This window comes from Rhea pennata, chromosome 2, assembly GCF_028389875.1.
Source record: "Rhea pennata isolate bPtePen1 chromosome 2, bPtePen1.pri, whole genome shotgun sequence".
Classification (NCBI taxonomy): Eukaryota; Metazoa; Chordata; class Aves; order Rheiformes; family Rheidae; genus Rhea; species Rhea pennata.
This window is the reverse complement of record NC_084664.1, coordinates 87,687,466-87,975,823: the sequence shown is the minus strand read 5'-3', so window position 1 is coordinate 87,975,823 and position 288,358 is coordinate 87,687,466. Positions and strand designations below refer to the sequence as shown.

Sequence of the window (288,358 nt, the reverse complement as noted above, 5' to 3'; positions counted from 1 at the left end):
GGTTAACATTAACCCCTTTCCACAGAGGCTGGAGAGAGAGAGATGTCCAAAAACACACAGAAAATAGTGCAAATGTTAAGAGAAGCCAGGGCTTTTGATTCACAGGCCATGCTAAAAAGTATGATTTTAATGAAATCCATAAAACATAGAAAAAGGGTATGTCTGCAAAAATGTTTTCATAGGATCACTGTTTGAGCGGTGACTCCCAACTGATGTGCTCCAGTGTTTTAAGCCTATGAGCAGACAGTGGATTCATGGATGCAGGAGCTCCTGCAGAAACTGCACCATGAAGAGACTTTCAGATGGAAGGAAATGGGGCTTGGATGCCAACAGCCTGATTTAAAAGGAGCTTCCTTCATTTCTTATTTCAGGGTGACTTAAGCCTTTAGAGGTTCATAACAATTAGCTCATACCTTGTTTTCCTGTTCTAGCAAGTCACCGCATCTCCAGTTGGCGTAAGAGACGTAAAAAACAAGTCAACAATATGCTTTATCATTTGTTTAAAAAAGTACTTTGCTCCATTAAAAAAAAAGTGCATGGATCTCTCTTAAAATAATATTTTATCAGGATAAGAGGTAGACTCTTACCCTTGCTCAAAGCCCCGTAATGAACAGCATATGTACACACACAAACAAACCTGTAAAATGATGCAGTCACTAAACCAACCCAAAACGTCATTAGCAACGGCTCCGAGTCATCCAGGGAAACGCATGTCGGAATCACTCCTAGGACAAGGATCTGTAGCTCTACTGCTCTCTCTCTCTCCCCCCCGCCCCGAGAAGAGTTTGAAGGCACTAAATTGAACTACATTTTGTCGTTTGTTGTACAATTCCCCTGTGGGATTATTTTATGTAGCTATCTTTGTTAGTTTATATGCAGAGATATATCGGTCAATTTAACTGCATCCTGGCAGCATCAAAACTGCTGTAGGACTGAAGGAATAATTTCATTAGCTCAGCCAGTAGAGGGAACTGCTAATCAGCACTAATTGTTCACACATCTGATGTGTATTCTGCCCAGTCCAATAAATACCCAATAATCAGTAAGTTATTGTATTTCATATATTCTACTGTGTCACACTGCAAATCATTCTAGTACCATGAACTCTCTCCACAATACCCATTAAAGGCCTCCATCTCCTCTCACCTTGACTTTATGACTTTCTCCTCAATGAAAGGCAAGTTTGGCAGCCAGCTTTGCACAATGACATTTTTGTGTCTTTCTGCTCAACTGAGTATTCAGCTTATTTCAAATCCCACCTCCAAAAAAAAAATCTAATCTTTTCCCTCATTTCTCCTTTTATTCCCCTTTGCTTCTGCTCACTTCCATAACATATTTAGTGAAACAGCAGTTATACAAAGAGAGGATTAAATCATGCAGCTCATGTTTAGCAAAACTCAGTAAAACCAGAGCTGCTTTTGGCCTGTGCTTGTTAGGTGTGGTATGGGACTGGAAACTTATACCAAAGCATCACAGCCACAAATTCATGCTCAGTGTCTCAGCTGGTACAGTTCTTCCCGAGTCACTCCCATAAATCCTCCCGGCTTCCCAGGGGACAAACACACTAGGTGCAAAATAGCCCTTGCTGTTAATGTTGCTTCTTGACAGTCCCTTCAGAAGGGCCGTGGTTGCTAACAGCTAATCAAGGCACAGTTTGCACACATCCTCTTCCCCATCACACCCCAGGCACAACCGATGCAGTTTGCATCTTCCAGCTGCATAAAAACTTCCTCATGGTTTTGCTCTGCTTCCAAGGGGTTCCTTACGCCATTTGAGCTACTGGCCCAACTGGCTTTATTCAGTGCTCTGCCTGATGGTTTATTTCCTTCTTATAGGTTAAATAAAAGCTGCTTGCAATGCCTTCTGCGTACCAGCAACAGCAGCTCCCATCCAGGCAGGGAAGAGCTCCAGAGACATTGCCTCACTGGCTACAGAGGAAATGAAAAAGCTGCTGTCAGAGCTCAGGTAGTCCAAAGACAAGCCACCAAAACAGGAGTGAGGAAGGAGTGCAGCAGAAACGTGGCTATGCAGCTGCTCTTTGAGCCTGCTGAGCAACAACACAAGCTAAAGGCAGCTCGCTCCTGCGTCGGCTGACCTGCGGGCCACTGACGTTGCTTTAGTAGCAAAAGAGCAGCCAGCCAGGGGGATGTGTCAGCTGCTCCTCGGTTATAGAGGTCCAAGAGAAACGCCTGTGGCAGCCCCGTGGCTCCTCGCTTCCAGGCTCAGGCGGCTGGAGGACCTGGCCTCCTGCGTTCAGGTGAAGCCGGCAGGGGAGCTGAGTTTGGAAGAGTATAATGAATTAAACTGGAGCAGGTCCAGGATTCAAGTTACACTCATTGTGGGTTTAAAATTAATTTAACACTAAGCACCTGCTTCCTTCAGTCCTGAGAAAGGTTCCTTAGAAGGGTGTTATGTCTGATTTGTGCTTTTACAGCTGAGAGAGGAAGGGACTTTCACCAGGTGAAATTAATTGCTTGGGAGCTCTCCTTGGGCCCTCACGTGGAGATCAGAGCCTTTGAAAAAGGCTGAGGGAGTTAAAAGACAACAGCCGTAAAATGAAACTGGTGGTGGAATAAAGGCAGCACCTTGCAGAATTAATTTTACTTTTCCTCATAATACATGTATGGTTAGCTGAGTAGTTTTCTGTCTGTTTAACCCTTCCTGTTCCCTTACAGCTTGTTTAACAACAACAAAATGTAGCTCAGCTATTCCTTTTCTAGCCTGAATTACCTTTCTTTTTCACGTTTAAACCAAAATTCTTTAGGCACTTTTAGGAAAAGTGCTTAGGGGTGGCCACATGCTCCAGGAAGCCTCGGAGGCCGGCAACGCGGCTCCCGCCCGTCAAGTGGCAAGAGACAGGTGCCTGCTCCCTGATGGTGCGTGCAGGTGCCTCTCCATCCCACTGCGCGCCAGGGAGCACAGAAACAGCCGTGCCTGCGCCCAGACCTGCAAAGGCTGAGTGAACCGCACAAAGGCGTTAACAGCTATGAAATTAATTCCATCTGAGGACTGGCTTACAGCTAGTAAATATTACCTAGTAGCTCATCCGGACTAATTACCCTAGAATCATTATTTTGGTATATGTGCAGTTGCTCTCTATCTTTTTTTTTTTTTTTTTTTTTTTTTTTTTTTTTTGTGGAAGCTTTTATTTCATGCATTTTAGCTTGCTTCCACTGTGCTCCAACACATCCACAGGAAGACTCATCTAAGTATTCCAGCTTTATGGGCAACTTGGAGCAGCTGCCATTTAATAAAAAAAATAGCAACACACAAGAAACATTTTCCTTTTCTCTCTGCCAACTCAGCAAGATCCTTAATCAGGTGGGAGCAGGGATTAGCTGCCTTGTATTTCGAATTTGACAAATTTAGCTCTGAAAACAGCACCACTGTTAAAGTCTTAGAGGACCTTAGAGGTCACTCCTTAGATCATGGGGACTTTACTGCAAGCATCTTCTTACTCGACTAAAACAGATAATCAGCTAAATCCTCCTCACTCTAAAAGTGGGTTTTCCCAAACTGAATAAAAATGTCAGTGTTTTTGGCTTGTACTAACTGTAAACATCCTTTGCTCCCCACTGCTACCTCCTCAGTATGCTGTGGCCCCAGAAGCACATCCTTGACTAAAGCTGTTCAGCGATCCCACAGTTACTTCGGAAAATTATAGGAATGCAGTCAGAGTATGTAGAGGTGCTGCAAGGAAGGCTAAGGCCCAGTTGGAATTGAGTCTGGCAAGGGATGTCAAAGACAACAGGAAGGGCTTCTTCAAATACATCAGCAGCAAGAGGAGGACTAGGGAAAATGTGGGCCCGCTACTGAATGGGGCGGGGGCCCTGGTGACAAGGGATACAGAGAAGGCAGCATTACTGAATGCCTTCTTTGCTTCAGTCTTCTCTGCTAAGAGCAGTCCCCAGGAATCCCAGAGCCCGGATGTGAGGGAGAAAGTCTGGAGAAGGGAAGACTTTCCTTTGGTTGAGGAGGATAGGATTAGAGACCCTCTGGGCAGGCTAGACATCCACAAATCCATTGGCCCGGATGGGATGCACCCACGGGTACTGAGGGAGCTGGCAGATGTTGTTGCCAGGCTGCTCTCCATCATCTTTGAAAGGCCCTGGAGAACTGGAGAGGTTCCTGAGGGCTGGAAGAAAGCCAGTGTCACTCCAGTCTTCAAAAAGGGCAAGAAGGAGGACCCAGGCAACTACAGGCTGTCAGCCTCACCTCCATCCCTGGAGAGGTGATGGAACAGCTCATTCTGCATGTCATCTCCAGACATATGGAGGAAAAGAAGGTGATCAAGAATAGGCAGCATAGATTCACCAAGGGGAAATCCTGCTTAACCAGTCTGAGAGCCTTCTCTGATGGAATGACTAGCTGGGTAGATGAGGGGAGAGCAGTGAATGTTGTGTACCTTGACTTCAGCAAGGCTTTTGACACTGTCTCCCATAACATCCTCCTAGAGAAGCTCAGGAAGTGTGGGTGAGATGAGTGGACAGTGAGATGGATTGAGAACTGGCTGAAAGGCAGAGCTCAGAGGGTCGTCATCAGTGGCATGGAGTCTAGTTGGAGGCCTGTGGCTAGTGGCGTCCTCCAGGGCTCAGTCCTGGGTCCCATCCTGTTCAACTTTTTCATCAGTGACCTGGATGAGGGGACAGAGTGCCTCCTCAGCAAGTTTGCAGATGATACCAAGCTAGGAGGAGTGGCTGAGACAGCTGAGGGCTGTGCTGCCATTCAGAGAGACCTGGAGAGGCTGGAGAGCTGAGCAGAGAGGAACCTCCTGAGGTTCAACACAGGCAAGTGCAGAGTCCTGCACCTAGGGAAAAATAACCCCATGCACCAGTACAAGCTGGGGGCTGACCTGCTGGAGAGCCGCTCTGCAGAGAAAGACCTGGGAGTGCTGGTGGATGATAGGTTGACCATGAGCCAGCAATGTGCCCTTGTGGCCAGGAAGGCCAGTGGTATCCAGGGGTGCATTGGGAAGACTGTTGCCAGCAGGTTGAGGGAGGTGATCCTGCCCTTCTACTCAGCCCTGGTGAGGCCTCATCTCGAGTACTGCATCCAGTTCTGGGCTCCCCAGGAAAAGAGAGACATGGAGCTAGTGGAGAGAGTCCAGCATAGGGCTATGAAGATGATCAGAGGGCTGAAACACCTGCCCTATGGGGAACAGCTGCGAGAGCTGGGCCTGTTTAGCCTGGGGAAGAGAAGACTGAGGGGGGATCTGATCAATGTGTACAAGTACCTGAAGGGAGGGTGTCAAGGGGACAGAGACAAACTCTTTTCAGTTGTCCCATGTGACAGGACAAGAGGCAATGGGCAGAAATTGAAGCACAGGAAGTTCCACCTGAACGTGAGGGGGAATTTCTTCCCTGTGAGAGTGATGGAGCACTGGACCAGGTTGCCCAGAGAGGTTGTGGAGTCTCCTTCTCTGGAGATCTTCAAGGCCCGCCTGGATGCAACCCTGTCTACAATGCTGTAGGTGACCCTGTGTAAGCAGGGGGTTTGGACTAGATGATCTCCAGAGGTCCCTTCCAGCCTTACTGATTCTGTGATTCTATTGCTATAGGGAAGCAGAGAATTGATCCTTTTCTCCTTGGATGCCAGGTAAACCCAGATGGCTGGTGATGAGGCTGGGAACAGGTCAGCAGGTTTCAGCAGGAGGTGGCAGATTGTTGAGCTGAGAGGGAAACAGCCCTGAATTGCTTAACTCTGGCAAACTAGTTAAAACACTTGTTATTTTTGCACTTGTTGATGCTATTTTGGTGCCTCCGTCTGTAACATCTGGTTGCCTTAGATACATGAAGTAACTACGGCAACTAGATATTACAGGGAGAGGGATAAGAAATAGATCAACATTACTGAATCTGGCAGGCTTTAAAATAGCTTTTCTGTAAAGTAGAGGCAAGTGCAGAACGCGCAACTGCCCTGTGTGGCAGTGAATGGTAAAGGTAGCTGTGGTGGAGGATACTCCAGAAACAGCCTATGTAAACCTCTGAATGCATCAACCCTTCACATCTGTTTGCAGCAGCATTACTGGCCACAGCCCAGTTTTACCTGGGAGGCTCAAAGAGAGATACCGAACATTTGTATCAAAGCCATTTTCACACTTGACAATGCCAAAGGAAAAAAAAAAAAAAAAAAAAAAAGAGGAAGAAAAAAGAAAAAAAGGATGCAAAGGAAAGAATTTCCAGGTTTTCTGCCTATCTTTCTAACTAAAAAGATAGGAAAAGAGTTAATAATTTGTGGTGAACATAATCATAGTGAACCTGAACACAGCCACATTCTACATACCCTTGCTTTCATAACACAGATGGCTCCATATCTTAATGGAAATGTAATGCCACAAAATGGTTATAGCAACGTGATGCACTGTTGTTGTTTAGGGATTATTTTGATGCCCTTCAGAATAATTATTTAATGTATTAGAAGGTGAGCAGCTTTTAGGCTCTGTAGACTCTGTGATGGTCACATCCATAGAAATAGTAGTTAAAGTGCACTGAAAAATCTCACGGTCCTCTTGGTTCTAGACAGCAGTAGGAGTGGCTGTTCACAGATTCGGGGGCAAATCACCCAAGGCTGACAGTGAGCTCACTCTTTACCTCTAACTAGGAAAATGCTCGGATCCTCCTGCTACCTTTCAGTAACGTCTAGTTTTAAATTGTGAAAAGATGACAGAAAAATGGAAACTTCAAATTTTCGCTGAAAACTTCTTCCATCACTTGAATACCTTACCTTTCCCTCCAAAATCTTCATCCACATGTCTTCTTCCCCATGTTTCCCTCCCTGCTCATCTGTACTTTCTGCATGCAATTTCTTTTTGCATTGTCCCTGTTTGCCCTTACAGTCTTTGTTCCTGTGACCTCTTCACCAGAGTCTCTCAAGAGCTGGTGTTGCTGCTGAAGGCTCCTCCTCTGATTTTCCCTCTTCTGCCAAAGCCCCAATTCTACCACTAAAGTTTGTTCCTCCCACACCCAACTTACAGATCTTCTCATCTGACCAAGGCCATCACACCAACCTGTTTCCTTCAGAGCTCCTGACACAGTCCTTGCCCTGTCACAGCCATCCGCCTGCTGATGTGCCACATGGGTGCAGAGATCCCTGTCCCCATCCCCGTCCCTGATAACCAGGAAGCCAGAGCTGCTGGGGGGGAAAGTAGAAGGACAGGGATGGAAGCATTCATCCTTCTTGGCAGCCAGGCAGGAAGGAAGAAGAAAGGGGTGGATCTACATTTGAATCTTCAGACAGGCCAAGAAGAATATCTCTCTGCTTCTCCAGTGTCCCTTGACTCTCACATTTTCTCATCGCTTTCTCCAAATCATGGAGTTGCTCTCCTCTCTTGCTCCAGCCTCTCCTTGAGTCCTGTCAACCCTTTATTCCTTCAGCCTCAGCCCTAAACTGAACAGCTCTTTACTTCCTGTGCTTTTCTTGTTATCTCAGGTTACAATTTCTGTCATTTAAGTCTCTCTTCCAAAGACAGTTCATACATAAGTCACTGTCTCAGTAGATGTGTCTTTCTCTCTTTGAGTGTGGTGCCGCTTTTGGCTTTAAACTGGTCTGAAAGTACACTTGTGTCAAAAAGGCTGGTCCCACCATCTTCTCTGAATCACAACTCTCCTGATTCAGCTGAATGGCCCTGCAAAAGGGCATTATTTGCTGGATCAGTGACTGCTGGAGGGGAGGAAAGAGTCTGTGATGAAGTAAGACCACCTTCTTTGGTAGCAACATGGTCTCAAACTGGCTTCAACTGCTTGTGAAACTGCACTGTCGAGAGTTCCCTCCCTTGTGTCAGGACTGCAGGCATCCTGTATCAACAAAGTTGAGGCCCTTTGATCTGACAGCTGGCTCTGGAACAACTTCTGCTTGACCATCACTTAAACTGAAGTGGTCTTGTCTGGAGAAGAAAGGGAGCCAGTTGGCTGGAGTTGCATTGTGGCTGGAAGAGACACTGGCTATGGTGGCAGCGCCTCCTCAAGTGCCTTCTGTTCTCACTCCTCCTGCTCCACTGATGTTTTGTTCCTCTATCCATCCCACCGCATGCTCTGCCAACCCAGCTGCTTGGGTGGTCATGCTGAGAACCAGAGCAACGAACCAACCTGCACCAACACCAAACACAAAAACAAAGAGGTGGACAGTGGAAGTAAATTTTAAGGCTGAAGCATTTCCCTGACCAAGATTGTAGTGCAGCACTGTAAACAGCTGAGGAAGATAACGCTGTGCAGTATGGGTGGGAACGAGCAGCCATTCCTTATGTTCGTATTGTCTGCTGTTCCCATCAAGACATGACCTCATTGGGAAGAACCCAGATGTTATTTTTTTTCTTACCCAGAGATATTTACTCCCCACATTTTTTTGTACTTGCAGGAAAACCTATAATAATAAATCTACATCAAAAATCAGATCCACATACTGTCTGCATAGCCATTGCTGTCAGAAAGACCTAGGAATTATTGTTACACAAAAAAAAATCTCCACATAGTTAGGAAAAATTCTCTATTTCTTGCTCGACACAAAACTACAGACATGGGGAAATACGTAAAAGACAGCCCCAGCACTCCATCTGATGCATTTCATTACAAATATCTGCAAGATAATTTATCTGTAAGCTAGTGTTAAACTATGTAACAGTCACCAATTGTGCAAATGAAAGTCATAATTCATTATTCTTGGAGATATTGTCTCCACAAGCACAAGGACACTGCCTTAGTATATGGCTTACATAGTAAATCTGACTCTCTAAAATAGAAGGTCCCCATCTTTTAACCTCAGCATGCTCCTTGTGTGAAGTCTGCATACAGTTTTGTTTTCCTTAGGATGTTTTCCTCCTTAGGCAGGCTAGCTAGTAACATAAGGCCACATTTTTCCCAGTATTGTGCCCTCTTGGAATTCTTTATTAATGGCTTCAGAGACATGAACCAGTTAGATGAACAGAAAATACAACAGCAAATGAAATTCAGCATCAGTAAATGTAAAGGAATACACACTGGAGGAGTAATGAGAGTATTTCAAGCACATTAAGGGCTCTGAATTAACTGTCTCCATTTCAGAAAGTGACCCAGGTGGCAATGCATAGTTAAATGAAAACTGTTGCTCAATTTGCAATTGAAAATGCTAAGACGATATTTAAATGCTTAAAGAATGGGCTACAAGATGCAAAAAGAGAAGATTTTAATACCATTCCAACTGATCAAGCACTGGGCAGTCACAGATGTAATACCTTGTATTCGTCAGTCACCAGGTTTCAGGAAAGGTACCACAGAGGCTTTGAAAACGTGTGACTGTATTCTTCATTATAAAGCAGAAGACTATGAGAGACCTAGGACAAGTATGGGAAATGAGAAATGATGTGGAGAAGAGAGCAGGAGATTCTCTTTTTCCTTCTTTGTAAAACCACTACGGAATATTCAGCAAATAAAAAGACGGGGAGTCCACAACAGATAAAAGGAAATACTTTTTTCACAGACAGTGCAATGTAAATCCCTGGAGGTTGCTGTTGAGGCAGTCTAGGAAGTCACTGCCCAGCCACCCATTCCTCGTCCTGCACCTGCAACCTGTTTCTTCCCTTGAAGAAACATGTGCTGGCTCCTGAGTCAGCTCATGCCTGGCTGGCTGACACTTGAGCTTAAAACCCCCATGCAGGGGCCATGCAGCAATATGTGTGAAGTTTTGCAACTAAAAACTGGGGTATGTGCTCTGCTCTATTCTGTTGCAGGGTTGAAAGCCACCAACAAAGGGGTAATAACAAACACATCCTGGTAAAGAGCTGCAGCTGCTGGCTCAGTGAATATAGGTCAGAGCTGCAAAACTTTAATCTACAGAGGAAGTATGAATGCCAAAAACATAATTAGATTCAAGTATGATTGCAAGTAGTGTGGGTAACCAAAATCATCTAAACTAATTGAGAGAAAGTATATTGTCCTCATGGAGATGTAGGTAGTGCAATAAGATGGACTAAGCAACAAGACCTTCTGAAAACACAATGATCTTAGATACTTTGGAAAGATTACAAACCTTTTTCCCCGACAGACAATGTATGACCAGGGCCTTTCAACAGTGGTGTGGCAAACACATCTTCACGTTGTTCTCTTTAGACCTACTGGAGGGGCAGTGTTTGAAATGACAGAGTGAGTAGAAGAATGAGGCACACCACAGAGGAGCAAAGTAATTTTTTGGGAGAAACAATCTACCAGAATAGTGATGCTTAACAGGATACGAAACAGAAAATAGAGGAGCAGTATTAAGCCAAGCAGAAATGTCTCAGAAGTCATTTAGCAAATTTACCTATGAAGAAGATCCCTTTTGACCACTCAAACCATCCTTAGACCTTTCTTCCCCGAAAAACTGTTGGAAGTGATTCCGTTGTGATCACCAAATAGTCGTGTTAGCTATAGCTGATGTTATAGCTGCTGCAAAGGGCAGGAGAAGACATGATTTTCACTGCCGACTGATAGTGTAACAGAGCTATAAGCAAAGGGGTGTTAGAACCCATCCTTGATGGAGGAGTGGCAATTTCAACCTAGGTCTCATTATGATTTTTTGCTTAGAAAGGAAAATACAAACATGGATTCTATAAGATCTTTACAATAGCATTTTACTGGACATTTATGCCAGAATTCACACATGATCCAGTCATATAACCAGTGCTGTTAGGCGTAAACCATCTAATCATTTAAACAGGAATGCCATATTTGGGCTGCTTGCAGAAACAACATATGCAGCAAAAGGCATACCACCAGCATCCAGGAGCCCTGAGCGACACATAACGACTTTGGTACTGCTTCAACCTAAATACGGGCTAAGCGACTTCGAGCAGACATATGTTTAGGGAGGGAAAAGAAAGCCTTTGAGACTCTGCTCTTTGCATGCCTTTCTCACTGTTAATCCAAAAAGTGACATTGTTTTTTTCCTTTATATTGAAGCAGGTGGTTAGTTGTGTGTATATAGAGACTACATAATGCATTTTAAAGTTTTATTCACTGTTTAGGGATTTAAAAGGCAATCTTAACAAAGGCCTACTTCCTCTTATTTTAGTGGATTCTGTACAAAACTAACTTTAATGATTGTTTCTTAACTATTCTGGCACTTTTTCTTCATTGACAAGTTGTAAGCAGAAGCCTGTTAAAATTAGATCCAACCATCCTGAGGCACGAGGGATGTGTAGCATCTCCATAAAAGGAAAGATTTTTTTTTTAATTGTGACCTTTGATTGGTCAAGAAGATTCTGGAAGAAGTAAGAAAGTACATAAAAAAACTTTGTTTTTATTTCATAAGCAAAGACCCTATTGGTGGGGCTTACTGCCCCCATTGCTGCCATGTGCCCTCTCCTCTAGCTAGTTAGAGCAAATAAATAACCCAAAGTAGAATCAATTGCTTTGAGAGCCGCAATTATTTCATTTGTATCTGTTGAGGTCTACAGCAAAAATTGAAATTCCTTTTGTGGAAAGCCATAAATCTTCTCAGGTGACATGAAAACTAGCATGGGGACAGACAGAAGGCGACCTAAGTCTATTTAAAACTCCTCAAACAATTGACAAGATCACGTCCTCCTGGGACAAAGGTTTAGGTCCTTTGTGTGAACTCTCTCTCAAGAAGCAGGTGGAAGTAAGGCTGAACACTGGAGATGCCTTTTCCCCCCCCATCTTTGTGGGACCATACACAGTGGTTTGGATACTGTAGCCACCTTTGGACACTCCCTGATGCTCAGGACTTTAAACACTGCTTTGTGCTACGGGGGGCAAAAGATCAGCCTAGACTTTGTGTGATGGGACTTGGTTTTTGTAGACCTGGATTACTGAGACTAGTTTGAACAAAGTATTCAACAGATTTTTTTTAAGCTATTAGGCACTAAAAAACAGAACTGAAAATGACTGTTAATCATCCCTTTTTATACCAGGAAGTGTGGTGGTCTGTGGTGGTAGCTCTGTGGGCTCTGAACAAACCACCTTGTAGATGAGAGGAGGAGAGCAGCTGTAGCTCAGACAGTGCCCAGACAGATGTGCTTCATCCTCTCCTGCCAGAGAGAGGAGCCTGAAACTCTGCAAAGGTGCCATTGGTTCAATTTAGCTGACATTGGTCAGTTTAAATGTGGCTTGCCATCTACAAATGAAAAAGAAGGAATAATCTACTCTGGAAACAAATCGGGTATCCCTGAGTTGTGCCTCTGCAAGTGCTGCCCAGCATATTCCTGCCTTGTGGCCGACACTCCTGGAGACCCACCTCCAGGCACAACTGAGCTGCTGCAGTGGAGGTGCACTTCCAGCCACCTCTCACTGTTGTTTCATGGGGTTTGGCAGGCAGACTTCCTAAACGCTGGTCTACAGCCACCTACATCCTGAAGGCCATATCAAGTCGAGGCCTGAACCACTGCTGAATGATGCAACAGTTTCACAGGGAGCAAGGAAGCCCTGGTTGTCATCCCACCCTGCTCCCCACTTTCCTGAGCCAGATTGTCTCTCTTTCTGACTCTGAGGCATGCTTCGGCACAGGGGTTGACTGACTAATCCACTGAGCCCCTCAGGCCCTCTCTGCCTGTTTGGCCATTTGTTATACAGAATGTGACCCTTGCTTTAGAGAAATATGTACAGGATAGATTCGATAAGCAAATACTACCTCAGTATCGTAGTTCTCAACACAGTAAATTTCAGGGATTCTTCTTCCCTTTCAAGAAAAGCTTTTCCAGAATTTCTACGCTTTAAGGCAGTACAGAAATGAGAGGGAATTTCAAATGGAGGCAACTCTTGCCCCAATATGACAAGAGTCAGATAAGAACGCTTTAATACCAGCACAAAACAGTCTTTGACTTCAAAGGCTTAATTTCCAGCTGGCACAAGCATGATATAACCAATCATTTCCTTTTCAGATTTTGTTTTCTACTAATTGAATGTCTGTTCTTGTAAAGCGTGTTTGTGAATGGCGCACAGTGCTGACTGCAGCCCAGCTTGCCAAGGTCCTGAGTTTATCCATTTGATAAAATACGTAATTACGCACATTGTATGCGCGCAATCCAAGGCCCTGCTGACTTTGGCAGCTGATAAAATCTCATTTTAAGACAAACGGCATCTGCTCATAAGTTATTATTCCTCACACTCCAATTTCAGTTACGTTATTTATTGCAGCTGTTTATCCTCGTTGGCTAAGGAGTTCAAAGTAGCCTCAGGGACTTAGAAACATTTTCCATTATATGTCTATATTCCTTCAATTTCCTTGAAGAATCTCAGTTGCCCTATTTATACATCTTTGCTGAGCTCTGTGACAGCAACTACTTCGGTCTTTTAAAATGGCACCAAATGTACACATTCCATCTAAGAGTTGGTGAATGTGTGAAGCAGATGATTAAAACATGTATTTGAAGAGGACAGGAATGAGCTGTGTACCTAGTGGCCTAAAGACAAGAAAAGGACTTGAACTTTATCTGTGGTAATTTAATTTAGACATTAGCAATAATTATTTAGCAACAGAGGTCGTGACACATAGGACTATGTTGCCTTGGGGTGTTGTGGTGTTTCTGTCTTCAGATGGTTTTTAAGAGCAGCTTAGATGAATTATTATACAGTATTTTATATCTAGCCAGGCCTAGGCACAGCTGCTTCTGCTTTCAGGCTGGCTCTTCAGGACCCATGTGACTCTGTGGCTGTGCAGTTGCGTAGAGCTTGCAGAGAAACGACGTGGAGGTGAGCATTGCTACAGGCTAGACGGGGGATTATCCAGTTGAAGACCAGAAAGGGCTGTTATGGTCAGCTGGCTGGATGCTGCTTTGCTCTGTACGGAAACAAAGGTCACTGTGTTCACCTGCTTACTGAGAGTATGTTTAAAATGTCATTCAGAAGCAAGAAAAAGTTATATGCTTAGTGCAAATGGAAATCTTTAGAGAAAGAGATTTGTAACTAAAAATAGTTTCTCCCCCTCCCCATCCTTTTATACTCATTCTGAAATAATATTTTTACAGAAGTTTCCTTATGGCTCCATCTAGTGGGTATGTGTCTCCGCTAAATCAAAATGCCTAGAGAAAAGCATGGGAGATATCAGATGGGCAGTGTGATAACATGCATTTGCTTAATAAATCATAAAGGATGAGGTGTAGTGCAAAATGAAGAAATATTTGTTGATGTATACATACCTAACACACAAGAACTGTGCTGAATTTCACAGATGCAGTATATATACATATATATATGCATATATTCTCGTATATACACATGTAGCCTGATGGTGGGCTGGACTGGAGTTCTGGTGGCTGCAGCAACTCCAGATTTAGGTCATTTTTAATCAGCTGAGTCATTTCATGTTGAACTGAGGGAGGAGGTTGCAAAGACTAGAATTCAATGAGCTGCCTGCAAGGTGTTACCTTTTCTGCCCCTGAGCCCCCAGGTCAGCGCAGGCACCTTAAAACACTACAAGGATGGCCAACGCAGCAGGTATCACCACAGCTGTTCAGGACAGATTACTTGGTTCATCCCAGACTTGAGTTCTCTAAATACAGGTCTCAGGCTCATCTCCCGTGTATACGTGTGTACACAGATGTTACAAACATTACATGTATCTACCCAGTGGCAAAAAAATAATCTGCTTATTTTTATACAGCACTGTCAGGTTAAAAGCATTTTCTCTGATCTACTGCTCAGTCAGAATAGCATAATCAATCATATGTGATACGGGCATGGCTCAGAATATCTAACAGCTATGAAGCCATTTTTCGTGCATGCTGGCTGCAGGGAATACATGCCACACTGGGACTTCTAAGTTTCCATTTTGATCACATTGCTCAAACATGAGAATGAGTCATCCACCATACTGAAAACCATGGCCTTTGTATTTACACCAAAAAAGGAATGATAAGCTTAAGAGAGGAAAATAAAACTAGGAAAAAAAAAAGAATGTCTTTGCTGCTTGAAATGTAGTCAGCTGCTGTTATTCAGATGCAAGTTAGAGAGGTTGTTGCCGTGATTGGCAGCATTTACTGCATCGGCATGAACTCTGAGGGGCTCATACCAGCAGGACTCGAGTCCCTGCAGCAGGCATATTCTGGCAATAATAAAGCAGGACAAAGCTTTGTACGTCCACCCAGTAAAGGAATTGCATAAGAGTTTTATTTAGAAATACAATCCATCTTTAATTTAGGGCAATCCTGCCCTTCAGTCATCTCAAGCAAAAAAGAGTGTACTGTCGTGCTGTCAAGACTTTCAAAAATGGTTAACAGGATGGAATTTTTGAGTATTTTTCTCATATTGAGTCTGCCCTTAAAGAGTAACAAGAATATTTAACTAATCTTTAGTATGTTTCATCAACAAAAGTCCAGCTGCAAAAATTTAGTATATAATGATAAAAATGGAAAGTTAGGTAGACCTGACTGGAACCTAATAAAGAATATGACTCTTGAAAGAATAGACTTACAGGGCATCAACATTTAAATATAGCACACTGACCTGATTAAATAAAACCTAAGTATTGAAGTGGATTTATTTTTCTATGTGCCTCTCCATATCTTGTCTGGAGCATCTTTTCAGACAAAGAGAGCATTTGTGTGAATGATGATGAAGCGGCTTCTAACCTATGATGTGTTGCCCATCCAACAGACGGGTCAGATCCACAGAATAAGGATGAATAGACTAGGGCTCGCAGGAAGCATTTATGAGCTACCTGCTGAGAAGATCTGTAGAGACAGTTGCATGCATCCCAGTCTCTGTTACAGTCAAAGGGTGTTCTCAGGAGGAAATTTAGACATGCACCAGTGGGCAGCTGCATTTTTAAGTGGACGCCCCTGTTAAAGGACAATTTTCCATGTTACAGCATGCGCTCTACCATCTGCTGTATAGCTCATTTATCATCAGCTAAACTTGCAAAAAACCTGATGAGGAACTGAAATGATGCAAAAAAATCAAATGCCCCTGGGGAAATCATGTTTTGGATTTCCCACAGGGAGCAAGAACTTTTGTGTTGTAGAAGCATCTGCAACACTGAGAGAAATAATTGTTAGAACTGATCAAAACCATAGAGAGGAAGAAAAGCACTTCAAAAAGGCTAAGTAATTGAGATCTGTAATATCAAGGCTGCATGCTGAAAAACACCTTCAAAGTCCTCATTTAAGATGCTTCAGATAATTGAGATTTATTTTTAATGGCCTGACATTCAAATCTAGTGAAGATCAACTGAAACTGCCTGTTAAGGCAGTGGTTTCTGCATTTGAAATGGCTGGTCTTCATGTGCTGCCATATGATTTATCTCTTCAGTGGTGGCCTATGGTTGGTTTCACTTCAGTTTTTACGCACAGATTTTTTTGGAGAAAAATGCACACAGGGCTGATGGCCTTTGATGGAAACCCTGCATCACTTGCTGGCTGTTTAACCAGCAGCAGATTGAAGACTCTGTACTTCAGAAGAGCAGATTTCAATTTGCTCAGGTAGCTGTTGTGTGAATCCCACAACAGTCTGCTTTGGAGTGCAAAGAATTTGGGAGTGTAGGGAGATTTTCAGAAACAGCCTTCTAGAAGCACAAGAGCAGTCCATCCTCCTAAGCAGGAAAAGGAGCAGGCCTAGCAAGAAACTAGCTGAGGTAAACAGTGAGCTACTAAGAGAGCTGAAATGCAAAAAAGGAGCATATGGGAGATGGTAAAGGGTACAGGCTCCTAAAGAGGAATATAGAAATACTACTCAGGTATGCAGAGATGTGGATGGGAAAGCAAAAGCTCAGCTGAAGGTCAAACTGGCAAAAGATACAAGAATAACTAGTAAGTACTAACATACTGTAGGTATGTTACTAGCTAGCAGAAGTACAAGGAAGACTTAGGTCTACATCTGAATGGGCCTAGCAAGTTACTTAAAATGGTACAGAAAAACTGGAAATAGTCAATACCTTCTTCACTTTGGTCTTCCTGGGTAAGGCGAGCTTGTGAAGTCCCTAAGGAATCAGTGATGAAGCAAATGATGAACCGTTATAGTGGAAGAGGGTTGGGTTAACTCCGAATTATGTGCCGGTTTTTCCTAGTCACCTTCTTGTCCTTCTGTGCCTGGAAACAACTTGCATAAGGACCTGTTCCAAACTTTTGCAGGGACTGAAGTGAGGCTGACTGGTCTATAGTTTCCCAAATATTCCTTTTTTACCCTTAGATGGGTGTATTTTTTGCCCTTTTCCAGTCATCTGGGACTTCCCCTGAATGTTATGACCTTTCAAAAATGTTAAAGACTGCCTTCGCAGTGATGTCAGCCAGCTCTCTTAGCACCCTCAGATATATCCTGTCAAATCCTGTTGACTTCCTTATGTCCAGTTTGTAAAGATGGTCTGTAGTCTCCCAGTGCTGGTGAGCTCCTTTGCCCTCCAAAGCTGACTTCCATAGGAACCTTCCTAACAAGTCCCTGACATGTTGAGATCACCTCTTATGAAGGCTAGGATCTTTATTCTGCTGCTTATTAGTAAACCAACCTGTAGTAGTTTTAACATATGAATGCAATATCTGTATATATAATGTATAAAATATATATGGTGCAATTTATGCACAGAACGTACAGAAATCTGACACTCTCAGTGGAAACATACGATGCAACAGGCCTGTCAAGTCTGACACTAGATCCAAGATCAAGTCAAATGCAAAAGCTAGTGCAACAAACGTCCAGAGATCAAGCAAATGGTCAAGCAGGCTAACGAATGAGCCAGAAAGATTGTGGTAATTCTCAGCCACAATAAAGAAACCATCAGGCAATTAGCCAAAAGAAGAAGAAGAAGAAGAAAACCCACAGTGTTTAAAACACATGTGATCAAATGCTTCTCTGGGATACTCATCTACTGCAATGTGATTCCTTAAAGTTATGCTGGAGCCTGTCATTCCTTTTTCCATAAGCCACATAGTACGTAATGCATTTTTCACTGTGTTTGTGCTCGTGCATGAAGGTATTTTACAAAAACAGACAGCAAATGTTTGACAATACAACAAGAAGCACTGAAGGAGCAAGCCTCACCTTACAGAGCACCCATGTAGGACAACACCAGAGGGCTAGGAAACCTTGCTGCAGAGCAGACAGTTTGGTAGCAACAACCAGCTTTGACTCCTTGAGGAGGGCAGAACTGGGCAATCACTGTTATTAAAGTGAGGGTGATGGGAAACACTGGTGTCCACCCTGGTCTGTCAAGGACAGAGTTGTTGCACGGACCCCCTATGATACAAGCACTGGACAACAGGGGTCCCAGCACTGCATGACAGTAGCGGCCGTCGAAGGTATGCACAAACTCTGCATATAGCCCATTGCGATTCACCAAAGGATTGCAGCCTGGATTGCCAGGTAGATTAGGTTTGAAGGCATAACACAAAGATTTCAAAAACCATATATCTAGTTCAAGTAAAACATTCCATATGTGGTGAAAATGCAAAAGAAAGAATATATGAAAGCCCCTACAAGAACAGGAAAGAAAGGGAGAACAGAGAGGAACTTCTCCTGCATGCTCTCCACCAGGTGAAGACACTGTGCCTAATCAACACAATCATTTAAATGCCAGCTGTTCCTCTCCCTCTTGTTGGGGAAGGAATGCTGCTTTCTGATTTGGCTTTTGTAACATTTTGCAAATGTGGACTCAGCAATCGTATGTAAAGTAGTGTAATTGGGTTAAATAAACCGGAATTTTAAGGAGCTGCACATATGTGTGTTTTCTGCTTCAAGCTTCCCACTCAACAGGGTGATTGACACTGCAGCACAAAGACAGAGTAAACTCGAGTGGAAGAACTCTGAGAGAAATAATTTATTTTATAGAAACATTCACCCTTCATTTGAGATTTTAGGACAGCACGAAACAGAAAGAAGAAACACACTTCAAGACGATCTTTCAGTCTGAAATGGAATTCTTTACCACTAATGCTTGGGATCTCATGCCCGTTTCTCCAGCATCCTCTTCACTTGTGACTAAGATTGTCACAAGATTAATGGTTTGATTTTTCCAGAAACGCCACTGCAGTTCAGCCAGGCAGTTTGCATCGCTGGCATTTAGTGTCTTTGCTTGGGGGTGGGCAAAAAAGGCTCCTAACAGGCTAAACCCGGCCAGCTGGAGCTCTTTGGTGGTCTCTTTTCCAAGGGAGAGTGGTACAAAGACACTGTCCTGGCAAGCTGTGAGGAGGCCGCTCCATGATGTTCCTCTCAGGCCAACGTAAAAGCATCACTGATGGACTGAAAAGGGCAACGACCTCCGCCCACTGCCTGGTTGGCTGAAGTGTGAGTTTCTAGTGTGGAGTTCTTAGAAGTGGGGAAGGAGGTCTAGAAAACTATCATCTTATACGTTTGGGCAAGGTTCTGCCTTCCTCATTAAAAAAAAATCAGAGAGCCTGATCAAATGCATTTCAAATTTTCAGTGGCATTTTGTAAAATGTCTGCTAGTAATATACATTGCATATTCCAGAAATAACTTTTCCACACACAGAAACTGCAGTGGTTTTACCAAGTCCAGCATCATGTGCTGAAATACCTGAATTGATTTAGGTATATTTTACAGGATTGAGGGGAGAGGAAGTTATACTGAATTTGAATATTCTGCATCTGATATAACTACAGCTCTATTAAACAGCTGATTAGCATAAAGGCATCTTTCAGCGTGGTTCTCTCTTGTGATAGGCACAGCACTGTAGTTGCTGGGGTACCATGGAGATGATACGGGATGAGGAACCTGAATGGACAAATAGCAGTTAACCACATTTTAGTGATGCTACTCCCAGGTATGCTGTAAACCTTACAGAGCAATTTCCAGTTTCTGACTGTGTAGCATCACATACGGATTAACAGCACTTGTTGTGTATATCGACCCTCTAACCCCATCTTGGTTTTCATGCAGGTAAGAAGAGCAGCTCCAATGCCCTTGGGCAAAAGACCTCTCCCAATTTTCCTGTGATTATGTGCAGAATTACTGCTGCCCTTCAGTTCTGAAGAGCACCTAGTATATCTGTCATGGATAATGCATGCAGCGACCCCTCGGATTGAAAGACTTGTAAGAACGTATGCTGTGTAGGCTGAGACTTCAAGAATAAATGGGAACCTAATGTCAGGTTCTCAACAGTAAAAGATTACCATGCTAAAATCCATGAAAGCTCCTGTTAGATTGCATGCACATGTGTGCATACACTTGTGCATTATTGTGGTACATACTCAGAAAGGGAGGCACCTGCCTTTTGTAAAACAAATTGACATACAAAAAAGGTTACAAAAGCCACAGCATTCATGTTTTCATACTGAATTTTTTTTTGTCAAAATGAGCATGGGCATAATGCATTGTTTTCTCTGTACATAATAATGTATTCAATTTTCTCCGCTTAGTCGAACAAAATCTTCACTTTATTTCAAGAAGATGTTTAAGACTTTTATTATCATTAATTATGTGTATTACAATAACAACCAAATTAGTGCCCAGTGCATAAGGCCCTGTTGTACAACCAGATGTTAAAAAACAGCCCCTGTTCCAACCAATGGCAAATGAAATCACAAAGATACAGAAATCCCTTTGGGGTCATGTCTAAGCAGCCAAGTAGAGAGCCAGGGAACAGGCAGCACAGTGGTATGGTTTCTTCATTTTTGCGTAAAAACTGGAAGAAGAAAAAGGGGTCGGTGCGTCATGCTTCCCCGTTAAGCGGTGGCCACAATGATGAGATCATAAGAACCATTTTCATGCTTGCTGATCATCCTAATTTCAAATCTTGCTCAGTAGGATCTTCTGATCCTTTACTGCGAGTAAAAATGTGTTCTCACTGAGCTCAATAGTGAATTTCCCATTGTCTTCTCTGAAATGAAAATTTTGAGCCTGTGCTCTATCTACTTTCTTTTCTAGTGGCTGTGCCACAAAAAGAAGCTACAGAGAGAGAAGAAGAAGAAGGGAGACCTGCAAATAGCTAGTTTACCCAGAGTTGGGCAGGAAAAATCAATCCATCCTGCTGGGCTGTGATTAAGGCTGCCCTCCTCGCAAAGTCCCCAACCCAAAGAACCACCTAAACTGTCCTTTGCCGCTTCCCGTGCAAAGGCACAAGTGGGGCTGATTGAGTGGTGTCCTGGATAAGTAATTTTCAGGAAAATAAGACTGAAAAAAAGAAACAAAGTGGGAAAAGTCCATATCACCTTGCATGAATCTGATGTATGTCCCTGCTTCCTTCTCCATGTTATACCCGTGCAAGGTGATATAGAGTTAGGCCTAATGAAGTTACAGATCCCCATTAAAGGATCCAGCAGGAAAGGCAAAACACTACCACAGATAAGACAGCCTCAGTTACACACCTTCAAAGGAGTAGAGGTTACAATAGCTTGGGCCATCACTCAGTGGGACAACCTACCCACCTGAGTCTAGTCTAGGCTCTCTTAGTTTTTTCAAGTCCATGCAAAGATGTTCACAGACCCTAAAGTAGAGTAGTGACTGTGAATGACCTGGGAGATGCTGACAGGCCTGAGAAACACAAAAATACACTATTCTGATATTTTCTTTGCTGTATGACTAAACAGGCCTTGATGGATTACTCTATCAGATGCCAGCATTTCTCAGAGACTTCTGAAGCAAGTTCAGGCAGTCCACAGGAATGGTGATCTGATATTTAGCAAAATGTCATCCACGATTGTAAAAGGCATGATGCCTGCCAGAATGGACCTAGTGAGACTCCTTCTCCCAGTCCCCAAGAGACAGCCTTGCATGCTTGGGCTGAACTTTAAATCCCAGATATATAAATAGTTTGGAATTACTCTCCTGAGAGGTGAAGGTGGCTTTTCAGTTAGGGATGAGAAGTTCTTTACGATGTGGTGGTCACTTTGTTAGCTTTATAGGTGGTCTTCACCCTCAGAGCACTACTATTGGAAAGAAAGCAGCTATTCAGTGAATCTCTTGGCTCTAAAACCTACCTGAAAAGGAATCCTCTCTAGCTAGAGATCTTCAGCTAAAAGAGTCTTTTCAGTCAAGATGAGATCACACTAGGTAAAAGATCCCTTAGCTATCTAGTAGGAAACGTATGACAGATCTTTCTGAAGGCTTGGACTGAAGATAGCCTACTGTGAGCTGCACTCACATGTGCAGGAGAATGTCAAAAACTATTCCTTGTCAGGAAAACATTAGAAATGTCATCTTTTCATGTTGGGAGTTCCCCAAGTCTTTGTTCCCTTTACCCTTCTCCTCACAGTGGCTGGTGGAGGAGACTAAAGGATACAGGACCTGAACCAAATCCAGTTGAGTAGCTGAGACTCTCTACTAACTGCAATTATTATTATTCTTTAAATCAGATCCTTCGTTGTTGTAGCTCATCAGCTCTTAGTGTGAGAGTGGTTAGACTCTGATTTCAGCCCAAATAGGCCAAACTCTGGGTCTGTTTCCACACTGCCTAACTAAATCTGTGCTTACTCATGAAAATATCAGAAAGAATGACAAAATTGTCTGGGCAGATGAGGGAATGCATGTCTGACTCTGACCAAATTCTCCCTGTTCAGGCACTCACTCCCTCTCTCATAACTCAGGAAATGTCTACAACTAATTATCTTAGATCCCTCCTCTACCTGTTAGCAGCTTGTACCTTAAACTTCAGTGACATTATTTATCCAACAAAGTGTCAGGCAAAGTTTACTCTTATCTTCAACTTCAGGGGGTTGAATTCCTTTGGAGAGATGCAATATGGAAGAAGTGGATTAGGGTCCAAAACTATAAATATTCTTCGCTGAGAATTTGTTTGATATGCTTTTAAGGCATATCAGCTCTATTGTACCTGTTATTGTGTGCTCCGGGAAGCACTGTACCTATACATACCTACAAGTTAATAACAGACTGACAAGGATCTTGACTTTTGTACTGGTTTAAGACCAGAGCGTCTGTTCTCTCGAAGAGCAATGGGAAGGGCTGAAGCCATCTGATTCTCTGGAGGAGGCAAAGGTCAGCAGCGGCTCTAATCTCGAAAGCAAAGGTGACCATCACTTCCTTCCACCACCCAAGGTATCAAGGAAGCCCGAGACCCAGCCAAAGGGTTCACCTTAACCAGTTCCAAAATTTCCATCTAGGAAAAAATCTGAGGCAGTGCTGAGGGGCTGCTTTCAGTACGCTGCTCCACAGTGTTATTCATACTCCAGGAATACCCTGTACGCCCAGCGATTAAGGCTGCCCTCCTCGCAAAGTCCCCAACTCAAAGAACCGCCTAAACTGTCCTTTGCTGCTTCCCCTGCAAAGGCACAAGGGAATGGGGGGGTCTGTGGGGTGCCCACCGCACCGCCAAGGAGAGAGGCACAGGGTCCTCCTGACCCATGCAGCTCCTTCTGCAATGGCAGCAGCACACCTGGCTTCATGCATGCTTGTGTCTATTCCCACCAGCAACCTCCACAGCAATAGCATCACAGGCACGGGCACCAGCATGGTCCTTTCCATCTGGAAAATTTCCCGGGAGACACCAGGGGGTAGCAACAGTCACCGAACAAATGAATCTGCTGCAACAACACGGGTTTTGGCAGCTGGCCCAGCCGTGCATCCCACCACAGCCCCTCGCGGGCTGCCCTTCAGCGCCTCGGCCCTCGGCCGTGTCCTCGCTGTCACACTCGGAAGGACACCGGTTGACGTCAGTTCAACACCTTCTCCGAGAAATGTCCCAGCTTCCCCTCTTCTTGCACGGGCTGCGAGGCCCCGCCGTAGCGGCGCTTGCCACCGCTGCCGCCGCCGGCTGGGCTCTGCTCCTGCGCCACGGGGCCGCTGGCGCGCCGCTCGTAGGTGCCGGCGCTCTGCAGCCCTCCGCCGCCCGCGCCGTGCACCTCGGCGCACTTCTCCTTGTACTGCTGGGTGTTGCCGGCAAAAGTCTCGCAGCGGCTCAGGTTCTCCTCTTGCACGGGGCTCCCCACGTTCTCGTCGGTTATTCCGGTGGCCGCTGTCCCCTCCTGGGAGTTTTGACTAACATAGACAACAATGATGTCTCCCTTGAAGTTCATTACTTGTCCGCTTGAAATGAATGTGGAGTTACTGTTTCCAGTCACATTTCCTGGGGAAGCGGGGGAAAAAAGAAGGGACATGTGATTAATTTTTTCTCTCACGAGATGAACGTTGAGCACAGTGAATTTAATCCAGTGTGATCGCTTTAATTTTGTTCCCTTATTTTTGACCCGTGACATAGAGATGCTCTTATAATCAATGCCTTCCACTGGGCCCTTTCATTATTTCCATTTTTGCCTCCTCAGAACCAAGCCTGTCACCTACGGGGAATCTTCCTGGAACATTAAGAAAAGTTTTCTCCCTAAATTGAGCTCCTGGAAGCAAGAGATATCACAATACCTCTTTCTCCCATTACCTCAGGGTAGCCAAGCTGGTTCCATACTGCCTCCACACACAGTTAGTTAGGAAATCGTTATTATTTCCAATTATAATAATAAGTTCCAATACACACACACACACACACACACACACACACACACACACACACTCCTAGATACCATATTCTTTTTTCCCCTTAGTAAAGAATCAATCCTATCATGTGGAATAGATAGCTAGTTTATTGAATAAATATTGAAAGATTTAAAATAGTAATGTCAGGCCATACTGTCACAGTGTCCAAACAACATGGAGCTTAGTGTATTATCTTACATTCTTCTGATCTTCTATGTAGATAAACTCCAGTACACGTCACGCTCTCACAGGTTTATCTGGATATATGTTGACTACAGTGAAGAAGCAGAGTCCATACTGTAGTGACCTAACAGAGTTACAACATACCCCTCTTTCAGAAAGCCTGCTGGCCTTTAGAGAACTCGCAGTATAAATTCAATCCTTCTGTCATTTAAGAACCGAGTCACTGACTGAAGTGCTTGAGCAGGGGGGTTGGACTAGATGATCTCCAGAGGTCCCTTCCAACCTTACTGATTCTACGGTTCTACAATCAGGCTCTAGGGGTTTATAAACCTCCGTTAAAGTGGAAAGAATATAACTGAGAAGAACAAACTTTCCCCAAGTTAAAAGACACTAACTAAAACAAACTGCAACCAAATCAAAGATTTAGCTCCATCTTCCTAGCTTATGCACACTCTTCCTCCAAAGTGTTTTTCCTACTGTGCTCCACATAACTATTACTTGTGGATTGATCTTAAACATTTTCGCAATTCTGTGCATTTTCTCAATACTTTCCTCACTACTTAAGACACTGGCATTTTCACTGCAGCTGAGCATGGCCCTGCCCCAAAAAACATTTCTGGCAGTCAAAGGTGATGTTTATATACCACAACTGGATTTCAGTAGTGGTAAGATCTGTACACGTTCATAGCTTAGGCTTGGTAGCACTTAAGCAGCTCTCTAATAGGCCCCTTCAAGCAACTGTATTTATTTTAGTTAAACCACTACATTGCTAGATTTTTGTTTACTGCTGATTACCATGAGGTGTGAATAAGTGTTCTCTGCAGGATTTTTTTTTCTGCCAGCTCTTTCTCCTGTATTCAGTTCATTTTTTTTGCTATCAATGTGACTCTCTGTTACACATAATCAGGGTTCAAAATAACTGTTTGCCTTTATACAGAGTGCTTGCTGCTCACAAAATATATTGCAAAAGTTTACCAGTGTTCAGTAGGAAATCAGGAATTTAGAAATTTATGTAAGAATGGGGAAAAAAAAGAAAAGGGAGTTTTAACACATTTATAATGTTTAGTTGAATGTGGTCTGTAATTCTTCACTGCTAGATGAAGACACCATGCTCAGAGATGAATATTGGAAGCACAGAAAATGGTCATGAGAGCTTCCTGGAACGTGCTAAGAAATGTGCTTCCAACATGGAAATATAAGGGACACCTTCAGAGGATAAGTGAAGGCATCATGCTCTGCAATATTTCAGCCTTTTGATCTCTCCAGACTACCTGCTGATATTAATTACAATGATAGACTAATTTCTGTGGTAATTATTCACTAAGGACAGGAGCAATGCAAGTGATTAATTTTGTCAGAGCCATCTAATAGCATTTAAATGGTCAGAACTGCTGAACCAAGCTGCTTTGGGATTTAGAAACAAAAGGCTCTGTAAAACGGTGCTAATAATGCCAAGATCGCGGGTTCGATCCCCGTATGGACCACTCACTTGAAGCTTGGACTAGATGATCTCCAGAGGTCCCTGCAACCTTACCGATTCTATTATTCTATGAAAACCATCCCTACTCACGAGTTGCCTAAGTCTTCCTAAGGCTCATGCTTAGTGTTGGAGTCGTACTCAGGACTCGAGGTGCTTATGAACCAGATCTTCATGTTCAGAATGTTTCCAGGCTTGGAGGGATTCAAAAGACTGTTTGGAGGCTTAGATCCATCTTTGATGATAACCTCTGTAAGCGGTGCCTGTACAGAAGGTTACCTTGATATTGCAGGATTGTCATAAGTGGCAGAGTTCTGCAATTTCTCCTGTCATTTTGAATGTTAAGGAATTAAAAAAAGTTTCATGGAATTACCTAGTGCTTCTCCTCCCATTTTTCCATTCAACTTCTTTTGTGCAATTGTCTCTTAGTACAACTGCATGCAGTGGCTTCAGTTGCTTTGAGAAGCTGTACAAAAAGTTATTTTGTGTGCACCTTATCCCTTTGGGACACTGCACAAGATACAGCAAAACGACAGATGCTGCTACAGCTCTGCGTGTGGCCCCAGTGAGGACTGGGGCATGGTTTGGTGAGGAATCGCTTGCTGAGCCCCATCCCAGTTCACATGCAAACAGATGTCGCCAGTGGAGCACAGCAATTCTGCCAGCAGAATAAAAACACCCTGCCAACACGCTGTATTTACTACAGATTAACTAAATGGACACTCTCGTATCATTTACCGCTCTAACAGTACCCCCTGGCAGTCATACTTAGCTTATGGGAAACTAGAAACACTGTATATCTGCCCAGATTTCACCAGATGGCACTATAGCATGTACGTACCTAAAGGTACAGATGCAATTAAAATCATATATGAAGAATTATGTAGCATATCTAAGAAAGTCCTTTCCAGCATGTCACTTAAATCCAAGCCTTCCTGTTTTCCCTACCGTTCCTACATATTTTCTCTTCCTCTTCTTGTTGGATTTGAAAAGAAAAGCAGTACTTCTCCAGTGCCAGATACAACTTGACTTTCAGTTGTACCTCAGAGTCATCTTCCACGAAAAAAATCTTATGTTTTTTTTACTAGTGTTGAGTTTTTATTTATCAGGCAGTAAATCTGTTTCAAGATTTCAGGAAACTGAAGCAATAGAAAGAGAATCAGCTCTTAGAAGGATTAATACTGCAGCACTTTCAGATTCCTGCTTGACACGTATGTTTAGAAGGGAAAGGCCATGTCACTTCGGGGCTTTGGCAGATTGACAAGAATATCTGTGAGAAACTTCAAGGCACTATACAGTTTTAAAGAACTGCTTATGGCTGCTATATGTATCACAGCAATACTTAGATGTCCCAGGCAAAACTCAGGTCCCATTATGCTTGTCAATACACAGACATAAATAAAAATAGAGTGTCTCTCTTTAAGAGATTATAATCCAAAATGACTAATAACACATGACACGCAGATTGCAGACTTTTATACTGAAGAAGAGTCTGTGGGAGGAAGGTTTCATTCAGAAAGTGTTCATTACTTCCCTTCTGCTAGTTTTGCTTTAGTGTTTTTTTTTTTTGTTGCTTTTTTTGTTTTTTTTTTTTTCTGATTTCTTTTGACCATTAAAGATCATTTGTCCAGTAACTGTGCTTCAGGGCTATTAAGGGGACAGAGCACTTTTGTGTGGAGAAGCAACACCTGCATGAAATTATTCTCAGGGGAATGCTTACATATGAGCAAATTTAAGAGAAAGTACTAAAAGCAGATAGTTGGGCATAATCTTTTGGACCAACCACGGCCACTCGGTTACAGCTTGAGTTGGGGCGTCACTGACCACCATATGATTCTAACTGGACTTAAGCCTAATGACGAGAACTAAAAAGCATGTGCAGACTGTCCAATGGAAGAATGTCCATCTGAAAGCTGAGCATCCCTTCTCAGCTCAGCCTTTGGGCCACTGTCCTCTCCTCCTCCTAACTTCTCTCTAATACACACAAACTGCTATCACGAAAACGTTTCTGTAACAATTGCCTGGCCTCTGCAGTGGCAGCCAGAAGATGGATTTTGCGTTGCTGGTTAGATCAGCACAGGATGATGATCCCTCATGGTGCTCATGCTGTTTGCAAAATTCACTGCAAATCCAATGGCCTTGCTATTTCATTTTCATCTCTCAAATAAATTCCAGGTCTCATTTTGTTCTTCCCTCCTTCTCCTAAATCAAACCCTTAGAGTAATAATGAGCTATCACTGAGAATAATCCCACATGACTGCGTATAAGTCAAGCCTACTGGGCTTACCAGATGCTGGTGGAAGGTCTGAAGTACTGTTGTTTGTCCCTGAAGTGCTTCTTGTATGCTGCTGCTTTGTGTCGGGACCATCAGAAGATGCATCTTCCATACCACGATCACTTGCTAGCGTGCTCTGACCAGCAGAGAGAAAATGCAAGCCACAAGTGCACTGTGCATAAGATCCAATTTCTGGGGAGGTGGAGGCACTGTCAACTGTTGCACAGTAGGGTTTGCTCCACTTTCTGGGAGATTCCCTGTATGAAATGCCACACCTCACACAGATCTTCTCCGAGTCATGGTTCGCTGGAAAACGATCTGTGTCTTTGTTGTCTATTATTTCCTTTGGGCAGCTGTGGGCATGCTGGCAAGATTTCTGAAGATATCTGTCTATAGCAGCATGTGTACCATCCATTTCGGAGGAAGGGTCAGAGCCCTGAGCAACAGATATGTCCTCTGTGCTCCCAGTCCCTGAAAAGCACTGATTTAAGCTATCATTCTCCCCTATCTCCACTGGTTCTGAAAATGATGACACAGTTTTACTGTCAGGCCGACTCAGTAAAGATAAATAATCAGCAGTATTGAGATCTTTATCCATATATTCATCTTCCATGGGAACTGGTGGGAAATGGTCATCATCTGTCTCAGACACCACAGAAAACTCTTGGAGGTTCCCTGCCCGCTCGTATGGAGCTGTCTGTGGGCTGCCGTTCATGCACAAATGGTGACTGCTGGTGCAAGATGTGTTTGCGGGGGTAGAATAACCAGTGGGACCCAGCAGACACGTTCCTTCAGAAATCTGGGGAGCAGCAGCGTTTGTTATACTGGTGGTAACAAACACATCTCTGGGAGGCTCCTAAATGAAGTCCGAAAGAAAAACATCTTTAATAAATAAATCAGCAGAAGGTTATTTTCTAAACAAAGAAGAAATAGGCAGATTGTAATTCTTCCTTGACGTGTAGCTGCTGAGTGTGAGCAGCACCAGCTGTATTTGAGTCTTGAAGTATAATTCTATTCTGTTGCAAAACTATGACCAGTGGTGTTGTACTCAGTGGGTATTTGGATAAAAATCTGGTGGCCTGGGAGACAGCAATATTTAATTATGAGAGAGAGTTATTAGTTTTTCAAATGGCCCTTGAGAGTCAACAAATCTATAAGATTCATTGCATTCTGCTGTTCCTTACGAACCATCAATAGAATGATACTAAGGTCTAATTTGTTATAGGTTTTTGAATACCCTGAATTATCTGTGTTTGAAGGGCTGTAGACCTGTGAAGGTCCTATTGAGAGCAGAAACTTTATATTGGTTTATATTGGCTATATGTAGGAAAAAAATGGATTATTTCAGATGACCCAGGACAAGCTAGAAAAAAACCCCTCACATATAGACAAGGTTGCTTTAACCTGGAGTAAGTTAGGACAATAAATACAAAAGCCTATGACGTCACTTTGTCAGTACTTTTCAAAGTAAAGCTACATTTCTGGTTGCAGCTCCACAAAAAGTGTTGGAAAATACTGGAGGCGGCAGTGAAGAATTCCCTTCCCTGCAAGTCAGGCTGTAATGATGGGTAGCTGCAAATTACTACCCACATTTTGTTTTTAGCATTTGTTCAGTTCTTCCAGGATGGAGAAGAGCATTTAAATGCTGCCGGCCACTAAGTGCTGCCGTTTCTCCCTCCATCCCACTGCCATTGCAGGAGGCTGCATGGACAAGTGACATGAGACAAAAGAGGAACTGCCTTCTCAAGAAGTTTCCTTTGTAGTAATAGGATTTGAGTGTTGCAACCACTCAACTAGATAAGAGCTCCTGGACTGGCCTGGTGGGGAGAGCATGCACTGGGGACCTGAGACACTGCAGTCTGTGTCCTTGGTGGAAATCAGGCACAAGTGCACAACAGCTTGAACCTGAATCTCCCAGTGTTTCAGCCATAGGATCTGGGGCTGTTCTGCAGCAAAACATTTTGGAAGGTCTTTCTTTCTTTCATATCCGAGTGGACAACAAGGATTTCTGCAGGCGCTGGAATTAATGGGTCTCAAGGATGTTCCCTTTAATTGACGGATCTGTGCCTGATGTCTCCCATGTGTAGTACTCTTGGCTTTGCCCCAAATCCAGGTTTCTCTGATATGTAAAAAGATGCAAAGTCCAGCTGAAGTTTTTCCAGCTCTTAGGATTTATAATGGCTCTCTCTTAGGTAGAATCTCAGATATTCAGTAACTGGGGGGCTTATGTTGAACTTTCTCCTCTTATAAATATTTAATCATCACAGAGACTATTAAAACTGGCTGAAAGCAGAGAGGTGGTTCAGAAGCAAGGGAAGTTACTGGACATTTCATAAGCCTCAAATTTGCAGGAACCAGACTGAAAAAGCCAAAGTTACGAGGTTTTTTGAGAAACAGTAAACTTGTTTTCCAGCCAAATGTTAATGTGAAGGCTACTGCCAGGGGAGTGGCAGGAATATAATAAAGAAAAAACATAAGCAGAAAATTGTAATGCCCTAGACTTTACCTTTGTTCCTTTTATTTGGCTGCATACTTCGTTAGCCCAGTTCTGTAGATCTGCTGTAGGGAAAACAAAACAGCAGCTGTAATGTATAGCAGGCACTAAAGCTGGCCACAGACCTAAACACATACAGCTATTCACAATCCATAATATTACATTAAACATAAACCATCAAGGCTGTGTTTACTGACTGTTCAAACGTCCCAGCGGCTGTCTAGCCGAGGATTCATTGTAACTGGAATAGGGATATATTCTTGTGGAACAAATGTTTCCAAGCTCCCAAAATAGATCACAGTTAAACTGTGTTCCACATCAAATGGAGTTTCTTTCCTGGTCATATGTCACCGAGCTGTGAGTGGCCCGATCCTGACCCAGTTGCAGCCGTACAGTCTATTTCAAGAGAAGTCACATGAATGGCCCAAAGACCATTCTCAGACAGCAGCAAGGAGCCTGGAGAGAAGAGGGTAAGCCACTGAAACCACGGGATGGCAGGCTCAAATACGGCATATTCCACTTAATCAGGATGTGCTTAATTGGGAAATTCACTTAATCGGAGTATCTTCAAAGGAAAAGCTTCAAATCCAACAATACTTTATAGCAGAGACCACTACTTAACCGAAACGTTCTTCTTGCTTTATATCTTCGTTTTCAGGAGATTTTTGAAGGACTCAGGTTCTGTGTACATTTTAACCTTGTGCTAGTTTCATATGTCTGCAGACAGATCAGCTACTTAGCCACTGCCAGTTCCCAGTAATGAGTCTGTTCCCCTGATGTTAAGTCTGCACATTTACCATCAGCTCCCAAGCAGGCATGACTTCTTTCTGAGCCTGCAGGTCCCTGGGGCTCTAGTTAGCAGGATTCACCACTCAAAGGCAATGAAAGACTGTCACTGCAGAGCAGCAGGGCAATAGGAGTGTCAAATAAAGAGCATTCCCCTGAAACCTGCTCTGCATCTCAAGTATTTGGTTTGCAAGGAGAGTCACCATTTCCTCCAGCCCATCCCAGGAATTCCAGATTTAGCACAACCCATGTTTAGTGTGGCAGAGGCAGCCTATTTCTAAAACACAGGGTAAAACATACTTTACAAGAGAGGGTTGCTCTCTTCCCTTCCACAGCTCCTAGAACATTTCATAAATTCCTAAGGCTTGGGAAAGACAATAAGGCAAAAAAAAAAAAAAACATTAGGAAAAGCTTTTCAAGTTTAGAGGGAGAAAACAAAAAATAAAGAGAATAGTAAGAGTACGTCCTTGACTATGAAGACTCAAGGCTTAAAACAAAGTCGAGTAACTTCTGTGAGTATTTCCCTCAAATTCATAATATATTCAATGCCCCAGCAATATCTAGTACATTTTTCCTAGTATTTTTCTGTTTTTACTATTTATTCTGCTCCTTCTGGTACTTCTGTAGTACCTCATCAGAGCTTTGGCCTTCAGATGAGAAAATTGCCTCCATCATGTCTGCAAATACACATCAAGCTTTTGTCTTGAGATCTGTATTTTAACTAATCCAGATGCAGATTTCAGGGGAGGAGCGGAAGCGGGACAAAGGAGCTAGGAGGTGGCGACAGACCCCCAAGTCTTTGCCCTCTCCGCTCCGTCCGGGGTCTGCCGTGCCCCCAGCACTGGCCCTCCCTCATCCACACTGCAGCTGTGGGTGCCCCGCGGGCAGCCACCTCGCTGTGCAGGCTGCAGGAGGATGCCAGAACGATATGCATTGTGCCTAAGTGCAATATGCTCCCTGCCCTAGAGGAAAGGAATGGGAAGCCTGGCTTTGCATTGGTTAAAACACATCCATATGGACAGACATGGGGATAGCACAGAACTTCCAAAACGGCACCTGAGTTTCTTAATCCAGTGGCTACCTGTGAAATCAGAGCGCTCACAGAACCATGCAGCTGTCACATTCACAAATACCATTAGCCATAATGTACCTGTGAGCTTTTTTCCCTTATTCTTGTAGTATACGATGAAGATGACAATGCCAATTAGTGCCACGAAAAACAAGATGACAATCAACACGTACAAGATCCTGCTTGTTCCTGTAGGGCATAAAAAAGATAGTACTGTCAGCAAACAGCTTATACTCAGCAGTGTTACAATCTTTGCTTATTTTATCTGCTTTTCCATATTTTTTTCCACAGAGTCTTTTTTCTTCCTATTTGATTTTAGATTTCTCTAATAAGGACAATAGCTTAAGCGCTGGTAAAATTCTGTGATAAGTAGCCTTACTAAGGGCACCTTGTGCAGAGCCATCTCAGTGAAAAATAGAGTCCTAGACGGTGTCTTAGAGAGGTGTAAGCCAGTGAGGCTCCTCTGAAAGTCCCCTTGCAGCCTGCCAGCCCACAGGCTGTGCTTGCTCTGCCTCCGGAAAAGGGGGATATGTAGCTCATGGGGATTATAAATTTCAGCCAGCAAAATTCAGCTTTCATCTCAGACTGTGAAGGAATGCCATGGGCTAGGCAAGCAGTCTCCCTGGTAGCATATCCACATTGGAGAGAGAAAAGGGCAATGGGCAACAAGGGACTTAAATTCAGCTGTGTCCATTAGTATAAAAGAAGCATAGAGATAAGCCGGTGCCTTTATATAGATAATGTGTGTATGGAAATTAGCAGGTTGAAAAAATGAAAGAGCTGTAAATGTGATGGAGATCATGGGTATTACAGTAACACTGCTCACCATGCAGTGTCACTGAGAGGTATAAAGCACTATTCAGTATACTGGTCATCTTTAAGTATAAAGTCATCTTTAAAGGCTGAATTTTCAGAAGAGATCTGTCTTGGTCTACAGCTGCTTCTCCTAGAGTCATCCACATGGGGAACGAAGTTAAACTACACAAAACATAGTAAACACATAGGAACTTTCTAATGAAAAACCTGTAGGAGGACATATACCATCTTCTGGTTGTTCAGGCATCTTCCGTTCTGCACAAACTGCATCTGACTTGTCAGTCCCAGGGACAATTTCTGCCATTCCCAGAGCTGTACAGCTAAAAAAAGAAAGACACAGAAGCTAGATACTCAAGCAAGGAGGTCTGTCATGGCTTTTACACTTATGCAGGGTAATACTTTCCATTACTCCTGTGCTTCTCCATCTTTAAAGAGTTCAGATACCATTATTATTTTCAACTCAATAGATCAGCAGTTCTGTTGTTATTGCTCCTTCTTCCTTCACCACCCCACAGCAAGATTCAAGCTCCACTCTAAAAATGCCTTTATTGCCGTGCCACAAACCGAGATGCCCTGTGCACTCTGCAGACAGACTGAAACACCCCCCAGAAAAATGCTTTTGATCAAGCTTCTCATTGCCTTGTGGCTGTCATGGTACTTCTACAAGATACACGGACTTACTTGGTCCAGGATTTACACTCATCAGTGGATGAAGCAACCTTTGAGAAGTAGCCCGTGGGACACGGTGTACATACTGTATCCTTGTCTTGTTGCACTGTGTGTTGTAAAGGAAGAAAAAAGTTAAGCTTTTGTGAGTTCATTTCAAACTGGAGGTGATTATGCTCCCCCAATCCCCACTCCTCCTCCCCTTCCAGTAGCTTCCCCGGAGAGAGAAGGATCTTAAACTATATTAGAGTAGCAATGACAGTTACAGGTAAACAGGAAAAACAGTTCAGGTCAGACTAGCATATTTCTCTGTATGATCAAAATGGGAAATGACCAGAAGCCATTTTCAGTTATTGTTAACTAATATACAGCTATTATATCCTTCCACTTTCATTAACTGCCTTGTGTTGATGCAATTCCACCGACCATGACATTAACTGGTACTGTCAATTGCACGAAGCAAGCAAAGTGCTGTGTCAGGATTTGCCGGCTTGGTGGAAAAAGCTCTGTGCTTCAGGCCCATTTCATTCCCCATCACTCCATTATGTGCTGCTTTTTTGGTGTTCCCTGCACTTGGAACAGCTCACTTCATCTTCCCAGTGTTCGTTACAACTCTGAATTTGACCACTTCTATTTTCCGCGCACAAAACACCTCCATTTTGCTTGCAGTCAAACCCAGAACTCATTTAAATGTCAAGCCTTGCATTGTAAGTCATATAAAATAAAGAACACTTGCACTATGTGAAAGGTGTTCACCATTTTTAATTCACTTATAGTGTTATAGTATGCTGTAAAGAATAGTCATTCCGCAGAACCTGCTTTCAAAGAGCTCAGCAATGACCCCCAGTGGACCATTTTCCTGAGCACTGGAGAAATGCAGGTTCAAGTGACTCAGCAAACATCAGGAATGTGCTGCAGTCCTTTTGGCTATGTTTATGTCCATGTGAAAACTAGCAAACGTCACCTCATCCAAGATACTATGTAAACTATAGATACTCAAGCCTCTTGCTCCCAAAGTAGCCTTCAAAATGCAAATAGTCCAGAGGAATTCTGTGCAGTAGCAATGATAATCAGCCACATAGCTTCTGTCCACAGTGGATGGAGAGTGGAAGGCATCCTCTCTTCAGCATCAGAACCTGCATGATGCTGACTTCATCCTCCAAGCCTGACCTGGACATTTTACTTTGCACCGGCCCCTCTCCGTATCTTACCAGGATGCTTGACTCCAAATCCTGGCGCACATATGGTGTTTCGCTGACAGCAGTCACAGTCGTCGTTCCAGTGGTAACCCATTGTACAAGCACACTGCCGCTGGAATGTGCTGTTTCCTGGATTCACTTCTTTCAGAGCTTTTCCTAGAAGAGAAAGCAGCTGGGAGTAAAAACTTGTCTGATAATAAGACTCAAATTCATGAAACTCCTGCTCCACCTATTTGCCTTGCTTGAATGCCACATGCAGAATCTTTCTTGTTAGAGGAAATGCTGTCTTTCAAGAAGTGTGGAAACCCTTAATTAGCATGGGACACCTCACTGATTGAACTCCCAAGCTATACTTTTCTTGGCAGCTCCCGCAGAAAATAAAAAGAGCTTTCACAAGTGTGAGGCAACCACGTTAGGGGATGTGAGTGCACAATATGCTGGGCAAAAGAACAAACCTTTAAGACCCAACTCACAGCGACCAGCGGCCCAAGTGAAGATATTCAGTTGAGCAGCATGGAGACTATAGTTGCAGTGTTCAACAGAGCACAGAAGAACTGAACCTCCCTGGTGTCCAGGGATCTCACTGTCTTTTAGGTTCTTTTGTAAGCCCAACCTCCATCATCATGTACCTAAACAAAGCATCATGTCCAGAGCCACTGGCTCGTCTTCACACTTCACTAATTCAGACTAAAAGGTTCCTCAGTATAAACAGCTCACCTTGATCACATATTTTATGTAGTAAGCATTTGTCTTCTTCATTCCAGACATCCATATACTCATTTGGGCCACATGGCTGGCACACACTATCAGAAGTACCAGTGCATTTAGCAGACATATACTTTCCTGTGAAGATGAGAAGGAAAAGTAGGTCGTTTGCAAGTTGCACATCAGCCGTTGGAGGAGCTTAGGCAAAATGCAGCCCAGGTTAATACTGCTGTACTACTGGAGGATGATCATTTCTTTGCACCACCCTTTCAGTTCCTTGGTCTGGCCCTAACCTAGGGTGGTATCGAAATATACATGAAACTTATGGCATAAGAACCGTCTTCTTTACGTGCATGAGAATTAAGCTACTCTCTGTCTCCAGTGATTAAGTGCTATCCCAACAAAATCGTTGTTACGGCTTTTGTGGAGGTCAGTAGAACCACTCCTGCACTAAAAGGTACTCGAAGGCCTGAAATTCTGAACCTGTTATGGTGCGTGCAAACAGGGCTATGGAATCACAAGGGCAAGCTGCCTTGCTGGCCCTTAGCACTGCTTCTAAGGAGCTTTTCAATTTCCAAGCACGTGAAGGCCCGCGCTCACGTACCTGGCTCACACTTTGTGCAGCACCGTCCGGAGTATTCATAGTGGTGCTCACTTTCACATGGCAGAGTGATCTGTAGTGACAACTGGGGAGGAGAAGAAGAAAAAGGACAGGAGAACTTATACACCTTGAGCTTCAGACCTACCTACCCACAATTGTGATAGAGAGGAGGAAAACTTTTCTTCATTATAGCATTTTGGAAAGCTAAGCAGTAAAACATTACTCAATGTTTACGACTTCAGAGGCTTCTTGTAGGCAAATTAATAATATGTACTTGATGCTCTACACACAGGGACTTGTAATATAGCCAAGAGATAAATAACTAACAGTCTTGTAATTTATCATGAACTTCTGGCCTGCCATATAGTCCTTGCTCACAATACTCTATTATTTGAAACCTGTGACTTCAAAACAATTGTAAAAAAAAAAAAAAAAAAAAAAAAAAAAAAAAAAAAACGAGACCTGCGCCACTGACAGTTTTAAAGAATAACATTTAGCAAACTAGTAAAGTTAGAAGCGAATGATTTATATCTTCAAAAAAGAAGAAGTTCCCAGCTTCCCCTTGGGATACACAACACTCCCATTTAGCCCCAGAAAACACTGGACTTCAGTTTTATGGCTTTTTATGGCTCCTATTGTGTCCTGCAGCATTCTTCTCATTGAACTGAGGCACAGCCACAGAGGTGATACAAATTAAGCCAACACCTTTCTATTTCTTAAAAAAACAGAACAAAACAAAAAAGAACCCCTCCCTCAACAAAGCAGCCCAAACTTACACAAGGGGACACTGGCAAAGGGCATTACAGTGTTATATCTAGCTCCTACCAGCCTTTGCAACCCCCCCCACCCCTGACCTCCGCTGCCTGCAGCTACCCTGCCAGGGTACAGGGAGCTCGCCCAGGCTTGGGGGCACGGGTGGCAGTGGGACGTCCCAGCCAGCTGAACATCGCTCCTAGCCCCCCACTGCCTCTGCTCTGGCTGCCCAGGAGTCTCTTGGCAGTGGTCCTCCAGGCAGACTCAACACCTTATGTCCACTTGTTGACCATTCCTTTTAGAATACGTAGGATGACTCAAAATTTGGGCCTTTGCAAGAACACTTCATTGTAATGAGATACAGTTGTTAAAATATCATTTGCAGGACACTGGCTTTTGATTTGGAAAAAAGATCCATTAAAACTTCTGCTGCTAATTAGAAGGAGCTTTCGCTATCTAATAGTGCTGTGCGAGTAAAGGTAGAATTGATATTGGTTTCCGATTCCCTTTACCTCTCCTCTTTTCTCCCTTTCTGGTTTCACCAATAGCAATCTCATTATATTCTCTTCCCCTAAGCATCTTGTCCTTTCTACTGGTAGAAAGGGTCTTATAACTTAAAAATGACCAAAGAGCTTGGACAGTTTCTTTAAAACATCTCCTTTTGGCTTTGAGTTTGAATCATTATCTGGTGCACAAATGCAGTGTGTCAAAGCTGCACTAGTTGTGTCTGAAATAAAGTAAGTGCCTAAGCTCAGAGGTCTTTTTTTTTGGGGGGGGGGTGAAGTTTGTGGGTTATAAGCACCACCTTATAGCCATTTTTTATCACGACAGCAATCTCATGGCAAATTAAGAGGCTAGTCTTGTAAAAATACTTCTTTTGTCTCCATGTTCCCTAGTCCCTTTTGTTGTATTTATTAGCAGTATCTTTCTTGTGATTAGATCATAAGTTTTTTGGAACAAAAATTGCTGTTTGTGTTTGCACAGCACCTCACACAAAAGGGCACCTGGAATGGGGCTAGGATTCCTACCGCAGTGCAAACAAACCCGTACCTACGTATGGAAGTTTTCCCTCAGGGTTATTCCTAACAGATGCCTTGCTCGTCGCCCTGCGCGCTGCTGTTCACGATGAGGACGAGGGCCAGCAAGGCGGGAGGCGATCGGGAAGCGGAGGAAAGGCAGCCCGATCAGCGGGTGCCTGGGCAGTGACACCGCTCGCTGCCCCGCCAGAAGCTCCTAAACCACTTCTGCAAACCCGCGGAGCTCCTCTTCTGACCCTGCGTTTCAGGTGCCGCAAGCTAAGCCGCCGCCCTGCCGGAGGCTGCGGACTGGGACCGAGACCGCGCTGGAGGAGAGAAGGTCTCGAGCCACCGATTCCTCATTCACAGCCACCCGAAATCGCAACAGAACTGACGAGACAAATGACGGGTCAGGTCACTTGCTTTTATAACAGAATGTTCTTTTCTTCCTTGTTTGCCCCAGTTTGAAAGTTCCCCTTTAGAAAAAAAGACTTAAAAATTACTGAAGTGTCACACAAGGGCAAAATCATCCTTTTTAAGGAAGGATATGCAAATCTGCTAAAAAGCGTTCAGCTAAAGAGTCTGGAATGATTTCTGAGAATTAAAATTCGGCTCGAACAGAACAAGCAATCCCCTTCTGCTGGGGCAGGCTAAGCGCTCGGGCACCTTTCATGAATCATCTCCGACCTCCTCGCTTTGTAGCATTAAGAGGGTTATTGTTACAGCACGTTCACAGCTACAGCTGCGCAGATCTGCTCTCCGTGTCAGTATTCTCTTCTGCCACCACGTCCTTCCCCTTTCGAGACGAGCTGATACGTTTACAAAGGTGCTCTATTCCCCTCTTTTGATTTACATTCGACTAAATAAAGACAAGATTATTGGTGTCCAGTCGCTACCCCCACATAAGCCCAGCCTCCTCGCAAAGGCGAGAAATCCTGGCCTAATGCGGACCAGCTAGATCCGCCGAGCGCGAGAGGAAAATAGAAGAAACTTCATGTTTTCTAATGGTGGGATCCGACCCAGTGAGCCCAGGCCCTTCTGCTAGCCCAGTGCCTTGGAAGCCCTCGTTTAGCCACCGGCCAGAGGACTGTATCACCAGTCCATGCAGAAGGGTTTTTCTCAGAGGGTAGGACCCCTCTAGCCAGCACTTGTGCTCACAGCAGCACGCAGGCTTGATGCTCCACCATCACTACTGTATTCCTCTCCACACTGTCCTTCTGAGATAGGGAAGTGCGAGTCATTTTACAGATGAGGAACTCGCGCTCGGAGACTGACTAACTTTACTAAGGTAACAGGAAATCAGTGGCAAAGCAGGAAACAGAACCACGTCTCCAAAGCCTCAAGTTAGCGTTTTAACCTCTGGAACATCCTTCCTCTCATCGAAGGCTGGCACGTGGCTCAGAGCGACTCTGGCATCACTGAGCCACTCTGGTGGGAGAAGGGGTCGCATGTCACACTTCAGGTGCCCAGTGAAAGCAAAGGTATCAACCCCATCTGAAGTAATAAAATGCAAAAAAATCCCAGCTTGGTTATTGCTTTAAAGGTCTCACTACTGGTGAAGCTTTTCATCAAATCCCCACAGATGGAGAGATGCTTTAAAAAGGTCCAGGTTAAGTTGCCACTTAACTTGTGCAAAATATAAAAAATTACATACTTTAAAAAAAAAAAAAAAAAAAAAAAAAAAAAAAAAAAAACTTTCCTGCTTCATTATGTATTATCTCCAAGCGTGTACATCCAACAGCGGAAGGTTCAGGGACCAAAGATGAACCTGCTCTGGGCTTCGTGGGTTGCCAGAGGCTTGGTTTGGTAAAGCAGACCAGCACCTGCTGGCCTGCAAGCACATGAGTAGTCCCATTGACTTCTTTGGAAAATGAAAGCATGCTCATTGCAAGGTTAGCAGGAGGGCAGTATTTTGGTGTCAGACTGCAGATAGCCTTTTCAGCTTCTTCTTCTTCTTTTTTTTTCATTCTTTTTTCTTTTTTAATTTGGTGAAAGAGATGCTAAGCAAGAGGGTGCTTGCAGAATCGCAGACCTTCAATGACTCACACCTACAAAGCTCAGCTGTGTTACTCAGACCTTTATAAAACACACACAGGTGTTTCTGAAGACGGAACCAGCAAAATTCAGATTCCTGTCCTCAGGCTTAAGGAAATATTTATTCTTAGAGACATTGAGCAATCTGATGGCAGCAGAAGCTGTGTGTCATGGATGCTAAAATTACTTTCTCACTCAAATGAATATTCAGACAGACATTTCGGAGAAGATAAAGTTGCACAGGCCCCTTTCCTTAAAAAGAAAAAATCTGGAAGAACAAGCCTGGGGGTTTCCACATTTTTTTTTCCCATGTCATTTCTGAACAAGAACCTGAGGCCTCAATGGGGACTGCTCATTAGCAATAATACTAGTTTTGCAAAAATTGAGATGTAATGGGACATGCAACAGGGTTAACTATTTTAAGATGACACCTTCGTGCTCAGTGTATTTGCTTCTGGAGAATGTTCAAGTCATCTTTCATCATTTCACTAAGCATATCACATTTTTTCCATTTAGTACTGCAGACCTAGAATACCTATGGGAGAGTGAAATCTCCTGTGCACGCCTTGCACACCATTTGTTTTTTAAACTCTGGAGCCTGAGTTTATCCAAAGAGCTTGTTTTAGAGGGCCTTAGCCTTCTCTACTGTAGAATTACAATATTTCCACTGCTCTTTGGGCTTTGTTTGCCTTCATCTGACTGAGCTTTGACCAACAATTTCTAATGTGATCTGAAGTAGCTCCTTCAAATGCGACACCCTGGTGTTCAGCCAGGACTGCCTCTGCAATCATCTGCTCCTTTTCCTCATTCAGATACGAGCTACTGCCTCTCCTCTCACATGTACGGATTTTGTGCCTACAGCCTTTCACCCACGTAATTTGGTTCAGCAGTATTGTTGAGCAAAACCAGATTTTCTCAGTTTGTTGCCAGTTTCAGAGACTTGCCTAAAAATTATTCAAGAAGAACAAAAACAGAATCCGGGTCTAGCTGAGCATTGCTCCATGGCTGGCACTCCTACATGCTGCATTAAGGCACACGATAGTAACACACGTAATGGACGACTCTGACAATTTATACAGCTCAGTTACTGTGAGTTTTATGTGAAAAAGATACATGCATAATCACATGGACATTAAATGCAACAGTTCCTTCAGAGAGAGTCCTTACAGTTGATAAAAATTGAATCAAAGCAACACACAAGCCACAACTGTGCAATTCCAGTTATTCACTTGCAGGTCTGCAACTTACCACGAAAATCTTAGATTGTGAATGAAATGCTTTTTGGTGATGTCAACTTTCCAGTGACCAGTAAACCACATCACAGAACCACCATCACGTGGTACAATATAGCCGGGAAATGGCAAAGGCTAAAAACTAAATATTATTTCACTGTTAAAAATAGGTCCTTGAAACTCTACACTAGCCTGACTACCTAAAGTGTCCAGAAAGAACATAAAGGATAAAACAGTTAATAAAGAAATTAAGAGAAACCTATAACTTGTAACCAGTGGACAAATGGTGGTAAAAGCCCCATCTTGACTATTCCAATTGTCCCTCTGCATTAGCACGCAACAAAAAGCAAACACTCCTACGAGACATCACCCAAACAACTGGTGCTCCTCCACCAATGGGAAGGATCATTAATCAATCTCGAAGCCACCTGAGCTATTTCTAGCAGGCAGACTACGTGAAGGAGAAGTGCCGTGCTGACCACTCACAGCCAACGGGTGGGAAGGGTAAGGCAGACAGGAACCTTAGGTGTATCAGATGGGAAATGACAGAGGTGATAGATCTCAGGGCTGAAATGGCTACTGACTGAACCGGTGAATCAGCCAGCATCGCATGCATGACATTTGTCACTTGGTGGGAAAGTCATCCTCATGCAACAACCAGAGGGATTCATCTAAAGTTTTCATTGACTGAGCTGCCTGTAGTGTCTAAACGTTATTCACAGCTTGTACTAGGGAAGACAGTAACAATTTATGGGGCACAACCTGAAAGTTCTGCACTCTGTCTGAACAAGCCAAACAAAATACCAAAGGCACAAAGAGGGACGGGAGTAAGCAGAGCAACATGGATGTTGCACCGCAGTCGCAGACAGCATATGAGTTCTTTGCCTGGCCCCCTCCGCCATGCCCCGATGTCATTCCACTTGCACGGGAGTGTGAATTGCCTGCTTGGTCTGAATTTTAGTGCAAAACCTAATCTTTAACCTGCATGTCCTCATTGCCACAGTAATTCGAAGACTAATAGTTACTAGGCAGAATATTTTCAAGATGAATCAGAGACTATAAAACCTGAAAAAACAACCCAAACCAAAATATTTAACAAAAAAAAGGTTGATGGCAAGACAACAGTATATAACAAGCAGTAATAAAAACTGCACTGTAGTGGCACTGCCGAAGCTAATACTTGTGCTGCAGCGAAAAGGCCTGCAAAGGCAAATCAGTTCTAGATTAAACAAGTGCAACAGTGCCGCTCAGGAGGGAAGCTCAGCATACGCACTGCTCGATGCCTTCAGTAATGCACAGAGCAGACTAAGTAACATCACCCTCAACTCACTCAGGTTTAATTAATAATAAAAGAGGCACTAAAGGAACAATCACTTACGGGGAGCACTCCCCTTTGGCATCTTACTTAACGGATTATTTTTCCACATCACGAACTGAAGTTGAGTCTTAACGCAAAAATAATCATGAGAGATTTCTTGGACTGTGCTATTTCTGGATGTCAGATGAAAGGGGCACAATCAGGACATCATATGCTTCAAAACCCTGTACGTTTGTGCATCCTTTCATACCAGCACGCTGCCAGAGTACAGCATAACGTATTAATCTCTTATGGTCTGATGCGAGGCTGCGGTCCTATTTGAGCTGATGGGGAGAATGAGAAAGTTTGTGCAGAAAAGAGGAAGCCTGCTTTCACAGCCTGCTGCTGTTTTGCCTTTCTTCCCCCAAATAAGCTTTTAGGATCCCACGTGGAACAAATACTCAATATTCTGCTGGCAGAAGTAGTTATAGGGCTGCAGCCTCTTCTTTGGAAGATGACTGTATGCAGTGGATGGTGCAATACCAGCAGATCATTCTGCCTTGACATGTGTTGTAGTACAACTGGATCTGCAGCTTCCTGACCATGACCAAATTGCTGCCTTCACTAAAGGACTCAGGACTGGGCTGAAAAATGGTTAATTTATCCTGTGGGCATCACCGCAAAGAACAAGCTCTGCTGGGCATCCTGGGCCAGGGAACCCAGTGGAAAGATTCCCCCCCGGCTCTGACCGCCTTTGGCTCGTTTCCTTAATAAGCCTGTTTCACTATATGTGGTATTACACGGGAGATTTTTGTTGTTGTTTCCTCAGAGCAGATCCAAGGAATCATCTGATTGCTCAAGTTACTGCCCAGCGAAAAGTTACTGAAGAACATGATGCTCGTGAGGCAAAACTATTTGCTGTGGCAAAAGAATACACTCAAAATAAATTCTCCTGTGTGCTACATAAGCACTTTTTAAGGCTTCATACGAACCCAGCAGCACATTTTTCCCTATCTATATTCCAGATTAACGGGTTGCCTGACAAGACTCTAGAGCATTTTTTTTTCCAGGCAACATTTTTTTTCTTCTTTTCCCTCCATTTTGACCACTGGCTAAATATATTCTGCACCAATCTGCACTCACAAATGTTGTTCTTTGTCATTCTTGAATAGATCCTATATATATTTTTTTCTTTTTGGAGTAGCCACAAAGTGGTGAGGGCAAATGACCTCATTTCTCCCCCCCCCCCCCTTAGTTAATTGGTTCTTGCAGGGTGGATTAAACTGGCCAGCTTGACTCTTTTGCCAAAGACAGTCTTTCCTAGTCTCTTTTAGGTCATCTAGATTTTCATAGGGTAATGGCCACCTGGCTCTGCAGGAGGGCAGTGGGACACGCTGCTGACCCAAGGAGAGGGGCTGGAGCCAGGCAGCTCCCTCTGGCCGGGCAAAGGGAGCGAGAGCCCAGCGGGGTCACGGCAGAGCCGTGGGCTCGGCACTCGGAGGACTTGACTGTCCGTCCTGCTGCCGAGGAGGGCTGTCGGAGGGCTTCAGCCTCCTGCCTGCCCATTGCCCTCCTCCGCTGCAGCTATGGCTCCAACTGCTCCATCAGCTGCCCCTGAGGAGTGGAGACTGGGATGCCCTGGCACGGCGAGCCGGGGAGCCCGCACCGTTTCGCTCCTGCTCCGTCGCGGGAGTTTGCCATTCTGCGCAGTGCCGCTCTTTGCCCAGCCCTGCCTCTGATTTCATTTCTCAGGTGAAGTCAGAGACCTGTGGCTGCTTTCATGCAGCGAGCAAAAGTTTTTTCAGGCCTCCTCTGTGCCAAACTGCAGGAGCTCCTCAGCTGGAAGAAGGCAAGCGGGAGAAACGCGGAGATCACGGGAAAGAGGCGAGGAGCCATCACTGCTGCCTTTGGCCTCGCCCTGGTAGGAACGTGCCTTTGGCATGGGGACGATGAGTGGGTTGTGGACTCAAGGGGACCTGAAGAACGAAAGTGAGGAGGGATGGAAACTCTAGCTTGAGTAATGGCAGTCGGCCAGGGTGGAAGGTATCTGCTCCCTTCCCGGGCCCAAACTGGCAGACCTCCCTGTGACTTCGGTGGGAAATGGATGGGGCTCTGTCCTGTGGTGATTAATGACTCTTCAGCTTTGTTTGCAGCCACGACATCCTAAGCACTGTACAAACACCAGAGAAAGCCAAGCCCTCGGCCTAGAGAACTCACACCCTGAAAAGACAAACAAAAAGGTAACCAAGGAAAGGACTGCCAAAAGCAACCAAGGTGGCTGCACTGCTATGGGACAAAAACCAGTTTGTCACGGAGCACATGGCATAAGTCAGCTCTGCTTTCCTGATGGGATGCTAAGCCCTCCACACAGCTCCTGTTGCCAACAGAGACACCACGTGCCAACCCAGATTCCACAGCATGGGGAACACACAAACAAGAAGAAATTGGGAAACTTGCAGTGAAACATCACACCAACTCCTGCCATGCGGCAGGCGCAACAAGGAGGCTGCAGCCCTGTGTGCCACCGCAGCCTGCAGAGCAGGAGTCTTCCCCCTCTACGGCCTACTCTGCAGTTTTCAGCCATCTCCACTCCATCCCATAGGAATCCAACAGTCTTTCTTCTACTGCTTGGACTTTGGACCATTTTTAAAGAGTAAGTCATAAAAACAGTCACGCTCCTGTAGGCAGATTATTGTGTTATACAGACTGAGGCCCACCTGAGTCCATAGTGCAACCTGGTTAAACAGCACTTAATTTTTATATTGCATTTATTACAAACAAATATTTGCCTTTGCGCTTTCCACTGGTAATAACCAACCTTTCTTGGAGCAGCTGTTTCTCTGTGAAACCAACACCAACCAAATTGCACTTAAAACAGATGGTGAGCAGTCATCCACAGAACCCAGCACTGTCAGGCAAGTTGAGTTTGAATCGAAAGGAAGAAGGCAGCGGGTGCAAGAAGCACAGTTGCAGCTGAGGACATGATGAACCAACCATCCTTCTGTTTCCCTCTTCTCCCCACTGCCTCCAGCAAGCTAAGCAAGTATCTCAAAAAGAAAAAAAAAATCCCCAAACCAAAAACCCACCATTCTCTCCAAATGGCCAGCAGCGTACGCACTCCAAAACTGCAACGCGCCCCTCTGCAGAGAGGGCCGTGGAGCGCAAAGGGCTTCAGCAGTCGCTGTACTGCAAGTGCATGGCGGCAGGAACTATCCTGGTTTTGCTCACCGCAAACACCACCTGGAGACCTGGTCACACACAGATGAAGGTGGTAGGGAGGAAGAAGAGGACAGCCTTATAAGAGGGGCTACCTTTCTGCTCTGTGACCGTACATGTATCTAGTAAAGTATGGCCTTCCACATTTGAACTCCTAAGGGATAGATAGGTATAAAAATGTAACTCAAATATGAGTCCTCCAAATAGAGTTAAAGTATAAATGCAAGACGGTATCACTTTGATGTTTCTGTGATTTTCTACCCTTTAGTTATGTGTGTTTTCTTTTTAATATCTTCACAGATCTTCACTAGTTCTTGCAGGGCAGCCAGATTATTCCACTTTTCTGAGCTTGAGGTGATCAGGAGGACAGTAACAGACAACAACAACATGCTGTAGGTGACCCCGCTTGAGCAGTAGGGTTGGACTAGATCTCCAGAAGTCCCTTCCAACTGCAATTGTTCTGTGATTCTGTGAAACAGATCCTTATGGCCACACTTAATGCCTGTGCTTGACCTGTATTTTATTTTCTTTTGACAAGAAAGCAAGCCCTGTGCCTTAAACCTAAAAGTTAGCACACTCTAGGCAGCATGCTGGCAAGCTTTGAACTTTACTGACTTGTGAAATCTGGTGAAGGTTTGTTTTGGTCTCATTTTGCGGGAAGAAGAAATTATATCAGGAAAATGAGGCTTACCTTGAGAAGAGAAACAACAGGGACTTCTTAAATTGCGAATGGGTTTAGTTTTATATGTAATGCATTATTTCTTTTTATTTGAGGTGCTGTAAAATCTTATTGCCGATTTTTCACATGATCCAGGAGGAAACTGCAAAGCAATGAAAAACTTACCCGTTTCCCTCTCTGGAACCTTTCCTGCAAGGGCATTTTGACAAGCAAACTAATTGAATTAGAATAGCTTCTAAACCTATGGTGTTAATGCCAAAATAAATCCAGGGCTTTAGATTAGATATTGTAAGAGTTTTGCTCTACTGAGTGGTTTCTTTCAGCCCTGGTCACAGCCAGAACAGTGGGCCAGGAGAAGCTATGATCTAACATGTTACAGACAATCTTTTACTCCCTTTTTCCTCTTACCATAAACACTGTGCATTTGAGGAAGTTAAAATATAATTTACATTTGATCAAGGGCATTTTAAAGCTGCTCTAAATTATGAAGAATCCTGGATGCTTGCAGCGGGCAAACTTTTCCTGTAAAGTAAGTATGACAAAGTGCTAGAAGAGTCCAAGCCCGTTGCTACACAAGAGAAGAGGCCCTGAGGTTAAACCAGGTAATTTGTTATATTACATTTGTAGAAATGCATATTCTCACAGGCTATTAACTCCCATCTGATATGAGCAATTATGCTCTTTGCAAGTGCTAAGCAAATAAAGGGATGTGGCTAGCTATTCTGCATAAAGAAGCCAAGCTGGTTATGTCAGAAAGCAAAATACTCTGTGCTCTGACAGCTGGCTGAGACAAATCACTTGGGAAGATCATCTTGGGGCCGAAGCACAAGACAAGAGGACAGGAGGGTTGAGTTCTGCTCCCAGCACTTCTGCGGTGCATTCGGTGTGTGACCTAGAGCAAGTCACGAATTCTCTGTTCCTCTTTCCTCTTTGGTGAAAATGATGGTGACAAAGATGTTTATTTTCAGCACCACTGTGAGAATTCATTAAACTTACATTTGCAAGTTTTTTCATTTCTCCCTGGAAATGCATTATAAACATTACGGTCCTATCACTACCCCATGGTATTATCAGCTCTAAACTAATACAAGTGCATCAGACAAACTTCAGCTCTATCACACTTATTCTTCTCACTATTTGTTCTGTCAGAAAACACCACTCCAAAGGAACTACAGAAAGTCACTGTCCAAATCATTCACGCACAGAACATTAGGGAAACCTGAAAGGTTGGCTGGATGCAGTATCTCTCTTGGCTTGCCTTGCTTCTACATTCTTGACTTCCAGGTCCTGCTCACTGTGGCAGACAGACTATTAGCTGGCTCTTTGACACAGTATGGCTTTTCATATGCAAACTTACACTACAGCTTTCCAGGGGTTCCTTATTATTTTGTATTGTTTCTTGTCCAAAACATTGGCCATGGAAAATTGCATCCCATGTAACCACTAACAGACTCCAAATTAAGCACGTGTTGAATGCAGTGGAAAGACTTTACACATCAACCTCAAATAAATACAAGTTCCCTGTTCTGCATCCTCTGAGAAGCTGTTCACTGGGAGACAAGAAAAAATGAGGAGAACCTACTGGCTACTAAATCAGGGCATCTGTGACATATTGGGAGCTATAGCACAGAAATCTGAATTTGCAAGGTTTGATCAAGAGTTGAATAGATTCCAGGCAATGAGGAGATTCCAAAGGGAACAACTACTTCAAAGCAGATGGCTCCAGAAGAAAGGAAACGTCATGGTTAGTAATCTGGAGCAGAAGTGTGAAGAACGTTGAAGTCTGCTCACCATACTGCGTCCATCACAGTTCTGAACACCAAGGCAGGAAAAGAATACATGCAGAGGATACCATGGGACGAGACAAACCATCAGAAGGCTGATGTAAGAGTCAGTTTTGAAAAACCCAAGCTCGTTCATATACATATGGAAGACACCTGGAAACTAGCAATTTTAGAAACTTAAAGGGTGAGGGTAGACAGAAACACATGTTTTGGAAGGAAAAAAAGGGCCATGTGGTTTTAGACAGCCCATTTAGGAACAGATATCCAGAGGAACAGTTCTCAGAATTATGTGGTCAGACATTAAATTGTAAGTTGTATACAACAAAGATTTTTTTTTCTTTTTAAAAAAATCTTTTCCCCTCAAAGCTGCACCTTGCTCTCAGGGAACCCAGGCAGCTCTACTACAGCACCACCTTGAAGCAAGCACTTAACACTCACAACCAGTCAAGAATAATGAGACACAGAGAAACTAGAATTTCAAATGAAACACAAATGGTAGTGAAGCTACCAAACATTGATTAACGGAGCAAATAACATAGCTGCAGCATGGGATTTGAGAACCACCTGCCAGTCTAGAACGTGGTGGGAGAGGAATTATTTAAATGGTATAATTAGAAAAAGTGAAGGGAGATTATTTAAGCCATTGCAGGATATCTCCTGATGTACAGCATTTGCAGGGCGCAGCTCTAGCAGGCTGGGAAGACCATCTTCATGAAAGCATGGGAAGCCCAGCAACACTCACAACCATAAAACACACTGAGCATTAGCCAGCTGGTAGTTGACAAAGCTGTGAAAACAGCATGCTCTGTTTGCAAACAACTGCAGAACCAAATCCCACTTTGAGCTTCCCCTTTGAGAAAAGGCTGCCAGCGACTTGGCAGCTTACCTGGGATTTGGGGTCAGTTCCCGGCTCTGCCACAAACAGCACACGAACCTTTGAGCAAGTCACGTAATCTGGCTGGGCCTCAAATCTATGAAGCTGGGAAAACAACCCTGGCAGACCTCTAGGAGCTGCTGAGAGGCTGGCTGTGTTCAGGATTATGGGGTGGTCAGAGCAAGAGGGGCTGCATACCTCCGGGAGACATGGGAAAGGTCACGTTGGGCTGCAAAGACCATATGTGCTCCTCCCGTGCCTGTGTGGTGCAGCTCTGTACAGCTGTAATCAAAGACGAGTGTGCTCGTGCTCTCTTGAATAAATCTGTTTGGTAGGGTGGAGTCTGCCTTATTCTTACACTACATGCAAATTATATCCCTCAGCAACCTCACTGCAAATATTTTCTGGTTTCTTACACCCTGCCCTGGGCAGGAGCAGGCTGTTTTCACTGCAGATCTTCTGGCTTTGTTTAGAGCTTTGGGTTTGGGGTATTTTGATTTTAAAGAAGCAAGAGAAGCTTGTGAGACAGGGTGAGTCGCAAAAAAAAAAAAAAAAAAAAAAAAAAAAGAAAAAAGGAAGAAAAAAAAAAAGAGAGTCAAGCTGAGAAAAAAAGCAGGAGAAGCTACGCTGCTAAACCCTGTGCCACCAGTCGCCGCGGCACGAGATGCCACAGCCTCCTACCTCACCGCCTCCTCCGAGAGAAGAAACAAACCTCCACACTTGAGATTTGATATCTTCATCCCCCCTACTCCAGCTCAGACCTGGCAACCCAGTCTTACCTGTTTGCCAGTGGCAGCAAGGCAAAGAAGAACAAGCCAGCAGCCTGCCGAGACGGGCATGTCTGGGTGTCCGTCTCTGCCTCCTCTTGTTGCTCCTTTTCCTGACACTGAACAGAAACTAGATCCTTCCAACCAAGTCCCCAAGCCCCAGCAACAGAGCAAGGCACATTTGAGCTAGTTACTTCTCTTTCTTCCTTTCCTTCCTCTCAGCTACACAAGGGGAGAAGAGAGAAGAAAATAATAATAATAATAAAAAAAAAGAGCCTGGCTGTAGTTCCCACAGCATTTCCTCAGACTTGACATGCAGGGTTTTTTTTCCCCCTCTTCTCGTCCCTCCCTTTCCTCTCTCCACCCCCTTTTACAAGAAGTTTAGTCACTATGCCCACGTCCCTCCTCCTACCGATGGGCATTGCTTTCCCTGCCCTTCTCCTGCCCTCCAGAGCCATCCACCTGCTTCCCACCCGACGCATCCTCCCTTGTCCAGCCCTGCCCTCCTCTAATCCTCGCGCTGCCTGCAAGACGTGCCTTCACCTTTCTGGCCTCTAACTCCCTTCTCCCCCTTTCCCACCTCTCCTTCCAGAGGACAGAGAGGCGGAAGAAGTGCTCTGGCAGCACCCCTAAAATACCCCACGCCGTGCACGGGGTCAGTCCCCGAGACCTGACTTGAGCTAGTGCAGAGTGGCCCCTTGCTCCCCAAAGCGCACACGCTGAAGACCCGATAAGCTCAGCAGCAACTGCCTAGCTCTGCACGGCAGCTGCTCCAGCTGGCAGCGCGCCGTGCAAACTCGCACGCAGCCTGCGACGCGCCTGGTCTGCTGGAAACAGCGGGTCCCGTTCCCAGAGAGGCAGAGGAGCGCAGCGCCGTATGGGAGCTTCAGCGGAAAGGCGCTGATTTACCCTGGCTGAGGACCTGGCAGAGCTGGCTGCGCCGTTGTGACACCTTCTCCGTCCCCCTGTGCTTACGTGCCGCATTGAAATAAGTCAGGACCATGCATCTGACTTGAATGAATAAGGAAGTTGTTCTTTTACTTGCGTTATTTAGATTTAACCCTTGACAGAAAAAAGTTATGTGTAAGTTATCTTACACTTGTGAATAAGTAAATAAAAATGAACACAAAAATCAAAGGGGACTCTTTACCTGCGCCACTGTGCTCTGCTTTCTGCTCAGAAGAGAGATCCTTGAGCCAGCGAGGATTCGGGACAGAAACGGCCACTGTATTTCTTTCTCTTCAAGTTAACAAGAGCTTGTCTACACAACAAAATAAAGCTCTGATCTTCTCTACGTAATATTTGGAGTTCACAAAATCACACCTTCTTAATCTTCCTAAAATTCCTTTTCAGCCCTTAACGCTCTCGATGTCTTTTGTAAGCTACGGGCCCTGCCCAGTTTAAGCTCGGCAGGTCTCAGTGCCCGCGTTCCCATGCCTGGCTGCAGGCCAGGTGACTGGTTCTGCTGCACATTCACTTCAAGAACAATTTGGCAATGGACATGCTGAGGGGTTTTTTTAGTGAGCCAAAAAGCCTCCTCTAATCACAGAGCCCTGTTGACCTGCTATAAGAGTCTCTCACGGAATAGTGGCTGGACGGGCTAGAAGAGCTCAGATGTAGGGCAGAAACCGAGTCGGGGCCTGCGGGGAGGCCAAGGCTCTGAGCTTGCACAGGAGGCAGAACACACAAAGCTTATTGCCCTAGGAGCTTTGTAAAGCAGGGCCTTAAATGCCGGTAACGCGCGCGCCTGCCTGCCGAGCGCAGGGCATCGATGGTCGCCGCGGCCGGGAGCTCAGCAGAACGGCGCGGGAGCGCGGGCCGGCAGCTCTTCCGGCAGCGCGGCGTCCTCCCCGCGCTGAGAACTTGCGGCCGTGCGCTAGCCGGGGCGTTTTAAAACGTTCGTACTTACAATACAAGGAAACGTTTCTTTTTAAACAGAACAGTCTGCTAAGTCTCTTCCTCTTTTTGCATCTAGCACAATACCAAGACCGTAAGGGCTGTTTGTTTATCAGCTGCTGATCCTAACCACAGATTTACAGGAGCAAACACAGTCTCATAAGCATTTAGCCAGGTTATTGTCTCCATCTTTGAAGGTGTTGAGTAAAGCCAATTGCTATATTCAGTTCAGAGGAGCTCCAGACAGTTCAGTATTGCAAATTAACTGCATATCAATAATTGCAAACCAATTATTTCTGCATTCTGACTCCTAATTGCATTGGCGGCACTCATTCTTCAGGTTGAAATTTCTCTTGTCTTCTTCTGCAATGTGAAAATAGCCTGTTTTTGAAAGCTCAGTCATTTTCTTCTGAGTTAAGTTTTAAGTTTTTGAGTCAGAACCCACAGAAGCCACTGCTGGGTGCTTTATAGTCTTAATTATGTACTGCAGCAGATTGTCAGAAACTGAAACACAAGTGCTTGAAAGTATGAACAAAGGGAATGTATAGGAAAGAGGAAAAATCTTACGTTTTTCACATATTATTCTATGCAGTGCTAAGTAAAAATTAAAAGTTCACCCCGAAATTGCTCTTACAGCTTTTTTCTGTTATAGATTTTTTTTCTATTATAGAATACCAGTCTTTCTGTTAACTTTTCAAAAACGCTATTTTGAATAAAAATGGAATACTCGAATGTTTCAAAGTCATGATAGTGTTTGGGTGCCTCCTGTTTCTGTTCTTCACTGTGGCATGCATGCCTAAAGTGGACTATCCTCTTTGGTGCTCTTTCTAGTGAACAGAGACAGAAAACCACATGCAGCTTTACAGATGCAACAGAATCAAAACACTTCATTTAATACGAGGACACTCCGTGAAATCTGCCATGGAAGATAAACTGTGAGAAGATTTGGTAAATGAGCAGTTCTATGGTCAACACGCATCTCTTTTTACCTCCTTCCTAGAGAGAAAAGCAGGATTATAGATTAAAACAGTATTTTAGAAGAAGTAGAGCAAGCAGTATAACACTACAAGGTTTATAACTGTCTGAAACCATGTTAGCATAAAAGTACTTCAGTACAAAAATACCCCCTTTCCAGGGGGTATTTCCACCCCTCTCTCAGCTGGGATGAGTGAATGAGAAAGCCAGAGGTCAGGCAACGTTAAAGCTCTAGGAAAGAGCCCTGTAGATGTGGGGCCACCTTGGAGGGGACTCGCAGTGCATATTCTGCAGTACAGTTTGTCACAGGGCCAGCGAGAGAGGCTGCGCCATGCCCCACAGCAGGGGGAAGTCCCCACTACCTCATCCAACACATGGAGCCTTGTACACTGCGTTAAAGGGTGGGGGGGAGTCAGAAAAATGTCTGCATGCATTTAGCACAGGAGGCTTTAATTTCAACTGAGGTCTTCAGTTATTAAAATAAATGCATAAAAATCTATTATTTATCTAAACAAATTCGTACACAAAAACATGTCATCAACTTGAAACAGGCTTTTCTTCCTGTGAAATGCACATTTCCATAGCAGGCTATTGCCCAAATCTCCTTGAGATTTTCAAGCATGCACACTATTTTTTCAGGTCAGAGCAACTATAACCAAGCTTGAAAGTAACACTTGGTGCAGTTTACATAAAACACACTTTTGACAAGCCCACAAAAATGTATCAGTGTTAAATATCTGTCAAAACCCTGAAGTTTGCAGCATTCCAAAGAAAAAAAGCTCACTACCAACCGCCACTAACATGCAGAACATTTGAAGAGCATACAAGCACGCACGGAGCTGATACGTTATCACCAGCTGCTGTGGCAATAACAATACCTACATACTTCTGGAAGAAAATACAAACTTGTGGTGAATTTTTAACTTCAAAGATTTGTTCGTGCTTCTCAGAGATACCAGCCTGGTGACCTCAGGACGAGAGCGGCGCTGACGTGAGCCAGGGAGCTTTCCTCACACTGCCCAGGAAACACCTCAGCCTCTCGCCTGATTGGAGACGTGTCCTCAAGGCTGGGAAAGGGCTGGCGACCTCCTCCCACAAAGACAGCCGAGCCCCTGACTTCTTCAGACGCAGCGCCACACCAGCTCCCCAGAGTCATCCGGTTATTTTATCTAACAGCGTACTAAAACTATGGTGAACTTTGAAAACTCACTTCAATATTAAGATATCTCAGATTTGGATCAACAGTGTGTATTCATTCTCCAGTAAAGGCTCAAGTTCAAATGAAACCTTATTGCCTATTAAAAACTGCTTCTTCCCTGTTCCCATTTCCTGATCCCCTCACCAACGTATTTAAAGCGAAAAAGCAACAGGCTCCGCCCTGAGCGTCCAGCACTCTGCAAGGAGCGTGCGTTTTTACAGCTGCCGTGACTTCGGCAGGAACACCTTGCACTGCCCCCAGCTCTGTCGCCACATAGACTGAAAGTTTTCCAGCCTTTGGGAATAGGGAAAATTCTCCATTAAAATGATGGATGAAGAGCGGCAGCACAAGCCGAGCAACAAAAACATTTTTGGAACGCTAACATTCAAATACATTGCAAACGGCCTCATTTGGGTGCACAAAGTATTTGAATGGCAGAGTAATAAGGTATCTGCCTATAGCAGGTGGCAATTGCTCAGAGCGTTGTTCTAGGGACTCTGCTGCTCGCCCCTCGCAGCCGAGGACGCAGACCATTGGAAACGAGGTGTGCGACCAGGGACCCAGCAGGCAGGACATGCAATACAGCTGCTAGGAAAGGAACTAGGCAGATGACTTGGTGTTGGTCCCTTACCACAATGTGTAAGTCATCTTTTCAAGTCATTGATTTCTACAACAGAACTTCTCGTTCTGGAAATTTCTGGAAACTAGACATCTTCGTTCTCAGGAAACATTTCGCTGTGTTTTAAGTACGATACTCAAAAGTGCGCGCCTAGCACGTAATACAGATGTCTCCAAGGAAGCGAGCTGCTTACCACCGATTCGAGTGAACGAACTTGCGCTACAAGCAACATCAGCTTTTCTTACAGCTTGCCTGGTATACAGAAGAGCACTGAACCAGAAGGCAGAATGCCGTGGTTTCCAACTTCTTTGGATAACGATTATTCATTCACAGTTGCTTGGTGAGATTAGTTAGCGCATGATACATTAACATACAGTATTAAAATCCGGAGCGTGATTAGCCAATGACAGCATGTCTCCTGGCCTTTCTTCAACAACCGTACAGTCAAAAACAAATTGGTTATTCATATCCTTTTCCCAATCTGAACGCATTTGGTGGAAATTTATCTTCATGAACTCAGCACCCAGTTTCCTTTAAGTTGCTGTTGCCTGGCACTACACCTCAATTCTGTAATTTGCCAGCATTTGCATCTATGCAAGATTAGTCCATGATCCTACCCAGAATCACTGCCATGCCAATCAGCTAATTACACTGGCATATTAGTAATTTTCCACCGAATGAAGCACTGTTGGTAGTTTATTTGCTTAAATGTCATCAGAGAATTTTACATGGACAGTTACTCAAAATATTTTGACTGCAAGATACCCACTCTCACAACTGGTACTGAGATATAAATAGAGTTGCTAATCACACCAGCTACTCCCAGAATAGAAAATCCCATTATCACTGTCACGATATAGGGAACAGAAATATTGAACACTTCTGCTTTTTCTGCACCGTTTTAAATCACCTTATCATCTGTATGTAGCAACTAATGTAGCGATTTTAGTTTTCTTCCATGTGTTACAGAAAAGCCTCCTTGTTCTTCAGTACAGATTTTTCATATTTTTTTATCTCTCTGTTTTAAAATAGTTTTAATTTAATCATTTAATGTCAGCTTCCTCATTTTCTCTAGCCATGAATCCATTCAAATACTGCTTTCAGTTCCCCTAACCAGAATAGTTTACCTACAGCAGTAATAATTTTTTTTTCTTCTTGATGGTAAGGGGTGTGGGAAGAGATGGGGAAAGAAGAATGTGCAGGTTTTTTTCTATGTTCACATAGAACATATGAAAACAAATTGTCTTAGTTACACTTTCAGAAAACGATCTCTTTCAGAACAAAATTTATGCATAGTCAGACTGTTATTTAAGCTACACAAAACATATGTAGATCATGATCCCATCCATCTAGGCAGCCATGTACCTTCAGCCCACTGGTCATCTTCACATAAACACAGCACAAGAGCCAATACTTCATATAAAGATACCTATACTCTTGAGAAATTTCACTAGGGACAGCATGAGACCTTCAACGTGTCCCCTATTTAGAAACCAGCAAGCTGTGCAAGTTCAGACAGAGCTGATAAGTCAATGTTGTATTTTTACACAATCTGTATTTTAGCAAAATCATAAGCAATAGTACACAGCCTTTTGGGGATGAATTGGCTTCCATGATGGATATCACATTGTCTTGTTTCAAGGCAGCATGTTCTCTCCAAAGGTTCACTTATTTGTTTTGGATAATAATATGCATGAAAAAAGTTAATTTAAAAAATCCAGTATTTCTTTTCTTTAAAAGGTTCTAATTCTTTTCTATCCCACTTCTGAATGCTTTTAGTACAACAGCTTAGAAAAAAAAACCAAAAGCAACTTCTTGCCATCTTCTTAGAAATCTGCTCACATTTGGTAAAATAATAAAACCTTTAAAAATCACCTGCAACTGAGGCAGGAATTTCACCTCTTAAAATTCAGAAGTCCACCTGATTAAGGCTTGTTGCCTCTGCAGAATTTTCTCACACTCAGTAGTTATGATGAACACTGAAGCTGGTCTTCCTTGGGTCCTTAGTCAAGTCTCTGCTTGGATCAACTAGTATAAAGTTAGATGTTGGCTATCAAAGGCTAAACTTCGAAATGGGCTGAAGAATCTGGGATGAGCTGGGCAAAGACATTAATACTTCAGTTTATACTAATAAACTGAAGACGGTCTCATTCCACAATTGTCTACAGTTAAACTACTGTCACAGTTTTTAGCTTGCGCTAATTAGCATTTTCTAAGACCAAGGTTATGAGCTAGCACATGACAGGAGCCATTCTCACAGGCATGCTGAAGGTAGCTGCCCTGCTTCGGAAAGCAGGAGTTCAGCCAAAGCAGGAGCTCAGCCATAAGGAAGTAATTTTGCACCGTTTAGTGTTAGGGCTACAGAGCTGCATCTGCCATTACTATCCACTGGCACAGATATAGCTGAAATGATGTGTGGCTCTGAAGGAGAGGAGATCCTAGATGAAAACACGAGCAAAGCAGGATGACTAGAAGCTGGAGTGAAACATGCAAATGGAGATGGGAAATCTAGCAAGCTAAACCTACTGTGTGCTGTCTAAGAAAGTTAAAACTAACAAATTTGTGTGGTAAGCTTCGCCCCCAAAATACCTGTTTTGATGCATTTTTTTTTCTTTTTTTGGAGAAGTCTAGAAGTAATAAGACAAGGCAGGTGTATAAAACTTTTTATTGACAACAGAACAATAGAGAGGAAAGTCACCACTTCCCATTCCTCAGGAATGTTTCCATTTCACAGTCAGTCTGCTAAAAGTATAGTCACTTAATGTTAACAAGCAACAAGAAGGCATGGAACTGTCTGCCATCTCAAGAAACATGTTTCAGTGCACTGTAAAGGGGCTGATAGTGTGCGAGTGTGCAGAAGGCCTTTTCACAACATGAACGTGACAGGCAACTGTATATGCACAGCCAACAGGCAAAGACACAAAGCAATTAGCAGCTTCAAATTATATCCATTATTTCTGCTTAAGGGAAACATCTGAAGTGCTACTACCCACCTTCTGTTGCAGAAGTTTATCCTTTCCTCCCTCACTCATTTTACTTTCCCTATCCTTAAAGATGTTAATACTTCCAACTGAATGGTACTGTGTCAGAGAATGCCTGACCTTTTATATTTCACCACTCATTATTAGTTTATGCCTGCACTTGAATTTACTTTCAGAAGTTTATACTGACAAAAAGAAAAAAAAAAAGTGTTCCCTAAGAATAATAGGATTGGCTTGTTAATGCTTCTTGCCAACAAAAATACAGAGTATTTGTTGAAGATACTCTTTGTAAAGTTGTTTTTATAAAGTAGGCAGGCAGTCTACTTAACATTTTAAAGAAACTGCATGTCAAACTCCATTAACATAACTTCAAATATTCTAAAATGAAATTTGAATTGGGAATCAATTTAAACAATAAAACCTCTTAAATTTAGCTTTCACAGCACACAGAACTGCACAATGTGTGCAGAGTGAAACCACTTTCTCCTGCATAAAGTACTGGGATCCCTCTGCCATATAAGCTTATACATTTGTTAATGCTTATCCATTAATTATCTGTTTTTCTTTTAAATAATGGATGTGACTCAGAATACATAGACTAGTTGTTAAAGTGCTTTAAAATAAATCAAAAATCCAACAAAAAAATCCCTCAAAAATCACAGATGTTAAAATTTTATCTGAAGGATTTTGTACAGCATTTACAATGTAAGCATAAAGCATCTGAAAAATAAGTATTCCCTACAGACTGATGCAGTACAAGCAGTCTCATATATCAGATGCTGCAGTTCCTCTGGATTCAAGATGCACAATACTTACAATCCTAGAAGCACAGACAAATGCTGGTGGCTCTTCCTCCTCTTCTTAGAAACATAATAAAAAAAATCTGCATTACTCTCTCATAATTTAAATACATAAGTAATCTCCACTTTTATTACTTCATGACACTGACTTCAAATTTACATTATTTTAAGTACCGTCATAATAGCTCCATGTATAATACAGATATTTGCTGATATCTTGTCAGAAAAAGGAAAAAAAAATCTTCCACTATATAAAAAAAAATATGCAGGAAAGACAAGAACACAGAACAGGGACTTGGTACAGACTATGATTTCAGTTTTGTATCAACCACAGTTAACCCAAAATTAACAGATACACAGCGATATTCAAAAAGCAGTGCAAATATCTTTGGAGGTTAGAATAAAATTATACTACAAGAACATAAGACTGAAGAAATTAAAAGGCAAGTACTTCAAGTACAGGAACCAGTCTCTGTGAGGTCCTTCTTAGTGTTAGCTGGGAGTTCCTTTTCCCATCTCACTTCTTCCTCTGAAACACATTAGCCAACATGGCACCCGATGTAGTCAACTGGCCCATTTTGTTCAAAAACTTGGTCTTTGTATCTTCACTCACAAGGCTTGCTGCAATTGACATTGAGCTAGGAAATTCAAGAATTTAGTTACATAAGACTACAGTGAAAGAGATACTCGGCTGTTTTTTTTTTTTTTTTTTTTTTAAGTAATCAACTGAATTGTCTTTGCATGTTATGAGTTTCAAGATCAAGAAAGGCCACTCTATCAAGGAGGACTGAAAAACTACCACTACCAAGCCCAAACACATACTGTTACATGAATTATCATGCCCTCAAACACAGTCCTAGTGGAAAGTTGCAAAATATTTTTGTACACACTATTTTTTACTACCTTTGAAAGTCACAGCATTGGTGTTAAACATGTCAGCAATTGCTCTAATGACAGACACCTTCATGAAAGATCAACTTTACCTTCTCACTAGAAACATCAATCCTTACCCTTTCAATACTACGTATATTTAATACAAGAACAAAAGTACTGGTTCAGACCACGGACCAATGTAGCCTAATCATCCTGCTTCCAACAGTGGCTATAAGCAGACATATAGGGAAGAGTAAAGGCATGGTAAGCACAGAATGATGATATCTCTCCTCAATGTTATCTCATTTCCCCACTGTTTCTACCTCAGCAGTTTCCAAGTTTGACATGGTCCATCAAATTAGTAACTTCCAATGGATCTTTCTTCTATGTACTTGTCCAGTCTTCCCTGGATCTCCTGTAAATTTCTTGCAACTACTGCCCTTAGGCTATGGGCTCTGTAGGGCCTCCACTGCTGCATGACAGCTTTTTCCTTTTGGTTGTTTTGAACATGACTCCTATTACCTTTGTCTGAGTGTTCCTACTTCATGTATACTAGAGAAGACAATGTACAGTCCACAATTTTTCACAAACTGGACCAGAAAGAGCAACCTGGTTAATGATGAACTGACAAGATACTGCAGCTTGGAACAAGAGAAGTTATCCCCATGCTGCAAAATTCAAGGAATATTTTGGAATTCACAACATATTAGAGAGCTCAACTTCAGACATACATAACTGTTTGCATAGAAGGAGTAAGTGCTCATGATAGAGCCCAATAAGGCAAATGTATGATAGCAGGAATATTAATAAATAATTCATCACCTCCTGTATTTGCAGTTAAAGTAGCAAGCGTTTTTTCCAGCAATAAACAGTACCAACATTAAAAAACACTAACAATGAAATTCTCACTTGTAAACTCAGTGTGGACTCTGCATTTCAAAATTATATAAAAGATTACAAGATCCTGGAAGCTCGTTTACATTAGTAAGACTGAAATGAATTTTTGGTCTGCAAGGTTACAACAAGTTCTGTTAGACAGTCTGCATCAAAATAGGTCAAGTGGAAGTTAACTCCAAATTGCTTTACCAGAATTCAAAAAAAAAAATTTTAAAGGTAGTAAAGAGGCATTAAAGTTTTCTGAAAAGAAAGCCTAGAAACTGTTGGCAAACCTGAAGTTGCAAATAAATCATTCTATCCTCTGATAATGCTTTTAGGGAAAAATAGGAGATGCTTTAAATAGACATTGAAAATATGAAAATAAAAGTTTTGAGGAATATCAGTCATTGTTCTGAGGTTGCTAAAAATAAGAAATTAAGTACTGGAGTGTCTAGGAGGTAATGTTTCCTAACGTGATTTTACTGTTAAAAGAATATTTATACAATTCACAACACTGAAGATACTTGAAAGTTTAATTATATCAAAAAAGGACTTAAATTATTATAAAAATTGAATATATAACACACAGTAAAATCAGTAAGAAATCAAGCAAATTGAATCTCACCTTCAAAAAATAATCAGAAAACCTAACAAGGCAATAATATACCTTATTTAAAGAAAGTAGTCCTATAGAGAAGTCCTGGCATTTACTCATGATTTAAAAACAAAAAAAAGCCAAACCAAACCAAACACAAAAGTAAAAACAGAAAAATAATGTTAAACATCACATTTCTGACCAGTGTCTACACGAATGAATTTGCCACATGGATTTCTCCGAATTCTGTGAGGAAGCTTTGGGCAAAACCAAACATTTGTATTGAGCATTTTATAAAAATCAGTTTGAAACAAATTATTTCCCACAATTAAACTACCTTGATAATTACTAAAGAAAATGCTTAACAAAAGTTACCATTAAAAGGATCCAAGATTCTTTCAACAAAACTATCTTTTTGTGCTCCCTTTTTTTTGAACATGCTTTTTTATAATAAGGGCAAAGATAAGATAGTCAACAGCATCGTATGATTAATTTTGCATCAAGTATTATTTTCATGCATGTGCTTTCATCTTGTTAATAAAAATTAATAATATATTTCAGTTACATTTAAATATTTGCTCATATATACTTGCATATATATCATGCATATGTGTGCATATACACACATGCATGATAATGTATATATGTGCACATAACTACATGCATTACCATGCATATATGTACATGTATGTATATATACATATAGAATACATACACGATTCCATCTCTACCATATGAGGCAATTTGGTGCCTATACTCCATGTGTCTGATGCCTTACTGGATAGCAGACTTACTCTGCGTTTGTAGAATGGGTGCATCACTAATGTGCAACATATACGATGTTTCCCCAGAACAATCGTATTTAGCAAACAGAGCATTCACACAGGTGAGTCGCTGTACACACCAGAGAAAATGCTTTCCTGGGCACTAGTCATACATACGGAAAAATGGAGGCCTGGAGTAAGTTTTAACCACTGCTATAACAATGGTTTCAGCCTGCAGGCCACCGCCATGAAAGAAGGCTGCAAGGTGCATGGCACATCAATTTTCCTAAGCTGATCATCGCTTGTATTCTCAGATTCAGGGCAGAAATTCAATTATTGCTTTAAAGGGACCAAAAATTAAGAATAAGCTAATATGGGAAAACAATTTCATCGCTATGATATGAATAAAAGTATGTTGCCCTGTGTTTTACCACAAATTGAATTAAAGTTCCTAAAATCTGCTTCCAAATACAGTCAATGCAAGATTTCTAGCCACAAGTCTTTGATATCATTATGGAATATACTCCACACAATTTTAGGCTGGATGCACAGAAAAAGAGAAGTAGAAGTCTTACCCCTGCGGTTCTTGGACGGTCTTGTTTTCCACTTTCTGTTCACACTCCTTTATCATGGAGCTTAAAATAACCTAAAAAACATAAAAAGGAGATACATAGGACCTTTTTCTTTTCCTTTTACACTAGCACTTTATACTAAATCTACCCCTCAGCTTTGCCCAATATTAGCAGAAGTGTTTAAAGAGTTTCTCCTGTGTTTTTCAAGTGCATTTAAGTTGCAATTATCTCTTAATGCTTTGTGACTACAAAAAACCAAAGTCACTCAAAATATTTTAAGGAAGAAAAGGTTTTCGAAATAGTTACAAGAGCAGAAGACTCTCTCCTCTTTCTCCCCCCTCTTATTTTAATATAGAGTTAAAGCAGACTCATTTATAATATAATTTCAGTATCTTCCTTTTTCAAACAATGCTTTTATTTATTTGCAATTAACTTTGCTGTACATTCTATCTTCCCTCTATTTTTTCTTATAGAGTTTTCAAGTACCCCTTAAAATTATCATTTTTTATCAGCACTGCACATGAAAGAAAAAATAGGAATGGGAAAGGATGATACGTTATCCTGAGACAGCTTATGAATGAATAGGAAGTGCTATAGCAAACTTGGTATATCATATGACTATTGTCTATCACAACTTCTATAAATTGAGGATTTATTTCTTTTTTTAGCAGTTCCAGTGCTAATGGTTTCTGCATACTACTTAAGACTAAATACTCCCACAAAAATCCTGACATCTTACATTTCTCCACCACACCAAAAATAAAGCAATGCTTCCCAATAGTAGGTTTTGGAAGAAATCATACATTTTGTTGGACAGACATATAACTCTCTCCACCACAGTAATACTGTTTTAACAAATTAGAAAAACAGCAGTTGAAACTGTTAAGCAAAACAATTAGGATGCACAGTGTGAAACCATAAACATGCCTGCATACCCACTGCCTAAATGGAAACTTTCTCTGGCTCACAGCTTAAGAGAAAACTAAGCACTTTGAGATACTGAATTTCAATCTCACTGCTATAAGCAACTGGAATTAGTAACGTTTTTCCAAAAACAATAAAGAAAAATGCCCTCTAATTTCAACCCCTAAAATGCAGATCAGCCACTGATTACTAACCAAGTAACAACTATTTAAAATAAATATATATCAAAAAGCTGGTTTTTGCCAAACCCATATTAGGATTAGCTGCAGCACAAAATACCATTCTAAACTGTTTGTTATACTGCTAAGAAGTGGCACTGATTTGCAGACCAGACCACACTTCACCATATTTCTCCAAAACTATTATTTCAACAGTTGAAACAGTTTGGGTAGCACGTGTTGTATATCCAGAAATGTTTCAGAAAGCAACAACATTCAAACCAACATACCAGTCTAACAGGACTACAGCTTGTACTGTCAAATATGCTATTATTTAGTAGAATATTAAGAAAACATCTAAACACATAAGCATAGATGTACAAGAGGAATGCACTTGGAGTTGCAGCGAGAGCACAAGCTATTGTTCTTTCTGGATAAGAAGCAAGTTCACATTTCTAAGCATAGAGACCATAGTTAGCTTTTATAGCTCTGGAGTGGAGCATTTCTAAATTTTTTTAAAGTCTGTCTGAACCTAGACATTCTAAATATCAACAACATGAAGGCTTGTTCCTGAGGAGAATCTAATTCAAGAAGGACCCAGAATCATTGAAACACCTGTAGACCCCCTCCATTGCAAAGCCCTAATTTGGAAGGTTACTTAACTCTCCGAAGTGGAGTAATTCTTCCTTCTCTCTCAAATTAATTTGTCTCAAAGTTCAGTGTGTAACAGAGGAAAGGTATAAATACAGGATCACATAGCAATTTTATAGTACCATAGTTAGACATACTGCAGATACTTATTCTGATGAGTTCTCTGCATTTGGTCATAGGACTGACTACAAAATCATTTTGACAATCTTTAACAGAGATATTCAATCTAACCTGTGCTTGAATATTAGAAAAAATATTGCAGATGGACTAAATATTTTTATTCAGCACTGAATTTATCTACCACTCAACTCACAAAATCCTGTTAGTCCACGGGAAATTTTCAAGGAGGAAGAGAGTAAGGGGAGATGGGGAAAGAAGGGTCTTGTCATGGAACTGGAGAGACTGACAAAATACTTGCACAAGCTGAAATGTACTTATTTATTTTAAAGATGGGAGTGTCTAGGTTAAATAACTGATTTTTGCTGTAGTTTATATGAGTGAAAGGAATTACCAGCCAATTTCACAAATGCTGCATCTCCAGGATGACAAACAAATTCAAGAACTAAGGCTTCATGAATGAGAAAATACATTTTTGTAGCTGATACACATTTGAATCATGGATAACAGCATAACAAACAAAATAATGACAAAAAGATAACTCTGTATATCCAAATGTCCAATGCTACTTGAAATAGTAAATCATGTCTACTACAGAAAATATATTTTTAAGACAGAAAGCTTGAAAGACATACTCCTGAACTAACTGGGTCTCAGAGGTTTCTGCCATGGTGCCTACAACCATATTGTTGCAGCAAGTAGCTATGTTAAGGATGAGATTTCCATTACTCGAATAAAAGTGCTTGCAAGTTTTCTAAGCAACTGGAGTTCAGATAAATATTTTTGTATTTGTTTCCCTTGAGGCAAAGAAAAAAAAATAGAGTACTTGGCATCATGCCTAAAGACAATCAATCACAATGAGGCAGAATGTGTCAAAGACAGCTCTCAATCCTCTATTATTTACTTATTTATTTTTAAGGAGATGTGAACCTTTAACTCCTTTTGCTACAAGACTCAAATTTAACCACATAAGCTGCTTTGTCTTAATTTAGGGCATCATTTGAACTCATTATGCCCTCAAAAACTTTCACAAGTTGCACAAACTACTATAGAAAAATGAAGTATTAAGGTAAATCAACCTGTCAATTAAGCCATTTATGAATATGAGAGGATAGAAAATTAAATTAAATTCAAATTTTGCCTTCTGGGTCTTTCAAGCATACTCTTAGACTTCCCAACACAGTACATTTCCCAGCTCACACTGAACACACAGTATGATCAATGTCAGATGTTCTCCAATGCTGCCTGGAGTAAGGAAGTGCAATTCTGTTGCTCTGACTGATGTTTAAATCACTACTGTCACTTCTGACTCAGGCTTCTGAAGTCAGATTATATCCTTTTAAGGCCTCTCAAATTAAAGTCATCTGCAGTTCCATCTCTTAAATAAAATGTACTACTGATCAGGAATAATATTTTTCTTTTTTAAGAAAGAGAGATTACAGGTTATCAGACTTAAAATATGACTGGAAGAAGGAATGCTGTTACCAAGTGTAAGAACTTAGCACTTTCAGAAAATATAGTCTAGTCTCAATTAAGTCACTTCTGCACTTAAAAAAGGAAAGTAATTATTCTTCTCAAGTAGAGTAATCCCTGAAGTGCATTATTAATCTTCAGAAAAGGCATTTATGCAGAACAGCTTTAATTTTGTACATTTTGATTACATCTTCCCCTCTACCACATCAAGTGTTCAAACTGTAAAGACTTTTTCCCAACATGTAACTAAATTACTCTTCTCATTCTCTACTACTGACTGAATCTCTATGTATTTCAATTTTGTAGTATTTAAATTTCTGAAATATTTACAAAAAAAGTGTATGGCCAAAATTTTCAATTTTCTCCTCAACTCTACTACTACTTTTTTGCTACTTTTAAGATTTCCTTCCATCAGGTGAGATTTTGGTAACACCCATATTGATCTTGTCTGCTTGTTGTGATCTGCTTTCTATGATTCATGCCATATCTTTCAGTACTCTATTTTCCTCATCCTCTCTTTTTTCCTGAGCTTGCCTACTGTTTCTGTCTTGCACTCCACCACTATTCATCTGTGTTACCTTGGACATATCGTGGCCATTGATTTTGGTATATAGTTGTTTTGATGAAAAAACAGATGGCAAGAGAGTTTTCTTCATTGTCCAAGGAACTGTGTTTCTACCAGCATTTCTGACAGTTTCTCTGCAGAGGTATTCCACTTATTTCTAAGTCTTTAAAGTATATTCAGTTTTTAAGCATTTGAATGTAACTTATTCCTTACAAAAAAAGCAAACACAAAAACCAAACCACACCATTTTGAGGCTAGTAATGAAAAACTCTTCTTAACTTGGTTTTAAATACTGTTACATTTCAATTCGTGCTGCCATCTGTACCTCATACACAGTTGCTAACATTAACTACGTACCTCATGCTCTGGTGAGAGATGTTCCATATCTGTTCGTAAACACTTAAGTCCAGGCAAAAAGTGATTGACCATTAAATCCTCTGAAATAACTAAAGACCAGGCTGTCAAGGCATTACAAATACTGTTTTCCGATATACACTTTTATCCTACTGAACTCAAGGACAAGCTACAGTCACAAATCCAAGAAAACAGACAGGATTTGGCACTTCATGAAATAAAAATAATAATAAAAAAAGAAGGGTAATAAATATATTTAGTTTCATACATTTCATATATTCATACCAATCCCCTTGCATTTAAAATTGTTTTAAGATACTAGTTAAGATCAAGGACTTGATTTTGACTTTTTTTTTGAAAGTAGCCATCATTTCCATCTTCTGTGAAGATCTCTAAGCTGAGCATATCATATTTTACCTAGCATATTCAAAGACAAACTTAGTTATTTCTCAAATATTAATCCTTTTCCCCCTAAGAGAATTAAGAGCTAAACCTCCCCTAAGAAAAGGATACAACAACAGGAAAGAGCACTGTAGGCTTCAAACAGGTGGGTTGCAATATCCAGTCTCTTGGAATCCACAGACTGTTGGTTGTTGACCAAGGCTAACTTGTGTAAGTGTGGAATAACAACTGTAAAAGTAAGCATTAGAATTATCTTAAGTTTTTCCATGCTTGCTTAGCATAAAACAATTAAGTGACAATGACAGGCATCTGAAGCATCACAGATACCAATGTGGGAGCTGCAGATAATGGCTTTTGATTAGCCTGTCCTGGCAGATTTATTTATTTCATCAATTAAAATCTGAAATAAAACTATTTTCACCTCCATCAGAGTACTTTCAGAATAGTAACAGTTTATAGAAAATATTCTGCACCACCTACTCCAGTGCTGCTGAAGCTTTCTAAAGTATGTTTCCCTTCTATAAATACAATTAATAAGTCAGAGAGATACACATATCATGAGAAAATTTCATAGAATCATAGAACCGGTAAGGTTGGAAGGGACCTCCAGAGATCATCTCGTCCAAACTCCCTGCTCAGCAGGGTCACCTACAGCATGGTAGACAGGGTTGCATCCCAGGCGGGCCTTGAAGATCTCCAGAAAAGGAGACTCCACCACCTCTCTGGGCAACCTGCTCCAGTGCTCCGTCACTCTCACAGGGAAGAAATTCCCCCTCACGGTCAGGCGAAACTTCCTGTGCTTCAATTTCTGCCCATTGCCTCTTGGTCCTGTCACATGGGACAACTGAAAAGAGTTTGTCCCCATCCCCTTGACACCCTCCCTTCAGGTACTTGTACACATTGATCAGATCCCCCCTCAGTCTTCTCTTCCCCAGGCTGAAGAGGCCCAGCTCTCGCAGCTGTTCCCCATAGTGCAGGTGCTCCAGCCCTCTGATCATCTTCACAGCCGTACGCTGGACTCTCTGACCACACAGGAAACCTGTCTGAAGAACTTTACTTGCTAAACTAGATGCTCATAGTTGGAGGTATGATATTCCCTTATGTTTCAGTTACAAATAACTTTGGGCTAGTATAATAACTGACTTTGCTACTCCATATGCTTTAAGTTGTGTGGGATACTTGACACTGCACAGGGGTGGGAGGAAGGAGAGGAGAGGCAGGCATTTTAAATGTCAAGTAATTCAAAGAAAGCAATTATAGATTTGCTCCACAGCAAACTGATCAGTCTCTTTTGGCTCTCAAATCATTAATAGCCATGTGTCAGGGCTCTGTGTATATTGTAGTGTTAGGTAAAATGAGAATTGAATTAACAGAGTCTTAAATATAGGAACATATCAAGCACTGAAAGCAAGAGTTTTCATGGAACATTTTATGAAAACAAAATAAATCACATAGTACTTTCTTTAGGACAGAAAGAGGAAGAATGCATCCTCCTGCTGACGCAACTTACACTCATCTCTAAATCTGGGCTCAGCATTAGGTCCAACTCTTCCAAATGTTTTTATGATTTCTGTATGTAGAGAATGTTGATCTTGATATTGAGGGTCTTCCAGGAAAGAAGCCAGCTGCATTTTCACTCTTTCCAGAAGCTTAAATATTCCCAGAGAAATAAAAAGTAAACAAAAGAATGAGGATATTAAAAAAGTATTCTGTTCACTTCCGAATATGTCTATAAATCTTCCATATTTCAGATCATAAATCTTATATTTTCTATTAATTAACAAAATTTTCTGACAACATATTCCAATTTCTTTGATGTAGCTCTGCATTTTAAAGATTTTTAACAGTGTCTTAATGTGATCTATCTACAGCTACAGACACATGCTTCCATCTTGCCAGTCTGTCCTTCTGGGTTTTCCTTGGTTTTGGTACTCTCAATGCTTAACTGCTATTAAAATTGCCCATTTACTATATTACTATCTTTGGAGTTTTGCTGTTTAATTAGAAATGTGAAATTAAATTCACGTTAGATTTTTAAAAATATATCTCAATTAGTAAGATATCTGAGAATTCTGCTGAGAAATTTTCTGCAGAAGACAAATGCAAGATAAACACCATAAAAATAAACACAATTAAAAAGACTACTTCTACTAAAGACCAGCAAACTGAAATACAAATATGCCTAGAATTACAAAGTTTCCTACATTTAAATAAATATTTAATTTTCATTTGAAGTGTAAAAACATCATTTTCTGATACATTTTGGAAGGAGGTATCACCTCTGTACTCCAAGATTTATTGTAATTAGTGCAATGGATACAGTAATTTTTATGTGGCAGTATTCTTTCAAAACTGATTATAGACATGCATTCCAAACTACAAAATTGTAACTTATCCATCTTCCAAGTACTTATGAGTCATCTTCAACTTCTTGCTCACATTTCCTCAAACACATTCTTTTAGAACATGTTGAAATTACAGGAAGAATGCAAGCTCTGCAAAAAGTTGTGAGAACTTTAAAAAGTTTTTTTTCATACAGTTATTATATAAAACGAAATATATTTCTATTGCTTAGAGCAGAATCCTGGATATCTTGTTAAGAAATCTGATTTATTACTACAGTTTCATCATTCAAAAAACACAAGGAGAAAATCCATAGAGATTGCAAGGATAATTTCAATTACTTCACTATCATGTCTTTAATATCACCTTAGATATCATAGGCTTTCTGAGACAGCTGCAAAGATAAGCAGATATAACAAGCACTATAGGAGACTCGGGCCCTTCTAAAGTTGTAGCTGGAGCCAGCCAGGACATTCTAAGGCAATGTCCCATCTTCTAGCATAAAATTCCCTCCTCTAAATATATTTTTTAAAAGTACAGTTTAATACTTTGAAGCAAACATTTTTCTTAGTTAAGGGGTTTGTTTGTTTCCCTAAATAACTTGTAAAATAGGAAAGCATTCTGGAAGAAAATATAACCAAGGGAGAAAAAAGTTTTAAGCACTTCCCTCCCCCCCCCAAGTCCATTAATGAGTTACTGTATTTATCAAAAATCACTCACTTCTTATGCAACAAAGACAACAGTCTGACAAGTAGGACTCTTACCTCTCTCTGAGTAACTGTTTCCATGATGGTCCCAAAGGCAGGAATTGTTGCAATCCTCACGGAACTACAAGAGAAAAACAAGATTTTAAAATATATTAAACATTACGAATAAAATGAATTAAAAATAAAGCAAACCCAGATTTAGTATTTTAAGATACATTAGTTTCTAGCAATGACAAAACAAACAAACGAAAAAAAAAGCAGACCAGGAAAAAGACAGACAGGATTAACTCAAGGTCTCAATCTGAAACTCACAATTCAGGATCACTGGACAAGGTAACAAGGGCCGGAGCAACCCGCTTGTCAACTAAGGCTTCACTCATGCCTCGAAGAGTCAGCTGTAAACCAGTCAACATGCAATAAAAAATGGTTTGGTAAACTGGAAGGAGAACTGGGTTAGCTGTGACTGAGGATGGGCAGGCAGACTCTTGGGTTTTTCTTGGTTTTATCACCCACACAAGACATTAAAATAAGTAAGACTCTATTCATGCTCTAGCATTTGTTTTGGTAATAACCTGTTAGTGAGATTAGCAAAGCATCCCTCCTTAGCTTGAAAGAAATATCACATCAGAATGCTGCATCAAACACATTCAGGAATGGAAGTACCATGGGCTGTTTATCAGAAATTAGATACAGTCATGGCTATTTCATTCTTTTTATTGCAGATACTATTTAATTTTGCAATAGTAAATTTGATAGCATTATAAAATACATTCATATGCAGCTTGCTGCTAAAAATGATAATTTAAGCATATTTTAAATTTGAGAATGTTAATATAAATCTTTTATTTAAAATCAAGCATTTATTATACTGATTAAATTTTCTATCTAAAATTTTATTCATTAATTTTACCTAGTTTAATTCTAGGTGTTGCAATAAACCTTTTTATTTACAAATAAGTGATTTTAAAGTTACATTTGTTTTAAAGTAACTCAATTTTTGTTCAGCTAGAATAAGGAACAGGACTGATGGTTATTTCTTCCTAAGTGTTAAGAGGGATGCTAGATGTATAAGACAGTCAGGAAACTTACATTTCAGGGTCACTGGAGAGAGTAATGAGAGCAGGAACAACTCTCTGAGCTACCAGAGTTTCATGTACCCCCTTCACCAACAGCTGAATGGTCGGAGCAGGGGGAATATCACAGGTGATGCACGGAAAGAGTGAGCACAGTATCATGGGAAGAAGAACGGCACAACCGAGAGAGAGAGAGAAAAAACACAAAAAGCAAACCAAAATTAGAAGCTAAGCAAATACTGCTACAGTAAAGCTTCATATATGCAAAGGCATGAAGAAAGCTGAAGTAGTCTGGCAACCAGCACAAGCCTAACAAGTTCAATGATACGATATAATTTTCTCCATTTCAGCTAATTTAAAACTCAAATGAACTCTAGATAAAGTCTGACAGCTAGTTTGTGTATTATAATCCAAGTTTTAGGTTTGACAGTTCAATCTAAATGTTGACCTAACTCAGCAAAACGGTATTTCATCACAGTGTGCAACCGCCAGATGCAGTATGGATTTCTTTTCTTAGATGAAACATGTGGAGATTTCCAGCACTGAGCAGTTCCTTTCAGACTGCTACTGCAAACTTTGGAAATGTGACAAAGAGCACCTTCCCAGATACCACTAAGCTTTCCTCAAAGACTTCTAGAACTACTTTAGAGTTAGCAGTCATACATGCAGTGTATGTGAAATATCCCAAATTACCCTTGCTGGTCTAGGCAGGTTTTAAAAAAAAATAAAAAAGTAAAACATGAATTATTCATGTGATACATTTTACCAAGTCTTTCCATGTACTAAATGCATCTATTTTTTTGCAATGCATCCCAAATATTAAAAACAGATCACTGTGAAATTTATCTTTACCTATAAATACCTAGAAATTCTTTAAATTTAAAGGTGCCTTTTTTCTTTTTAAGCATTACTTATGGATGTAGCAGCTGCCCTTTTACATTAGTTATGTATGTATGCTACAAATAAAAAACTATTGATTTTAAAAAATGATAAATCCCAAGCTTTCTCTAATATTCAATAAAATCAACATTTTAATATGCCATGGGAAAGCCATGATTCTTTCATCTTGTACTTCATGTAAGGAAGTCTGCATATATTTGCCATTTTTAGGGATTAAGCAGAGCTTAGCAGCAGTTTCTAGATGGAAATTTGAAATATATTCCAACTCTTTAGCAATATTTGAATTCAAATTCCATCATGATAAAACATTCAATTCCTTGCTTTTTGCTAACTGACTTCATTTTTTAAATTCAGATTTTTTTTTTTTTTTTTTTTTTTTTTTTTAATTCAGAGTGAAAGACTGGAAGGAATCCAACTTTCCACAAATCTTCTCATACAAAGAAATAATTTTTACTAAGCAATATATGAGTGAGCGAGAGTGTATATGTGTGTGCACATGCACAGTGAACATATTACAGCCCTACAGATAGTAACTGAAAGAGGAAATACTGAGGGGGAGAACTGTTAAGCTGTGCAAGAATGTGTGCATTACTGTTGTAGAATCCTGGTAAGGAAAAGCTGCAACCTTTGCATATTATTCACATGGTATTAGAAGTAGCAGTTAAAGTGCTACATTTTAATATTAATAAATTTCACAATTATTTACAGTGGCATCAATTTAAAAGTGCTGATGCATTCAGCTTAAGGGCTATTCTTCAAACTGCTGTTAAGGAAATAGCTCACTGTTGAACTAAGATGATTTTACTTTCATATACAGATTTGTTAGTTTTCTCATTGATTAATACAGAGAACACTTACTATTTTCAGTTTTGAACAAAGAGGGACTTGAGTTTTCTTTACCAATTTTAATTCAGAAAAAAAGACTTGCAGGTAATGCAGTGCTGTGAACAAGAATGCTTGGGATTTGTATAAGCAGCAGACAACTTAGCATCATCTCAGCTCCATAACTAAGTGGGCTGCCACATTCCTACTTAGGATAAAGCATGGTAAACAGCATCATTCTCTGTCTTACAGAAAATACAACATGCTTTATAATCGTATTGTCACTCTGAAGATAAGTGTCCCTAACCTTAAACCCGAACAGACCAACAAAGCTTGTAACTCAACCGTGCACTTCATGTTCAAACCAGCAGCAGTCAAATCTGTTTGCATCAACATTCAAATGGGAAACTACTGACAGAAAACATTAGCACACAGAAGGGAAAGAAAGAGCTGGATGGGCAAAGCCATACAGCAAGCAGCTTGTGCTCTTACAGCAAGGCAGACAATGCAAGTTTTTATCCTGTGCTTTGATTCTTTGATTCTGACAGTTCACCTCATGGTCCTCATTACACATACTAAGCCTCAAGAAACAGGTAGCACAAAGCTTTCTGTCTTTGTGGATGGAAGGGATGGGATGCTCCCAAACACTTCAGTGTCCTCCTCCTCCTGAATAGACCACAAATGTTTGGTAAGCCTAAATCCAGTAAGCCTAAATCACAGCCATGTCTGTGCTGCTCTGCAGACCACTGTACTGCTCAGAACCTCTGTAACACAGCACGTAGCTGTCCTGCTGCTGATGTGCTCTTCTATTTTATCTATCATACACTCCCTGGGCTTTGCCAGGGAACAACCTCGGAGGTGTCAGAGGTTCCTTGAATAAAGGAATCTTCCAAAAGTAAAAATCATCCATTAGCATATTAGCAGTGACTCTTGCCAAACATACATCTTGCCATGCATAAATAGGTATGCTATGGTTATTAAGGAAATGGCAATATAATAGAAGTATTTTCAAGTGAGAAAAGTGTCTATAGGGAAGTTTCCTATGCTTTAGTGAAAATTAAAATATACTATGAAACAAGAACTCAAGTAACATATAGGACTGCCTAAAAATGATCCATAAGAAGTTGCAGTAGAAAGGAAACTGCAACCAGGACAACAGCCTGCGGTAACTGAGATCTTCCACAGATTTGTCTAATGCTTATACCAAATAAAAGGGGGCTCTAGTATTACTAATAGAAAATACGGCAATGTTTCTGTTACATTTTAAATCAACCCAGAAATATTTTAAGGGCAACCAAAAATTGCCACCTCTTTTTTACAGGGGAAAACAAAAGAAATGGTCAAGTGATTTAACTGAAGTCACACAATAGCGTTTAGTGCTTTATCCATAGTGTTTCTCAGCACTGCAGTAGAGAACACTAATGGCTATGATTGTGCTATTGCTCTTATTTTCAGGGCAGACTTGAGATTTGTTTTTGCAAATGCATACAAGGAGGCAGATTCAGCTAGAGGCCCGTTGTAAAGCTATCCAGTGAGTAAAATGTAGCAGAATTGCAAAGAAAATGGAATGGAGTGTGATATAAAAAATTGCTTGTGTGAGAAATCGATTGTGTGTGTCTTTTGAGTACACAAACACACGCACAAAAAAAGATAACCTCTTTGTTCAGCAAGTGGAATACTTCCCACTGTTTCTGTATATGCCTTTTTTTTTTAATTAATGCTTGATGAAACAAAGGAATGACGTAGAAATCAAAGTAAACTTAATAGTTAAAGGTAACAGTCTTTGTGTTCTGAGCAAATTTACAGATTTTAAGAGAAAGCTCACAAAAAATAAAGTTGTCACTCTGTGGTAAATAGAGTAACTGTAAATGATTTGATTTTATTATTATTATGCATTTTTGTTAAAAAAATAATAATTGATTAAACATGTTTTTACTACTAGATTTGGCACCAATGGAAACTAGTTTGAATCAGAGTGCAGACCGACTAGGACTATATAAAAAACAGTATTGAAAATTGGTAACTTGTGAATTAGGCTATCAACAATATGTTAAGAAGCAAAAATAAATGTTAAAATTCAGACAGATGCTTGCTTATATGTACCTACAGACCTAGGCAAACATATTTGAAAAGATATTGAAGTCTGGTTTGAACATATTCCAGCAATGAAATGCTTTTTATAATCAGAAAATGGTTTTTGGCATGCAGTAATCAGAATGCAGCAGTCAAGCCAGCAGCAGATCAAAGAACACATACACAGTTACTACAGAAAGTCTTGCAGCGGCTAACGATAAATTACTTAATGAAATACACGCTGTAAAATAGAGACTGGATACAGACACAACCGTACAACACTACCTTCCTGCTCCATCACACAGTACACAACCTATTTAAGTCATTTGTAATTTTAATCACGTAGCAACATTACCTCAATTACTCTTAAAACAAACAAACAAACAACCCCCCCACACATACACTGCAGTTTTAAGAAGTGTGGGTATCACTTACCTCAAACATTCTAGCAGCTGTGCATCGAACAAGAGCTGAAGTATGGACAACTCCATACCATAAAACAGTTAACAGCAACTCATGATATGCTGGGTTTGCACTAAAAGAAAACAATTTGGCAATCAAAAGAAACCCTACTCTCAGTAGAGATCCTATACCTACAAAATGAAAAAATGCAGTCTCAAAAACCTCTTGCTTATAAGTCTAAAACTTAGAAGTTTATCCTTTCTGAAGGAGTACATAAAATACAAGTTAGTTGCTGCCTACAAAAGTCGGTTGTATTTTGAAGTTCATTCTTAAAAATAAAAAACAAACAAATAAATCCCTTTAAGAACAGTATTTTCAACAAATTATGTCATTGAATTGAATGCAAAATAGACATCTAGAACATCAGGTAACAGTGTCGTAAACAGTAAATGAATTCCTATTTAATATTTAATGACTGATGTTTTAGTTTTTACACTTTTTTTTCTTTAATCACCTCACTTTTTTTACCACCTTACCACTCTTTAAAACTAAAGATTGAAAGTTTATACTTCATGAAACTACAAGGACAAAAAGTAAGAATATGCTTTATTTGTCTGAAGCATCATAGTTATTAAAACTACAGTTAAAAATAGATTATGAGCTTTTAGTAAAAGCTTTTAATGCACTTAGATATAGTTAATTCCAAGATGTATTCTTTACCCTAGTTCCACAAAAGAAGCTTTCAAGCTATCAAGAGGAGCATGGGATAGTGAAAGCATGGTCATTACATCTTCTAAGAATCCAACTAACAGTTTGCGGTCTTCTTCCTAAAATAAAAGTATACATCATTAAATATAGCAGAAGTATTGGTACAGTCCTGATGACCTAAAGCTATGAAAGAGACAAAGAAGGAGAATAGATTTAGCCTTTCTGTTTGATCTCAATGCACGTATATGAGAAGATAAAAGATTTATTTTTTTCCTATGAGCCAGTATGTATATGCCAAGCAATAACTGCTGGTTATTGGAGGATTACTGTTTATTTTAGTATTGTGCATTATTTTAGTATTTGAGGACCCAAGATGTGCCCAAATGGCAATTTACTTCCTTATTTGTTTCAGAGAATGGTACAAAATTATGGTTTGCAAGGGCCACAGTTAAATGACCCAGAATCCATTCACTGAACAGCATTAATATCTTTGATAAAGGCATGTAATAGCTGTCAATGTCTGAGACTTAACAGTGGTCAAGATGCCTGACATTATTTTATGATCTACTGATTCCAGTTTTAACAGTGGAAACTATCATCTAAATATATTTCACAACTTGACTAAAAACCATTGCCTTGAATGCATTAAAAGCTACCTATTCATCCAATTATCTTCAAAGTCCAAGGAGACTAAAAATTTCAAATAAAACATTTTTTTGAGAAGTAGAAGAATTTTATTAGTATGAACTTAAACAAACAACCAAACCTACCTGAATGTAACATGTAAGGACTCCTGTTGCATAGATGGGAACTGTGGCTTTTGTCAACACTCCGTTACCTGCTATAGAATCTAATGAAACATTGAACATTTATTCATATACATATTTTGTATATATTTATTTATGTATTTTTTATATATGCGCATGTGTGTGTATGAAGAATTTATTTATATATACAAACACAAATATATATTCATATTAAAATGATGTTAAAGGCAATTCTGATTTGAGATTTTTTCTATTTATACACAGGCAGTGTCCAATTTCAGAGAGTTCCATTAGGATTAAGATTAGATTTTCAACATTTTAGAAAATGACAAACTTGAGAACTCTAGTCCAGCAAGATGTTATTTGGACAAGAGGTTAACAGTTTTAAAATTTTTTTTCTGCAGCTGAGGTTAAGATCAATTTTTCTTAATTTGAGCAAAAAGCTACTTACCTATGTTTTCTTCAGACAATCTTAAGATTTCCTGGAACTGTGGTTTGACCTACATGAAGGATGATGAATCTCATTTAAGACCATCTGTTACCAATGCCAGTTAACTTATAAAAATAATATGTAAAAAAAATAGAAAAATATTCTGAAGATAGGGTGGGGCGAAGGGGAGAAAGGAATCTTTAAAAAGCTGAGACAGGTTGTGACAGAATTGGAAGTATGAGATAAGGGAATGAAAACTTCTATTGAGCATCTACAACAAGTTAGCATTTACCACTCCCGATAACAAGAGTTGAAATCTCTTAGCAATTTGCTTAGTTGGGCTTTAAGGTTTACAGTTCCACAAAGCTTTATGTAAAAAAGCTTTTTGGTTTTACATCTTTGCTGATGTCCACGAAGCTCTCTTCCAAAAGGCAGGTGTGATAATATTAAAACACTTCTATGAAAGCAAGGGTTGTAATGATACAGAAATGGGTGTCAAAGATTGGAGCCTGATACTAACCTCCTTTGTAAATGCAGCATACAATACTAGCCGTGTTTTGTAATATGATCTTTTTTAGGTAATCCTCTAGTGGTTCAGCATTTCCTCTTATAGTATTTTTCAATGAATATTTAGAATTTTTTTACTGAGAAAAATTGATACCTTTCTTTCATAAAACTTTTCACATATCATTTATAGAAAATACTTTGAGCAGGGAGAGTATTCACTTTCAATTATCAGACAAGTACAGGCTGAAGTATTAAGCATATGACAAACCCTGGAAAGTACGTTGTTCCGAAGGAAGAGAATTGTGAAATTACTAAAATTAGGAAAATCTCTCCCACTCTCGTCTGTCATTCACAAGGCAAATATGCAAATCACAGTTAAAACAAAATCTTTGCCTAAATGCCTGTTGGATAAGATGAAAAGGCCATCCCTAAACTGTCATTGGATGAACACAGAATACAAAAGGATGTGAAGAGAAGTTTAAAAGCAGCAAGTTTAAAAGTACAAAAGGGAAGGAGTCAATATGACAAGCAAATATAAAGGGTCACATAAAACATCTGTATTCAGACATACCATAAAAATAGTATCCACCATAAATGTGGGTAATTTATATTACCACAACATTCTTTTGGTAGAATATTTGAGGCACTGTCTCACCTTAGTGTTTGTAAAAATTTTCCCAAATGTCCTACAAAGCCGCCAGAAAAATCTAGAGAATTCATGGACACAAGCAGTTGAGGCTACATTGATCTTGCCAACTATTTCGATAAGCCGCGGTAACCTAAAAATTAGGAAACAGAATATTAAGCACTACTTTGATCTTTTGTTTCTCTCCCAAGTTTATTTGTACGTATATAGTTTGTGCTAGTAAATATACATTTTTTAGCCTCACTGGTTCCAACAAAATTATCAACGCATTCTCTGTAATTCCTGACATTTGAAGAAAGCAGGGGTTTGAATGCCAGAAAAGCCTGACCTATATTTTCAGACATCTGTTACTGTAGAACTGTTTCATGAAACACTTAGAATGCAAGAATCTTTATTCAACAGAGAATTGGCTACATTGTTGCAAAGATGAAAGTAAATTTTTCCAGAACAATTAATTACCTACATGATCCGCTATATAGTTGTAATTTCCTGAATAAAATCAAGATAAGTCATTTCTGCACACAAAATTTAAGAAGCATCTTTTCTTCTTTTAAATTTAGTAGCAGTTAAGCACACCTATACTTTAATTTTTAATAACTGTTAAACATAATCATGCTCAAGAACTACTGACTTTTAGAAACTTTCACATCTTTTAATATTAGGAGCCAGGAGATACAAACTAACTCACAGTTGGTTGACAACCCATAGCAAAGTCTCCCATCCTGTGGTACCCTCATGTTCCAGCTGATAGTCATAAAGTTGCAACAGCACTGCTAATTGCTCACGGCTTCCAATAATGGTTGCCACATCCTGAAGAGGTGACACGGGTCGGGGAAATCTAGTCACTGAAACAGCACAGAACAAGCAATTGTGAACAAAAGACATGAAATACCTTGAAACTGATGTCAATAAAGATAGGAGAAAAAGTCTGAAACCTTTCAGAACCCTATAACTAAGTTTATCAAATTGCTTTTTAAAAATCAGTGAGTTAAATCCAACTCTGAAGAGACTGTATTACTCTCACTTTTAAAAAGAGAAAATGCAGATAACAGGGGGATTATGAAAGATCCCAAAGAGCACACTGCAAGTTTATAGCAGAAAGACTAGGAGGCAAAACTTCTAATGCTGCACTTTAATCAGACAGTTCCAACACTTTATGAATACATAAAGTATTTTTGAAACCCTCACTCTCCCAAGCTTCTTAATTATTTAAATGATCAGAAGATAAGAATTTACAGATAAGAAGTAAAATCTCAGAAGATTCTAGACCGTTTAAGTATTTGGGGATTGAAAGTACACCAAGAACGTTTCTGTAATTACATTGCTTCTATTATTCTCAGTTTATCTCAAACCTACATATAATTATTCAGCAATGAAGTTGAAGGACAAAAATCTTTCCTACTGTTTCCCATAGTTCCAGTAATGTTACCAGATTAGTGGAAAGTGCATGAGACTTTTTTCCTCCATCTCTGTGAAAGAAGAAACTGTTAGACTGGGCTGAAGCCTAAAATTTTTGAATTCCTTATTTAAGCAGTAACTACTCAGGGAAAAAGTGCTCATCTTCAGATGACTCAGGTCATCTGGAACAGTTTAACAGTATCATATTTAACATTTTTACAAATATGCATAACATACTACAACTTTCCAAGCTCATTTAAATGTAAAGTTGTAATCCATACTTTGTATCTTCACATACAGCATTATCACTTGTATGTAGCAGGTATTACCAGTAAAACCTTAACAATGTAATAGAAGAAAACATAGTATAGCCTGGGACAGATGATCAAATAACTTCATGAATAGGTTATCCATTCTGTCAGGGCACTATGTAGATACAGAATAGATAATAAAACTCTTACACGAGGCTATAATTTTACCACTTGATAAAGTTCTTGATTTGTTAAGACATCACTGAAACTGAAGCCAGGCTTCTTGAGCTAGCATTGGCTAATAATGGAAAATTATTCTTCAGAACCTTTGCAAAGTCCAACTAAGAATTGCTTTACTTCCTCAAAGGTTTTTTAAAAAGTAGGGAAAAATAAAAACAGAGATGAAGAAAAACATTTGTCCTACTTAAGCACAGAAAAGGGCAGGGAAAAGGAAGCATTACTTAGGAATTTGCTACAGTAGATTAATCTGAAAAAGCATTTAATAGACACATGAGACGGAAAAGCGTAATTTTTTCAGTATTCATGTTGTGTATTAGGACAAAAAGTATTTTATTACAAGTCACTGAATTACAAATACAAAAAAAAAAAAAAAAAAAAAAAACACCCAGGTCACTAGACACAGAGAAGGCATTCTGCTTGCAACGTAAAGCACAGAACACCACAAACATAAATATTATAGAAATTTTAGCCAAAAAGCATTTAGTCCTCCTTTATTCTACAGGCAATCATTTTGTGGACGGTCATGTTTCACAAATTTCCTCTGTATCAATAACCTGATATGCGTAATTAGTTAAATACCAGATAAGGATTAAGACTGACTTATTCCACAGGGACGGAGTGGGAGTTGCAGGAAGGGAAAGGAAGCAGAAAACATTTTTCCCAAAAGGGAAAAAAATAGAACGAAGTAAAAGGACATGACAAATCTTCCCATGCTGGAATCTGGCTAAGGGGGAGGGAGGAGAAGGAAAGGGAAGAAAGGAAGAAAAAAAAAGCATAAATTCTGCCATACTAAAGATAGAAAATTCACAATGTGAAAAATTCAACAAATCTGATCTTTTGTTCTTGCTTTCTCTGAAAATACAATATAAAAAAATGGTGTATTAGAAAAAAAGCGTTTGGAAAGAGAAATTTAAATCATTACTGTGTAGATTGTGTTATAAAAATTTATAGAGGAATCCAGCAACTGTTTACGTAGTAACACATTAATTCCAGTTAAAGGCACCCTATGATCTATTTCTGGAATTCCTCCCTTGAATTTAACAGTAATGGTAACACCATATAGTGTTCTGAGATATGCCACCAAATTATACTTTGTTTCTAGAACACCCACTTTTGAGAAATGAATCACTTACCTTCTATCTGTGGCACTTCACCCTGAAGTTTAGCTTTACTTGTGAAAGGCGCATTCTGCAACACCAGCGCAAACAGCGAAGGAATCAGTGATTGCAAAGCAGACAGATACATGTGGAGTTTATGTTCATCCAAGCCATGTTCTCCTTCCTGAAACAAACAGGAATTTAGTTAAAGCTTTCAGTTTTAATGGTCTGTTGCTTATGCACGCATTTATTACTTGCCAGGGAAGGCAACCATGATGAACTTTTACGCAGAAATATTCATAGAATCAGTAAGGCTGGAAGGGACCTCTGGAGATCATCTAGTCCAAACCCCCTGCTCAGCAGGGTCACCTACAGCATGGTAGACAGGGTTGCATCCAGGCGGGCCTTGAAGATCTCCAGAGAAGGAGACTCCACCACCTCTCTGGGCAACCTGCTCCAGTGCTCCGTCACTCTCACAGGGAAGAAATTCCCCCTCACGGTCAGGTGGAACTTCCTGTGCTTCAATTTCTGCCCACTGCCTCTTGTCCTGTCACACGGGACAACTGAAAGGAGTTTGTCCCCATCCCCTTGACACCCTCCCTTCAGGTACTTGTCCACATTGATCAGATCCCCGCTCAGTCTTCTCTTCTCCCGGCTAAACAGGCCCAGCTCTCACAGCTGTTCCCCATAGGGCAGGTGCTCCAGCCCTCTGATCATCTTCATAGCCCTATGCTGGACTCTCTCCAGTAGCTCCATGTCTCTCTTGTCCTGGGGAGCCTAGAACTGGATCCAGTACTCGAGATGAGGCCTCACGAGGGCTGAGTAGAGGGGCAGGATCACCTCCCTCGACCTGCTGGCAACAGTCTTCCCAATGCACCCCAGGAGACCATTGGCCTTCTTGGCCACAAGGGCACGTTGCTGGCTCATGGTCAACTTGCCATCCACGAGCACTCCCAGGTCCTTCTCTGCAGAGCTGCTCTCCAGAAGGTCAGCCCCCAGCTTGTCCTGGTGCCGAGGGTTATTTTTCTGTAGGTGCAGGACTCTGCACTTGCCCTTGTTGAACCTCAGGAGGTTCTTCTCCATCCAACTCTCCAGCCTATCCAGGTCTCTCTGTATGGCAGCACAGCCCTCAGCTGTACCAGCCACTCGTATCATTCATGATACCCTGATTTATCTTGACCACAAGCATACTTTAATGTCATCATCTCCTTGTCCCCCTTTAGTCAGTTACTCTCAAAAGAGCAAAACAATACAGCCTTCTGCATCTAGTGGTTCATGTCCAGGAACATACTGATATTCTGAAGGAAAAGTTTTCAGTACATTTTGGAAGCCTGATTTGGTCTTAGAGACCAAACTAAAAACTGAAGAAATCTGTCACCTGTACTCTGAAAATAAGCATCTTGGCTAAGTATGTTACTATTATAATACAGTCTCAACACTTTCCAGATATCCACCAAACCGAATTTGCAGACAAAGTAACCCAGAACTGCAAAAGACTTAATAAACCACTTAATTCTTCTATTTTTAAAAAAATCAATAAATATTGCACTTAACTAAACACTCAACTGTGTGACATTTGAAAAAATTTAAATACAGGTCAAATGTATTTGAAATAACACACATTTTTGTTTTCTGATCAAAATCAGAAGAGTTTGCCAAAATGCATTTTACTATGAGGCTCTGAAACAAAATAATGTTAAAGAAGCATTTGTTTTTATACAGAGTACAAGTAGAAGTTAGAAGCTGTAACAGTCTAGAAAAAGTCTCCCCCATAGAATAGAAGTACGTTTTCACACACACACATATACACATACACCATGTATATATACATATGTACATACATACAGAGAGAGAGAGAGAGAGAAAGAGAGAGAGAGAGAGAGACGAGATAGTCTACACAGGCAATAAAGACACAGAAAACTCTCCAATGCAGGAACATACCCTGAGCAATTTTTCAATCTTATTAAGCAGCGTAGGTATAAGATGGAACTGTAAATTTCCCAGTTCTGTAGTCCAGGCAGCATAAGCAGGTAAAAATACCTGATGTGTTGCACTAACTACACGTTCTGAAGGGTCTCCTAAAGCTGAAAGCAGCAGTTCAAAACCCTGACAAAAGACAGTAAAGAATATAATTATTCTTCCTACAATTTGCAAAAAAGAAAGATAAACAGTATGTGGTCCAAATCAAACAAGTTTTTACCTATCTGCCTTCAAAAACTGAAAGATAGGAGGAGAAAAATCTTCATTTTTAAGCATCTGAAGTGTTATTATATAGTATTAAGATGAACTGCAATTAGGCTTTACTGTAGCTGACTAATCTTTGCTAGCAAAAGATATCAGATTGGTTAATAGCTTCTGGTGGGGAATAGTGAAGTGTTGTTGAATGCGAATTACCGAATTATTAGAGAAGCTTCTATATGAGGCTTACCCCTGAAGTAATAATGATACTTCTGATGCTTATAAGTATTTGTTTTCTTTTTGGTCTTGGTGATACAAAAAAAAGCAATATTCCTATGAATAATCCAAATTTCTAAAAGTATCTGAAACTATTTAATGGAAATATCTGAACTTATACATTCTTCTATTCATGAAATAACTATAGAATACACTTCATATGTATAGAATCCATCCCAAATGATACCTGTTGATATTTGTCTGGATCATCAATATATCCCATGATGATGCCAAGGCTTTTGATCACAGCTTCTCGTACCAAATCTGCCTTATCTTCCATTAGCATTTGCTGAAGCATGGAAAGTACTAATGAACTACGAATTTCTTTCTGTTTGTAAACAAGAAATATACATGTTAAATGTGATGAAATAAAATATAATTGCTTATACCGTATTTCATAAATGCTTGCTCTTCTATTAGTGCTCTCAAGCAACAAACTGCTCCTCTAGCTGCAGATCTCTTTATGAGTATTATCCACCCAGTCCTCACCACAGAAAGGATGAATCAAGATTCAGTGTCAGTAGCCTCAGCAGAGATCCTTTTGTCCTACTAAACATAGAATTCAGGTTCTTTAACTATTACTGAAGCACATACTGAAAACAAATAACAGCCAAAACCTACTATAGGCCTAGACTTGGAAGAGCACTTAAAAGAGAATTTTTAATCAGTCTGTTGCTAAATCAGAGAAATGGGTTTTTCATTTGGATTGCTTTCATCTTTTTCAGAAGATCCAAATTCCAGCTGGCCACTGACTACATTTTGCTACTTTGTTTGCTACGCAGCTCTCTTGATGTAAAACATTCCATAGTGTCAGAAAAACTCAGTTATTGGGTGCTAATTATTTTTGTCACTAGTGATTTTCTTAATCGAGCCTATCTTTCCTTCATCTTTACTGAAACAAAGATAGTTTGGTCAGACCATACTGGTTATCAAGACTTTTTTATAGCTAGATAGATCTGTCTTCCTTTACAAAAAGCCGTCTCCTCCTTAACTTCATTTATTGAATCTCATAAACTTGATATACAATGCAAGTGCCTATGTGAAATGTACACCCTTCAGAATATTTAAGAAGGATGGCTATGTCACACAATAGGTTGCCACCTTGCTTTCACTCAGAAAGTGTTAGGAGTGAATGTTAATACTTACAGGAAGGTAAGGGGCTAGAGCTCCACAGGATTCTGCTACCAGTAGCCGCCTCTCTGGGTATTTGTGGTTGATCTGGTGAAGAGAAATAGAATGGTTATCTGTTTTGCAGTAACCAGCATTCAAAATGTGATTAGAATGAACTGCAATACAAGGATAAGCATGCACCTCTTTATATAAACATTAGCTGTGTCTGTAGAAGCACAAATAGGTACTAAGCAGTCTAATTCCTGCACTTGGTCATAAAGGAAAGGCAGCTATACTCTTCTTTGGTTGTCCTATACACTGGAACCTATACTAAGAGAAGAATCTGAGAACAGTGTGTGTACACCTGTATTTACATGAAAAACGAGTGCAGCATAGCTTATACGTTGCTGGAATGAGATAAAACATATGCTTTCAAGAAGGTGAGTAACTTATGTGCTGCCATTTCCCAGAATATTTTGTCTTGTGTAGCCCTTCAGGAGCACAATTCCTCCAAGAACTACACAAGTGCCCTCTAGTGATCTGAGTCCACCAGTGTAGCACAGCTGCCTAGATCTTGCTGAGCAATCAGAGTCCAACGACAACACATGTACTAGGCCAATAATATTTGCTTGCTATTGCACTCAAGTCCAGCAGAAACAACACACATCTGAGATGCAACTGGAAAAAGCTTCTCTTCCTGAGAACCTCTTGATCCTGCCCTGCATATCTTTCTTTCTACTCAAAGGTCATTCAAAAATTATGCCTTACAAATTAGATATCTGACACACTTCTAAAACAAATTTGCATCATAGTGTGGTCAGCTTTAATAGTAAGTAAGAAAAGAACACTAATAGCTGCACAATGAAACACGTGATACGTTTCAATACACTTTGTGAATAAAAGACAGGAAAAAGTGAGTAAGATGATCCTGTCACATAAGATACGCAAGTAATATGACTATTTCTCTTTCTCTTGTCATGCAGTATGTAGCTTTGATAAGACAACTGTCTTAGCACAGGTCAATGTACTGATTACCTTCTTCACCTTGGTCTTTACTGGTAAGATTTGCTTTCAGAAATCCCACATCCTTGAGAGAAGGGGAAAATTTGGAGCAAAGAAAACCTACCCTCAGGAGAGGACGATCAGATTACGGAGCATCTAAACAACCTGGACATACAAAAGTCCTTTACTCCTGATGGGATGTATTCACAAGTGCTAAGGGAGCTGACCAATGTCACTGCAAGACCATCCTTGATAATTTTGAAAGGTCATTTCAATTGGAAGAGGTTCCCAAGGACTGGAAAAAAGCAAATCCTTCTTCAAGAGGATTCAGGGAATCACAGGATGGTCAGCCTCACCTCACCCTAGAAAGGTGACAGCATAAATAAACCTGAAAACCACTTCCAAACATATGATCAAAAAGAAGGTGACTGGGAACAGTCAGCATGGATTTATGAAGGGGAAATGACGCTTGACCAACCTGATAGCTTTCTACGATAACACAAGTGTACTGCTCTCCTCTTGTCTGCCAAGCCTTCAGTAAGATTTTCAATAGTGTCTCTTGTAATATTCTCATAGACAAACTGATGAAATACAGGCTTGCCAAGTAGACAATGAAGTGGACTGAAATCCAGTTGAACTGTCGGGCTCAAAGAGTTGTGATCAAAAGCACAAAGTTCAGATGGAGGCAAGTCTGTGATGGCTTACCTTAGTGGTTGATACTGGGGCCAACACTGTTTAAGTTTTTCATCAATGACTTAGGTGATTGGACTGAGAATATACTTGGCAAGTTTGCAGACATTCCAAAATTGAGATTGATACACCAGAAGCTGTGCTGCCAGAGGAACCTCAACAGGCTGGAAACCTCACAAAGTTCAGCTAAGGAAAATGCAGTGTCCTGCACCTGTGGATGAATAACATGCACCAGTACAAGCTGGAGGCCAACCTGTGGAAAGGCAGCTTTGCAGAAAAGGATGCGTGGGTCCTGGTGGACAAGTTAAATGTGAGCCAGCAATATGCCCTGGTAGTAAAGTAGCCAACAACATCCTGTAGGCAGAACACTGCCAGCAGGTGGAGGGAGCTGATTCTTCCTCTCTATTCAACACTGGTGTGACCTCATCTGGAGAGCTGTGTCCAGTTCCGGGCTCTCCAGTACAGGACAAACACAGACTTACTGGATTGAGTCCAGCAGACAGTCATGAAGAAGATTCAGAAACAGAGCTGACATATAAGGGGAGGCTGGGATTGTTTAGCCTGGAGAAGAAATCAGTGGGAATCTTGTCAACTTTCACAAATATATGTTGAGGGGAGAGTAAAGAAGATGGAGGTAGACTCTTCTTAGTGGTATCCAGTGAAAGGACAAGAGGCACAGACTTAAATACAGGAAATTCCATCTAAACACAACAAAACACCTTTTTACTTTGAGGGCAGTTAAACACCGTAACAGGTTGCCCAGAGAGACTGTGGAGTCTCCATCCTTAGAGATATGCAAAACTCGACTGGACATGGCCAAGTTTTGAGTAGGGGGATTGGACTAGATGACCTCCACAGTTCCCTTCCAACCTTATCCATTGTGTGATTCCTGTCAATTATACTTGCTTAAGAGAAACTACAGATGAAGCTGTACTAAGAATCAACTTTGGACAAGCTGTTACTACCACCCCAGCATGCTGCACATGGGAATTTGACCATTAATGAACTATTAATATTTGCAACTTTCTCATTTTTCTGATATGAAAGCCCCAGGAAGCATCTCAAGAATGAAGTTTTGCCAGGATCATTTGAAAGACACTCATATGAACAAACAATAAGCCTCAGGACTAAGCCAAGGACTCAGGCACAGGAGAATCTGTATGCATCAAATGTTTTGTATTCATCCTTCAACAAGGTACATTTAATATTTTGGAAGCATGGAGAGTTCATAGAAGAAAAACATCATGGGCATGCAATTGCTGTAAGTCCTATAGTATCTTTGGCTCACTTGGCATTTTCTTTGCCCACTATTGGATGGAAAATGCTAATTAACATAAATTCCCTACTGGCCTTAGACATTCGCTCAGCCTTCCGAAGCTCTGACTACCTGAGGGAAACAGAAAAATATACTACTTCCATCTGGTTGAGGCAGACTGGCAAGGCAATATAAATGTCACCCCTGATATTTCAAAGACATACTGACAAAAAACTTAACAGAAATATAAAATATTTATTGTCATTTCTTTGCCTTTTGTCCTTAATAACTAAAATTACATTCTGTGGAAGTAAGCTGGTCACTATCTTTGAGCAAGCTTTCAGTATCTACAGAGGTTGAACTAAACTCAGATAAGCAGGCTACAAAATCATACATGCAGAGCTGTGAAGAACAGATAGAAAGATCATGAAGACTAGCCTGATGGCTCTGAGGTCCAGAACATTTAAGTGAAAATGCTGGATCTTCCGAAGGCTCAGTCAATTTACATGTGTAAACAGATTTTTGTTAAGATCCCAACTGCACTGATGCTTTCACAATTAAGGCGTCTACTGAGAGAAGGCAGAAAATTATACTCTATTTTGAGTTCCCTCACCTCAGTTTTGCAACAATGATAACCAGCTTGTATTTTGCTGGAAAAAAAGGCTGATCTTATTTCAATACTGCAAACAAAGTCTGGCAAAATGCATTAAATACATGTAACGATGGCATATGGCTTTGGCAGCCTGATATGCTGCACTAGTAAAGTTGGACTGATTTCTCTGGTGCATCAGCAACTATATCAGCAAGAATCTGCTGTGAAGAACATGTGCTCTTACTGAGCTGGGACACTGCCTAAAATACATTTGGAAGACTGAGAAAACAGAAGATGGTTTATTTTGTATTCCAGTACTACTTCGAAGGGTCTTCCATTTGATTAACAGATGCATCAGTCACACAAATAAGCACAAATGCTGCTTTTAGTATGTATTTCTACTGTCAGAAAGCATTAATACTCTTAATGCTTGGACTTTTCTGTGAAACATAGATACTTCCTGAATAGATGGCCAAGTTATGCAAGTGGAGAACCAGTAAACAATTATCAAACCAGAAAGACGGCACCAAGGCAAGCATTACCCCTTTGTTATGGCTTATTTACTCACTGTCTTTGGGCAATGATGAACTTTCTTTTCTTCTTTATGGTAGGAAAATATCATGCATTTTCACCTGAACTCATGTTGTCCTGTTTCTATGCCTCAGATGAAACAGTAAGAACATTTCAGTTTTGTTGTTCAGTTATTTTTATTAACTCACAGTATTTGTGGAAAGGGGCATTGTGATTCTAGAAGTCACATGTATGCTTCAGGTTGAACTTACAGGTGTGAAAGCCATGCCCATCTACAGAAGATTTTTATTTCCTTTAACTACTTTGATCTTTAAGTTTCTGTTAAAGAACTTAAACTAGCTAAAGGGTGGACATTGCTCTTGAGTATTTATTACTTACAAGAACAGTGATTGACAACTTAGAGTGAAAACAGATTTCCAACAGTCTGATATTTACTGTATGGAATTTATAAATGCACCTACCTGACATGGGGAGTATTAGACAATATTGCTGATTAACGTGTGTACATTCTACATATCAATATAACATATGCAGGAATATGCAGGTAATCTCCAGATTGTCTTTGGCAGATTTTCTGGTTTTGAGTTAATTTTAACATTACATAAATGTACATATACTGAGGCTAAAGAACATCCAAATATCTTTCTGAAAAGATTTTTGAACAGCCATTCCTTAAAAACAAAACAAAACAATCCTCCCTTGAAAAAAACAAACCCAAAACTTATGAAGCTGCAACAGATTTACCAGTGTAAAACGCAAAACATTCAGTTACCTGTTCCCAACACTGTGGTAAAAGCTCAGCTTCTACACGTGTTGGTCCAACATGTCGGGCAAATGCCACACACCCAGTCAGTATCATCTGTCTGAAAACATAAATTTAAAGCTTTAACCTGTTTATAAAGTCAAGAAAAGTTCAATAATTCATGATGCACTTATTATGTAAAATAGAAAAAGCAGTTGCCAGCTCAAAGAATTGTTTAAGGGATGGACTCCCGAGCTTGTTAGACTAATGGATAATTTTTGATACTCAAAATTTCACACGATACACCCAGAATTAAAAGTAATACCTTAAATTGAAGGCCACTGACTGTCTTCTCCTTAATATGTCTTTTCCAGAAACTTGCAGATGTAAAAAACTATGACCCAGAGACTGGAAATCTCTGATTTGGGAACCTTTGATTTCCCAGTCTGTGAAATTGGGAATCTCTGACTAAGTATCTGACTTAAATCTTATCATTGAATACTACATTTCACTATTGACTGAAATGTTCTAAGTTCTATCTCAGTATCAATATTTAGTCAAGTACATAAAATAAGATTCTTTATATAGAGTATGCAATGTTTTAAACTTAAAAGTGGAGGTACAGGGAGAGACTCAGGGAAGACAGATCTGTGATAATACACACAGTAAGGAAGCCTGGCGGGTTTTTTAACATGTTTTTAAGTCCATTGACACTCACTGGGATCTACCTACAGCCATCTCTAAACCTGTAGTTAGTTATAATCAGTGATATTTTAACTTTCATTAAATGAGTATTTATCTTGCTAAGGTTTTTGACTTTTACCTTTGTCTCCTGTTGACAGGACTGAAATGATTCTAACTTTGCATGCAGTTTACCAGTTCTATTTGATTTGTGTACCTATGCCAGCACTCAAACAAATGGCTTCAAATTATAAGGCATGGATATGAGATTTTATCTCAGCAGTAAGACTGCAACATCACTGTGAATGTGCTCAATACTGTTTTGAGGAAAGTAAACCAGAATTATTATTTATCATTTTAGCATCATATACACACTCATAAATACTTACTGCAGCTAATAGTATGCTCTTAAGGTTGAAAGGCAGAAAATCTGCTGGATATTTCTTACCATAGCTTAGATAATATTACTATAAAATACACTCCAATAAGAGACATCACATGCAGAATCTTTTCAAGGAGAAACAGTCTACTAAAAAGATGTTTTCCGAGCATTCTTTAGGTCAACTATAAGAGCAAGCTCTTTTTCTTTAGACGCCACCAGGTACAGAGAACCAGACCTTTGATCAAGGTAAGCAGGTTGGGGAAAAACAGAAAGGGAATGATTAGATAAGACTCAAGAAATCCAAACAGGATCTGTGATAGTAATATGGAGACAAAAGACCATGGTAATTCTGAGTCCTACAATGAATAAAGTAGTTATTCAAGTTCCTGTCTTGGTTCTTGACCTACCTAATCACAGAACTGGGTGACAGAGTATATGCTTACGAAATATTCACAGGAAATAGCAAAAACCAGTAATTACTTGAAATATACCTCACTAAAAATAGGCTAAAACAAGCGAGATATTTTCTAAACTGTTTTTTTTCAAAAAAAGAAAAGAAATCTATTTTTGTGAAAATTAAACCATATGTTCTTTTGCCTTGCTTGTAAACTTGAGAAGTTTAATATATTGCAAAAAAACGTTCAAAAAGAATGTTTTAAGTATATAAACTGTTGGCACATTGTGTTAAAAGCATACGAAAGTAGACAACAATTCAGAAGAATGAAAGATGGAAAGGTCTCAACGACAGGTCGTCCAAACAAAGAAAAAAAAAAAAAACATTAACTCTAAGCCGTTGCAAAAGCTGCAGTCTAGACCAGGTATGGGGGGAGCCCTTGTAGAAAAGCGTGTTGTAATAACCTCTTTTGTTAACAAGATGCTGGGAATGTTTGTCATCAAATAGCTCTTTTCAGAGCATTCACTTATGATGCCCTAAACAGAAACGTAAGGCTAGTCAATACTATTCAGCACAGTACTTCTACGCTTATGTATAAAGAAAGCGAAGTGAAATCAGGAATTAGATTAAAGAAACAAAGGAGAAGTTAAAACAGAAGAATTTTGCATAATTTAACATTTCCTAAGTCTTCCTAGAGATTATAAAGTGTCTGCATGGACTGGCAAGCAATTCAGTCTTATGTTATGCAGTTCAAAGTTCTCTTGTCAATCCTTCAGGTTGTATTAAAAAGTTGCTTACCTGAGTTTTCCTTAATATGCTAAAAGTTATGTGCATTCTGTGCAAGGTGGTATTGTATAACCCACAAAAAGTCATATTAGATACACTAAATGTAACATATCTCATCTCTAGCAAGAGTGGTGCTTCTGAGTACATTACTTGGAAATATTCTCAAGAGTGTCCATTTCAAACTATGTTTTAACCAAGTCTTAAAGCACCCCAACATTGACCAATTTTTTTTATGGCTCTCTTGCATCCAAAACAATTTAATTGTCCAGAAAGAAGTTTAGAGTAAAGCTAATGTGTATTTGTTCCTTTAAAGAGGAGAACTCTACACATATTTGTAAAGAACAAAGAGTATATTAATAGGAAAAGTCTTGAAGATAAAAGTGAGCTTGTTATATATAATGAATGCACAAGATCATGGTGATATGGCATCTGTACACACACCAAAATGCCTTTCACAGAGACAACAAGTACAACATAAGCTTTCCAAATGACTGTTAACATACTTTATACGGTCAAATACTTATGAGTGAGCAAAAGATGTATTTTAATGGGTTCATTACTGTAACTGCAATGGCACGTTTCACAGCCTCGTGCATTTCAAAAACTAATAAAAGTCAGCTTCCATGATCTGTCACTTTAATGTACACTGTAGGTCTCCATGGTATGGTGGAAACTGACTGAATAACGTACGAGCAAATGACACTCTTCTGGCGATTTAACCTGAATGTCTTTGCTTACGTCATACTGCATAAGACCACTAAAATATTATTTGAATATATTTAGGCACAAAACAAGCACGCAAACATATACTTTGGTACAAATATATAACATGAGCATAAAATATTGACTGGAATAAACTGTGAATATTTTCTTAGTAGTATTCAGACTCTCTGTGGTTTTCAACAAAAAATTTGGAAGTGATATTCTGCTATACTCTCCAGGAGAAAATATGTGTTTTTGTAACATATACATATAAAAATCTTTAAAATAGTTAAAGGCACTATAGTACCGACTGAAAAATATGCACTACATATTCTTCTATTAAATAAGAGATAAGTCATCCATTTTAGAGATACATCTCTACTTCACAACAAAGAATGAGCAACTTAAAGGAAAAAGCAGCCTGGAATCTCTTCTTTCTTAGCTGTTGGGAAATACAAACCTAACCACAGCTAACTAGGCACAAAGAAAATCCATTCGACAAACTACACTTGATGTTTTTAGCCAAAAGGCTGAGAAGCGATACCACCAGTCCTGTGAAAAATCAACTACAAGGGACTACAAAGGACATGCAACTTCCTGCTTGCCCCCATCACAACTTAATTGTATCTTCACAAACTGCATAGAGTATTGAAAATATTTTAGATAACAGCAGGCTTTTAGAAGCAGATTTCTGGAGAATCTGAGGTAGAACAAAGACCAGACCTTCGTGTAATTTTCAGTCTGCATGGTGCTACTGTGCCATAAATGGCTTTTATTTATTATAGTCTCCAAGTCATCTCTTTCAGTTGCACCTCATCTCTGAATTTTACCATGGGAACAATTTAGAAAGACACTAGAAAACTTCAGGTGCAGAGAATCTTCAAAAAATGCTTTCTACATATTTCATTAAAGACTAATTCAATTGAAGACAGTATAGGGCAATGATAGATACAGATGCTTTACAAAACATTTCTAAGGAAAACAATGGAAGAACTACAGATCACCAAATATGAGAAATATTCTCATTATTAGAGAAGAAAATACACCAGCTAGGGTACTGTCTTTCAACCTTAAGGTTAATCTTACCAAGATTGGTATAAATAAAGTTATATTCCCTGACTACTATGGAAGAACTAAATTAAAAAACAAACAAACAAAGTAAGATTATATTTTATTTCTAATCTTAACTAAACAAAGGTCTGAACACTTGTCAAAATCAAAACTCTCCTTCAATCTTCTGAATTTTTATTGCAACCGCCATGCTATTTTCCCACACTAAACATAAAAGGTTAACTTATAAACACATGGATTATTATGATATGTTAAGGCAGTAGTTAAAAGTTATTGATTTCTGTATCTAAGATTATTAAGATTTATGATCTTAAAGCTTATTTTCAGAAAACATTTCAGTTCATGTTTACAAAAAAAGGAACTGAAATGTTACACTACAGCTTTCCAAGCATATCCCTGTATTTCAATAACCACAAATTGCATATGAAAGTTCTGTTCATCGAAATGGAAAGTCCCAAAGTTTATGTAAATTTCTTGACTTTATAGCAGTAAAATGTCAGCTTAGTGAAACTTGATTAAAATATCCAGTAATACTCAGTTTCCATTAGTTCTGCTTCTTTGACAAAGAAAAAAGTTCCTTCTTGTCCCGTATCACACAAACGCAAACACACCTTTGCTCATCATCTGGTCGTTTGATCAAATTGAACAGTATGTGTAGAAGCTGATCTCTCTCTTTGGGTTCAGGATGAAGGCAGGCTGTACACAGTATGAGTGGGATCAATTCCTAAAAAGTTGTGGGTGGGGGAAAACCAAACAAAGTAAAAATGCTTTGGGCATATATTCATTAATGGTAAAAGAAATTAAGATGATAAATTTAGCCACACAACATCAAAACAGTTAGAGAAGACATTTTAAAGTCTTGATCTCTTACAAAGTGATCTGAAAAACATGAAGGTCTAAGAGTTAGAATGAATTCTCCCCTAAGAAGGATTAGGGGAGAACCGAGACATAACATGAAAAGTTCTGCAAAGTTTACAATTAACATATGCAGGTCACCTGTAACTGGAATTAGAGGACAACAGTAGCTTAAATTTTCTTCATTACCTACTGAACTGAAGAAAGTTCCATAGAAGTCTTACAGTTTAAACATAGCTACTATGGAAAAGCTATTTGAGATGCCATAGAATAAATTTCCAATTAAGCATACATGCAGTTTTGTGTACAAGTTTGAATAAGCATCAAGAAACATATACATTAATAAAGGTGACTGCAGACAAATACCATATATTTTATGATGACTGAGCATTATACACTTTTTAAAGGGATTTTTCCAGAGGTAATATCTGAAGCTGAATCTTCCTTTTTGAAAAACTTTAGAACAATTCAATTCCCATAAAGAACAAATGATCAAGAAAATACTGTATAAAACATTAACTGAAAGGAAAGACAGGCTGTTGACAGCAGCAAAAACCTTTCTAAATATGCCTTCAAAATCTAATGGTATTCATTCCCAGAAGAAACAAACAAGCGTTTTGAAAAACATGGCCTGGAAGTCCCTTTCCTTGACCTCATTCATGTGAGCCTTTAATCCCACCCAATTTGGAAGCCACACAACTTCTACACGATTATAAAATCTTGTTTCGGACAGAAACGTCACAGTAGGAAGGAGGGCAAGGGAGAGGGCGAAGAACAAGACACATGAGGTGTTGCTAAGAAAGCATGGGCAAATAATCAGAAGGCTTCCTCTCTCCCCCTCCCATCCCCACTTTCCACAAATTCTTTGGGGGAATAAATAAGCAGCAACAAACAAGCAGATGACACTGAGAAACACTTCTTGAATTACTAGATTAGATTATATAAAACCTAGAAAAGGCTATAATTATTTGTAATAACTTTGCAAGGAGATGCAAGTTTCTGCCTAAGGAGCAGGCTTTCAAGCGATCTATTTTTGATGCACTTGAGAGGTAAAACTATCAAATAAAGTGGTCATGGGGAAACAACATGAAAAAGATGCTACCTAATATTTTATTTTTCTGAATACTCTCTCCTGTGTTTAAAATAGAGCATTACTTAATCAACTCCTCACAATCTCTTATTTTCATTTTACAAAAGTTATACTTAATGTGCTTTTTTCCACTGAAGATGACCAAGATGGACATCCTAAAATGGACTTTAACATTTTGGGAGATATTTTGTCAAGATTTAACATAATTATGATACAGATCAGAGAATTTAGGATGAAACAGAGGAATGAATGTAGAAATATTCTATCTACCGCTTCAAAAATCTGAAAGTATGGAAAGAGAAATGAGAAACAAATTTGAAGAACTTAGACATTTCTTTTTCTCAGAATTTTAAAGTGAATTTTAAGTAAGTAGGACACAACATAAAATAAGGTGAATTGAAGACCTGTATATTAAATAAAACTTTACAAATGAAAAAGCCCAAAGAACTAAACTTCCTTCTGTTGAAAGCTCTCTTCTACTAGGTAACACTGTTTACTACTAGGCAACACTGTATACTGAGACAAATTTCTGAAATTGAACTGTAAGTTCGTATCACCTTACTGCTCTGGTTCTTAAGTGTTTTTAACAGCAGATAGATAATTAAAATATATATATAAAATATATATATATATATATATTCTGTGAAAAGAAACGTTTAAGTTTTAGGATTTGGGTTTTTATTTTATCTGTTGAAACTGGCACAAAGACTCCAATTTCCAGTTGAATCTGTATGAAAGGAAAACGTGTACGAATATTCACCTAGATACTAATTTATGCATGAAAGCCTGATGAGTAACCTAGAACCATTAATATGGGGCAGATACAAGGCTGTTTCTTTACCTTGCAGAAAGTTGGTTATTATAGCAGATGGCATTAGCTGTATTTTCTTGTCCATTGGTCACATTCTTTCATGCATAATATGGGAGAAGAGAGCGTTCTCTGCATCGCTGCATCAGTGCTTCTACAGTTCCTTCTAGTAATGGGAGCGGAGAAACAGTTGAGAAGTCTTGAACAGTGTTTTACATGTTCCCTATAGACTTCATGGAAGGGAGAGTGAAACTGAAGGTGAAAGGGGCTTCCTGTGGGACACGAGGACCTCAACTGCTCTTATAGGCAGACAGAATAGGTCAAGTGAAGTCTCCCAAAGGCTTAAAAAGAGACAGATTATTCTCTAGATATTCAGAATGACTAAGTACACTGCTGTACAAAAGCATCCTACAGGCATGATCAAGTTTATTCCTTTCTGTTGCTAAGTGTCATGCTTTAGATTGAGACTTGTTTAATAAATCATGCATTTTTCATCTGCAAAACCAGCACAGAAGTGCTGTAAAAAATACTACATTTTCAGTAACAGCATAATGTAAACATTTGGCTGGTTAATTCAGGAGAATTGTTAACAAGACTTTTATTGCTATGGAGACTGTATATGGTGATCAGTAATCAAGGAGAGGACTTCCAGTGCTATTTCATGTTTATGAATTATTTCATATTTATGTTATGCCTTCCTTGGGAAGGAATACCACTTGTGCTGAGAGTTGAGTGAGAAGTGAGAAATTAAAATAAAAAAAATCTTTATTTCTCTCTTTAATTTGCAATCTATAATTCCCTGTTCATCCTAAAGCTCCTTGTTTCCCTATTGCCCCTTACTTTAGAAAACTGTAACTAATTCTCACTGACACCAGTCAACAATACCAGAAGAAGCAGTTTTCAGAAATGAGATATGTTTTCTCATTAGAGTCATAGTAGATTGCCACTATAACATGCCTAGCACTTTTGACCTGGTAAGTGAACCCGGAAATAAAATATCACATGCCAGAGGTCTCACTCCCACTACCATAAAAGTAAGTTTCTATTTGGGGGAGTTTATATCTGTGAACTATCCAGATAGGAGATCATAGGATGGTAAAGTTGGAGGGACCTCTGGAGATCATCTAGTGCAACTCTCTGCATAGCCCATACGGGGATTGAGCCCACAACCTTGGCATTATCAGCACCACGCTCTAACCAACTGAGCTAAACCTGCCCCCAGTGTAGAATGGAGGGAAAATAAGATGCTTTGTTTTTACCATAAAGTAAACTTCACACAGGTGATCCACTAACAAGATTACGAAGGTGACCTAATACATTGTGCTGGGGAATTTAAATGACCTATCTTCCCTCACATCTACTTTTGGATATCCACATAGGTCTCCCAAAGGTAACAGCTCATCATCTTCATAGCAAAAAGCATACCGAAATACCTTTGGGCAACATGTATCCTGCATCTTATAACAATGGAGAGGGAAAAAAAAAAAAAAAAAAAAAAAAAAAAAGAGCTAGGGAAAAGTAACATATTTTATTACCTCTGAACAAAGTTCATTATTGGAGTTGATGCATGTTCTCAAAGGCAACCTTTGTTTGCCATACAGAGCTACTATTCATTACAGTCAAAGGAAGGGTCACTTTTTAACAAATACTAATTACCTTAACTAGATGCACAACAGTTCTGCCTATATAAAGTATTAGAGATCTTCACTTTTATAAAAATACGCTTCCTATAGCAAGCTTTTGTCTACTTTGCTGACAATTTTCTTATACAATAGCATATTTTCTATCAGAGTTGTTACTCACATTATAATTTTTCCTTCAACATTCTAACAAGTCTTACATATCAAAGCTTCTCTGACCAATCAATGTCTTTACGCTGCAGCATTCACAAGCAAAATAGTTATCTCAAAGAATAAATTTAATTAAGGTAAATTTCAAGATTAGTGACTTTAATAGCTTGGAAGGGTCATAACATTTTGTATTATTTCAAATACTAAATTTAGTAATATAGTAAACAAGTAACAAAATAATATATGAACTAGGACCACATTTTGTAAATGTGCTTTTAAATTTTCTCTAGTGGTCAAAGCTTACATTATAAATCAGTATTACATGAAAATTTCCCTGTAATGTAGCCCTTGAAAAGCAGTAAAAGAAATAATCATGACTGTTATAACTGAAATAGCTGCAGGTACAAATAAACTACTGATGTGTAGTCTCATATGCAAGGATGTATTTTAAGTTTAGAATTCATCCTTTTCATGCAGTGAAAAAAATAAATAATTGTAGCATTAGCACATAACTCAAAATGAGCAGCATAAGCTTCTAAGATTAAAATTACTGGTATCCCAGGATCCACACCCTGTCTCTCATACATCCCAAAGAGATCTTTTTATGTAAAAATCCATTTACAGCTGTAAAAAGTAACAAAACAAGAAAACCCGTACTTCTTTATTTATATCTATTGTTCATTCATTAATCTGCATATAAAACTACTGTGATAAAACTAGTACCAATGGGCAATTCCACTCTAAGCATTAAATTCAACTACCTGCATCTATGAACTATATTATGTTCAAGGACATGTTGTTGAAAGACTAAGTAGAAGACTTCAGATTAAAGGGATACTTTACAGCCTAGAACTATTGCATTCTAAAAAAACTAACTTAGCCATTCATATCCAGGTAAGATAATGAGAAGATTTAAACTAAAAATTAGTTCCATCTTGCTCATACATGGAGAGAGGGGTAGGTAAAAACAAACCAGAAAAGAAGGCTGAGGTCACCAGTATGCTTATTTCCAGAAGCAAACTACAGAGGAGCCTACTTCATCTTAAGTTTCAAAGAGTTAATAGAAAATATGTTAACTGTTAATTTAAATTTTCCTATTCTTCCCTTATGCAGTGAAACAACCACCTTCTTTTTGATAGTTTAAAAAGAGTTTTCATGCTCGGGCATTCAAACTTCTATTCCTCTATCCATATCCAACCAGAATAAGCAGCTATGGCTTCTGTTTGGCACAGTGTCTGAAAACAGCCACTTAAATAGACTTTCGAGCTCTGACATGGCATTCTTAAAATTTTTGAACAAAGCCAATATTTTATCCAAATTTCAGAGCATAAGCCTGATGAAAATCTGTAGTAACATAATCACCCTCATCTTGTTTTAAGCGACAACTACCTATAAAAATGTCAGGGTACTAAAGTGCTTCAATCATGTTAATGTGTAGTTTCTATGTGATAATGCTAACTATCTACAGCTCTATTTTCTTCTCCTACAGTCAAGAATGGCACCAGTTCTAAGTCTGCAGATTTAGCATTGTATTACCTTTCTTTGAACTTACGAAAGAATAAACAATGCTCTGTTCTAACATTATCAATGCCATAAATGAAGTAAAGCAAAAAGTTAGTAGAGGACATTCCAACTATCATTACTACCATGATTTTACTATGCTTTGCATAATATAACTTGAAAGTTTAAGAGGTGTAGAAACTACCCTGGAATACCAAATGAGTTGAAAGATATAAAAACCCAAGGGAAGTGTAATAAGATCCTGATATTAAGCCAAAACGTTCCCTCCTGCTCAGACTAGGTATTGCAGAGAGTAGAAATTGTACATATAAGCAAGGTACTCCTGCAATCTGACAGGAAAATACCAATTTTTATATCTCATGAAGGTGGAAAAATCAGTTTTGAACTACTTTGTACTAGCAGAATTTTTTAAAGATTGTTTCTCTCTATTTACAACTCAAAGGAATTTCTTTTTCTTTTTTTCCCCCCATTTCTCCTTCCCCTTGCCTTAAAAAAAAATTAAGTGTACTTTAGTTTAAACATGTTTCAGAAAGTAGATTGCAATGCAAATGAAATTTCATTAACCCAAGCTGATCACCTGTAAGAAACATTATCACAGGTCATGTACCCAAAGTTATTTTTCCAAAGAGTAGGTTCTCAGCATTTTTTTTTTTTTTTTACTTTTCATTCCAATTAATATTTAGCTTGAAATCTCATTTGTATGTGAGTGCATTTGTATGTGACTGTGTATATGTATGGGAATGCATTTGTATGTGCGCTCACATACAAATTTCCAAGCAGTTGCACTAAATCAGACAGTTGTGGTAGAAATAAAATTAAATATCTATGTCTATATACAGAATTTTCATGTCTATCAACTGTGTGTATGAGTATTAACACATACTACATGTTGTCTTTTTTACCCTGTTGAGCTGTTTTTTTTTCTTTTTTTAGAAAAAATTAAAATTTTCTCTTCAGCCACCAGATTCAACACTCCAAATTCTCCTTCTTTCTTATCTTTCATCAGAACCTAAATTACAGGCATCAAAGAACAATCAAAGCTGCACCAACTCACAAAGTAACAAGTAATTTCAGAAACGTATCAGCCACCAACCAGTTGTTCATCTGTCAGCTGTATTATCTACTGAAGCAGTTACTACCAGGGTTAGACAGGCTGCCACTGACTTTAGGAAGGTAAAAGGTATTGGTGGAAAGGCCTCCAAATCTCTGCTAAATGTCAACATCTATTTAGAGACTGTTAGCCTCCATAAAGGCAGTTTCTCCAAAACAAACAGTATAACAATTTAAGATTTGGCAACTGTTATCAACATGATGAATGCTTTAAGAACAACAGATAGGTACTTTAGAGATTTATCACAGAAATTATGTTTAATTCTCTTATTTAGCACAAGACAGTGTAAGATTTTAAAAAAGACAATGCTACCGTTGTGTACTTTCAGAGAAGACTGAGCATCTCTTTTATTACAACCCAAACTTGTCAAGAATCTTTCTCAAGTTAGGATCTTCTGTTAATACTTCTACATCACTTATCTGTAAAATTGGGTTAAAGCTCTCTAATGTTAAGGTTTTATGGACAGGACAATTTTATGCTGCGCCTTTGTGAAGATAGCTTATTTCTTAACTACGCTTTTTGTAACACCGATAATAATAAAAATTAACGGAAGGTCTACCCAAATTTTGCTTCAAATTCCATTACTACACCTGAATGAATTTACAATAGTGATAGCACTGTGTGGTTACTGAGAAAAGCTTTTTATTAAAGTAAATTTCAATTCTGAGAACATTAACCATCCCATACAAATCCAGTTACACATTTCTCACTTGAGGAATCTTCAGTTAATGGTCCATGTAAGGCAAAGATGCATGTAACCATATATAACTTAGATTGTAAAACAAAGCAAGTAGGAGATAGCCTAGAAAGTCATGAAAATATTAAGTGCATTACACAGATTATGCTACAAGCTGTGAAAAGAAGCCAAAATACCACATCCTGCCAAGCAGAGGGAAGGAAAGGAATAAATAAGAAATCAGAAATTAAGCACTGATCCTGGAACATTCACAGTATTATTTTGGAAGAGTACCAACAAAACAATTTCCAGATCATCTAGTTAGAAAATAAAAACAAACAAACAAACAAACAAAACCAAAATCATCTTTTATGAAGTTTGAGATTTTTAAGATGTGGTACATCTCAGAAGTTATGTCAACTGCTCATAACTACTTGTATGCTATAAAATTTTGGATTATAGGATCAGTACAAATTTCTTAAGGTTTTTTCAAAGCCTTAGAATGAGTTTATGCAAAATGCACTAAGTCTACCATACTGTAGGTCCCCTAGACAAAGGCTAAAACTTACTCAACAAGCTGTGCATCTTCAAACCTCTTCTTTCAGTATTAAATATAGGCCTATTGCATTTTTGCTTAATTATTTCAATACATGCTTTTGATCATGTGCAATATTCACAACAAAGCAAAATCAAACCAGTAATTTTTTGTCTTCAATCACAATCTTCCTTTCTTACATTAGAGAGTGTGCAATGTAAACACCAACTTCATTTACATTAAAAATAAACATCACATTTCATAATTTTATGTAGATTCATTACAAATTTAAAGAAAAATTTTATGGAAATTTACTTTTTTTGTTTTTTTTTTGTTTTTTTTTTTTTTGTTTGTTTTAAGGAATAGGTGATTTTGATGAACAACATTGTCTTGGCTGACACCTGGAGCTTCTAGAGAAAGATAATAAATAGCTTTTTCTTGAAGTACGAAGTGCTGCAAAAGAATCTGAACATTAATCCTTATTAAAACCAATAGACAAACTAAACCAAATTTAATATTTGAAATAATATTATTTATAAAAACCTGGGGATATGTTAACCATGGTCTTCTCTGATGTAATAGCATTTGTGCTACAACAAATAGATGGACCTACAGTAACAGTTAGTCTTGCTTAATGCTAATGGGTGCCTTAAGCAAAGGAAGAAATATTAGGATATCATGCAGATTTACTGAACTCACCTGACAGAGGTGTAAAACCATTCTCTAGGAGCAGAGATGCATGCACAAAAGTAAGAATATGATTGCAAGTAATAGACTTTCATGAAATAAAGACAGTATCTTCAAAATGAAAAAGAAAACATCCTGGCAAAGATTAAAAAAAAAAAGAAAAGAAAGAAAGAAAAAAAAACTAACAATAAAAACCACAAGTTCCTCACCTCTCGCTTTGCAAGTAGTACATTAGGAACAATGTGAGGCAGGCAGCGTCCCAACATTAACATGACACTTTTTTCACTGTCTGCAATCCGAGACACCTAGAAAGCCAAGTATTTTTTTTTTTTTTTTTTTTTTTTAGAAAAATGAAGCACAGAAACATAAAATCATAGAATGGTAAGGTTGGAGGGGACCTCTGGAGATCATCTAGCGCAACCCTCAGCATAGCCCATACGGGGATTAAACCCATGACCTTGGCATTAGCAGCACCATGCTCTAACCAGCTGAGCTAAACCTGCCCTCAAATATCTTTTCTGATCAAAATAAAATAAATGTAACAGACTGATTAATTTCAAGAAAATATTTAATTTACATGTATACAATAAGCTGCAAGTTTTGGATCTAGAAGCACACAAACCAATTCCAAAAGCATGAAATTGTTTGTAGGGATTCAAAGCTCCTGGTAATTACATAGGTAATTACATACCAGGCATCACTTTTAAGCGAAATCTGAAAGCACATCCTTGTATCTTAAATTTCAGGCACATAAATTTATCTCTCTACGTATTCTAATAAGTCTCCTTACAAAATACTTATTCTAGTTACACAGAATAGAGGATCTTCTAGTTTATGTCAACTAGAAAACATACCTCTGATCCCAAACGGCTGTCTGCTGACATCCGACAGAAAGATAGTAGTGCTTGATGGAAAGCTGCTGACAATTTCCTAAAATATTTTCAAAAGGGAAAAGGAGAAAGAAATAGATCAGAAAGGTGACACTAAGTCCTTTCATGCTGGTTTAATCAGCTATTTAGGATGATGTTCAAACACTATGTTTTTAGTGATGCATACAGCAGAATTTTTGTTTAAAATTCTCTCTTGCTCCTAGGGTTTTTAGTTTGTAGCAAGAAAAAAAATGGGTGTCCCAATTAATAAGTTACTTTCAGTTCCTAAAAATGTAACAAATTAACTGTAACACAAACAAAAATAGGACTAAAGCACACAGAAGAAGAAGCTTTAGTAGTACAAGAGGAAGCATACATTTTTGCAAATGGAGGAAGTATCACAAGCAAACAGTATTTCTGCTTAATGCTCTGATTCAGTACATTGAATAAAAGCATTTGAGTAGTCAGTTACTTACAAGCTTCAGAATTAAAAATAGATGGCCAAACTGCTACTTAGGAATTGAACTGTTGAGTTCGGATGTATAGTGCCTCAAAACGAACCTTCAACTGCTGCCTAATTCTGAAGCGTATCTATAGAAGCACCACCTCACAGTCATGCACAGTACTAGCAAACATAGCCAAGCGTTTACACGGCCTTAAGTGTACACATTAAACCCTAATAAGGGCCTCAAAACTATCTTGTTCAAGGATAATAATTTGGGAGAAATGTTCTCAGAAAAAGTTATTGGGCCGATCATTACATAAAATAGGCAAGGGTTTGCAGCATCATCCTTATTCCTGGCAATTTCAACTCCCTCTGCCTAACCCGAGCCCTGAATTTAGATCCTAATCTAACATTTGTCCATTCACCATGCTTAAAAAGAAAAGAAATACTCTTCCAATCCCTACTCCAAAACGTGCACTGGAGACACCTGACTCTATATAATCATTTTCTCTGTCATTCACTTTCTTTATGAATTCTCTAACTATATGAGTTTAAGGGAGGAGGCAATTCCTATTTCCTATATTTAAAATCTTGCATACACACAATTGTGTGAGCCTGTGTATATATATTTTGTTTGCTAGACTGAAACTTCATAGTTTATAGTAAGTATGTCCTGGTCTCCTAACTAAGCAAATACTAAGAATCTAACTTCCGACTTCCAATTTAAGCTAACTCAGAAAGATACGGATAAATACACCAGAGTCTGTTCTTCTGAGTCATAAAAAATGATGACTCCTAGAAGTATTGTAAATTCAGTTATTAAAACCAAATTTCCTTCTTGACAGTATGGTTTTTGAAAATGTGGTTTAAATTTTAAAGAAGTCACTTTGTTTTAATTCACATCACTTTAGTTTTGTGAAAGGATTCACTAAAAAAAGCCCCAACACACTAAACTAAAAGACACAGATGGCAGAGAGTTGTGAAGAACCCTGGCTTAAAGTAAATTAGTCCTTAATCTGTTAAAAGTATTTTTGAATTATAGGTGATGAATTTACAGGTTCCACTCAAGACTAAGATGTATTTACACTGAGAGGATGAGAAAAAGTGTTGCAAAGTAGTATAGCAGTATTACAGAATAAGCCTTTTAAATCTTGTGTTTTATATCTCTGCTGTTAAATTCTTATCCACTTGAAATCTTAATTAAAAAAACTAAATAAGGAGAAAATTCTATCCCCATCTTGCAAAGACTAAAAACTAAGTATGACCATATGTCATTCAATTTCCCTGTGTGTTAATTAATGGCAAGCTCTGGGCAACATGGATTCTGTTATGATTAGTGGCTATATTTAGATTCTCAAAATCTTCTCCTCGATGAAATACACTAAAAGTCTCGAAGGTGATTCCTGATTGAAATGGTGAAAAAACTCCAGGCCTTTTGCACACAAATCAGTATAAAGTCTTTTCAAGGACCAACAGATTCCAGGAATTAAGGTGTTCAAATATAATAAGGTATGATGAATATAAAAACAAAGCATCACTTATTTGATATATAACTGAGAAAAAAAGAAGTCAATTCTTTGAAAAATGTAAGAGTAACTGCTACATACAGAAAAATACCTTGGATCTGGTTCAACCAAACACCTGAAATAAATTGAATCAATGTATGTTATGCATTCAATTTAAACTGCTGCTAGTGCTCTCTGCTGCAGCCTGTTACACAAGGCATTTTTCCAACACCTCCTATGTCCTCATTTTTGTGCATGCACATACATATGTGCTGAGAGCAGTCACAGAAAGCAGGCTCACTTATTCTTCCCATCTGGGCAAGGTTTATGCCAAGAATTCAATTTCTAGTTACAGTAATAACCATCTCACCTTTTAGGATTCAGTCTTAGTTTTTAATACATCTTTGAATAAATTCACTTCGTATTAACTATGATGTCTTCTACAAATAAGCACCTCCAGATTGAACAAAATAATATCCAGCTTTCATATAGTGCTTTTTCACCTATGAATTTCAAAATACTTGAGCAAAAGTTCTTAACAAATCCTCTAGATATTTCAGTCGTAAATCCCAGAGATACTCAGGTCCTTCCTCTGTCAATGGTCTCATCCAATTTTAGTATCTATCCTCCCCTATCTCCAACCTTCAACCTAAAATTCACAGTTATTCATTCCACTTCTCTCACTCACTTTGAGCAAAATGAAGCTTGCAACAAGCCACAGGTGAAAGATGGTGTACAAGTTCATAGTGATCAATGTACGAAAGGTATAAATTTTTATAATTACATAGCCTAGATGTTCAGTTACAATATGGAAGAAATATAAAAAAGCCAGACAAACTCAGAAAGTTTAAATAGAAGCATTGCAAATTTTTCCCAAGAAGAAATTAACCTGAATTTTACTTTTTTGTTGAACTCCTGTAAGTTCAACTACAAGGAAATGAAATTTGAGTTTAATTGCTGGAACACACAGCATTCAGAAAGTAGACATTTTTCTCCTGTTCTAATTTTTCAATAGTTAAGGTACCACTGAAAAACTACCCATTGCTCCCCAAGAACAAGGTATAAGAAGTGCGTGAAATCTAAAGAAAATAGCATACTTCAGGTCTGAAAGAAAAGTTAATTATTTGCAGGGCTAGCAGATCTCATTGTTTTAATTTCTAGTCTGTACTCATTTTCTGTCTAGACAGAGCACCACATATATAGCTTTCTGCTTTGTATTATTTTCAGGTGGAAGAGAATTCCAGAACAGCATTCCTGTCTGTATTGACAGCAGTAAAAGATCTAGCAAAGGAACACTGCGGAAATGCATAAAAACACAAAGCAGAATGGCTGCTAGTTTCCCTGTGAATAACAACAGTAAGAACATAAGGTGAGCTACTTCGGCATTTTGTCCACGCTGGCAATCTTAGGAGCTGTGGATATCCTTACTAAGTTTTTTACCCACGTTGCTCCTGTTGGCTACAAAGTGGCTTATTTCTTACCTACTGAATATGTTAATTCCCCTCTCCACTATAATGCTTAAAGGACTGTAGTTGGGAGTAACTGGGTCAAGACCACTCAGAGCTAAGATTCGACACACTGAAAAAATAACGGAAATAAGGGGCCATTTTAGTAGAAGTGGCCTAAGAGGCAATGTTGCATAGAGCTGGCCAAACATATATGTTTGTGATTAGACGTAACTGATGGAAGAGATTTAAAAAAGATGAGTAGTGTCAAAGAAGGCCTTCTCAGGAGAAAGGGACACTGTACTTCATATATCTCTAGGGAGAATTAACATTTTTAATGAGTGTAATATCACCTTTCAGTTAGCACAGAGAAGGCTGTATTTAATCTCATCAAAAAGGTTTGGGTAAAACATACTAAGGTCAAAATTTATCCATCATCAGCTGACAGAATTTGTATATGCATCTATACAAAAACTCACATTTAGTCTCCAAATAATAATGGAACTTGAATATTGTATTTTAATTAAAAAAGAAACACAGTTCTCTACTGAAAACCTGCCCCAAATGCAAAACTCAAAATAGAAGAATGTCATCAAATACCTTTTTTAGTTATTAAAAGGGGAGGGGGGAATACAGCTCTTCATTAGAGAGATACTCTAAAAGAAAAGACATACTCATATGCATCTAGGCAAGAAAAGCAAAAGTTTCTTCAACTTAAACAAAAACAAAAAAAAAAGTGGAACAAATTTCATTAGGAGGTTAAAACTTAAGAGAATGGAAATATCCTGTCCTCTCATTCACTACTTTGATTTTAACATGTTTTTACTCACAAGGAACAAAGCTGAATTTAGAAACAAGTAGGAGGTAAAAAGAGACCCTTAAAGCTAATACTGAAAAAACATTCATTTGTTAAAGACCACTCTCTCTCAAAACATTAGCAACAACACATGAAAACAATGCGCCTTTAGGGTATAGCACTGAAATTTTCCATTTGTATTCACAACAAATTATCTGTGATCGCTGCAGCATTTACCCTTAGGAAAGCATCTATTCTCTTTACAAAAATTTTAAATTACTGCATTTCAGTTTAAAACTTATCACTAACCTATTAGGTTTATCAAAGTGGACTGCAGTCTTAGTTGATGGAACGCAAGAGGACATTTTCTCTCTTTCTTTACAGGGCATAGAATTTAGTGCATTATCTTTAGAAGTCCTCGAATCCACTTCAACTGGTACAGAAAGGCTTATTTCCTCAGTGTTTCCATGTTTATTGTCATTCTCAGAGCTCTTGATATCCAAGTACCGTCCATTGTCCTCTGAGGCCGAGAGAGGCACTTGTTCTAAAGAAGAGTGGGGAGCTACATCATAAGCTGTTGAAACAGCAAAGTTTTCATTCTTGAGGAAATCTATTTCACTAAAAAGGAAAAGCAAGGAATGAAATATTTTTGCAGCTGTCATGCCAAAGTTGTTAGAATCACAAGACTGATGTATGCAAATAAGGACAACACACTGAACAGCTCTCTCTCTGACTCCAATATATTCAGAAATTCCTTTAATAGAAATAACATATATCACAACAGGCTGTTCAAATGAGCACTAGTTTAACAGAGTGCTTTAGTCAACCATTAGCAGTAGGGAAAAGGTTGCACTCAAAATGAGTGAATACATGAAATAATGAGAGTTTTTAATCTACTTCTGGCTGAACTCCAAGGTCTGAGACACAAATTGTTCCAAGATACAAATCTACTCAGGGTGTAAAACTTAATACATACTATCTGGCCTTGAAACAGTAACAATGCAAGTCAGTAAAACCTCTGAAAAATTATATATTAGCCCATATTCTGTATTGGTGCATCTCTTAGAGAAATAATAGTTTTCAGAATCTCATATTTTCAACCAACTTTTAAAGGATTTTCTAAGACACTATCATTTCTAACAGCCTTGCTTTGTAGACAGAAAAACTGTATTGAAATAGGTTATTAAAACAAACACTTTTCTAACAAGATTTGCAGGCTGTACTCCTAAAGTATTCAGGTAATAAAGTCAATCGAAGAGAGAAGCTAAACGAAACACATCAGAACTGACTTCCATTTTCAAAAGAGTAAAGGAGAGTTGCAAGGAGAGTTGCACTGAAAGAACTGATTACAAAATTAAACAATGTAGGCAATAAAAGGGAAATAAGCAATCTGAAGTCTCTTCCTTTCTCTAAATCAAATAGTGTATTAAAAATAAAATACTGCTCTATCTTGAAGAACCCATAGTAATTTTATAGATATGAATTCTGTATGTTTTAACACACACGCTAGAAAACCACTGAGAACTTATTCCAGCATACAACAGCACTTGAGTAAATTGATAAGCACATACCTCTCAAGCCTTTGGATTTTTTCCATCAAAGACCATTTCTCACTGTTCAACACATTAATTTGATCTTCTAATTTCTGCACTATTAAACATTGCTAAATATAGAATAGAAACAAAATAGTTTAGTACAATGTAAGTAGTAACACAAAAACCTGAAATGTTTCTTCTGTACCTCCCTTACTTCTATTGACTGTGGTGTTGTTTCAAATACAGGAACGTTCCCAACTGTGGGAGTGGTAGTCTCCAATTCATCTTCCTCTACACCAACTGATACATCCACTACATCTTTTGCAGTAACATGATGATTTCCGAAGTCACGATAGAGTTGTAACAGGTCAGGAGGTTTTGGAATGTTCAATCCTACATCATCCCATAGTTCAAAATCCTTGAAAAGAATAAGAGAATAAAAAGTATACAATATATTTCCTTTTATTTTCATTTTCTTCCTCATATGATTGTAGATGTCAAAGAACAGCAAAATAACCATGTCAAGGTTGCAGTGAAGTAGCAAGGAGATAAAAGCTTAGAACAGATGGCAAGAAACTAAAGTAAACACATCTACTTCATGGCCAAAAGCAGTTTCACCTTTAAGGCAGCTTTCCCTACTGTATTAAAGGGAGGGACTTAAAAAACACACAGGTTGCAAAATTTATTTTCTAGGATGCAAATGCTTCCTAGAATCAAGACACACTATTGGTCAAATTACAGCAGAAGCCGTAGCAGTTAGCTGAAGGCTTCCTGCTGAAGGGGATATTTTTTCTCTTCCCATCCCATTCACAAGTACAGGTAAAAGTTTCAAGAAGCAGACAGTCAAATAACTGTAGATGGGTGATGGATGGGTGCATATTCAGAACAAAATCTGGGCATAAAATCGTATTAATTGTACACAGCTGAAAACAGTAATGGAGCCTCCAGTTTTAAATGAGCATAGCATGTCCTTCATTTTCTCACTACACGTTACTATCCTATACTGAAAAGATTATTTCTCATAATGGGAAAATAAGAAAGGAGTGTTTTTTGTACATAAATAAGCATGCATACTCTGTCATGTAGGAGTTGTGATGCTTTCTTTAAAGGCATTAAATCTCAAGAACAAATTTTTTTTTTTTACTCCTCCCTCCCAATACTCAAACTTTTTATTATGTTTTTCCATGTCTGGTTACATATGCATATTTAAATATACGAAGATTATTTTTGTAAGGTTCATGTTAATAATTCACAAAAAAAATCTGCATGCTATACATTAATTGTAGTATGTTTACACTGTTTAGAGTTAAGGATTTTTTAAAAACTTTTTTGGTTAATAGCTTCACATCATAAAACATTTATATTTGAGGATGCAAAAAAAGTAGGAATAAATTACTAGCTTCTTTTCTCTTTTTGGGGGTGTACCCTCACAGGTATTTGTACAAAACTAAGCATAGTTTATCTTCAGTTATCGATGGGTATTCCAGGAATTACATTTAACCACTCATTTTCTTTACAGATTAAGATATAAATTGTAAGAAAAATACTTCAGGAGTACTAGTTATAGAAAGAAATGGTTCAAATTCAAGCAGAAAAACATTTAATTCTTGTGATAGTATTCCAGTTTTGTGCTGAATATATGGCGGGTACTGAGAATGTTATTTTGTTCACTCAGTAACAGTTGTAATGTAAATAGAACCTTCTACACATTTGAAGATGTTTTCCCCATGAAATACAAGCCAGAGACATAAAACTGACCATCTTAACAAAAATTCATTATAGTATAGCTATGCTCTGAAATAACTAAGACAACACCTCATCAGCGAGAGCTTCTCCAAGAACATATTCAATGTCACAGGATGATTAAATTTACTCATATATACGCAGGGGATGACAAGCAATGAGCATATGTAATCATTCCACACAAATCAGCTGAGTATGATTTAAGGGAAAGATGACATTCAAAATATTACTATATTTGGATCTGTGAGTTTAACTTTAAGGGTTATAACTGGAAAGGGGTACATTAGAACCTGGAAAAGCATACACTTACATATAACTTGCAGTATAATTAAATACTTGCAACAGAAGAATTAAAATGCAGTTACAAAAACTAGCAACAAGTAATACTCTGGGAAACTACCAGAAGCGACCTTTTGATAAATTATTTGAGAACAAATTTTTAAGTGTTTGAATATTATTAAAGTATGATTACATTTTAATATTAAATATTTATTTGGAAACAGTATTTTTTTTTTAACATATGTGAGCTGAATAGTGAAATTAGAATTGAGATTATTTTCATCCTCTAAGCTCTTTGTTTTGCTTCTTTAAAAGAGCATGCATTCTGTTTCCTTAACTACAAGTTTTGGGGAAAAAAACTCAAACTCCTGTGCTTTCAAGTCATGCTTTATATATAAAAACGTTAACTAACACATTTAACACTTAAAACACTTGTATGTGTAAAGTGAATTGCATGAACGTAAAGCATCCTTTAAGTTCACTTAAGCTTACAAGATTGGAACATGGAAGACAGGCATGTAAAATGATACAAGGAAACCTTACCTGATCATGATTTTCATCTGAAAATGTTATTGACGTAAGCTTATAACTATTCTTCAATAAAAACTCATTAACTAGGAAGTTTAGAGCTCTTTTCTCAAGAGGTCTGATCGGCTCCTGAAAAAAAAAAAAAAAAAAGAAAAAAAAAAAAGAAAACAGCATCCTGTATCTTAGGTTCATCTTCCTTCAGCATACTATGACTAGCAGAGCATATCTGTATTGAAGGTCACATAGAACTTTGTTCATCAGCAGCTACTTACCTGAATTTCAGGACTTGATTTATAATTTCTTCGTTCCTGCAAAGGAACCTCATTTTCTGGGGAGGAAAAAAAAAAAAAAAAAAAAAAAAAAAAGTAACTAAATCTACTCTTTCAAATAGGATGAGCTCAATTACTTTGTTCAAATTACATTGTTCAAAGTAGAAACTTAAGTAAAGGTTTGTGTACACCACCTGCAGCCTGAGTCAGGTTGGCTCGGAGGGCCTGAATGGTCTCCTTGGCTTTCCGTAGTTCAAACTCCAGGACTGGACAGGGATTTGGATTAAACACACACAGGCATCCAACCAAGGCAAGGGAAACAAAAATAAAATATAAAAAGCAAGGATGGGTGTGAAAAGAAATATACAATTTGTATTAAACAGAAAGCATGCAATCTTTATGGAACTCATGAACGCATGCAGCAGAGTTGATCTGAAAGCAAACTGGTGAATATTTTCCATAGTTTTATTGCTCTTAAGTTAGCTAAATCAAAATTTCAAGCTGTCTGACAAGGACTTGCTGTGTGGTTGTTTCTTCCTTTTCTTTTCTTTAAATTTTGCCTATTACTGAAAAAATTTTGTGATTTCCAACACAAAGTTGGAAAAGTTGACTCTTACACTCAACAGATACTGTAAATGTTTTAATTTCTTTGGGTGGGTGGGTGAGAGTACACAGAGAATCCAAGCATACAACTTTTAATGAGGCAAATACATGCTGGTGGCACTGGACGCTGTCTCCATGTAACAAAGCTGAAAAAGTGAAAGCACTGCCCTACCGAGACTACCAAATTTCTTTCAAAAAGAAAATTATGCACTGCAATTTTACTACTGAGTATTAGGGCATGACTTGAAACATAACGTATTTCATTACTAAGAATTACTAAACCTCCTTTAAAAAATTTCTTGTTTTATTTCTTGTTACAAATTTTCAGGAATGCTCTAGAGTCAGAGATTTTGAATTCAGTTGAATACATTTAGGGATGCACAATATGCACTTTCATAGTATTTAGAAGCAGCTTGCAACAACAATGTTTTGTTCTATTATCCTCAGAAGTTTCCAGTGAGTCTTGATCTATACAACACTTTCCATCATCTAGAATTAGCTTTAGAGATTCAGAAATAGGAAATTTTAGCTATCCTCCAAATCATCTTTATGAGCTTCTCATGTTCTAGTGTTTCTACTATAAAGGCCCAGAACTATTTTCTCCTCACTAGAATCTCACATGGTTTGATTTTGAGATCACATATGCACTGCAGCTTCAAATTTAAAAACCCTGTACCTTTACAAAGCACTTATGAGATGCTTTTTATAGCCATTTACATGTTTGAGGGAGCCTATTTAAGGAATTTCCATGAATATCATTAATTCTCAGATTACTCTAATCAAATTCTAAAATTCAATTACCAAAGGAATGATTCTTGCAATCAGTTAGAAAAGACACATACTGCCACATACTGCAGTTAGTTAAGCTATTCTAAATAATTATCTAACATTTACTTAACTTTGATTCCCAGACAAAGCTAAAATTGTTGTAACTGCTTTTAATAAGCATATATTCACCAGATTTTTAATCATTGATGTTTAATCATTTAACAGGTTATTTTGAAAGACTTACAGAGGATAGTGCACATTCAGAAATATTGTGAGATATGCTATTAAAAACTACAAATAGATCTGTTTTCTTTCTGAACTGTAAGAATCTTTGGGTCATTAACATGCATGGAAAAAAAATCATTCACTCAGTTTGCATCTATCCATAAAAACTGAAGGAGTAGCTACAGTACATCACATTTTCTACATGAAAGTACCTTGTTTGATGCACAGAATTTTACTGCAGTGATATGAAAGCACAACTGAGGATACGATGAATAAAATATGTAAAATCTCTCTCCAGTATTCAGCAATGCTGATCTGCAAATACTTCTGTGCAACAAAGTTAGAAAATGTTCTTGCAGTAAAGCATCTAATCATTTCAATACTTCCTTATATTTGAATTACTAATTCACAGTTAAGACTCTAAATTGTAAACTACTGATTTGTGACTTTTTAAGAATTGTAAAGAATTCAAATTAAGTAATTCTTTCGATGAAAATGACTATGTTAGCATCTGATTCTCTAATGATATTATCAAAGACCAGAACTGTTGCAGATCAGGAGTGCCCTGCATCAGAATGATATAAATGTAGAACAAAATGAAACAAAAACTAGAAAAAACAGAAATGAGAAGAACTCAGGAATCTCATTAAGAAAAATAGGAATAAGACATGACTGAAGCGTAGAAAGCCAAAAAACACGTCAGACAAACCCATGTCAGACGGCAAAAATTAATTTTCAGTGAGGATGCTGAAAATTGTCAGAAGCCATTATGACTTTACCCATTCATCCTTAAAAGTAGATTACTCTGCTGCATGTTTCTTTGTATATAGTAGAAGACTCTGAACACAGTATATTTGAGAAGTTACTTTACAGCTTATCACAACAGCCAAATCACCACAAAACAGTACCATTAGAATTGTGCCTTATTTTCTATTGTGATTACTTCAACCACTTTATTTGCCGTTATACAAACCTCAATCTTTAAAGTCACAAATTTAGTTTTCATTTGAGTAAGTTTGTTTTCAGTTTCTTTACTTAAGTATATACAGCTGTAGACCGTTACTTATTATTTAAAATTTCTACTGGGAATATGATCTAAAAGTTCTTTATTTTAGAAGCTATAACGAAGTGCAATCTTCTGTCAAAATATGCAATCATTTTTTAACTCCTTTTATACTTATGACATCAATATTAGCAATCTTCATTTGTTGATGATCTGATGCCCTCTTTTTTTTTTTAAAAAAATAACCCCTTTCTTTGTAACCATTATCAAGCACTGCCTTTTAAAACGAACGACAGGGTCTCTTTCTCTCATTGTCATAAAGCTTACATACATTCAGAAAGTTAACCGTTCAAATGCATTGAAAAAGCCCACTCAATTTTAACTTCATGTTTGACTGAACTGATAACCTGTGTAACTCTATAGTACTTGGTGAGAGGAGCTAATGCTCCTTAAGAACAATGCATAGAAGAGTTTTGCTGCAGACTGCCTAGGAGAGAAAAAAATGCGTTTATCCTCCCCTCCATCAGGAAAATAGAGAGCAGAAATTTAGAGCAGAGAGGTTCAATAATATTCCTATAAGAAAAGGATGTTACTATACAAACTAGCTTGTCTTAGGGAAGAAAAAAAAGTGTTCCTTCTGAATTTAAACGGGTCATTTGCTTTTTCTTCTTATAAAAACCTGAAATCATTACAGCTACGAATTTGAAAAAAGCACTGAGCCTTTACCAGGTCAATGATTAAAAAGAGTTGAATCTTTCAAGCAATCAACTAAGGATTAGACCAAGATTTTCAGATTAGCTATTTTTAAATACTTCAGTTTTTACACAGGTAATATGATAAAACTTTGAAAGAGAAGTGCATATGAAGAGCAAGTGGCTTACATGCTCAGCTTAGAAATTCAAAAATCAAGCTTTTTCAAATATTAGCCTATTAACCTGCATTTATTAATGACCTGAGTTGTTAAACTGTGGGTAAGTTCATTACAAAGAAAAATTTGGAATTTGGGATATTGAACAATTTGAAATTAATATATGAGCAACAATATATTGTTGGGGCAAGCAAAGAAGTTGGAAGAATAAATTGTACTTTTTCTGATTTTCAGTATTTACTTTTGTATAAGCAGTATTTTTTCCAATTTTACTGGAATTTTACATTCTACATAGGAATTACCATGTCAGCCTTTTACATATTTCAGGCAGTAGAATAAAGGTAACTCTGCATTATGAAGCTACTAATGGCATCCTGTCATTTTCTTACAAAAGCACAGTTCTCTAAAGGACAGCTAAGTACAAGGGCCTCTTGTGTTTATATAACTTTCCCTGAATTAAAACATACCCTGTAACAATTTGTTTGCTTGACTGTTTTTTTAACTGCCATTTTCAAGTTCTTCCTTGTATATTAAGTGTAAAACTCTAAAGGTCTTAAATTATGCACCCCAAAACTTGTACAATATTTCTTTATGTTTGAGGGATTTGCATATATGTGATGAGTTAATTAGGAGAAATCTGAATTCTTGACTAGAGATAGCAAAATATATAACAATATACCTCAGTACCTGATGTTTCCTAATTCTCTCTTTCTTGATGCAAGCCCCCTCAAAAGAAAAGAAGTGACTACATTTACAGGCCGCATGAAACATTTCAGGACAAAAACCAACCAACCAAAAAACCCGACCCTAAAAAAGGAACCAGAATGTTGTAATACAACACTGAAGATGACCGTCAAGCTACAGAGAAGTTCTGATCTGCATGTGGCTTCATGAACAATTCTTTAGAGAATCGGTTATCACTCTAAAAGTAGGAAGCGAAAACTTGGCTCATTAGCCTTATTAATGCTTGTAAGCTAGTAAGATAGGATTAGCCATAGAGAGACCTGAACTACAACAAACCGGCCTCTGGGTTCAACCTGTGGAGACTACCAACCTGGAAGGAATTCAAGGAGGTATACAACTGCTTAGCAGGGCTTAATTCAGTACATGGCAACTGAAAACCAGACCTGCTTCCAAGATGAACAAATGGAACACAGCGTTGGCAAGTGATTTATCATATGGCAGATGCATTGTTTTTTTGTTGTTAGAGATCCCTCTCTGAATTGTGATTGCATACAAATAATAGTATTTGTTAAAATATAAATAAAAAGGCTGCAGAGAAAGCAGAAAGCGTGAATCTAAATTCAAAACTAATGAAATCCTCAAAAATAATCAAGTGATCTTTGAGCCTGTCTCTTACCTTCAAATCCTGAGAAAGGTAATGTTTTATTGGTCTTATTGGAGATAAACAGTCTAACGAGAAATCAATGCTAATGTAGGAGGATCCAAAAAAACAGATGATTGAAAAGGAGTTTGACCATGAAGATCAAATTTATTACCATTCAAAACACAACACTGCATTTTTAAAAATACACTCTTGAAATAGTAGACTTCAAAGGCAGGTTAGCACTACTGAATATTTTGAATTATGGGAAGTAGAAGGTTTTAGATCAAACATACTTGTGCAAAGAATTCAATTTAAGATGTGACAAAATAAGATGTGACAAAAGATTCAGCTCTTTGAATGCCAGGTGTCCTATTAATACAGAACTTTGTGGGTATTTCAGTTCAAATTAGGTGTACTCTTGTCTGGTAGGAACAGAAGAAGTTCCTACTGAATGGAAATTCATTACTTATTTTATGAAAATGTATAGTTGGAGGACATTTAATAAACCTAATAAATTCTTCAGCACTGACTAATACCAACTATTTCAGCACTTAATGTACATTTAAGACTAACAAGTCTTCGAGAACAAGTTGTTTTAGGCTAGGATATTGCAAGCTCTAAGCATGCATTTTGAAACCCTGTGGTTTATAATTTTTATGCAATTTATTACACAGCTCAACTTTTGTATTAAAATCAGATAGATAAGAAAAAAATTACTATAATCTAAATTGCAACTAGTTTTGTCACATTCATTCACATCCTGACTTGATTTTGTGACTTGCATCTGTTCAGTCCAGTTGATTATAACACTATAGAAGAGACTCACTTAGCTTCCTCTGATCAGATTTCCCAAGTTACATACTTCAGTCAACTCTTCCCAAATTTTTTTTTTCCTTCTAGGCATTTTAACACCACCTGGAATGAACTAGACTAGTAGATTTCAAATACTGAAATTCATTTGAAACAAGTATCTTTTTAGTCATTTTCTGGATTTTTTAGATCAACAAATTAAGAAATCCGACAACTAAGTGTAACATCATCCATAATGACCAAAACAGAAATATAACGCCTTCAGATATTAGATATGCGTGTTTTTGATTTGGTGCTTTCCAACATTACCTGGTGCTTTCCAACACTACTAAAAAAAAGTGCTAGTAACTGGATATGCTATAATTTTGGTTTTAAAGACCTTCCAGCTCAGAAGCAGTTTCTTTTAGTGACTGACGTGTATTGATTTACTATCCTTCATTTCACTAGGAAATCAATTTAGAAATGGGTTCTGTCTAAAGAAATCTATAAAAGACAAAAGATAACATGAAAGAAAAGATATTTACAAAAACAAACAAAAAAGAACAAAAAATCCACTCTGAGAAATATCAAAAGAAAACATGACTATTAGATGATGGCCTCAAGCTTTTTCAACAGATTATAATTTTAGCTCCTAAGCAAAGCTCCACTTTGCTGGAAAAAAAGCATAAGAGAAGAAATAAACAAGATGAACTTCTAGTTAAGTTTCAAAGTATATTTGCAGTTAAGGACTACTTCAGAAGCAGAAGTCATAAGCCAGATTTTGTTCAAAGAAGGAATTGAAAACGCAAAGTTTTTGAAGCTTTTGTTGAAATAATGTCTTATGTGTACATTGAAGATTTTTCTGCAGTAACTTTTGTGAAAGTCAGCTTATTGCTTAGGTAGATGATTTTATTCAGAATTCAGGTAAGAGATTTTGAAGCAGCTATAATTGAATTGAGTAGATTACTTTGGAAAACTTCAAGTCTTTACAAACATCTAGAAATAATATCCAAGCTTATTTGGTTCAAGTCACTTTTTGAACAGCTCATAGAAAAACCTCTTTAAATGAGCAGATATCCTGCCATATAATTTGCTTCTTTATTACATACAACAGAGTGGACAAACACCACATTGTGGACCTCAAAATTCTCTCTTATCACATATTTATGTGTTATTCATGTATTTAATTTCAGCATATAATTTTTTCATTTTGGCAGCAGTCAATATTTTGTCAGGTTCCCTCAGAAGATGGATGTCAATTCTCTTATTGATATTAAAACAGCTCTTTTCCAACACAGAAAGCTGCCAGCAAAGATCAAATTAGCTCTATCAAGAATATGTTTGCCAAGAAGGATTGACCATAAAGAGGAAAAAAAAAAAAAAAAAAAAAAAATCTATCAAGACAAGGAGAAAATTTTTAAAAATCTGAAATCTCCTTGCTTCTGCCTTGTAGACCAAGACATGATTTAGGAACACTTCAGTTCTTTAAATACACTTTACATAGAACATCAGTTGTTTATTTAGAATTACTTCCCTCCTTGAAACTGGAACTTTGACTACATATATTGCAAAAGATATTAATTAAATAATATTAAGAATTTATAAGTTTCTGTATAAATGAAAGCACAAATACCTACTGTTCTATGCCAAGGCATCAAAAAACCTTAATATATTTTATGTTCCTAAATTCACTCAGTCATTTGCCTGAGCAACAATGGCCAGGAAATAAAAATGAGATTTCTCCAACACTCAGCTTAACTTCTGAATTTAGGAAAGAGCCTGAATTAGAGTATCATGGTTCACATGCAAACTAAGTTATAATCAAATGTAAAAGAAAGACAGTCTCCGCCTTTGGCGAGATGATCATAAATCTGAAGTGAAAACTCCCCATTGATAGGGTTTAAGAACAACTGTAAGAGAAAAAAATCCCTGTTGCTTCCCTGAAACAACATTATACAACCCAGAAATCAAAAGGAGAGAAGAAAAGTATAGTTTAGATTTGTAAAAGAAAAGATCTGTGGAGCTGAGAAAACCCCAGATTTACTCTAGATTTGAATAATTCTTGTTTGATCCACACATAGGCTACGCTTAACAGATGATTCACTAGAGCTCTGTATACTGTAAAGCTACTACCTGGGTCACAGACTACTGTAGAGCATGTGTTGAACATGTCTCAGCCAAATAGTAGTGGCCAGTAAGCAGTATCAAAACATCATTCTATTGTCAAAACAAGTGGGCACTATTTTAAGTATACTGGTTGCTACTGGGCTGATGAAATGCAAAACCATATACAAGTACAATGTACCTGAATATTTGCTATTTAGAAAGATATTGTGCTTTTATATGTGTTTTTTTTTTTTTTTGGGGGGGGGGGGGCGGCACTCGACAGTAATGCTCTAGTAGTAGATGGATCTGGAATATGATATGTCACAAAGTGACTAATTAAACCACCAAAGCAAAGTCTTCTCATCTTCAGGAATGATCATTTAAATATACTACTGCTAAAAACAACAAATCAAATGGTAAAGTTAAGTGTTCTATGACTCCTAAGCCATATAAAAACTTACCTGCTACTCTTTCTTCTGCTTCCCTATTGCCATCATCAGAGTATCTTGCAAAATCTAAGGAATCAAGAGTACTGATGCTTCCAGTGCGATCTTAAGGGAAGGGAGAAAAAAGACATCTGAAAAGCAGAAAATATCTTAGAGAGCTGACATCATTTCAGTAATTGTAAATCAAAGGCTAAGCAAATGCTTTGTGCAATTGAAACTTCATTGCGTTTTCTAAAAGTCTGCCTCTAACTTTTTAAGTAGACAGATGACCATAATGAAAGCATGACTAAAGTTAAAAACAAAACACCACACACACACACACACACACACACAGCATTCCAGCAAGATCAGTGAACAGATATGGCAAAAAATTCCTACCCTTGACTCCCCAAAAGGTAGTATTTTTACCTTCCCTGCATGTCAGGAAGAAAGTCCTATAGCTCTTTCCCTTTCCCACCAATTGCCTGAGAGCTTTGTTTGACAATCAGCTGTGCACACAAAAACAAACAAATATAACTGCTTTGCAACAACTTCAAAGAAGAGCAGTTCTGTCCCCATTTTATGCAAGTCTAACCACCCCAAATCCTATGCTTCCTTTTCCCTTTTTTGCTATTTTAGGGCATGTTAGTATGGATAAATGTTTCTCTACATTATCTTCTGATTCCAGCCACTAACATCAGTACATTACCCACTTAACAGAGAATTTACTAAGTTACATACTAGCTAGCAAAGTGAAAGCAAAACAAGTGCAGTTCATGGTACTGCGGTTATAATACACTATAGAATTTAATTCCTAATTACAAAACATTCAACAAATTCAGTAAGTAGCATAAGGTTCTAATCTGACCTCAACATTTTTCATTTCAGAAAAATATGAAAACAGAATGCACACAATCTTGGTAATTTCATGTCTGTTGGAGTATTGGAGTACATATCCACCTTCTTATTAGAAAAAAAAATGAGTAAATAAATGCTCAAATAGTGACAGAACTCAAAACAAAGAGAACATGTTCCTAAAGAATTTGAATATTAAACTATTATACCAAGTATCTTAGCATCTTTCCCTTCCTTTTGAAATAAATTTCTACGTAGCTCTGCAGAAGAATAACTTTAATTACATTAGAACTACTGCCACACTAACAAAGAACAAATTCCACATGGCTGTCAAAAAAAAAATAAATCTGTCAGTGGGAATAAAAGCAATCTCAGCACCTGACAGTCAAATTCTGCTGTGACTAACATCACAGAAAGTAAACCATTTAAACCTAAGAAAAGTATAAATTGTGCATTGTGTCAGAAAATTAGAGGAATCTATTAACAAATTCCTTTTTTTAATAGTTAAGTTTAGGTCTTATGGGTCCCTTAAGGTCTTGCAACATCTTCTCTACATAATAGGCCAGCACTACAAGGAAACACGAACATTTGGATTCAGATTAATTAAAGCATCTATACCTACTTGAAAAGCTTTAGAGAATACAAAACTTGCCAACTCAAGCTAAGTTCTACAGTACCAGAACTAAAGTGTCCAGCAACCCTAGTTCGTCTGGTTGATACAGATATCTATGTATCTCAATACTATGATAGTCTTTAGCCACCTAAACTTTTCCTCTGAGTATGCTTTGTCAAACAGACAAAGAAACAGGTTATTATTCCTGAATGAGTCTCCGTTTAGTACTTAGGTTAAAATCTCGCTGTTTATTTGCAGGTTCTGGTCTTATTTATTGCACTACTTTGAAGACGCATACAGTAATTCCCTATAGGCTGTTCTACAGCGCTTAGCAGCACAGTAAGAACTCTTCTTTTTACAGAACCTCTACAAAATGGATAGTTGCGATCCAGGTTTCCTGGTTTCACACATCGGGAACCACAGTTAGAGTGATTAAGTTCAAAAGTAAACATAAACTTTGAATACACAGCGTTAAAGTCTTCAGATCTGACTTTTCAGAACACCTTGCACTTTGTTCAGCATAATGCTAAGCCCTGCTCCAAATTATTTCACTCGTAGGTGGAAGTTTCCTCAAATAATTTTTTGAAATCAGATTCCAGTCTAAAGTTAAACATAAACTGAGAACATACAAATAGAAATACCAATGAACCAACACTTTTTTTTTTTTTTTTTTTTTAAGTGACTCAGTCTTATATAGCTTCATTGTGGCAAAAGTAGGAACACAATTCTTTCTCCTCTTGCACTCTTGCGTGTTCAAAGTGCAACTTCTAATTTCTCTTGCAAGGCAGGTAACATCAGAACAACTAATTTTTCAGGTCAAGTCAACCTCACCATCATTACTGAAGTACCCAAAGTTGTATGCAACAAATGTGCTTCCACGTAACTAGCAGTATGTCTTAAAGGCAAAGCCCTCCCCCAACTGATAAAATAAATACTCCAGTCATAATACACACAAGCATATTTGCCAAAGCAGCCAGAAACTTGTTGAAAAACCATCTGATGTGCCAAGAAGCATTAGTTCATGTCACGGCTGGTTCCTTCTACCATTAATTCCTTTTCCTGATCCCCCTTCCTGTCTCAAAAATACCTGCCGCAGGTCTTCTCACTATCCTCCTCACAACATGCTTGGTCCGACATACCTAATCAACTGGTCTCCCTCACACGTAGCTCACCTTTCTTCTTGGAAAGATAAATTAGCCCATGTTAAGCTTAGTGCTGTCATGACTAAACCAAGTCAGTTTGGGTGCTGAAATCATCATCTTCACCCTATTCAAACTGGAGATAAAGACTGTTTTCATTTTAAACCTTAGGTATCATACTGCACCTGGAAGAAGTAGAATCTACATCTTCACTGAGAACTGGGTAGACTAGCCAGATGAATGCTTAAGGAAAAGAATCAATAGCAGACTATACATGTTGCAGAACTTCGAGTTGGCTATTTACAGCTAAATAAATGTATAGCTTGAATAACATAACAAAACACATTACACCACTACTTTGCTATACTATGTTGCATTTAAAGTACAAGGTGCAGACAAAGCAGTGATTTTGTATTGTTAAAGTAAGAGGACAACAGTGCTGAATCACTTTGGCTGAGATGCATCCTAGGCAAACTGGCTTCACAGGCATCAGTGAACCATCAGTGTTGAAGCTTCACCTTGCCAAGTCCCAGCTATGCGGAAAGCCCAGTCCCTGCTGATGTGGCACTGCCACAGCTCCCTGCTGAAACAGAGCTTTCAAGTAGCAGAAAAGGAAGAGATGCAAGAGCTGCTCCCTTTCCTCTCCCTTCATTATGGGTACAGCTGTTTACTTCTGCTGCCAGCCTAGAAAGGCTTGAGCACAGCCAAGCTGGGTGAGGTCCAAGCATAGCTCCCCCTCTTGCACTTGCACTGTAAAGCTGGCAGTGCCACAGGAACCTTGCGCAAGTCTCTGCCCCGAGGCACAGCTGCTCCTGCGCCAAGGCTTAAGGAATACTGGGCAGCAACTGGATCTGTACTTTCCATTAAATGCCACAGCAGCACTACTGACCTAGATATACTAGCTCACTGCTCACACTAGGTCAGATGAATTTTGGAGGAGTTATTTTACAATGTATTGGAGTTTCTGAGGTAATAGAACTGACTTCTACAGAAAATATAAACAGCACATAATAGCAAGTAAAGATGGATTTCTGATAGAGGTCTCTAACCTATCAGTCCATGAGATTATCTGGGATAACAAGGGGAGAAAAAAAAGGCATGTGAGATAGTTAACTGAAAATACTGTCCAGGCGGGCGAGTGGAAACCCCAGGGCTGGCAAGCATGCAGGATGTGATACCATCAGCAGAGTCATGGCACCCACCTGCCACCTGGCAGAGCCGCGCTGAAGAACGCCCAAAGCTGAACAAGGGTATGACTGCCCCAACTCCTCACACGTGTAACACAAGAGGCGGCTAACCACGCACATCCCGTCCTTCCCTACGCTTTATCTGGAGGCAGTCAGTAGTGGAGGCTTACCTCCTAAGAATAAGTCCGTCTTCCAAAAAATAATGGAATAACACTTTACAACCTCAAATATTGTGCTTCTCTAAGGGATGTATTTGCACAACAAAGGGGTGAAAAGGGTATGTCCCTGCAGGCAACACACTGGCTTCATTCAGCGGAAAACTAGCAGGGAGAGCAAGCAGCAAGGGAAGTGCTGAGCTCAGCCTGTGCAGCTCACCTGGGGAATGTGGAACACCATCAAACAGCTCTACTCCAGTATACTGAGCTGAAGTATTTTAACTAAAGCATTCAGAAAGAGAATTACTTTTCCAGCCGAAAAAAAAAGTCAAATTTGTTAGGAAAACAAATTATGTCTCTAGTTTCTTTAATAGAAGATAAAAATCTAGGTTTAAGTTATTTGGCAAAGATTAATCAAAACCAAATCCTGCAGGGGAAAACTGCTGAAAAGGAGAAGTATGCTTTAGCTGAATTGTTCCTGTTCTAGAAAAAGATTGAGCTGACATTGTAATAGGAAGACATTTTGCTGTCATGATATACATTGTTATGAACAGTCTCCTGCATATGGATTTTTTTTTTAACACTTCCTATTTTGGTATGCTGAAATAAAACACCTTTCTTTTTAGTCAGTAATTCCTTTTTGCTAAAAGCATTCCCAGTGAATAGGCATAATGGAAAATAATTATTGATGGTTTAACATTTCAGAAATATCAGAACAGCATAACAAGAGAAGCTTTGACAAGCAGGAAGAAAAAACTCCAGTAAGGTTCTCACCTACCATGATAAGGCAAAGACCAGTGCCACAGGTGCACAGAAAAGACAAATAGAACAGGCTTAGGCTCTTCATATCTCCTCATGCTAATAAAATGCTGGGAGACAGACAAGATAGTAAAGGTGAGCCTGCATGCAGTTCCCGTCTCTCATCTCAGCCAGTGGAAAACAAAAACCAAAAAGCCTAGAATTATATTCGATACTCAAAGCTAAGAAAACTTTTAATCCATTAATCAAATACAATTTTAAAATATAAAAATGTAGCTAATGCTGTATATTAATGATTATAATTTTCAATCATATAATAATACAATAATAAAATACAAATGCAATTGCTTTAATTACATCTGCAAAGGTACAAATCAGGTTTGTCATCAGGTTTGCCCATGAACACATACAATCTTTTAACATATTGCTTCATTTTAGAGGAAGAGAATTTTAATCTCCTTCTTATTCCCAGAATGGTCAACCGCATTACATGAAGATTTCTGCTCACAGTTTATGTTCTCTTATCATAATTATCTTGCTCTTTCACTGAAAGTTAAGTATAACCATATAAGGAACAAAATGCAACATACCCTCAAAACAAAGTGCTACAGTCCTTTCCACCAGCATACAGGCTAAAAAGTAAGCTTCATTTGGCATTATGATAAAAATAGTTACTTTTTATCAGCTTACCTCAATGGACACTTACAAGGTTCACATTAATCAGCATTTCACAATACATGAATTAAACAGAAAAATTACAATCCTTTACATGAATATATTAAGTGATCTTTACATGAGTATTATAGCAAATTAGTTTTTAGCTGATAGAATATTTTAGCATAGAAAAACCAAGCAACTCTACTTCCTGATGGAAATGCTCAAGAAACATCAATAAGACAAATCTCCCGGAATCTATTATTTAAAAATGAAAAAAAAAAAAAACACTTGTTGGTAAAATAGCCGATAAACTGCCGTATTTTCTATAAGATGATAGAAATCATACTAGCAAATACTAACAATTAACCAAATAGAGCACATGAAGACCAGGAAGTCCATTTTCGTTCCTTGAAATTCAAGAAGTAGTAATAATGGTATTATATTTTTAAAAGGCAAATATACTTTGCATCTACAAGCATAAATGTTCACTTACATAGAAGAGTATTTGTAACCTGCAACAAGACTGTTACCACAATTTAAACTGATCAGAGTAATAACTAGCTACTAGAAGATTATTTTTGATTAGCATACACACAGAACAATAGGCAGTGCAGAGGAAATTCCTCCCAATAAAGATCAAAGGTAGCTTTTCCCTGGGATATTTAATATACTAGGACAAAGTCCTTTCCATTTTAAGTCGGACTATGTATATTGTGTGGGTTTTATCCAGGGAAAAATAACTGTAAGTAGACATGCTAGTATGAAACCATCATCCAAACTCTTCAGAGATCAATCCCAATATCTCATTATTTGGATAAGAAAGGAAAACTACTATTTTTAAATAAAATAAAAAGTAGAAAAGAAAAAATAGTCTTTGAAGAAATAATACATGATTGTTTAATACAGTTCTACTTGTCAGTTATTGTAGCTTTACCAAATACAAACACACAATGTATCACAGACTTGTAAAAAACGCCATGAAACATTCTTCATGCTACTGACTATAACAAAATATTTAAATAGAGAATTTTGAATACTTATGCAAGCAGAGCTCTAGAAACTCTGCTTCCAGAGGCATGAATCAGACACAAGTTTTTACTTCAGAGAAGGTTAAAATGCTTTAACATTAGTGATATAATTATTACATAAGCAACTTGATCTAGTAGAAGTAATTTTATTTGATAATAGCACTACCTCTTCACTAAGGTAAATTTTCACTAAGTAAGATTTCACTAAGGAGAAATCTTACCAAGATTTCTCATTTCAGTCTCAGGCACAATTATGTTTACAAATCAGTTTGAGTTAGTGTCTTCTAGCATGTCTTGAATTAAAAAAAAATCAGATATTGAAAGCTGTGTAAATGAACAAGTCATCAAAAATTATCCATTATCATCTTAATTTGTTCTTCATTCTTGACCTAATCATAGAAAATTTACTTTGTAGAACATGATGAGTAATCACAATGGGCAATTGTTGAGGTTTAGCTGTTAAAAAGCACGTTAATTCTAATAGGTATACCTTCGTGGATGGCAACAAATTAGAGTCCAATTTCATGAGATACCACACAGTGAAAATAGTTAGAATTGTAAGTGTCAAAAAAATCTAATTCAAGTTAGTTTTGAAGTGTACAATCACAACTGTATAGTTCTGAGATATTCTTTCAGATTCATGAGAAGTGAAAATCTAAAAATATCCTCTACCATAATGGTTTTCAATCTAAGATCCAATTACTAAGGCAAACTTTAAGATAACAGTGAAGTTCCATTTAGTTTTAGAAAATACGCAGAAGCTTCTGCTGCAAAATTTGGCTACTCCAACTGTCTATAGGACTACACTGTAAATTACTCTAAGTTAAATACTCCCTACTCCTAATAAATACATACAGCCTTTTTTAGTTGAAGAAACCTCTTAAGTCAAATTTTCCATCAAAAGAAAGACTAAGTCATGATTTCTTAAGGGATCTGCAAATCAAAAAGTTGAAAAAACTCCGTATACTGAACATCTGAAAAGGCAAACTGTACAACACATTTTACAGATTACCTTTAGCTTTTGGACATCCCATCTAATTTTTAATTTTTGGAAAGAGATAAAGGCAAACCAGTAAATACTCTGATAAGAAATTTTAGTTGACAAGTTTCCTTAGAAACTAATCAGATTTGATACTTCCCCCCCACCTTTTCTCCTCTGTGCTATAGGTACAATAACTTGAACTAGCTATCACAACTCTTTTAAGGCCTAAGGAAATGCAAGTATACAAAAATATATTTTAGATCTGTTTCTGTTAGAGAAGTCAGCCAACTAGGTATTTTACCATTCTTTAACACTCAAGACTTACAATAACCTAACCCTTACAACCATGGAACAGATGGCCTGTTCTCTTTTAGAAATACTGGTCTATATTCTTGAATAACCATCATCTTCCACTATCCTCCATAGGCAGAAATGGCAGGATCTGAGGAAACTGAGGACAGGGACTTTCTGTTATATTACTTGCACATGCTCAAAATCCTCACTGGTGCTGAACTGCACAAGTGTGTATGTGAATAAACCAACAGACAAGCTAGATAATATTCACAAATGTGGAACAAGATTAAAAACCTAAAGAGATTTAATGGACTCCCTTTTACATTGATTAAGGGGGAAAACACCGTTAATGCCTCAAAAATGATTTTATCAATTCAGAGCTTGAATCTACGGCTGCATTATGTAGCAACTGGAATAAATATATCATGCAGTACATATGAATAAATGAATTAAACTATTTAAAAAGAAATTCACCTCATATGATACTGCAAGTTCCCCTCCTATAAGTTTGACCAAATTTCACAAGAAAACTGTTGAGCAACATTATTTAAGTCTCAATATGGCCATTGCCTTTAAAATTTCTGCTATCCTTCCACTTGTTCCAAGCTTACCCCTGCTGGATCAGCTAGCAACGCAAACTTGATCCACAACAGCAGATATCTGATCTAGCATAAGCCCTACAGAAAAGAAACACTTATTCATCAAAATTTTAAACCACTTTGAACCTGCAAAGGGAACTTAAACCACATCAACATATAACACACTGCTGTGGTTACACTGCTACAAAACTAGGACACTTATTCTAATTTATACTATTCTGCACTATGTTATAAGCACCTGGCTTATTAACCTTGTTTCGTAACTGCAGGCAGCTATCCTGCCCTGTTCCAGAAGTTCTCACCTACTATGAGACTAGCTGAATTTTCAAAGTTGGTGTGTGCCGAAATGAAGTTCTCAAACTATCATAAAATGAGAAGGAAATCAAGATAAGTAAAGCTATTAGAATAGATTTAAATTTTTGAGCTGCTAGAGCTTACAAGTTATCGAGAATTCTTCAACAGGTTTTTAAAGTGATCAGATAACACTAGTCCATGAGAGGAAATCCGAACTAGACTGAGAACAGATGATCAATATATTTTTCTTCTTCACATTATTAACTAGCAATGAAAATTCATGGAACTTATATGAAATTTAAAACTGCTTGGTGAAAACAAACCTATGTTTGCTGGCCGAGAACAAAAAATTAAGCCAATCGCTATAAGAAAAAAAAATTGTAGATACAGTGCAATAAAGAGATTTAATACTAATCCCCATGAGGGAGTATTTATGGAGGGGAATGTCCTCCTGAAACATGGCAGAAGCTCATAAGAAGGAAGAAATAAATAGAAACTAGATAGATCTTGCACCCTAGCACGGAAATAAGCCACTCACAAGTAACTGAATTGGGTTAAGATATAGATACAGCTATACCTGATCTGACTTCATAAAGGGCCATACCAACAACAAATATACTGCTTTGTGTGTGGGTGGGGGGGGGGTACTGTATAGATAGTCTCAGGCAGCAGCCAAATTAATACAGTGAAAGAATGAAGCTGGCCCTGCAGAAAGCTCTTTGAATGTTGCTGCAGGGAACACTGCTGTCCAGGGGGTATATTAGCTTGGGCATAGCATCAAACCCAGGCTGGCTTCCTGTGTGTGTGCTGCAGAGCGCTTGAGACAACAGAGCCTCCCAAAACAAAAGGGCTAAGTGAGGAGCAGGGCGCAGAGTCACTCCCTCTGCTCCAGACCCCAGCAGGCTCTGGCAGAGATCAGAAAGCAGCAATGGAATCAAGTTAACTTCATATGCTCAGTGCTGCTGCCCTGCCTTTCTCAAAGTGTATCATATGACTTGCATACAAGGAGTTTTCCATTCCCCACAACGAGGTAGCTCTCTATGTTCTCTGTCATTAAGCAGAATTATCTTATATCAATCCAGTCCCTAACAGGTTGTCTTTGATGAGAAACTATTTAAAGAGTAAGATGGTGCCCATCTTAGTCCTCAAGCATTGCTTTCTCCCATTTTGCTCAATATTTCAAGTACTAGTACGTTCCCCTTTCCTTGGTTTCTTCATTTATCTTAGGACAAGAGTAAATTCTTCAATTTTTAACAACACGTCCAAGCGTATTCTATAAAGAATTAGATCAGAAACAGACTAGAATATTTTGCCATCATTTTTCTTTCTTTGACTGTCCTGTCAAGTGACAACATCCAAACAGATACCTTTCTAAAGAGTCTGACAGTTCATAAGTCTCTTTCCCCCAATATCAGAGAGTACTTGTTATAAATAAGAAATTCTTATTCTGTGAGTTTCTATGTACAAGTATTTCCTCCAATTCAAAAGCAAAGCTATCAGATGCATCACCATCATGCAGTGTTACACTGCAGGAAGGGAGGAAGTAAATTGCCTCTCCCATGTGCTGCACAGAGGGAAAGAGTTCAGTATTTCTCAAAGGCTTTTTAATCTCGGTCTCTTAAAAAAAAAAAAAAGTGGTTTTAAGAAAAAAGTTTTAACTATTTGTCCAACAAACTCAAATACTTACTTTGTGCCATGTCTCAGGCATGTGCATCCTAACAAAAATACAAGGCTTGTGAAACACTTCACTGAAGTCACTCAAAGTTTGACCCCATGCCAGAGGAGGATCCAATTCAGTTTCTCAAACCTGTTTTATCTCTGCATTTTTAAAATATATTAGAAAACCAAATACAAATAACACATTTAAGGTAAACAGTTACGACTTTGAACATACAACAGCATAATACAAGAAAGTTTATGACTTATCTCCCTATACTGGATAAGAAAGACTTCTGATGTGGCATTTTAAATAGTGAAATTCTTTACAATACCTATATACGCATATACACAAATATGTCAGACCTTATTCCAAAACTTCTTTAAACCAATCAAGATCATGGGCTTTGCACACAGAACAGCTGTCAACAGTTGATATAACTGCCTAAATTATCAGGGCTTGTCTGTAAACATTAGACAAACCTTTTAATATCAGGCAATGAATCTTGTATAAAATTTCCATCAAGTGCTCTCCCAGCAGAACAAGATCTACAGGTCATGTCTTCAACCAAGAGAAAGATAATTCTCAGAGGAAGAAAAGCTAACTCAATATACTTTAGCCATGACTGAATTTACACACAGTGGAGCTTAAAAAGCTTCCAATGCTTGGTTCTGATATGCCAAGTTCCAGCTAACCTTATTGCTCTCTCCCTTCTTCTCTTCACAAAGAAGATCCACCTTTCCCCTGACACAAAAGCTGGCAGAAGGGAACATGTGCTGCCTCAGTACAAAATATGCTTGTTTTGCTGGAACTTTCAACCAAACTTTTCCATGGTGGGGAAGGCAGAATTGAACGTCCATAGGTGCCTTAGCTGGTTTGGTCATGTGCAAGTATGCCCTTTGCTGAAGGCTATGAACTCAAACATAACTAGACTAGGTGCCCATGAATGGATGTTCAATTCTGTCTTGCCAACCATGGAAATTTAACAGTAACCCCTGGTGCAGGAACACAGCAGAAAGCCAAAACTGTTGCAGCTGGATTCCTCACTGCATATCACATCCTAAGACAGATCAGTGACTTTGAGGTAAACTAGGATGCACATGGATCACTACGCTACTCAGTGATAGCTTCCTTTGTGCCTACCTATTCTGAGCGGATACTAGTTTACTGTTACTTGCTCATAATTGCACGCTTATTTCACACTGCCTTACCCCGTTATTTCTTCGTGTAGCTACACCCCTATGCACACTAGTCTCTCTTCAAAGCCATCAGTCATAACATTCCAAATCATCCCAACACAGACGTTATCCAAAGTTTAAATTATTCACTCATTGACCATAGCCATCAGAAAGAAGGCTTGCCTTATCTAATTAGAAGATTCTTGTGGACCTAGCTCTACTCATTTGGCAACTAGAACAGAATTGTCAAAGTTCTCAGCTAACAAGGTCTTGAATGATAGAGTGCATCTCCCACTGAAAATATTTCATAAATATCAATGTTGATGAAAAGGAGGAGGAGAGTGAGAAGAACTGACATCTGGAGGAAGTTTAGCTGGCCTCTCTATTAGTAAAGCCAACTTCAGAGCATGACAGAGCTCACTGTCACTTCCTCTCAGGTTTCATTCAGGCAGTTCTGAAGGGCACGTAGCTCCTCTTTCCTTCAGCGTTACACACAAGCATCTTCAAACCTTTACTTCTTTTAAGGAAATTCAGTTTCTGCCATCTTTCAGTGACAGCAGCTTTGTTTTCCTATGAAGGACAGAATAGATAGATGTGAACAAAGAGAAGCACCTTTCTTTAAGCCATTTTCACTTACATGTCCTCCTACTGCCTCAGTGTTTAGAGAAGTAGCTAACAAGACCACATACATCTTTGTTTATTTTCATAAGGAAACCAAAAAGAGCTTTGAGCTAACAACCAAAGACTAGCTGACAACCAAAAAACCTAGTCATCAGGACAACTGGTATTGTCTTCTTCCCAACTTCCAATCTTATTTAGAGTGCCATTTAAGCCGAGATACAGCAAACTGTTCTGAGACAGTGCTGTCTTGCTATGTGTTCACACAAATCAAAAATGTGGTGAACACTGGTCACAACAAGAGCCTGTATAGAGTCACTTTCTCTGCAATTCAGGATTCAGAATCATTATCAAAACACCCCGTTCTCACAATAGCAGATTCAATCTGCTCTTGCCATGCAGCTTCTTCCGCTAGGACTCAATTGACTTTCACAGGCAAAACACTTCACTACAGCTGAAACAGCAAAATCCCAAGCAAAACTAGACATACAGAAGCAGAATCAATTTTACATTTTTGTGCTCAGAAATTAGATTAATATAGTCAGAATCAACTCAGTGGAAAACTACACACACTTGTTTTGGAAATAACTAGGAAAAAAGCATCTCCTTAAAACCATAAAAGTAACAAGATCCAACCCCTTCTTATGACTTGCATTATACCTATTTTAAATTTTGAGAATGTTGAGCTTTTATAGCCATGAACAAGAAAACAAATGGCAGATTTTAAGACTAAAAAGCCTTTCTAGCTGTGTAAATTGCACCCTTTCAGCAAAGGGCATTTGTCAAGCACAGCATCTGAAGGGCACAATATCAACCACATGAGAAAAAAAAAATCTTCATCTATTATCCTCAGATTTGAATTATGGCTTTCAACACAGAGGATTCAGCAGGACAACATTTAAGGTTGGGTAACAGGGATGAGACATTTCAGTTAGCATTATTTTTAAATTTAAATGCCTCATTTGTACTGTACCTGCTTATACAAAAGGTGATGGGGAAGTGGAAATGAATTTAAATCTAGTAAGTGTAGGGGCAAGTACCACTACATAGATCAAGGTCCTGTAAAACATGAGAAATACAGCATAGAGCAGGAACTGCCAAGGTAAATACTCATACCACTACTTTTAGAAAAATGGTGTATCAAAATGCTCTAGCAGATCTCGAGCTACTGCTACATAAACCAATGGCGGAAGCTGACATAAAAGAAGTCAGATGAGTGGACAGAGAGGTGGATTGAGAACTGGCTGAAAGGCAGAGCTCAACGGGTCCTCATCAGTGGTGTGCAGTCTAGTTGGAGGCCTGTGGCTAGTGGTGTCTGCCAGGGCTCAGTCCTGGGTCCCATCCTGTTCAACTTCTTCATCAATGACCTGGATGAGAGGACAGAGTGCCTCCTCAGCAAGTTTGCTGATGATACCAAGCTGGGAGGAGTGGCTGACACACCAGAGGGCTGTGCTGCCATACAGAGAGACCTGGACAGGCTGGAGAGTTGGATGGAGAGGAACCTCATGAGGTTCAACAAGGGCAAGTGCAGAGTCCTGCACCTAGGGAAAAATAACCCTCGGCACCAGGACAAGCTGGGGGCTGACCTTCTGGAGAGCAGCTCTGCAGAGAAGGACCTGGGAGTGCTCGTGGATGACAGGTTGACCATGAGCCAGCAATGTGCCCTTGTGGCCAAGAAGGCCAATGGTCTCCTGGGGTGCATTGGGAAGACTGTTGCCAGCAGGTCGAGGGAGGTGATCCTGCCCCTCTACTCAGCCCTGGGGAAGCCTCATCTCGAGTACTGGGTCCAGTTCTAGGCTCCCCAGGACAAGAGAGACATGGAGCTAGTGGAGAGAGTCCAGCATAGGGCTACAAAGATGATCAGAGGGCTGGAGCACCTGCCCTATGGGGAGCGGCTGCGAGAGATGGGCCTGTTTAGCCTGGGGGAGAGAAGCCTGAGAGGGGATCTGATCAATGTGTACAAGTACCTGAAGGGAGGGTGTCAAGGGGATGGGGACAAACTCTTTTCAGTTGTCCCATGTGACAGGACCAAGAGGCAATGGGCAGAAATTGAAGCACAGGAAGTTTCGCCTGACCGTGAGGGGGAATTTCTTCCCTGTGAGAGTGACGGAGCACTGGAGCAGGTTGCCCAGAGAGGTGGTGGAGTCTCCTTCTCTGGAGATCTTCAAGGCCTGCCTGGTTGCAACCCTGTCACCCATGCTCTAGGTGACCCTGCTGAGCAGGGAGTTTGGACTAGATGATCTCTGGAGGTCCCTTCCAACCTTACTGATTCTATGATTCTAAGTTGGAGAGGATGTAGCAGAGCTTTGTGTGAAGGAGGATGATGGCTACACATGGATGCTGCACATCTAAAAGGGTAGTGTGGACATTTTGGAATATAACACAATTCCCAATTTCCTCACAATACAGTTTAATCTGCAGTTGTGATACTCTACTGCTGATAAGCAATAATGAGGGGGGTGTTTTTGCAAAAATGCAAGAAACCTCAGTCATGTGACTACCACATGCTTATGTAATCAAGTACTCTGAAGCATGGCTGAAAGAAAAAGTGCTTCTAAGTCACTTGCTGACCACATGATACTAGTTGCCTTTTTCTAGCTCCTACAATATTTCACTAAAACCTCTTCACAGCAGCCGGGGGGGGGGGGGGGGAGGGAGGTAAGAAATCACAAGAGATTCCTGCATGCGCTTCTTCTTTAGCTTGTTTAAAAGGATTCTGAGAACTTTGCATTGCTCCACAGAAATCATCAGGCAGCATTCCATACATACTTCACATTCAATGAGAGTTGCCTGTCATACTTCTGTATCCGTTCACATTACTAAAACCTCAGTGTACAATAGAAATTTATGTAACTTGGAAAAAAATGCAGCTGCAAGCAAGTGCAGCAAACAAGTTAACTTAAAATATCAACAGAAATGACTTTTTTAAATTTTCGTTTGGGCACATTAAGATTTTTCTCACTCAAATATCAGATTCAGGCGACCTTCAAATGATAACTCTGCTAAACTCCACTACTTTTCTATATTAATAGTTTCTATGAAGAAACCTAACATTTGATTCTTGAATCTCTTTTGCTGTGTACTTACAGTAACAGCAAAAGAGTGATGGTAATTGGACACTGTTCACTACTCCCACTTAAATTCACTGCAACCCTCCCTGAGAAGATCCATCCAACAGCTTAAGAGAATGCAGGAACAACAGACCAGACTTCTTAACAGAACTAAATTCTTCAACTAGGTTAGTATACTGCCTATGTTTTTCTTTTCTTGAACAAAACCTAATACCAGATACTTCAGAGGAAAGTGAAAAACACTCTTGGAAAAAGATCGCATAATTTTCAGCCCAATTTTCAGCCCAGAGTCTTTTGCAATCTGTTTTTTAACATTTGAAAGTTGGCTTAAATTCTGAGGCTGGAGATGTTATTATCGCTTGTTAACATTAACCACAACCGGGACAAAGAACAGTGACACAACTACTAGCTCCATGCTACATTCTAGATCTCAAGAATGTCTGATTGACATAAGTCTACTTGTTTCATTGTTTTGGATCTGCTAGCTTTCAATGTCGCTCAATGCTAATTTTTGGGGAATCATTTTTGAAACAACAACAAAAAAAGCTTTGAAAAAACTCTCTAGCCTGCTACCTATACTTAAGCTTTAACCTGAGGTTTATCACGACCTTTATTTTTATCATGCCTCGTTATCATTATACTGCTCCAAAAATAAGCTTTAGTTCTCCTCCTTCTCTCTCCCTCCCCCATTTTTTTTTTTTTTTTTTTTTGTGAGGTTCTATTGCAGTATATTATACAGCAGGTCAGCACAGTAATCATTAAGATGTTCTCAAGTAATTTAACATTGATCTAGAATTCCAAGAAGTGACTTTCTGCATACATAACACAACAATTACATAGGCTGTGGGTTCTTCTAACTCTACTGGAGTACATTCACTATCAGTAAAACTCATGGATGCAACATGGCATGTTAATAAAGAATGGAAAATGTGAAGTCAACTGGATTAATTGATTGGAATCTCAAATGAAGCTGCTTTTAATTAAACATAAATAGGTACTTTGTAGCCTTGAAGCAAAAATTTTTTCCAACACTGGCTGATCTTATCATGACGGTGACTTCATTGAAGCTGTCAGTCCTTCAAAGTCAACTATGAAATCCTACATATTCACGGACAAGATAACTAGAGTTTAAACACCATAGTAAAAATTTAGAAATGATATGGATTCTTATAAGATATTGAAAAACAATAAGATGAAAGTCTAGATATCTCCTAATACTTACAGCCATTTAGAAACATTAGCCATTTCCAAATTTTAACTGCACATCCTTGCAAAATCAGAAACATTTTTTTAAATAAGCAAAAGAATGAGATTAGTTAAAAAATTCTATAGATGTCAGAACACACATAGATGCATCTCTCAACTGTCTGTTGACCGCAAACTCTAGCATTCCAAGTTCATTAAGTCCTCAGAAGTCAGATAGCTGTGCAGCTTCTCCCTCTCAAAGTCACTTACATAAGCTACCTTAAAAATATAATACAGACTTCGCTTTTAAAACTCTAGTTATCTTGACAGCAATATTGATAAAACACAGAAACAATTTTATTCTAAGCTATTTACTCTACCATTAAACCTCAAAAGCTCTTCAGCCCAGCTATGTTATGATTTTCCAAATATCTGCACTGCCTTTTCTCCCCAAAGTTATATTAATTGAGTATATTTTGTTCCCCAACCCCTAATCTTGGTGAACCAGAGACTGCTGGCACTCAGTAAGACTACCAGTATCAATCATATAAAACACTGTATTAGCTATCCATGACCAAGTTATGCAAGCAAAATTCAGAGAACTATCCTTCAAAGACTTAGCCGTTCCAACACATCAGCAGAAAGAGCATGCTGGCCTCTGACAGCCCATTTTTGACGATTTTTAGGCTTGAAACATATCAGTAGTCATGACTATCGCTTAATCCTGGGACTATGAATCCTGAACATATGACCTATGTCTAGATAGCAGGCGCTAAGGAAAGCGCAACAAGCCCTGAGACAGCTAATCATTAAGGCTGAAATTCCTCACGTTCCTCTCACACTTGCAGCACGCATGACCCCGCAGGAAGACCAAGGCTCGACAAGGTGTGCGAGCAGGACCGGCCCCGGCACCGCACGCTCCTGCCCCGCTCCCGCGGCACCCCGCAGGCCCTCCGCCGCCCGGCCCGGTCACTTACTGAGCTGGCCGGCTCCGGGCTCCCTGCCGCCGGCTCCGCCGAGCACGCCGCCGCCCAGGGCCCCGCCGGCGGGCGGCGTGCCGCTCTGCCGCTCAAAGTTGCCCGGGTTGGAGAAGTAGTCGCGGAGGCGAGGCAGCTCCCGGCCGCTCTCCAGCAGCTCCGTGTGCAGCTCCAGCGCCGTCAGCAGGAACTGGTCCCGCAGCAGCTGCGCCGCCAGCGCGTCCATGGACACCCGCGGCGGCTCCCCCGCGCCGGGGCCCGCGCCGCCAGCATCGCCCGGCGCCGCCAGGCGCAAACCGGGCAGCGCCTCGGGGCTCTCCGCGGCGGCGGCCGCCGCCTCCTGCGGGGACAGCGGCCCGCCCGGGTCATGGCTACTGCCACTGCCACCGCCGGGCCTGGACTCCTCGGGCTCGTCCTCCTCGGAGTCGCTGAGGAAGGGGTTCACGCTGCTGCCCCCGCCCGCCGCCGCCATCTTACAGCCCGACGCGGCGCTACCCAGGCTTTACCGCGGCCGAGTCTGCGCGGCGCCGCCGCTGCCCCTTCGCGCACGGCCGGCACCGCCGCCGCCAGCCCCCTCCGCTGCTACAGGCGCGACCGCCAGCAGCAACAACCGCTCCCTCGCCACCGCCGCCACCTTCCTCCGCCTCCGCCTCAGCCACCTCCCACCGCTCCCACTACCGGTTTCCGGAACTCAGCTCTCGCGAGACTTCTCCGGCCAACCGCAAGCGGCGCACCCGTGCCAGCGCCCGCCCCTGCCGGCCGAGAGCCCGCCTCCCCCCGCGCGGGGGGTCGGGGCGGGGCCTCCCCGAGGCGGGGTTGGGGGGTGGCGGGAGGCGGGGTGAGCGCGTGACGCCAGGGCAGTGGGCGGGGGTGCTGGGCTAGTGCCTCGCGTGAGCTCTCGCGAGGCTGCCGGGAGGGTGCTCTGGAGAGGAGGCGGGGCGCGCGGCGGAAGCGGAAGGAGTCTGCGCGAGCGAGCGAGCGGGCGGGGAGACGAGTGAGCGGGGGCGCGTGCGCAGTGAGCGCGGCGGGAGCCGCTGGGCGCCGCCCTCGCGCGGGGCAGCGCCGGGGGGTGGGGGGCGCCTGGCGCTGCGGGTCGGCTCCGGGCGGGGGTGGGGGGAGGCCGCGTGTCGCCGTGCCCCGCCGGCGGAGCTCGCCCGCGTTTCGGGCCGCCCTCCTGGGTGCCTCGGCTGGGCTCGCTGGGAGCGGCGAGGCCCGGCGGGGCTGGGCCCTCTGCGGGCGGCAGCCGCCTGCGCGCCGGGGAGGAGCCGCGTCCCGCCGCCTCTGCCTCTGCGCCGCGTCCGGGCGGGTTGTTCCTCGAGGAGTATTCCTCCGTGTGAGCGCTGCTTAGTAAGCTTTAAAGCAGGGAGGATGGACGTAGGAGGTTAAACGTAGCAGTAGTAAATCGTGTAAGTGTGATATTACCCTTCTTAAAGCGCTATGAGGAACTTCAAGCCACAGGTGCAAGGCAGGGGACTCAAATTGAAGCCCGAGTGTAACGAAAAGTAATTTTTACTGAAGGAAGTAAAGCTCACTGGAGATGATACCCAACAGAGACAGCTTTGCTTGCTATCCAGTTTCTCAGGAAACTGGAATAGGATATTGCTTGTAGCTATAAAGCTGATTCAGTAGAAATTTTGTTGTTTGCTTCACTAGGAACAAAACTAAAGTCTTGGTGATAAAGTAGTGGCAGTGTTTGGTTGTGATACTGAGGCTTTACGCAAGTGAATGACAAATGTGAGTGTTTGTATGGGATGATTCTGCAAATTAGTTAAAAACCTGAATGAAGGCTTAAAAGATACAATTTTAAAAACTTACTGGGAATTACTAGATTTAGTATTAGATACTGAAGCTGTGCTTAGTACTGTGCAAACCATTCAGTGTCTATCATCTCAGTATGCTGTATACTAACGCTACTTTGTTTTTAACTTACATATGTTTTCCTAAAAAATGCAATCAAACTTTCTTTGTGTGCTATAATAAATTTAATAGTTTTTTTCTTAATAACTTACTGTTTAATATCTTCTGTATTATAGAAAAAGAAAGTAGTGGAATGTGAAGAGAAATAAGTACTTTTAATTCTCATTTTTATTTGTAGTCTTAGATTTCAAAACACTTTTCAGCATTTTACTTTTATGCTGCAACCAATTTCCCTTTTGGTGCCTCCAGTAGAATTAGGAGCTATTAAAGAGATCTTGTGGCTTTTTCTTTCTTTTCTGAAGAGTTAAAGCATGCTCAGTCTGAATGCCTTAAAATCTTACTTGAAGGTGCTCTACCTGTACATTTGAAGTGCAAGAAAAGCTTAACGATGTCTTGTAGCAGCCTCTAGTGGCCAACTGTCGTGTTTACATGTGATTTAAAGCTGGTTGACAATTAAAACGATCACTTCTGCCCTTTTAAGAGACAGACTTATAACTGCAGGCTTGCATGTGGTATTACAGTAAGGACTTTGTTTTCCTCCCTCACTTGAAAGAATCAAAAAATATTCCCTGCTTCATTACTTCTGAAAAGCTTCATTAGGGTTTATGAAACAAACTCTGAAATATTTACACTTATGGAGCTCCAAAATAATTTAAGGACAACTGGGATAACATTAACACAGCTGAAGTGAATATCTCAGAGTTGTAAGCTGTAGGAAGAAAAATGTTTTTCAAATATCTTTAATGGTATAGTTTAAGAAACCATTTTAAAACATATCCAGGGATATTTTTGTGTAGAGAGACTTGAGAAAACAATATAAAAAGGATGAGCACCTTAGAAGATAAGTGAGATGGAAAGGTTGCATGAATTTTGGATACAAAATGTTGTATGGGCATGCTTGAGGCAGACGTCTACAAATTATTTTTTTTAATTGTTCAGTAGTCATTCTGAAAAATGCAGATTGTTCATCAAGTTGCATTGTCTCTTACTGGAATGAATATTTTCTTCTACCTTTTCAGATATTTGCTTGCTGCAGAAATTGTATGCAAAGAGCAGTGTACTTAAATTCATCCCAAAAAGCCTGTATTTCTAAAAATGGATCTCTCAAAATAGATATCTAGAATACATGATTTGTATAGAGAGAGGGGGAAAAATAGGTTCAGATTTGTTTTGTATAAGTATCTTATTTTTGAATCCATGCATGCTTTTGATGAACTTTTTTAAACTTATTTAATGAGCAGGAAAATGAGTAGGAAAAATTTCTTATTGTTTTTATAGAGTTGTTGGATTTTGAGCAAATGTTTCAAAGTTTATTTAAATAAACACATGATCAGTTTAAGGTTCCCTCTACAGACTTTGTTTTTATATGTAATTTGTTCTTGTTTTCTATGCTACTCTGGTTTAGCATAAACTGTTCTCATAGTGTGTACGTTGCAAGTCAAACTCTGAAGGATTTCTGTTTCAACTTCTGCAGAAAAAGTTAATTTCGTAACATATTTGTAATTGTTGGGTTCACCTTGGATGTTTCTATGCTAATTAGTTGAAATAAATTAATTTCTTGTAGTGAGTATTGCAATGAAGTAGGGTTGCTTTCTCTGGCTGACTTACTGCAGTCCCAATCAAGCTATAGGAAAGAAAAAAAAAAGTGAATTGAATCAGATTTCTACCTTAAAATAATGAAAATCTGTGAGTTCTGACAACTTTTGCTTAAATTCTCTTTTAAAAACTGCTCTACCTGAAAGTACATTTGTCTATGTATGTTTATTTAAATCCAACATTATCCCTCTTTTCCTTAAAAAACAAACAAACAAACAAAAACAGAAAATACTTTATGGTAGTTCTAATTTTTATATTATTTTTACTGACACTTAAAAACTTGGATTTTGGTGTTTTTTAAACTCTAAGCTCAAAACTATTCTGCTCTTCTACAAGAAATTAATAGTGCAACTGTTGATACTTGCTATCAATTGCTTGTATGTACAAAATTTGTCGCTTCTTCCAAGCTGTGCATTTCTGTTCTAGTTTTAAGGGCATGTTTTTTAAAAAATATTGACATAACACACAAAATCTATTAATAACATTTTAAGTACATACAGCTTTAGGCATAGAAACAAGCTTTATAGAGTGCTTGTGAAGTTAGAATCTGAAATAAAAGTAACACAGAACTGAGAAGAGTCTCTTGAAAATATTATTAACCACACCAAAAATGTATTCCCCATTCCCCGACTTTCCCCAGTCAGATAAGGCCCTGAACTCTGTGTGTGTGTGTGGGGGGGGGGGGTGAGACCCAAACCAAAAAACACGTCTTTGCTTTGATGGGAGTAGGGGGAAGGTTTGATCAGTTTTCTACCTATAAAATAGTTGTTTTGAAGCATTAAGATGAATGATGGATGTTTGGAAGATGTTAGAAATACTGTAAAGAAACAAATTGAGAGCCTAAGGAGTTTTTTAGAAAAACGAAAATGAAGCTTTGTTGATGTTTCATGATATGCAATTTGTATTTTTGTGAGGATGAGCACAGAAAAAGATGCAGTTGTTGAGTCAGGAGGCTTAATTTGGGGAATAAATGCAATGACTGAAAAACTCTTGAGTATTTAATTGTTGGGCTTCACTCACTCATCTGGAAGACTTTGGAAGATGAGTATATTGTCTGGAGATGTGCGCTTTCCAGGAGGCGGCTGTAGAGGTTAGCAGAATGCAGGAGCTAAGATGATACACTTTATGTACTTCAAACTGAAGGACAGGGAAAGAGAAATAGACTGAAGTATGGAAATAGTAATTGTAAAGTCAGTTTTGAGTTCTAAGGTCAAAAGGTAATAAACTCATATGGAAAGTTATTTTATATGGTTTCTTTGATGTGTATTTTACTGAAACTTTTTGGAGGGGAAGATGAGTAAGACTTAACATTGAAAAGACTTAACATTGAAATATTTATTCCTGTCACTGCAGAACCATGCCCTGACTTGCAGTCAAAGACATTACTCCACAGTGCTGCTCTGTGCTTCTGAGGGCTGCCTGCTGTGCCTTGCTCTTTTTTTTCAAATTGGTATTTGCCAATTTGAAATTTACATTTCCTCAAAACTTCAGATTTCCTTATGCAGTCTGCTAGTCTTCAGACATTCAAATATATGTGGAAATGTGATAAGGGAATATTTGAGCCAATCTGTGGAGGAGGTCATGCAATAAAGACTAGGGTGTTAATAGCTGGAACGCGAATAGCATGAGATGCAGTCTTGTTCAGAGAACTACGCAGGAATCTGAGGATGTGCTTTGACGACATTGAGTTAGCATGGTTGTTCGGAGGAGGTGCCGTCCTTGTACCAACGCAAGGGCTTATGTTGCGAGTTAAATTGAGCAGCTGAACTACAATGAAGTTTTCCTTCTCCTCCTCCCTTCTTCTTGAGGTTATTTCCAAATGAAGACATTTTCCAGTCTTTTTCACTCTGCAGTTGTACAGACAACTGTACTGGTCCGAGAGTTTGGCATGGGAGGAAATGGCTAGGAGTAGAAGAGGACTTTCTGCAGCAGTACTGGTTTAATGTCTCCTGCAGTATTTTGTGATTGTGGGGACCTCTTGTTCTTCCAACTGCTGCTTCCGCGTTGGCTATTTTTGAGGCATAGCCTGATAAAACTTGTTTGCTTTTCTGGTCCTAAGGATTTTGACAAATGGATGCTTTGAATTACAAGCAAATTTCTGAAGATGCTGCAGCACAGCTGAATAGCTGTTACGCAAAAGTGAATTCCTGTCAGCTTAAAGCTAGGTGGCTGTGTGTTCTCTGAAAGCAGATATTAAGATAGGTAGGTAAGCCTTCCCTTCATGTTCTTAACATGAAACTATATTTGATGTCTCTCTCTAGAAACAGTAACTATTTGCTGTTTGTAATCTGCTGCATCACGGTGTTGTAGGACTCCCCCATTATGGTAGCAGAGATTATGAAAGTGCAAATAATTGTTCATTTCCCCAGGGAAGTGGTGTAATAAAAACTAGAGAGATATTATCCATCTGTGTTTTCCAAACTTCTGGGTTTCTGTCCAACTGCTTTTGCCACCTTCTCTGAGATATCTTCTGCAGTGCAACTGTTGTCCTAATTTGCCAAAGGGAATTTTTGAGTGGTGGGGAGCTTTCCTTTTAAATCAACAGTGACCCTGTTGTTTCCAGGAATCCTTTTATTTCCTGGCTGTATTAGAGTCAGTCAGCAGCTGAAAACCAAACCTCTGTCATGTACAAATTAAGTGTTTCAGTCTTTCAAAAATCAAATGTTAGCACATGATATTTCAATAGAAGCTGTTCACAGTTTCATATACCATAAGTGATAATTACTAAATTAGCAGAGACTGCTGTTGGGGCAAAAAGGAGAACTTTGTTCTAAAGTAAATGTATCTCAGGCTGCAGTAACTAGTATTTCAGTTTCACATATTCTTGGGAAAATGCTTTCCATATTAGCACTCTATAACTATGCCTAGTAGAGGAAGAGTTAGAGGAGGTAATTTCTTTCCAAGGAAGCTTTTTATTAAAAGTTCAAAGTATCCTTGATCAAATGCCATATATACTTAACACTACTAGTTTAGAATTTGAATGCTCTATTGAAATTGATATACTCTAGCCTTTTGCTGTTTTTTTCTTGTGTTTTTCAAATTAGTTATTGGAGTTTCTTGGATAGTTTGCTCACTTGATGAGTGAAGAAATTGGAGAGATTTTTCCCTTGTACTAGTTTGTTTATGATGAAGCTATACTTACTAAAAGCATCTGTTCTTAAGATGGAGTGTCCTAGTGACTTGGTTTGTAACGGAGCCCAAGTACTGTTGGAGCAGAGGCAAGATCCTTCTGAATATTTGCATAGGACTTTAGAAGGACATGTAAGATGATGGATGGGGAATTTCCCTCTTCAGAGAGTAAGTGCTGAATGTGATGAAGTCACACCAGGAAGCATGATTGTTTTATCAGGACATGAATGCTGCATTTCAAATGGAAATGTTTTAGGACCTTGGAGAGCAACCATCTACTGAGAACGGAAAAAGCTAGTGCCTTCAATTACACGTTATAAATATTTTAACTGGATCGTTACTTCTCCTTTTCATTAACAGATTACTCTTTTTGACATGTTTATTTAGTAGTGAAATGTGTAGTATAATCTCCTATTAAAAAAATCACATCTCAAGGTAATTAGGATATCTTATCAACCATTTAAAACGTATTCCTCTGTTTTTTTCATTCTTGGTGAGAAAGTTCAGTTTACAGCAACGTTGATATAGAAGTAGGTTAGCTAAATTATGTAGCTAAAATTTTTCAAGTAGTTAGCATAATTGATTGAAGGAATGCTTTTGAGCCCATAAGTCCTTAAAAAAAAAAAACTATTTTTTTTAAGGATGGGAACCCTTAAATTGATTATCTGATTTCTGTATTTCTTTGCTGTTATTTAAAATATTACTGTATGTTTAAAAGATCTTCCTGGAGTTCTTTTCTCTTTCCTTGAGCCTGAAAATATTGCAAAATCAGCATTCAGAGGCTCCTTTACAAGTTTAAGTAGATACGTGGCTTTGTACTATTAGACTTAGTTTTTAGTTACAATTGATATCAATAAGAAAATATGACTTAAATAACAGAATGAATTTGCAGAAGTTAATAGAGCTGAATATCATTCTTTCTCCATCCTTTTTTTTTTTTTGTGTGCTTTACTTTTGTATGTACTGTATGACTTTGAAGAGTTTCTCTCTGCTCCCTGTTATTGCTAAAGGGAGGAACTGTGCTGCTTATATTGCTGCATGTGCTTTATTGCATAGTACATGTCTTAGAAAGTGTCTTGGGGGCTTTGAGCCTTGAATTGTCAAGTAGAGCTCCAGTGAGACAGCAAGACTGCTGTGGCAAGCTGTCTTTCGTGTACTTGTATTCTCATAAGTGCTCATTAATCCTTGACCCTAACAGCTTTGGAAGCAAGTGTGTTAGGCTCCAGTAGACACTCCCAGGCTGACATTCTTCTTCCCCCAAATATACCATATTACTTGTAAAATGAAAAAAAAATCTGTATGTGTATCAAATAGGACAAAAGAAATCAATGACAGAAAAAAAAAAAAGAAAAAACCCAACCAATTGTTCTCTAGAGGAATAGAGAAGCTACAAAAAGTAACACAAGAATTTTTTGGCAGGAGAAAGAGTTAAACATATATTCCATATTGAGATGAAAATATGATCAGCTCTAGAACAGTGATGCTTGAGGAAGACTAGTTGTTACGGAATAGCTGTGTGACAGGCAAGAAGTAGCCAACAGGAATTATGAATGCTTCTAGAGAACAGACTTAGGTCCCACAAAGTGCCCCAGCCCAGTGAGTTAGCTGATTTGCAGCAAAAACACATAGGATTCATTGCTACTGGGTTGTGTTTTTCGAAGATTTGAACTTTTAACTGCCTGCATACTAAGCCAGTATGATGCTGAATATTTACTCTTAGTTTTGTCCACTTGGCTAACATGTACTACCAAAGGATTACAAGGATTGCTAAAGGGTTTGTATGTGTGTGCACATGCGTGTGTGCCTTAAAGCAGTTCTCAGAAATACCCTTTCTTTTTTCTCTATTGTTAGCATTGTTCTTGAGTATGTTCCTGTGCCTTGGAGATCTGTGGATGCTATTTCCCACATTTACAGGCTAATTTGGAAAAAAACTGCTTACGCTGACATTTGCCTAACTGACTTGCTGATAAATCCAAGTATTGTGACATTTGATACTTTATCTGTCATTCTGCCTTTTAGATCATAATCAGAATTTTCCTTTGAAAGTTTTGGCAAAGGAAGCATTTCCTATGTGGAATAATCTTGATTATCAAGTGGTGTTAAAAGAATATTTAATTTTCTCAGAGCTCTTTGCCTCAGGTTTGAACGTCCTCTACTGAACCACATTTAGAATTTAAAATAGATGTCATTTGTTATTGTATCTATGTAATGCTTAGTGAGGGTGTTGAACATAAAATAATTTCAAAACAGTCTGAATCACAAAAGCCACTTCAATACAACAGCAAGTGGAAATACTGTAGCTGCAGTTTCGCTGTCTGGCAGAATGTATTGCACCTCAGTTGGTAAAGAAAATGAAGTTTTGGAAAGGAAGAAAAGGGGATTAATCATTATCCCACTTCTGCTCATTATATGATTATATCTTCTGAGGCCAAGATGAAGAGTTTGTTTGCTATGCTTAAGTGTTGCGTAAGGGTGTATGTGAGGGTTACTCTGAGGCTGGCTGCTAAGTCTGTTGTGTAAATACACTTACAAGTCAGTAGGTGTATGTTTTTTGACGGCAAGAATCACTTGATTACATTTCTTGACAAGTATAATTTTTTCAAAGTTCTGAATTAATAAAAGAATAGGACGAAGGCTGCCAGTACCAGTTTAGATGGTATATAACTGTCATACCATGAAAAATACTGTTGCGTCCACCAGAAAACTTCAATTTTGCTTCCTTACCCTAAGTAAAAAGATCATTTTTATGTATGGACAAATTGTACAGTCACAGTTTTGACATCTTAAATTAAATAATACGCAGCACTGTTTAGCTGACAAGTACATTTGTCAACCAGAATAATAGCAGAATTACTGTTTTTTTCTGTAAAAGATACTTATGAAGGCCATTGATGTTTATTGAATATGCATTGTCAAAGGATTTTCTTCACCTTAACAGACTTGATATTTGGTGGAGCATGGTCCTTTTTATTTTTTTTTCTTTTCTTTTCTTTTTTTTTTTTTTTTTTTTTAAAAAAGACTGATGTATGTTGAGCTCCTTGTCTTGACACTTTATCCATAAAAGTATTTCTCCCAACAGGACATATTTTGTGTAGTATTTTGTGTATGTTTTATTGCATATTTGAAAATAGAAAAAGGGAATGTTGTATTTCTCTCAAAGAATTATATTGTACTCTTGTGCAAGTGCTAGGAGTGATTTTTTTTTTTTGCTTTATTTGTAATACTGGGAGATTATAACTTCAGAGAAACACAGTTTGGATGTTGATTGCTTTGGGGGAAATGAGGGCTTCGTTACATTAATTATGTCAGTATTCCTGGTAAGATTTAAAGGCTCTGATATAGCTTGGTGCTGTAGATATATGTTCTGTGGCAGGCAGGGCTTGCTGCAGAGGAAGTTCTGGTCTGTACCATATAAGTGTTTTTTTTTTTAAAGAAAATGAGAGAGAGAAATCTCATCAGCAAGCTAAAGATCAACTTGAAAAGAAGAAAGAGCTAGTACAAAATGAACTGTTTGCTTCAAGCCTTTGATTGTAAGGTGCTCATTGCAGCTTTCCTGCTCCCATACTATGTCACTGTCATGGTCCAGGTATTCTGTATTTAGATTCTGCACTTACATGATTGCTGGTGAGGAACTTACAGCTACTGGATTTTTTCTGTGATTTTGATAGTGGAAGAGTAGAGCAGAAAGAGTGGATCTTTTTGGTTCCTAGTAGGTGGCAGATGAGCTGAACTTTATCTCTGAAGATTCTTTAAAAAACAAAAAAACAAAAACTTATTTAATCTGCTGAGATCACTTTATTCTTGAAAAATAGTTAATTATGGTCAAAAGGTCCTTGCTTTTTTCCACCCTCCCCCCCCCTTTAATCTCCTTGACTTTAAGATACCTGCTAATTCTGTCTAGTTGTTTTTTAGACAGACTCTCTCTGTGCATGTATATACTCTTTGTTAGTGTACAGTAGAAAACAAAGTTCAATGAAATAAGAAATTATAAACGTACTGTTAGCTGAAGCCAGTAGGGTAGCCATGGCTGTTAATTTTCAATTTGCTCCATTTGTGTGGACAACTTGTTAACAAGTAGTCATCTTTAAAGATCCAGTCATCTTTAAGTCATCTTCTTAAAGATCGAACAGTGGATCTTTAATACTTTTAAGAACTCTGAAAAAGATCTTTATTTAAGAATCAACACCAGGTTTGTACAATTGGCTCCAAATTATTAAAACAGAAGATAACTTACCAGGACAGACTAAATTCAGATGTACTGGAGGTTGGATGATATCCTTACTGGCTCTGTATTTAGTTTAGGAGATGATGGGAGAAACAGAAAAATTATGGAAAGAAAAGAATACATCTTAATTTGATGTATTGTTTACTACTAGGGATGAATCTCTAAAGGAAGTGAGCTGATTGAGCTGTATTATAACAGGTCAAGTGTTCTGATAGTCAGTAAGACATAGCATGTCGTAGTGAAAGTCAGGAATGTGGTGCAACCTATTATCTTTAAGAATAGTAGTCACATACTGTGCTTTTAGTATGTGATCGACAATAACTAACGTTATATTGAGTAATGCAGTCTGGATTTGGGCAAAGTTCATGTCTTGTTCTGAGAAAATAAAAATGGTGGGAGGTCGCTCACTAAGTAATTTGCTGCAAGAGTACCTGAGAAAGCATCAGAGGATGTAAAACTGCTGAAGTGTTGTTGGCTTAAGTTTACTTGATAGAAAGAGATGGAACTGTTCCCTTATCTCCCTGTGGCACTTTGTGCATCTACTCTTTAGATGACAAGATGCTTGAGGTTGGAGACATTTCTGCCCTAGTAATAAATCCTTAGATCTAACTTATGGTCCTCTAGATCTAACTTACGGTCCTCTGAAGTGAAAAGGTGTGTTTAATGTATTTTTTTTATACTGATTTGCTTACACCCGTAGGGTACCTTATAAAAGCACAGAGGCTGAATTTCATTTCTATATCTCATGTGAGCCTTGTTATGAGGACTAGTACATAAATAAATGTGTTTTCTGCTAGGGCAGATGCATACTCCTGGGAAATGTTTCCTGTAGCTAGTCCACACTACAGGTTTGAGGGATGTCTGAGTATTCAAGTTGTTCTGGATCAGGTGCTCTCTGCTCTTCCTTGCCAGAAGAGCATGCCAGAGGCTATTGGGCACGTAGGAGTTTGACACCTATGTTTCCATCTACAGCTCTTCCTGATGCTGACGAGCTTGTTTTGGGGCACCTGTGAGATCCTTTGGTTCCTACACTGGGCCTTTGGATTGAGGCTTGCTTCTGAGGCATGCTGTCAAATGGTTATGCAAAAATATGAAGTGAGGAAAAAGAAAAGAGGATAAAAGCGATCTCCATATTGCAGAGCGCTCAGCTCAGGGCTCTGAAGAGCCACATTTTCAAATTCACTGGTGCTGTCAACCAGTTCCTGCTTTAATACTGGCTGTTCCTGCACTGGTCATGTGAAGGCCGTGTTGACCGTTTAGTTGGATGCCTCCTCAAACTTTAAGTCCAAGATCTTGCGCTGCATCTTTGAGTATACAGATCAAGTGATAGTTCTGCTCCTCCTGGAGATGAATGGAAAAAAGTCTCATGTTAGAGGCCATTGTAAGCAATAAAACTCAGATGTGCCAGGAGATCGGCATAAAAGATTCCACTTTCCAAATCTCCCTTTTCTGTCTCTTGAAGGTCATATCCATACCTTATGAGGGGAAGGATGTTTTCAGGATATCTTTGTAAAGCTTTTAGCTTTACAATGGCTTCTTGCACTATAGAGTGCACTAGAGGAGATCACCACAGGGAACCAATCCGTATTATAAATCAGAGTCATCTTTCTGATAGCGCCACAGGTACTTGTAATTGTAATTACACAGCACAGACATTGCTTACATTAAGCCTCCTGTTCTGGGAAGGCGCATTCATAAATCCTGGAGGTCTCTCCATCTGTTGTGTCCACTTCTTCGCTGATGGCCTGCCCTTCATGGTTCAGTGATCCATGATAAATGAATCTTTAATAGCAGGGTTCTAGAGGATGGATGGCTGCTCTAAGAGGTGTAGTTTCCCCCCCCCCCCCCCCCCACACACACACCTTTTTCTTTTCCTGTTGCCTTTGGCTGGTCCCCATTCATATCAAATAAGTGAGATTTCATGGACGTAATTATCGTGTTCCATAACAGAATGAGAGGTGCTAACCCACTGTAGACTTAAGAAGCTTAAATACCTGCATATGTGAGTTCAGGTAACTTTGGTTGAAATAATTCTGTTAATTCAGGAAGAGGATTGTTGTCCAATTTTCAAGACAGCTATTTTCACATTTGAAATCCCCAAAGTTTACAATTAAATGTGATATTCGTAATAAAGTGCTAGTGGTTTGTCTTCGTCACACTTTGATAATTGTTAACCTATACTGTAGCTTGGGTGATTGCTCTTAGGAGGGGTGAATATTCATTTTCTTAACTGGATAGATACATAGTGAAGGAGTATTCTGAATGACAGCTCTGACACTATTTTTGGACTGCTGAGACTCCTTCTGACTTGCTGGCTTTTGTTAAAAGGACTGTTTGAAGTCTTAGCTGGTAGTGATTCAGCCAAGAACTGAACTAGTATCACCCAATACCTATTTTGCACAACAGCAAATCAATAAGAAACTTTTTTTTTTTTTTCAAAATGGAAACTGATTTGTGCATGCAAACTGGTTTATGCCCATTATTCAACTTTCTCCACCTGTGTCTGTCTGAAAACATAGTATATAAGTTTAGAGGCCTATGAAAGCATTCCTTTAGTAGGGAATATTTCATTCCATTAATGTACAAATCTGATATTTGTTTCCAAGTACAGGTGTTCTTTAAGCCCTGCATTCTTAAGTAATGTAATGGGCATTTCACTAACTCGTGAAATTCGTTATCTTGGTTGCTATTTCCTCTGCAAAGCAGGTCTGCCCAGAACTGGCAGGTGTGGTGTCTTTTGCAGATGATGTTCCCATGGGACTCCTCTCTCTGTCTTACAGTCTCTAGGAATTTTTCCTTTCAGACAATTAACTTGCCCATTTTCTTGTTGGCATAACTTTTAGGCAAAACTGTTTTTACTTCATGGGTAACAAGGATTACTTATTTCCCTTTGCGTTTAGAGACCAAGTCTTTCACATGCCCCTGAGCATCTTCTCTATTTCTGAGAGGATTAATGTGCACAGTCATTTTCTTCTGATACCATTTCATTGCTCCACTTCATCTGATCACTCCTGCCACCTTGTTTAATTGTAAGAGAAAAGATTTGGTCAGGTAAGTTCTATAGCCATGCTTAAAAACGTCTGTGGCATTGCCTGCTTAAAGTGGATACCTGAATTATGCTTATTGCTGAATTGTTCCCAGAACTATTGCCCTAGTGAAGCACTGCTGAAATGGTTTGTTTGCTTAAAGAACTTCACTGGTGACTACGATTAAGAGGTTTCAAACAGAAGCCTTTGCAGTCGTAGGATGGGCATGTAGGTAAATATTTGAAGGTGAAAAAAGCATTAGTATCCAACTGGCAGTAGCCAAATCCCTATGAGAGATGTCATCCATGTACCCATTTGTTTTTCTTTTACCCTTCTCTGTAATTAAATGTCTTGATGTTACAGGCTGAGAAGAAACAAGGGTGTGCTTTGAGCAATGGAGTGTATGTTGAGAGGAGCTGACAGTGGTATCTGAATGGACCTGTGGAAAGTTTGATCAAAAAAAGCCTGATCTTGAGTGTCTGTCATCCAAGGGTAGGACAGGTGCTTTGACTGGAGGTCTCAAAGAAATCCAGGAAGTGATATAACTTCCCTTTTCATTGAAAATCACAATTTACTGGAAATGTTGGTTGTTCTTCCATAGCATGTTGGATGTCAGAAGAGGGTATGTTCTTTTATAGATTGGCTATTGTAACAGGAGTTTAGGTATTTTAGGCTAACAGTTACCAAATTCAGTTGTAACTTCATTGGTAGGAAAAGACGCAGGAGATCATTGTTGACTGCTCTTAAACATCATTCACGGAGCTGGAGCTTTCTCTGAACACAGAACTGCTGATTTACGGAACCTAACGCAACGGCTTATTTGTTTGAAAACAAAACTGTGGTTTGGAAAGGGATCAAGGTAGAACTTACCCAATTGCATCTCAGCAGAATGTATTTGCTTAATAAATTTCCAAAAATAGTTCATACTATTGAGAAAGAATTTGAGTGTGATGACAGGATGCTGTTGACAATGTTATGTCACTGCACACAGTACTGTGTGCTGAAGTAGCAAAGTTAAGCTAGAAGCAGAATGAGCTGCTATGAAGGACATGGCAGAAGCAGGTGAATTGAGAACTGCCTGTATTGAAATATTCTGATAGTGATGAGCAGCTGAATACATTCTCCCTGGTGGAACAGTTCAGTATAATGTAATTAAACTGTAGTTGCAAAAGAATTTTTTCTTGAATTAGTTTTGTAGCTCACTATCATCAGATGAGACAGTATTAAACTTGAATTGTATTACCACACTCCCTACACTTTTTTCAGCTAGGGCTGGGGAGTTAAAGCCAAGAGAGCTATCTAGTGCTAAAAACAGATTAGGTTACTAATACTTTAATTAGAAGAATATAGACTATGTTAAGCTTATAGCATTGTAGCACTGGGAATATACAACAGGAAGTATCTGATTAAAGTAACTGCTTTGTTTAATAGGATATTTAGATACATCAGTTTAAAGCATGAGTACTTTCGGTTCTTGTATCAAAAAACACAACCACAGCAAGAGGAAAAACCTGATTAAAAACAAAACTGACTGAGTAGATAAGGTCGTCTGTTCAACTGATGATATTTCTATGACTGTCTATGGCTTCATATATATTAACTTCATGCACTAAATCAGAGTGCTTAAAAAGACAGGTCCTGAGTGCTTAAAAAGGAAGAAAATGATATTTAGGAATATTCAAAGTCTCACTTTTTGGACATATAAGCATATAAGTTCCTGCGTAATAAAACATTTTTATTTAATTACCTAACTATGACCACTAGATGTCTCTCTTTAAAATGCCTTATGTAGTTATCTCAGTTTTGATTACTACCTATTTTTCCCCCCTCGGTCTCTAAAATGAGAAATCTTTACTATATTCATGGTTGTGATTGAAGCAGAGATGATTGCATCTGTATTTCAATAGGTAAAATGAATGAAATTGCAGGTTATGATTAAGTTACATGTAGATCTGAATTTTCTTTTGATTAATGAGTAACAATGTGTGTAGCTACCTTTTTTCTTTCTTTTCTTTTCTCTCTCTCTCTTTTTTTTTTTTTTTTTTTTTTTAGTAATTTCTGAGTTTTGGTCAGGGTTAAGGTTGTGTGATAATGAAGCTTTTTCTGTGATTCATTTAAAAAAATCTTACCATGTAATGGCTTGCTGTTGTGTGCTGTTGCTTGTCTGTCAGTGTTCATATTTCTAAATACTGAAGTTCTGTAGGTAGTAATAAATTTATATATTGTCATTTAGAAGCACTAACTAGTTTCTGCAATGGGCAGTTTCTTTTAGAGGGAGGTGTATACACATAGAGGCAAATGAGTAGCTGAATATTTTAGGCTCTTAGGAACATCTCTGTTTCTAAATTGGTGAAAGGAGGTGCTGTTTAGGTAAGGCTGATATTTAAATAAGGAAGTCAGTGGCTTGGTCAAAACCAACAATGCCTTTCTCTAAGCCAGCCTCGTTCAGGCTAAGATCCAAAACTTATCTGAATCAATATATGTGTTTGCATTGGCTTCAGTAGGCTTCAGACACACACCTCTGCCACACACATACTCAAGGTTTTATTTCTAGTGTACCTAATGTACCTATTACTTATAAGTATATTCCCAGGCTTACTTTGAAGGATAAAAGAGTGGAAAGCATATACCATTATCCAGCTAAAACAGTCTTCAGCTGTTGTACTTCTGCCATGTCTTCTAGAGCAATAATGTTCTGTGCTTAAATAGGGCATCTCGTTCTGCTAAAATTTTCCTTGTTTTTAGATGGCATGTAATAAGCACAGAACTGACAGTGAATTTGAAAAAAACAAAAAACAAAAAAAAACTGCTTTGGATTCACTGTAGATGTCCTTTCGCTTTCCTTAGCTATCTTTGATTTGTATCTGCCTAAGTCATGCAATCAGCCAGGTCAAGGTAGTCTGTGGTAGTCTAGTTATGGTACTCCTGTTCTATAACAAATAAATATAGGTCACATCTGATTAATTTCTTTTTCTCACTTCCTCTCAGTGTTGTTTTGCCTTACAAGGCCCTTGTCATCATGGGTATGCCAATGTTCATACTTGCTGCTCTCCTTGTACATTGTGTCTTCCTGGTCTCCATTTTTGACATCTACTTCACCTCCCCTCTGGTTCATGGTATGACTCCTCAGCAGACTCCACTGCCACCACCAGCAAAACGTCTCGTACTCTTTGTCGCTGATGGTCTGCGGGCAGATTCCCTGTATGAGTTGAACAGCAACGGTACTCCTCGAGCACCTTTCCTGCGGTAAGTCCATCTGAAAATGCTTCTGATCCAGGAGGTGCAGCTAAATGTGCAAGCTGAAACAGTTCTGTGTAATGTTGAAAGGGTTCTCGGGAGGAATATGAGAGACAAAGGTAATGCTGGTGCCTTGGTACTGCCTTCCCTCTCACTTGTGTGGCAAACTTTCACAGAGTTGCACTCTGCAGAAATTAATTGATTCAACTTGGTGCCCTCCACCCTGTTATGAGTAAATTTGTTAAACCATGACCAGAGAGTAAATTAAGTACTGTCCTCTGAAAACAGCAAATAGCCAGTAATCAAGAATCGCGTGAACTTTCTCCATTTGCACCAGCATGGCACCAGTTCTGAAGCCTATTACAGTCATTAGTTTAAACGGCTTCCTGGATGTTTAGTTTAACAGGAGTTGTTCATTAACACGCTTATCTTCTAAGCTACTGGTGAGGCGTTTTAAAGGAGAGATTAAAAAAAGATGGGCCAAATGGATCTAACAACATGCTGCCACTTGCCATTTGTTCCACCTTTTCTGGGAGCATGACCCACTGCCTCCTTTATGCTATCACTAGCGTGTGTCTCATTGCTTAATGACGTGATTTGGTTTAAGATTGTGGAAAAACTAATGCAGCCATAAAGGAGTGGTAGGAGCCTTTTCCCCAGGGTGTTTAAAGTTCATATTCCTCAGCCTTCCTTGTTTCCTTATATCAAGGTAAGTATTTGACTATACATCAAGTAATTTTCTAGACTAAAAAAAAAGTGGACAATATTAAATACACCTACACTCTTGTGTAATAGTGTTGGTTTAGCTTGACTATCAGAACAAATTCAAATAGTCATTTGTCTGGAGCTGTTGCAGCATTTTCAGTCTGCTATAGAAATCTGAGGAAAATCTTGCATTGCAACACTTATCAGCATACATGAGATTAATTGTAGCTGCTGTTTCTGTTGAGTTGCTGTGTTTTTATAAGGTGCTGGAGGCCACTTGCAGCGTCTGCCACATCAACATGAGTTTTCCATGCCTTCTCTTGATAGCGGACTTCATGGCTTCTGCAGAGCATTTCTTTTTCGTAGTGGTAAAAGTACTAGTCTTCTGCACAGTCTACAAGATGGGACTGCCCTAATGCCCCATCACTAGGAGCAGTGTTCTAACAGCTGGGGAAGAGTTACACGAGATATTTTGCTGTTAAAAGTGAAGTGTCTTGAATTTTTTCAGGTTTAGCCCTTTGGTGTTACCATACCTATCTAGAAATAGTAGATCTTCCACTAATGCTGGTGCAATGTTTCAGTCAGTCTCCAGTGTGTGGGGGGAAGAGGGTGGGAGAGAGAGTTAGAAACCCCTTTAACTGATACTGAAATCCTTTTTCAAAGCAGTACTTGTTTTAAATATAACTTGTCTTAACCTAGCAGGGCATGAGCTATGAGTAAAACGACAGAGCATTATATCACCTTTTTCATTTTTCACTCTAATACTTGGCCTAAATGTTTAATGTAGGCCTGAGAATGTGAGATCTAAGATGAGTTTTAAAACAACAAAAAAAACCCTGTCAATCTAATTCTATAATTTATATTTTGAACAACGAAGTTCAGAAGCTTCTACTACTTTATTTTTTTTTCTTTTACATCTTAAATAATATATTTTGAACAACAAAGTTCAGAAGCCTGTACTGCTTTGGTGTGGGTTTTCTCTTTTCTTTTATACCTTAAACATTAGTGTAAGATATGTCGTGTTTATTTTGCCTTGCCCAGACAGTGGGCAGTGAATTTTTCTTCCAGAAGATGGAGACAGGAAAACAGTGCTCACTGCTCCTGGTAATGTTCACTGCTTGCTCTCTGACAAACTCCAGCTGTTCATGTCTCTAGCAGACAAGAATAGCTTATAAGACTGTCTCTTATGCTTCTATTTTCTCATTTTTTATCAAGTACTTAATACTTAGGCAACTAACACTTCCATGCATATGATGAGAACGAATCCTCTTTTACTTTGATATAATAGCATAAGATATGAGGTTTGCCTGAATTTGTCCATGTTTCTCAAATGATCTGCACCTTAGGTTTACATTTGTTTTTAAATCCTCTTGATGCTGACTTCCAAAATTGAGCACAGATAAAGAAGATGGACATGCTCACAAGAACTAATTATAATTGAGCGTATTTAATGAATAAAGGGAGATTAAGCTAAATGTTTTCAAGCTGGAGGGAAAGAACAAAGAAAACACAATACCAGACAGTAACAGTCTGATGAGGGAAAAAGTAAACTACATTAGAAAAGAGCCAAAAATAACATATTAATTCTAATTCTAGCTAAACTCATCTCACTGAAGTGATGATAGTCCCCAGTAGTAATAGTCTCTGAGGGATTTTACCATTTTGAACTGCTTGCAGGTTGACATTCCGTTTGTATTGCTGCAGAGTGAAAATTTGTTTAAACTGAGGATTTTTGCATTTCCTGCCTAGCATCTGCCCGTCACTCTTATGTACAAACTGCGGTACTCCCAAGGAGTCTTAACCATTAACTACTTCTTATGTTGTTTTCAGGAGTATTCTAGAGAATAACGGCAGCTGGGGAATCTCTCACACCCGTGTCCCAACAGAGTCTAGGCCAGGCCATGTTGCACTTATAGCTGGATTTTATGAAGATGTCAGTGCAGTTGCTAAAGGTATACTTATCCTAAAGCTTTGAATGTTGTCCTCCAAAATAATATATTTCAGTGATGCACTAGGGTTCTATATGATAGCTAAATACTGGCATAGTTATTTATACACTAAGATTATGTGGAAAACAAGCTTCTTCTGGAGAGGTATTGTTAATGGTGAATATCGATAACTGAAAAATAGATTCACACGCTTTTAGAATAAATTAATATTTTGCAACACAATGAAATTTAAATATAGTGCTACTAAATTGTAAAGCAAAGGTGACTTATGACTGACTTCTTCATGCAACAGTTTTTAATTGTGATTTGGGACATACTGGGAGATGGTTATATAGATGTCAAAAACAAGAAATGAACTGCAGCATTTTAGCTCAACCGCATTGTTAAACTGAGCTAGAGGATCAGTAGCAAAACATTGCCAAAACCCCAACTGTATGTTTTACTCAGAAATAGTTATTGCTGTGCAGTTGGTGGTTAATAATATGGAGCAAGCCCTCACATTACTGATCTGCTGTTTTGTATGCTGCTCTGCCTTATCCCAGGCCCAAACACTTGTAATGTTGTATGTTGTTTTTGGAAAGGGGAGATGAGAGGAATTATCTGATGTTGTTCAAGTTTCTAATCAAAAGGGTCTTCATTCTCAGATATAAATGTAGATTTGACAAGAATTGCTGTTAAGAGCATCTCTTTATGTATTTGTCAACTGCCTTATCATGGAAACAGAAAATCTTGAAGGTTTTATTGTGAAGGAGTGGAACATAGCTGCTGATAATATATGAATGTGTAATTTATTGCCTGAAATGTTGAAAACTGAGAACAAAGGTCAGACAACAGGGAATATAGCATTGAGAAGAATTTTAGCCTTGTAAAAGTAAACCAGCTGTGTTTTTTGTCTGTTTGAAACCTTGCCTAAGAGGATTGGCTTAAGTTTTCAGCCCATTTCATACTGAATGAGGCACTAATTGGAAATGGGTTGAAACTGAAGTAAAACAGACCTGCTTTATGTTGTTCATTGTGAAATGATGGAGACTTTTAAATGCATTTCGTCTTAAATGCATTTCGTCAGTCGTAACAGTTGATGAAATGTTTTGGTAACTCCACTGAAGTGTGTGTGTGTATGTATGTATGCATGCTGGGTGTTACTGTTTTTCTTTACCAGGTTGGAAGGAGAATCCAGTGGAATTTGACTCAGTTTTCAATGAGAGTAAATATACTTGGAGCTGGGGAAGCCCAGATATTTTGCCAATGTTTGCCAAAGGTAAGACTTAAATTTTGTGATATCCGTATCTATCACTCATCCATTCCAATAGGCCTCACCTAATTCTATTGACATACTAAAACAAAAACACAGCTATGAAGAAAAGGAACTAATGTTTTTGCTTTGGTTGAACATTAGTTTCTGTTTGCTACTGTGCAGCTAGGACTTTCCTTTCTTTTGCGTGCAGCCCACAGTGAATCAGTTGGTGGAGCTGGATCCATTTTGTGTGCCTGAGCTGGAAGACTGGTTTATTGTGGGTTGCCCCAATTCTATTTCAGAACAGTAATGTACAGAGGGAAGAACTATATTCAAGTAGGAACTGCACAGTACCATTTCTGTGGCAGAGATCTTTTTCCCCTTGTGGGCAGTGTGTTGCCGTTTTCTGTCAGCCTAGTGCACTTGATTCTTGATGAGCATGATGTGATTCTTGATCAATGTTTCAGGCATTTAGAGGGCTTCTGAGTTTAATCCCATTTTGTTCATGGAAAAATGGGGACATATGCACCATTTCCATTAATCTGAGTAAAATGGGGAGAACTGAGAGGGATATGGGTAAATACTGCTGTTATATTTAAATATTAATATTCACAAACCAGAAAAAATGATAGGGAGGATAGCACTAGATCACTAATTTTATAAAAAGTGTATATTTTTCCTCATGAGGATTCTTGAGCTTTGTCTCAGCTCTAGTCTTTTCTCTCCCCCCTCAATATTTCCCACACATGCTTTTTTTCTTTTTTTAACATTCTTGGATTGATCTTCAAAAAGTTCATAAGCTATTAAAGTATCTCCTAATAACTTATTTTTTCCCAGGACCTCTGATTGCAGCTTGTATTTGGGAATATTGTGATGGAGGCTAGATGAGGGGAGAGGTAGTACACTGCCCTTCTGCAGATTATTTACATTTTTTGGAGCCATGTGTTCTTGGGAAAATATTTGGTGAATTTAAGAATTTCCCGGAGTTCTGTCCTCTAACTAGTTTTATTTGAGTAAGAAGATAAGCAGAGGACTGGAAGTCCTCTTCTTTGGTGTTATCTGGAGAGATGTGCAAGGGTAATACCTACAGCTTTCATGTGTTTCAAAGTATGGCTTGTTCTGAGTGGGCACCAGTACTGGAACTTTAATCTCTTTTGCCTTCTGCAAAAGTCTACTTTACATGGCCCGTGACTACAATGCTTGAGAAACACTTAGTGCAGCACTGTATTTGAGAAGCAGATGCTGTCTTGGAAAAAGGATTGTAGTTTGTCATGAGAGAAAGGTGGATTAACTTTGGAGAAGATATTTCCCCTTTTCCCCTTTTCCTCTCCAGTGTAAGATTTATCTGCAAGCGGTCTATTTTTGACCATGTATAGACTAAATGAATCCACTGTTTTTATGGTAGTCTTCCAAAGAGGGATGAACAGAAGCACAGAATAGAATCAAGTATTTACAGTATCTTCCTTCCCTCTTTCTCCATTGCAAATCAGGGAGTAGTTTGCAAGACTACTTTTGGTTTTGGTTCTTTTATCATGCCAAAATGTTCAGAATTTTAATAACTATTTCACTGTTTTCATGAGATGATGAGTAAAGGGTATATAATACTTGCTGGTTTTTGGTAGGGAAAGAAGAATCCTTTATTTCTTATCATTGTCTGGGTTCTTAAGGTCCTTGTCTCACCATAAAATAAATAGATATAATATTCACTGCACATTTCAGTCAAATGGGTGTGGACTGTGTAGAGAAAATAACTGGAAATGGTTACAATTCTTTTTGCATATTAAAATACTTATATTTAAGAAACCTGGATCTGTCAAGTTTTTGGGGGGCTATGTGGTTTATTAGTGTTTTAGTCTGAGGAGAAAGTCTAAAGTATCTTCAGAACTACTATGTGTCATTTTCTAATGGTTCAATTTACTTCACCACCACGAAACTAGTGTGCTAATTCTAACTTTGTTTTTTATGACATTTTTGGACTAGAATGTATCAACTCCTAGAGAAGCTTTGTGACCTTAAAATTATCTGAAAATTATGTACTTTTATTTCTAGAATACTTTTTCATATTTTGAAGTTTTCTTCTAGACTTGCCAAAAGTTGAGATATGATCTGTCCAGTCTTGTACTGTTTTGTCATGAATTTGGACTGGGGCATAATCCAGAGTATTAAAAGCCACAGTGAAAAGAGATCTGACGCTCTTGCTTCTGCTGAGGGAGGTAAATATTAATCCTTTGCACCGCGATTGTCACTTACTCCGTGAGTTCCCATTCTCTCTGTACAAAATTAGCAGTAAGGCTAGTTTTCAGCTTTGGTCAAGGTTATTCTGGAAACACTGTGCACCTCAGTGTTTGCATTTTGATCCAAACAGACCTTTCTTCTAGTTCATTGTTCCTGCAGTATACCAGTATAGCAGAATAGCTCAGATTCCTCACTCTGCTCTGTTGTTTGGCAGTTTTCTGATATCTGAGCTCTGTTGATTCAGCATCTGACTGTCTTTATGCCTTCATTTTTTTTCCCCATCTTTTGCACATGTAAACTTTGCTAATAAAAGTCTCCCTCTGGTCTGGGCTCTGGTGATCCACAAAAAGCTTATCAGACACAGGAGGCATTGTCTACTACCTTTCAAAAGACAGAAATATGAAATATTTTAAGTGGTAGGCTTAGGCTGTGTATTCTGCTTTGTTTTTTTAATCTATTAACTATGCCAAGCACTTCAAAACTGTCCTAGGGTCACCCTATTTTGCCATCACTTTTATCTGTATCAGTGTGGAGTTTGATGTTTTTGCTCTGGAATTCAAAAGCGATAGATAGGTCCCTTTAGTGTATACTTTTCATTTGATTCTCATTTGCTGCCTTTGGTATGGAACCTCTCAAAAGATGCATCTTTTCAGGTTTCCCGTAAAATTATGGAAAAACAGTACAGCACTATGCCCTCTTAGATTATCAGTCCTTCTTGCAGTGATCATCATGGCTTATTTTTCTTCCTTTGAACTCTTTATCTGCTGAGTTGAACTCCCTAACGAATGTTTTAATGCCTTGGAGTCTTTTGTTCCTTTTCTTTCAGACTCAGAAACTGCAGTGAGTATTCAAGGTTACAAGTAGTAGTAGCATCTGGGCGATGGGGGAAGCTAGCTTTCATCTTCCTGGCCAGAAATACCTGTGTCACTTATGTGTGTTGGGACATAATCTTGGAAAAAGAGCCCTCTTAAACTGGGATACTAGTTTGCTTGCAACCCTGGAAGTCTACAAAACTGCATTATATAATTGTGATGTTGAGCAAATCAGCTACATTTTTTGGCTATCCGGTGACAGAAGAGCACTTCCCCTTTGGGAGGGTACACAGACATAATGCGAATAACATCCGCAAGCTTTAACAACTCAGCAATTGACTGAGAAATTTCATTAAGCCTACCTAATTTCAGATCTTTCTGGAATTTCAGAAGTTCACTTTCTTCTAGGTCTTCGTTTTTACTTTGCCTTTCTCTACTTTGCTGTCTTTACAGTGAGTACAGAGTGAAATTGTCTCATCTAGATGCTGTTTTTTTACATCAGTGGATCTGCTGTTGTACTTTATGCCTGAACATAGGTCTGATAGTTCTCCCTTTCATTTTTCAAGCCTGTGTTTTAAACATACAGACCTTGAATATTGTCTTTATGTAGTTTTCCATTTAATTTTCAGTACTGAGTTGCCTTCCGGGGTTGATGTGCAATGGCTAAGTTGCATCCATCCTGTTGCTTCCCTTACCTGTAGTGTATGATGACAAGGCATTGTCTTATATGATTCAGTTTAATAACTAAAGCTTAAGAGTCTAGGGTTTTAATACCATAATCTGTCTTCTATCATGTAATTACTAAATCAGTATAATAGCATGTCCTAAAATGATCCCTGTGTGATCAAATGAGACCCTGGATGCTTAGCTTCCTCTGTTAAGTTTCCCGGTGAAACTCCTTTCTTCAAAATTAAGTTCTGTGTCTGCTTTATTTGCTTTAATTGGTTTTGTTCTAAGCCTGTCTGCTTTTCCATACTTTATTTCCTCACCTGAACATAAAGGATGACATTGACTCTCATCCCTCTCAGAGATGCTGATAAGCTAATGACTTAAAACAGTATCAAGGCTTCAAAGAAGACAAATGATGGAGTAATTTAAATTAAGTGAAAATTTTTTTTTCTTTTTTCTCCTAACTTTCTCTAGATTGACATTCCTTTTTTTTTTTTTTTGCTCCTGTTCATTAATATTCATGTTATTCAATTCAGTTAAGAGAAAAGGAAGAAAACTTTTTGCTATTGTCTTGTATTCTATCTATGTTGTTTTTGCAGGTGCTAGTGGAGATCACGTTTATATGTTTTGCTACACAGCAGAAAGTGAAGATTTTGGAGCACAAGATGCGGCAAAGCTTGACACTTGGGTTTTTGATCATGTTAAGGTGAGTAAAGACTCTTATGCTGCCTGTGTATAAAAAGCACGATTGGAAGATGATGTTAATTCTGTCTTTCTCTATAGATTTGGGAAGTACAGAATTTATGAAATATCTGTCATTTGGTTTAGTTATTAAAAAAAAAATGCTTGAATTCATTATCATCCTAGTGTGCTGGAAATAAAGGAAATATTTGTCATTCAACACTGATTTTAAAACATGCACTTTTAACGTACTCTTTCTCTGAAGTTTGCATAGAATCTGAAACCCATCCTTTTAGAATATTACAGACCCTTCAAAATCTTGGATAGGATTAGCTGAAGATTTTATACTAAGTATTATGGTATAGGAGGGCAAATAAGTCTTGATAATGAAAGAGAAATGGAGAATATTCTTGACTAGCTTCTGTCAGTATTCCAGCTACTATAACTATGAAATAATTCTTATTGTGATATATGTAGTTGACTTATCTGCTATGACTTTATGCTATGCTGTGGCTAACAGGGAGGCCTGAGCTAGTTCTGTGATAAAGGCAGCTTAGGCCCTAAAGCAGCATAACTCACTCACATGATGCTGTGCTCAGCTGACTCGAGTCAGTGCTGGTCCACTGACCGTTTTTTTTTTGTTTTGTTTTTTGTTTTTTTTGTGATACCCTCACTGTATGTACTAGTATCCCAGTGCAGGTAGGTTGATTTTTTTATTATTATTATTTTCTATTATTTGTCATTGTGTTCATGTTACGCTGTGCTATCCCACTTGAACTAGATAATGAAATGTTTGTAAGTGGATATTGGCTTAACTGTTTATATCCATGGAGTGATTAGATGAGTTTTGACTTTCTGATCTCATAATAATGTTAAATACGATTTAAGTTTTAATAAAACTTCCCACAAGATCTTTGTACTGTATTAATGTAAACCAAGGGTGGGTTGCATTTTTACCAGGTTACATGTTCTAATGTGTGTGAATAATACAAATCAAATTAGGCTTTTAATTTTACTTGAATAACTGTTGTCTTAGTTATACCCTGCTGTAATTTGGAGTTGCACGGGTATTTGAGAGTGATACTATCTTTTTTTACTTCAAAAAAAACCTCACAACATTTCTCCTTTCAGATTATAATTATATGCTTACTGGTGACCTCCTCCTTGGAATCATGGTTATTATTTTAGGTACATACTTTGCCTATCTAAATTTCATACTGTTGAATGGGTGGGACTTGATTAACCTAGTCTAAAACACTGATTCCACTAATCATCACTTCTGTTGCACATCAATGATTGCTTCAGAAGCATGAAAGCTTGAGGCTGACTGAAACTGAGATCACTCTGCTATTACAGTTCCAGCAACTACACCGGTAACAATGAGAATCTGAATCTGAAGTCTGCTTTGCCTAAAATATTTTTCTCTCCCATGTAGCTTTTTTTTCTCAGATACTAAATGACATGTCATTTGACTCTAGCTCGGGCAAGGTGGTTCCTAGGTTTCTGCTTCTGCTCCAGGAAGTAAAAGACACTAAGGTCTCTCTGCTGTGTAGTCAGTAGATCCCAAGGGTAAGGAGGGCTGCTTGTGGCTTCCTCTACACAACAAGAGGACAGGAATAAAATGAGGCCTAAAGTTTGAGGCCATGAACACTGACACCCTCAAGTTGCTGTTTCACTCTCTAAGTGCTAACCAACAATAAATCAGTTGGTAAGGAGACCTGTGAACTGTTTATATTATATGGATCAAAAGCAGATTGCTTGTAAATCATGAGTGGAGAAAAGAAAATTTATGATGCTTTGTAGTTCCCCTTATGCCTGTTCATGGGACAAAGTGACCCTAGCCCTTACTTTGATCTAGACTCATTTTTTTCACCCAACTGTCCATCTTTTTTTTTGCATTTATAGGTGGGTTAAAACTCTTTACAGAATTTTATTCTGTGTTAATAGTTCGGGGATGGCTCAGAGAACCAGACGGGTGTGGAGCTGACTGAGCATTTTGGTTGGAAGTCTTCCAAAAATAATTAGGGATCTGAGCAGAATTTCCTTGATGTGGCTTAACAGTTCACAGTTAAACACCCTTTTCCTGGAGCATGCTTTGAATTTCTGCTAAAGAAAAAAATTAAATAGCAAAATACTATAAGACTAGGTTAACTATCAACAAAAACATAATTGTTTTCTTTATATGCATTTCTGATACATTAAACGAATTGTTTTTCTCAAAATATTTGACATTGAACTTTAAATTGAGGTTAAAATGATTAAAATATCCCAGGCACTTGTGAGTGTGTCAGTGTACATGCTTTAATTTCTTAAGATCATAAAATGTGGCCTTTTCCTGACTTAAATGGACATGGTGATGCAGATGGCAAACATTTCTATCTTTTTTAGAACATAGTGTTTTGTTTTCCCTTTGGTGGCCCCTTTTTGTTGGAAGGGGGCCATGCCAAGACTTCAGTCTCTCCCTTCCAGGCAGGGTAGGGATTAGAATTGAGAACTGAATGATGTTAAATGTTGAATCTCTGCAGACAGAGTGCCATGACTTGATGCTTATCTCTGCAGTTGAATTTCAAGACAAGTAGCTCTAACTAGCAGTACAGTGGTTGAATGATTTATTAAAGTACGTGTAGCAGCTTTGTGCATGAGCGTGCTCAATTGATATAAACCTGGTGTATGTATATCTGTTTATCTTGTCTTTGTACATTTAGTTTGCATCTAAAAATTGGCATAACTGTTTAAACCCTTACATGAGCACAAATCAGCATGCACTGCTTTAATCAACCAATTTAATTAAATTGTTCTGGATTTATATGTGGAGGGGCTTTATGACAGGAGCAAATTTATGTGTAATTGCTCTTTCTCCTTATGCATCTATGCAGTCAACAACAATTTATCAGCTCTATAAAAGGAAGAGGAGGCCTTTCTCTGTGGTAACAAATGGTCCCCCCAAATTTCTGTTAGACATCTGTGAAGCCTATATGTTTTTCATATTGGTAAATAATGTATGTGCTAGACCTTAGTAATCCCATTTTTTATTTTTCTTTTTGCTTTTTCCCGGTCAAGAAAGGGTATGGTAGGAAGACTTCATATGGTACTGAGGTTAGACAGTTGTAACCAAACTTTCTGTGTAATATTTTATTACTACTTGTATTATAATCAATCAACTTGTGTGTTATGACTAATCTTATTAGACTGTGTATCAATTCATATTATTTGCAAGAAAAGTGAAAAGCTGGTTGGAATTCAGGAAATGCATCACCTACTCCTCATAAAGATTTTCACTACTATGTCTTATAGTTGCAGAAAAATGTAGGTTGGAAGGAGCTTCAGAGGTCGTGCAGTCTAACCCTCTGCTTGAAGGAGGTCCAGTTAGAGCAGGTAGCTCAGGCTTTGCCCAGTCGAGTTTTGAGCATCTTCAAGGAAACTCAACAGCCTCGCTGACCATCTGTTCCAATATCTCACTACACTCATGGTTTTCCTTATCTAACTGGAATTTTATGTGTTTTGATTTGTGTCTGTTGCCTCTTGTCCTGTCATCAGGCATCTCTGAGCATTCTGGCTCCATCTTTTCCACATCTTTCCAGTAGGTTTTAGTAAGTTGTAGTTAGCAATTAGAGCTTTCTGTAGCCTTCTCTTCTCAAGACTGGAAAAAATGAATTCTCTCAGCCTGCTAATGTAAATCATGTATTCCAACCCCCAAATTGTTTTGGTGGCACTCTGCTTAAATATACAAGGGAGATAATATCACTGAACAGAGCAACTGAACGGATTAAAGGGGAAATAAAAAAAAAAAAGACAAAAAGATGTAGCCAACATACAGTGATGGCTTGTAAATTAGTGTCAAAGGGTTATAGGTTTTAAATTTTGCAGGTATCAAAAAGAAATAGTACTTAGCATGCTACAAGGACATATAAGGTTACTATTGGTAACCACTAGAGCAAGATTAAGTGCCCTTCCTGTTTGCTGCTGTCCCATTTGCCACCTCATCACCTTTATCAGCCTAAGATAACTCCTTGCAGTGAACTTCCTATTTGCTTTTTCCAGTAGACCTTTTTCAAGATGTTCTGTGGGATAAAGTTTGCTCTTTGCTCTGGGAAAAGATGCTGCATCTTAGATTACACTGTCTTTCCTTTTGTTGTCATGCTCTTAGTTATCCTGAGATTAGGCAAGCTGTTCAGACTGCTGCTGGTCTGGATTAAGATTTTTTTGGGGGTTAGGAAAATAAGGTCTCTTTGGAATGTCATGGAAACCCATCTAGTTGAAAATTTCAGGCCTTGTTTTGCTCCTGGAAAATTCTATTCATTAATTTGTCCTCAGCAGAAAAATACCTTTCTTTAAAACTTAAACTAGATCAATATTTAATTGCAGAAATTTACTATTTGTCTGTTTTGAAGTGTTGTTAGTGTACTCTGGAAGGCTTTTTCGGTCTTAAATCAAATACGTTCAGGTGGACCCCTGTGGGAAACTGAAACCTCTAAAAAAAAATAATTATATTGCTATTAAAACAATGCTAGCAGGTTTTATCTTTGTATCCTGATTTTGTATATCTCTGGACTTTAGTCATAATCTTGTTTAGAGAAGAGCTGAAGTTGAGAAGAACATAATAGCACTTGCTTATGAATGTCAGTCTGCAACTTGCGTATGTTCAGAAAAAGTCTTTGCTTTCTTGAATTTACTTTTATTAAGGTGGAATCAAGTATTACCATGATTTTCTGACAAAACTGACAACGGTGCTCTTGCTATCAACTTGATTTTCCTCTTGGTACAGTGACTTTGGTTTATATAATATATGAGCTTCAGTTCTTGAAACCACCACTGTTATCGCAAAGGTGTCTACTTGTTAGATTCCGTTCTCCTATTGTGCCAAAAATAGATCACTGTGTCTACTAACGTTTTTCATAGACTGCTGCATGAAATCCAAAGACACTTTTGTATCTCTTACTGCTAGTGAAAGCTTTTCTGGAATTCCCCCCCCCCCCCCAATCCTACCCAACTTTGTTTCCTTGGGCAGTACTGTTATTAGGGAGATTATGCTGAAGTAGCTGCCTGCCTGCATCTTGTGTTGCTGTAATGTGGTTAGTCTACAACAGAAGCTGTGGCCATGTCAAGACTTATTCAATCTGAGGGGGAAATGCCCCCTGGCATTAGCCTCAGGGATGCTTAAGTAGGACATGTGCAAAGCAGATATATGTGTGTTCTGTAGTCCATGTATTTGCAAAGCATGTTTTTGTTGTTGTTCTGTTTGTTTGGTTTCTATGAATGACTTGTAGCTTGGTGCCTCAATCCTGCAGAACTTGTTTCCAAAGCAAGAGTACTTGAGAGCTTTGCTTCTAGTTTTAAATCAAGAAATTAATGGAAATGGAAAGCCATAAATGGAGCTCAGGAATGGTGCATAGCCATGATTGTGTAGGAGGCAAAGAAGAGATGATGCAGCTATCTGCTATCACTGCCTAAAGAAATTAAAAAAAAAAAAAAAAAAAAAAAACCCACAACCAAAAAAGCCCTTGAGAACTTGTGTTGGATGTCTTCAATAAGCTGAAATCTTGAGTAATCTTGAGTTGACTGTATTGTTGGTACTTATCCTCCCATAAGTAAATTGGGTAGCAATTAATTTTTCTTTCGTAAGTAATAACTGCTGGTATTGTCACATAAACAGTTGCATTTTAGTTTTAATAGGCTACCTGACATCTTATTTCATTATACTCAGTTAATATCTTGATGACTTATTCCATACAGAGCTTCTTTAATTCTTCCAGAAGTAACCAAACGTTGTACTCAGCGCTAAATGAAGAAAAAGTGGTTCTGTTCCTGCATTTGCTAGGCATAGACACAAATGGCCATGCTCATCGACCAAACTCAAGGTAATTTGAGAGACTAAATATAGGTTTCCTATTAACGTTGAATGCATAATGCTAACTTTTTTTCTAACCTGTTTTTCTTAATAGTACTACTTATCATGACAAAAACATGATGTTTGTCTTGATGAGTTTCTACAGTAGGTCATATAAGTCACTGTGACTACTCATGCTCTGAATTTTCTGAGGTTTGATGTTTTAAGGTGGTCTCTGTATAAGCGGCAAATTTTACTCTTTTTATTTGCACTTTGTAATACTTCCTCAGTCAAATCTGATTTGCAGCAGGTTGTCTTAAAGGTATGTGGGGCACTGCAGTTTTAAATGTAAAAATGGAAACGGTTCTTGAATTCTGCGTAGCAAAAACAGTAAGGTTGAATTTATGGAAAACTGTAAGCTCAGAAATAATGCTGGAATTTGCAGCACTGTTTTCGCTTTCCTAGAACACTAGCAAAAAGCAAAGTTTAGATCATTAACAGTGCGCATCATCTGTTCAACTTGACGTGTGCCATTTGAGAGTTTTTGTTTCACTTCTTCATATGCGTTAATGTAGAATTCTGTATTTTTCTCTTGCATACTTCAAAATCCCTGCCTGAATTTTTCACCACTACAAAGTGTGTGCTTGCTGCATTTCTCATGCTTTTTTTTTTTAATTACTATTTTAAAGATGCAGTTTTAAAACTGACAACACATAGCGAGCTTGGTTGAACGTTAAGCACTACCACTTTTTAAAAAAAACATACAAATTTTGATACAATTTTGAGTCTCTGTTCCCCAAAACTTTGGGGTCTGTGCTGGTTTGCAAAATATCTCAAAACAATCCCTGCACTGAAAATTCTTTATTTGCTACTCAATTACTAGCTTCAAGTAACTTTCAAAACTTACAATTTAGAGTTTCTATTTCCCAGAATTCCTTAAGCTTTGACGTTCACCTTTGTTTGCCTAATAGCTATGGGTGATTAAATTATAGTCTTCAATCAAAGACAGATCAGATTTGAAACATAAATAAGCTGTCTGAGACTATGGTTTCAGGAGCCTTAAAACTGCACTGTGACAAAGTAGTATCTTATCTGAGAATTAAAGAAGAAAGGTTTCAAATCTAGGGTACCTTTCGTTAGCTTATGGTTCTTTAAAGGATAATTCTGTCCGTAATCAAGGGACTGGGTGTGGATAACTTGTTCTACATTAAGGGCAAGAGCCACCTTGAATCTAATACTGTTTTTGTTTTGTGTTGTTTTTTAACAGAGAATACAAGGAGAATATTAGAAAAGTTGATGAAGGTATAAAAGAAATTGCTTCAATGCTTGAAAATTTTTATGGAGATGATGGAAAAACTGCATTTATTTTAACTTCCGACCATGGAATGACAGATTGGGGTGAGACATTTTAAATGCTGGTAGTTAGCTAAGCTTGTGGATGAGTATCTGATATCTGGAATAACATTAGAGCTCTGTTCCTGTAGAAGGTTTGGAGCCTCTGCTTTGATTAGGTATCCTGAGTTTTGCCCTTATGTGAGGCCTGTGTGAGTTAGGAGAGAGGTAATAGGCTGCAGGGGTCTTCACCAGCCCTGTGAAAAATGGGATGGGTATCTGGGCAGCAAAAGAGTTTACAGGGTAAACTGTAAACCCTGTAAACAGGGTTACAGGGTAAAGCTGAACTCTTTCAGCTGCTGCTAGTAGGGGAGTTGAGAGCCAGGAGAGGAGGAAAAGACCTGAATACCACTTCTATCAGAGCCTCCCTGAAGAAAGCTAGCCCGGGCAAGAGATGATTGTGTTATTTGGCTGTTAACAGCAAATTTGGGCTTGTTCAAGACTACATGAGGCAGAAATGCTTATCACTTTGTTACTCTGAAGTGCCTGGTGGAGGTGAAGGGAGTTGGAGACAAACTTTGTCTTTTTGCTTATTTTGGCCCTTAGGCCACAAGAGAGGATGGGACTGCTCTGTGATCTTTTCAGAAAAGGCTGGAGCTGAGGAGGAGGTGAAGCAGCTGAAAGCACAGGAGGGAGTGAGGCAGGTGGCTGGCCAGGCTGGTACCCACAGGGGGCACATGTGAAGGCTGTGACCGTAGTGGCCGAATGACTTGAGGCAATTTTGGCAGAACTAGATTAGGGCAGATGGGGAGCGTTTGTTGTGTTGAACTTATTTAGACAAATTCCCTCCTCCCACGAAGGAATTTTCTTAAAATTCTTGTCCTTGCATGCAGCCAATTCAAGTGGAAAACGTGTCTCCTTTAACCCCATAAAACACGAGAATACCAGTTATAAACTTAATTTTTAATTAAGTTTTAGCAAGGTTAAATTACAGCTTTATACTGCTTTCGTACAGGGAGGGAGAAGGGGGGAAAAAGAGCTTAGTGTGGTGGTGTTTGATCAGCTCAGATTTTCCCCTTATAATATTCTTGCTAGCCTTTTAACACATTGCTAGTGGCTGTGCTAAGGGGCAAGTTCATTTTTAAAACCTTGACTACCTATTTTTTAAAACATTGATTAAAACCAATAATTCTATTATTGCAAACAATAAAAAGGAAGAGCTATTTTAAAGAGCTATTTTAACAGTCCAATATGGCAGCAGTAGTGCTGTCGTAGAAGATACCCTGTGTCTGTAGCCTTTCTTGCTGGTAAGCAGAGATTAGAGAGTGTTATGGTGGGCTGTTGTTTTTCAAAGGAACATGTGTGGAGCTTGCCTAAACGTTTTAGTGGAAAAGCCCCCCCCCCCCCCAAAAAAAAAAAGACTCTATACCTCAGCTTTTGAAAGAGAAATACAGATTAAAAAGACTATAAGTAAAAGTATACTTGGGTGCTTTCTTTCAGACAGTTATCAGTAGTATTAGCCTACAAAAAAACCTTCTGGTTTCAATGATACTTGATTTTTTCTTTGTTTTTTAAACAGCATTTAAGAGGTGCTGAGTACAAATCCTGTTGCTTGTTTCAAGCAATCACTGTGATTCTGCGAAAGAAAGCTTATGCATCAGTTGCAAATCTCACCTCCACCTTTCCTCCCCTCCTAGGAAAAAAAAAAAAAAGAAACAGTTTACAAGTTGTACATGCTTCTAGCTTTGGAGATGAAATACTATGGGCAGTTTCTGAATGTACAAGAACTTGGAAGTGAAGCAAAATAAAGGAATAAATTGCCATATATAGCATTTGGTAATTCTGAATTACAAAGAAAGCTAAACTCCAGGGAGCAGTAAACCATAACAGCTTTGGTGCCTAGTGCTTGTAGAAACTTGCTGTGCTGGGTCTATCTGTAGCTATTAATTGTGATACTTTAGAACCAGGGATACTTCAGGTGTGGTCATGACAAAACTCAGGGTTATACAGTATGTGTGCTCTCCTAAACTTTTCAAAAGGATGAGATGCAGATCTTTTCTAAGAGATGAGAAAAGTATTCATTTACTTACTTATTCAAAATTGTCCTAATTACTATCTACTTACTTGTAAAACAGTCCATTTGAATATTGTTTATGTAGAGCTATCTGTGACTTACAATAAAAGATTTCAATTCCAACATACATTTTTTTTCTTCTGTATTTCAAGTATTCTTCCTTGATTTGTTTGCTTAATTTATATGATCAGAGGGAACTCAGGAGGTCCAACCTTCTGTTCTCAAAGCAGGATGACCTGAGGCCAGAGTGGGTTGTCTAGTCAGGCCTTGAAAACCTCCAAGGATGGAGCATGCACAGCCTATCTAAGCAACCTGCTCCTCTGCTCGGCTCCCCTCGTTAGGGAACAGGTTTTATGTACATCCAGTATGAATCTCCCTTGTTTCATATTATACCTGTTGTCTTTCATCCTTTCACCATGCACCACAGTGAGAGCTTGGCTCCAGCTTTTCACTAACTGCCTTCACAGGCATGGGCAGGCTGTTCTTGGGTCTCCCCTAAACTATCTCATCTCCAGGGTGCAGAAGCCCCAGTCCCTCAGGCCCTGCTTATAGGGTAAGGGCTGCGGCCTCCAACTCAAGGGTCCTCTGCCCATTTGGTTGATGTCTTTTCTTTATTGAGCGGCCCAAAACTGGATGCAAGTATCTAGAGGCCATGTCACAAGTGCTGCATAAAGGGGGAATATCCTTTTGCTTGATCTCTTGTCTGTGCTCCTGTTAATATAGCCCATGATATTGACCGTCTCTGCTGCTAGGGTGTGCTGCTGGCTCATGCTCAGCTCATCTGCCAAGGTCCTCAGGTCCTGTTCATAAGTTGGTTTGTGTGTATACATATATTTGTGTATGTACATATATGTATGGGTGTGTATGTATACACATCTGTATAGATAGATAATAATCAGATACCTGCCTTTCATCTCAATCTGCTTTTGAGTTAGTATGTAGGTTTGTGTCAATAGGTGAACAATGTTCAGCTTTGCTGTCGGTGCATCTGGAAGAGCAGCTAGGGAAAAGGTAGTGAAAACTATCCTGAGATATTCTTCTTGCAAGCTGCAGCTTTTGAAGAGGAAAGAAAAGGTAATAAGGCTATTCTCTGAGACACTGAGAACTTCCAGTCTGCCGTAATTTTCTCTGTCGCTTCCTTTTTGTTTAAAGAAGACAAAGCCTGATTTTATGCGAAGAGTGTTAATGATGTCAAAATTGACTTCAATGAGTGCAAGAGCAAGCTCAAAGGAGATGCACAGGACCCCAGCCAGCAGGCTAAAGGCTAGTTTAGTAGTCTTTTTAGTAGAGCTGTAGTTTCAGCAGCTACTGCTGTTTTTCAGTGACCGTTTCCAGAATGGGATGGACACCAGATTTCCTTCTCTGAGGGAAGAGAACGTGCTTTAAACTTGGCACAACCCAAGAACTTGTGGTTGTTGGCAAAGACCCATAAACTCATTTGCTTTCCCAGTCTGCAGTTTTGCTTCAAGCTAATCTCAGTGGTGGTTGTTTGCCAGCATTGGTGGTCCCATGCTCACCCTCATCTCAGCTCTTTGCCCCTGCTGCTGACCCACACCCCGCTGCATGGGGCACAGAGCTGGGGGCAGCAGCTCAGCTTGCAGCACCTTCTCCCTCCCTTTCCCCTGCAAAACCATGGGGTTTTGGAGATGGGATGAAGCAGGGAACACATCCAGCTGAAAATTGTTGTTTTGCCCTGCTATAATTCAGGTCTGGCTGAAAACTGGTCCTTATGCAGGGGCTGTGTCTCTCGGCTGTGTCTCCATTTGAGCATGAATGAAATGCAGCCTCAGTAAAAATGCTTAGATAGCTAGTGGCTCATCTAAAATGAGAACTTACGAAAACCAACACTTTCCTACTGTAATGGAAAGAAGTAACTGATGCCAGGAGGATGGCATCCTCCCTAGCCTCTCCCTAGAAGTGGAAAATTCTCCATCTGCTCTTTTCCCAAGCTCCACAAAGAAGAAAAGTTGTTGCTCTCTGCTTTTGAGGCCAGAGAATGCCTTGCAAGGAGTTTCTTTACTCCTGGATTCTCTTATCATGCTCAGATCTATATGTTCTTAAACTTAGGGCTGTTTAAAAGGAAGCAAAATTGACTTTTGTTTTCTGCCATAGTAATTGTTACACATTCGGTCTCAGTGCTGTTCCCAGTTTTGTCTTATTCTGTAAAATACTTTGGAACAACGTGCTGTTCTCTCACGACATTTATAATTTTCGTAAATGCACGTTTGTGTATACATATGTATATATGTACGCACATACAGAGGAAGAGCGTATATCTGTGCACACCTAAAATACATAATTATATGAAGTGTGCAGTGACCAGCATAGAGTTTGTATGACAATCTCATTCATTCCATGGCTGGCTTATGTCACTGCTGTGGTACCTCACCCACTGAGCTTGAATGGTCAATGTTTCTTTTGAGCTTGTGTGGCTTCTGCTTCAGTGCAGCTGCTGCTGAGGCATCATATTGCTAAAGCTTTCCCCTTTTGGCAGCTGATACGTTAATTTGAAGGAAATTAATTCCTTCAGGGAAGGAAGTCATGTTTTATCAATTCTTAAGGAGTGTACTTCCAGGCTTTAAAATGGTAAAAATGAACTTGCATCAATAGGAAAGCGTGGCAGTCATTGTGCACTGTTGTTTTGAGATAGAAATCTAATCCTTATTTAGGTACTGAAGAGATAATTTTGTATGATTTTAGGTACACACCTGACTTCATACAAAAGGTCATCCATGATTTCCATGGAACACTCAGATAGGTGTGTACATGGTTTTTGAGCAGTTGACACCTCTACATCTTTCCATGCTTTGGCTTTGATTTTTGTTTCTGTATTTTAAAAATCAAGAACAAAGCCTGTTAATCCACAACTTATATTTTTATAGACTTGATTTTTAAATGGCAGCAAATTTCCATCCTGTAACTTGAACTGAGCTGCAGTGGTAGAAAATAAGGTGTGAAGGTAGAAGCTAGAGCAGGTTGTCTGTAACAGATGTATGTATCATGCATCTTGAGGTTTGTTTACACTGGTTTTGTTTTGGTGCACTTTAGGATCTCATGGAGCTGGTCATCCCTCAGAGACTTTAACGCCACTGATTGCATGGGGTGCTGGAGTGAATTATCCACAGAGGGTTACATCCCAATTCTTTCAAGACAATTTTTTGAAAGGTATGTAAAATGCAAAACTTTGTCCTTCAACCAAAATTTTGCGCCTAATGATTGACCATTACACCTGTTCGGCCTCACTCTGTGGCTTCTTTCCATTCAGGGTAATGTGTCTTGCTTTGTGCAATGTGGGAAGAAAAGATGATGGGGCGTGTATGTGGAGGATGTTGTAAGATCATGTAGGTAATATCAGAGTAATTTTTTGTTTCTATTTGTTGAATTGAGGACTTTCTCTCTTTGGGTACAGAAGACTATACTGTTGTAACTTGGTTCCAAGGGAGGCTTAATTCTTAGTAAGCCTCCTAGAGGTTAAAAGTTACTTGTATGAAATGAAACTTGGCATGCCCTAAGACCCTTTTCTGTCTTAATAGTAGAACCCTGGGAACTTGCCAGGGGCTGTCTTATCTCATTTTAATCCTTGTGGCTCTCATGGAAATCTAAGCAGTCTTTCTCAGTAAAAAGTGTCATGACTCTTCTCTGTTATTTTTCCTTTTGATAATTTACTTAAGGGGAGTAGACATTACTGTATTTTTTTTAACCTATTTAATATTTCAAGTATATAACATAATAAATAGTGGCTTATTGATCTTTTTTTTTCCTGGGGTTCTAACAATTCATGTGATAAACTGCAAGCTCTTTCTTTTATATATGCTCTGTTTTTGCAGCCTGTTGTGTTTCTTAATCTTGAATCTCTTAGGTTATTACTCAGAATCAAGGAGGTAATGTTTTCCTATTTTATTGAACTGTTTGTCAAGCTACATTAGAGAAGAGAAAATGGAGAAATGTCTTTAGCCCTGAGGTTTTAACTTCACCCTGCTCTTGAAGATTCATAGTAGCTAAGGTTTTATAAACATGACTTCTCAGATATAGATCATGCTAGCATTTTGCTTTCTGTGGTCGCTAGCTGGTATAAAATTACATCACTTCTAATAAATTTGAAAGTGGGTTGTAGAACAATGGAAAACAGAGTAAAAATTACTGATTTTGATGCATATTTGTGATAGCTGGTCTGCTAGATTTTTAAGGACACTGAGTATCTTTAAGTGTCGATCTGTAATAGCTGATTTTTACAGCTGTCACAGTTCTTTCTATTCTAAGCCATTTTAGTACAAACCTGATTTGAAGTAATGATGAAAATGGTGAGAGAGCATTTGGAAAGGGTGAGATAAGTATTGAGCTGAATTCCAGGTATGCAATAGAAGATTTTTAGTTGCTACCTGTTAGAAAACGTTTATCCCCTTAAAGGAGGGAATGTCTGTGCCTTGCTGTGTCCCTTGGATAGTCTTGCACTGCTTTTTTTGTTTGTTTTGGGATTTTGTTGTTGTTTTGTTTTGTTTTTTTTTTTTTAAACACCCCCCCCTTCATTTCTTCTGAACTTGCTGTGTAGTTTTCTGTCTGAAAAGCATGGTGCAAGTCTGCTTAGACACTATATTTATGGCTTCTTAATTATTGGGAATAATCTTTCAGTAGTGAGAATATCGTCTAAAAGCTGAGTACTCTCTCTGCAATAGTACACTCGCAGTAGCAGCTCCCAGTAGGCTGTGTGTCTTAAAAATAAAGTGGTTGTTGAAATGGAACTTGGCACCTTTTCAGGTCAATACCGAGAACAGCTCCTGAGCTAAGTTAAAACCTCACAGATATTTTCATAAAGCTGAGCTATGAAAGAAAAGATGCTTGAAAGAAGTCTCCCGAAAAGTTCTCTGGATTTGCCTTTTCTGCTCCTTACAAAATAAAATGAAACTATATAGGAAAGGAGAGCATCCTGAGATTGCTGTATCACTGACATATGTAGGTGTCCAATTTACATTTGACCCGGTGTGTATCAGCATTCCAAGTTCTTGCATGTACTGGCAATGCTTCCTAATTTCCCCAAGTTAAAAGTTCATGGAAACAGCACAGTATTTTTAAAGCTGACAAACTTATGCTGTGTTCAGTGCAGACCAGCTCTAGGCAGCTCAGTGAATTGTCTCTTTTCTCATCATCCCCATCAAGGGTAGCTATTCCCGGAGGCAGTTCCTGCAGTCAAGACTTGGTCTGTCCCATTTGTCACGGAATGAGTGTGCTCCTCGGGTGGCCGGAAGGGCACGCCATTTGCTCTGAGATGAGAGCCCTGTCCTTATCGGTCTCTTCACCTGTGCTTCATCTTCCCTCAGGGCCAGCCACATAACCATCTTAGGCAGGTTCCTGATGGCAAAGCCATATCCTGTGGGCAATGCATAGTGTTGGCTTGACCTTTCTTCAGAAAGGCAAATATTAAGCTGCTCTCTGGCTTCTCAGTGCAGGGCCTGCCAGGTGCTTTGGGGTGCGAACCTGGAGAAGCCAGTAAGCTAAATGCACTGTTTTCTGCAGCAGGAGGGCAGGTGATGAAACTATACAGGAAAGGAGAAGGCCTTCATCTACAGGCCTTCACATTTCAGAGGATGCTTGCCCTGGCTTGCAGCAGCTGAGGGAAATCTGTATATTGCTTCACTAATTTTGCTTGTGTGAGGTTTTTTTTTGTGAGATTTTTATCTTTATGTCATGTAGCTTTGTACTTGGTCTTGTTGTTTTTTAACTGGTACGTTTCTGCTACTTTCCCTGAGCTCTTAGCATGTAACTGCCCAGCAGACTGCAGTAAGAGCTGGACAGGATAAAGAAAAGATCCTATCAAGCAGGTGGAAGACTGTGCTGACTATTTTATGGGAAACCGAGATAGTGAACTGGAATGCTGGAACTGTAAAAGGGGATGGTCAGCGTGCCTTTCATTAGAAAATGTTAGTTAAAGGAGAACAAACTGTGCTATTAGATAACGGAAATATAAGTGAGAATTGATATCTCTAGAAATATAAACCTGTTTGTTTTTCCAAGAAGCAAAAATAAACAAAAACTTGTTCATGCTGTTATAAATTTAACACAGAACTCATGATTAATGCTGATAACACTTCCTGTGTATTGCCGTGGGAATGCCTTGTAACTGTATTTCTCACTGTCATTAAGATACATAGCTGCTGTTTAGAGTGCTCTTTGCACATAAATTACAATGAAGCTGTAATCAGACCCCTGAAAGTAGCTGTGATATAAACTAATTGCTTAAAATTAGTTTTGCACATACTGTGCTCAAAATAGCAATATTTCCCATTTTGAGCAGTTTTCAGCCTAGACTGATGGGGTCTGGCAAGGAGAGGGTCCGCTGAAAGATGAAGATGGGGACAGTCTAGGATTTGAGTCTTTTTGTTGTTTGGAAAATAAATAAGGTAGAACCAGAATTCTGAGCTATGGTTTACCAGTATTCTTTGTGTAGTGTGGATCTAGTGCATTTAAACCTTGGCTTTTTTTTTTTATGAACACTCAGGATGCTTTTAGACAATGTGGCTATATAGAGAACAGACTAAATGAGCTGGCTGCAATTCTGTATTCCTTAATGTCAATTAGAAGATGCATTAACAGAAGACTGTGACCGGCCTGTTTAGCTTTCTGGGTGTACTAAGGGGGCTCTGTCCCTCTTGCTAGTATTAATTGTGGCTCCTCAGTGGGTGGAGGACAACTGCCACTGATTACTGCTGTCTGTACTTGAGACCTGCTTCAGGTAGGTAGCTGACTGCTGAAAACATTTTAAGTACTGTGTCAGTACTGTATCCTATCACTTTTTCCTAACTGCGTATCTTTTTCCCCCCACCCCCCTGTCGTTGCTGTGAGTAGTGGGGCAGTTAACTTGAACATTTGGAAAAGAACACAGATGGGAAAAAGAAACAAACAGCTACACTATTTTGAAATCACTCTCTACCCTCCAAAGAAAACAGACAATTTCTTCCTCATTTCCTAGGAGGCTAATGGAGAGCAGAAAAACACTGTTTTTGAATCAGCTTTTTATATGATGTGCCACAGCTTCAGGGGCTAGCAGTACATTTGGTTTTGTCTATGCTTTCATTGTACTTGTTCTAATTGCTAAATCATTGAACTTTTCCCTTGAGCTTGCTCTTGGCCAGTATTGCATATGGCAATACTGTGAAGTGCCATACTGTGAAGTATGTTTACCACTCTTTACCAGTATATTGGGGACCTTGGCTTAACCTTTTTTAAAACTATTAAAGAGATTTAAGCAGACCTTCTCCTAAACCTTCATTTGAATCTCAGTTGGCACAGAGGTAATATATCACTTTCTGTGCTGTGTTGAAGGAGGGAGGGGAACCTTGGACTTTCTTTAACTGATCTGGGTCATAATTACTGCCTGCAATTTATCCTGATGGATAAAAGAAAACGTGAACTGAAATTGAAGGGTTTTACTCTTTCTGCCTGTTGAGTTCCATCTGTAACCCCTCTTGAGCTAGCATTCTGAAGCCAAATTATAATTTTATTTAGTAACAGCACTACAAAAAATGGCAACAAGACATTACATGTCAACTGAATTATCCCTTTCAAATCTATTTAGATTAACTATTCATGTATTCTGTTATTTCTTGTAGAATGGAAACTGGAGAACTTGAAGAGGCTGGATGTCAATCAGGTATCAAACAAATCTGATTTAGTAGGTCATAAACTTTCTTTACAAATCATGAGTTTTGTGTGATTTAGACCAATGGAAGGAACTTGAATGAGTGATCAAACAGACATAACATTTTCCTGGAATACGTTACGTAATGTTAAATGAAGAGTTGCAGGAACTGCTCTCAGACTAAACATAACATGGAAGAGCTTAAATCATGTATTAACAGATGTGGCAACTATATACAACTTCTCTTCCTGAAGAAGACTTATCGCACCATTTGTAATTGTTTGATCATATGGCATTTTAGAAAGAATGTGGAGTATGGAACAGTATTCCAGATATGTGATGCCAGTTATTTCAAAAGTGCTACAGCATCTAATGCTTTCAGATTCAGTTCCTTCCTCCCTCCTCCCCCCCCAAAAAAAAGCCCCAAACAAAAACCCCCAACCCTTTAGAAATAATTTTTGATACTTTCCTTCTACTTTCTACTTTGAAAGTGTTCTGGAACTGAGGTTACGGTTCCTCCTCTGTGCATCCTGGGAAGGTGCCCAGCTGAACACAGAGCATGGTCTAAGGCTTGTCTTTGTTAGTGAGCAGCTGCTGTGTGCTTTTTACTACACTGTGAAGTTGGCTATGTGCGTGTTCAGTGTGGTTTTCCGATGTTATCTGTTTTGATGTCTGTTTTTTTGTTACTCTTTTCCAGATGCTGCTATCATTATTAAATCAACTTTTGCTATACTTGTGAATTGTATGCTTTTTTTTTTTTTTTTTTTTTTTTTTAAGTAAGGTCTGTGATTAAGCCCCAGCTGTGTGGTAATTTAGACAAATATATAGCATGGTACTGTAAAGGAAGAAAAAAGTGAACTCTTTAACCTTTGATACTGAAGCAGCCAACTTGACTTTTTATCATGAAAATAACATAGCACACATGCATACGCATACACACATGCAGGCACACATGGAAACTCAGGCTCATAGCTTAAAGTTTGGAAAGTTCTGAATCAACAGCTTTCAGTAAAGCTCTGGTGTGAAGCTGGGTGTGAATTTGGTCTCAAGGGTTGCAGGAGTTATGGGAATGTTATTTCAAGACTCTAGAGTGTCACTTTGTTCCTAGTGTAATGGACTTCCCAATGACAGCCTTTTCCAATATTCTATAGTACATGTAGAATTATAGGTAAAAATAGCAAATCAGATTCCTGCTTGATATTACACTACATATGTGTTGTTCTCTACAAATAATAGTTTGGAGTCTGTTTTTGTACAGCAGATTTAAAGCTATAACAGTGCCTTTGATTTTGATATAATTGCTTCAATTTTATAGTGGAGAAAAAAAAAGAATTTCGGTGCATAGTTTTACATTAAGGGAGAATATAAACCTAGTTCAAGTCGATCTTTATACAAGCAAAAAGTAACAGTAGCTTTTCTTTTCTCCCCCCCCCCCCCCCCTTTTTTTTTTTTTTAATGAGAAGTCTTACAGTGGGTAAAGGGACCTCCTTCAGGGTTAAGGGTTGAGTGGACACAGTAGACTTACAGAATCCCTCTGTAAAGAGAAGGTGAATAATTAGCACAGAGGGAAAAAGGATTAACTAGTGCTGTTAAGAACAGTATGCTTTATGTACAGTTTAAAATTATAAATACGGAATTAGTTCTTTCTGGGGTGTAAATAGTAATAAAAAAATGGTATGCTTTTCTGAGTGCAGTGAAGGAGGTATTGAATTTCCATGAATAAATACCGCGGTTTTTTTTATATTTGCTTTTAAACTAAATGTATTTTAAAGCTTTATCAGTGCTAGAGTCTCATATTTTGAATCTAATCTTGTCATGGTGACTACTAGAAACAATAAAGAATATTATGAGGAGGTTTAATACTGTGAAGTTCTAACACGTAATGTCATTTACTTTTCCAAATACAGATACATTAAAATCAAACTTAATTTATTAGCTCTGTAAACTGGAAGTATGTTAAAATGGGGATGCTTCTGTTTGCACAGGCTGACATAGCACCGCTGATGGCTTCTCTTATCGGTATTCCTTTCCCCCAGAATTCTGTGGTAAGAAGTTCAAATGTTTTACCGTATGATAGGAGTCTGCTGCTCTTAGAGGAAGAGGTATCGAGGAGAAGACTTGAGGGTGTAAAAGAGGAAGATTATAGTTTTGGAAAATTTGTTGTAGAGGATGGAGACTGCTTGTAATCTTAACTTTATGTATTTATGCATTTGTTTTCAGATTGGAGAACTCAATCTTCTGATATATCGTATAGAACTTAAAAGTATCAAGTGCCTTTCCAGTTGAATATCTGAAACTTTATGCTCTTAAGCTGTGTAAAAGTTCTGTTAATTTGTAATTAGAGATGGTAAAAATGCAGTCTGGGTCAAATGACATCTGGGTTTTGATCTTGAAAGTTGAGCCTGTAAAGCCAGTTCCTGCAATTCAAATGTTACTTTTTCTTTTTTCCAGTGTGCTGAGTCTTTTAGATGGTATCTTGTACCACTAATTTAGTGAGCAATGAGGTTCCTCACTGAGAGATGACTTTCTGAATTTGCTTCCTGTGTTTTTATGTAGTGCAGAGGTTGTCTAATATAAAACTATTGCTAACTGTCAATAAAATCTTTGATGTGTTTTCATGCTGCTTATTTCACATGAAAAACATCTATTTACAACTTATTGCAAAATATTTTTTTCTGGAAACTTGCACTGGATTCTGTCCCTGTACTTTTACCAGTTGCTGGATGTTTGAACTCACTTAGGAGAAAAGTTTCCTAACATACAGAGAAAGGCAGAAGAATTACTCACTTTCTCACTGTGAGTAATGTGTGTGTCAGGCCCAGGTGGGGTTTGAATGAAACACTTGAGTATTTAGAGAATGAATTCTGATTACTGGTTGGAGTTTGATTATTATATAACATCTTCCACTGTTTGTCTTTTTTGTGTGGCTAAGGGAGTTGGGATATTATGAACTGTCCTTCTGACGTAGAGAAATGATGTGAGAAGACTTTTCAGTTTTAATGGAGTTGCAACAATTACTTTAGTAGTAATTTAAATATTTTTTGTTCATTTCTCCTGCTGTTCAGTTCAATAAATTCATGTTTCTTCATTTAAATCTGAGATGTATGTACCTGTGTGTGTGTGTGTGTGTGTGTGTGTGTGTGTATATATATATATATATATATATATATATGTGTATATATTTTTGCCCCCAGGGAACTCTGCCTCTGGAATATCTAAACAATAGTGCTCATTTCAAAGCGGAGAGCATATTTACAAATGCCGTTCAGATTCTGGAACAGTTTAAGGTAACTAAACACATGGTAAAAAAGAAGAAAAGTATTTCTTTGAGTAATAATTCTTGCTACTCTTTGTAAAATTTTTTTATAGTCGAACAAATTGTATACACCATGCTATAGTTCAAAGAACTAAAATTGAACACAGATAATGGATAATACTGATTGACTAGCTGTGAACCATATGTGAGTGGGTTTGAGAGACTTTAATTATCACCTTTTGGGGTAGAAAACAAGTAGCTACTTTTCTTGATTTTTAGCATAAATGTTGATGTTTATTGCTGTTAATGTGCATCATACCTGCATGCAGTAGGTAGGTAGGCAGGCTGGATTCTGAGTGCTAAGTTCTGTTATCTGAAAATGAAACATTTCCTTTGAAACGATGTTTGGGACATAAAGCCTAAACTCAAGATCAGTAAACAAATAGATCAAAAGGTAATGGGCATCTATCTATTAAAGAAATGCAATTAGTGTCTTAATTAACTTTTAGCTAATGCTTTCGTATCTCTTGATTTGCTCATGTCAGTCTTCTCTTTTTTACTTCATCTGATACTGGATGTTATTATGTTAGGAGAGCACATCTGTGGTCTGAACAGAGCAAAGGTTCTGTTTCACTAGATACTGTTCAGCTGTGCAGTAAGAAACATTCTCAAATCCAAAAATCATAGTTTTGGTAAGACCTAGAAATGCTGGGAGGGCAAACTGTCATCTGCGTCATGCGAGAACTGTTGCCTTGTCACAACATCTGTGTGACCAGGACAGAACAAGGAACTAAGCTTAGATATGCTGCATGAGATAAGCATGGAGGTTAGCACTGTTGGTACCTTCTGTCCCCTGAACACATGAGTTCCCAAATGTAGTTTGTGTGGATACTACATTGGCAGTGTCATTTCCCAAGTCTGTGGTGGAAAGTTTGCAGATAGAGGAAACAACTGGAGTTTGGGCATGGCTTTGAGGAAGCAGTTTATCTAACACTGCTGGTATGCCTAACCTAACCATCAGAGACTGAAGACCTCTGCTTGACCACTGTATTGAAGATGGCTCTTTCTTTTCATTAAACAGGGGTACATTTAAAAAAAAAAAAAAAAAAAAAAAAAAAAAGCAAGTCATCCTTTTGTTAAGTCTTACGTTTTCTAGAAACAAGCTAGCTAAGAAGGAGCATTTTGGAAGGATTGTGTGTGAACTCCTTTGGGTTTCTTTATGGAAGTAGAAGTAGTGCTTAGACATGCCAAGTGGGCTTTTACTTTTGCTGTGATGGGCTGACCTGACCACAGTTTGTACTCCCTGGAGAGGATGTTGTCTTGGATGGATAAGATGACATGCAGATTGCTACTTAAAGCTGTCAGATTCTGGGTTGCAATTTGCTAGAAATTTCTTAGTTATACTTTATGCCAGCAGTCAAAGTGGCACAGAAGGCTTTAAAGATACTTTAAAAAGAGTATTTGAAGAGTCTTGGACAAAGTGATTCCGACTGCATCAAAACCTTTGCTTTTATTCAGGTGCAAGTTAATCAGTCTAGCAGTACTGCTTCAGCACAATAGCAGCAGCATACTAGTTCCTGTCCGGCATAAATAACACCAGTTTAATGTAATCAGATTATCCCTAAGGTCTATTGGCATTTCTAACTATACCTTCCCTTTATTCTGTAAACTGTAGAAGGACTTCTATGAAAAGCGCTGATAGGAGTGAGTTTGGGGGTTACCTTCTTTAGAATGGATTTGGCTTTCCAGAAGCACTGGTGCAGCGCTTGAAGCAGCTACAAATGCAGTATAGCTATTTACAAGAGTGTAACAGGTGTTTCCTGGATGGTATATTGACAGTTCATTAGAAATTGCATATAACAATTTATTTTTTTTTACGCAGGTTAAGATGACTCAGAAAAAAGAAAAAACGTTGTCCTTTCTGTTCACACCATTTAAGTAAGTGCATGTGAAAATTGTATATATTTTTTCTGACTTTGTCTTATTGCTTTGATGTTTGTGAGATGCAACAACAAAGAAATTTGATCTTTTTAGTCTTTTCATTAAGTGAGATTGCTTATCCAACTATGAAATTTTGCATTAGATTGAACTCTTTAAAGTTACGCGGTTAACTTCTATTTGAAAGTTCTAACTGGAAGGAGATCTTTCTAAAAAAGATTTCTAAGATTTTTCTGTTCCTTAATCCTTAACTGAAGACTAAATGTATTATTTGCCTATCCTTTTTGATAATATAGCTGCATATGAACTGTGTGGTAGTTCTCATTGTTTTTTGTTTGTTTGTTTTTAAAGCATGCCTTGGGCAATGTAAGTCCTGATAGGCTTAAGAAATACCCTCCATTCTCACTCTTGTTTATATATAGATAAAAGTTGAACTAAGAAATGTTTCTTCTGTGATTTAAAAACTAGGATGCTAATGAGAAACAAACAAATAAAAGCCCTTGCAGCCAAAAGAGAAGCTCAAAATCTGTAACGTTGTGCTGTCTGGTATTAGTGTTTCCATGGCCATGAAAGGATTTCTAAAATGTTTGTGTATCTGTGAGCTCTCTGTGTTCTAGTGTGTAGACTTACTGACTTGCTCATCCCTCAGTCTTACCCAATTAAAGCTGCATTTTCTTTCTTCTTTTTCCCCTGAAAGGTTTTTGAAAGCTTTCCTATGGGTGCACATGGTAGTCGTCAGTTCTGCTTTGTTTGTGGAGTGCTCCAAAATGCTTTGTCATTGAGAGCAGCTGTTTTCCTTTGGGAAATAAAGCTGATGTTAATTAAGGTCTGTAAATCATAGGAACTGAAAAGTACTTGAATCTTTTCTATGAAGTATATTTAAATGCTAAATAAGATTGCTGTCTTTCTGAGCAGAGATTTACTGTGTTATTTTATACCACTAGCTTTTTCAAAGGGAAAGGTTCAAAATACTTGGTTTCTAAGACCCCAGTCAAGTCTTGGCCACATTATCTTGGCCACATAATGAAATGTTTTACCTAACATTTGATTAAGAATGACAGTTTCATTATCAAAGAAGTGCTTGCTCCATATGGAGCAGAAATGCCATATGGAAAGGTTACTCAGTTATCTTTTTTTGATTCTGTGGGGAAGACTGATAATTTAGTTTTACAGCTCTTGTTTATGTTTTACTATCTTTCTGTCTCCTTTTCCCAAGAAATTTGTTTTGGTAAAATAGGATTTATTTTTATTAAGTTAATGCTAAATTTACTTCTGAAGGAACTAAGTGTTACTGATTGCCTCATAGACTAGTGTTTTCTCTCCTTTTTGTAATGTATTGGATTGTTTTAAGTGAAAATGCCAGAAACATTTATCACCTAAAAAATATGAATAAAACTTGATATGAACATGATGTTACTTTGGTATGGTTGATGCAAAAATACCTCCTTTAGATACTCTTAAATTTTCTAATCAGAGCTTGGATTAATGGTCCTTCTAGGCCAAGTACATGAAACTAAAAGACTGCCTTAGGTGTGCAAATACCTTATCCTTGCAAGTTGTGTGGAGAAAGACTCTGGTTTGTAAAGATGATGATTATCTTCAGCATAGACAAGCAAGTTCTTTTCTAAGCAGGAAAGAACTCATACTGCAGACTGTCATGCATTAATATAAATACTCATCCACAGAGCGCTGTGTTTGGCCAGATGTTAACTAAGTCTTCGCAGTGTTCTTTGACTCTGAAAAGCTGGCCCGCCTCTGGGAAACTACCAACCTACCCTGTCCAGCCACTAGTAGTTTGGATGAAACAGCGGAGCACCAGCTTGTTTTTAAGCAGATGAGTAGTTTCCTAGTGGTCCAGTTTACAGGAATGGAAGGAAAAGCTTGAGACGATTTTAGACATGACCTGCCTACACATCTTTGGGCTGTCCCTCACCTAGAGGCTGCTATGCAGGAGCGGTGAGCACAAGTCTGAGCTTCAGCTGCTGCAGCTGATGATCTGGTATATTAACATAAATTCATCTTCATCAGCTGCCCAAGCTAAATTTGCAGAACTGTGGAGTGGTGATAATCAGGCAAAGGCATATGTCCCCTTCTGCTGGCTTTACTGTGATACTGGAGGTAGGTCAGGCGGTGTATGTGATTTGGGGAGGTTGAGGGTGCACATTTGGAGTTATCACAGCTAGTTTTGTCACTGTTAACTTTCAGATCCCTCGGACTTGCTAGCACATAAGGGCTTTTTGTTTTTGAGCACCTAGTGAGCACCTTTGAAGGACTGATGCCCAAATGGAAGCAGTGTTACTACCTGTGTGATTCACGTTATTGAAAGCCGATAATACAGTACCACTGATACCACAAAAGCAAGCATGAATATGATTTTACATTTTCACCCCCTTCAAAGAAGGAGAAAAAACCTCAAATGAGGTGAAACACTAATTTATATTTCTTCCCTTTTTTTAGTAAGGGTTAAAAGGGTAGAAAACGGTACAATTACTCTGCCTTTTTCAGAACAAGATTTAAAAAGGCAAAACTTTGTGGATAGCTTCTTCCTCTACCTGGAACGAGAGATCTCTTGGTATGCTAACACAAATTTGTGTTAGTTTATGATTGGCCGTGTCTGCTGCTACAGCTAACCACAATTCTGCATTATCTTTCTTCCCGTCATTACTATTCTTCTCATTAAGATAACTTCTACTACTACTATTCCTTGATTTGAGGTTTTTGTACAAAGGAGTTAAATACCTTTCCTTTTTTCTTTTCATCTTTCTGGTGCTTGAAATTTTTAACTTGAAGCTCAGAAGGAGTGTATGCTAGCAAAATACTGTGTTCCTCCCTAGTTTATTGGAGGTTAGTGAAGCATATATCATGTCTGTTAAATGCCTTGGGTCCATCAAGGTTATGCAGAAATAGAAAATGTAAATATTCTGTATTGGAATATTAGAGATTTTACGTATATTTCGTCATCATGATTACTTGGCCAATTCTTACAGGAATGCTTTTGTTCATTTTTGTCTAAAATTAGTTAAAGATGTGCTTAAATGGTGTAACTGATGAAATGATATGAAAGTTTGTGCAACAGAAATGCAGACTGGAGTTACAGAATCTAAAATATCACACTAAGAGGGTTTTTTTTTCAGTGAAGTTGATGTAATTATTATTAAATTTGTGTTTAGGGGTGAAAATATGTTCACAGATCACATATTCTGAGAAAGTATGACTTACCAAAATCCTAAGCTTACTTTTTCAGCCAGAAGTAATATGAAAAAGCTCATTCTAATATTCTCTGGGGAAAATCCTATTTTGCAGATTGAATTTTCAAATATTTTATTTTCCAAGTGACTAGAAAACTGTTCATGAACTTCAGACTTAACAACTAGTCTTTGGGTTGTGTGTTAAATCTATCACACCTGAAATGTTAGCTAGTTCATCTACCTGATGAGCCAGGCAACAGAGAAAAGGTTTATGGTACTGATGCATGAGTCTTCCAATTTCCACAAGGAGTTTATTCTCTAGAGGCAGTATGGGTAGCACAATGGGCAGAGAAAGACAGCAGCAATTTTGAATGTGCCCTTTCTTAGTTGGATCCAATTTGGTCTTTGTGAAATCCAGCAGCCAGGTGTCTCAGGATGGGGAGGATGGGTCTGATCACTGTGTTGTGTGATGGAGGCTTTGGGAATGTCTACTTGGGGGGGTCTGAGGCGGGCTAGAATGGGGGCAGCTCTAGCTGTTTGTAAGGTTATGTCTGGCTGTCAGTAGTGCAGTTTAGACAAAGTCCCTTCATCAAGGAACAGATCTGAATAAGAGCATATTTGGAGGCTACCTGTGAAACCGTTGAGTATACGTTTCAGAAAGTGCTCAGCTGCAAGTGTCTGCTGATTCTGCCAGGCAAGGTGCTCAGCCCTACTCTCAGGGGAACAAATACAGCAGAGCAGTAAAGTGTCCCCTGGCTTGTATGCAAGTTAACTGCAAGGCTGATACTGAATAATTGCTTTGAATATTTATCTGTAATGCCAGCTGGAAACCTGGAGAGATTTACTCTCTTAAATGAGTTTATTCCCCACTCCTTTCTACTCCTTACATTTTTTTTCCGCTATGAAAGGCAAGGTTTCAGAAGTTATTTTCTTTGCAAAATCAGAAGCTTTTCTTATCACAATGCTTTGACCTTTACGTTTAAAAAAGGCAGGCATCAACCACATACTTTGAAGGAGGAGTGAGGGAGGACAAATCTAGATTGCTGACAGGGGAAAATTGATGTCCAAGAAAGTTCATTATATTATTAGCATTCTGACCATTTGATGTACCTTAAGGCAACTGCAGAGCTGGCACAGCTTGCAGAGGAGTATGCCAAGGGACCAGATGCTGCTGTTGAAAAGCAGTCCCACAGCTGGCATCTTTGAGCTGTGAAAATAATCCGGAAAGGAACAGGACTGTTGTAGTGAGGTGACTTGATGGGACATCAATACCATGCTAAAATCCTCTTAACCAATTAATGCAATTTGATTATCCCAGCAGGTGCAAGAGATTTTAAATATTAAGTCACACAAAAGCACAGGAGTGCTTTTTGTGTATGTTTGGTGTATAAATTTTTTTTCAGCGAAAACTGTGCTTCCAGCTGTTAGGGTTCTCATTGGCTCACAATAAGATGGAAGTGGCAATAGTTTAAGAAAAAACATATACAAAAACAGAATATGACCAGCTGGGTTTTAATCACTGCTTGTTTTCCACTAGCAGTGATTTTCGTTGAATATTTTGAACAGTTTATGCCAATAAGAGCTTCTTAGTAGGGAAATAGCTGGAATATATTAGTGTTTAATTTCAAGTTTGTATCTTTTCATATATGAGAAATCTCATAATAGCTTGATGGTGGTTTTCTAAAGTAACTTGATTTTTTTTGATACTGCATGTCAATCATTTCAAGGACTTGCTTATTTTTGTGTGTGTATAGTAAAATTGTATCGCTGTGGTTATATATGTCACTAATTTTTTTCAATGACTGTCCAATGTAAAGGTATTAAATAAGAATGTGCCTCTCCCTCACCATCAAAATACATATCAAAATACAACTCTTCCCTCTCCTCCACCCTCTAGAATGAATTGGGATACAACTGCCATAAATGTTTGCATGGGTTTGATACAAGAAAATAGCAGATCATGTAGACTGAGTCTTTGCATATAGTTACGCATCGTGTTTGTCATGCTGATAGAAAAGAAAAACAGTTTTTCATAATGTGAAGTGTCTTTGAAGGTGTACAGCAACTTCAAAGAAATGTCATATGCACAAATACTTGTTCTTTTTTTTTTTCCTCTGATGACTGAAATTGCAGCACTACATTGTTCCATTCTGTCTGATGTTTTTTGTAACTGAAATAATAGATATTTCTGCAAAACTGACATGTGGGGTAAAGTGGAATGAGTGGTTTTTCCTCCTTCATTGAATGGAGATAGTGTCCCTTAAGGTGTCAGTAAATACAGCGCATCCTTTGAGGCATCCTATTTTTGTTTTATTATTGAAATAAATGGCAATACATATGGTGTTTCTATATGGCATTGCAACAGCAAGCCTTAAGGATTGAAAGAAAGGGTGAAGCTGTTGCAGTAGGGAAGTATATTTCTAACAGTGATAACCCTGTCTCTTGTTTTATAGCAATATATATGCGTGTATGTATATATGTCTGTGCGTGTGTATATATATGTATATATTTTAATAGCATCTCAGTCCATTTGTCTGATGCTTTGTTTCCAGAGGAACCTTCATTTTTCAAAGGCGCTAGTCATTGGGGAGCACATTTCACCCTCCTCCTGGTGTGGTCGAGAATGAGGGACAGCTGCTTCTTTTAATACTGCTAGGGAACCACAGGAAGACAGGAGGACCTTTTTCCACTCAGTTTCCACTCTGTTACGATGTGAGGATCTCAACATCAGCTTGCTTCTGGACCAGCTGGTACAAGCAGGCCAGATGGACACCTTTAGCCTGTTGCTGTCAACGAGCCTGTGTATATACATAAACATAAAGTGGAGTACTGTGTAGGACTATAGGCATAGACGGGCTCAGCTGGAAATGGTAGTATGATATTGATAAAAAGGTTAGGTTGATTGAAAGTTAGATGAATTACCTCTTAGATGGGAGAAAAATTAATGTCTGTGCTATAATGTGTGTGTGTACACCTTGGCAAAAATGTCAGCTTGTGTTTCACTGAATGTGCGATGTCTGAAGTGCTAAGCGAAACACTGATCAGGAGGATGCAATCCTCTTAGAAATCAGGCATCCTGCTGCTCTCGGATTTCAGCAGTGCGCTTGGAAGCTTTTAGTTTTTACATTAAAAGCTTACTGGCAGTGGCTTCTGCACAGAAGGATTGGACTTAATTGGATTTACTGTCAAGTAGGAAATAGGTAAGGCCTTTAGAAGGAAGTAAGAGGCTAATGTACAAGATAAAATATCACAAGTTGCTTGTATTTTTCTATTTTCTTGTATAAATCTCTTTGGTTTTCTCTTGGAAGTTACAGGAGTCTTGTAATGAGGCTGTGTGCAGACAGGTAACAGGGATGAGAAGGGCAAGGGAGGCAGATTGCAGTGAGGTGGCCTCCTTGAACCCGCATTTCTGCAACCGTAGGGGCACCCCTGCAGGTGCTTGCCCAGCCTACCACATGCCACTCTGGATGCATGCTGCAGGTGCAACTGACTGGAAAACAGTAGCTATGGTCTAGGTGTTTGGTGTGTAGGATCATGGAGCAGCAGAGAAACTGTGGCGCATCGCTACATCTCCATAACATTGCAGATCTAGGTGCAACTCAAGGTATCCATCGTATGGTTTGCAGAGGTGAGTGAGGACTTGCTTACAGTGTAAGTAGGACATTACTATTTGGTTAGCATTGGCATGTGTCCTCTATAATACTGAAGTAGAAGAGTTTTTAAAAATGGTGTTTTTCTTTCCCCTCAAGGATCATCCTCTTTTCTGTTAAACTGTTTCCCTTTTCAAGGCTGCTGCATCGTGTCCTTCTGACCCTTTAGGCAAAAACAAAACAAAAAATCCCCCAAACCCCTTGCTTAGATCCCTGCTCCTAGTTTCGCAGTTGTATTTTGAACTGGCCAGAGGGACTGCTTCAGAGCACAGCTTCCTCACTGCTGGCCTCCTGTTGACCACAGCTCTTGGGGGAGTAGTTTGCATGCAAACCCAGCCGTGTGCAGCCCAGCTATTCTAATCTTTTCTTTCTGTTCAGTGAGTTGGCAGCTGGCAGTTAGCTTGTCTGCTCCTTTTTCTCTCATCTTTGCTATCCAAAGGATTTACATAAATATCCTAAGGCACTTTGCTATTGAATACATGAATATGCTGCATCAGGGACAGTAATTTGTGGGAAATTGAAAGAATATTTTAGTTTTTAGGATTTGACAGTCCAGGATTAAGCCATTGTTACTTAGACTGCTTCCTGCACTTTCATTCATGTCCCGCAGTTTCCAACTTTGCGTGCCTGTAGATATGAGTACAAAAGCCTGACGGATTTTTCAAAAAGTCTCAATAAAGATGCTTTTTGGTATCTTTGACCCCTGAAAGTGTATATTTCTTCCCTTCATTCCATTGTTCTTTCAGGAATAAACCTCCCCCCACCAAGAACTTAAAATAGTAGTTTCTTATTACCTTTTTTGTTCATTCTTTGGAGTGCCTGATATGTGCAGTGGTACCTTCTAATGCTGCTTTAAAAAATTTGCAAAGAGAGCTGAGTATCAACTGACAGCTGGACTGGGTGTTTTACACTCAGAAGAGTAACACAGCAATTAGAAATGAAAACCACAAAAACATACTCCTCTTTCAGATGCTACAGGACTGAAAAACTGACAGTGGAATAGTAGGAGAAGGGGGTTGATCAGGCCAGGAAAGGGAATATTGAGGGTTCTTAGCTTTAAGAAGCAACGATAGAGGACTTCAGCCTTTTATTTTAGGCTTATGTGGGATACCTTTCCTTTAAACAAGTACAGACTTACCACCATAATTTTTTTCATTTGTAAACTAGGTCTTTCATTTCTAAATTAGGTACATCTTAAATCTGAATTATGAAAATAAAGTTTCATAAGACTGTCAGTTTTTTCTGAAAGTTCTTTTTAGTAAGAAATTAAAAGGCCATTTAAACAAAGTACCACTGAGTTTACCCACTGAATCATTTAATTTCTGAAATTTTACTCTTTGATCAACACTAAAACATAGGTGAAGGACTGTCTTTGTATCCTACAATGTGTGTGTTCAGTTTCTCTTGGGTAGATTTAGTAAAACAATTCTTTCAGTAGGTGCATTTCCTAACAAGTTGCAATGAGCACATTTTAAAAATGGGAAAATCAGCTTCTGAATGACCAGTCATGTAAAGATGTAATTTGATAAAGCCCATAGAACTGTAATACACTAGCATTTTTTTTTTTCCTGATTGCCTCTAGTAGCATTTTGCACTCTATACTGTACAGTGAGTTCAGCTGCAAGTAAATGTCATGGTTACAGGCTTTGATTTTGAAATATTTATTTGATTCATTTTTTCCATGGTTCACTGAATGAACTCATGACTTTGCATCATTTGCCATTCACTTTCTTGAATGGTACTTTCTTCTGCTCTTGATGGAGGAGTAGAAGGGCTTTATGTTGTGCATTCCATTCTGTGCTTGCCTGTGCACCATACCTTTAAAAGAAAAATGACAAGGTTGTAGTAGTCCGTGATTGCACTAGCATTAATATCAAGTCTCTGCACTCACAGATTGCATGTTGCTATGAATTTGATATGGATCAGGAATAAGCATGCAATCATGTTTCTGCTAAATTAACTGCAGTGTGCAATGCAATATTTGTGCACCACCTGCTGCTTTTTGAGATGCTGTCTGTATTGTATGGCGGGAATGTTTGAAGGCAGCTATCATAGAAGACCATTGCTGAAGTCTGGTGTTGCTCTGGAAAAAGCTTTGGAAATGTGGTGTTCCGTTGCTAGGATATCTGTTACTGATTTCTTCTAGGTTCCAGTCTTCCTAAAAAGAGAGCAAGAATCTGTCTGCCAATCTTTTGACAGAGAAGACTGCTGGAATATTTTGAAGATGACAGTGTAATGCCTCTTTTACTGCTAGTCATTTTGCAGCTAGAGAGTCTATAGCAAAGCAAGTGGGAAAGTCTTCCCTTTGCAGTATTCATGAGAAGCTGACACATACAAAGCCCTAATGGGGGCTTTTTTTTTTGTTTTTTTTTTTTTTTTTTTTTTTAATCCACATGGCCTTCCTCCATCTTGTTGGGGCTGTCAAAGGAAGGTGATGCCTCACCTTCTAGCTTTTTCAGTTTGGGAAGAGTTGTTTTTCTCCTCCAGCCTCTCACTGTAAAAAGATAGAAGATCAAAGTCTGCTGAGCAGCTACTGATGATTTACTACTGTTGCTGCTGGCAGATCTGGGACAGATGCATGTCGTCGCTGTCTTCTGCAAATCTTGCCACTCAGAATTGTAGGATGCCAAGTATTTCCTTCTAAGGAAAAAGATAAAAGGGAGTGATAGGATGTGTGTGTATATGAAATGACAATGATTAGGTATATGGAGTTTGTGCTGAAGAGATTATTGGGTCCTTCTGCAAGAAATTAAAGTCAAGCATGAGGAATTCAGTTTTACATATGGTGTGGAGGGGGGAGCTGGATTGAAGCAGCTTAAATAAATTTGTTTTAAATTGACAGTGAGCTGGGCAAAAAGCTTGGCTTTTTCTCTGTACATCATACCTGCTGCTTTCTGATGCTTCCTTGATGCTCATTATAAAATCTGGAGCTTTATAAATGTTGATTTACTGCAGATCCTAATGGTTTATTTTTAAAATGTATAATTCTGGAAAATTTACTGTACAATAAAATGACTATAAATCATTACCCAAATAACCTGGCATAATAAAATTAACATTCAAGCCATGGTGGATCCAGATGTAGTTGCAGGATGTCTCCTTCTGTTCTAAGATTTTTATTGTGGTTTGCACCTGCACTGCAGTGTGGTACTTGCATTGTGGGGATGGAAACTTCTGTACAGTGGTGATAAAGAGGAATCACTGGCCAGACAGAGGTCCTCTTGAGATTGCTGTGGTAGCCTCACTTCATTGCAGTCTTGTATTAGTTCTGTCAAATAGTGTAGTTTCTATGAAGCATGAATGATTAATTTTGTCAGGTATGCTTATAACAAAGGTAGTGAACATCTTATAAGAGATATTTTACAAGCACTTGCACAATTAGCTCAATTCTTTTGTCATGTAATTAATTATGTTTGTTTGTGGATGAAGCTCTGCTTTCTCTGTTTGGACTAGAAAGCTAATTTTTGATAGCTGTCTTGGAAAACAAAGTTACCCTCTTGTAGTACTACCATCATTTTCTAAGAGAAATGTGATTTTAAGTCTTTATACTCCCAATATGATTGTAAATGCATGTATGTTATCTAGAATACACGTGACCATAGAGCTCTTGGTTTTGGTTATGTTAAACATCTTAGATCTATGCTTTAGAGTATTCAAATGATGCATTTTGCAGGTACTTTTATTCTTAAAGAAAGGGACAGGAGTTAAATCTACTGACTACGTTCCCTTTGTGTGTGTTTGTCAATGGGAGAGCTAACAACTTGTTGGACATTTTGAGTTTTAGAAAAACTATTGTTTTCACTCTTCAGTCTGTTTTGTGTTTGGTAGAACTGGAGTTTGGTGGTGGGTTGCTGGGAAGAGCATACATACCTTAAAGGTTTCCTTAAAGAGTTCAGGACTTTTAAATACTGATCAGTAAATTGTTTTTTAATTGCTATTAATATTAATTGCTCATAGCATGTGTTAGCCTTAAGAATACATTGGTGTACTAGTACTGCCTCTGACATGCTGCATACTCAGGCATAAGGAATTCTAATCAGTTTAAGCTTTTTTCTAGCACTATCTGCTTTGGATTCTGAACCTTTCAAATGGTGGACAGTGATCCTAGGAATAGCTCACGCTTTAACTTCTCACACTTAAATTTGTGTTGTGGTTTTGTTGTTTGGTCATGTTCAAAATCAAAAGCTATAGAAATGTTTCCAGTTTATATTCTGATGTTTTGAAATGTGAGGATTTCAGTATCTCAAACTTTGTTTCTAGATGGTGAAATTCTTACAGCATCTGATAAATTTTGTTCTATTTGCTCTCTTGAACTGAAATCCTACATGTGTTCAAAAAGTTCAAATTGACCATGATGCTTAATCATCCTTGAATAAAGGTGATATTTGTTTACTTCGTTTTGGGTGGTTCCTTACTGTCTGCCTTAAAAGGATAGGTTTCAGCAATTTGCTGCTTTATTTTTCCTTCTCCAGAGCCTGACTATCCTTTAGTGTGTAATATTTTGCTATTATGGAGCTTCTCAATACTGAATGAATATGAATGGAGCGGAGTCCAGTCATTTTTAGCATTGCACTTAATTCTCACTAAATATTCTTTATATATGCTCTTCAGTGCTACTTTAATAATAAGCAGTCTCTGGTGTTGCACATCCCTCAGCACACTGTGTTTTGTGAGTGATTTTGGCACACAAGAATTTCATTTGTAGTTTCCCTGAGTCCAAGTAAGCTCTGTGTAAGAGCCTCACTTGTAGGCACCAATTCAGTTTGCTGGCCTGTAAGGGAAACACTGTTCCGTTGTGTCCAAATGCCCTAGGTTGCCAGAGTCGTCTTCCTCCTCATTCTTCCCACTTTCATGATGTTTTTCCTAGTGACCTGTCACACATCCCTTCTATATGGTTTCAACCTTATGATTATTCTGAGTTTACAGGCCATTTGTTCTGGAACATATTTTTTGCTGAAATAAACAGAAATGTGTAAGTTTAGCAAAGTTTTGAAGATGACTTGGTAGTTTAGTGTGGGAAGTGCAGAAATTCAGTGGAATCAGCTGTCTGTATCCATTTCTCTGTCTTTTTATTTTCTGCTGTCGTATGTTCCTCTAGGCTGAGGTCAGAGTCCCACAGGGTTTCTAGACTCACCTTTTTTGAAGTTCTTGGCTTTTGCTTTCTTATAGATGACTCTTCTGTATGACTCAGCCTTGTCTCTTTGCTCTGTTACATCTAACAAGGGAACTTTTTTTTTTAAATTATTCTCCTGTCTTCTTTGTCAGCTTTAGCAAGTGATCAGAGTCCTCAGCAGATGATAAACTATTTATGGTGAACCATGCCCATCCCTTGTGGAAGGATCTATTCCCTAGGGAAGTATAATCAAAATATTTAATAACCGTTCTTTCTAGACTACTACAAGATGCAAAATTCTCCTCTTGCTCTGTAAGAGTTGCTCCGTATGGAGACAAAAATATCTAAGAAGACAATAAAGCCTTACATTCAAGATGAAACTTACATTTTGATACAGGTACATATGAACAGTCCTTAATTTTTGGTACTATTCAAAAGGTTTGCAAAAACATAATCTGTGGGTTATCCTAAGTTTAGCATCTAGAAGGATAGGCATATGGAAGTAAGATAGTGTGGTACGATATTAGTCAGCTGTTAAAAGTTAACAATGCACTTGCCGAAGGTATCCTCTTTTGACAAAATAATTGTATTCTGTATTTGCTTAAAAGCTCCATTTATTCAGTTACGCTGTACAATGTGCAGAGATCCCAGGAGCTGTCATCTAAGAAGGAATAGGTAAAGGCTGTAACTTTTTCATTAATAACAGAATGATTCACTGAGAATAAAAAGATAATTAAAGGGTTTATAGCCAAATGACTGTATGGAAAGATATAAAGAGAAAGATAAAAATAGGGCTTTTTTTAGCTTATTAAATCTTGGCATTGAATATGACAAGGGTAAAATTGGTAGAAAGTGGTACAGATGTAAAATAATAAAAATGAGACAATGCACATAGGAACATCTTAGACGTATTTGAGTCTTAAAAAAAAAAGCTGCTTATGGATTTTTTTTTAATCCTTACCTAAAAGCTAAGATCCTTTTTTTTTTTTTTTTTTTTTTTTTCCCTCCTATTAATCTTGACATGTGGTGAAAACTCCCATCTTGGTTTGTTTTTTAACTCATTTTCCGTTGCCAGGAAACTTAGCAAAACTTGAGTGATTATGTACTTCTCTAAGGCAGTAGTAGTTTGTCATCTTGAAGAGTTGAGTCATGCAGTATCATCAGCCTTGGTCCATACACACTGCCTATGTGCTTCTCTCTCTTGGCCTGTGAAGTCCTAAGGTTGGCTTTTAGAGGGACATGGCATGAAGGCACAGAATGAACTAATGTTACCTCTGCTACTTTTCAGATCTTTGTTTTCTATAATCTTTTCTCACCACCACCATAGGGCAACTATCACCTTATCTTTCTTTTCTCTCCCTCTTACTTTTCTCTTATTGAGTGTATTGACTTCCTCTCCTCTTTCCCATTTATAGCTGTTGTCTTCAGATTCTCTTCTAGATTTAAGGCAGTGAAACTTTTTTATGGCTATTTCATTTACCTTTCTCAAAAGTAAGATAAATTTTTGCTGCTACCACTACTTGATAAGTTTTAGTAAAGTCCTGCATAATACTGCTGTGCTCTGAACTTAGAGGAGACCTAACAGCAAAATATGTCAGGAGACTACTAGTAAGAAAGATCAAGAGCTTTTGGGCACAGGAGCCATTTGATCTATATCAGGGCTCAAAAGGCAATACATATGTATTGCTGATGGTAGCTCAACTGCTTCTGGGTGGCATGCAGAAGTGGTTTCTAAGTGTTTAGTGTGAGCTGCAGGAATAAGCATTTGCATCCAATAGTTATATAAGATCAAGTACTATCCTCATGGTTCTGGTGAGTGACCACATATGTGACTGCTGCTGATTTAAGTAATAGGAATGAGAATTCCAGGACTGGATCTTGATTTGGCATAGCCAAAAACAAAGGTGGGATTTCTGTAAGAGGTGTGGAAGGGAAGCATGGATCTGAGGTGTTGTGTTCTGGGGATGCTGATGAAGATGATGCTGTGTGATAGAGGTTTTGAAGAAGGCATGAAGGGAAACTTCCCTGCATGTATATGTCAGCTATGCGAAGTTGTGACCTCTGATGGTTTCTGCTGCTCTGCCTAGAGTGGCAGTTACTGTGCTGTGGCTTGTAACTTGATCAGAGTAAGTCTTGGGATCCTTTGCCTGTTACAGTCCTTAACTTGGAAAAAAATGATGTAGGACTTTGCTGCTTCCTCCTTGCTTTGATAGGAGTCGGTCAGTTGTTTGGTTTGTTTTTGGTATTAGTATTTCCTGTAAGGGAAAAACTGTAGAAGCGATTTAGGCTGATGATCAAGCTCGTTAAAATCAAAGGGAGTTTTGTCACTGACATCAGTTCAACCAAATAACTGTGTTATTCCCTGGTTTGGAGACTCCTTTAAGAGCTTCCTGTGTAGGAGGAGACAAGCCCTTATTCTCCATGGAAAAGATTGGTAAGCATCATTTATTGTAAGTGTGGAACCTGAACAATTGATCCTATGCTGACAGGCTTATAACCTGCTTATAACCTTCTTAAAACCATTAGTGTGAAATCAGTTAAATCGCTTAATTTTTGTGTGTGCAGTGTTTCTTGTCCAGAGCAGTCATCCTTAGTAATGCACAAATTGGAGGATTTTCACCAGTAACGTTAGATGGGAACGCCTACATAAAGAAAATATCTCTTAATACAAAGGTCTTGGGATAAATTAGACAATAGCAATGTTGACTCATTTGTGAAGAGGAACGTAGAGGAACGGAATACTCCTCTAATGAAGTTCAGAGTAGTTTGGTATGTTTGTTCCAGTGTCTCTTCTGATTACAAAGTTAGGTAGGTTTTTTCACATCTTCCTCTATTCATGAAAAGAAGAAGCATTAGTATCTCTCTGTTTTGTCATACAGGCCGCTTTCTGATTCTGAACAAATTAATTTTTTAAAGAAAACGAGACTCTATATTCAGCAGGAAAAGTATGATGAAGCGGTAAGTGTGTCTTTGCTATCTACCTTCTATCTACCCTCTAGAAACCTTTATTAAAACTTCTATTATGTGTAAATATGTATTTACATTAGTTTAATTTCAAATGAAACCAGGAAATAAAATTGCCAATTTTTTCTTCCTTTTGATGCACATCTCACTAACACAGAATATATGACCATTGCAAGTCTCCAAAATCTTGTATTCCATGCCATTCAGTTCTAAACTGTGCTGACTTACTCTGTTTTTCTTGTACCTCTTAACCGTTTGCTATTACTCCACAGTATACTAAGATGCAATGTATGTATTCATTTTCCACTGTGAAAAAGGGGTAAATTTAAAGAGAAACTAAGGTATATAGCTCATGTTCATATTTCTCAGGCTGCTAGTTCCATGGAAAAACTTGTATGATGTCTTGCCCTGTCATAGATCCTGCTTTATGTTTTTCTTATCTGAACTAGCTGTTCTTAATTTCACATTCAGATTACCGGAACCTGAGAGCTGCATGTAGAAAGAATCATTCTGTAACTTCCCAGTTCTTGTGTTCTTTTCTAAACATTTGCTGCAAGTCATTACCAGACAGGGGACTTCATGTTCATTGTTCAGCAGTGCTTGTATTCTGATGTTCACAGAATAGCTGTTGCAAAGAACTCTCATATTTTAACAGATTTTAGGCTAGTTGCTGTGTTTTGTGTTAAAAAGTACATGAAAAAGTTGAATATATGTGTTTGATCTGGCAAATTCCAGAATAATTCCATTATATGCTAGGATTTTGCTTTTTTTTCCAGGGGAATCAATTACTGTTTTATGCACAGAACAGCTACATCTATTTTATACCTTATGCCTTTTCATTTACCTCATTGTAAATTGGAAATACCTCAGTGAAAATCAATGGATCTGTTTTGGTGTGGGAACAGGAATGAGATTTTGATCTGTTTTGTTTTCTAATACTTCTTGACTGTTACACATTTACTTATAGAAAGCATTTTATGTGTTTTAGTGATAGAACCTGTGACTGTTTTATTGATTTTGTATATATATACGTGTGTGTGTGTATATATATATATATACACACACACAGATATACATACATACATATATATATATATTATATATATATATATAAAATTACTTCTCGTTTACTTGAGCATCCCATGTTCAAGGTCACTTGTTTGATCACTAACACATAGCAATTTTGTACATGAGCCATCATTATCCACTTCTCCCTGAACTGGAAGGCAAAAAGATTTGTGCGTTACTGGCTGCTAGGATATAGAAGATGCTTCGCTTCCTCAACACTCTGCAGCTCCTTTCACATGTTTATATTTGTATCATGAAGAGTGACATGATCTTGTCCATTGGCAGATTTGTGATTGTTTCAGTGCAAAGTGTGCTTTTTCCAATTGATTGTTGCTGGGATTCTTTTTCTACTTTTGTGGCTTCAACAGGACGACCTGTGTCCTATCAGTTTAGCTGAAAACTGCAAGGAGATAGTATCAGCATATGGTAATCCATTTATTTGGGGGAACTTTGTATTTTTTCAAGTATTTTGTGTGCAAGGCCACTCCTCAAAGGATTTTGTCAATGAAGGATGCACATCTTAAAATAATGTTCCTTATACCTGACTCTTATTTCACTGGGACGTATTCAATGAATGACTTTTATTTTTCTGAAGTTTCATACTACTTTGTGGGTCATAAGGAACAATGGCACATTATTGATCGATGTTTGTTCAAATTCGACTGGGACCAGAAATGAAGTGTTCCAAGAGAAAGACTGCTGTTGCTTCTCCTGGAGATGGGTATCAAATTTCGACTAACTGTGCCTAGACTTTGTGGGCCATACTGAGTGAATTTAGAGACAATAATTAAAAACCCCGCCCCACACACATAGTTGATACCTGGATACACATAGGAAGCATTATCGTGTATGTTCAACTTCTTGTTATACTTTTCTTGGTCCTATTCTTGTTTTTAGCGAGAGTGCTAACTATGATCAGGTTGTACAGCTGAGTTTCCCACCTTTGAGGAAATCACAGGTGTCAGCACATCTGTGTTTAAGGAATGACCCTCACTGTGGGAAAGCCATGGTCTTTCTAGTGTTTCCCAAATGGTTCCTAATGGGAAAAAGATGCTGAGCTGAGGGACCTGTGATTAGATCAGCACAGCCCTTCTTGTGTCCAAATGACTTATGTCTCAGGAGCTCAAAGCAGCTCTTTTGGGTGTGAACGTAGCGCTCCAGTTCAGTCTCTGAAATTACTTCTTGTGCTTAGGCAAGGTGCTGGAAGTACTTGCTGCTGCTGAAGTGGATAGCATCCTGCCAAGGAGAGGATATTTCAGGCCATGGAAAGCAATCAAGTTTCAACCTCATTTCTAATCCTCCTGCCATTTAAATGTCTGCCTTCAGAGGTGCAGAGCTGCTTTGTGGGTCACTCCTGCTGGAAAATGTGTGGCCAAATGCTCATTGGAAAAACAAGCAGCTTACTGTATATTAGGTGTCATTCAAGATGTGCTGCCTGTGTCACTCTGATGATCTGACATCCTTCCTCTGTTGGTGGCAGAAGAGCCAAGTGACAATTGAAATCACATCCCATGGGAGCCCAAAGCAGCATAGTGTTTATGCCAGCAGCAGCTGCTGGCCAAAATGCTTTACTTGAATGCACAGAGAGCACATGTGCCAAGAGTGGCAAAGCTACTTGAACTCTGGTGACTGTCAGATGTATTTGTGGAGTGGAGCTTGCAGTATTTTAAACTCCTGCTTGTGTGTTTTATCTGTCTGTAGGTATCTCTGTGCAAAACCCTGATTAACCTTGCTTTGGAAGGCCTGTCTTACTACCATACTTACGACAGATTATTCCTGGGCCTAAGTATCGCAATGGGTTTTGTGGGCTGGACAGCTTATGTGATTTTGGTGATTATCAAGACCCATACTAATCTGACTAAGACAGCCCAAAGTCACGACAAGGTAGGTCAGAAACATGCAGTGATTTTGTTATCAGTTTTCAGCGTTTTATGTAACACAGTCTTTCAGCGGTGGAGAGCGCGTTGTACACCTTACAATGCCCAGTTCTTTTGACTTCATGTGGAAATCAGCAAGCTCTGAAGCTTTCTAGCCGCACTAATGCTGCGTAGTGTCACTCTTCGGTTCATTAATTAGGATCCTTATTCCTAAGCAGTGCACGTCTAAATATGCAATACTGTCTTCAAGTGGGTACCGTACATTGGAGGGGGTAAATGCTGAACAACGGGATGGTTTTGGATCAGAGTCAAAACATGATTTTTTTGCAACAAAAGGTACAGGTAGTCTCAAGCTCTCATGACTTTCCATCCTAGCTCTTATCTGAAGAATTCCTTCCTCACAATTTCTTCCCACCCATATCTGGAGCACTGTTATTTTCCCCATCCTTTTGCATTTTGCTAAATGTTAATGCAAATACAAACAAACATAGTAATGTAAAACTTTAAGAGAGTCTGTCTTTAAGCAGAAGTCCGTTTTTGGCATTAATTGTGGTATAGTTGGCACTATTTGGAACAAAGGGTGCTACTAATACAGACTTAAAGCTTCTGTTTTAATTTTTGTCCTTTATTATACGGCCAAAAAGTGTTTGCATGTAAATTCTTCTGTTCCTGTACTCTGTGGCAGTCTAAAATCAGCCTTCTGAAGCTGAGCAGTTCCATCATGGCATTTTTAAAATGTATAACCTATTCTAATAGAAAGGTGAACTGTGGTTTCACAGATCAGCTTGCTCCCTTGCTTGCAGAGTGCAGCAGAAGACATCAAAGATGAAGGAAGCTCTTTTTGGCAAGATTATTATGGTTTGATTTTTCACAAAGTATAAAATCCTAAGAAATTCATTTTTCTTTCAATCATTCATCAGAGAGATACCTCAAAACTAAACAGGAAAAAAGCTAACATTTCACCAGAGGAAGATTAAAGTCTTAAGGGAAGAAAAAACATTCCAACTTCAAGAATTTGTTTCAGAATAAAAGGAGTTGTTTCATTAGGTATTGTAAATGAGAATGAGCACTCACTTAGCATCTTTACTACCTTCAGTAAATTACTCTGAGAAAATTCTTATCATGCTATCTTGAGGATTTTACTACTGGCTGAAATGAGATATTCTTGGCCTTTAATGAAAATGATGAAACAAAATTGGAATGGAAAAATATTCATAAATGCTACACTGCATGACTTATGTTTTCTTTCATCAAATAACTGAGAAGAAATAATTTAAGATGCTTGTTACATTAGATGTGAACAAAATAATCATAAGAAATAGACTGAGTATTGGGGATATTAATAACAACATTAAACAAAAACCTTGTATTTTGGTCAATCAATAAGCAAAAATTTTGAATTTTTAATCAATGCCAGGTTTTCATTTCTAAAATAATTGGGTATATACTTTCTTTCTGTTGAAGAAAATATTTATGCCTGTGATACTGTAGAAGAAAGTGAGGTTTCTTATGTTCCTTGTCTACAGATTTCTCTTTCCCTGGTTGTAGTAACAAGCCTTTTTCCATAGAAGCCATTTTACTTTTAGTGCTCCTAAATACTTTGGAAATCACAATGCGAGACTAATACTTCTTATATGGAAGTTATTTGGTTTATAGCTAATATTGAAGCTAGTTAAAGAATTTTTCAGTGAAATTGATCTACCATTAAAAAAAAGTCTTCTGCAAAGCACAGCCTTATAGAATCTGGTAGGAGCCTTTGAATAATGAAAATGCATATCCTGCACATGTCCTCTATAAAAGTTTTTGGCTTCTTACACTGCTTATGAAGAAACTTTTTGTTCTTTTAAAGTAGTGTGTTCTTTCAGTTGGTCCAAACTTTTAATCTATTTTTAAGCATTCACAGAAAATGCAGATCTGACTTCCATCTTTAGTGCGTGACTAACTATCGGATTCTATAATATTTATATTTCTATATGGAATAAAAGGTTGATTGTATGAGTTTACTCATTCTGTGGCAGATTATATTGTGTTCATATAATATCCATAAATTTTTCATCCTGTCTGTATGTCAGCAAATGTAAAATTTAAAACGAATAGACTAAAATTGGATTAGGTCAGCTTTCAGCTTTCAGTATGACATACTTTATCTTTCTTTAATGGCATATCTTACCAGAAATTCTATTTTAAAAATCATTTAGAACTTATACTTGCTGTCAGTTTAGATCAAGGCAGCTTTATATCAATTACAGTGTGGGGAGAAGAACAGAAAAAATGATAACCTATCTGTGTGACCTGCTAATTGAATGTCTGTCAACTCAGCTTATACAACATAGTTGCATATTTGTCGAATTAACTCCTTCAAAGAAACAGAAATGCCATACAGAAGAAAATAGTTTCTTCAGTCATTAACTACACATAACACTGAAGACTTCAGTTACTGAGACTGCCTTTGCTATATCAGGCTGCAAACCATAAAGATAAAAATGTTTGTTTAAAATCTGTACATATTTTTTCCCTCACTAGTGATGCTTCGATACCCATATGTTCCTAAATTAAGAGTGGTTCAATGGTCAGGTAAAAGGCAAATGCAGAATGTCTCTTTAATGTTCCCCTTTGTGCAAATGAGATATTGCTGTTAACTGATGCCATATTAAGGATTAGCCTGTTTGCTTGAAAGCATCCATTTTAAGACTTGCATATCTCTTTTTGATATTCCTCCTTACAGCTCACAGTTTGAGATGATGCTTATGTTAGTACATGGTAGGAAGAATGTTCTAATCTCACAGAAGTCTTTATTTTATTTTATTTCTTTTTTAGTGAAGTCCAAACCTGGCTTTGTATCTTAGGATTAAATATAATAACTAGGCTATTTTTGTCTGGGAACCTTTTAGTGCATCTCTCTGCTCTAGTCCTCTGTTGCAGATGAAAGTTGTACGTTCTTTTGAGTAAGGCTATCTCTTCTCTGCATCTCTAGCACGGTTTGGCATCTTTTGAACTGCAGCAGGGCTTAACATCGCAAACATTTACAAAGTTGGTGTCAGTGGACCAGTGCAAATGTGGCATTCCTTCACGATTTAAGAAAGCTCTCACACAAAACTTCAAGGCTCCAGTTTGCATGCAGTGAGGGTGTAGGATTGATGGCTGAGGCAACTACTGCCTGGAGCTTCTTCAGCCACACTTCTTCAGCCATCGCCCCGTCTTCGCGGCAGACGGGATGGGGTTGGCTCACACAGCAGCTCCTACATGGTCGACCTCTTTTTCACCTTCAGTTCATTGGCAGCAGACTGACATCAGGACTAGTTTAGCTTAATTCGCTCGGCTGGAGACTGCAGTGGGATCAGGAGCAGCTTCAGTAGTGTTTAGCTGTGGGTGGTTGGTGGCGAGCCTCCTTCAGGAGGATGGGGCAGACGGGGCACTGCCTGGCCAAACAGCTCGGTTGGCTAGCTGTGGTACACCAGTGCAGGGCAAGTGAGAGTGCCTGCTGTCCCAAGGAAACTTCTTAAAATCTGTCCCTAAATCCTGCAAAGAGTTTTTTTATTCCAAGGCATTAATGCATTATATTTAATTTAATTATTTCTCTTATAAGTGGCTCAAGGAGGAGGAAGAAAAGTGTGCTAGTGGAATTTTCAATAAGTGTTTTGACTATAATGCCATAAACTTACAAAGTTACGCTCCAAGTCTGTACTTAGTATCTAAATGTAAAAGAATCCCCTTCCCCCACCCCTGACTTTTAGTACCTCTGACTTCCACTGGATTTTAAATATCTGTTGAAATTAAATTATGTTACATGCATGGATTTTCCAGATTGTACAAGCATACTTTGCTTGTATAGTTTGCAGCAGCGGGACTCTGTGTGGAGACTTATTTAGGATTAGATTTCTAAATTCTACCATTAATTTTCTCTCTAGCTGGAAACAGTGTGTGCACATACACAAGGCAGCTTGAGTGGCTGTGTTAGAATGGAATTTGCTTTATGGTGTAAATAACAAGTGAAAAATAGTGTGTAGTTTAAACCATTTTACTGTTGTTTCAGTCTAACCATTTGTTTTTCAGGAATCTACTATTCTTTTGTATGGTTTTGCATTTGTTGGAATGATAATAGCTTTCTTCCTGTTGATTCAAACATGTCCTTGGACATATTACATATACTGTCTATTGCCAGTGTCAGCATGGTATGCAGTTGTGAAAGAGTAAGTAAAGACTACAAGTTTTACAAAGAGTGTTTTATGAACCATATCTGTTTCCGTTTGTTGACAACTAAATTATTCCCAAAGAGTGGGAGAAAAATTGGTAGATAAAATTTTAATAAAATTCATGAATTATTTCCTGAGACATTCTGGGATGCTCTGGTTTACATTTCATTTGGTGTGTAGAATAGTCTCAAACTGACTGATATAGCTGCCAAATTCTAGATAATGTCTTCTCTATTAGCAAAAATTAATTAATATCTTTCCAAGATAAAATGTTTTCAGTACTTCAGTTATCGTAACAGAAAGGATGCTAAAACCTTGGGCAAATACTTGTGACAGCTGACTTTTTTTTTTTTTTTTTTTTTTTTTTTTGTTAAATGAGACAGGTTGTTCCTTTCCTTAAATAATTTTTAAAATAGTTTGATCCTGTGAAGTGTCAAGTCTTCTGAACTCCAAGTGCTTTTGGAGAATATGCACCGGTTATGTTCAGTATTGTGCTCTGATAATGAAAGAAACATATCTTGGTTCCTTCTACTTTTACTTTAATACTCTAAATCCAAAAATATTGGGTGCTTTCTAATTGCTATTGCTTATCTAATCTACTGGCAATTCTGTAAATAGCAAATAAGTATTATTCGGGAAGATGAGACCAACTGCAGTTAAATAATGAGCTGCCTCATAAAGTAGTGGGAAAAGCTAACTGGGGAGTGTTTTCTTCTGAATGTTTTATCGGTTATGGACATTAAACAGCATAACCAAATATGTTCATAAAATAAGAGAAAATTTGAATAAAGAGTAATATGAGGCTTGTCCAAAACTAGGGAAGATGAGCCAAAAATGGGAGGGAAAGAAACCTGTAAGGTTTTATTGCCTTTTTTTTTTTAATCAAATAAAATCAAGCAGAAAGGGTCTCAAGCAATCACCTAGTCTGCTTCCTAGGTGCAGATAGAAGCAGCAATACTTAAATCATTGCTCATGGTCTGACCCCTTCTAAGGGGATGAACTACTATGCTATTTTTGTGCTGCTAAAATACTAATTATCTTGTGCCATCATTTTAAACAGACTTCATGTTATTCAAGACCTTGCTGCAAACCTTCTGTCACTTCCTATTGGCCAGTCTATGGGATTCCTATTGGTTTGTGCACTGGGGATTGAAATACTAGTAAGTATTTTATTCATATGTATTAACAAAGTATTTCATTGCGTTTATCCATTTGAGGAATTGTAAGTCTTATTAGTGTGTTTGTTTTTCAGTATTCTGTTGGATTTATTTATTTTTTTACTAGGTTTTCAGCTTTTTCTACCGTTCTACGCTTACTGTTGGCCTTCTTGTCTTTGCTGGCTGGCCAGTTATCACACAGCTGTGGATTCAAGCAAAGGTACTGTATTGCTTTGCTAAAAAAAACCATTTTAAATGACAGACAGCTGATTGCATCTCAGAATATTCGGACTGATGTCTTTCCAGCTTCTGATTCTTAGTCATATTCTTAAACAGATCTGTCTGATGAACATGTAGTAAGGCAAGAGGGTGCAGTATGATCTGAATTGATCAGTTTTATACAAGATAAGTAACGACAATGCTTAAGAATAAAATCTGCTGATGCGATTGACATTTTGACTGACAGTTGTTATGGATTGTAGTCAACAGTGCATTTAGGCAAGAATAATCTGAATCTGACAGGCTAGTCTGAAATCCAGTGTCTTGGCTAGGCTTATCATGCTTCTGTCCTTGTTTCAGGATATCTATCAGTTAGCTATCAGGGCTATCAGTTTTGGTTATTTTGTTAATGTTTGACATCATAACTAAAAAAAATAAATAAATACTTGACTTAAAATCTATGAAATACATGTCACTTATCAGATTGTCACAGTGACAAAAATGTTGACATCATGATTGGAGAAAATGCCCTCATTTAATAAATATGATCATTTATTGAAAAAACAGTGTTGAAGACAATAAAGAAGCAACAAGCATTTTTCAGTTGTGTTCGGTCAAATGGCATGCATTGTCCCTCAGAGGCAGCTTGCTACGCTCTTTTTCCTACGTATGGATGTGAAGTGGCACAACCTATAATATGTGAGATGGTTGTTCTGTTAGTTTATTCAAACCTCTGTTGTTTCACAGGATACCTAAAACCTAGAGATCTGGTATAAAACTAACATTTTAATTTAAAAAATAATACTGGAGTCAAATTGCTAAGCCTCGCTCTGCAAGAACTGTTGAGAGGAAGGTTTTTATTTGCTTATTTCCCTTTTTTAATTGTATTTGATCAATCCAGGATCTTTCTCTTGTCTAAAACTAGGTAAACACAGAAGAGATTTTGTGACACCAAACATTTCTTTTCAAGCACTAGAATTGGAGTTTGAAAATTTTAAACAAGGTTACTCTTTATTCTTTATTTAGAATAAGATACTTTTTGTTGTTGTTGGGCTTCTTTGTTTTCCCGTAGCGAAGATAGAATTCAGAAAATTAATTAGATGATTATTGTAGTTAAATCAAATGGCCTTCAGATTCAAAGACTGGAAAATGTTACTATATTAGAAGAGAATAGTTGATTTGTTAGCTGCAGCAAACTTCTGATGAGATTACAGTTTTTTTCCTTTCTTCTTAAGGTTACTCATCAGCTCTCTGATGATTGCAATGTGTGTGAAGGCCGTGCTTTGAGAAAGTGCTTTTAAGTACAAGCTTAGCTTTAATTCTCATTGTCTTTGATAGGATTTTGACATCTGTTTAAATGAGATTCTTTTCTGAATTGAATTGAAATGCTCTGATACAGATGATCTTGTGCCCCTTTTTCAGTTTATTTTATTCTTGATAGATGCGGGGGGGAAGGTGTCTGTGGGGGATGCTAGTAGCTGTTAGTAGTTCCATGCAGACAAGTGTCTGTTCACATGACCTCAAAAAATCCCGTTTGTTTGTTTGTTTTAGACAACAGCATTGATGTGGATTCTTCTGTGTGTGCTTCTGGCAATATTTCCTTTAATGCCTGTTGTAGGAAGAGAACCAAACATTCCTCTGGTGTAAGCATCTCATCTTGTTCTTTAAATTTTTTATTTCCCTCTTTGATATTCACAATTTTAGGCTGAGTTTTGTGAAGAATTGTATTATTGAAATATATGTATATATGTGAAGAATTGTATTATTGAAAGCTGACTGAGACAGGTATTGAAATTTGGAATTTAAATAGCATGATTATAGAGGCCTCAGTTATTCACTAATGTGAATGAGAATAGACTTCTAATTTTCCAGCAGTGCTTCAAAGAAAGTCACATCCCTTTGCTCTTTGCATTATTCTGTAATTTCTTGTGGATGGAAACATTTCTCTCAATATAAAAATTTGCAAATGGTACATGAAAATAAGGGTCGCTATTAAAGCAGGCTTTTCACTGGGGTGCAAACGTGGTAAATAGCACTGACATATGCGAATAAGAACACTTATTCAAAAGCAGTTTCCTTTGACAGCATCTTTCTGAATTCCCCCATCTAATTTTGAATAATTTGTCTTTGAATAACGCTAACTAATGAGTTATTCAAGGAAGTGAGTGAATAAGATAGGAAGAACTCCCTTCTTCCTCCTTGTCTCCTTTGTGTCTTGTCTTTCTACTTTTGCTTCTTTTTTGTACATTCTCTCTGCTTCCTGATGTTGCTTTTCTGATTGTTCGACAGTTAACAATTTGCTTTTTTTTCCTAGTGCGCGTTCATCACCTCTCCCTTTCCTCTTGTGAGTTACTCTCTTATCATGCAAGTCATTTTTCTTATTTCATTGCAATCTGGTTTGGCCTGAAGGAGGCTAATGGTATTATTGTATCTACTCCAGAAAGACTTGAATTGACCTAAACTACAGCACTTCCTTCTTCTGTCTGACAAAAGATGCTGTGCCCCAACAGAGCCAGAGTGGCTGATCCTCAATAAACTATAGGATTAGAGCAGTGATATATGATTGCAGATAGGATTATGAGCCCAGATATTTTCAAAAGCATTGACATTATGCCTTGAAATCACGTTTTTCACTGTGATTTAAATCTGTCTGTTGCAAGCCATTCCTCGTCTTGATGTTTGGGCATGTTATACCCATAGAAGAGATTGATTTTTGGCCTTATTGCTGTCGTCTTGTTGTTTATGGACGTGTATGTTTCTACTGGTCCAAATTGAGCTTGTTTATTCCTTAGAGCATATGAGTAAAACTTAGAAGCCAAACTGGAATTAAATTACCTACAAATCATCTTCCCCAACATTTCTTTACATTCAGGTTTACCCTCGCTATATGCCTTCCCACCTTCTAAAGCAACGTTGTACATCTGAAACTGTTTATGCCTGTCTGAATTTTGTCAAGGGAGTTCTGAAGTTGAAAAGACTTGAAGCAACCATTTTATATATGTATTTACACACACGCACACACACGTATATAAAGAATAAAATGTGTAACACTTTGGGATATTGGAGATAAGGAGATGCTGGAAGACAAAATATAGGAGGGAGTAATTATAGTGCCAGTAAGAAACAAGCTTATTTATTACATGTGCTCTTGAGCACATGTAATAGCACTGTGTCAGGTCAGGGCTTCTTCAGTATGTTAATAAAACTTGCATGGGATGAACAAGGAGCTGCTGATTAAACTCAAACATAAAAAGAAAGCATACAACAAATGGAAGCAGAGTCAGATGACCCAAGAGGAATATAGAAACACTGAATATGCAAGAGGTGGAATTGGAAAAGCTGAAGCCCATCTGGAGCTGAATCTGGGATGGTATGGAGGGCATCCAGAAGGGCTCCTACAAGCAGCAGAAGGAAGGCTAGCGAAAATGTGGGCCTGCTGCTGAAGGGAATAGGAGACCTGGTGACAAAAGTCATGGAAAATGTCAAGGTGCCAATGCCTATTTCACCTTAATCTTTACTGCTAAGACCAGCCTTCAGTAAAGGTCCTGATAGACTGCATCTACAAGTGTTTAGGGAGATGGCCACTCTCATTGCAAGGCCACTCTTAATCTTTGAAAGGTTGTAGCAATGGTGAGAGGTTCCTGAGGACTGGAAGAAAGCGGATGTCACTCCTTTGAGAAGGGTAAGAGGGAGGATATGGGGGACCACAGAACAGTCAGCCCCCCAGCCTTCCCAGTCAATCCCTGGGAAGGTGATGGCGCAATGGAAAGCATTTACAAACACAGGAAGGACAAGAAGGTGTTTGGAAGCAGTCAATAAGGATTTACAAAGGGGAAATCATGTTTAACCAACCTAGTAGCCTTCTATGATGAGACAGCTGGCTCAGAGAATGAAAAGCAGTGTATATTGTTTGTCTTGACTTTATTGAGCCTTTTGACTCTGTCTCCTGTAATATCCTCAAAGACTGATGAAGTATGGGCTAATGAAGTGGATGCTGAGGTGACTTGAAAATTGGCTGAACTGCCAGGCTCAGAGGATTGTGATCAGTGGCACAAAGTCCAACTGGAGGCCCTACCCCAGGGGTCAATACTGGGGGCAATACTTTTTACCCTTTTCAAAAATGACCTAAATGATGGGACTGAGTGCACACTCAGCAAGTTTGCAGATGATCCAAAACTGGGAGGAGTGACTGATTATGACATTTAGAGGAGCCTCAGCAGGCTGAAGAAATGTGCAGGGAGGAACCTCATGAAGTTCAACAAAGGAAATTTCAAAGTCCTATGCTTGGGGAGGAATAATCTCATGCACAAGTATAGGATGGTGACAGACTGGCTGGAAAACAGCTTTGCAGAAAAGGATGCGGGGGTCTTGGTAGACAGAAGGCTAAATGTGAGTCAGCAGTGAACCCTTGCAGCAAAGATGACCAACAGCATCCTGGACTGCGTTAGGCAGAGCATTGCCAGCAGGTGGAGGGAGGTGGTCCTTTCCCTTTCTTCAGCCTGGTGAGACCACACCTGGAGTGCTATAGCCAGTTCTGAGCTCCACAGTGCGAGAGGGACATGGACTTTCTGGGACAAGTCCAGTGGAGGGCTGTAGAAATGATTAAGGGACTAGAGAATCTCACGTATAGATAAACACTGAGAGGTGGGTTTATTTAGCCTGGAAAATGAGAATATTATCAGTGCGTATAAATATATGTTGGGAGGAAATAAAGAAGCCAGAGTTGGAGCCAGACTCTTAGTGGTATCTAGGGACAGGACAAGTGACCATGGGCACAAATTGAAATTCCATTTAAAAACAAGAAAATCTTTTACTATGAGAGTGGTCAAACACTGGAACAGGTTGCCCAGAGAGGATGTAGAGTCTCCATCCTTGGAGATATTCAAAAAGCTGACTGGACAATGCCCTGGGCAATCTGCTTTTGCTGACCCTTATTTGAGCAAAGGGATTGGATTAGATGATCTCCTGAGATCCCTTCCAACCTCAACTATTGTGTAGTTGGGTAGCCCACAAATATATTACCAGAAAACTAATCTGAGCAACCTTTCTTTAATGAGTATGGAGTCTTTGTACGTATTTTTGTTATGCCTGAGACAACACAATGAGTGGAGCAGTCATGGTTTGGCGTTTTTGCTCAGTGGAGATGCCAAGTCGAACTGGGCAGTCTTCACTTCCGCTTTTCCCTTGGCATCTCCACTGAGTGCCCACTGAGCAAAAATGCCTATCCAGTGTTACAACCATGACAGAGAAGTGAATGCGAAAGCTACCTTTACTGTTCCTCTGTTTGATGACTGAAGGGAGGTAATCATGGGTAGTATTAGTGTGAATCATATTCATTATTTTGGAACAGTATAATAATTAGCAGATTTCTTTCAGTAATGCCAATCCAGTATTCTTTCTATGATTACCTGATGACTGACAGTCTTCCTGTTAATCATACTGTTATACCACCATTACTAAAAAAATGCATAGTGTATTTTAAAGACAATTTCACAATTTCACAATTTTTTGTTAGATGACAAACCTTGAAACCATTAACTTTAGTTCACTGACCACTTTATTTCATTCAAATTGTTGTTTGAAGGTAATTGAAAGTGGCTAAAAATAGTAGGAGCTGATTCAGTAACAGAAAAGTCACATGGCCAAGATGTAGTTTTTTGCCTCTACCATGGAAAGAGCATAATCCCCAATAAGTAGATGACAAGCTTGTTTAAAAAACAAACAAATAAACAAACAAAACCTCCTGAATTTTATTTTTCCAAAACTGAATTTCAAAGTTTCTTGAAGTGTAATGCATTATTTCATCTGAATGAAGAGCATTCCTGTGAAAACTTTCTGTTTTGGAAGTTTTTCTTGATACTTTGTAGGATTTTATTGTTCTTTCGTTTGTTTTTACAGAATAGCAACTGGTTTGCTGACTCTTCTGATCTGTTGCTCCTCCATGGCATCTCTTTGTAAAAGCAAAAATAAATACATGAATAACGAAGATCTGAAAGTACAGTTTTATCAGGTCAGTTGCTACTTTTCAATAATTGAGCATTAATGAGTTTTTGCACATGTACTGTCTAAGAATCCATTCCTACCATGGTTACAGTTTTCAAGAAGAAAATGATTGTTGCTAAGACCCTTGACTACTACTTTCAAGAAGTCTGTATGCTCTTGGTAACATGCACTTTTAAAAATAGTAGTGTTGTGTTGCCAGATGCAACACATCCTGTTTATATTTATGTGTACTAATCCATAGCTGTGCATACACATTCTGATGCTCTACTCTGAAAGTCTGAAGGTTTGTCCTGCCTTCAGTCTGTTTATATAAATTCCAGTGACCTTTGTGGAAGTTTTACACGTGGGCCAAGGGCATGCTTGCTTGTTCAGGGATTTCTTTATTGTTTCTGGGTGGCAGTTAAGGACCACATGAAAATGATACAGAGCTGCTTTTTTGTTGTTTAAATCTCTTTTTGAAGGTGCACTGAGATTTTCCTTTATAGCCTCCTGAAGCAGGTAGATCTTTTTCATACTAAGTGCTAATTAAGTTCTAGAGAGCTTTTGAAATTGTAATAATAATTTGCTTGTCTGCTTCCTCAGTTTTTTAAACTTGTTACGGGATAATGGTTTTCCTTCAGGACCAATGTTTCTTAAATGCTTTAGCAATTATGACTTACTATATGTTGGAATTTCTTATTGAACTAAGCAGTGCATTCATTATATCAATGATTTAGAGGCAGTGATCAAATTTGTTAAGAGGAGAAGAGGAAAGAAAAACGAATGCTTGTAATGCCTCACCTGTGTGCATACACATTTATAATGTGGTTGTTCCTGTTAACTTTTCTGGCTTAACTTTGGAAAAGAGATGTCCATGCCTTTCTTAAACATTTAAAACAGACAATACACGCTGAAGATACTGTCAGCAGTGGGTTCCTCACTGAAACACCTGAAAGCATCTGCTACAGAATCTCAGCAGCTAGAAATGTAACTTTGTGTAGGGGCTTACTTGCGGGGGGTGAGGATCTTGTAGGAATAAACATGTAGTTAAAGGGTAAAAGACATGACAGATTCTTCTTGAGCCAGTTTTAGAGAGTCAGGAATTTCTGTGAGCCCTGAGATACTAAATTAGGAAAAAAATAATCTATCTGCTTGTTCAGGAATAAACATCTTCTTTTCTCTCCCAAACATTAAGATTATAAGAATCCTCCAGTTGCTCCTGTAGCAAGGTGTATTTCACAGTAGTGGTAAGTAATAGTGATAGGTGACACAATAGTCTCTATTGGATTTTTGTTTCAAAATCTTTTGTAGGAATAAAAATCATGGAGCCTGCCCATTTATCTTCTGGGTGGAGGAAAGATGGGAAGGCAGAGTATCTGAGACTTCGAGCAGAAGGGAAGGAATATTACAGAGGCATCACATGTGTGCTTGAATGAAGAGCTTTTCTTCAGGGTTTAAATGAACACTTTTTTATACTTGCTCTGAAACATAATGCTAAATGATGATGTTTGCTAGAAGATTACTACTGTTTTTGGAAAATGCGGTTTGCTTGTTCTCTCTCTTCCTTTTGGGCTGGAGTTCTCAATGGGACCAATGCTTCAAAAATGCTGATTTGGAGCATTTTGAACACATGAGTTTTGATACATAGCTGCTGGGCAGTCTTAAGGCCAAGATGAAACTTCTCATCAGACAAGACATACCTATTTTGCAATGATAGTGATCAGGGTGCTGACATCCATACATGTGAACGCACACAATCAAGTTGCTGCTCTGCATATGATAAGGGGATTCTTAAAAATAGTTCTCTCACCTCCTTGATACGTCCTGTTAGGAGGCGGTCATTCAAAGTTACACTTTGATACATGGTTCCTACCTAGACAGGAAAAAATTAGATTGGTTGTTTGAGGGTTTTTGTTCTGGGGAATGAGAAGAGAGCAGATTTGCTACAGTTTGTTCTTCTTTGTGTGTCATTTTCCTGGCAAATATTGACTGAAGTAGAAGGCAAAACATGTCTTTTCTTCATCAATGGTCTTAATGGTATGTCTTAGGATTTTCTTTGCCAATCCAAACCCTTCTATAGGTTCAGCTAGGACAAAAACCTTTGACTAACACAGTGGAGTAGGAATCTCTATTGATTTTTGCTTTTTTACTATCTTTCAGGGAAAGGAACTGTTGATTTGGCTAAACTTCTGTGATTGGGATGCCCCAGCTCCCTTTTTAAAATCCTTTCTCTCTTCATTTTGGCAGTGTCTGTGTGCAAGCATCCTCTTTTGAATATTTCATTTCATAGGACCTCAGGTTTTTCCATCTGCTCATTTGGAGTGAGATACACTTTCATACAAGAAATCAGATAACTATTTTCTGAAGACTCAAGTAATTTTTTCTAGTTGCCTGAGGTTGTTTTTTTTTTTTTTTTTTTTTTCCCACAAACTATTTTTGAATTACACCTGAATAGTGACACTTCCCTTTTCAGTTTCTTTTTCAGAGAAAGAGAGGGCTTGTGCATAGCCTAGACTCTTTGTAGTGCTTGTGAGGAATTTTCCTCTCTTCATAAGACAACTGTTTTCTGCTCTCTTGCCCAAGTGGGCTTTCTTTTCCATCTGAGAACTAGCCAGCAGTGAAGATACTTCGGTATCTTACCTTGATATCACCACCTCACCTTGCCTGGTAAGGATCAAAGCTTGTCCCATTAGGTTAATTACTCTCCTTTTTGACAAAAGGAAACCTGAGTTTTAGTTGAGCATTTTGGCAATATAGTGATTCTTTTAGGCTTTCATACTCTGTTGCTGTTTGGAATGGCAGCATTTAGATAGTGCCCCTGCTGAAGCAGTTTAGGTGATTGCACCACAGGAGATCCAAATAATTCCCAAGCCTGTTTTCTCACATCATGTCTCTTCTATTTTCTATATACTCTGTACCTTCTTGCTGAGATTTCAGTGGAAACCCAGGAAGTGGACTTCATTCACTAATAATTTGGGGTTTTTTTGGCATGGACATTCTCTGTGCTTACAGCTTAGTTTCCTGAGAATGAAATTTAAGGGCTACTAAGGGTCCAGGGCATTAAGAGAAATTGTAGGACGGCCCAGCATTAATAACAAATACAAATATCCGTTCTTTCTCCATACTGTATGTGTCAGAGCTCCACCTCCATCCTTAAGGAGATTTATAATGAGATGTGACAGTGGAGAGAAACAGCAATATCTCACTTCGCTGTTTGAGCCTGCTGGAGAATGCTTGTCATTTGTGGTAAGGTGAATGAAAGATGCCACCAGCTTTTTCACAGCTGACAGAGACTCTCTGGGTAGGGAACAATAATGGCAGCTTGCATCTAATGCTCCACAGAGAAGACAGTTCCCTCACATCCCATCTTGAACTGTATTTTTGTGTTGGTTTCTCCAAGGATGCACCAGGGCTTACAGCTTGGCAAAAGCATATGAATTGTAAATGGTCTCTTAGATCAATAGATCTGTAGACTATTAATTTGTTGGGTTTTGTACCTACACGTTACAGATTTCCAACACGTGTTTAACCTTAAAGAAACAAAAAAAAGTCCAACAACTGAAGAAAATGATTAAAATAAATTTCAGTGAAAGGGAAATGGAGACAGAAAAAGTAAAAATGAAAACTGAAATAACTTCTTTGTATTTGCACCAACACTTCTGTTACAATAACTTCAGTTATGCTTAGACCTGCTTTTGTAGTTTTGATACAAGTCATTGTTGCTTGAGGCAGAAGATACTAATTAATCCCCCATAGTTTCTGAAAATTGCCAACAGTTTCTCTCTCTTTTTTAAAAATCATTAAAGCAAGAATATCACTTTTAGCTGATTTTGTGTGCTGTGGCAAGGAGAGCAAGCATTGTCTTTTAGTTAATGTCACTTCTATCTTTGAAAAGTCGTTAAAGCTTCAGGAATGGTGGAGATAGCCAGCCAGATAGCAGCAGTATTTACTATACAACTTAATTTTTTTTGCTGGAGTAAGCATCCATTTATCTAGCCATTTCCAAGCAGTTTCATAGATGATGTCCAATTTCTGTAGTACTTCCAAAAAAGCTGCTGGTCCTGTTGGTTGTTAATGCTGGGCCACAGTGGGAATCCATGTCAAACCCATGGAATGAGGACACAGGAGAAGTATTTTGAACCTGCTGTGTATATAGTCCAGTTAATGGTGCTGGATCTTATACCTTTTTCTCTGTAGGTTATTAGCACGGTAGGTGCTTAGCAGAGCTCAGAGCCTGAGCTGCTGGCAAAGAGGTGGTGGGACTGTAGATGTCACTCTTGGTTTCTTCTTTCTAGCTATGGCCTACAACTGATCATTTTTTAGAGGCTGGCAGTCCAAGAGGCTGTCCAAGAATAATCTGTGGGATTGCCTCAAGGGAGGTGGTAGAGGGCAAGAAGACAGATTTGGAAGTCCTTGGCTTACATTTCCAAATTGTTGCTAAGTTACAATCGGGTAAGCCTTGGAAGCAGATGGCTGTGGCCCTCCCAGGATCCTAGCATAAATCTGACAGTAGTACGTCAGGTTTTCTGATGTGCCCAGGTCATCATGAATCTTAAAACAGAGTATCTCAGAGGTATGAGATATGTTTGGGGAGATGACTCAGTGAGTGCAACATGACTTCACTAGTGATGAGGGCATTGCAGTGGGATTGTCAGAACTCACAATCACTCAAATAGGTTGAAAAGAATTATCAAAAGGGAGAGGGGTCTGGCCTGAATACAGCAAAGACTTCCCAACTAAACACCAGCAGCCTAATTGAGCTAATCCCCTGAGTTTTTGGAGGTTAATTCTTCAACTTAGCTTATTGATGTTATGCACAAATACAGCTTGTGTATTCTTGTGGCTTGAAATTAAATAAAACCAACAGATACTGACCGCCTCTGAAACCAGGGCATGAGAGGATGCTGTGAAGCTTGTTCTCTGTGCAGATACCACTAGATGTCACTGCGTGTGGAGATGAAATGGCAGCTATTCAAATATTAAAAAGTGAGGGCTGCGAACAGTGTCTAGTTGCTTTGCACTGATAAAGCCACAAGCACTATTATATCTTGTAATGCCATTTCAAATTACATGTTTGCAAAGTGCATGCCTGATTTGCCTCTTAGGGGAATTTGCAAAGTTGTGAATAAATAGCAGTAATTGAAAACTGGGGCTGAAGCATTTTCTTGGATAATTGTCTGCTTTTTACAAAAATACCTGATTCACAGAATAATTTTCCTGGAGTTATTTTGTAGCTATCTGAAGACTGATTGCTGTCTCTTGAATTTGTCAAGAGGACCCCCCCCCCTTTTTTTTTTTTTTTTTTTTTTTTTTTTAGCTTCACTGCTTCCCCGAGGGGCGACTGTGCTTGAGATGGTTCAGGCCAGTTCATGTGAACAAGCTGCTAAAACTGCAGCTTCTTTCCAATTGTTAAAATTCACCTCCAGTCTGCCCTACTGCTGCTACCTCCTCTGGCAGGAGATGTGCTGCCCCTGCAAAGCTCGTTGCTTTACTTGCCTTCCTCTTCACCCCGTACCTGATCCCACAGAGAAGCCAGTGGTTCTGCAGGTTCCTTGTGGTTGCCATTCAAACAAGGACTCTTCTGCCTTTCTGATCTCTGCAGTTTGTTAGGTCATTTGCTGAGTTTCTCTCTTTTTTCATATGTGCACCTATTTTAAAGAAAAGGACTGGGGAGAGATGTGTGAGGGGGATGGTTAGGTTATAAAGAAGGGGGAGTTATAAAAAAAAGTTCCTTGTTGAGCCCTGATTTGTTACTGAATTCTTGCAGTATCTAACAAATATGAAATACTTGTGTGTGTGTGTGTGTGTGTGTCAAATAAAAGCTAGCACAAAGGCAACTTACTTGAATGCTTTGGAAGGTGTTGGTAAAAACAAAAATTTGGGGCCTGTCATTTCTCTGCTTTGCATGAGTGTTTAAGGAGTTACTATTGACAAAAGGCATTGCGTTTCAGGTTGGTGATCCAGGACATATGTTTAAATGATTTAAAAAAAAGTCTAGAAAAAAGTTTTAAACAATTTTTTAAAAAACTAGGAATCTTTGACTTGCATAACAGTTTCCTCAGGCATTTCCATTCCCTTTCCCTTATGTTGACTCAGATGAGAAGTTTGTGCAACTCTGAAAAAACAATTTACATGTATAGTACAGGATGGCAGAGATTCACATGTTACTTATATGTTTCGTTGTCTGATTTCTTCTTTCTAGATGTTGAGCATTGCACTTTCAACATATGTTGTGAACAGCACACATAACAGTCTTCAGAACAAACAGGGATTGCCAGTATTCAATCAAATTATTAGCTGGACAACTCTAGGTAAGATCTTCACCTCTCCCAAACCTGTATGCTAATAGTTGGATTTTGGGAGGTTTGCTTTTTCTGAGGGGATGAAGATGGGGGGGCAGGCTTTGTATTAACATCTTACTTTTGCACGTTTTCCTTTATTTTATTCCTGTTTGTTCTTAAATGTGTTCACCATCCTTCTTTTCTAGGTGAGTTTTTTTCCTAATGAATGTAATAAAGATTCTTCTAAAACATTACTCCTTTGTAAGTTTATAATAAAAAGTGGACCACTTTGATTTACAAGTAGCCTTATCTTTTGTTTTGAATGTTCCGAATATCTCAAAGATCCTTTTTAGCGATATAATGGTACAAATTCCATTTTTGCTTCATTTGAAGCCAGAGTAGGGCAATTCTTTAAGCAAACCAGTTAAACACAGGGAAATGAGAAAAAGATTGTTCCTACGTTTCAATAAAGACTGAAGCTGCAGCTGATGGCAGACAAACTTGCGGTATTGACATGCTGTTCAGAGCTGCTGTACAAAATATTTGTGATCTGATGATATTGATACAGGTTTGATATCTGTTAGAAACTTACTATTAAAAAAAAAGTAAAGCTATGGATTTTTCACCATTCTAAAATTAAAATCTAAGGGTAATTAAACAGAGCAAATGATAATTATCATTGAAACTATGGAATACAGTAAAAGAAAACCTTTAGTATTTCAGTTATAAAATAGTTTTGTAGGGCTCCATCAGAAAATATTACACATTCTTTATCCCTGATTAATTTTGGAATGTGTGAAATTTAGACCTAAGCATATCCCATTTATGATTTCATAGTATCTCTGCTGAAATTAAAAACTAGGAATTTAAACTGTTTTTAATGGCTGAATTATGACTCTTGTTATCTAGCTAGTTGGATGCCTTATATACATTCTGGTAGCAGTGGCATTGCTGTAACTTAAGCAGAGTTAACTTTGTTAGCTTTAGCAATCTTACTTTGGTTTGAGGAAACAAGTTTAAGATTAGTATAACTGAATGTGATTAATGTGCATGTGAGGAGGGCTTTCTTTCTGAAGTAGTTTTCTTTGAAGCATTTTGTAGCAGCATCATCCTCTCTGACTCTTCATAGCCTGCTAAGCTAAATGGTGATCTCTGTGTGCAGTTTGAAAAGCCATGGAAGTCAATAATACCCTGCTTGGCTTACTATGATAGGAATTGAGGATAAAGGTTAGTGGGTTTTTTTGTTTTTTGTTTTTTTCCCCTGTGTAATGGTGAGAGAAGAATATTTTTCAGCTAAGAAATGTCTTGGGCAGTCAGAGAAGTCTAGAGTTAAGGAAAAGGTATATTAGAAATTCTCTTTGCTATGGGTTATGTTTTTATGCTAAAATTAAAGCTAAAACTGAAATAAACTCTATGGACCTGAAAACTCTACTTGCTGCCACAGTGGTATCGAATATTTTAGCAAAATCTTTCGAACTACAAGTAATCATTTGTATTAAGTATGATATACAAGGTAGGAGCTTTAGGCACTTGTTGAAGTGGCTTTACGTAATTTGTTGAAGCAGCAGAGCAAGGCAGGTCAAGACTTAGGCATCTAACAGGGTATTCTCGATACTCCTCTTGGAAAGAAATGCCTTGTCACTAGTGTAACCACGAAATAGCATCTACCTGTGACTAACATCTACCACAAACATGGCATTGTAACAGTTAAGGTACCAAGGTCTGATGTAGGTTTCTCAAACTTGTTACCATTATAGGTGGGTAAGATTTCTCTTCATTCTTTTCTGGAAGAGAGTTTTGGAATAGCACTGTTACTGGCTGAACTCACATTTTGCACCTCAGTATATTTATATATTTAAGTTGCAGTTATCAGTAGTTATTCTTGATATTAATAAGCTGGAAATGACACTTCTGATGTTTTAGCAAATGGTTTCCCCCTTCCCAACTATTCATTCTGACAGATACGAAGCCTACTGTGTTTAAAGTTTTAATTTAAGCCCCCAAATACTTTTTAAAAGAAAGTTAGCTCTTTGTAGAACCAGGCAAGTGAATTTGTCTTGTGTTCCTACAGGCCTGTGTAGAGCTGACTTCAGCTGTTGCACTGTATAGTTGCTGCAAATGCAACTTAACAGAAAACAGAGGCAAGCCCAGCAGTCAGTGTGAATCCAGCTGCTTCCCACATTCTTCAGAACCTCCTTTTTTATGCTAGCAGATCTTTTAAATACATATACATTATATTTCAACCAAGCTTTTTCATCAGCAGAAATCTATCTTAGCCATGTGACAGATTTTGAAGACTTTAATGTTATAACTGTGGGCAGGAGTCATGTAGAGAGGTTTGCATAGGCCAACCAGAAACATGGAGGTCTTTTGATGTTTAATATCTGATGTGATACCTCAGAGAGGGAAGGGACGATTATGACCAGCTGGCCACTCATCTGTTCTCTCCTACAACTGTGCACAGAATTTAGAGGGCAATATACATCTGATGTGTTCAGTGTCATCCACAGAGGCCAGTTGCTGTACTCAATTCCTTTCTGCCAGTTCTGACTTGCAGTGAATGTCCCTGGAGTTCCTCCTTGAGCCAGGGCTGCCTTTAAGCACGGAATGATACAAGTGATGCTGAGAGGCTAAAGCACCCTTGAAATAGTCACTTACTCAGTTATTGTAACAGGGGCTGGGACTGGAAGCCACGAAGTAGGACATGCTGACTCACAAATTTTAGAAACCCATTGGTATTTCATGCATGTGTTTACTAAAACTACTATTGCAGAGCTATACTATGACAATAAACACAACCAAACAATGCACTTTCTGTGTATTTTGATTTTATTACTGAATCAGGTAATTAGTCATTAATTAAGACTTGCTGTTGATGCAGACTGAGTGATTCAGTAATGTGTAGGGGATCATAGCACATTGAAGAATCACACCAATGTTATTTGTCAACTCACTTTATAAAGAGATCAAATTAAATTCTTATATAAAAATTCAGGTTTAAAAATGGCCAAATGGCAGCAAATGCTTTTTCCTCTCCATTTCTCTTCTCCAAGCAGTTGGGCATTTTCGCTCTTCTTTTCTTCACCTTTATTCACCTGTCCAGTAACCTATTTCCTCTCTACTCCTGCAAACTCTTGGGCCCTGTCTTCACCTGTAGAGGTTTTCCTTGTGAGAGGAGGCTCTTCAGAGCCAGTGCTGTGTGTTAACTAGGCTACTTGTTTGGGCAGCTGAGCATTAGAGAAATATTTTAAATGTTAAAGGCAAGAAGACATAGGAATTACAAAGAATAGGTCCCCTGTACTTCCTTAAATACTCCTGGTTTTAAACCTTTCAACTACAGAAACCTGTAAGTTGATGGTTTCTGTATTAAACACTGCCAGTATTTCCAGTCACACTCAAAATGTGGCAGGTTTCCTAATCCAATACAGTGGAGCAGTGGTTTTGCAACTGCAGTCTTGGAGCTGCTGGAGGTACTCAAGGCCATGGTAAGTGGTTCTGAGGCTCATATTGAACAGTCAAGTTTAACTGTTTTTGGGGGGTACTGCTGTCTGGATTATCTGAAGCACATGAGAAATTAATGAGAAATTGTAACGACTGTGGATTAGACAGCCAGGAAATTAATATGATAGAGAATCCGAAGTTACTTTTGATAAATATTAAACATTCTGAACACTTGGGTTTCTTTAACAAAAGTAACTTCTCAAAGTAGGGTCATATATGACCAGATTTGAGTTTCTGTGTATTAAATGTCAAACTTTGAATAATGTTATGTTGTTACCGGGGGTGAAATGTTTTGCATGTAGTGACTGATGGATCCATTTTTATTGCAGTTTCTTCCTCAGTGTTGCCTTTTTTGAGCTCCACAATTCTCTTTCAGCGACTGTTCAGCATACTGCTCTCCCTGATGTCCACCTATCTGCTCCTCAGTACAGGGTAATTCTTTGTTACTCTATCTGGCTTGATCTTAAATATGAAAATCAGGGGCTAAATGTGGAATTGTCTGCTGAATCTCATAAGCATTTCTATTAAAGTATTTTTTTTTCCTATTGAAGTCTCACCATTTATCTTGTTTAGCTTCCTAAATAAAATTTCAGGAGAAATTCCAAGGTTATCCTTGTATTGTAAGCACTGTCTTTTGTTGACATTCCTTTCAGCTAGATCCGGCAGGGGCTGGAAGGATATATATTCAAATGCTCTTGTACCAAAATAATGAAATCTCTTTTAATTCATATTTTTTGTTGTTTTGGTATGTGTTTTTCTGCTCACAAACTAAAAGAAATAACTTCCATCTTCCAGCTGCTTGGCATTTGCATCTAACTATGGCTTAAATGGCATACTATAGGAAATGGCCATAAAATGAGAGCTAATTTTCTTCCAGGAGATACTTTCATGGAAGGTGCTTTTTTTTTTTTTTTTTTTTTTTTTCTTTCTTTCTTTTAGAGATTCTAGATCTCCATAAAGAGCAGGCCTTGCTTCTTTTCAGATAAGACAACTCCCCAGGGTTTGAGATTGGCTGACACTCTTTTTTCAATCTCATGCTTTATTTTCCAGACTCGGTAGGTCTTTAGAGCCCAACTAATGGGGAATGTAGGAACCATTTCTTCCCCCTCACCTTCCACTTATCTTTTAAATTTAATTCAATTGGAAAATTAAGTGGAATAAAATATATTGCAGCAGACATTTTGAAATAGCTGCCTCTTGTGAATATATTCATTTCACATGAAGCATTTCTTTTTTGCGCGCTCTTGTACACACTCTTTCTTGTGTGCTCTCATCTACCTTTCCCTTCCTCCCACTTCCCCATTAAAGTTTTGATCCTAATTTTACCTCTGTCCCCAAACATACTCTTATGCTCAACCTTCTTAATATTTCCTGGCTACTGGATAAAGCATGAATGTTGCTTTCCCTGAGGCTCATAATCTCCCTGTTTGTACTGTGGACCTGCACCAGACCATTTGAATGCTGACAACTCTCTCCTGTCATCCTACAGGGTGGTCAGATGGTTTTCTCCAGCAATTCATTAAAAACTAGTCATAGCAAAACCAGTGCGAAGAATAACCAGTGTTTCTCTCCTTAATGCTCTGTTGGATCCTGTAATGCTAACGTGGTGTCTTGCTTAGGTAGCTGCAGCACCTCTCCAGGTGTAGTCAAGGGCAAGTGTTAAAGTCAGCTGAAGCTGGTGCCTGCTTATGCTCATTTGAAGACATTCAATTTGTGAGCAAACATAAGCTCCTATGAGGTTTGCAGGCACTTTTGTTACTGATAGCCCAAACTTTGTCATGTTCATATTCATTAACTGCTTGTCATTTGATAATTAAAGCAGAAGTATCTATCTAAAATTTTTTGCTGCAGGTTGAAACTGCTTTGTAGGGGAAATATGAAATAAACAATGCCAAGATTAACTGCATTGTTTCATATTTTTAGACAACTCTGAATCCAAGAAAAAAAGTCTTGTCGGTAGACACTGTCCATTACAATTTCTTTCCCTCCACCCGTAAAACCCTGATGCACACCATCATTTACAACTGTGACATAGAAGACAAGGGGAAATTAATATTATCTAATGACAATGTAAGCCCCTAAGTTACTAGGGGCACAGGATTAATTTCTCTCAAGTAAATTGGAGTCTCCTTCTCTTGAGATATTCAAAAACCACCTGGATGTGATCCTAGACAATGTGCTCTAGGTGACCCTACTTGAGCAGGGGACTAGATGATCTCCAGAGGTCCCTTCTAACCTCAACCATTCTGTGCTTCTGTGATTTGTAGTTTGCTATGCTTGAGTGCTCTAGGTGCCAGGAGTGACTTTCTATACTGGGGGTCTAGCTTCTGGAATAGCAGAGCTGCATTGATTAGAGCATAACTTGACACTACCATTGAGATAGATGGACGTATGTAACAAAGAAAAAGATTGATTGACTTTGAAACATGATGCTCTTTTTATTATGTGGATGCCTCTCTTGGGAGCTGGATTGAGATCACTGAAATAAATTTATGTAATTGGGCCCTAAAGACTTGCTAGTTGTTGTCTGTTCAAGCTGGATTATACCTCTTGTTTTCAATTGCAAATAGTTCTAACTATAAAATATTCTATTTTGCAGAAAATATTTTTTTTTCCTGTCCCATTTTGTTTCATCCAATTTTGTTAATCATCACACCAATGGACACCCATCTGATGATGTGGGTGTCATGCTATCACATTTCCAGTATGGGAATGTGAATGTTTAAAATCCAAAATGTGGATTGACCAAAGCTCAAGCAGCCTCTGACTCTCCTACATCTACCATTTAATAATCATTGTTTAATGCTTTAAACTCCTCCAGTGAAGTGTGGGTATACCTCAGAAATGGGGAGAAAAGAGAGATTGGTGCTGCTTGGTGTTTGGTATGTCATGCATGTAAGGAAAAAAAAAAGAATATTTGATGTTAAATAGTTTTTGGTAACTGCACTTACTGTGATTAACTGTGTTATCATTCAGATATGAAGCTCTCTTTCCTCTGGTGCTGTCTGGTTTGATGTTTGTGTGGATAAATATGGAACAAGAAGCACTGCAGCACTATGGTCTTTCACTCAAACCAAAGGTAACAGCTGCAGATAGTTATATTTATAACAGGTTAATTATCAGCTTTATTGTCTTTTCCTTGAGGTACAATAAATATTATCAGTGGTTTTTGTAGCACAACGCTTTGCAATTCTTTCTTTTGAGTTTGGAAAGCCAGTATCACTTTGTTATAAAATGGGAATGTGACCTTGTAAAAGAGATTTATGAGAGATTTTATTGAAGATATTCCTCATCAGAGCAGTTCCTGAGAATGTAGGAAATCAGTTTGACTTAGTGGTATATTCTGTAGGCTACAAAGCTCTGTTCTTTGAGTGTACTGCTAATTCAGAATAAGGTATAATAACTTTCTTTAGATTAAGTACAATATTGCTGTATCTTCTCCTCCTCTGATAGAAGAGTCACAAACGTCCATGTGAGAGGCTGAAATGACCCATAGGAAGTACCAGAAATCTTGTTTGACTTTGCCCTGCCACACTGTCCCTTCAAGGATGGTGTTTTATTTCTGCTTAGATGGAGCCAGAGACGAAACTGGGAGTGGTACATTCTTGGATTTGCCTGGAAAGGGAGCTTTGTAATATGCATCAATGCAATTACTTTCACTCTGAGATTTAGTGTATTGCATCACTGTTCAAAGCCCATGCTGCCCATATTGCCACTTTGCTCTTAGGTTAGGCCAATGGTTTAGTACGCTGGGCTTATGCTTTGAGTTGGTTAGAACCAAAGGGCTTGTTACGGAGTTGTCTGGCTGCGTTGAGCCAGGCAGGGGTTGCAACACTGCTCTTCCCCATTTCTCCCAAATGTGCTGTCGTTGATGCAGATCATAGAGAATCTGGGTAAGGATGCACTGGAGTTTCCGGAGTCATTTGTAGTTAGAAGTCGTGCTACAGATCTTTCCTTCCTTTTGTAGCTCATAATAATGCCATGAGTGGAGAAAAATGCCAGGTGATGAAACCTGAGCAAAAGCAGCCATCTGAGTGGACCTGACGAATACTATGTTTTTGTGTTTGACGTGCAAGGGAGGTGATTTTAAAATTTAAGAGAGAACAGGATTTACCAATTAAAGGCTGTGTCTCATAAATGAAAATGAGAATCACTGCTTTTTATTTCCATTACATATACTTAAGATATTTCACATGGACACGTTTTGCAGCATCTTAAATGCCAGAAGAGGAAACTGAACGTGAAATATATACCATTAGTGTGAGACTATGATAGCAACAGGATGTATCTACCACAGCACAGACATCTCTAGAATTCATTTCCTGCTCCGGGATCCACTTTGACCTTTTGCATGTTGTAACAAGGCACCTCTGATACTTGCCTGCCTGATAGATGTCTAATGTTCTAGTTTGTTTAAAAACAAAATTCCATTAAAGCAGTGTATTATGTGTAAGACTAGAACAGTGTTGAACCTCTAATGAACCAAATGCAAATGAAAAGAACACAAGTGAGCTGTAATAAATATTCTGTTGTCACTCCTGGTGTGTCTCCTGACCTTAGTTTTGGTTGCAAATGAAAGGAGTGATAATGCTCAATCCCACTTACATTTTTTTAGATTAGAAAAATCATCACTAGAATGACTGTTGATACCTGCCACAAAGAAATTTTTTCATTTGAAAATCTAACTCAGTTCTCTGATGATATGAGATTTCTTTTAATTAAAATGCTGACAGTATTGAATATCTATTACTCATTTTTTAATTTTCCCTAGGGAAAAGTTCATTGGCCTCTTAAAATCCATGAAGATAATTTCTCCTCAGATCAAGTGATGTCATATTGAGAACTGAGTGAAGGAGATGGAGAATGTTTTAGTATTCTCATTCACAATATAAGTCAACTGAGAATAATTGCAGTCATTTATTAATGTGGGTCTTTATCCACGTGCTCATGTGAGCAGTGGAAGTGTGTGTGTGTAGGAGAAATATTTATAATGAAAAAAGGTGATAAATCTAAGGCATAGGACATCTTTTCTAGTGTAGACAACAGCAGAAACTCTACTATGTTCATTTGATCATCTCACTTGCACAATCCTTCTGACTGGCTCATTAAAGTATGATGAAAATATGGGAAAGATTTGCAGTCCGTATCGGGATGCCACTCTAATAACAATTGATGGGGAAGTAGGTTTATTTCTCATTCATTCCAATAAAAATATGGTTCTTACATCAAAATACTTCAGTTAATACTAGAGATTGATTTCCTCTGCTGTCTTTCCAGCTTGCTGTTTTTGACTTCTCCTATGCTACTGATATAACGCAGTTTCGACAGCTCCACCTGGATGATGTCCGTAGGTCTTTCTTCTTTGTATCCTTTTGCTGGTTACCATGTTCCAAGGAGAATACGGGTTCCTTTCAGAAGGTACTGCAACCAAAATCGGTAGTCTGGTAGCCAGTAGAAGCAGAAGTTAGTAGACTTGACTCATGCCGCACAAAAGAACATGGCCTTGTACATTATGTTTTTTGATACGGTGACTCTACACAAACTGCACTGCTTTGGTATCTGGCTCTTTGACCACTCTGAAAAATTTGGTCTCTTAGGATCATTAACAGTCAAGTTAACCTTTGTTCTAAGGGGACCCATTTTCAGTTTGGTTTTATTACATTTTGTCTGGAGGGAAATCATTCAGCCATCACGGATTAGTTGGAAAGGGGGATATTAAAATTATTCTTATTTTCTCATTTTAGATTTGACTGTGTATTAGGCCAATTGGATGAGATGAGAACAAAAGTTATTGAAGACTCTAATGAAAAGTGTTCCCAGGATCTGGTCCAGAATTATTTATAGCATGTGTTGTTTCCGCTGTTAGAAATTCATCTAGATTGGGTGGGAGATGTTGTTTGTTTGTTCACTAACATAACAGTGATTTTACATTCCTGAAACTGAAATTGCTGTTGATGACTTTTAAATACTGTAAAGACTTGATAATCACACCATTTTTCTCTCTTATCACGTAATTGCAGTTAGGTGAGGGTTATTTGACAGCAAGGGTAACGGATATGTAAGTGGGAGAGAAATTATGAGCAAGTCTGGAATAGAAGGATTTATTGCGTAGGTGGGTTTGTCGTAGCTGGTGCTGAGGCAGGAGTTGTTTGAATACCAGTTCCTACAAAAACAGGCTTTATAGTTTGTGGAATAACCAAATCAGAGAGGGTCAATCAGAATCACGGAGTAGATGCTGTTTGAATTTATTGATGTTTATTTTTTGGTGCTAAATATTTGTTTGCTTTGGGATGTACCCAAAGAGCAACAGAAACACCTTGCAGTAAACTTCTTTATTTCATTTGCTATTTTGATTTATATATATATATATATATATATATATATATATATAAAATCTAAAATTTAGTAAAGCTATCATTGTTTGCCAGATCCAAAAAAATGACTGAAACAAAAATAAGCAATGTGATTATATTTTTTTAAAAGCTTCAACATAGTCCTTCTCTAATCTCATCATAATCTAAAATACCTGAACATACTCTGTTCAGTGCCTGAAAAAACACACACCTTTTACTGAAGCCAGGCACAATTAATACTAGCTCAGAAGAGCTTTTTGCATTTAGAAGATGATTAACAATTACAAGTAATTGTGCCAAAAAGGGAAGCCTTCAGTGCTGGAGCAATCACATTGCAACTATGACCCTGTAAGTTGTGTATCTTAAAAGACTATGTCATGATTCTCATTTAGGACTGAAGAGTCAGCCTCTACTCAGGGGCCTTGTAGCCTGATCTTCCAGAATATGATGCAGATTGTATATGCTTAGCATCTTGATTAGGCTGTGACTCTGACCTATGTGCTACTGGGCTTTTTTTTTTCTGTTTTATTACAGAATTGTCGTTCTTATAAATCTTAACTGGCAGAACTATGCTGTGCTGCTAGATTGCTGTGTTACTAAACTTGAAACGATGTGATACTCCTGGGAGGTTTAAGTTCTTTAGCTATGCTGACCTAATCCTTCCAAAATATTGCACGCAGAACCTCAGTGATTCTGCTGTGGAGTTCATAGCAAACTGTTTATGCAAAGATTTAAATGAGCCAATGCAGAAAGCTGTAACCAGACTACAGGGACCAGAGGGAGCGCTAAAGACAGGAGCCATCATCACTGTCTAAACCTCTGCCTGAAGGAAAAGAGAAACTAAAACCATTCATTGACAGAAGAGATGTGAGCCGTAATGGATGCCAGAGAGCTCCAGAGACAGCAAGGTACCATCCTCCCCCTTTCCTGGGCTCATGTAGCAGTAAGGGTTGTACCGATCTGAAAACAGTAGGTTTATAAAAACTTCCAGCTGTGCAGATACCAGAATCTTCCTCCCTCGCCTAAGTAAGGAATAACTGGGAGTCCCGTGTTGCAACGAATAAGCTCAGCACAACCTTTGGGCAACAAAATTCTGGGAGGGATAGTGCAGAAACCTTTACTCTTGTTGCTTAGCCAATGACCTCTTCAGCGGTTGATTGCTCAGTAACACTATCTATGTTGGTGTGCAGTACCCATACACGTCAGTACCGTCTGCAAACACACGTGCGTTTGAAAGTGCAGTTGGCGTTGTTGTCCAGATATGTTTCTACCTTGCTAGGCACCTAGGAAAAACAAGTTGCATTTCTCCAGCAGAGGCATCAAGACGGGCTCAAAAATCATAACTGTGCCATCCCTCTATTTCAAGACATAGTCATATCTGAAATTTGGGGTAGAGCCAGGCAATACTTTGTCTGTCTTAAGCGCAGTGTAAAGCTGTAATAGTGGGCAAGCTTCTTGTACTTCCATATCAGGATTTTGAAGGCAAACTGCAAGGAAGCAGAAAAAAGTGTTTTTGTTTTACTCTAACTGTTTTTTGTGGTGTATTTTCCTTAGCTACATCTAGGTTTTCTTCATAGTGACAGCCTTTTTTGGCACTGGCAACATAGCTTCTGTTAACAGGTAAATTTTATTCATTGGTTTGAAAAGCAGCAGGGTGCAAAACAGCTCTCTACAGTTAGCATGCTGAATGTAGGTTTGGTTAGCAAAATCAGGGGAGCAGCATTAAAGCAACATTCAGTGGAATGATGGCAACGTTTCCTTTCGTTTCTGCTCTCTAGAGCCTGCTCCCTAAGAGCCGGAGCTTGTCGGGTACTAGGTCTTCTCGGTTTCCAGTGGAATTTATTGGCAGTGCGAGAGCGGAGAGCTTCGCTGCTCCCCGGCAGCATGGCACTTCGACAAGCACAAGTAGAGAAAAAAACATAGTGAAAGAAAAGTGAGGTGAATAGTCCTTGCTAATTTAATACTTGCTCAAGACAAGAGCAAATTGGAAGACTTGCTTAAAAATGTCTATGTACAATGTGAGTTGCAGGAATGACTAAATAACTCTGCTTTTTTTAAATGAAAAATGCCATTTCAAAGATAAGCTGTAATGCCTTTTTCATGCTTCTCTAGTTTCGATCCGGCTTCTGTCTATTGTTTCCTGACAGTGTTCAGTCCCTTTCTGATGGCAGGCTTGCTTGTGCTGAAGGTTAGTAATTTTAGTGAAATTTTTGCGAAAAAATGTTTAATAAATAATATATCATGCACATAGCTATTACTTTGCAATTTGCAAAAACATATATATATTTGAGATTCATTAACCCCCTTAATCACATGTGCAGCTTTCAGCTGTAGTGGTGTTTCTAGATAGATCTTTCTGATTCTGCGAAAGAGAGAGAATAAAGTGTATAGAAAATGTAACTTACCCGCAGTAGATTGCTCTATTGTATTTAAACAGAAATTTTAAATGTTGAAAAGACTTTTTAAATTATTTGACAAATGGTACATTTTTCCCATAATGTATTATCTACAGAAGCATTGAGGAAATATATATATTAGCTTCATCTATGTGCATATGTAAAGCACACGTCTGAAGTGTCCTAATGATTAGGTTGTTATTTTACAATGAACACTTATTTTTGATGATTTTAGTACCTTGTTAATACCCTGTTAGTTTGCTAGGGACTGAATTACACTTTTTGTTTTTAGGCAAGGTGTTGAAGCTTTTCTCTGACATTGGAGTATAGGCCCTTCTAACGTAGGCCCTTCTGTTTCTCCTGCTTCTGTCCCAGAGAAAGCAGACTTAAATTAGAAAAAAAAAATGTTTCTAACTTATTTTTTTTAAATTCAATGAGCTATTTACATTTACTTGACTTGATTTTGGAGGAGCAGTATTACCGTTTTGTTGCTGAATACAATCTATATGCAGATATTTGTGGCTGAGATGAGATTGTCTTATTATACTTGAAGTTCTGCAGCCTGTCATCTGAGACCTGAATAGTGTTTTGTTCTAGCCTTTTGGAAGTATTTATTACCAATCAAAAATGGATAAATGAAGTGAGGATCATTAGTGTGTTTTAATTATAGTTTTCCATATTGCCTCATGGTTTGTTTCACTGCAGTTCAGCTGTGACCATGAAAGGGTTTTTTTATTCATTTATTAAACAAGCTTCCTGCAAAATGATTTTCAACCTTTTCTTGCCAATATTTTTATTTTTACACTGTAAACAGTGATAATTTTGAAAGTGTGAAAATGTTTCCTCAGCCTCCCAGGTTGTTTTGTAAATGTGGTTGTAAACTAAAATATAGTTTCTGTTTTAAACAGGTTGTAATCCCATTTGTTTTGGTATCATGTGCTTTTGAAGCTGTCCAAGTCACAACGCAACTTTCTTCTAAAAGGTATAGTATGTGCTATATTTCTGTATTAGTAGGATTTCAAATCTATTTTGCCAGAAGTCATAGTTGTCAAATCTCAATCTTATTTAAAAAACTAAAAAAGACAAAAATCCCCAACAACAACCAAGAGATCATACTGTTACTTTTATTTGATATTGTTGTTTGGAATTTTTTGTTTTTGCAAGCTCAAGAATCCTTTTCTCAGTAATAAATGAGTATAAATGGAAGTGTTTGCCCTGTCTGAAGCAATCAGATATTTAATATTTGTTGTTGAAAATACACAGTAGGAGCACCTTTTTCCTTAATGTAGAAAAATGAACTGAATTTAAATTTTTATTTTTGTTTTGTATTGAATCCCTGCCTATAGTACAATATTTTAAATAACCTGTTTATAATCTAGCTGATTTAGAGGTTTGTAGCACTGACCTTACCACAAATAGTATTTTGAAGAAAAGGGAGGGAAAAAAAGTAGGCTGTGCATGGCAATTTAGTACTGCCCAGGTTAAACTTTTACCCCTCCCTAGCCCTTTCAGTGGACCAAAGGACATGGTTGAATCCTCTGCTTGTCATATGGGATTATGGATGATACTGTGAAGGAGCATGTCCCCGTCACCCATGTAGTTTTGAGTTCATCGTGGTGGAATGTGGCATGGGGTAGATCAGAAGTCCTGCTGGCCCATGGCAGGGGGACTGCAGTGAGTGTGTCCTGAGTGTGGCTCGTTGAACTTGGGAAAGCTGCCATTGCTCCATGTGATGCGCTGTGCCTCTCTCTTTGGTTTCATCCTGCTTGCACCCTGCCTGTTGTGTCTTTGCACAACGGCACCCTGTTCTGACCAGGGACGTGGCAGCTGGGTGCAACCTCACTTGCTCTTTGGAGAGGTGGCCTGAGGCTCCCTGCTGTGCCCACCTGTTTTTCCATAGCTGTGCAGGCAGGGTGGGGGGGCTGTCTTGGACCCCGTGGAAGGGTGTCTGTCCTCCTTGCTGAGGCTCCCGCAGGAGCAGGGCTGCGCTGTGGGCAAGGGTGGCTCAGAAGACCAGCTACCCGTTGGCGTTTATAGGGATGAGGCATCGCAAAGTCGGCGTTCCCGAACTTCTGAGCGCCTGCCCTGGCAGCGCCAGTGCTATTGCAGTCATCTATGGGATGTGCGTGTGTGTGTAAGAGAGGAGAAAACATAAATACTTCTTAAAACAGAGGACGTGAGTACGTGTGTGCCGCTTTACGAGGCTGTGGTTGTAACCGAGGACGGTGTTTTGCTGGCTTGATTTAGCTGTCCAGGTAACACTCACAATGATACTGCCGCAGTGTCGGCTGGGGAGCAAGACAGTAACGGAGGATGTAGCCAGGATCCCCGGGGGGGGTGTTGTGCTCTGGTTGTCAGCACATCCCAGAGTCTGTGCTGCAGGCTATTTATTGCTCTTGCTGCCTCTGCTAGCTAGATTAAGCCATCACAGACGGCTATTTTGTCTTTGTATAGTTGCACATATACCCTGAGATTAGTGTTGTCCTTCCATTGCGAAAGGCTTCCTGCAGTTCAGGAGGGCAAAACCCAGATTTTTGTGATTTGGACAAATCACTCCCAAACTCTTTGTTTTAGGGATAAAAGAAATTTTTTGCTACTCATGGGGAATATTCCGTCAGAATATGTTCTTACAGCTCGCCTGTTAAAACAGCCCTCTAGTTGAGTGCTTATGAGGCACTACAAGATTGCAGAATCCTGTCTGAGCCACACACAATTTGAGAGAGACTTTCAACGAGTCTGAGAAATAATTGGTTTGTTGCGTCCCTATTTTACTAATGAAACATTACCTAGACCTAAGCAATAGTAGAAGATACAACTTTCTCATCAGGTGACTGGGAGTATGTGTGTCCCCCAGTACGTAGTCATGCAATTCTACAGTAGAATATTTTCAGAAACAAAAAGCTTCACGTATTTGTGATGATGGTACTAGTAAATGAACTGTATTATAGAGACTTTTCTGCTAATGGGTTAGCTGTTTGCAACATTGCTTTAATGTCATTAACTTAGAAACTAGTTTTAACCAGTTGTAGCAACTGCTTTCATGTAGTTTAGAATTTATGTAGTTTAATGAAAAGAAGATGGGGAGAAAAACTGTTCTATGTGCTCCCTTTTGGTTCATTTTATTGGCTGCAGCCTGCTTTCCTGAAGTAGCCTGCAGTCTGACGGAGAGAGCTGTGGCTTGGGGCGCACGTTCCCAAAGCACTGGGTGTTCCTGGAGCAGCTTAGAGGCACCTGGGGGCCTCCTGCCGCACTTAGCCTCAGAACCGGACTGATCAGCTCAGGTTTGGTCACTCTGATTAAACTTCTAAATTAACTTTATTTGACCTAATTGGCACGTAAGTTCCCAATGTCAGGAATGGGTGTTACCTGCTGGGCAGACCCGGTTTGTAGCATTTGTTTTTGACAAGCATTAAAAGTATGCCTCACACCCAGCCTTTGGGTTGCAGCTCTTGTTTTCTGGTAAATGACTCGTCTTTGGTTTCTCTGTTACAAAATTGAAGCTCTGTTAACTTGAAATGTCTTTTTCAAGCGGGGTGGAATTACAAGCACCAAATGCTCTAGTCATATTCTAACTGTTCTCTGGTACATTGACATGTATCTGAGTGATTGAAAGGCAAGTGCAAGAAATCATGTTATATTTTAATTTCTTAATGGGGTTGTAGTAAGCTTAGCAATAATCTGTGGCCATGAATAAAGGTTGATGGTCTGATTCTCTCTTTTTTTTTTCTTTCTTTCTTTTTTTTCTCTTTCAGCCTTTTCCTCATTGTTCTTGTGATTTCAGACATTATGGCTTTGGTAAGCTGCTGTTGCACATTCTGTTCAAATAAGATCAAGAAGCAGAGTACTCTCCTAATTCCATCTGGGGAGATCTGAATTTATTTCAGACTTCAAAGGTTTTGGAACTAGGGCAGTAAATTGAATCAGAATCCTAGCATAATATAGAGATAAAAGTCCTCCAATCACCACTCTTTGAATTTCATGTAATTAAGGCCTCTGAAGAGGCAATATTCTTATTACTTCACTTTTTGACTCTTTCATTGTGAATTGTCATTTCTGATTTTTCATATGTTTTTTGTGATCAAGTTCGTAAGAAGGATTTAAATAAGAATATCAGTTTTAGCTGTGTGACAGATCTAGTTAATTTTCAGGTATTTTTGAACCTTCTCCTCTCTCCCCTCCTCTTTTCTCTCAAAAAAGAGAAAAGGAAAAATGTACTACCCACCAGTTCCAGTGTTAGAGTAGTCAGAATCCAGATGATGTGTAACATCTGAAAAGAAATGTTATGCTCTTTATAATAAGCTATTAGGAAGTATTTTCTTCAGTGAGCTTATGTCCATGGTATCACAAAATAAACTGGAACATCTTTTAAAGCAGCAGGTAGAGTTAGTGTTCTCACTTTGCACAAACTGTTTTAGTTTCAGCCCTTTGGAGTAAATATTCCTGATGTGACTTGATTGTACAGTGTGATTTATGGATCTTAGCTTATAGGGAAAAGCTGGTACAAAACCAAATAATGATTCCTTTGTCTGTAGAGTGAGAAATGGAAAAGGTATGGTTTTGTGCATTTTAAAAAAAATCTTTTTGACTAAACAGTTTTTTTTATATATAACTGCCATAGGAAAAGGATTAAAATACTAGTAAACCACACTCATTGCATTTTGCTAATAAAATCAGTCCAACTAGACCAAAAGGGGAAAAAAACAGTGGAGAGAGATGTACCATTCAGATTGAGGTCTTATATCTCTCATATTTTTCTACTTTGACTTAATGTTTTTAAAACAATTTGCAAATGTGTAGTGGTGAACAAAGCAAAGCATGACCACCAAAGAAGTTTGCTATGCAGGAACCGTGTGTATACAAGAAATGGAAAAGGTTTTAAAAAAATAAAAAATAAAACTGGTTTATGGATTTGAATATTATTAAATGTTTAATGTGGCCACCAGCTAGAATTTGTGGGATTAACTAATAGACAGCTCAAACTTGGTCTTCTCCCAGCATTAGTCTCATCTTAAAGATGGGGAACTGCCTGAGTAGCCCAAATAAATTTGGGGAAAAATGCTAAGAAAACAATATGTAGCCTTTTCTTTGGCACAAGATGTTATAGAATCCATTATTTTAAGCAATCAAGTGATTTGGCTTTTCTTACTGCAAAGATTCTCTGCTGGTAATCCTCCCTGCTTCTTGCGAACATAGCTAGACAGAACTTAATCTATCCTTATCTGTTTGTATTTGATACCATGTGAAATCTGTTTCAGGCTCCTAGAGTATTCTTCACTTTGGTCCAAATGAGCATTCCTGGAAAGGTCTTGCCTTGAAGAATTAAGAACTTTGAGTAAACTGCCTAAAGTACTGTTTTTAATTGTGTGTTTCAAGTTGTGCAATGTTGGTATACTAATCAAAGTTATTTTTTATTTCCTAGCACTTTTTCTTTTTAGTTAAAGATTATGGAAGCTGGCTCGATATAGGAACAAGGTACAGTATTTTTTGCCTCCGCTGCATTTTCAGAAGGCTCATAGGTTAATATTGTTGTTTATCTACTTAGAACTCTTGTAATTTTTCCAATTACTCTCCCTAATCAAATGCTTTGGTGAGGTTACACACACACACACACACACACACACACACACACACACACACACCCCAACCTAAAACTTGGGTCTTAAAATTTGTGCCACAGTGACATGGAATGAGTAATGGATTTATCATGGTAGGAAAACCAGTTAGTAATATTTAATTTTTAAAAAAACAATAGTCACATAACATATTTTAAATTAAAACTAAAATGCAAACCAGAAATTATCAGAATTATGAGTTGCCTTGAATCTACTCCATATATGATCCCCTGTGAATTAATGAGCTTCGTGTAAATGTGCTGGTGGCTAGCAAGACTTACACGTTTATTCTGCCCCTAGTTGGAGGAGAATAAACCTGTAATATTTAACCATGGAAATTAGAGCTATAAGAAATATATTTCTGTTTTGCGTTATGAATCCTACTAGCCTTCACAGCAAAGTTCATAGGGTAGATTTTCAACTTTTTGGCTTTATTTGTGACTATCTCGGAAATAACGAAAAGTACGCATTTTGGATTTACCTTCCCTGAGCTGTGGAAAGAGGTAATATTCTGTAAGAAAGTTGAGAGAATATGTTGTTAATAATCCAACCAATCTGGTTACTTGAAGCTGTTATTTAAACAAAAGTTGAATAGTGACCCATGGTTAATATTAATATTCTATTTAGTCTACATTTGCTTTGCTCATCCTCACACTCCCTCCAGTACATGTATGTGTACACACACACACACACTTTCTGTTTGTTTTTTGTGGAGGTAAAAATTCCTTCTCATGGCCACTTTTTGGAAGCTCCCAGTGGGAGGAGATCAAGTTTTTGGTAGGTCAGATGGCTTCATCCTTTGGTGGTTTGAATTCATATGTAGATTAATATGCATATTAAAGGTGCAGAAATGATCGCTTCTGTTTGACAAGAGGCTCTCTAATTGGGAGTTAGCAAGCAAAAATAAAAATTGTCACAGGTCACCAAAAACTTCCTTTCTGATATACAGGCTTTGTAGCATAGGGATTTACAACCATGGTACCTTCTTGGATCTATTTCAACTGGAAGTATGCCTTGTTCCCAAGACTTCAGGGAAGCTGGTTATGCACCAATGTAATTCTGCTTCTCGGTGTATATGCTTTGTGCCCTCAAGAAAGCTCTGAAAGAGTCCTTTTGAAAAAGTAATTTGTGATCAATTTATAATGTGGTAGCACATAATGCTCATGCAGCCATAGATTTGTCATTACTTTGTTTTTGAGTGCTTCACCTTGCCACTTACATTATTTTATTGTAGTTTTTATGTATGTTATATGTTTGTGTCTGTAAAATATGTATATAAAATAAAGCATTCTCGGTTGCACAAGAAACCAGGTAAAGCCATATGCAGAACTGAAGCAATCCTCCTCTTGTCTAGCACAAGCAACGGTTTTAGCCCCTGAACCTTCAGAACTGAGCAGCGCTGTGCTGTTTCATTTTGCCAGGCTTGAGGGTCAGTAGACCACAGCAGAAGATACTTTGTGCATTCCTGTGAGGGAAGATGAGCTTTGCAAGCTTGTGGGCAGGTCTTAGTGGGAGACAAGTACTAAAGTGGCTCTTCCGTGTCCTCTTACTACAACTGCTGTGACAGCTCTGTGGCGTTCTTGTTACCTGCTATTCTGCTTTGGCAGAAAGTTCTGAAAATATCCTTACTCATTTGACATTTTAGGTGTTGCCAAAATTTTCCTGAGAAGACTGAGTCAGTGCAGGAAATGATCATTCTTTTTCTCCTTTTTTTTTTTTTTTTTTTTCCTTCCAATCATTTGTATCTCAGTGGAGCCTCTGTAAAAATCCAGGAAACAAAGAATAGCAGCGTCCTTAGGGATGGACAGCTGCTGTCGTCTTTTCTTTCTTTTTGTGGCACAGATAAGAAATTTTTTTGGAAGGAGGTGGGGAGCATAATTTTCCAGATTCATTTTATATTAGTGGTTGCCAGAGCACTGAAATCAAAGACTAAAAAAGCAGCAATTTATTTGCCTATTGAAGTTTGGGAGATTCCTTCCTCTAGAGTCTCTGCTGAATTCCAGGGATATTCTACTAAGAATGTATAAGTTCAGGAAATACTCATTTGACAACACTTGAGTATTTCAATACCAGTGTTCAGAACTTTTGTATGTAAGAGCTAGTTTTTAATCCTTCAGGAAAAATAAGGCCTTCTCCGTTGTTTTATGGTGTTTTTTTGTGGCCTACTGGGCCTCTTTCATTGTGTGGAAGTGTTCTTGTTTACTGAACTCGTGTGTTTCCATTTCTTAATTTTGTCCCCTAGTTCCTGGCTTTACATCTCATTGTACCATACTGCATATCCACATTAACATGATGTCCTTATTCTCTCAGTTGTATTGCAGCTGTACCACTTAAGTGTTGTCTTTAAACATAAAGAGATTTCTACTTTTCCCTATTCTTCCAGATCGTTACTGAAATGCTGAGTGACACCAAATCTAGCATACAGCCCTGTGGCCACATCCAGCAAATGATCAACCCACCATTGATTGCCATGTCTCAGTAAATTGCCAACTACCGTATCTCTCTGTGACTTCTTAGAAACTTTTCAAGTCATCTTGTTCAATTGTGGTACCAAAACCAACTTGAACTTTTTTCAGAGAGAGCTTCTTATTGCTTCAATATAAGAACAGAGTAATAATCTTGCAGTGAATGTAGAATTCTTTACAGTGGCCACTAATACAAGCTTCTGAGGTCTACTAACCTTACTCTATTACTCTTACCCTACACATCTTGAGATCACCCTAGACTGCATTATATGCAGTAGAAAATACCCATCCTTACAATTCATAAAAATAATGATACAGTCTTCCCAATATCTTTGATACATCAGTTTGTGACCTGTGATCATGGGAAGTTTGTTCTGACAGATTCTTCTATTTTGAGTAACTGGCAAATGGAATAGCTAGTTTTTTCTGCTGCTTTGTCATTAAAATGAACATTTCTATGGCTTAAAAGCTATGTTATAGATTTTTTTTATGGCTTTAAAGATATATCTGTATATTATATAAAGTTTCTAAGTAGTTGTATATTCCAATGGTTGAGATAAACCGCTGAGGCCTTGTTTTATATGACAACATTATATAGTTTTTTACAGACACACTACCACTCCCTCTTTTTATAACAGTTGCTGGAAGATAAAGAGATAGATACAATCTACACTGTTGTTCTCCAGTTTCAAAGTTCAGGGGATGTGGATAAAGTACAGGAGACTGTTTTTTAGATTTTCTTGAAATAGCAGAAAACATAGGAGAATTGTTTCAGCAGTGTTGATATTTAAAAAAAAAAGTGCATCTGGAACTGTTAAATCTGCATATTATTGGAGTGTATAACAGAAATAGATGTAGTTTTGGAAAGGGGAGGTTTTTATGCCTGATTACTAAAACAAGAGGCTTGTCAATAGAACAAGAGTGCTACCAATAATCTTGAGAGTAAGAGCTAAGAGTAACATGATTTGTGAATTGTTTCAAGTGAAATGGAGGAGGGAGGGAGAGGGACTCTGGCCTAAAATGCAGTAGACTTAAATTTTAGAGTCTAAATCTGAGCTCTTAAATGTGGGATTGTTCCTAAGCGCACACTGAAAGTAGCATGTCATGTAGAAATGAGGTTCTAGCTGAGCTAAACCTAATCCTCAAGCACTTCTGGGAAGAGCTCTTTTAAGAGAGGTTGCTGTTATGTTCTACTTTGTTTCATTTCAGTTGCCATTTTTCAATGGCTAAGGTAAAATACTCTTATTTTCTTATCTCACCAGTTTGTAATCCTCTCTGCTGTCTTAGGTATTATCTATCTGGAGAGAACAGGCACTGTTATCTGGAGAAGGGTCTTTTTTTTCCCCCTCTCCCCTTTCCTAATGATGTTTGATCTCTTTTCTCTGTGACTCTATCCACCAGCTACCTCTTCTCTTTACTTTCCTTTGCCTGCCCATCTCTTCCTTTTTAAGCATGACCCATTACTTAGTCTGCCTTCCCTTGTGATGGACTTAACTTGCTTGGAGCCTGAAATCTCACCCCCCCCTCCTTTTTTTTTGTTTTTTTTTTTTTTTGTTTTTTTTTTTTTGTTTGTTTGTTTGTTTGTTTGTTTGTTATTAGCTCAGGTTTGAGCTCTGATGGAATAAGCCTGTTTGAGAATTTCCTGCTTCATTGTAACTATAGATCAAACCAAGGGTGTGGTTCCGGGTTGTGTAGGGATCAAGATTTTTCCATCATTGTTGTAGCATATACCAGTGGGAGTCTTGCTTTGTTTGCTTGTTTGTTTAAATACAGCATTATACCAACCTGAGAATTAATTTACCAAGCAGAGCTGCCTGCAGCCTCTGCAGTTCCAGTTGCTGATAGCCTCAGTGATATTGGCTGTTTGCCATTATATGATAACACGTAGACTGAAATTGCTTTTAGTTGCGCTCTGTGGCATAATATATTTTTTCTTTACTCTGAAAATCTGTTATTTGAATAAAAGAACATAGCCATTCTGCTTTTTACAGTATAGCAAGGGAGAAACGCATACAGCACTGTCTTCGTTATAAAAGCATGAATGACTCAGTCCCTAGTACCTTGAAACAGGCTGGCACGAAGAAGAGAAGAGTAGTAAGAGCTTTGTAAGTGTAGCTGGGGGGTTATTTATAGTATTTAGCAGTGATGCCTGAATTTTGTGTATAAATTTGAAAGACTTCTTTGTAAAAAATCACCAAAGAACATAGGAACTTTCCCTGGTAAAGGGAACTGCTGATATGGGGAGGGGCTGGAGCAAGGCTTAGTTGGTTATGGAAGTTGCCAAGGCACTATGCTAGTGCCAAGATTGTCACTATCTGGGGTCATGAGGATTGATACTGTCAGAAGATATACTGCCATATATCTTTGCTTCTCATTGTCTTCTGAAGTGGCTTCACACTGAGCCAGTGGATATGGAGCACAGTCAGACTTGGAGGAGGAGGTTGACCATGCTTCATGCTCTTGAATCCTGTGGGAGTTTGCTGTGGGCCAGAAATTCCTCAGTGCTTGATTTAGCAGCACACCTCAGCATCAGTCTTAGTTGGTCACACTGTTGCAGGCAACCTCTAATGATGCCTTCAAAAATGTGCGTGTGGGAAGAATGGCAACGGGGAGCTTGGAGTCTACTTTGCCTATATGTTTTGATGAGAGAGGAGGAAGAGCAGGGAAAAAATGGTTACAGCTTTTGAGAGAACGGATGCCTCTCTCACCTGAATACTTTAAGGACTACAGGGACCTCCTGATCAGATTTGACTTTGGTCATAGTTATGGCAGCTATCCCTGTCTGAAATCTGTCCTTTGGCAGTAGCTGAAGGACCTCATTTGGGAAATAAGTGGCTAGTAGGTAGCTAAGCAGAATTTCGGGAGAACTTTGCTTTCCAGGAAGCCCTCCTTTATGTTTGGCTAAAATCGTCTGTTAGCACCCACATCTGGCAAAGCCCCTTTTGGGGCAGGGGGGAGTCAGATGTCTGTATTAAGTCCTACACTGATGGCAGCAAGCCTTCAGCAATTGCTAAGCCTCTGATAACTGTCTTAAAGTATCTGTAGGGAATAAGCAAAGTCCTCATTTGACTTCTAATTTTGGGGTTTCACATTTCAAACTTTCTTGGAAAGCTAGAAGTAAAATGTTGTTCTTACTTGCATGAAAAATAAAATTCTGGTGCCCTGTGAGGAGACGACCTGAGATATTAACAGCAGTGCTTGAGATGTTAAACCATGCAGCTCTTTCACCAGAGTGGCTGTTCCCTTAAAAGTTGTGCAAATTTACATGCCTGTGGTGCTTGTGCAGGCTCTAAAGACATGGCACACCACAAAGGTAACAGCAGCTAGGGTTTGACTCTCATTGTGCAACGTTATGTCCCATCCCGTGGGGCACTGAAACTCATACTGAGTCTGTAACACACCCAGGTGGACTTCTAAAGGCTGCTCTTGGGGAAGGAGGTGTGTTATCTCTGTATTGTAAATGTGCTGTGAACTACAGAGCCCAGAGTAGACTGACCAGGTTACAGCATGCTTTTTGCCTGATTTCCTGCTCTTACTGTGTGATCTTGCACATTCCCTGCAGAAACAAGGTGGGGTATGAATATTTTCAGTTGCGCTGTGTGCAAGTGGGAGTTCACACAGATGCAAGATGTAGGATGTTGGAGTATACTATACCTGCTGAGGTTTGAGTCTGCTTGCACTGCTTTTTTTTTTTTTTTTTTTTTTTTTTTTTTTTTTTTTTTAATAATAGAAATTACTTGTAGCAGCAGTCAAGTCCCTTTCAGTGCTCTCCATCTAGCATGTTCAGACTGATTCCTTTGGTTGCTCATATCCTGACTATGGAAGAGTTCCCACTCGTTAGTGAATTTTTGGATTGGTTTTATTTTCCCATGCTGGTTAATGGCCAAGCTTTGTTAGAGCCAGTGTTTCTACACTTCACAGAACTAAATTATGTGATGCTAGTGCCAAGATTGTCACTATCTGGGGGTCATGAGGATTGATACTGTCAGAATTACGAGCTTTACTGCCCTTTCATGGCTAAACTGCCAAACAGAATGAGTCCTCGGGCAGAAATACCAGATCATTAAACCTCCAAGTATTCCTTGGAATCCTTTTCTTGTAAATAAGCTCAGACTTCTTCAAGTCTAAAGTTATCCTGCTCTTCCTAAAGAGCAATCTGTTTTGAAATAGCAGAGATGGGATGCATCAGAAGATATGGATACCTCTAATGCCAGTATCTTGGCATTACAAAGAGTTCAAGAATGAACAGCTGTATGGGTGGTTCAGGATGCTATGATGGACATGGGTGCAGGAATATTTAATCTGGAACTCTAGGCTATGTCACTAGATTTTGGAAAAAAGTCCTCATTTCTCAAAGGCTAGTGAGATACATTAAAGAGCTGCTTGATTCAAACATTGAACACAGGATGCTGAATGTTCTAGGTCAAAACTCAAGTCTAACCCAATATCTTATCTGTAATATTTGTTAAATCAGCTACCCAAGCAAATAGTGTGAGAACTGGAGCAAGTGAAGAACGATCTTTCTGCTTATTATCCTTTCAATAATCAATGACTGAAAAATTGCAACTCAGCTGATGTATACCAAAGAAAGTCTACCTGATTATAAATTCTCCCTAAATTCTACACGATTCACAGAAAATTGAAATATTACAGTGGTTTCAGTCACATACCCTGAATTACCAGCTGAATGAAAAAACACATCCAGTGCTCTTACTTGCTTGGTGTACATTCAGTTGTATTTACTGTTGTCTATACCCCTTTCATTTTGCCAGAGATTTTGGTTTTGACACTGTTGTGCTATTATAAAAGTTGCCATCCTAGAGAAGTGTATATAAGATGTAGTACTGGGCCAATAATTAGGTATGAACATTTTTCAGAAGGCTGTTTAACTCTTTTTTTTTTTCCCACTCCGCAAATTTACATTTTGTCTCTCCTTTTCTTACTCTGTCTCCTTGCAGCATTAGCCACTATGTGCTGGTGATGTCGTTGACCATATTCATGATGTTGATGAATGGACTGGCCCAGCTACTGACTACAAAGAGACTTGAATTTTCCAGAAAGACTAAGCACCATTCAACGTGATGAAACATTAAATGTTCCTGCAATTTTCCCCACCTTCAGCCTTTCTCTGAACCAACCTCTGCCTGTGGAATGTAAATACAAGTTAACAGACTAGAGTGCCAAAATCCCATCCAGGGATCAGAGTGCTCTGTTGATGTAGATTAAATGATGTCCTGTGGCTGAAATTTGTGTTAGGAGATTGTTATTTAGATGTCAGCTGGGCTAAAGTAGTCTCATCTTTATTCTGTATTTCTTGAAAGTAAAACCAGCAATTAAGTCCACAAAAGATGGCGGTTTACTTTCAGTTATTATAACTCATCTTCCAGCTGTTCATCTCACACGTGCACGTTCTCATTAGGAGTCTGCAAAGTCCTAGCTTCATTTCATGCCTCACATAAGTATCTTGCAGACTAAAGCATAAACAAAATCAATCGGAGCAGATCACAGATTTTTCTGTTGCCCAATATGGCATATATATTTGAATACCTCTGAAACTGGCTACACTTTTGCAAGCTGTTTAAATGCTTTAGACTATGTATGTGAGAGTGCACTGAGGCAAGTAGGACTCATACATTGTGAGACTATTGCTCTAAGACAGTTGCTTTTAGCCAGCGTCAGTGCAAACGGCTGCCTCTGACTGCTCTCCTGCTGTCTCTTCTGCCAGCAGTAACGCTTGAGCAGGCTGAGCAGTAAACAAGATTGAGTAATTGATCCAGTTGAACATGAACCTGATGAAATAATAGTAAAACAGTGTTCAGACCAATTTCCTGGGTGAGGGAAGGCAGGGGCTGATGGTGTCAGTGGCAGCTGAGAGGCAGATCAGCATAAAGAGGTCGTGAAACTGAGGCCAGAGTGGGTGGTTTGCATAGGGCGATACCCGTGCTGCCACTTGGAGGCTTTTTCTTTTGTTAATATTTATGTTCTGCTCCTGGTTGCACGTCGGCCTGCGTAACGGCTCTGCTGAGAGACAAAAGCAAATCTTGTTCTGCATGGATTACGAGTGAGGGCAGAGAGCGCTGTGACACCTATACACTCTGCTGCTGTGGATGCTCCTGGGGATCCAATAACTGTAAATACATAGCATGAGGCTCTGAGATAGAGTTCCAACTTCAGAGCCTCTCCAATGCCAAGTGTCAGCTTCCCTACCAGTAACCTGAAATCTATAAAGTTGGTAGAACTGCAGCACCTACCTATGGTTCATTGCTTTGTTGCTCCTGAAGTCATCTGTTTTTGAGAATTAAGCAAAAATTGTATCTGCTGCTCACCAGAAGCCCTGCACAGAGCTACCTGTCCTGCCTTTGAAACAGCTTTTTGCATCCACAGTCAGTTAAAAGGGCCTTGGAAGCTGATTGCTTTGCACAGTGAAGAAAGTGAATCAAAGAAAATACTTTTTGTTTCCACTCTTCACCATGTGTGACGGCATCATTAAATTGTGCTAAGTCTTGTCGGACTTCATCTTGCAGCCAGTTCTTCCTATCCAAGAGCCAATACGCACAGTGCATGGTGCTGGCAGCCAAGGTTAGTCATTCGTCATGAGGGCAGTTCCAATACTCAGTTTCCAGCCATCTGGCATTTGGCTGTGGTCACACGGCTGTTTAACACTCTGGAAACCAGTCATCCCTGCAGGAAATTTGGCTGGGAGAAACCAGTCACAAACCTCCATCTGCTTGTTGAGTGCTGGTAAACATTGCATTATGGGCCTGCAGTCACCTGTGCAGCCTCAGAATGCCTCTTGTGAGCCCCTGATCGCTGGAGAAGGAGACATTCTTCCACTAGGTAATGGGCTGGTGACCCTTGTGGGCATGTGGCTAGCTGTGCTAGCCACAGTCACGGAAGACATAACAAAAATTAAGACTTTGATGTTGGAGGATGGATGTATGCCAGCTGCTGATAGTTTTGCTATACAAGAGCAACCATGATCAGGTAGAAAGTCAAGGCTGCAGAAAAGACTATGTCTAGGCATGGCAATCTACTGAACCTGTTCTCCTCAGCTCCAGTGAGAACTCACTAGGGAAAACTACCCTCACCTTGGTCCCATGGTATGTAGCGTATGTAGCCCCAAGCTATAAGGGTACTAAACCATCAGCTTTGTGTAACCTAACTGATCTCAAGATGACCTCTGTCCACAGCTCTGTTGTTTCAGTGGACCCAGCTATAGGCAGCCGTACCACTGAGCATCCCAGCCTCTGTTGCCAGAATGATGCTCTTTCCAAAGCCACTCTTTATAGAGCAAATACACTGATGGGAGCAGCTGAACAGCTGCCTTTGCTCTATGTGACATGAAGGAAATGACTCAAAAAGTAGGAATGTAGGACCCACAGGGCTGCTGCCCTGAAGGCAGATCTGCACACATGTCAAAAATGCTAGTTATCTATGACAGGGCCAAGTGGATGTCCTACCTATCAAATGAAAACACTGGAGGTATGTACTATCTATTGCTGTAGGCTCCCTGGGAGAATGCACAGAAGCTGAAGCTTGATGTCTTATTGCCGTGAGGGGCTGGTAATAAAACATTGGTAGCCCTGCTGTATATGGTGCTGCTAATATACAACAGTAGGAGTAATCTGTGTACTCTGGTGTACAGGCAAGTTAAAATGGTGTCCAAAATAGGAACCCACAACAATTATCCTTTCTGCTCATAGTGTCTCCTTCCCCGAAGTAGGTTCTGTTTTTTGCATCCATTCCTGTAAGAACAAAAAGGGAATGATGGGCATGGGGGAGCAGTCAGGACACACACGTCGTTTTTTCCCCAGTGCTTCTTTGAAAGGGCCTGTTTTTGTTTGCCATTTGCCCTGACTGGGCTGTAGCAGTAGCAGCCTTAGCTGACCTTTGCCTTTCCCCTGCCAACCCCTTGTATCTCTGTGCCGTTTGCAAATGCTGTTCCTAGCACACGCCATGCGAGTCTTGGAGAGCAGCTCTTGCAGAGAGGCCGATTGGCTGTGCTATTCCTGTATCTCCCCAGGGGAGGCTCTTGCTGGAGTCTTGGCCTGCACGTTTGGATTTACTCCAGCACAGGGAGGTGTCAAAAATTCTCCCACTCAGCTACTTTTTATGGCCCAATGGGCTATGTGGCAAAGTAGACTCTTCCCTCCTGCTGATGTGTTCTCTTCCTTCCCAGGAACAAATGTCATCTGCAATAAAAAGTTCTCCACAACCTTAAAAGCTAAGGTAGGTAATAAAATGTTGTACTCAGCTGATTTTAGGCTTTCTGCTGTTCTGCTTGTGAATCTTAAGCATCATCCCTCTTTGTGAGCAGGGCTTTGGGCACAGAAGTAGGGATGCAGGACAGTGCAAGTATCGGGTAGCTCCTGTGTTTTCTCCTGAGAACCCCAAGCTCTCCTAACTTCCTTCTTCCACCCGCAACAATGTTACAGACAGAGAGTGTAGGAGACTCCAACTCCTAGAGCAGGTGAGGCTCCAGACAGTAAAAATCCTCAAGCAAGGAAATACCAGTAGATTGACATCATTATTTTTACCTGGGGCTACATTTTTTTTCTTTTTTTTTTTCTTTTTTTTCTTTCTTTTCTAATAGATTGGTAGTGTGTATGTGTGTATATATATATATATATATGTATGTATGTATGTATATTAAAAAAAAAAAAAAAAAGCCAAGCTTAAGTTTGCTAGCTTTCAGAACCATGGATCCCTGAAGATATAGCCACAAACCTGGAGTACCTACCAGGAGTGCCCACCAGGAGTTGCAAGGCAAGAGAAACTGTGCTGAAGAGCCATTGTTACAAAGATCTCGTATTCACTCATTCTAGGTACTGTTCTCTGCTATTGTATTTTCAAGACTGTACATAGCCTTTTGATATAATTCCGAGGAGTGAGCTGTTTCTTCAGAGATGATGAAGCTTAGATTGTATCAAGGTCTCTTATGACTCAAACTAAATGATCTTCCCCCTCCCTCCTCACAAAGTAAATCAGATTTTACAAGCTTTGGCAATTTCAGTGCATGCTGTAGGTTAGTTGTAAATGCAGCTACAGCCCTCATATTCTTGAATGAGAATGAAGATACGAATGAACTTTCATAGTTTTAATAAAACCATGCTCTCTTAACATCACCCTTGAACTCCACTGTCTGGTTGGGCTATGCTACAATTCTGATTTCAGCTCCTATCTCCTAATTTTCAAGGGCTCATTGGCAAAAGATGGCTTATTGATGGTTCTTCAAAATTTTCTGTCCATCTTAATCCTGTAATCCCCTTTTCTGTGCCTTCCCCTTGCAGGTGGTGAGGGTTACTTGCCTTAAAAGGCCTTGAGGAAGAGGATGGGTGTGTGGAGGGTGAATGGGGTGCTGGGAGCCAGCTGGGCAACATATCTCTGGGGAAGGCAGAAAGTCTCTCTCACACCTGCTCTGGGCTGTGCTCTCTGTCATAGTGGCTGGGAAGCTCTGGGCACCTGTGTCTCCATCCTGACAGAGCTTCGTCCAGCCTTAGGGCAAGGGATTTTGCCTTTTTTTCCTCTGTGCCCTCTGACTGCCTTTGGGCAGATGCCCTGTGAATTGCTGTGGCCAGGGGAGGTTGGGCAACACATCTCCTCAATGGGAGATGCTTGCTTGTGGGAAGTTGTGGCCTGGGTTCTCAGGACTGACCATGGTAGTCACCATACTGACTATATAGATGCTGCTGTTGTAGATATCTCCTCAGAGAGAAGGATCCCTGGTTACCTCAGTAGGGATGGATTGAATCCAGTTCACATGTTAAAGTCCTGAATTCAGCTACTTTCTGCGAGGGCTCCTCAGGCCCCAGGGCAGGGTTCAGCATTTGAGCTCCCAGCCCAGAACAAGGAGGGCTGAAAAGTGGAAAGAGAAACCTGGAAGTGTGGTGCTTACCCCTTTCCCATAAGCTTGTCAGTATGTTCTTTCATTTATTTATTGACTTGTGTTTGGCAGCCAACTTCCTAACTTTCTAACTCAACATGGATAACATCAAGCGCAAATAAAAGAAAACACACTTTATTTGCTTGCATTTTATTTTCCAGGCAAGTTGTAAAGCAAATGCGGGTTTTTTTTTCCTTTAATGTTATGTAAGGTGAAGCTGACATAAACTTAGCTTTCACTTGGATCATTAATACAGATCTGTTAATGGCTGGATATCTCTGAGTGAATTAGAGGACATAAAGAGGAAAACAGGAAACGAGCAGTGATGGAGCCCCAGTTCTGCTCTGAATTTCTTGCCCTCTACAGACCTGCTTTTAGGGGGTCACCTCCCCCGAGATGAGGTCCTCCTGACCTGAGTTATCCTGCAAGCCTCCTGTAGCAGGCTGCCCAGTTTGCACCCCCTGTGCGCCAGTGAGTGGTTAAGCAAGGGAAGGATGGTGGAGAATTAGGCCTTGGGAGCTGACATTTAAATCACTCCAAGTGCAGTCATAACTGGATCCAACATTTTGGCCTCACAGCAAGACGAGAGGAGAAATACGGGGAAATTGTATGTCACTAGCACAGCTCTTCTCTGTCCACACCACCTCCTCTAGGGTTTGTGGCTTTGCTCCAGCAGTACCTGCCCACATCCACCCCCAACTTTCAGCAACTGTGAGCTGATTGAAAGGATGTGTGTCCAGTAATAAATGTTGCAAAACTGACATTTAGGTCTGGGGAAATTTCTGACCAAGACCTAAACTTCTCTGATTAAACTTGGCGTATTGCTCTTGCAGAAACGCTAAAGGACAAAGCATTCTGAGTGCAGTTCTCATATTGACTTTCTGTGAAATAACCTTTATATATCTCCCCAGACATGGCCTTTTTGTGCTGGACATTGTTATTCTGCCTTTTGGCATATGAGAGAGTCCAAGAAAAAACTGCAGAGTAATTTCAGCATTTGCTTTGTGGTATGAATCCCAGTGAGCACATGGGGAGAGAGAGTTTTAAAAATATTGCTGTTCTATTTTTGTACCAATTTCCATATTAAGTTAAGAGACACTAGAACTTACTATCCAAACATTGCTATCCAGAGTTGTATTTAGCTACTTGCATGTTTATGTCTCCATCTCACTAGATCTCCAAAAATGAGTGGATATTTTCCATCATGGGCTTTGATGAGGAAGCCTGTTACATCTGACCTACTGGGAAAGGAAATTATCCATTTAACCACTATGCATTCTTTATACAAGCAGTATCTTGCTACTTCTTCTCTAGCCTATGTTAACACATTACAGTTCACATAAAATGTAACAAACTTACTTTCTTTAATATAACTTAGCAATTGACTGGCATTTGCTGCAGCAGGTAGAAAGCAAATGTGCATGACCTTTTTAAAAAATTAAATAATGAAAGAAAACCTGCTTGGTTCCATGGAATAACTACTTTTTGCATGTGGGTTTTTTGGGGGGGGATGAGAGCCAAACCTTTCTCCATGACCTAAATTGACACAAGACTTCTAAAATATCCCAAACTCTTCTGCTTCCTGGGACTTTATTTCACTACCAAGTTCCAAATGGTAATACAGTGAACTCCACCTAGTCTTCTTCCCTGTGCAGTGGCTTCCCTTGAGGGTGTCACCTGTCCATGCTCTCTCCTGGCGTAATTCCCAGTGCTCTGCCCCCGCGTGGGGCTGCACTGAGGGGCCCCGCGGCAAGCCTGGCTCGGCAGCAGATGCTCGGGAGCTCAGACGATTTAGCTGCACACCAGACGGGTCTGGAGATGGGGTTTGTCCTCTTAAGGCAGATCATTAGGACAACTAGTCTGTCACAGCAGAGTGTATTTGTTTGGTTTGGCTCTTACGTTTTTTGTTTTAGGATTTTCTTTTTCTTTTTCTTTTTTTTTTTTTTTTAATGATTCGTAAAGCGTGGGTTTTCAATTAGTGAATGGAAAACCAGCTAGGCAGTGTTAATTTATTTTAATATGACTCAATAACGAGGAGTGCTCTAACTTCCTCGTAGTGGCTGAATGCATTTTTTTCACATAGTTTGCTTGACAGAAAACACAATTTTACAGAAATTGTTCTACAGACTCGGAGAACAGCTTTTGTCATTTTCCTTTCCTGGTACTCCTTTCTTGCAGACATACATGACATTTGGAGAAAAGCAGCCTTTTCATGAGTGGGTGCGTGGAAGGCCCCACAGGCATGAACACAGAGTAACTGCATCTGCAGTCTGCAGAAGTGCAACCGATTGTATTTTAAGGGCCTGTATTTCAGCAAGGCACTATTGCTACCTATCCTTCAAATACAATATATTGGCTACTGAATGGTAGTATCAATATTTTCTCGCTTCAGGGCAATTTTAATTCCTCGTGAAAAAGGAGTCGTGGGAGTTGAGAGCTTTCTGACTATGAAGCGATGCAGCTAAGGCCAGTGGAGATGACTGCCCCCACAGTTCACAGCAGTCGACCTCAGCAAGAGAAAAGAAAAAAGTTCAAATGGCCACTTCTGTTCGTGAAAGTTACTTTACGATACCTTGCGGATACCCTCACCCTAGGCAGTTGTTTAACCTAATCCGTGCACCAGTTAGGCAAATATGCTCATCAAGAGCCAGCTTGCTCCCGTTGTTCCTCTTCGAGTCGTGGTGTGCATGAGATGAATAGCTTTACATGCTTGTAAAGGAAAAATGGGTGATACTTGTCAGATTAGTACTAAATAGCATTATTTATTTGGATGTTTATTTTGCAAGTCTGTGAAAGCTCCTCAGTGTTGAGAATAGGAACACAGTAATGATTCTATTTAATTAACAGAGAAGGAACTTTCTTGCCAGTTCTAACTGCCGTTTGATCTATGTGAAATGTCACAAGATTGGAGAACTCTTGTAAAAGGCTGAGAAAGTGTTATTTGTGTCTGGTGTGTAGAGCTTTATGAAAACAATTTACATATTTGCACACTGAAGCATAACTAACAGGACATAAGCAGGGTAATAAATGATTAACTCTAAAAGATTGACACTTTGGGCAAAAATCCAGCAAAGCACTTAAGCATGTGCTTAACTTCAAACAACCTGGCTCTGTTGCGTCCAGTGAACTGGAGTCAGGTCCTTTCTTAATTTCAAGAAACTGCTCCTGCACTTTAAATTAAACGTGTGCTCAAGTGACCTGGAGAACCAGGGCTCTGGCTAAAGGAGCTTATAAAAGGGAAACACTTTCCCTTTTAACACTTAAAGCAAGATCACAGCAGCAAGTAGGACTGTAAATAGATCAAAGCTTGCCATGGATGAAGCAGCCACAGCTGCTATTGATAAAGTGAGAGTTGTCAATTATCTAGTTTTTCTCAGATTTAGGAGAAAAATAGAGGTATTTCAGTAAAAGATTATCTATTTCAGTACAGTGTTTTGTTTTGCTTTATTTTAATTTGGGGAACACAAACATATTGAATATTTTATTGCTGATCGGTGAAAATCTCATTTTACTTTGGCCAAATACTACTTTCGCTGGATGGCTTAATTGGAAATGGAATTTGGCCCCCAAAAATACTATAAATAAATAAATAAATAAAATTCCCTGTTTCTATATTACTGTAACTTGAACCTCTTTTCCCACCATTCATCCCATAGTGGCCTCGCACGACCTACCAGTGGTAGCTTTGCTTGATCACAAGCCACTTTCTTTCAGTGTAGCTGGAAGTTTGTGATGCTGGAGGCAGAAGGAGCTGCTCTGAAACAGAAGCGTTGAGCAAAAGCTGACGTTCCAAACTCCACCGGGATTCGCAGGGTTGAAGCTGTTTTTGGACTCTGCATGACAAACATTCTTCAAGCTCTGCGGGAATGATTTTACATGCTGAAATGAACTACAGCTACAACTGAAGTCCATCGCTTTCTGCTTTTAACCCTTTTAAGGGGAATATTTGGGCTTACCTCACTGTCAGAAACACCCTGCTCCTCAGGTTAGTATTTTCATCTCCAGCAGAGTCTGAAAGCCGTGGACACTCTGTGCTCCTCAGGCATTCAGTCAGTCAAGGACAAAACCTTCACAATGATCTCTGTGTGTTATCACATCATCAGAAGGCTGTACGTGGAGCTGCTGTATGTGCTTGGCTTCTGGGGAAGCTTTCTATCTTCATCATTTTTATTTCACTTTGCTATTTGCATTATCTTTTACTAATACCATATCTCAATCCTGACTTTAAAATATGTCTTAAGTGGTAGTGATTGGGTGAAGCTTAATAAAGCTTGTCAGCAATGATGAAGTCTTTCATTCAGGAGACATGCAAAAAGCTAATAATCTCCTTTTTTGGAATAAAAATGGAATGAGTTGCTTCATTGCCCAAAACTTAGGCCCTGGATAATTAACCAGAAACAGAAAAAGGTAGTGAAAGGATTTTTCCAGGGCCTGAATTCAGACATAAGCAATGAAATACTATTTCTGGAGTGTATGTGTCCAGAGTAGCCAAGAAATGGGCAGATAAAAAGGAGTTGGAAAGCCCTGGAGACAGCCAGAAAAAAGTTAGAAATATGATCCTGCAAGAATGACTGAAAAGTCTCCTTATAGGCTTGAGTGGTGGCTGGAAATTAATAAAGAAATTATCTTCGATTTGATTCCTGTATCTTCAAGGATTTTCTTTTTCTTTTTTTTTTTTTTCTCTTTCTGTTTTCAGCAGGGTTGCACAAACATACCTGATTCCATCAGCAATTTCTCCTGCTAATGGAAACAGCTTGAAAGACCCTGAACACTGATCAAACAGCACAGCACACAACTACTTAGGAAAGTAGTCCGGTTTTGTAGTCAGAGGGAAGGGAGAGGCGAGGGGGACTAGAATGTTCTCCATATCCATCTTATAGCATGAAAATAGACTTTATGTTCATGTAATACATGGACCACAGAGAAAAGTTTACAACCACCAAAGCTGGTAGGAATTTCCCAAAGCCTATGGAAGTCAACAGATCATGTCCCAAGAGTGTAACTTAACAGGTTGTTTTTTACAGAATTCAAGCACTGTAATATCTATAATAATATCTATATATCTATATACATATATAGATATATATATATAAATATATAGATATAAATAGATATATATAGATATATAGATATAAATATATATCTATATTTTTCATAACCCTGCTGTGATTTCTTTTTTAAGCAAGATTTGATATACTAGACAGATATGCAGGCTAGAGCTTCTTGATGTACAGGTAACATGCGTATGCTGTTGCAGGTGCTGCACTGTTGTAACGTTTCCTTGGTCTCAGATTTGAAATTTTGAGCTTCGTTCAAAATTCTTTGTGTATTGGTTAAGCCTTGTAGGAAGAGCCTGATCAGCTGTGAAGAGGGAAAAATCTCTATCATTCATTTTCTTATTCAATCATGATTATTTGTGCTGAGGCCTGACTTGGGGTGGATTATATCACCAGTAAATTAACTTGGGAGTGAGGGAAGAGAAGCGCTTTCATTAGCATTTTGGAAAAGTTTGACTTTTTTTTTCTAACAGAAACAATAAATATATATTTACTTTTCTGGACTCTGACCTTTCTGAAATCAGTAAATTGGATAAAACCATATCAGAAGATGGAGTGTTTTTTTTTTTTTTTATCACTTCCTCTATGTTTAGTCTTGCCTGCAAAATCCTTCTTGCTTCCAAAATGCAAGATAATGTAGGCAGGCAGGCAGCATTTCTGATGTAAGCCAAAAAAGAGGTAATGATAAATGTTTAACTGTGGTTCTTCATTTCTTATGCTGAAAATAAGAAGAGGAAAAAGATAGATATGTTAATGACGTCCTACATCCTCTTCAGGTAACATGGGAGGAGGATGTATAATTACCTGGATCTCTGTCTAAGTATATTGACTTCAGCTATTCCTCAGCTGAAACTGTTTCTCAGCATGTGAGTGCAAAAAGCTTTAAGGAATAATGCGTACAGATGCTGTCATCTTTGGGGAAAGCAATATTCAGTTTGCCTGGACATTGTGCAGGTGAAAGCATGATGTGAACCAAGAACGTGGAGTACATTTGCATGAGATCAGTTAAATCATCTAAGCAAAATATGTCCCCTATCTGTTTCGCCCTATGCTCAGATGCTGTGAAATTTGGAAGCAAAAGAAGCAATGAAAATGCAATACAGTATATGTAATGCTGTATGAGCAATTACATTATTTTTCTAGTAAAAGAAGAGACAAAAAGGTGGAAGGAGGCTGATAAGTCCTCAGAAACACTGGTCTGGGAACTGGCAGCCCGGCCCTCAGTTTGGGGCTCTGTCACACCATGCAACTTTGAGCAAATTGATTTAGTGTCTAGGACCACTGTTTTACACTTGATTTGATCTTCATGACACTAAAATTCCCATGGAAATCAATAGCATTAAGTAGAAGGAACAACATAATTGAGTTCTTTACCTGTGATTTGGGAATTGTTTTACACAATGACCCATGCTTAGCCCTTCTCTGAAAGGTTTATACCCTAACTAGGCAGCAGTGGCAATTTCCTATTGATACTTCTTGAACTGTATGCAGTATGATTCTCATCTTCGTTGAGCTCTCTGGGAACTGCAGTAATCCAGATTGCACGGCACCTGCACAGCACCAGCTAAATGGCATTTCCCAGGTTTTGATCACTGGATGCTGATACAGTATGATGGTATTTGGTAGAACTGAGACTGGCATTGGCCTTTGCAGCATAGCACTGGTACACACTTGCCAAGATGGATGGGGTCTTTTTGTGGGCTGGTTTTGTGTTGTTCCAAAGCCTTGATAGGCAATTTAGTGAATATGTCCCTAGGACATTGTGCTCTGGAAAACAGGCGTAGAGATTGGGGCGCGTTAGCTCAGCTGCATTTTTATTGGCAATATGGGACATGAAATAACACAAAGTTTTCATCTGGCCATAGAAATGATTAAACAGAAGTACTTTATGACTTTGGGAATGTTACATTTTTGTCATGTTTCAGTATTTGTAGATACAACAGATGAAGTAAATTAAATTATACATGCGCTAAAGGAACACATTGTTAGCCAGAGTCTTCCTTAACTTGGCTTCAGATAAACGAACAGAAATAACTATAAGATTCTACTAGAACCTGTAGAGTTGGTGATTGTAGGGCTTCTCTGCTTTATGTGTGTGCATGTGTGTGATGGTGTGTATCTACAGGTTGCCCATTAGCTGTTCCTGCCACACTTGTTACCTGGTGGGTCTCACAATGTAGGAGAAGCCACAGGGCTGCACATCCCTCATTGGCATTGCAGCTGCATACAGCTTTGGCAATTTGTTTATGCAACTAAATGTATGCAATCATCAATAATACAGTTTGCAATAAGTTCCAATTAACGTTGCCACAAGAACCTTCCTTCATGTTTGTCCTCGCTTCTGTAGATTTAAATGCTCAACCTTAATGATGCATTAATGTTGTTTCCTGGGATTTTTTTTTAAACTGTGTTTGCAGTATAAGGTCCCCAATTTGTTTTGTTCTGTTTGCCCAGCAGGGACACTTTTCTACTGACTGTTTATTAAGAAGCCTTCATAAGTATGAAAGCCATTTATCTTTATTAGTTGTATATTTTTGCTCATCACCTCTCTTACATTTATGAATTAAATATTTATTGATTTTTTTGCAAAGAAAAATGCCCCATTGCTCAGTAAGAATAAAACAAATTAGCACAAGCTATGCATAGGAACAAGAACTGTAAGCAAAACAAACTTAAGTTACTTCCATAAGTTAAGTCAGAAACAACTGGAACAAGAGTTGTCCTCTACTGGAGAACCTTATTTGCTTTTTTTGAAGGAATCTGTAAAATGGGCTACAAAAGAAGGGTTTGTATCTTTTTCCTTGCTATGTTTTCCTTTTTTTTTTTTTTTCCTGTTCGTATTTGTTTTCTGGTGCATAGAAGACAGCTAGAGAAATTTTTGTTCTCTTCCCTGCTTTTTATTATTTGTAATCTCCTCTATAGACTAAGATAACTGATGAACATACAAGTATGTGTCTGATACCATGTGAAGCCTAGTTAATTGGAACTGAATTAATTATCCACATTTTTTGATTAGCTTTTTTAAGGCCCAAAGGACCTGTGTGGTCATCTACCAGGTATTCCTGTGTCAAGCTCATACCTAACTGGAAGTCAGTGAAGAAAGTCATGCGACAAAATACTTTGTGTCATGTAGAATATCAGCACCTTTGACAAATTACATTCACCTCTGAAAATACGTACCTTATTTTCAGTATAAATGATGTACCTTCTAACTGCTGCTATGGAATTTGCTTTTATTTTCAGTCTGTATCTACTGTGTGGAAATCACCTGCCCAACCCTCAGTTTGACATATAAGGTCTGTGAATTTTATCTTTTATTTCTTTATTTAAAGAAAGTTACCTCGACAAAATGCTTTGGTTCATCATATTTTGTTAGGGTTAATGCTTTCACATTCACTAATATCTAGTTTAATCCTTTCTCCTCTCTTTATTGTGGAGAAGAAGGAGCTATCTGGGCTCACAGCATTTCCTGCTTGGGGTTGGACTCATTACATAGCCGGTCGTATTCGTTGGGGGAAATGGCTCAGCTGGGTGCAAAGACATTTCACCCTTAGATGAATGGCCAGGGAAAAGCTGGATGCTGTGATTCATTTTTGTTGTGACAGTGCCTAGCAGCCTGGTCTTGGTTGTGTGCTTTTCGCCGGGACACTAACTGGGATCTCTTATTCTCTCTGCTGCTATTTCTTATTGAGCTTGTAGGGGTTCAATTATTTTTGAGACTTATCCCTCTGAGACTCCTTTGAATTTAGTTGAAGTTGGCCAGTGGCTTCAAGAAGTACTTAGGAAAAGAGGCAGAGTGCGAGTGCAGAGAGAAAAGAATAAATCTTTTCACATTAGGACATGAGATAAAAATTCTGGCCTCTGTCCTCCTTTCCCCCTCCCCCCTTACAGCAGCTCTTGGTAGTCAGTCAGAGATTAATGAATTCATGCCCACTAATAGAAGTCATCTATGCAGACTGACCGTTTTTTTCAGGCAAACGCTGTTCCTGTGGATGCAGTACTCTGAAATTGGTGATCTAAATGGGTGAAAACTAAGCTGATCCCTTTATTCGTTATTGGCTTCCTTGAAGTCGGCAGGATGCCCTGAAGACCTTGACTTCAGCATGTATTTTCAGGACTGAGAGAGCTTGAAAACGAAATGGAGTTTCTCTCCCCTGGAGGCTTGACTGCTGCAAGAGGTTCCTCCAGCTGGACTGAGTGAACTGCTTTGAACTTGGTTCATCACAGGGAAGCTGCTGCTCATATATATGTATATATATAGCTCCTGAATGCTCAGTTATAATTACTTTTTTCTTTAAGGAAGTCATGATTAATAGTTCTTAGGGGTGGATGACAGCCAACAGTACCTTCTGTGGAATGATTTCTCTGCCTAAGAAGACAAAAGCGTGGGCCTTCAGCAGTAATGTAGGATCTTCCTCTAAAAACTTTGCCTCAAAGATAGGAAGTAAAATTTTCCTTTTTAATTGAGTAATAATAAATTCTGCAACAAGGATGCTGACTGAACACAGTTAGGCTGATGCAATAGATGAAAGACAGAGAGGAAAATGCAGGGAAAAAAGGCCCTTTTACCCAGTGACATCCTGTGTTACTGGATGGCTTTGTTGAGGGACACCTCAACTGTAATGCTTGAAGAGCAAACAAATTCAACAGGCTTCATGGTGGATGCATATTTCAGTAGGTTGCTATAAAAAACATTTTCTGCCCATGGTTTGGGGTTTGTTTTGGCTTTAGAGAAACAGAAAAGTAAGGAGGAGAAATCTTTCCTCAGCTGCCCTGTTTACACATTTGCAATTTTCATTATCTGCACTTTTTCTCTGTAACAGCAATAATGTCACCTCTCTCTGCCCTCTCTGGGCACTTCTGACACATCAGTCAAATGCCCACAGCAAGTTCATCATGAAATTTCTTTTAACAGGAATGGCAGCTTGTGGCCCATGGCAATGAAGGCTGTTACGAAGATCAGCATGAGGACAGTACATGGGGTAAATGGTGAGGTAACATCAGGGCTTACATAATATTCTTCAGAATACTCATTAATCAACTCTTGTTGTGGGACTTCTCCAGCTTCAGTCCTGATGTATGAATTTTTCCTTGGGGTTTGCAGCTGTGTTTTTGCTGTTATCTCTATCCCGTGAAACTCTTCTGTAATGATCATTTGCTCATCGCTGGAACCATGCTTCTTGGGAAACTGAAAGGTAGAAAATTTGGGATTTTCTGAGTGTCCTGGTAGATTAGCCTGAGTTAACCCTTTCTTTCAAGACACAGGCCATCCAAAGCTCTGATTAGTCATGCTCCTGTATTTAAGCTTTACTTAATGGAAGGTAGCAAGCTGATATGTCATCTACATTTCATTGTTTCTACAGTAGGTAACTACTTTCCTTATCATATGCTTTCCTCTACTTCAGAGTACGTAACACTCCATGGAGGTGAGAGGCAGCTGGGAGACACACTTACGAGGGATGAGAAAGCCTTTGGAACTAGAAAAGCCCAACACCACCTCTGAGGAGTGGGGTCCAGCTGCTATCCCCATTGGAGGAATTGCTCTGAACTGAGCCACTCCGGGGATATGTCAGACTGGAAGCTTGTGTGGTATGGTGAGCGACACCACAACAGAGAGGTGGTGGCATTGTGTCAGCTCTTGCATACAAATATGCATGCCCTTTCTTTCTGTCCTACTCTACTGGATTTTCTAGTACAACTAATTGCAATGGCAAGATCCAGTCCTTTAGCTGCCAGGGTGCTGGGATGCACTGAAGTGCATGGAGGATGGAGGAGGTCTCCGTGTGCTTTGCTGCTATGTTCCCCGAGGTGAAAACCCTGATGTGCTCCAGGGGCAGCTTGGTCCTGACCCGGCTGGGAAGCAGGGCAGGGCTCTGCAGCAAGTTTGTTGCTGCCAGCTGGAAACGGCCCTGCTTAGTGTGAAGGTGAGTTATACATTCTCCTGTGGCCTAGCATCAATCAAGTTACAGCTTCACCAGCATCAGATCTGCAATGAAAGATATTCTTCTTTGTCTTCTCCTTTGAAAACTGTAGCTGGTTTTCAGATGGTGGCAGTTAAAAGAGGTAACAGTGTGCCTGCCATGGAAACTAGCTGTCTTGAATGAGCTCATGCGAAAATCAAATCTAACCTGTCTGTCTGAGTAGTATTTATAAAATACTGTACTGTTCATGGATTAGGCTGCCCAGCCCAGCTGCACTGATGTAGTCAATGAAAGCAGCTGTTCATATTTTGAACTTTCTGATGTAATGGGATTTTACTGGCCTTATAAAAAGTCACAGGGTCACACCACTATTGTTTTTGTTTGTTTTTTTTGGCAAAGCCTCTAGAGGAGCAAGCGGTACTTCAAAATGCTGCTGCCTCCATTTATTTAAACATTTCAGGATGTTGTTTGTGTCTGCCCCCCATCCCAAACCTCAGGAAATATCCAGATTTCTCTTTTGAGCTGCAAAGGAAATCGAGATTAATTTTATGGACCAGAGCCTTGCCAGATGTAAATCCCTATAGCTGCACCAGTGTCAGGGAAGTTAAGCTGATTTACATCAGCTGATGAGCTTTTCTGGTAGAGGAAGTCACAACTTCAGAGCAGCTCATATGTCAGAGCAAGGATTGGAGACCTGATCCGTGCTCTGCAAATACTGGCCTCCAGTATGTGTGGCAAGCCAAGAGAGAGACTGAAGTGCCCACTAGGATGGTGAGAGTTAAGCACTCCTGCTGGTTTCCCTGGATCTGCTCTGCAGTTCTTGAAAGTAAGGGAGTGAAAAGTCTGTGTAGGATTGGTGGCATTATTATGTGTTTAAGAGGACCCATGCAGAAATCCCTGGGGTTGCTCCTCATGGGGATAAAAAGCATTCACAAAGCTGTGCATAGGACTGGGACTTTAAATCAGACTGGCCAAAATATGTCTGTAGTAATGGACAGGGTCATGAGCAGTTCAAATGAGGTGCCCCTGGGCTATGGGTTTCAGGTGGTCTGTTTAGGCACAGGGGTTGGAGGATGATGGCAGGCAGATGGAGGATGAAGGTTTGCATCAGACTTAGCTGCATGCCAAGCCCGGGGAGGATTGCTGAGGGTGCTTCCTGCGACTTCCTTCATCCATGGCTGTGAGTGTCTCTCCTCACATCCCGGGCTTCTGAAGTACATTTCTTGGGCTCTTGCATATTATTTTGATATGTGTTTTTTATAGTGAGGCAGAAAGGCCTTCAGAACAGCTCTTGCAGATTTGCTGGACACCATCTGGGCTCAGGGATGGTCCTGCTATCTTGCTGTGGGGCAGAAGGCCTCCTGTGCCCAGCCGACCATTACAGGACGTTTCTTCCTCTTGGCAGTAGCAGCTAAGTGAAGGTCCATGCTGCTATTTCTATGCTAAACTGGGAATATTTTTTCAGCTCATTTTTACTGGAAAGGCATGCTAATCCTCTGATTCCACCCTGGTAGGAATGGGAATCCTTGCTGTTTCATGTTCCTGAATAGTCAGGTTTATTGCTAGATGGGTTTGAAGGACAGAGGGATGTTTACCTAGGTATGTAGACTTGTGATACTTTAGTAAAGTTAATAGAAGATAATAGAAAATGGCTACTAAGATTGTACTTTGTTTTTGGTTACTCCTTCAATCCAGCTAGCTTTTTGAGGCAGTTCATTTGCAGCCCCCTGGAGCTGGTGTATTCTGGGATGTTCTCTGCTGCCTCTTCCTTTTCTCTTACTGTTGGCTGCTGGAGAAACTGCTCCAGTCACCCTGTTTCTTCTCTCCTTCATGTGGAATAACTTTGTTTTCTTCCTGTTTGATTGCCCAATGGTGTCTTTGGTTTATCACTGGGACCATATATGTCTGCGTAAGGGCTTGTATCATTTCTGTCTCCCCTCCCTTTTCAGGTTAGTGGATTTGCATTTCTACTGTATAACTTAATTACCTCATTCCTGGGCTCAGGCAGCATCCTTTTGCTTATGAAAATGCTGTGGTATGACTCTATAAATGATATATTATGAGAAACATTAACAGTACAAACTCCTTTTATGATTTATAATTGATAGCTTGCCACAAACTTTACATACAGCATAAACACAACAAAAGGGTGATCTGAGGATATGGTTGTCAACACAGTGTGACTCTTCACTTCCATTTTATTAGATTTTTCCAGACTTTGTACTAACCAGCTATGGAAGAGATCCTTGTATACCCATAGCCAGTAACACAAATCCCATACCCATTGCCATACCCTTTTTAGCAATAGGTTACTGCCTTTGCAGTGCCTTTGGCAGATGCATACCCACAGAAGCGAGGGACCTCTGGCACCCATCTGGTGCTTGAAGCATTGAGAAGAGGAGGGGCATATTCAATCCTGCAGCCATTTGGACCCAATGGTCCCTGCAAAGACAATGTTTTTCTGCTGAGGCGCATGGGCTGATGGCGTCTCCTGAGGCAGCTGGAGACTGCTGTGCTTGCCAGGACTACCCCCTGAGCTTTGAATGCAGATAGGTATGAAAATTCATATCACCTTTCTTCTTCCCTCTCTCTCATGCTTACAGCAGTATCTGCAGCTGCTGCATAGGTGCTCTGAATGGTGTTCCAGATGTGCCAGCTTCTCTCCACTGAGGCCAAAGAGAATTAATGTTTCCAACTTTGTTGCTTTGAATAACCCCTTACACTAGATGGGAGATGCATACAGGCACCTCTGTTATTCCCTGTGCTCGCTGTGAAACAAAGTAGCAAGAGTGCTGCTTAAGACCAAAAAAAAATGAGTTGCAAAAATCCCACTGAAACAACTGAGATCAGATCTGTGTTCCTAACAAAGGAATATAAGTAGTAGTTTTAGCTAATTTAAAACATGTCTTTTTTTTCAAAAACACTTTTAAGAAGTGTAAACTAACTTTTTTTTTTTTTTTTTTTTTTTTTTTTTTTTTTTAACTTGCTTTGGATTAGAAAAAAGACATCAGTGAAGCTGGTAGGGATTTTTCCTTGAGAAGTTATCCTATGCACTTCTTTGTTTAAAAACAAATCTAACAAAAAGACTTGTCCCTCCTCAGAAGTTCAACCTTTCCAGATGTCACTTTCTCATTTTTAAAAAGTTAGTTTGGGAAAAACATTTTTAATGGAAAAGCAAGGCTAAAGAGAAAATGTTTTATTAAAAAGTGATTTATATCTTAAAACATAGCTCTCCCCTGCCTAGTTTCTGTATTTACATTTTTAACAGAGGAAAAGCTATTTTTGGAGGGAAGTTTCAGTGCAAAAATCTGTTGATCGGTTCTGTGCAGGAGTCAGAATTTCAACAGAGAGTAAGTCTTCATTGAGTTGTAGTTCAAAACATGCCACCAATTAATTTCTGCTAAACTTAAAATACTCTCCTTGACTTGCAGAGTGCACCTGCAATGTCAGGGTAACTGTCCTCTACAGCAAAGTTGTACTGGGGCCACAGTAGGACTTTATGCTGGAAGGTGATTTGTGACCCTCCGTCCATTTTCTACTGCATCCTTATAACGAAGGCAAATCCCTCAGATCGGCCGTGAAGCTGGATATAACTCAGCATTTGTCATGTTCCTAAATATATTTGTTTGCTCTTCCCAAGTAGATATGTTTGTAATTTGCAACCAAGACTTGATTCATAAATGACAATAGTGCTCTGAAATGCGTATGTGTTCTTGATGTAACCCTTCTAAAAATAATTCACTAGATTAAAAAAATCTCTGTCAGAAAGCCAACAAAATGCTAAAGTCAATAATCTCTGCCAGAGCCCCAGGCATAGGTCATCACCTGACAAGTGGTTGTGTTTTGTGGACCTTCAGGAGCAGCAGCCTACAGTACAACTCATGGATTAGTAAAACCACAAAGCAAAGTAGCAGCACTTAAAAAGTATGAGGGGGTGGGGACTGGAGTGCGGAGTTAATGCAAATACCTCATCATTATTATCTACTTGAAGACAAGAGCACTGAGAGTGCTCATTGAGAGTGCTTGTTGGCCTGGAGGTTTTAAGTTGACTACATTACTATGAATAATAGAACAGTAGTTTTTACAATGGTTAAAATTCTAATACTTTCCTTTGCAAGAGTAATCCTATTTTTCTATTTTATAATTAACAAGCAAATTTCCATTAGAAATCATTCAGCACTCCTTCCCCATCATCTCACAATGCATTTATAATTAAAAGGGCTGAAAATTAACTTTCTTCGTCCTATAAAATGAAGGCTCTCTAATGGGTGTATGTGTTCTGCAGCAGTGAGCAAGGCCCATTCTGGGCGTAGATGTCCCTGCTAACAGTCAGCTGCTTTCCTGGTCATTATAAATTAGATGGGCTTGTGGGCTGCAAGAGGGCATATGCCTCCCTCACACTCCCTGCGAGATCCAATTCACAGTAAAAGAAGGACTGCAAAGTCTCTCTAGATTTACTGTTTCCCTGTTAAGCACAAAATGGACTGATGGTAGTGGCTGACCCCTGACTGCTGACAGCCTGAGTGCTGCTGGTGTGTGGACTGTGTCCCCTCTGCAGTGAGGCAGTGAGCATGCTGACTGTCCTTCTGCAGCATGCCTTGGCCTTTCCAAAACCATGATTTGGGGATCAGGCTGGGCAGCCATCACAGATTAGACTTCCTCACTCAAGACAGCAGAGACTGAGCTTGCATGGGCAAGCTGAGAAGAAGGAGAAGAGCTACCAGTCATGATAAATGTGGGCAGATGTGGGAAAGGAACAGATGTGGCTGGGAGCAGGTAAGTTATTACAGATGGTTGGGAAACAAGATGTGATTTCAGTAGCCGGTTTGGCCAAACTGGACTAGCGTGTTTCACAGCTCACTGGGAAGGAAGCCTAGACCAGCAGAGCATGAAGGACTTTGTGATGTGACCCCAGACTCCTCACATGTGTATGCTGGGGAGAATGGTGCTGGAGATGGGTATGTGATAGTCCAACTATGTCTTTGCCATGTTGTTGCTCAGATCCAGACTAGATAACAGGGCTGCTTGGATCAGCTTGAAGGCACACTATAATAGGCATCCTGGAGTCAAGAGAAGGAGCAAGAGCAGGGCTGGGAGTCTTAACTGAGGACAGCACAGTGGATGTCTAACTGGCAGTCTGCTGTAAAGGTGGGACAGCAGCAAATAAGACTCATTTCTAGCTGTTGTTTTTGTTGGCACTTGGGATAGCCTGGATTTGGAAGGGTGCAAAGATAAAGTATAAAACTCCTTTCCCTCCTGGCAGTGCAGTAGAAAATCTTAATGTTCATCTTGCAGAATGTTCTGAGAGGGAATTTTCTTGTCCTCTGTCTTGATCAAAGAGTTTCCTTCTTTGATCCAATTGCTGGATGATAGAATTAGTAGTAAATTGTTGCCCCTTTCATCCTCACAGGTCAAAGTCTTTTAAATCTAACTCAATCTGCCATCTGCATGTTTTATTATAGCAGTTCTTACAGGTCTTTTCAGAAACATCAGCTCCATGGTTATCTGTCCATTTGAGGTTTTATAATATTCTTAAACCAAAAAAGATCAAACAGGCCTTAAACCTGCTCTAAGTTCAGAATAAAAGTGAAAATAGGAAAATGCATTCAAATTCTTTGTATTGCAATGTATTTCTTGATTCTTAGTATTAAGAAAACAAATGGAATTCACAGTTTTTGCTGCTGTGATCTGAGGGGAATAACTCTCAGAAAAGCTGGGAGAAGAGACCTGAAGGAAGGTTTTGATTTTAGTTGCTCAACTTCTGTTCATCTCAGCACCACGTCTGCAGCTAAGGAAGCTCTATGCAGTCTGTTATCTTCTGATCTGTTTTTTTTTTTTTCTTTTTTTTTTCCTGGGAAAACAGTCTTAATAAAGAGCTAGATTTATTGCAACACATGAACAAATGCTAAGAATCATCAGTGTCCTGTGATGCTCCATCTTAATGCAAACATGAAAACTCAAAGGCTTTTTGTGCTGGGCTTGACTGCTCTAGATTATTTTCTCTCTCTTCCTCTCCCCCGCCACCTTCTCTCCCAGAATCACTGATGCATCTCTAATAGGAAAAATGCAAAGTGTGCAAGTTGTCTTGGCACTGTGGCTCAACATCTTGTCATGTTGCACTATTATGTTGACTATTCTACACAGGGAGAACGCATGAAAAAAATCCCAGAAGCACTGTTCTGGTTCAAGCAACCGCAAAAGCAATTCCCCTTTTTTGTTGGCAGTGGAAAAGGAGATTCTGTGGAGATGGGCATCTCAGAGCTAATCATCTAGTTTGACTCAAAGGGAACTGTATGGAGGAAAGCCAGTGGCATATTGCAGACCTAACTATGCACAGACTTAGCTATTGTTTCTTTGGCCTGCTTTTTGGATGCAGATAGAAAAGAGAAGGAGCTGCAGAATTCTGCTTCAAAAAACTGGATGTATTCATTGGCCATAATTATCTTGTAAAATAGGAGAGGGTGAAATGGGGAGACTGGACACAATTATTTTCAAGACTTCTGAGTGAAGGATTTAATTATTTCAGTATATTGTGGTTATGCCCACTGAAGTATGAAGTCCTTCAGCTACATGTGTCTGTCCATGTGTTTTTATTTAAGATATTTATAGAGCTCCACTACTGTGATATCTTTGTCTTTCACAATCTCTAATTGAGAACATCACTCTGAAATAAGGTTGGTGATGCAGACACTTTGCAGATGTGGAACTAAGGCAAAGAAGGCATGTGCATTTGTTTTCTTCTCCATTTAAAGAAGTAGATTTGCTTTAGTAAATCTTTCATTATTACATTTAATCTATTTAGCCAAGTCCTGAAGAACCTTGACACAACGATTCTCAAATAGTAAACTCTATCCCAGATGACTGAGCTGATACTCTAGTGCTTATAGCTCACACCTACCTCATACTTGAGAACTCTTGCACATGAACACAGCCTCAAGTGCAGGCTGTGGTAGTTAAGAAATAGGACTCTGTCCTTTCCAGAAGCAAGGACTTTTCAGCAAAAGGAAAGATGGGGGCTCAGCAGTGAAGCAAAGACTCTCATCCCCCCATTTTATTTGCTTACAGAAGGTGTTACAGGATGTGGGTAAACCTCAGGCTGAACTCTGATCAGAACTAAGACTTCCTAAGTCTTACTTGTTGGCTGTTTTTTTGTAGCAGTGCTTTATGAAAACAAGAGTGCTCCCTCCATTCTGCTTACAAAGAGTGGCAGCAACTCACAAGCTTGTTAAATTGTTGATTTGCTCACATGTTGTTTACCTACTAAATATGCTATCTCACGTCAAAATAAAACTGAACAGTAAACCATCTATTAAAAAAAACTATATCCTACTAATGGAAGGAAAGGCCTTGAAGAACAATGCAGTAGCATATTCAAAAACAATTATTATAGGCTTGACAGGAAAAGCATTGCAGTTAATGGCAATATCACCTTCAGTAAGTTTTAGATCAGGCTCTTGCAGAAAAGCATTCAGGTGCACCGTTTGCTTGCTTTATACATAACATAAGAGATCTGTGATCTGATGCTTGTGGTGGAGAGGTGCCTGAAAGGGTTTTACATTAGTCACTTTTGCAGGGGGAGCAGTCTAGCTGTGGCAGTGGGAACCCCTGTGTTAAGGCAAGGGCCTGGGACAATGAACTCATGAGTTGTTTCCTTTCTTTTGCTCTGAAACCTTGCTTCAGCAGTTCTGGTCTGCAGTGATTAGATTCACTTAGAAATTTGCATATTTACAGTTGTTTTAAACCTTGATGTTGGCATAGTTATTTCACTATAAGAGTTTGTACTGGAGCAATCAGCCCTCCTTTATCTGAAAAGTGTACCAGGTAATGGAAGGATCTAGATAATTTAGAAACTGGATGTAAGGATACCCAGCCCTTTTCTATGACTTGGGCGTTTCTGCAGTAAGTTGGTTATATGGAGATTTTGGTGACTGGCTCTAATGATCAGGCAGAAAATTCTTCAAAGCCATTCTTACATATTTGCTGGAAACCCTTTGGGTTCAAGTGTGCTACTATTATTGTGGCAGTGGAAACGACGGGTTAGCGGGCTTCCCATGCCTGGCTTGTTGTTAGAGGTGAATCCTTCCTCCCAGAGACCTTCAGTAGCATCTCTCAGTCCAGATGAGTGTGTTAGCCCTGGACACAGCTCCTGATCACAGCTCAGCACCACCCACCAGGTCCCTTTGAGATCCACTGCGCTTAGGAGTGCAGTGTATGGGCACCCAAGGGGCTCTGCTAACATGCCTGTGGGTCCAGCCAGATCTACTATGTTGTTGGGCACAGATTGGCTCTGTGCATAGCCATCCTGTGTATATGATACTCCTCACCTGCCTGGCAGTGGGAAGGTGGAGGGGGAATAACTCCTTTATCTCTGCTTACAGCCAGGTTGGCTGACTAGCTCAGTCTCCCTTCTACACAAAATACTTTCTGAAGTTGAGCTGCCTTGGAGCCCATCTTAGCTATGTACCAGCATCAGGGCAGGTAAGTGTCTAGGCTTGAGCTGAGTTTTTAAAGAGCCATTTTTGTTTCCAGAATAGCATTAATTTCACATTGAGAAAAGCTATCCCTGGATAACTGAATGTTGTCTCTAAATACTTTTTACCTAACTATGACAATACATGCATTTTAGTACTGGTGTAAGTGTCCACACGAGCATATTCTCCCACTTACTGTATATTGCCTTACAACACTGCTGGTTTAGTAGTACATAAGCTAGGAGTGGCTTGTCCTTCACCTTATGTTCTTTGCTTGTACTTTGGAAAGGTGGATCAGCTAGTCAGTTTATTCAATTTTCTGTGAAGTAAAAATCAGAGCTACTTTAACCTTCGTATTGTTAGCTAAGGTCACTTTGCTTCTGCTAGGGTCACATCAAGACATCTGTATTGAAGTAGCATACGTCTTCTGCAATGAAAACAGAGCTTCTGTGGCATTTTGGACCCTCATACTGCGGGACCTCGTAACACCTTTCTGTTCCCATTTTGTAAGTGGGAAAGTCTACCCCACAAAGTCAGCAGCTCTTCCTGTGAAATGTTTAATTCCTCAGTGGGTTAAAGTTGTCCCTTTAGAGGCTGCCATTAAATTTAGATAACATGATTTTTATGGTGCTGAGGTGACATACAAGCCTTATGCTGACTGACAGTACAAGAGTGGATTACAGCCTGGTGTTAGCAAAGCATTTAGAAATTCTCTGAGGAAGGAACCCTAGATGCATAATTCACAGAATTTAAGGGCAGAAAGGGCATAGAGCACTAGATCATCTTAGATCATCTAGTCTGACCTGCATAATGCAGGTCACAGCATTTTGCTGAGTAATTTCAGCTTCAGTCCTGGAACTTCTGTTTCAGCTACCGTGTACCTTATAGAGGAATATCTAGCATTAATTAAATATATCCATAAACAAAGATTTCACTTTATTCAGTGGTAGTTTAGTCTAGCAATTAACTATTTTTAATGATTTTTGAGAAATAATTTGTATCTTGTTTCTAAGCTAAATTTCCAGGCATTAGATCTCACTACACTTTCATCTCCTAGAATAAAGACCCGTTGACTATCAGAAATATCTTTTAAATGTTTTAGCTCTTTTTAATGTGTAAATTTTAGTTATTTATTACAAAATCCTGAAGTTCAAGATCTTGAGCACTTCATCTGGACACTTAATGAAAGAAAGAACTGCTGTGTTCCTTAGATCCCTCATGTTTTTTTTCCGTACATTTATTATGCCTACAGAAGGTACTTGGTATTTGTTAAAATTAACAAAGCAAATTCTTTCTAATTCATTAGAAAATACAGCTTAAAGCCTCTACTTCAGTCAGGCGAAGGAATCAACTTCTGCCTTGGAGAAGACTCAGCTGAAATAAAAATTGGTGTTAGCACTATGCAAAGCATTTCATCAGACCTCAGACTCACGTGAACTTAGCCTTAAGCCTGAGACTGAGTGAGTTCATGAACTTCAGCTCATGGTGGCAAAAATTTAGCCGTGAGAAATGTTGCCTATCCTCCTATTAGAACTTGTATTTTCTACAACACTCTACAGACCCATCCTTACATGGAGGGCAAAAGCAGGACTAAGCAGGCTACCTGTCCTGTCACCACTCATTTTTCTTGGGACATGATTTTATTTCCCTTCCTCCCTCCCCAGTCTATGTCTGGGGATGCTGGATGGCTGCCATTCCCAGAAGAATCCATGATGCAGGCTGTTGCCTTTTGTTGTCATTGGAGGATGGGTGGATGGATACTGAGCCTGTTGAGAGGAAAAGGAAATAAGCAAGCAACTTCCCATCCTATTTACTAATGCTGAACTGTAACCTCTAACAGGAAACTCTGAAAAGAGGCGCCCAGAGGATTTTCTGACCTCCTTGGCCATATCTACTTTTATAAAACTAAATGAATACAAGACACAAGATGGAGCATGGACATGTGACCGTTAGCTGCTGGCACACTCCTTGGCATAGCTTTGACCTGTGCCAACAAGTGTTTTTCCTGACAATGCCTGGCAACATTTGTGGGGAGAATACAGGTACAGGATCATGCCCAGGAGACAATGTGAATAAGACACCTGTGGCATGCTAGTCATACCATGGCCTCTGGGTGAGAGGATGGACCTTGGACTTTTTTACTGACTCATTGCCACCCACCAAACTCATAGTGCATTAACCAAACACTGCTGGTCTGAATAAAGTCTTACAACTTCTAGGATGAAGACAGACGTATATGCAGTGTATGTTTGTGTTGTGCTAATACAGCTTATTTTGTTGGGACTCAGGGACAATAGTTTTCCTTCGAGAATGTCATTTTCATCAGAAGTTCTTTGCTGTTAAAGTAGCTCTTACACAGCTCTTACACTATTACAGATTGTCTGTAATAGTTCCCTAAAAAAAATACATAATGGCTGAAAAATCATGTTATTATATCTCACAACTTCTGTTTTTTAAATCATAAAATGGAGTTGCTTGCTGTAAATACACTGAAAGTTTTAAGTGTAGGCCTGGCAGTAGTCTGAGAGAATCACTGTCAAGATAGCTGACACTTAGGGTTAATTGCATTTGGCCATTCTACTGCAAGGAAGACTCGTATGATATGATTACGAAGTTTTTTCTTGTTTTTTGGTTTTTAATACACAAAGTGCATCTGGAAAAGCTAAGCATTGTTCAGAGGTGCTATCATCCCTGGTAGTTATGCAGAAGATACTAGATACCTACATAACCATTTTGAAGTTTACATTTCCTGTAACAGATGGTTAGATGGTATCTACTCAGATAGCTTTCCATTTCCACCACATGCCCTAATTTCCCTTTTATTTTCCAAATTCTTCAGCTATGTCTATACTGGAGAGACATGCTCTGATAGATTTGTTCCTGCAGTGTTTCTACAGTGTATAGTACAATAATAAGCTGGTCAAGAGTGAAGCACCCGTGTATTACTGGGACAATACCAATACAGCCTTTTCAGTCTGCCATGTCCTACTGTTTCTGTTCCATGAGGCCAAGCGGATGGTGAGAGATCTTTTAAAAACATTCCCTTTAGTTAGCAAGCTGCTAGCCCTAGAGCAGAGAAACCTTTGGCAGCTCTTTCAAACATATCCAGTGCTCTCCCAACTGGAGTGCCGTTAGCAGATTAGTCCCCATCTTCAGCATTTGAATAGCACAGTTCCCTCTTCTTTTGATCCAGCCTAACTAGCCCTTCTGAAAGAAATGAAATCAAAAGAAAGGTAGAGAGAAGTTACATGTATGTGATATTGGAATTCATAGGAGTGTTACAAGGTAGAAAGGAAAATGAATAGCAGACTTGGCTGAAAATAAAGGCTTAAGCCATAGTTTCATGGACAGCCAGCATAAAGGAGCAATGCCTCTCTTCCCTGGCTGCTTGTTCCTGTGCCTTTCTTCATTTTGGCACAAAAGATGATGCAGCTGCAGGTTAGGGAGCTGATTTCACGGTTGCACTGAAAATAAATACAGCAAACCAAAAATGGCTTAGAATTTTATGATAGAGGTGGGGGGAGGAAGGTTAGCGTGGATTGCTATGTATTTATGAGGTGTAACAGGTTTGAGAAGCATCATTCTTCTAAGCTGTCTGCAAGTTGTGAGAAATCTAAACAGAGTTTATTAAGAAGGTGCAAAGCCCAGGGTCAAATCCAGGAGTGAGGAGCAGTTGTTACCTATCCCTCTGGCCACATTTCTTTCCCTGGTGACTGTGTGCAGGAAAGCAAACTGAGCTATCGAGTCCATAAATGTTTTGATAAACCAGATGGATCTCTTGCAAGGCCATCTGATTTTATTTGGTTTTATTTCCACATTTCTTTTACAGCCAATTGCTATTGCATGTCTAATGGAATTGTACTGCTACTATCTGCATTGGTAATTGTCTTTCTCTGCACATTGACTGGCATGTTGTCAGATGATCGATGGCCTCAGGCTACTGTGAAAAAGACCCAACAGGGCAATGCTTGCAGGACTGTAGCAGATGCTTTGACGTTGCAAGCATGGGCTGCTGGATTAACATTAGACTGTAATGCACACAAATATAAGTGGCTTTGATTTCACTGAGATGGCTGGCCTGTAGTCATCACTCAGATTTGAATGCTTCATAATATTATATCAGGCATTTTCCTTATCCCACTTGTAACAATTTCTTTGCAATGCAGAGTGCTGGCCTGCTCAGCACTTGCAAAAGGGTGTTTTATGTGGATATTTGTTTTCCGTAAGTATATAAAGAGATATCTAGCTAGATGTATAATAAACACCCCATAAAACAGCTTGACTTTGCATGGAGATTTGCAGCTGTGTTTGCGCGGCCTGACACAGTAATATACATGCATCATCCCTTCCTCAAGGAAGTCTTGTTTCTTTTATCTCTTCTTGCCTTTTAAAGACTTTGAGTGAGAATTTACTTTGCTTCTCCATGACCAAAGTTTACCATCACCCCATTGTGTCTGCTTCTTAGCAGATGTTATGGAAAAACGACAGCATAATAAAGTCAAGTCATGCTAACTTGATCCAAGTGCACTTGGAAGAGGTACATTTGAACTTCAGCACCACTGGTGCGAATGTGACTTGAATTAATGAACATCTAGGTCAGGTTTAGACCTCACTTTCCTCACACCAGCAGGCTGCTAATCTCACAGTCTTCTTGGCTGGAACCATGCTTATACAAGATCATTAATGTGCTCTTCCCCAAACCTCTCCAAAGATGCTAACAGATTAACAAACACATTGTTCTTTGTGCTTTCCCTTGTTATCAATGAATGGATTCTCCAAAATTCATCAGTGGAAAGTAATTCCTTGTCTCTGCAGGTGGTTCAGTGCTGAAGGTGCAGAGCTTAGACCTTGTGAAGGAATTCCTACCTTTTAATTTGGTTACTAAGTATTTGACTTGCTAGGGTTTTCTGAATGCACTCCAAGAATTTAGCTAGGCAGGTCTGCCTTATTACTCTGTCCTGCTCTCTTGTATGACGTCTAAGCAGAGTTTAATTTGTTTCTTTCTAGAAATCACACAGAGCCTGTGGAGCCTATCATTGTATTCATCTCTAGAAATACCTATAGAAACAACACAATGTAGAAATAATATAATAGTTTTATTTAACACTATTGGACTGCACATATATGTGTGTGTATGCATGCACATACACAGAAACACATACTTATGTGCACACAGACACACTGCTCTAATACTGGAAGATTCCTGTAGGTGGTAGGAAACTCCTGTTCATTATTACAATTTACATTGCAGTACCAATTAGGTAGAAGCTCTCATCTCCTTGTGCTGGGCAATTTATACGCTTGGTGGCCTAAACAGTTATTTTGCAAAGACCTAGTGTGGAATGTCCTCAACAGTGATTTTGGAAGGTCATCTTATTTCCACTTTGTTTTTAGGAAATAGTGTTGCTCCCAATTTTCACGACCGCACAGAGGCAGAAGCAACACATGGGCTGAGGGAGGAACACCAGTATAGCCTTGCTGGATCTAAAGCCCTTTTCTCCTCTTCTGGCAGCTTGTTTCTGCTTGGATTTCAGTTGTCTGGAGATGAGTGACTTCAGTTTCACTGAACATCTTTTTGAGATGGTCCTGGAGAAGGCAATATAAGCCTCAAAAGAGGATTTACTGCTAGTTTAGCCAGTGATCATTTCCAGAAAATCCACATGGAGCACATTAGAGAGAAGGTTTTGTACTCTGCTTCCCAGCCATTGCTCCTGTGAGCTGCAAAAGTCTGGGTCACACATGAGGCTCACAGATAAGAAAGAAATCGGACTGCTTCTTAGTGTGCCTGATTTTCCTGTCCTTTGTTTTGCACATACAAACTTAATATATGCTTTGAATGAGTGAGGATAGAAAAAGGCAAGCTTATTTGCTGACAGTTCTCTGGTGCAGTTACACTGTATGCTTCGTCTAGAGATCTCAAAATATTTTACAAATCCTATTAGCCTCATTCTTCATAGACATAAATGCTGCAGTGAAGGAAGGGGATACTTCCCCCACAGGTGGATAAAACAGCATCAAGGGCTGTCCAGAAAGAGAGGGCTGTTTGCTGAGATTTAAATCCTCAGCAATGTTATACTGATTGAAAGCATAAACTTGCTATTAGCCTAATGTAAATACCTCTTCCATATGTTTGGTCTACTCATCAGCATGTTTTAAGTTACGCCCGTCATGCTGCTAATGCTTGGAAATGTTTGTAGAGAAAGCTCAGATGAAAAACAGTGTTTCCCTCTTCAGTCAGGCCCAAGACAATTCTTTCACATTCCTCAGAATTGTTCATAGATTTCTATGAATTTAACTTTGATTCTTCATCCTATTCTGAAAATATCCTGTTTAGAACTATAAGGGTTGTCTGGCAAAATGGTTTATACCTGATGGTACAGGTCACAAGGGTCCGCTCTCAAACTGTTTTATTCTAGAAGTTCAAGTCTGACTTCCTGATAAACTTGTATTTGATTGTAGTTCCCAGTGTGCCATGCAGGTGAAGATGAAGATTTCTGGGTCAACTACAGAGCAGAATTATGAAAATGAACAAAATTCAAGAGGTAGCTTCTACTGCTATATAACTAGTCGCTGTAGGATGTCATTGATGGTAGTATGGGGTCACGTTCAAATTGGTGAAGTTTTAAAAGAGGTATTTTGCAATGTGGACAGGATGCCTCAGGAGCTCAGGGAAATGAACTACTCTCAAATCTCTGCATGACTATCAGAGTCTACCAGAGTGTGCATAGTGCTCAGATTCCATGGTCTTTCTCTTCCTTGCAGAAGCTTTATAGGATAGTTGCCCTTGTTTTTCCAGAAAGCATCCTTTGAAAGACAGTTGGGCATTATGCAAGTTATGAAAACTGTTGTAGAAAATTTCCACAAATGTTGCAGAGAATTCTTAGCAAAATCCTTCTTCTGTAGTGCTCTCTCACTATACTTCTAATTGTCAGCATAAAAACAATTCTAAAGCTTTTTTTTTTTAATGGCTTTCTACCGCTTGTTTTAAACCAGATGCTGTTGTGACCATTTACACACATGCTTTCAGTGTGTGGCAGACATGGCTCTAATGTCATTCACTACCTGCAAAACAGAGGCATGTTATGTTGCTTTCAGTAACAGAAGAGTGATTTTTGTGTGTATTGATCTGATGGGGATTTTCTAATTGCTCTTTGTGGTGTGCTATTCCTTCCTCCCTTTCTCTCACCTCCTCAGCAGACCTGTATGACTCTGCTTCCCACTATACTCTGCTAAACTATACTGCAGCTGGTGACCGACCGGCTAATCGCCCTGAACTTGCTTGCACGGCTAGGACCTGACTTGCAAATTCCAACCGACTTTGCTCGAGCAATGGCAGGCTGGCAGCTCTCCAGTCTTCCTACTGGATCTGCTCCAGCTATTTATTGTGAAACTTTTGCTTGGACTTTGTAGCAATTTTCATCCCCCTGGGTGATTTGCCTGGTACTGGGTAGAGAAATCCAATCAAAAGCTCTGGAAATTTGCTCTGTGCTCAGCAACATGCAGATGCTTCTGACCTGAGTTCAGTTTCTTCTGTAGTAATATACAAGAATTTGTAAAACCAATAAAAGCTACTTTAACCTGTGACTACAAATATTTTTGTGGGATTGTGTCGTAGGAAAAAAAGCTTCATATGGTGGAAATTGAGCCAGGGTCAGGTCTGAGGATCAGTAAGAAGCTTTAGAAGACATGTAAAGGAACATTAATTTTACTCTCCGCTTCACCTTTGGAGTAAGACTGAACTTTTTTGTTTCCTGTGCATTGCTAATACTCTTCTGCTTTATATTTATCTATTTAAGCAAACCAAACCAGTTAAGTTTCTCTGTAGTTCACACTATAGGTGTGACTTTCCACTGCTGCACAGTATGCAAATCCTATCTAAATAGAGTAGGGCCATGTTGCATGTTCTTTGCATACTCTTTGTGTTGGTGCAAATGACTTCAAAGAGATTCCTCAGTGAATAATCCCCAAGGCCACGAAAGCCAGCAGTCTAGATGCAGGTCAGTTAAATAAGTGCCACACACTCGGTTACAGAAGCCATTGTTTTCTTCTCACAAGGGAGAAACATCCATCTTAATATAGCTGTTCTGACAGAAGAAGCAAGAGGGTGTATGAGCTAGTTCTCAGAATGGAAACTGCTGCTGCTGATCTGTGTCACCCCTCACACAAGTCACCACTGGCTAATGTATATTTTAATGCAAAAAGTGGGAAATCAATCAGAGACTGAGGTAAAATGCAAACCTCTGAAGGCAGCAGGTCAGCTGGAAAACAGCTTTCTCCTACATTCCTCAACTGCCATTTATGGTGGAGAACTACCACAGAGAAAGTAGACCGCCCAGCAACTTCACAACACTAACCTCTGACTTTTGTAAACCTGCATTCATTTGTAGGTTGGAAACAAGGATTCACTTGATTGATTGTCCTGGCTTTGAATGTTTAGGTCTATGGCTGAGCAGTCTGATGGGACTGGGGGTGCTGCTTGACCTTCTGCTTAAAAGACACCAAAGATCAGCACTAATGCCCATGTCAGAGCTGTCATGTCCCTCAAGAGGTTTGCCAAGAGCTCTTCCGCCTCTCCTTATCCCACGGCCCTGGCAGATAGTGCTTCCCATTCACTTACCATCAGCTTGGCACTGAGGCCACTCCTGCAGCAGACCTCCCGTGCCCAGAGCAGCTGCTTCACCATATATAGAGTCCCAAGCGGGAAGAAACCCAGCACTGGGCTGCCTCTCATGCCCACTGGTAGTGCTTCAGGCAGGAACGCAGGGCATCCTCTGCATTGCACAGCACAAGCTCTATCAGATGTGCATGATGGGGCCGGGGCTCCTGAGTGCTCCTGTGCCTGCTCTTACTGAGTGTGCAAAGTAGGTACTACTGCAAATGTTCAGATTTGTTGGGCACAGTGCTAACCATCTCTGTCTGGGCTGCTCTGGGCAGGAATATGGTTATACCTATGCCCAAAAGCAAGTCCCCTGCTGCAGCTTTGCACAATAAGCATGGGGGTTAGGTCTTCACTAAGTTTTGGCATTTATAGTGGCAGAGTATGACAGGGTTTAGCTGTTGACTCTGCCTGTGAAGCACTAATTTGGAATTTTTTATGGCATCCTTATGGCACCTCAGTTTCATTGCACTTCCACAGTAAGGAGTAGCAAATTTGCTGCTAGTTCTTATAGCAACTGTATTTCCACTCTAACCCTGAAAGCTGCTTACAGGGGAAAGAGTTCCTGAACTTCTGTTGGTTTTGCACCTGTACTGCAGTTGTGAGATTTCATAAGGGACAGAGCATTATCGTGTAAGAAGGAGAGCTGGGACTCATTGCAGTGCTGTCCTGTTTGATCATATTGTGCCATTACCTCTGATGAAGTTATGAAATGAAAGGTAGTAATTACTCCTTCCATTACACTTGATAATTTTTTACTAGTAATTGCTGTGATCACCTATAATCGCCTCTGTTAATAGTGTGTCGTGACTGGCAAGGTTCAGCGTAAGGCTGATTTCTGCTTTGTGGAATCCTTTGTGGGGTGAATAAAAAAGGCTGTTTAGTTTGTCATCACTGTCTTTAATAATAATGTATTTCAAGTTAACTAAAGCTACTGCTTAGGATAAGTTAGTTGTATTTAGGATATTGGACTAAATTTGCCTCTCTGAATTAGGTTTAATGTCTCTTTTAAGCCAATTCCAGGCTACAGAGAACTTCAAGAGGTATTTGGGACTCCCAGGGAGTGCATGCTGCATTATTCAAGCATCCTTTGAAGAGATGAATTGTGTCCAAGAACATGACCATCACTTACTGTGAGCTGAATTCAGTAATAGCCAAGAAATAGAAAACTCGCTTCACCTACCAAAGAGTTAGTTCCTTGTTCCTCCTTCTGCTTGATGTTCTAATAGAAACAGCCACAATGTCACTCTAAACTAAGATTTTCTCTTTCAGAAAGTCTAGACAGAGATAGGACAACTGTACAACTGCAGTGACTGTTTATCACAGTGCAGGACAGAGGATCATTCATCGCAATAGGAGACTCCATAAATCAGTTAGCTGAAAGAAAACACTGTCTCCCCAAGATCCCCCAACACTGTGGAAATTGAAAATGTTGCTACCTGAATATTTGCTAGACATATTTCTGGTTCAAAACCCTGTGTCTAGCTCCTCCAGCCTCCCCTGAGCTCAGAGAGTTTCAGATTTCAGGCTTTGATTCTCACCCTTGCATTTCTCAGTCAGGCTGAACCTTCTACTTCAAAGCTGCTGGAAGGTTGTGGATGTTGGAAGTAGTTTTGAGGAGATGAATGTAAACGCTGTGCAAGAAAGGAGTGTGAAAAATTGCATGGCTACTGATGTGAACAAAAACACACCTCTCCGGTTCATTTCTTCAGTCCACATTTCTTCCGTTATGTAGATACAAATCTAGGACTTAACTTTGTAATAGTTCAGGATGTATGATGATGTACACAATATATGCTACTCCAGAATGTCCTTTCACAGAGTCCAATGGGCATTTTTACTGTATGCAAATCCATGTGCCTTTCAAAGCCCTGCTCTGTAGATTTCCCTCCCAGGTTATTGGAATAGGGGACCTCTGCACTTACTAATGAGAGGTTGGTGATCTGCTTACTAATAGGATCCACAGGAGGAGCCAACACACTGTCAGCTATGAGGGTGGGACTCGGGAGCTTTCATTTTCTGCCTGATCTGATTGAAAGATTTGCGAACAGTCTCCACCAGTTCTACATAGTCTGGTATATCCTGACATTAATAGGCTATATCCTGTCCTACTGAAGACAGGAGGCAAAAAAAAGGCTGTTCTTTCAGGAAATGGCCTTGTGAAGCCAGTGTAAACACCAAAATGCACATTATTTTGGAGCAGACCACTGGCTGAAAAGGTTTTTTATAAACTTTTTCCTGTGTTTTTAGAAATGCCATGGCTTATTGCGAATGAAGAAACTGTGAAAGTTGATTTTTTTTTGGTGTATGTATTCGTTAGTCTTTTTATATGTTTAGTTTTAATTCATTTGAGGGTTATTCAATTAAGAGTGTCTTCCCTTTGCTTCCTATCCATTCTGTAGCTCGCTTCACTTTCAGGCACCAGGAGAACAATGTGAATTTTAAAATATTTTTCTTTATATTGTTTCTTGGGAACTGAGAAAACAACCCAAAGCAGAGATACTAGATTAGAGATATTTTTGCTTTTATGTATGCTTATGTATACACCTGTTGTTTGTATAATATTTATGTTACCATCCAAGTTTGCATCTCTGGTGTCTCTTTCACCCTAGTCAGTCAAATCCTTTTGTTCTAGACTCTTCATAGGTATGCGAAAAAAGTTATTTCTGTAGCTGGACACATGTACCACAATTTCACATGGCTTTGAGTCCTTCAGTGTTTATGGGCTAAGTCAAAGACAGTGTAAAGGAGGCCTGAGTAATTTGAAAATGTGCTGAGAATCCTCTCCTTGAAAAGCAGGCCACTTACTTAAAGATGGGTTAGATCTGATGCTCAGGAGTTAATGAGTCCCTACCACTGTAGATGTCAAAAACTCTTGGCTTTCTATCCATGACGTGGGCTTGCCGCTAGCAAGACAGACAAAACCTGAGGTAATGATGTAGGATCCAATTATGCTTACAGCTCTGGATGTTCAGATAATTGTACGAGATGCAAGGTTAGATTTACAGGTGTGCTTTATGTTCATCGAAAGAAAAAATCTTAGTATTATGTTTAGTTTCCTGAGAAGAAGCACATGGGATTTGGAGGTTGATCATCTGAGTAGCTCATGCAGGATCTCAGAAAGGAAAACAAGTGCCCTAAGGATCAGCAAATGTGCTGATCTTTTTTTGTTTTTGTTTTTGTTTTTTTTCTTTCAGTATTGCTTTTATTTAAGTCTTTATTTGGATCCCAGCTTCTTCATTCAACAGCTCTGAGGCAGACTTTAAACTGATACTCTCTTATGAAAATGTCTACCTTAATATTACTCAGAGCAATTAAAGAAAAAAAATCCGCTGCTGTCCTTTGATGTATAAAGCACCAGGCTTTTGGGTAAAGTTTCTCCCTCAGGGCAGCAGAAGACAAAGAAAGCAGTGAGGAAGCCTTTAGCTTCAAACAGCTCTCCAAATCCTCTGCGGGCGGGCGGCAAACCCCGCGTCCTCCTGGGGAGAGGACAGGAGCCCTTCGGCCTCTGCCTCTGCCTCCTGAGGCAGCCCTGCGCCCAGGAGCGGGCAGCATCCTGGCGTGATTTAAAAAACAAAACAAAGCAAAACAAACCTTGCTCCACTGCCCCCACCTACCTGATTTTCCCCCGCCCTAGTTTGCTGGGTTCCTAGGGGGCCGAGCCGTCGGGTTTGGACGATGCCTTTTGCTGGGGCAGCTCCGTCGTCGGGCTCGGCGGAGTGAGGGCGCCATCCCGCCAGCTCTCCGCGCTCCGAGTGTTTTCCCCCTGCTCTTTCAAAGGCCACCTGCTGCCCCACTGTGGCTCCCCTCCCCTCACCCTAGGCGCTACCGGTGCCTCCTGAGGTGAAATGAAATCGCTTGGTAGTGTTAAGTGGGAGCAAGGGTGCGGTGATGGGCACCGGCACCGGCCCTGCTTCCCCCATGGCCTCCGCAGAGCTAAAATGGCTCCCGCGCCGCCATTTCCCCAGGCAGCCGGTATTGGGCAACCGGGGGCGTTGTGTCCCCCGGGGTCCGGCATTGCCCGGGTTTATCGAGGTTAACAAGCTAGTGCTGGGGTTGTTAGCTGCCGCTCTGTGGGGCGCCCACAGCCGCTGGACTCCGCGGGGTGAGACGCGATGCGACACGACACGATGCGGCGGGCGCGATGGTGGCCACGTGGTCTTGAGGCGTGTGGCGAGCGCCGAGCGCGCCGGCCTCAGCGCGTCCTGGCCTGCAGCCGCGCGCGCAAGGGAGCCTTCGGCCCTTGTGTTTGAGCCAGGTCCTTAGCTGAAGAAAAACAGTCGCTCCTGAGTGCCAGGGGCTGATGGAGGGGGTCCTTACCCCGACTCGTAAGGTCAGGGGTGGCCGGGTGGAAAGCTTACTGTTCTTAGTGCCGTCTCCCCTGATTTCCTGAGTTTTAAGTGAGTCAGATCAAATAGTAATGATAGGAATTATCACAAATTATTTTTTCCAACAGTGGAGCGGAAGGACATTCCTTTCTCAGGCGGACATGAGGATGGCAAGTCACCTTCTTGCAGCACACTCCAGGCTAGACACAACTGCTATGCATATTTTCCTGGCCATCTTACCAAGGTCCTCAGATAACGCTGTCCCTTTCAGCAAGAATAATAATAAATAGCTTTATTGTTGCTGGACATCTTATCAATCTCTTCAGCAAGCTCTAGGTTTTTCCGAGACAATAATAGCATTATTATTATTTTTTGAAGCTTTCTCCTGTAATGTATTTGGACTTAGAGCTTTGGGTCAGAGCATTCCAAAAAGAAGTGGTCACAAAAAAATGGGGCCAGATAAAAATGGAAATGCTATCTTTTCATGCAGAATTTGTGGGTAAAGAAATTATGAGAATAAGTTGAGACCCTGTCAGGGGACAGAGTGTTATGAGCCTGGGACTCATAAATACTCTGGCTTTGACACTCTTTTTGGCCTTGGGCAAGTCATTTATCCATTTTGGCTCTACTTCCTATCTCTAAAGAGATAGCAGAAAAACACCTTACTTACCCCACAGGCCTTTGTGTGGGCTCATTAGTTAGCGTCTATAAAATACCTTGTAGATGAAAAATGCAATTGACAGCGAAGGCCAAATTCCCTTCTCATTTATACCAGCCCAACCCCCATTAAAGTGAATAGAAGTTGAGCCAGCAAAACCTGGAGGAGAATTTTTGGCAGTAAAGTAAAACTATCGATTTGTCTGTGCGGAGTTGTCTGAGGCGGCTCCCCCCTGAGCTCTCTGTGCTGGGCTGGGACAGAAGCCCAATGCTTGTTTTATTTTGCTGCCACTTCTTTTTTAAATTAGCTACAGAGGACCCGGTACTGTTCCTGTGGAAGCCAAGAGAAGCCGGCTTTAGCTGGGGCTGTTTTGGTGATTCATAGATAAACCAGGGAGGCAGCTCCTTCCAAAGCCTTCCTGCTTCTGAATGGCAGACTCCGCGGTGCAGCAGACATTGCTTGCGGGCAAGTGAGGAAAAAGTGGCTGGGAGCCATGCGCACCCCACCCAAGATCAGGAAGGGATTAGCCTGTGAAAACATGCCCCCCAAAAGTCCTGCAAGGCTCTGAGGGCCAGGGCTGAGTGCTGAGAGCATCAGGCTCAAGTGCCTCTCTCTCCAGATACCCACTGCATGGATTTACGTTCAGGTGTCCAGGGTCTCAAGGGAGTCACAAAAGGGAATGCGTTCCTTCGGAGGGGTGAAGGATTTGATCTTTGAGGCTATCCTCCCACTGCTTTGGGGATGGTCGCATGGGGTCAGACAGGGGAAGGGAAGGAACTTTGCTCTCCGGCCAGCCAGAAGGGTCTGCAGGGACCTGTTGGCCACAGGCGGCCAGGCCACGCAGCTATAACGACAGCAGAGTTGAAAGCATGCCCAGGCAGGCCCCACCTCCGTTTTTCTGAACACTTGACACAGCCAAAAGGCTGCTCGAACTGCAGAGAGGAAAGGCTTGCTCTAGGTTAAATTGCTACATGAACTGTGAAATGGTTTGAATAAACGGCATCTCAGGGAGGGGTTTATTTGGCTAAGCCTGATCCTGAAGAAGGTAATATCCTCCAACACGCCACATCTGAGTGTAAGCCATACTGAACCGGCCTCATTACACGGCAATGGTCTGTCATCCAGAGTTTAGTGAAATTTGATGGGTGGAGCCCAGATGCTCTTTGCTGCTAGAACACCTATGTTCCTTGATTTCCTTTTGTTCCACTTCAAATACAGCCTGATGCTTCCTGTAACATCTTCCTTACTTGCAAGCAAGGGCTTGAAACTCTCTCATGATCAAAAACTTCATTTTGACTATTTAGATGCAATTAAATGTGAGTATCAAGTAGTGTGTCTGCAGTTTAATATTAAATCTATGCTCAACTGTTGGCATAAAACTAGGGCCACAGCACCTTCTTGCAGATCAAGTAGTTAGAGATCTAAATGGGAGCACCTGCAAACAACAGTAAATTGTGCTTAAGTTATTGCAGGCTTGGATGAAGCCCAGCTAAAAATGACTATCCAGACACTCCTGTGGCAAGGTATTTGATTGAACATAAGTCTCTTAATTTGCTAAAAGGGAGCCAGAGGCAAGCATTCAACAAAAATGTCTTTAATCGTGGACCAGATACAAGGCAGCCAGAAATCTACAGGCATAAAAGTAGTTTTGAATCAAGAACATTTGCAGTATCCTTGTTATTTACACTTAAAGGCTTTCCTCAGAACAAATATCTGCCTGAGCGTGGAAAAGCAAAACCACATTTACCTTTGAAATCTGTGCTCTGGAGGTTTAGGAACACAAATGTTTAATCCACTCTTTAAAAAAAAAAAAAAAAAAAAAAAAAAAAAGAAGAAGAAGAAGAGAGAGAAAGAGAAAGGAAAAAAAAATCCATCTAAGCATACATCCAGTGGAATCTAGACAGGATGACTACCAGAAACCTACTCAAACATTTGTAAGGTGGAGGAAGAAAGTATGAGAAAAGTAGCTGTTCTCTAATATCCTAAGCTCCTAGGGTGGAAAAAAAAAAAAAAAAAAAAAAAAAAAAAAAAAAAAAAACTCTCACCCTCTCTTCTTTAATTAGAGATATTGAGTTCTGCAAAAACCAGAACTACTGAAAACTTCCTGAATCCAAGTTCATTATTTCTTCAGGTTTTAGATGGGAAGTATTTGAACACTAGAGTGACAGCTAAGGTTCCCTCTGAAAGAAATAGTCAGTCTGTTCCAAGACCATCCACTGTTGTCCCTACTTGTCTCCCCTCAGAAAATAATATTTTTTACTTCTCTTTTGTGAAAGTAATGAAAATCTTTCCTGTTTTGCTGCCATCTCTTTCACTGCTGGATCGATGTGTGTTATGGACATTACCGATGTATCATCTGAGGCTAAAACTCAATAACAACCTCAAATTAGATTTAAGGAAATGAGTCAATAAGCAGAACAGGAAGGAAACAGACCAATTTAAGCCTAGAAAACCACATACCATAGTGCAAGAGTTCAATGCCTTTCTTTTTACTATGAAACTGGGGATGTGAACTTTCAGGTGCTGTGTCTATGGGAGTGACATTCTTACTCTGTCTCAGGTCAAAACATGTAAATCCTCCTCCCCCCCTCACCAAAAAAAAAGAAAACACCAACAAATTTGCACAAGTCAATTGCTTTTGGTGAGGCAAAATAAGTATTAAAACACCACAAGAAAACCTGAATGAAAAATGTCCTGAGAACATTCTGGAAAGACCAGAGAAGACAAATGAAGAGAAGATTTAATTAGGACTGAGAGCCTTTGGAGACCCCTCACAGACAGAAATGCCAGCCCTGCTTGGAGACTGCTCCCTGGATAAACACAGGAAAGCTGACATGAGTTTGGTCCAGCATTGGAAGTTTTCATCTGAAGTTAAAAAGAATAGTGTGTCCTGGAAGGTATTAAATACAAATTCCTGTTCAGTGTGTTGCCCAAGCAGTAAGGCACTATTTATATTGAAATATAAATTGCCTGGATGGGCTGGCTGAAGTGCTGTTGCCTGAGTACTGTGAGCAATGTGTTTGTCAACATTACTGAAGAGTAAAGTAAGCCAAACTAACATCAACTGCCCCGAAATAGACCAAAAAGGTATAACTTTCCCATATGTGTCAGCAACTGATTCAATGCAAGGCCCTGTCAGGATGTGAAGGGAAATGTGTCCAAAGGCAGGAGAGTCCCCCTGAACAAGCCTTCATTTCCTGTTCTTAGTATTTTATTGCCTTTACACTTAGCCAAGCATGGAGGGGCAGTTATAGTCCATTCCTTCATGGAATAAGGAGGAAGACAGAACTGCTGGAAAAAATCTATAACTTTGATTTTGGGGCTGGAAGCCACTCAATCTTCTTAAGGTCTCACGAACAGCCACAAAAGTGGAGGGAAGCCTCACTGTATGTTTCACCTCAGGGGTGCCTTCAAATCAAGGGTCAAAGAAATCTTGAAGGACTATAATCAGGTTTTAGAACATGCCAGGAGGTAGCTTTTATTCTCTCTGGTTTGCCTGTTATGAAACTAGGGCACTGAAAAGCTGATTTTCACAGTTTCCTAATGTTTGACACCTGCATGAAAAGGTCTGAGTTTCAGAAGTGCTACAGGGACATGAGAGGAACCAAGGGGAACTGTTCTTTCTCACAACTTTGAATAGCAGCCACTTTTTTACTGAATTTCGTAGTATGTGAATGCTGGTGAAAGTCAGCACTGAAGTTGACATTTTGAGTTTCCTCTAAGTGCTAGATAATACTTCTCATTACCACTGCGGTTTTACCCTGTATGGTGATTACTGCACTAGGAATAAATCAATGACAGGCAAACTGGCGCAACTTTTGGCAAACGCAATTGCCCATGAAATTTGTATCATTTTTCTGCCTAGCCTACTGACTTCAACTATCTTCCTCTTTCCCTAAAGAAACTGATCCTTAGTTTGAGGGGTCATTTGCAGTTTTAGTAAATGACTCAAAAGAAACATTATGGATAGAAATGACTAAAAAGGCCAATTTTCTCCCTTGGTCTATGAATAGGAGTCTTAATTCTTGGGAATCAGATCCCTGTTATCTGCTCGGCTTGGTGTTCTTCTGTCTCATGAAGGCTCTGGGTGAGATAAAGCAGTGCTTCTTTGACCAGTGGGCATGTTGCAATAAAAATGTATGAAAGGCTAGGGCCAGACATATCCCAGATATAATTTAAGAGCTGGAGCCACAGTTACTGAGAAGCCAAAGGTATGGAATTTCACCTGATGTATCT

At 39.2% G+C, this 288,358-nt stretch overlaps 3 protein-coding genes across 9 annotated transcripts; 1 reads left to right on the top strand and 2 right to left on the bottom strand.

The window, feature by feature from the left end:
• Positions 1-20,309: 20,309 nt before the first annotated feature.
• On the bottom strand, positions 20,310-39,823 carry TNFRSF11A (TNF receptor superfamily member 11a). The gene is made up of 10 exons (XM_062568507.1): positions 39,731-39,823; positions 36,608-36,689; positions 36,016-36,141; positions 35,311-35,454; positions 34,115-34,208; positions 33,659-33,753; positions 32,699-32,806; positions 30,775-30,827; positions 28,281-29,124; positions 20,310-23,932 (listed from the first exon to the last, which is right to left on the bottom strand). Exons 1-10 carry the CDS (start codon positions 39,821-39,823, stop codon positions 23,520-23,522), a joined length of 2,052 nt encoding a protein of 683 aa, XP_062424491.1. The 3' UTR covers positions 20,310-23,519.
• Positions 39,824-57,595: 17,772 nt separating this feature from the next.
• Positions 57,596-138,292, bottom strand: RELCH (RAB11 binding and LisH domain, coiled-coil and HEAT repeat containing). Of its 5 annotated transcripts, none has more exons than XM_062569847.1 (29): positions 137,655-138,292; positions 120,443-120,532; positions 112,487-112,558; positions 112,296-112,351; positions 112,039-112,152; positions 109,688-109,891; positions 109,510-109,601; positions 108,248-108,556; positions 103,733-103,808; positions 103,088-103,183; positions 94,417-94,529; positions 89,820-89,910; positions 85,014-85,085; positions 84,055-84,195; positions 83,355-83,519; positions 81,450-81,597; positions 79,116-79,272; positions 78,437-78,560; positions 77,296-77,344; positions 76,848-76,927; positions 76,090-76,196; positions 75,403-75,502; positions 71,189-71,271; positions 70,157-70,220; positions 68,560-68,698; positions 67,161-67,277; positions 66,651-66,739; positions 62,409-62,479; positions 57,596-59,363 (listed from the first exon to the last, which is right to left on the bottom strand). In XM_062569847.1, the coding sequence occupies exons 1-29, from the start codon at positions 138,124-138,126 to the stop codon at positions 59,243-59,245; spliced, it is 3,612 nt and encodes a 1,203-aa protein (XP_062425831.1). In that variant the 5' UTR covers positions 138,127-138,292; the 3' UTR covers positions 57,596-59,242. The 5 variants fall into 5 exon arrangements, with proteins under 5 accessions (XP_062425831.1, XP_062425836.1, XP_062425833.1 ...); XM_062569852.1 differs by lacking the exon at positions 71,189-71,271 and adding an exon at positions 70,412-70,494; XM_062569848.1 differs by lacking the exons at positions 57,596-59,363; positions 62,409-62,479; positions 66,651-66,739; ... (1 more) ...; positions 68,560-68,698; positions 70,157-70,220 and adding an exon at positions 70,423-70,494.
• Positions 138,293-138,605: 313 nt separating this feature from the next.
• Positions 138,606-246,394, top strand: PIGN (phosphatidylinositol glycan anchor biosynthesis class N). 3 transcript variants are annotated; one of them, XM_062569843.1, is made up of 29 exons: positions 138,606-138,648; positions 154,536-154,793; positions 157,320-157,441; positions 158,598-158,696; positions 162,988-163,094; positions 168,803-168,927; positions 170,164-170,294; positions 175,351-175,467; positions 179,907-179,947; positions 181,921-181,980; positions 183,130-183,222; positions 185,074-185,129; positions 199,960-200,038; positions 202,814-202,996; positions 207,043-207,179; positions 208,243-208,342; positions 208,467-208,559; positions 210,110-210,201; positions 214,457-214,568; positions 220,743-220,851; positions 224,652-224,754; positions 227,299-227,401; positions 229,600-229,686; positions 232,240-232,295; positions 232,788-232,863; positions 233,980-234,053; positions 236,824-236,866; positions 238,491-238,543; positions 246,107-246,394. In XM_062569843.1, exons 2-29 carry the CDS (start codon positions 154,567-154,569, stop codon positions 246,228-246,230), a joined length of 2,802 nt encoding a protein of 933 aa, XP_062425827.1. In that variant the 5' UTR covers positions 138,606-138,648; positions 154,536-154,566; the 3' UTR covers positions 246,231-246,394. The 3 variants fall into 3 exon arrangements, with proteins under 3 accessions (XP_062425827.1, XP_062425826.1, XP_062425828.1); XM_062569842.1 differs by lacking the exon at positions 138,606-138,648 and adding an exon at positions 138,858-139,060; XM_062569844.1 differs by lacking the exons at positions 138,606-138,648; positions 202,814-202,996 and adding an exon at positions 138,858-139,060.
• Positions 246,395-288,358: the final 41,964 nt, after the last annotated feature.

Coding starts and splice junctions, on each gene's coding strand:
- TNFRSF11A (XM_062568507.1), bottom strand. CDS start 39,823: ATGCGACCCCTTCTCCCACCAGAGTGGCTCAGTGATGCCAGAGTCGCT. Junction 33,754..34,114: donor GAGTGTAAATCCTGGACCAA/GTAAGTCCGTGT, acceptor TTCTTTTTTTAG/CTGTACAGCTCTGGGAATGG. Junction 23,933..28,280: donor AGACCTTCCACCAGCATCTG/GTAAGCCCAGTA, acceptor CCGCTTCCCCAG/GAAATGTGACTGGAAACAGT.
- RELCH (XM_062569847.1), bottom strand. CDS start 138,126: ATGGCGGCGGCGGGCGGGGGCAGCAGCGTGAACCCCTTCCTCAGCGAC. Junction 108,557..109,509: donor AAAATCCAAAGGCTTGAGAG/GTATGTGCTTAT, acceptor TTTCCTTTTTAG/TGAAATAGATTTCCTCAAGA. Junction 94,530..103,087: donor TACTACTTGCAAAGCGAGAG/GTGAGGAACTTG, acceptor ACAACTTTTTAG/GAATTGATCCCACTCATACT.
- PIGN (XM_062569843.1), top strand. CDS start 154,567: ATGGGTATGCCAATGTTCATACTTGCTGCTCTCCTTGTACATTGTGTC. Junction 175,468..179,906: donor TCAAGACAATTTTTTGAAAG/GTATGTAAAATG, acceptor TATTTCTTGTAG/AATGGAAACTGGAGAACTTG. Junction 232,864..233,979: donor CAGGCTTGCTTGTGCTGAAG/GTTAGTAATTTT, acceptor TGTTTTAAACAG/GTTGTAATCCCATTTGTTTT.